Here is a 260000-nt window from a genome sequence, read left to right as displayed (position 1 = left end):
TGATGTAGCCTTTGTTTCTTTTATTTTCTGAACATGCTGCAGGACAAAAAACAAGTAATGGGCTGCAAATACCGGACTTTTGATACTGTGGACCGTTTTATTGTTGAATATGGTTTTATTGGCGTTGTTCTCTTGCATAATTATGTGAGGAGTCTTATTAGGAAGCGCTTTAAGGTTCCACTGACTCTGCCTCGAGGACATGTGACCACTCTGTGCAAACCTATTTTTCTATCAGTAAATATTGTACATAGTTCAAATATTTTCATTGTCTTTGGACCTGTTAACTTGTTGGGTTTTGCCTTAAGTCGTATTTGATGTTGATCTACCAAATTATGTAAGATTCACTGCTGTGTAACGCTGTGTTTTCTAGTATAGTATCGTGTGTGTATTGTGTGTGAGAGAGTCTTGTGTTGCTTGATGCCAGTGTGACGTAAACAACTGCTGGTTCTGCACACACGGCAGTGTTTTTCTAAGTGTTGATCTCAGTGGAGGTTTTTATACCTTCACGTGCTCTGGTGAGATAAAACATAAGAATACAACATCCTTCCTGTTCATGCTGTTGGTGTTAGTAATGAACTGTTTACTGGATTAGTGTGTGTGTGTGTGTGTGTGTGTGTGTGTGTGTGTGTGTGTGTGTGTGTGTGTGTGTGTGTGTGTGTGTGTGTGTGTGTGTGTGCGTGTGCGTGTGTGTGTGTGTTGTGCCACCTATTGTAGTAATTGCAGCAGTTAGCGTTGCCTGTACGATAATTATAAAAAATGTTTGTAAATTCTCACATAGTGAGTCTACAAAATGTTGCAGGAAAAGGCACCGTGACAGAATGTAATAATTTAATAGTCAAAGACAACATTTAGGTATACTTTGGAGTAGTCAGTGTACAACCTGTGTAAAAGAAAAGATGTAAGTCCTCAACTTCCTTCCACTTGAGAATGCCTTACAGGTGTTCAATTGGGTTCAGATCAGTTTCCCCAGCAAGGCACAGGTTTTCTTCTTGAAAAAAACGCCCTGTTTCCCAGGGAAGGAAATCACACCCTGGGACCGTACAGGTTCTAATTCATATTTCCCTCAATTAAGCGAAGGTACCCAGTGCCAGCGAGGCCCATCTTATACTTGGTACTGTTGCTAATATTCATGTTTCCAGTCATTTTCAGAGGATAGTAAATCCACACAGCTATGCAACATGTACACTCACTACTCTACAACACAGTGCATCCAAGTTTCATGTCCTAGTATTGTCACTTCAGAAGGTATACTGCGGTCAAAATGTGAAGAGTTAACTCACTTTTGTGAGATGAAATGCAATTTGAAATGTGTATTTCCTCCGCGCTGTGTTTTGGACTGCTATAATGATTGTTTTGTACACATTTCCCGTGATGGTGGTCATGTGATTGTGTTTGCTTGGCTTGTTTCCTAATTAAATGGATTAAAAAAAGATTTCCCCAGGTGAAGCGAATCTGTTTTTCAATGTCACAAGCTTGGACTCCTCCGCAGTTGCCTGAATCGTTTCCAATTAAATAAAGTCTTTGCCTATTTAAAACCTTTTTCACCTGGCACAGGTTGGACGGATAAGACTGCGGCAGCTTTTAAATGCTTCATCAATTCAAGGCAGCACCACAAGTTGACTCTGAATTGTTACGTCTGGGTCGCAGGGGTCATTCTTACAAGATCCAGCCCCCGGAACCCACTGTTTACCGAGAACCAGCGGATCACTTCACCCCCCCCTCAGGTCCGGCCGCGCACCCCCTCCCCCGTAGTGACAACCCCCGACAAGCGCACACCCAGACGACGGCACGACACTGGGCGTGAAGGACGGCGCGGCAGAGCATGAGGGCATGCAGGCCCGGGCCGACACCCGACAAGCCAACCAACACAACAACTAACAACGAAGTTGGAAAGTTCGCCAGCCCCAACAACCACCACGTGCACATGCTGCAACAAAACACCGGCCACCCCATCGCACCGCAGTTCAGAACATTGCAAAGGTTAGTGGTTTTAATAGATACCATAACCCAAATATTTTTCTGATAAGCCCCACAACCCATCCGCTACTGTATATGACAACATCCAGTATTGTAGAATGGTCAGTTAGTCAAGGATAATGTCCATGAATGTGTTTAATGTTACTGTGTTTGGACTTTGTGCTGGCAGACCATGTTCTTGCATCATATTCTTCTCTCTCAGCCCTGCCTGCAAAGAGTGTGATCGTTGCTATGACAACATCTTGGCTGCATTCTTTTGAATTGTCAACGTCTATAGCAGTGGTTCTTAACCTTGTTGGAGGTACCGAACCCCACCAGTTTCATATGCGCATTCACCCAACCCTTCTTTATTGAAAAATAAATTGTTTTTTTACTGGTGCACAAAATGAAGCGTGCATCAACATCACCCTGTTCAAAGAACAAAACCAACACAGTGCATGAACTCACAACAAATTACACACCTGCAAATCAGTCTGACTTCTGCTGTTGCCGTATCCATAAAGTTTTTTTTTACACGATGCGACGGGTGTGTCTTGACCTCCGCGGCGCAGGCTCCGTCGAACCCCTGAGGCCGACTCACCGAACCCCTAGGGTTCGATCGAACCCAGGTTAAGAACCACTAGTCTATAGGATCAAGATTGAGGGCGCAGGCTGGAGATGACCCATATTTTTCAACCCTCATAATAATCATGCAGTGTAACGTTTGAGCCCGTGAAGTGAAAATGAGATTTCTCTCAAGGTTTTATGAGGAGTTCCCAACAAGACACCCTATCAGACGAAGACACATGGAGATCACATTGGGCATTGGACTGCAAATGCCACCTGTGGAAAATAAGGATCCTCGCTCACGTCGCGGAAGCTGCCATCAGCATCATGCTTTTGCAGCAGCCGGCATTTAGCATTTAGCAAGTTGGACGTCAATCAACAGGAAGCAGAGTGCATCATTCCTGATAGCAGCTAGCAGACATGAACATGATGTTTGCTATCCAAGCTGTTTAAATGTTTTAACCCCTCAACAGTGTCACAAACGGGGGTGCAGTTTGCTGCGGTTCGTTCTCTCAACGCAACAAGACGGCTCCGGACGACAGCGTGAAGGTAGGCTTTGGTTTATTAAACGTAAATAATCCAAACTACTAAAATGCAGGCAAAACAACAAAAAAGGCAAGCGTGCCTAAAACATATGAAGCTAATTTCTTAGCATGGACTAGGACATGGCATAATCAAAAACTTACTTAGTCAAAGGTGTGACGCAAAAACAATGACTCCACTCCGAGTGATCGGAAAAGGCAGAACTAAATAGAGTCTCTGATGAGTAACAGGTGCGCGTGCAGGGCAGGTGAAAATCAAGTAACCATGGTGACCAAACAAACTCACAGGTGCACAAGCAATAACACAAGAAGTCCAAAACTAACAGAAAACACAAAAACATGATCCGGACCACGGATCATGACAGAACCCCTTCCTCAAGGACAGATACCAGATGTCCATATGAAAACAAAAACAAAAAACAAGCAGGGTCAAAAGTAACGGGCGGGCGGAGGGAGGACTTGGAGGTGGGTCGCCAGGCCAAGTGTCCCCGAATCCACAGAGGCAAAGTCAAGTGTCGGCGGCGAGTGGAACGCCGCTGCAGCAAGCGAGGCGGGCGACCAGGGAATGGCCACATTCGTGGCCGACGGGGAGGTGGGCGCACTTGGCGAGGCGGACGACCAGGGAGCGGCCACATCCGTGGTCGACGGGGAGGTGGGCGCGTCGGCGCCGTCATGGCAGGCTTGGAAGCAGGGGACAACGCAGGCGTGGACGCCGCAGTGGATGAGACAGGCGTGGTAGCAGGCACCGGCGGCGAGTCAGGCGTGGCAGCAGGCACCGGCGGCGAGTCAGGCGTGGCAGCAGGCACCGGAGCTTGGCGAGGAGCAGGCACCGGAGCTTGGCGAGGAGCAGGCACCGGAGCTTGGCGAGGAGCAGGCACCGGAGCTTGGCGAGGAGCAGGCACCGGAGCTTGGCGAGGAGCAGGCACCGGCGTCTGGCGAGGAGCAGGCACCGGCGTCTGGCGAGGAGCAGGCACAGGCGTCTGGCGTGGAGCAGGTACTGGTGCTAGCCGGGGTGCAGGTACTGGTGCCAGCCGGGGTGCAGGAACAGGTACTGGAGATGGTGGCGTCTGCAGGCCCACCGGACAAGATGGTGGCGTCTGCAGGCCCACTGGACAAGATGGTGGCGTCTGCAGGCCCACCGGACAAGATGGTGGCATCTGCAGGCCCACCGGACAAGATGGTGGCGTCTGCAGGCCCTCCGGAAAAGATGGTGACGTCTGCAAGCCCACCCGGGCAGAGGTTAGCCATGAGCATGGCGGAAGTGGTCTAGGTGGGGGTAGCGGCTTGGCATGCCGAAAGACTGGTGGTGGCGGCCGGGATGGAGGTTGCTGCCTGGTTGGGCGCAGCTGAGCCACCCCACCAGCACAGCTCCCGGCCCCAGCCTCCCCCTCAAGGGGCGGATACCAGACACGCTCCTTGCGGTCTGGAACAGTCTTTACGGGTGGGTGGCGGGAGGTCAGGAGGGGGGCAAAATCCTCCCCTCTAAATTGTCCAAAATGTCTTTTCCCATCCCCCACCTGAGGTCTTTTGGGAGGATGAGAGGAAAAAGTCACTTACGTGGGCGGGGCTAGAGTCCTAGGGGGCGGAGCTTGGCACTCAGAAGGAGACTGTGGCTGACATCTAAATTTCAAAAGAATGTCCTGATAATGTTTAATTTTAGAATTAAAGTCTTTAGGAGGTTGCTGACAGAAAGAGTCAGAAGAACTTAAAAAAAAATCTTCGTCTCTGACGTCATCCACAGTGGGCGGGATGACGTCATCCGTGCGGGTCTCCAGCTGACTGACAGCCCAATCGGTGAATTGCTTAGCAAAATGTGTGATGGGATTACCAAACAATGGCGGCGAGGAAGACTGGGTTGCCCATGGAGTATTGCTGTCCGGAGGAGGAGTTTGGGGAAATGACGCACCCTGATGGCGAAACGAAGCCTTTCTGGCTGGCTTCCGCTTTCGCCAGCGCGTCTCAATCTCCGTGTGGCCAGGTGCAAGAGAACATTGCCATGGTGGAGTCATTCTGTCACAAACGGGGGTGCAGTTTGCTGCGGTTCGTTCTCTCAACGCAACAAGACGGCTCCGGACGACAGCGTGAAGGTAGGCTTTGGTTTATTAAACGTAAATAATCCAAACTACTAAAATGCAGGCAAAACAACAAAAAAGGCAAGCGTGCCTAAAACATATGAAGCTAATTTCTTAGCATGGACTAGGACATGGCATAATCAAAAACTTACTTAGTCAAAGGTGTGACGCAAAAACAATGACTCCACACCGAGTGACCGGAAAAGGCAGAACTAAATAGAGTCTCTGATGAGTAACAGGTGCGCGTGCAGGGCAGGTGAAAATCAAGTAACCATGGTGACCAAACAAACTCACAGGTGCACAAGCAATAACACAAGAAGTCCAAAACTAACAGAAAACACAAAAACATGATCCGGACCACGGATTATGACAAACAGATCCTAGGGACTTTTTTGTCATTACTTTGGTTTTCGTTTTGTAGACTGGCTGTGCTTAATAATTATTGATGACTTTTGCCAATGGATGTACATTTTTTTTAGACATACAAACATACATATACCCATACATGTACGTATACATTCACTGTACAAACATACATATACACATAGTGTACATATACATTCACTGTACAAACACACATATACACATACTGTACATATACATTCACTGTACAAACACACATATACACATACTGTACATATACATTCACTGTACAAACATACATATACACATACATGTACGTATGCATTCACTGTACAAACATACATACACACATACATGTACATATACATTCACTGTACAAACATACATATACACATACTGTACATATACATTCACTGCACATAGATACATATACACATACATGTACATATACATTCACTGTACAAACATACATATACACATACATGTACATATACATTCACTGTACAAACATACATATACACATACATGTACATATACATTCACTGTACAAACATACGTATATACACACTGTACATATACATTCGCTGTACAAACATACATATACACATACATGTACGTATGCATTTACTGTACAAACATACATACACAAATACATGTACGTATGCATTCACTGTACAAACATACATATACACATACACATACATATACATTCACTGTACAAACATACATATACACATTCTGTACATATACAAGTACATATACTGTACATACATACACACATGCATATAATCACATTTCATCAAACATATATTAACGTTGTTGCCCTAGGGTAAACTGGGTATAACACATGGCACACGGACAACGCTTAACCTACTGTTACTATAACAATCTACAAGGTTAATACAGTTCACTTCTCCTTCTTCCCCTCCATGTATCTGCTTTCTTTTGTATTTCAAGTTATCATTACGTATATGTATTGTTGCATTTGAATCAATTGTATTGTTGATAATATAAGTAATTATTGTTATTATTCATTAACAATAGTGATATTTCTATTGTAATTTTGTAGTGTAATAATGCTCATTGTCATTTCTGTGTTATTAATATTTACTTCACTAACTGTCTATGCTATCACTTTTACCATCATATTTGTACATATCGTATTCGCTGATGCTGTTTTGTTGTTGTTGTTGTTATTGTTAATGTTGTTGTTGTCTCTGTGTCTTATCCCCGCAATTTCCCCCTCTGTCTTCCTTTTTTTCTCTTTCTATCCCCTCCTGCTTGGGTCCGACTGCACCTAATAATAATATAAATACATTTAATAAAGTCAAATACAAATAAGGCAACAAGAGAAGTATCCCACACTTCTCTTTTGTAAAGTAAATGTGTACAGCAGATATAGATCATCTACATCAACAATATGATTTGCCTGAGTAGCTGGACAGGATAAAAAAAAAAGCCTCACATAGTGATTGTGGATGATTGGCAAAATTCTCAAAAAAGTGCAGTTCCCCTTTAAACCTACATATGTCTTTACCGCTGATAAAGCGTGACAAGATTTCCTCAGTTGCCGAATACAATGTAAATTTAAATATGTGCATTGGTGGGTGAAAAGTGCATTAGTTTTATCTTTCTGCTCAGCTCCAGTTTCAGCACAGCAACAAACGACCTCATCTCAAAGGTACAGTTTTAATGAGTAACCTTTCAACTGTGTCTAACAGAGGTAGCGTGCAGCGTTTCAGATACCACTACTTGGGAGACACTCATGGAGGTGGCAGCCAGTGACAAGTGGTTCTGCTGCAGCTGGCTCCGCCACAAGGTTCCCCGGAACCTCAGGGAGGAACTGTACTACATCCTGAGGATGATGGGGCCCATTGTAAGGACCTGTCCTCTGCTATGCATTGGGAAGACCATCACGACATGCCAAGATCTCGGTAAAGCGAACCAACAATATATCTTCTTCTTGTCTTTCTAGCTGATCACTCGAATTCTCGATTCTATGCTTCCTTTCGTGGTCACGATGTTCTCCGGCCGTCTGACGAGCGAGGTGATGGCCGGCTATGGATTAGCAACTGCTGTGAGTGCTCAAGACTTAAACTTATGGATACACATATACAGTATTTGTTAGACGATTGTCTTCTTTCACAGGTATTCTCCAAATTATCACTACGGTCCAATGGAAAGCATGTATCACCAAATCGGAAATCATATTATTTGCCTAGAATGTGTGCAACACAAACGTGCGATTTGGATATATATAGATATATTAAAATTGAAAAAGTAACAATAAAAAGTGCAATGATGATGATAAGAACCGAATAACAAATATATTTTATAATTTATTGAAGTTATTTTATATACAGAAAAAAAGGGACAAGTTTATGGAAGTATTATTGTAGCAAAAGTATTTGCTAATGCGTATCTCAATCTGTGTCTAATCCGATTCACGTGTTTGTGTACTACTTTGTGTGTCTGTATGTCAGTCTCTGTGTGTTTAATCAGATCCGCCTGTGCATGTTTTAATTTGTGTGTCCGTATTTCGATTGTGTGTGTGTGTGTGTGTGTGTGTGTGTGTGTGTGTGTGTGTGTGTGTGTGTGTGTGTGTGTGTGTGTGTGTGTGTGTGTGTGTGTGTGTGTGTGTGTGTGTAAAAATGTGTTTGTGGGAGACCGGACCTGCTCCCATGGGGCCCGGCCGGTCACCAGGCAACTAGAGGTGCCATAGAGGAGATGCCTTTGAGGTCGGGTGTTTGGAGGTCCAATCGTCGGCTACAGAAGCTTGTTCTTGGGATGTGAAATGCCACTTCACTGGGGGGAAGGAGTCTAAACTGCTACACGAGGTGGAGAGGTTTCGGCATGGGCTCATGAACCAGTCAGCTCGAGGGGGGCTGGACTCTCTTCCACTCTGGCTTTGCCAGCGCTGGCAGGTGACTTGCAGGGGTGGCAATACTTGTTGCTGCGCAGCCCAGAGTATGTAAGTTGGATTTTAACCCAGTGGACGAGTGAGGGCCTGGGTCTTAACTATTGTTTGTGCTTTTGCACCAAACAGCAATTCTGAGAACCTGTCCTTTTTGGATTCCCTAGAAGAACTACTTGGAGAGTGCTCCTACAGGTGAATCCCTTGTTCAACTGGGGGACTTTAATGCTCACATTGGCAACAACAGTGAAACTTGGAGGAATAGCCGCCCGGATCCGAACCAGGGTGGTATTTTGTTATTGGACTTTTGTTCTCGTCCCAGATTGTCCATAATAAACACCATGTTCAAACATAAGGGTGTCCATATATGCACTTGGCATCGGGACACCCCAGACTACAGTTCGATTACTTTGTGGTTGTATCATCGGATTTGCGGTCTCATGTTTTGGACGCTCGGGTGAGGAGAGGGGCGGAGCTTTCAACTGATCACCACCTATTGGTGGGTGAGGATGCCGGACAGACCTGGTAGGCCCAAACGCATAGTGAGTGTCTGCTGGAAACATCTGGCAGAGACTCCCACCAGAGAGAGTTTCAATTCCCACCTCCAGAAGAACTTCGAACATGAGTGAGGCGCTGGATATTAAGTCTATGTGGACCATGTTCCGTGCCTCTATTGTTGAGGCAACCGATCGAAGCTGTGGCCCCAAGGTGGTCGGTGCCTGCCATGGAGGTAATCCCAGAACCCGGTGAGGGATGCCGCTGAGCTGAAGGAGTCCTATCAGGTATTTTTGGCTCATGGGACTCCGGAGGCATCAGACTGGTACTGACAGGCTAAGCAGTGTATGGCTTTGGCGGTTGCAGAGACAAAAACCATGGGAGGGGTTTGAAAAAACCATGGGGAACAACTTTGGGATGGCTTCGAAGTGATTCTAGACCACCAACCGCTGCCTCAGGAAGGGGAATACATACACTGTCAACACCGTGTGTGGTAAGGATGGTGTGCTGCTGACCTCGACTGGGGACATTGTGGATTGTGGAAGGACTACTTCATAGACCTCCTCAATCCCACCGACACGTCTTCCAATGAGGAAGCAGTGAAGTGAAGTGAAGTGCAGACTCTGTAATGAACTGTTCTATTTCTGTGGTTGAGGTTGCCAAGGTATGCATCTCCTTGGTCACAGGGCCCCGGGGATAGATGATATCCGCCGGGAGTTCCTTAAGGCATTGGATACTGTGGGGCTGTCTTGTGTGGACATCGGGGGTAGTGCCTCTGGATTGGCAGATTTTGGGTGGAATCGCAAGGTGTGTTCCAACTTTCGTGGGATCATACTCCTCAGCCTTCCTGGTAAGGTATATTTAGGTGTACTGGAGAGGAGGCTGCACTAGATAATTGAACCTCGGATCCAGGAGGAGCAGTGTGGCTTTCGCTCTGGACCATCTCTGTACTCTCAGCAGGATCCTTGAGGCTGCATGGGAGTTTGCCCAACCAGGTTTAATGTTTTTTTGTACTTAGAGGAGGCATTTAACCGTGTTTCTTGGGAAGCCCTGTGCTCAGAGTGTATGGGGTATTCGACCGCCTGATTGTGGCAGTCCGCTCCCTGTATGATCAGTGCCAGAGCTTGGTCTGAATTGATGACAGTAAGTCGGACTAGCTTCCAGTGAGGGTTGAACTACGCCAGGGTTGCCCTTTTTCACCGAATCTGTTTAAAACTTTTATGGACATAATTTGTAGGCGCAGTCAGGGCGTTGAGGGGATCCAGTTTGGCATTTGCTCTGTTATGTATGTGAGGGGTTGAAGGAGACGACACCACAAAGGAACTCAGGTTACCAGGTTTATTGTAACCTTTGATGATTGAGTGGGAGGTGTATGCTACTCTAGGTGTTGGTTGCAGGACTAAGTGTGAAATTAACCATGTAAATGAAACAAGAGGATGTTGTACATGCGTGATGGGTGAAATCTTCGTCAGTCCAAGAGGGTAGGCACAAGGGAAGTCCGGGGACAGGCAGTTGGTCGAGGGCAGAAGAGAAGCGACAAAGACCGAGTCCAGGCAAGGGGTCAAGGATCGAGGGAGGCAGTCCAATACCCGGATGGAGGTCGAGGTACAGCGCTCGAGCACACGGGACAAGACGGGCACTGCGAGGAAGACAAGGGACATGAGTCCACAAGCAAAAAGGGGCAAGGAGAACAAGGAGGCGAGGACAACAAGAGGGAAGCCAGAGACGTGAATGCTTACTACAAAGAGTTAACGACGTTCCGGCGTAGGTTCCAAGGAGTGATTGATCTTTATGCTGTCCTCCTGATTGCTGCCAGGTGCGCTGATTGATGAAAGCCGGCAGCTGCGGAGAAGCGTGGGCGTGAAGCGCTCGGCGCATGCGGGGGCGTGTCCTGGCATGCTGCCAGACAGAGTGTTGGATCTTGCTATGGGAAGATTGTGGGTTCGAGACCGCGCTGTGACATGCCCGATTAGTTGTCTGCTTTTTGGCGGATGTTGAAGTCTTGCTGGCTTTATCTAGCCAAGATCTACAATTCTCACTGAATCGGTTTGCAGATGAGCGTGAAGCGACTGTGATGAAAATCAGCACTTCCAAGTCTGAGTCTCTGAGGGAATTAGATCCTGTACCAGATGGACGAGTTCAAGTAACTCTGTGTTTTGTTCATAAGTAAGGGAAGAGTAGATTGTGAGATTGACAGGTAGATCGGTGTGGCTTCTCCAGTGATGCAGACCCTGTATGGTCATGGTGAAAAAAGAGCTGAGCCGGAAGGCAAATCCCTCAATTTACCGGTCGATCTACATTCTTATCCTCACCTCTCATCATGAGGTTTGGGCTATGACCGAAAGGACAAGATCACGGATTCAAGCGGCCGAAGTAAGTTTCCTTTGTTGGGTGGCGGGGCTCTCACTGCTCTTTCATTTGGGGGGGGGGGGGCTCAGATTTAAGCCACTGCTCCTCCTCATCGAGAAGAGACAGATGAAGTGGTTCAGGCATCTGGTCAGAATGCCCCCCGAACACTTCCCTTGGGAGGTGTTTTAGGGCACATCCGACCGGTAGGAGACTACGGGGAAGACTCTGTCTCCCAGGTAGCCTGGGAATGCCTCGGAATCCCCCCGGGAAGAGCTGGACAAAGTAGCTGGGGAGAGGAAAGTCTGGGCTTCACTGCTAAAGCTGTTTCCCCTGTGACCAGACCTCAGATAAGCGGAAGAAGATAGAATGGAATCGATTTACAGACACAAATTAAAAAGCGCACACGCAGATCTGGGCAGCACGTTGGCACAGGGGTTAGTGCATGTGCCTCACAATACGAAGGTCCTGAGTAGTCCTGAGTTCAATCCCGGGCTCGGGATCTTTCTGTGTGGAGTTTGCATGTTCTCCCCATGACTGCGTGGGTTCCCTCCAGGTACTCCGGCATCGTCCCACCTCCAAAGACATGCACCTGGGGATAGGCCCCTCCCACCTCCAAAGACATGCACCTGGGGATAGGTCCCTCCCACCTCCAAAGACATGCACCTGGGGATAGGCCTTCCCACCTCCATAGACATGCACCTGGGGATAGACTCCTCCCACCTCCAAAGACATGCACCTGGGGATAGGTTGATTGGCAACACTAAATGGGCCCTAGTGTGTGAATGTGAGTGTGAATGTTGTCTGTCTATCTGTGTTGGCCCTGTGATGAGGTGGCGACTTGTCCAGGGTGTACCCCGCCTTCTGCCCGAATGCAGCTGAGATAGGCTCCAGCACCCCCCACGACCCCAAAAAAGGGACAAGCGGTAAAAAATGGATGGATGGACACGCAGATCTGATTACACACACATATTGAGATACAGACACACAAATTAGTACACAGATACACAAATTGATATATGCTACAGTTTTGCTAAAATAATACTTCCATAGAAGTTTGCAGATAAATGTTTTTCACTGGATAAAATGTTATTTTATCTTGAGCCAGAAAAACAACTTAATTTAGTTGTGTTTGTTTTTTCAGGATCTATTTGAAGATTAATGCACTTCATTGAACAACAAAAAATACATGATTTTGAACAGAATGAAAACACCTTGAAACGTATAAATATACACGTGTTTCATTGGGAACACCAACAATGACTTTTGTTAGCTTTAAGAATGCATTTGAAGGTCTTTCACATGCTTTTTATTGGAAAACTACAAAAATAACTTTATTTGGTTTAAAAAAAAAGAAAAATAGTCAAAAAGTTTCAAAATACTTTTAACCCTTTTCACTTTCATCCATCCATCCATTTTCTACCCCTTGTCCCTTTTGGGGTCGTGGGGGGTGCTGTAGCTATGCTGGAGCCTATCTCAGCTGCATTATTTCTTCCAGAAATGACAACTGTTCTCAGTTTTAAGGATCTATTTGAAGTTACAGTACATGCTGATAGCAAGCACGAAAGTGTTGTCTTTTTCCGACAAAAGGGGAAAAAAAACTTAGCATTTAGAGATAAAGACTTTTCATTTGACAACAGCTTTGTTGTTTTCTAATTACTGTATAAATAAACAACAAAAATAAATGTTCTTTGTTTTAAAGAAAATATTTGCAGATACATTCTATTTATCGGATAACAAAGTGTTTTTAGCTTTATGTCCTGAAAACAACAATAATGACTAGGCCAGGGGTCGGCAACCCGCGGCTCCGGAGCCGCATTCGGCTCTTTGACCACTCTGATGCAGCTCGGCTCAGCTGCATACTTGCCGACCCTCCCGATTTTCCGAGGAGACTTAAGGATCTCAGTGCCTCTCCTAGAAATCTCCCGGGGCAAATACATTCCGATTTTTACCCTAACAGCAAAATTAAGGGCGTGTCCTAATGGCACTGCATTTATTATCCTCTATAGCCTTAACTGCGTGCCAGTCTGGTCACATGTTTTATATTACTTTTACTTGCACACATAGGAGACAGCAAGGCATACTTGGTCAACAGCCACACAGCTTACACTGACGATGGCCGTACAAAACAACTTTAACACTGTTATGTTACAAATATGTGCCACACTGTGAACCCACACCAAAAAAGAATGACAAACACATTTCTGGAGAACCTCCGCACCGTAACACATCATAAACACAACACAACAAATACCCAGAATCCCATGCAGCCCTAACTCTTCCAGTCTACATTATACACCCCCGCTACCACCAAACACCCCCCCTCCCCCCTCCATGCATCGGTTGAGGTGGACGGGATTTGGTGGGGTGTATAATGTAGACCGGAAGAGTTAGGGCTGCATGGGATTCTGGGTATTTGTTTTGTTGTGTTTATGTTGTGTTATAGTGCGGATGTTCTCCAGAAATATGTTTGTCATTCTTTTTTGGTGTGGGTTCACAGTGTGGCACATATTTGTAACGTAACAGTGTTAAAGTTGTTTTATATGGCAACCGTCAGTGTAAGCTGTGTGGCTGTTGACCAAGTATGCCTTGCTGTCTCTTACATGTGCAAGCAGAAGCTGTATTCAACATGTGGCCGAGCAGGTACGCTGTTTGAATAGGCTGTAGAGGGCGCTAAAAGCAGTGCCATCACGCCCTAAAATTTGTGAGTCTCCCGGAAAATTTAGGAGGGTTGCCAAGTATGACGCTATCAATTGCCTTTCATTTAAAACTTGCGAGCCGCACTAACATTAAATTTTTCATATTAAGGTTCGGGCCGGGGCGTGTGTCTGAGACCTCTGGTTAAAACATAGCACAAAGCAAACATAGCTTTGTATGCAGTGTTATTTCATTTTAAATTTTCAAATGAGTTTTGTGGCTCCCATTGTTATCTTTAATTTGTGAAACTTGTCAAAATGGCTCTTTGAGTGGTAAAGGTTGCCGACCCCTGGACTAGGCTTTGTCTTCCGGACATATTTGGAGATAAATGCTTTCAATTGAATCCACGCAGTATCAGAAATGTCACTTTCATACTTACTCCTGTTTTTAGACTGTCAACATCACCACTGCAGCAACAGGACTCGGTTTGGAGCGCGCATGTGATACTTTAGTGGCTCAGGTCAGGAACACAACTTTTACACTGAAAACAAACCTTCAATGTGGAATACTGACATGGCATACATACGCTGTGGTGCAGACTTTTGGTGGAAAGAACCTGCTGCGTGTGGGTGTTATATTTCAGCGAGGCATCATCATCCTGCTGTTGTTCTGTCTTCCATGCTGGGGTCTGCTCCTCAATGCCCAGGCCATACTGCTGCTCCTAGGCCAGGACCCTGAGGTGACCCGGTAACTAACCGTCATAGATAGTTAGCAGCAGTCAGGAGAACTTTTTTGTGCTCAATCAAAACTTTGTTTCCAGAATCGCTCAGCTATACATTACGGCATACCTTCCAGCAATACCCGTAAGTTATGTGTTTTTTCTGCCACTGTCACTCGTTCATCCTTTCATCAAAGCAACTTATTTAAAGGCCTACTGAAATGATTTTTTTTTTATTCAAACGGGAATAGCAGATCCATTCTATGTGTCATACTTGATCATTTCGCGATATTGCCATATTTTTGCTGAAAGGATTTAGTAGAGAAAATCGACGATAAAGTTCGCAACTTTTGCTCGCTGATAAAAAAAGCTTTGCCTGTACCGGAAGTAGCGTGACGTCACAGGAGCTAGTATTCCTCACAATTCCCCGTTGTTTACAATGGAGCGAGAGAGATTCGGACCGAGAAAGTGACGATTACCCCATTAATTTGAGTGAGGATGAAAGATTCGTAGATGAGGAACGTTACAGTGAAGGACTTGAGAGGCAGTGATGGACGTATCTTTTTTCGCTCTGACCGTAACTTAGGTACAAGCTGGCTCATTGGATTCCACACTCTCCTTTTTCTATTGTAGATCACAGATTTGTATTTTAAACCACCTCAGATACTATATCCTCTTGAAAATGAGAGTCGAGCACGCGAAATGGACATTTAAAGTGACTTTTATCTCCAAGACAATACATCGGTGACACACTTAGCTACTGAGCTAACGTGCTAGCATCGTTCTCGAATGAAGATAGAAACAAAATAAATAAACCCCTGACTGGAAGGATAGACAGAAGAGCAAAAATACTTTTAAACCATGTACATGTAACTACACGGTTAAAAATTCTCAGCCTGGTAAGGCTTAACAATGCTGTTGCTAACGACACTAAGGCTAATTTAGCAACTTAGCAACCGGAACTCACAGAACTATGTACTCTCTCCTTTTTCTATTGTGTATCACGGATTTGTATTTTAAACCACCTCGGATACTATATCCTCTTGAAAATGAGAGTCGAGCACGCGAAATGGACATTTAAAGTGACTTTTATCTCCAAGACAATACATCGGTGACACACTTAGCTACTGAGCTAACGTGATAGCATCGTTCTCAAATGCAGATAGAAACAAAATAAATAAACCCCTGACTGGAAGGATAGACAGAAGACCAACAATACTATTAAACCATGTACATGTAACTCCACGGTTAAAAATTCTCAGCCTGGTAAGGCTTAACAATGCTGTTGCTAACGACGCTAAGGCTAATTTAGCAACTTAGCAGCCGGAACTCACAGAACTATGATAAAACATTAGCGCTCCACCTACGCCAGCCAGCCCTCATCTGCTCATCAACAGCCGTGCTCACCTGCGTTCCAGCGATCAACGGCGCGACGAAGGACTTCATCCGTGGGTTTGGCGGCAAGCATCAGCTAGGCGTCTTCTATCAGGGTAAGTAGTCCTTGTTGTGCTGCTGTAAATATTGTACTTAGCCGCTAAGACACCGATCGATCCCACCTACAACGTTCTTCTTTGCAGCCTCCATTGTTCATTAAACAAATTGCAAAAGATTCACCAACACAGATGTCCAGAATACTGTGGAATTTTGTCGAAGAAAACAGAGCTTTGTGTATTGTGTCCAATAGGGCCCAAACACTTCCGTGCATTTTATGACGTCACGCGCATAAATCATATCCAAAGGATATTTTCAACCGGAAGTGTGGCGAGAATTTTAAAATGTCACTTTATAAGTTAACCCGGCCGTATTGGCATGTGTTTCAATGTTAAGATTTCATCATTGATATATAAACTATCAGACTGTGTGGTCGCTAGTAGTGGCTTTCAGTAGGCCTTTAAGTCCTAAATGTTTATCTTGTCTATATGTCCTTTAGGCCATGTTTCTACATTACCTGCAGGTGTCCTACCTACAGAACCAGGTGTGACACACAGCTCAGAACACACCTGCTAGTGTGATGTGTGACTTTGTTTCATTAGCACATTTAATTATATGTCAAATGAAGGAGGTTGGCAACATACAAAGAAAATTGCAATATCTTATAGTACTATTTGTTTTAATCACATCTATTGCACATTTGAGTTTTGATGAACTGCGATTAATCACAGTACATTTTTCACTTGCATTATTTAAATCAATCAATGTCTATTTATATAGCCCTAAATCACAAGTGTCTCAAAGGGCTGCACAAGCCATAACGACATCCTCGGTTCAGACCCCACATAAGGGCAAGGAAAAACTCACAACCCAGTGGGATGTCAATGTGAATGACTATGAGAAACCTTGGAGAGGACCGCAGATGTAGGGGAGACCGGATGCAATGGACATCGAGTGGGTCTAGCATAATATTGTGAAAGTCCAGTCCATAGTGGTTCTAACATACTAGTGAGAGTCCAGTCCGTAGTGGGTCTAGCATAATATTGTGAAAGTCCAGTCCATAGTGGGGCCAGCAGGAGACCATCCCGAGCGGAGACGGGTCAGCAGCGCAGAGATGTCCCCAACCGATGCACAGGCGAGTGGTCTACCCCAGGTCCCGACTCTGGACAGCCAGCACTTCATCCATGGCCACCAGACCTGTGCCCCCCCTTCCACAAGGGAGAGGGGGGCAGAAAAGAAAAGAAACGGCAGATCAACTGGTCTAAAAGGGGGGTCTATTTAAAGGCTAGAGTATACAAACGAGTTTTAAGATGGGACTTAAATGCTTCTACTGAGGTAGCATCTCTAACTGTTACCGGGAGGGCATTCCATAGTACTGGAGCCCGAATAGAAAACGCTCTATAGCCCGCATACTTTTTTGGGGCTCTAGGAATCACTAATAAGCCGGAGTTCTTTGAACACAGATTTCTTGCTGGGACATATGGTACAATTCAATCGGCAAGATAGGATGGAGCTAGACTGTGTAGTATTTCATACGTAAGTAGTAAAACCTTAAATCAACTGACCGGGGTGGAGGAGTTTGCGTCTCTCAATAGTCCTATGAGCCATGTTGCCCGGGCTTCTTCTTGAGCTGGTGCGCAAAGTAAAAACAATTCCAGCTGGATCTAGTCGGCCTCACTTAAACGCACAGCAAGAGCTCTGGAGAAGGGCTGGACTCGTTTCCACTCTGGCGTTGCCAGCAGTGAGAGGCGACAGGCGGGGGTGGCAATACTTGTTGCCTCATGGTTCAGAGCCTGCATGTTGAAGTTTAACCCGGTGGACGAAAGGGTAGCCTCCCTCCACCTCTGGGTGGGGGGATGGGTCCTGACCGTTGTTTGTGCTTACACACTCAAACGGCAGTTCAGAGTACCCGCCCTTTTTGGAATCCCTAAAGGGGGACTTCAACGCTCATGTTGGCAACAACAGTGAGACCTGGAGAGGCGTGAAGAGAGGGGCGAAGCTTTCAACTGATCACCACTTGGTGGTGAATCGGCTCCATTGGTTGGGGAGGATGCCAGACAGACCTGGCAGGTCCAAACGCATAGTGAAGGTCTGCTGGGAACATCTGACAGAGTCTCCCGCCAGAGAGAGTTTCAATTTCCACCTCCAGAAGAGCTTCAAACATGTTACGAGCGAGGCGCTGGATATTAAGTCTGAGTCGACCATGTTCTGTGCCTCCATGGTCGAGGCAACCAATCAGAGCTGTGGCCACACAGTAATCCCAGAACCTGGTGAGGGATGCCGCCGAGCTGAAGGACTCCTATCGGGTCTTTTTGGTTCATGGGACTGCAGAGGCAGCAGACTGGTGCTGACCGGCCAAGCAGTGTACGGCTTTGGCGGGTGCAGAGAAAAAAAATTGTACATGGATGGAGTTAAAAATACCCACCGACAAAGGACTTCAGGACAGTTTCGAAGTGATTCTAGACCACCAACCGCCGACTCAGGAAGGGCAATAAATGAATTGTCAACACGGTGTGCGGTGGACAGTGTGCTGCTGACGTAGACTGGGGATGTTGTGGATCGATGGAAGGAATACTTCAAAGACCACCTCAATGCCACCTGCATGCCTTTCAATGAGGAAGCAGTGCCTGGGGACTCCGCGGAGGGGCTCTCTTATTTCTGGGGCTGAGGTTGCGGAGTTAGTTAAGAAGCTCCTCAGGAGCAGGGCCCCGGGAGTGGATGAGATTTGCCCGGAGTTCCTTAAGGCTCTGGATGCTGTCTTGGTTGACAAGACTCTGCAGCATTGCGTGGACATCGACCTGACTTCGGATAAGCGGAAGAAGATGGATGGATGGAAAACACCTCAATATTTTGACACAAATGCAATTGTATTGTCAGCATGTTGTACAGGAAGTGTTTTCATGTTTAACTTGAATGCATGTCATTGTAAAACTTTGATCTTAAGTCTTGTCAGTGTGTATTTTGAGGCGTAATTTGCCACTGAGCACACCCGTCGGAGTCTCCTCACTCATCTTTGCGCCGACATATGCACTGACTTGATCAATCAATCAATCAATCAATGTTTATTTATATAGCCCTAAATCACAAGTGTCTCAAAGGGCTGTACAAGCCACAACGACATCCTCGGTACAGAGCCCACATACGGGCAAGGAAAAACTCACCCCAGTGGGACGTCGGTGAATGACTATGAGAAACCTTGGAGAGGACCGCATATGTGGGTAACCCCCCCCCCCCCCCTCTAGGGGAGACCGAAAGCAATGGATGTCGAGTGGGTCTGACATAACATTGTGAAAGTCCAGTCCACAGTGGATCCAACACATCAGCGGGAGTCCAGTCCACAGCGGGGCCAACAGGAAACCATCCCGAGCGGAGACGGGTCAGCAGCGCAGAGATGTCCCCAACCGATGCACAGGCTAGTGGTCCACCCGGGGTCCCGGCTCTGGACAGCCAGCACTTCATCCATGGCCACCGGACCTATGCAACTCCCCCTCGCAAGGGACAGGGGAGAAGAGGAGAGAAGAAAAGAAACGGCAGATCAACTGGTCTAAAAAAGGGGGGGTCTATTTAAAGGCTAGATTATACAAATGAGTTTTAAGATGGGACTTAAATGCTTCTACTGAGGTAGCATCTCTAACTGTTACCGGGAGGGCATTCCAGAGTACTGGAGCCCGAATAGAAAACGCTCCATAACCCCGAGACTTTTTTTTGGCTCATGGAATCACTAATAAGCCGGAGTTCTTTGAACGCAGATTTCTTGTCGGGACATATGGTACAATACAATCGGCGAGATAGGCTGGAGCTAAACCGTGTAATATTTTATACGTAAGTAGTAAAACCTTAAAGTCGCATCTTAAGTGCACAGGAAGCCAGTGCAAGTGAGCCAGTATAGGCGTAATATGATCAAACTTTCTTGTTTTTGTCAAAAGCCTTGCAGCCGCATTTTGTACCAACTGTAATCTTTTAATGCTAGACATAGGGAGGCCCGAAAATAATACGTTACAGTAATCGAGACGAGACGTAACGAACGCATGAATAATGATCTCAGCGTCGCTAGTGGACAAGATGGAACGAATTTTAGCGATATTACGGAGATGAAAGAAGGCCGTTTTAGTAACACTCTTAATGTGTGACTCAAACGAGAGAGTTGGGTCGAAGATAATACCCAGATTCTTTACCGAGTCTCCTTGTTTAATTGTTTGGTTGTCAAATGTTAAGGTGGTATTATTAAATAGATGTTGGTGTCTAGTAGGACCGATAATCAGCATTTCCGTTTTCTTAGCGTTGAGTTGCAAAAAGTTAGCGGACATCCATTGTTTAATTTCATTAAGACACGCCTCCAGCTGACTACAGTCCGGCGTGTTGGTCAGCTTTAGGGGCATGTAGAGTTGGGTGTCATCAGCATAACAGTGAAAGCTAACACCGTACTTGCGTATGATGTCACCCAGCGGCAGCATGTAAATACTAAAGAGTGCAGGGCCAAGAACCGAACCCTGGGGAACTCCGCACGTTACCTTGACATAGTCCGAGGTCACATTGTTATGGGAGACGCACTGCATCCTGTCAGTAAGATAAGAGTTAAACCAAGACAAGGCTAAGTCTGACATACCAATACGTGTTTTGATACGCTCTAATAAAATATTATGATCGACGGTATCGAAAGCGGCGCTAAGATCAAGAAGCAGCAACATAGATGACGCATCAGAATCCATGGTTAGCAATAGATCATTAGTCATTTTTGCGAGGGCTGTCTCCGTAGAGTGATTTGCCCTGAAACCGGATTGAAAAGGTTCACAGAGATTGTTAGTCACTAAGTGTTCATTTAGCTGCTGTGCAACAGTTTTTTCGAGAATTTTGGAAATAAACGGAAGGTGGGAGACCGGTCGGTAGTTTACCATGAGGTCAGGATCGAGGTTAGGTCTTTTGAGCAGAGGATGAATAACCGCTTTTTTGAATGCTAGGGGAACAGTGCCGGAGGAAAGTGATAAGTTTATAATATTTAACACTGATGGACCTAATAATACAAACAGTTCCTTGATAAGTTTCCCAGGAAGTGGGTCAAGTAAACATGTTGTTTGTTTTATCCCACTTACACGCTGTAATAATTCCTCTAATGTTATTTCATCAAAAATAGAGAGACTATTTTGGAGGGCAGTGTCCGTCGTATATACAGTCGTATTTGTGTTAATAGAGCCCAGTTGTAGCTGGGATGCGTTGTCTTTAATCTCCTTTCTAATGAGTTCAATTTTCTTATTAAAGAAATTCATAAAATCATCTGCCGAGTGGGTGGAGCTACTGGGAGGAGTCCCTTGTTGGGTTAGCGATGCTACTGTACTAAACAGAAATTTAGGATCGTTTTTGTTGAGGCGGATGAGATTTGAGTAGTATTTAGCTTTAGCTAAGGTAAGCATGCGTTTATAAGTTATTAAACTATCACTCCATGCTTGATGGAAAACCTCAAGTTTAGTCGCGCGCCATTTGCGTTCCAGTTTTCTACATGATAATTTATGAGCTCTAATTTCTTCTGTAAACCATGGGGTGCGCCTTTTAGGGGCCCTTTTTTGCTTTAGCGGTGCTATACTATCAATAATTTCGCGCAAGGCATCGTCAAAGTTGTTAGTGAGTTTATCAATAGAGCCGACATAATTTGGGAATGGTGCTATTACCGAAGGCAGTAGGTCAGCAAGAGTCATCGTTGTGGCAGCATTAATGTTGCGGCCGCTATAGCAGTTATTATTATTATTAGCTTGTTGACAAAGAGTCAAAACTTCAAATTTTATAAGGTAATGATCGGACATTACTTTAGTATATGGAAGTATCATAACTTTGGAGCACTAGATCTATTGTATTACCGTTGCGATGCGTGGGTTCATGTATTATTTGTGTAAGACCACAGCTATCAATTATGGTTTGGAGCGCCACGCACTGAGGGTCCGATGGGGTATTCATATGGATATTAAAGTCCCCCATTATGATTATATTGTCGGCGTGCGTCACTAGATCAGCAACGAACTCTGAGAATTCACTGATAAAGTCCGAATAGGGCCCAGGGGGGCGGTAGATAACAGCCAGGTCGAGAGGTAGCGGTGTGACAGACCTCATAGTAAGCACCTCAAACGATTTATATTTATTATTTAGGTTAGGGGTAAGGTTGAAATTTTCATTGTATATTAGTGCGACACCACCTCCCCTTTTAAGAGGGCGGGCAACATGCGCATTCGTATAGTTAGGAGGAGATGCCTCATTGAGCGCAAAAAATTCGTCCGGTTTGAGCCAGGTTTCGCTAAGACCAATGACGTTAAGATTGTTGTCTCTAATGACCTCATTAACCAATAACGCCTTGGGAGACAATGATCTTATGTTTAACTGATCGTACACTTTTTAGGAGACTATCGCAGTTAAGCTGAAGGAGCATTTGAGGTCAAAATAAACTTGGGGCTACATCTGTGCTCGTACATGATTATTGCCAGAATTGTTTGTAAATATTCGTTGGTGTTAGCGCTAATATTTAATCATAGTACATCTAAATTATAGATGTTACTGTATGGTGAAGCTATTATTATTACTATTTATTTTATTATTATCAGCTGTTATTGTTACATAAACTATTTTGACACTGGACCGCTGTCACGATTTAACAAGCTGGCGGACCCAAAAGCAGACAAGACCAGCAGATTAAAAGTCCAAAGGGTTTAATTAAGGCAAACGAGGGATGAGAGAATGGCGTCGTCGGCTGGAGTTTAGGTGTCTGGCAGGCAGGCAGGCTTAGAGGAGGTAGTCACCGGAGGCAGAGGAAAACAATGGTGAGTCGAGGAACAAGATACCAGGAGCAAAAGGCACAAACAAAAGATCAACAAGATCATGAAAATACTACTAAAACTGGCGAGAAGCGTTACCACTTGGAGAGCTGTGAAACGATCTGGCAGCGTTGTGTGAGGAGACCAGGGCTTTTTTTTTACAAGGGCTTGAAATACTGCTGGGGAATTAGTTAATCCAAAGGGCATGACAAGATACTCAAAATGTCCAAGTGTGGTCTTAAATGCAGTTTTCCACTCATCACCGGCTCTGATACGGATCAAATGATATGCATTTCGTAGATCTAGCTTGGAGAAAATAGTAGCTCCCTGAAGGGGCTCAAAAGCAGATGCAATCAACGGCAATGGATATTTGTTCTTGATAGTAATGTCATTTAATCCTCGATAATCAATACAGGGGCGGAGTGATCCATCCTTCTTCCCGACAAAGAAGAATCCCGCACCCACTGGGGAGGAGGAAGGACGGATGATGCCAGCTGCCAGGGATTCCTGAATATACTTCTCCATGCTCTCTCTCTCAGGACGTGACAATTTGTATAGGCGACTTTCCGGCAGCGGCGCTCCAGAAACCAGGTTGATGGCACAATCATAGGACCGGTGAGGTGGAAGTGACAGGGCACACTGTTTGCTGAATACCTCTCCGAGATCATGGTAAACAGCAGGAACTCTCGAAAGGTTAGGAGACTCGAAAATGACAGGGGAACTGGCGCCCTCCGATGGAGAACGGGCAGAGCGCAGGCATGTAGCGAGGCAGTAGGAGCTCCAGTTTACTACCTTACCTGCAGTCCAGTCAATATGGGGGTTGTGGAGTCGTAACCAAGGTTGGCCAAGGACGATGGGTGCAAGAGGTGAGGATATGACATGTAATTGGATGTGCTCGTGAATGAGGTGGACTCGCACGGTGCGACGGGATACTCGAGCGAGAAGGCTACCCGTGAGGGCGTTGGCTTTCAGAGGAGAGGGTAGAGGCTCAAGGGAGATGCCTGCCTGGTAGACAACAGCTGAATCGATGAAATTCTCATCTGCCCCTGAGTCAACCAGGGCGAGCAATGGCACAGACTGAGAGTGCCACTGAAGGGTGGCGGAGAATTGCATGCGATCCCGGGATTCAGGGGAAGAGACTGTTTGGCTCACCAGAACCCCCACTGCTACTGGTGAGCCTCCTTTTGGCCGAATGGGGCAGGAGGCACAAAAATGACCAGGTTGTCCACAGTAGAAGCACACACCCGACCTAATCCATCGGAGGCGCTTGTCAGTGGAGAGACGGGTCCGCTGTAGTTGCATGGGCTCCTCCCCTGGGGACCCGGAGGGCAGGGCTAGGGGTACAGGATGTCAGGGTGCATTTGGCAGAAAATTACGGTCGGAAAAAGGGGCAGTCGACACGGAGGGAACAATCTCGCCTTGCCACTGGGCTATTTGGTCCGAAATCTTGATGGCAGTGGAAATAACTTAATCTAGGGAATCAAGCTCCTGCCTTAGTGCGATCTCCCTGCCAATGGTCCGGTTGAGCCCACTCTGGAAGGCGGTGAGCAGCGCTTGGTCATTCCAGCCAGACTCCACGGCCAAGGAACGAAACTCGCTGGCGAACTCTCTCACAGAACGTTGACCTTGTCGGAGTCTCAACACCTGTTGTCCACGAATGGGGTGATCAAAAATCCGCTTGAGCTCAGCGGCGAAGAGAGCAAAGGACTGAGCTGCGGGGGAATTCTGCTCATGCAGGGCGTTGAAGTGACTGAATGGAGGCCCCTCAAGAAGGCTGGCAATAAACGCTACCTTGGCTGCCTCATGGACAAAGTGGGTTGGCTGAGCCTTAAAGGTGAGATGAACTTGGGTGAAGAACTCACGGCAGGTGTTGGGGTTGCCAGAATATTTTTCAGGAGGGGGAATATGAAGCTCAACTGCTGGGACAACTGGTGCTGAGGGAGGGGCGGCGCCATCGGCTTGAAGTGGTACTGTTGGTGGAGCCTGTTGTGGAGCAGCACAGAGGGTATCAAGTTTAGTGGTAATCTTGGATACCTCTTCCACAAGGGTCTGAATGAGTTGTTGGTGATCTCCCAGATGCTGGCTTTGGTTGCTGATGACCTCCTTGACCTTTTCCAAGTCTGCTGGGTCCATTCTGGCCAGATCGTTTTGTCACGATTTAACAAGCTGGCGGACCCAAAAGCAGACAAGACAGGCAGATTAAAAGTCCAAAGGGTTTAATTAAGGCAAACGAGGGATGAGAGAATGGCGTCGTCGGCTGGAGTGGAGGTGTCTGGCAGGCAGGCAGGCTTAGAGGAGGTAGGCACTGGAGGCAGAGGAAAACAACGGTGAGTCGAGGAACAAGATGCCAGGAACAAAAGGCACAAACAAAAGATCAACAAGATCATGAAAATACTACTAAAACTGGCGAGAAGCGTTACCACTCGGAGAGCTGTGAAACGATCTGGCAGCATTGTGTGAGGAGACCAGGGCTTTTGTGGAGTGGAGGTGATTAGCTGATGGCAGGCAGGTGAGTGAGCTGATCAGCGCCAGGTGTGCCAGACCGGGAAGCCAGGAACTCAAATCCCGCCCACACATGACCACACCCAGACAGACAAGACAGACACACGAGACACTGCAGGGACTGTGACAACCGCAGCTTTTTGTATTAGTAGGCATTGTTATAAAACTCACTAAAATTGATCAATTTTGCCTTTAGAAGTTGGCATAGCTGGATGAAAATGTATTGTTTTTTTAGTTAAAAAAAAATGATGCACATATATAGAGGCTTGATGTGGCTATTCTTTGTTTGGGTCACTTCTGATATTTGCATTATAACATTTTGCGAGGCAGAATTCATAGGCCTCAACTGTAACTTAACAGAATGCAATATGCACATTTGAAAGAGCTAAATTGGCAATCTTGGACACAAAATAACATGTTTATATATACCCATTTGTGTCATAATTGAACCAATGCTGAGTAGTAATTCTAAAATAAATATTGAAAAACTGCAATAGCAATTGTATCCTCTGTTGTCAGGGTATAACACTGCCACAGATGTACACTTCTGCCATGGCAAACATTGCCAGCGTGGTGACAAACTACGTCCTTATTAAAGTGCTCCATCTAGGGGTTAAGTGAGTACACACACATCCATCATGTTTAGGATATTAAGTCATTTGTCATGTCATGTGATTGTGATCTGATGTGCCTTTCAGTGGATCTGCAGCAGCCAACACCTTGTCCAAGATCTACATCTGTGTCTTCCTGTTTGCTTACACATGGTGGAAAAAGCTGCATAAAACAACATGGGGAGGTGATTTGTCTGTATCACAGAATTGATCATTGAGGATTATGCTCGGTTTGGATTGACACTGTCCGAAATTTATATTTTTAGGATTACGTTTAATATTGTTGTTGTACTTTCGAGTGCATCAAACAGAGTGTATTGGTTCAACAAAAGTACGGAAAGTAAGAAGGCACTGATTAACCGTTAATACATCACATCACAACATATTACAATGTAGCAATCTTGCACCCAAAAGACTTAGCAACTGTTTCTAGTAAGATGCAGTGCCTTTAAACGGAAAAGGAGTGGATGTCACAAACCTTCCTGTAAGCTCAATGACACCAAGAGTGAAATTCTTCTGTTCGGCAACTCCACCTCGGTCAGTCAGATCAAAAATAATTTGGGAAGTTTGGCCACTCTTGAAAAACCCCACGTCAAAAACCTTCAACCCAGACCTCAAGTTTGACAAACAAGGGAAATCTGTGGTGAAATCTTGTTTTTTCCAACTGCGCACAGTAGCCAAGATCAAGTCTTTCCTCTCCCCCAGTGACCTACAGAGGGTGGTGTTGATGCTCATCTTCTCCAGACTGGACTATTGCAATGCCCTTTATGCTGGGGTCGCCGACAAGACCATCCATAGCATGCAGCTAATACAAAATGCAGCTGCCAGGCTGGTGACAGGCACAAAAATGAGGGAACACATTTCTCCCATCCTCTCCTCCCTTCACTGGCTCCCAGTGAAGCGCAGAGTGAAATTTAAGATCTTCATTTATGTCTTCAAAGCGCTCAATGGTCTCGCCCCAGCTTACATCAAAGATCTCCTGGACCAACCTACCAGCTCCAGGCTTGGTCGTTGCCTTAGATCTGACAACCAGATGACCCTGAAGGTCCCACGGTCAAACCTAGTGACAAAGAGAGACCATGCTTTCTCAGTGATGGCACCTAGGCTATGGAATAAGCTCCCTCTGAATCTGAAGTCCGCTGCCACTCTGGACTCTTTTAGAGCACAGCTTAAAACTCACCTCTTTACTGCAGATGACTTTTGATTGATGTGTTCATTGTCTGTGTTAAATGTTTTATTTTTCTCAGTCTCTGTTTCTGTTTTTTTGTTTCTCTACTCGGGCTGCGCCCTGGGCTGATGTAACAGTTGGTTGGGGGACGCATACTAAATGAAAATAACATAACATAAACAAAGTGTGACATGAACATGTCTCTGACAGTGTGAATCTAAACTGAGAGTTATTTGTAAAGCCAGAATCTTTTTATTGGATCTCATTAGAGTGTGCAGGTGTAGCAAGTGTTGTTGTTTTGTTGTCATGCAGATATCTGCATAAGTATGTGTCTCACTCCCCCTACAGGTTGGTCTGTGGAGTCACTACAAGGGTGGGGGGCCTACATGAAGTTGGCTATTCCCAGTACACTGATGATATGTTTCGAATGGTGGATTTATGAATTTGGTGGATTTTGTGCAGGTATAAGCACATTTATAGTATGTTACATGCCGACTGGTGCCTGTCGTTGAAATGTTGATCTAGTGATTGCTTTGGTGATTGGTTTGTGTCCAGGGATGCTGGGTAAAGATGAGCTGGCAGCCCAGCATGTGTTGTTATCGGTGGCAAACATGATCTACATGGTATTGTAATGGTTCTTGGATTCTGGCAACATTGTCATGTTTGGATTAGTGTGACTTCCATGTGTCCAAAACAACAGATCCCGCTTGGCATCCAGGCCGCAGCCTGCGCTCGAGTGGGCAACGCTCTGGGTGCAGGAGACACAGCAGGGGCGCTTCTCACCTGTAAGGTGTCGCTCTCGCTTACAGGTCAGTGTACCGTTGCTTGTAGCTCAAGTTCAAATGTGCATGTACATTTAGCATCGTGTGATGTTTCTGTTTTGAAGCTGCCTTTGCTGTTGTTGAAGGCATAACGCTCATCTCTGCCAAATCCGTGATTGGCTTCATCTTCACTTCTGACCCGTGAGTCTCATTAACTGCCCTGGCAAGGGATTAAAAAGGCTGATTTGAGAAAACTGTTTTGGAAAAGACAATCAGAAAAACTAAAACGTAAAGGTATGAAGTGCAGTGGAACTTTTAAGCCTAAACATAGCATTCTTAAAGGGGAACTCCACTTTTTGGAGAATTTTGCCCATCATCCACAACAGTGGTGGCTGCTGGTCTGAAACTTGAAAAATGTTCTGGCAGTGGTGTATATTTCATGGTCGCTTATTGGCCCATTTTCCTTTCAATCAAAAAGAGTTTCCACTTTAGACAGATCATCCAATCATCATGCAGTAGCCCATGAGCCAGCTGAGGCTCACTTTTAGAGATGCTCAGCGTCCGTGGGCAAGACAAAGCTGATCATTTATCCAGTGGCTGTCTCGTTTGGCTGCGGTGGAACGACCCACTCTATGCTCCCCAATTAAAGTCAATGGATGCTCAGCTTTAACACTGTATAATTCACTGTGACGCTACCACAATGAATGAGAAGAGAGTTGCTTCAGCTGCCGCGAAAGTGGCTGATTTTAAACAAATGTTGAATGCATTCTAGTGTATATTTAGTCAATAAAATGTAAATACAAAAGGACATACAGTATTTGACCACTTGTTTATCTTTCACATTTAAGGGAAGCTGAGCTTGATTGATTGATTGATTGATTGATTGAGACTTTTATTAGTAGGTTGCACAGTGAAGTACATATTCCGTACAATTGACCACTAAATGGTAACACCCGAATAAGTTTTTCAACTTGTTTAAGTCGGGGTCCACTTAAATTGATTCATGATACAGATATATACTATCATATATAGCTTCCCTCGCAATTGCCACAGATCCACAATCCTACTGTGAGACAAGAGCACAATTTTCCCTTTTCTATGCCTTTAAATAGTGAAAAACATCTAATAAGAAGTGACTAACAATTTAGTTGAAGGGGATACGATCTATTCCACTAATGAGGCTGTGGGCCTCTTAAGACCTCACTGTTGGGTTCATGCACTTATGTTTCATCTAAAATAAACAATGTTGATGCTTATCATCTGGTTTGTTGTCCTTTTTTCCAAATGGGAATAGATACGAGAATAAATAAAGAAGCGAACCGTGAAGCAGAATTGAAAACGGAATCAGAATCGTAAACATCTTCTCAATTCCCATCCCTAGTCGTAAACCCAGGACCATCTCTTATGAACAGCAAGGATTTTAATGCGCATGCTTGTTTTTTATTTTCTGCACTCTGATCATTTCTCATACTTCAAAATCAATCAATCAATCAATGTTTACTTATATAGCCCTAAATCACAAGTGTCTCAAAGGGCTGTACAAGCCACAACGACATCCTCGGTACAGAGCCCACATACGGGCAAGGAAAACTCACCCCAGTGGGACGTCAATGTGAATGACTATGAGAAACCTTGGAGAGGACCGCATATGTGGGTAACCCCCCCCCCCCCCCCCCTCTAGGGGAGACCGAAAGCAATGGATGTGGAGTGGGTCTGACATAATATTGTGAAAGTCCAACACATCAGCGAAAGTCCAGTCCATGGTGAGGCCAGCAGGAACCATCCCGAGTGGAGACGGGTCAGCAGCGTAGAGATGTCCCCATCCGATGGACAGGCTAGCGGTCCACCCCGGGTTGGGAGCAGAGTAGAAAAGAAAAGAAAAGAAACGGCAGATCAACTGGTCTAAAAAGGGAGTCTATTTAAAGGCTAAAGTATACAAATGAGTTTTAAGATGAGACTTAAATGCTTCTACTGAGGTAGCATCTCTAACTTTTACCGGGAGGGCATTCCATAGTACTGGAGCCCCAATAGAAAACGCTCTATAGCCCGCAGACTTTTTTTGGGCTCTGGGAATCACTAATAAGCCAGAGTTCTTTGAAGGCAGATTTCTTGCCGGGACATATGGTACAATACAATCGGCAAGATAGGCAGGAGCTTGACCGTGTAGTATTTTATACGTAAGTAGTAAAACCTTAAAGTCGCATCTTAGGTGCACAGGAAGCCAGTGCAAGTGAGCCAGTATAGGCGTAATATGATCAAACTTTCTTGTTTTCTTGAAATACTTCATGTTTCTGATTGGCTACAATGGTCTTGTAGTTATTATAATTCTACTTGTTACTTTGTAGATGTGTTGTGTGTATGCAGAACAAAACATCTTGCTGTTCAGTGTAAAAAGTAATAAAACATTATTTAACATCATTACAGACAGATCATCAGTCGAGTCTCTTACGTGATGAATATTTACTGCTTCCATCAGTTATTTGATGGTATTGTGGTGAGTATTGAAAGTGATCAACCACTGAATTCAAAATAATGCACCAATTAATCATTTACATTTCTTTGTTTTTCTTCCTCCAGGCTGTGTGCATTGGCATCTTTATGGGCACTGGGAAGCAGATGATAGCAGCTGTGTCTAATTTTATTGGCTACTACTGCATTGGTTTAACACTCTGTCTTACGTTCATGTTTGTTGCCAAAATGAACATTTTAGGTATCTATCAGACGACTTGTTTGACGACCTTTGCAAAGAGCCAAAAGATGTAACAGTGAAATGTGTGTTTGTCTTTGACAGGTTTCTGGTTAGGACTCCTTATTTGCGTCATTCTACAATCCACCTTTTACATTTTTGTCATATTTCGACTGAACTGGAAGAAAATCACAGATGAGGTACAGTTTGAAGCCGGCTTATCCAAGCTCACGCAGGGCTGCTGCTGCTGTAGCTGAAAGGAAATGAGTTGCAGAGAATTTTAATAAGGAGGCCTTAACAATTATTATGTGTCCATGCTTGTTTGCAGGCATTGAAACGAGCCCGGGCAAAGACAAAAGTGGAATTACTAAATAAATCTAACCAGAGTGCCGACCAGCCAGAAGACCAAGACCATGTAGGTGGAGTTTGATTGCTTTTTTACTGCATGGTACCTAGCCCGCTCTTATTACTCTACTCACTTTTCTGTTAGCAAAACCATGAAATTACTTCTGCAAGCTCATTGGTCAAGCAAATTCATCATCGGTGCATCATTTGTAAAATTGTGGCTTATCCCTGGATGTTTCAGTGTTATACTCCACGCTGATCCAGCCATCTGTTCTCTTACTGTCCTGGGTCTTATCTTGGATACAACTTTCTTCCCGTGGTCAGTCACAAAGTAAATACAGCCTGTCTCTTTTTAACTAATAGATGTACAGTAATAAGGGTGGGACCAGAAGTGTAACCCAGGTGTACAGCAATGACAAGCACCTGTGACAGACAGTCCGCTACTCCATTGTGCTTTCCAGCCACATGCCTAATTTTCGCACTGAATTCGGAGATGGACGCAAGCCGACGTTGCTGGCGGGCAGACCAGGGGTCTGAAGTTTTAGCCATGTAAAACGTCAGAGGTTTGTGGTCCACAAAAGCAGTGAAATCTCGAACCTCCAACAGGAACCTGAAATGGCGGGTCGCCAGGAACAAGGCTAGGCTTTGCCTTGGTCCCAAAACGGCGGTGGTAAAAGCATAACTCTGCCTCCCTGCGGCAACGGTCTGACACTGCAGTCACAGCACTAGCATTGAGCTCCTCAGGTGCATTCCAGGTCGTTGCAGGCAGCAGGGCTTGAACGCTGAACTGGCGAGCAGATATAAGAATCCTGTCCGCCTCCTCAGCCAAACCTAGGTAATCTTTTGTGGTGACTAACGGCAAGTTGGTGAGTGCCGTGCATACCGGGGGAGGTAGCTGACGGAGAAACAGCTGCACGAACAGGAACAATGCATCCCCGGAACCGAGCAATGTAAGCATATTCTCCATTAGCCCGGTAGGCTTGCTGTCTCCCAGGCCGTTGAGAGACAAGAGGCGGTCAGTTCGCTCGGCGTCGGACAGCTGGTACAGCCGCAGCAATGAAGTCTTTAACGCACCCTACTTGTCTGTCGCCAGAGGATCCCTCAGCACGCCCATAACTCTCCGCATCGTTTGAGCGTCCACAGTAGAGACCACATAGTAGTACCGTGTCTCATCTGTTGTAATCCCCTGAAGTCGAAACTGGGCTTCCACATGCTGGAACCAGGGCTCAGCATCGTGCTGCCAGAAATCCAGGAGTTTCATTGTTGCAGCAAAAACGGCGGGCGCCACTACTTGCTGTTGTAATGACGCAGCGCCATCGGGCATGACGAGACCAGCAGAGTTAAACATGTTCGAATCATGTTGGGATCAGCAATGTGGGAGTCGAGATAATGAGGCGAGAAAGCAGCAGTGCTGAGCCAGTGAGTTTAATATCAGACTTCTTTCCACAACAACAGCAAAAAATGTTCCCGAAAGTATCCACCAATCCCCAATCTGGCGATGAGAACAATTAGTGCCCCGCTATTTTACAATGAAAGAGCTTAGCTGAGCCGATATGCTGTAGTGGTTAAGTGATTTATATACAAATCCCGTTTCCATATGAGTTGGTAAATGGTGTTAGATGTAAATATAAACGGAATACAATGATTTGCAAATCCTTTTCAACCCATATTCAGTTGAATATGCTACAAAGACAACATATTTGATGTTCAAACTCATAATCTTTTTTTTTTTTTTTGCAAATAATAATTAACTTAGAATTTCATGGCTGCAACACGTGCCAAAGTAGTTGGGAAAGGGCATGTTCACCACTGTGTTACATGGCCTTTCCTTTTAACAACACTCAAACGATTGGGAACTGAGGAAACTAATTGTTGAAGCTTTGAAAGTGGAATTCTTTCCCATTCTTGTTTTATGTAGAGCTTCAGTCGTTCATTAGTCCGGGGTCTCCGCTGTCGTATTTTACGCTTCATAATGCGCCACACATTTTCCATGGGAGACAGGTCTGGACTGCAGGCGGGCCAGGAAAGTACCCGCACTCTTTTTTTACGAAGCCACGCTGTTGTAACACGTGCTGCATGTGGCTTGGCATTGTCTTGCTGAAATAAGCAGGGGCGTCCATGAAAAAGACGGCGCTTAGATGGCAGCATATGTTGTTCCAAAAGCTGTATGTACCTTTCAGCATTAATGGTGCCTTCACAAATGTGTAAGTTACCCATGTCTTGGGCACTAATACACCCTCATACCATCACACATGCTGGATTTTGAACTTTGCGTCGATAATAGTCTGGATGGTTCGCTTCCCCTTTGGTCGGGATGACACGATGTCGAATATTTCCAAAAACAATTTGAAATGTGGACTCGTCAGACCACAGAACACTTTTCCACTTTGCATGAGCTCATCTTAGATGATCTAGGGCCCAGAGAAGCCGGCTGCGTTTCTGGGTGTTGTTGATAAATGGCTTTTGCTTTGCATAGTAGAGCTTTAACTTGCACTTACAGATGTAGCGACCAACTGTATTTAGTGACAGTGGTTTTCTGAATTGTTCCTGAGCCAATGTGGTGATATCCTTTAGAGATTGATGTCGGTTTTTGATAGAGTGCCGTCTGAGGGATGGAAGGTCATGCTCATTCAATGTTGGTTTCCGGCCATGCTGCTTACGTGCAGTGATTTCTCCAGATTCTCTGAACCTTTTGATGATATTATGGAGCGTAGATGTTGAAATCCCTAAATTTCTTGCAATTGCACTTTGAGAAACGTTGTTCTTAAACTGTTTGACTATTTGCTCATGCAGTTGTTGACAAAATGGTGTACCTCGCCCCATCCTTTCTTGTGAAAGACTGAGCATTTTTTTGGAAGCTGTTTTTATACCCAATCATGGCACCCACCTGTTCCCAATTAGCCTGTTCACCTGTGGGATGTTCCAAATAAGTGTTTGATGAGCATTCCTCAACTTTATCAGTATTTATTGCCACCTTTCCCAACTTCTTTGTCACGTGTTGCTGCCATCAAATTCTAAAGTTAATGATTATTTGCAAAAAAAAATTTTTTTATCAGTTTGAACATCAAATATGTTGTCTTGGTAGCATATTCAAATGAATATGGGTTGAAAATGATTTGCAAATCATTGTATTCCGTTTATATTTACATCTAACACAATTTCCCAACTCATATGGAAACGGGGTTTGTATATATATATTTGGAAAAAAAGCCTATTGTACACTTTAGTTGTAACATTCACACTCACTGTTGTCAACATTTTTGCACAATTGCACAATTGCATAATAAGATCCAGTACAAGAATATTACTGGACGTGTAGTTCCACTCCAGTTGTGTAGGCGGTGGTCATGGGCTAACTGTCCAGCTCTTTTCTTTTGCTAAGGCTTCTGTGATGATCTGTCACTTCAGTTCTGTTTGTGCTTCCTTGTTTTGTGTTTATTTCCTATCAGTGCTCTTATTTTGATTTCAATTTTCTGCATGTCTCTGCTGAACGCTGTTTTTCCCTCACCTGCGGCTGATTGGCAGCCGGGCCACACCTGGTGCCAATCAGCAGGCTTCTATTTATGCCTGCCTCCCGTGCTCCTCGGGGCTCGAGGATTGCTTATGTTAAAGAACCTTACATGTACGACTGCTTCATGCTCTGTGCATACATGCCAACCCTCTTGATTTTCCCGGGAGACTCCCGAATTTCAGTGCCTCTCCCGATTTCCATCCGGACACCAATTTTGGGGGCGTGCCTTAAAGACACTGTCTTTAGCGTCCTCTACAACTTTTCGTCACGTTCGCTTTACATCCATTCAAACAGCGTGCCGACCCAGTCACATAATATATGCGGTTTTTGCACACACATGAGTGACTGCAAGGCATACTTGATCAATAGCCATACAGGTCACACTGAGGGTGATCGTATAAACAAGTTTAACACTGTTACAAATATGCGCCACACTGTGAACCCACACCAAACAAGAATGACAAACACATTTCGGGAGAACATCCGCACCGTAACACAACATAAACACAACAGAACAAATACCCAGAATCCATTGCAGCACTAACTCTTCCGGGACACTACAAAATACACACCCCGCTACCACCAAACCTTGCACCCCCTAGCCCCCCCAATCCCCACACCCCCCACCCCCACCTCCCTATCTCCCGAATTCGGAGGTCTCTAGGTTGGCAAGTATGGCTCTGTGTTGTATATTTAAATCCTCCTACCTAATCTTCGTTCTCCTGGTTCCTGCATCTTGGGGTCACTACAACTGCAGCCATGTGAGTACCTCACAGCTCCATTTGCTTAATTTGTTGGGTCACCGCCCCACTTGGACCCTGTGCAAAAAAAAGTGAAAATAATCTGGCAACGCCAAGTGTGCACATTGGTAAACCTCACTCCCTAGCACCTGTAGAGTTTACGCCCCAGATGGAACAGAAGCAGTTGCTGGACTGACCTAACCAATCAACAAGAATCGAAAGATAATAAATGGACAAAAATAATATAATGTGTAATAATGAACATGTTGTCAAATGAGTGCCTTTCCGCCAGCATTAAATGTATCTTTCCATTTAGATTGTACAGGTACCGTAGGGATGTGAAAGTGTCTGGTAATGGTACTATTTAATTAATAACAACATTGTTCCACTTCCTCCAAAGTCAGTGGATGACTACATGCAAGTGACGACCGAGTGCCCCGATGGGAACCCAAAGAGCCAGTATGTCATTAAGGAGAGCGTGGACCATCTCTCCGTTTCCCAGCTGATAATCCGAAGAGGCATCGCCATATTTATTGTAGTGGGTCTCCTGGTTGTGGGAGTTGGTGTGCACTTCCTGCTGCCTTTGCCAGAGAGCCCGCTCTGGAAGGCCAACTTCACAATGGAGGTGCTCAATGCCACATACAGTCCTTTGCAAACCTCTGTTACTCTGCTTGACTCTTCCTGATCTTAATCAGTCAATTATTTGATTCAAGGTTGCATTTTTCATCAGACTATGAGTACAGGAGTTGATCACACACAATTACCGTATTTCCTTGAATAGCCGCAGGGGCGCTAATGAATTTAAAACCTCTTCTCACTCCTGCGGTTACCAAAACCATGCGGAATGGGCAAGCATGCGCTAATTATTTTAAAACCTCTTCTCACTCCGGCGCTTACCTTATCATGAAAAGCACATTTAATAAAAAAAACGTTATTATGATCTTACCTTTACTTGTAAATGGGTCCATGTGCAGCTGCTTCTGATCAAAGGCAGTCTTTCTTATCTTTCTTCAGTCTTAAAAGTCTCTGGAGATATTCCTTTAATTATTACCTCCTGCTTCGATTGAAAGTCCAGTTTAGAAAACTGTTTTATTTTAGATATGTAATCCTCCATGTTAAAAGTGCAAGCAAACAATCGCTGCTCATGCTTGCTGCTTGTTGTCTTCTTCTGCAGTACTGGTCTCCTGCAGTACTGGCAGTCGCAAGAAGGATCACTAGCGCCCTCTACCACCAGGAGGCGGGAGTCATTTAAAGACTCATATTTGACCCGGCGGAAGTGCCAAGCATGCGCTAATTATTTTGCGAAACGAGTTTGACCCGGCTGTAATTCTAGGCAGGCGAATACTATATATTCCCGGCGGCAATTCAAGGAAATACGGTAATCGCTTTTTGTGCAGCTCTACACATCAAAAGTGTCATGGAATGTGCCGTTAAAGTCAGCTAAAGTGTGTTTTTACCTGTTTAATGTTCTTCTTTAATTGTAAGTTCCTTGTCAGTCCGGTCTTTGTATGAAGCAAAATAAAAATAAATACTTATTTTTAAGAGAACCTAAATGTATTTTCTCTTTTATATAATACATTTCTCTTGGAATGTGTGCAGCTGCGTGTGCGCTTGTGTGTGTGCACATGTTCGTGCGGCGCATTAGGAGCTGGAAAGGCAACGGGATCAAGTGACTTTGTGTGTTTTTGCGGTGATGTAAAAGTCTGAAAGCCTTGTGTACAACTCTTTTACTATGTGGGTACTGTAGTGTGAAAATCAATGCGTTATATGTTGTTTGAATGTTCAAGCCTATTGACATGTTGCATATACATTCCTGTAGCGTCACTGACATAGGTCAGTAAAGGAGATACAATTATAAAGGGCAGAGAGGACATACTCGCCCGCTTGTCCCTTAGACACCACCAATGAACCTTGCTGGATCGGATCCAATGTCCCTTGGATGAGGGCCCGGATCTGGACAATGATCTGTATTTTTTTTTTTAATGCTTTCATGTAAATACAATTATTTGTGATTAATTAATTAATTAAGATCTGTGATAGATTAATTAATTAATCTCTTTTTTTTTTCAAGATTGTTTTATAAATACTTAAGCAGATCCCAAATACACAGAAAATAGGTTAGAAAAGTGGATGTTGCTTAATAGATCAATGTTAATGATAATCATAATAATACATTTTACTTATAAGGCGCCTTTCTGGGCACTCAAGGACACCGTACAAAATCAAAACAATAAAATCAATTGGATAAAAACAACAACAACAACAAAGATCGATAACATTTACAATGAATCAGGAATAGGTGTGTTTTGAGTCTTGAAGTTACGAAGGTCTGGTGGTAAAGAGCAGAGGTGGGTCGTAACGCGCTACATTTACTTCGTTACATCTACTTGAGTAACTTTTGGGATAAATTGTACTTCTAAGAGTAGTTTTAATGCAACATACTTTTATTTGAGTATATTTATAGAGAAGAAACGCTACTTTTACTCCGCTCCATTTATCTACATTCAGCTCGCTACTCGCTACTGATTTTTATCGATCTGTTAATGCACGCTTTGTTTGTTTTGGTTTGTCAGACAGACCTTCAAAGTAGGATCTGTCGCATGCCTGTGTTTCACCAATCAAATGCAGTCACTGGTGACGTTTGACTCCATTTCACCAATCAAATGCAGTCACTGGTAACGTTTGACTCCGTTTCACCAATCAAATGCAGTCACTGGTGACGTTTGACTCCGTTTCACCAATCAAATGCAGTCACTGGTGACGTTTGACTCCGTTTCACCAATCAAATGCAGTCACTGGTGACGTTTGACTCCGTTTCACCAATCAAATGCAGTCACTGGTGACGTTTGATTCCGTTTCACCGATCAAATGCAGTCACTGGTGACGTTGGACTCCGTTTCACCAATCAAATGCAGTCACTGGTGACGTTGGACTCCGTTTCACCAATCAAATGCAGTCACTGGTGACGTTTGACTCCGTTTCACCAATCAAATGCAGTCACTGGTGACGTTTGACTCTGTTTCACCAATCAAATGCAGTCACTGGTGACGTTTGACTCTGTTTCACCAATCAAATGCAGTCACTGGTGACGTTTGACTCCGTTTCACCAATCAAATGCAGTCACTGGTGACGTTTGACTCCGTTTCACCAATCAAATGCAGTCACTGGTGACGTTGGACTCCGTTTCACCAATCAAACAGAGCCAGGCGGTCACATGATTAACTGCACGTTTCAGCGGCAAAAAAACAACAACAATGGCAGAGACAACAACGAACGCAAACACCCCTGGCCTCACATAAAATCGATGATCACGCTTCAGACAACCAAAAAAACAGTTATGTAATGTGTTGTCATATGTGTCTCCCCAAACAAGTGGACATTTCAGCTTACATGAACTCAACGTCAAATTTGAGGAAGCACATGGTGGTAAGTAACGTTAGTAGATATTTTGGCTGTCACCGTAGGCTGATATTAGCTTCCCTGCTATGAATCACTGTCAAATGTACATCGTGTGGGCACATTTATTAACGCACTGCAGCCTCATAGACACACACACACACACACACACACACACACACACACACACACACACACACACACACGCATGCATACAAACACCAATCAGAAGTGCACAGTGTGTTCCCAGGTGCAGCCCACACCTATCAGTTTATGGTTTGCGTAAAGGCTAACTTGTTATTTTCCTTTGTAATCTATGCCTACTGAGCCTATGGTGCTGTTAAGTTATTGTGGATCAATTTGCCTTAATTTTTTTTTATTTTAATGTATTATTATTTCATATATTATTTTTTAGTTGCTTTAGAGATATTCCTGGCTCTGAATTTGCTCAGTGCTATTTTTATGTTTTTGTGCATTATTTGTTGCCGTCATCATTAAACGAACAGGTTACTCACCAGTTACTCAGTACTTGAGTAGTTTTTTTTACAACATACTTTTTACTTTTACTCAAGTACATATTTTGGGTGACTACTCCTTACTTTTACTTGAGTAATACAACTCTAAAGTAACAGTACTCTTACTTGAGTACAATTTCTGGCTACTCTACCTACCTCTGGTAAAGAGTTCCAAAGACATACTTGCCAACCCTCCCGGAATTTCCGGGAGACTCCCGGAATTCAGCGCCTCTCCCGAAAACGTCCCGGAAGAAATGTTCTCCCGAAAATCTCCAGGAATTCAGCCGGAGCTGGAGGCCACGCCTCTTTTCGGGAGAACATTTCTGCGGACAGCTGTCTGTGGGGGCAGCGGCGACACTCTGTTTTCACGTCCGCTTTCCCTCGATATAAACAGCGTGCCTGCCCAATCACGTTATAACTGTAGAATGATCGAGGGCGAGTTCTTGGTTTCTTATGTGGGTTTATTGTTAGGCAGTTTCATTAACATCCTCCCAGCGCGGTAACAACACACAACAACAGCAGTCACGTTTTCGTCTACCGTAAAGCAGTCCGTCTGCCGTAAACAGCAATGTTGTGACACTCTTAAACAGGACAATACTGCCATCTACTGGATAGCCTGCGGAACACTGAAATTCAAGTATTTATTTTATTTATAAAATAAATGTGTGTATATATATATATATATATATATATATATATATATATATATATATATATATATATATATATATATATATATATATATATATATATATATATATAAAGCTAGAATTCACTGAAAGTCAAGTATTTCATACATATATATATATATATATACACATATATATATATATGTATGAAATATATATATGTATGAAATATATATATATATATATATATATATATATATATATATTTATATATATATATATATATATATATATATATATATATATATATATATATATATATATATATATATATGAAATACTCGAGTGGGTGAATTCTAGCTGTAAATATACTCCTCCCCTCTTAACCACGCCCCCCGCCCCAATCCCAGTCAGGTCGATCGGCTTGCCAAGCCAAAGTATGCAGGAGTGGGGACGCCGGACAATGTGGGGGTGTATCACCTCCCCCACACAGAGTAAAGCTAAGTGGTAGCTGGTTAATTAACTTATAGTTAAAAAGCTAAGTAAATAATAAATGATATATGGGTTGTACTTGTATAGCTCTTTTCTACCTTCAAGGTACTCAAAGCGCTTTGACAGTATTTCCACATTCACCCATTCACACACACATTCACACACTGATGGCGGGAGCTGCCATGCAAGGCGCTAACCAGCAGCCATCAGGAGCAAGGGTGAAGTGTCTTGCCCAAGGACACAACGGACGTGACTAGGATGGTAGAAGGTGGGAATTGAACCCCAGTAACCAGCAACCCTCCGATTGCTGGCACGGCCACTCTACCAACTTCGCCTTATATATATATATATATATATATATATATATATATATATATATATATATATATATATATATATATATATATATATATATATATATATATATATATATATATATATATATATATATGTGTGTGTGTGTGTATGTATGTTGTTGGTCTGTCTCTACTACCAGCAAGAGAGATTTCTGTGTTTGATGGTAACCCACTGGCATATCAGTCTTTTATCCATGCATTCAAACACTTGATTGAAGACAAGATTGAGAATGATCAAGACCCGACTCTACTACCTTGAGCAGTTTACCTCTGGTTTGCCAAGAGACTTGGTTCGCAGCTGTTTGCACATGGAAGCCAGTAGGGGCTATAATGAAGCAAGGCGCCTCTTAAAAGAACACTTTGGAAAAGAGATGAAAATTTCGGGAGCTTACTTGGAAAAAGCTTTGAATTGGACATCGATTAAAGCTGAGGATGGGAAAATGCTGCATGCATATGCACTGTATTTGAGAGGATGCTGTAATGTAATGCAAGATTTACAGTATTTGGAGGAACTTGATATCCCATCGAACCTAAGGCTAATTACATCTAAACTACCCTACAAACTCAGAGAAAGGTGGCGAAGCACAGTTTATGAGACACAACAGAGAACTGGCAAGAGAATCAGATTGAACAACTTTGTGGATTTTGTGGAAAAGCATGCCAAGATGCTTTTGGATCCGTTGTTTGGAGACATTCAGGACCAAATAACAACGAAAAGGCCTCTCCCAAGAAGCACAAGTGAACTAAAACCAATCAGCCAAAGAAGAAGCAGCTTTGCTACTTCAGTAGCTGTGAATACAGAGCCAGCAGGATGCACTGTAAAACAATCCTCTGTTCCACAACAACCTGCTCAAACCACACCCAGTGGTATCATCCCTTCATGTGGATATTGTCATGGCAAACATGCTCTGATTGACTGCTCACAATTCAAAACACAGTCACATGACAACAAGGTTGAATTTTTAAGAAGGCAAGGATATTGTTTTGGTTGCCTACTAAAAGGTCATCTAAGCAAAAATTGTAAAAGATGATTAATGTGTCATGTTTGCAAAATGAAACATCCTACCACACTTCATATTTCAACTGAAAAAGGCCCAAGGCAGGAAAATCAAGCAAAGCCCACTGCTGGGACAGAAGAAACCCCTATAAGCAGTGCTCTTGTTTCAGCCGGTGATGCAACCGGGGCCGGGCAAGACTGTGCACTTGCAATCGTGCCAGTCAGTGTTAAGGTGGGAAAAGGGAACCGGTATGTTCAGACCTATGCCTTCCTCGATCCAGGCAGCACGGCAACATTTTGCACGGAGAATCTCATGGATCAACTGAATGTGAAAGGACGCAAAAAAGAAATTATTTTGCGAACAATGGGACAGGAAAAGCCTGTGAAGACCTATGAGGTCAGAGGACTGGACGTTGGAGACTTTGAAGGGTCCACATGTATGGACCTGCCGAAAGTGTATACACAGAGCAAGATACCTGTCTCAAAGGAAAACATCATCACAAAGGCTGACGTGAAGAGGTGGCCATATCTGGGTGGCATTGACTTAAAAGAAATGGAGGCAGATGTTGAACTTCTTATTGGGACTGATGTTCCTCGGGCAATGGAGCCATGGACTATAATAAACAGTCAATAAAATTGACCATATGCAGTTCAAACCATACTGGGATGGGTGGTAACTGGACCACTCAGTTGCAGTGCTACAAAACATGCTGGGCCCATTGCAGTGTCAACTAACAGAATCTCAGTAATTGAGCTGAAGGACCTCCTCATCAGACAATATAACCAGGATTTCTCTGAAAACATATATGAGGAGAACAATGAGTCAGTTGAGGATAAATGTTCTATGGAGATCGCCTCAAGTTCAGTCTTTCTTAAAGATGGTCATGATCCTCTGCCACTGCCTTTCCGGGATAAAGACAAAGTCACACCTCAGGATAAGTTCCGAGAGAAAGAAAGACATCGGCATTCCTCTTCTTCTTCTTCCAAAAAAAGAAAAAAAAAGGTCAAGAAGGACAAAGGAGACAAACGTGACAAATTGAAGGAAATCAAACACATGTACGGTCGGAGGGGAAGTTTACCTCTTGACAAAGAGCCAATGCCCTTAGAGGCTGATCCTTACACATTCCCAGACAGCGGCAAAGGAGATGGCAAAGACGTGCACAGAACAGTCGAAAAGGAAACATATAACAAGACCATGGAACAAGGAAACACATAAGACCATGGACCTAAGACCATGGAACAAGTAAAGACATTTCCAGATGCCAAAGGCTTTGTGAGAAGTGTTTTGGTTAAAACCAAGACCAACACGGTTCAACAACCAATAGATAAGCTCTGCCTGCTAATGGAAGCAGCTTGATGGACTGAGGGGGGATTCGGTTCTCCAGCCTCGATGACTCGATGATAGTCTGATATGACTTTGAAGAGACTTGACGAGTAACTCAAGTAACTTAAATAACTTTGAATTTGAAGAACATAATTGTTTGGATTGTATTGTTCTATTATGGCTCATTTGAATATTATTATTTATGTAATTGTTTTGCTAAAGCACACAATTAGGGGCCGGGATGTTGGAGCCTATCTATATTATTTATTTATTAATTGTTTTGACAATGAAATCAAATAATGTCAATAATGATGTTGATTAATTATTGGATGTTTTAGATTTCATTGTGATTGACTGATTGTTTTCAGCTGCTCACGCTCCTACTGGTGAGCCTCCTATAATCAAGAAGACAGGACAGCTAGGTGCCCTATGTCTGTCTATCATGTTGAAGGAGTGAGGAGTGAAACAGTTTGTTTACCGCTAAATAAGTTATTTTGATTATGCTGAAAGTCAACCACAGAGAATATGTTTTGTTTGTGAAAATAAATTATGATCATTTGGAATCTCGACATATCTCCGCGAGTGCTTATTAAGGAATTTAGTGAGTCAAACACCTCCTCCTCAGGACTACTCTGCATTACTTTATTTTTATTTTTTTGAACTTTTTCAACGCAAGAGTAGCCGTAACAGAAGCAGTTAGTGAAATAAATAATAATACAGAAATGACAATGAGCATTATTACACTTCAAATGGAGCAATACAAATACTAATAGAAATAACACTATTGATAATAAGTAATAACAATCATTACCTCTAATATCAACAATACAATTGTATTCAAATTTAACAACTTAACTTGAAATACAAAAGAAAGCAGGACCCCAACGATGGCGATGGAAGATCCAGCAACTGCCCTGGGGGACCCTCCCACTGAGGGAAGCGGGGAAAAAAAAGAAACAAAATCACAGACACGCTGACACACAAGGTCACTACCCCAGCAGCTGGCCCACTTGCAGCACTGCAGAATACTTTGCAGTGCACCACAATTGACGCGGGGACGAGATCCAGTAGGCCCCAACCAAGACGGGCATCCGGAAGGGGTGGACGGTGGGACCCAGGGGCCCCGGACACGCAGCCCTGCTGCAGTATCCTGAGGCGCCGACCCCCGCCGGACCAGCAATTTATGTATATTTATCATCATCGGCGGTCACTCGGAGCAAGTATGACGGTCCTCTTGGTAGGGGGGTATCCCTTTATGGAGGATGCCTGTGCGTGACTTTGTTTAATGTGGGGAGACTGGTGCACAGACAGTCACCACACCATCCTTGACAGATCCGGGTCAGGGTCCAGTGGCATGGGGTCCAAGACGACTGGGGACCCTTTTCTGCTGCAGCCTTCATCCGTCATCCCAGCCATTGTGACGCTCCATAGGGTTAGCAATCATCCTCCGCCTGTTCCACCGTTGAGGTTCTGGGTTGATATTTCCCCATAACTGGGCCCACATGGATGTGGGGGTGCCTTCTTCCGCCATCGCAGCCATTGTGCTAGTTCTTACATCTACCGTCTTCCGCCTGCTCCACCGCTGAGGTTTTCACCGTATCCCTGGTTAGGGGGTAGTCAGGTACTAGGCCTTTGCCAAGGGCCACCTGGGGTAACAGTAGTAAAAAGGTTAACCTCCTAGTGCCCCAAGACCCCAAAGAGGAGCCTCCACTGCCGGATGCACTTTAACATCATGCCCAGGACCAATGTATATTTATATACATACATGCACACACACATATAAATATGCATATATACACTCATATATATACCCATGCATATATACACATACACGTATACATACACATATACATACACACACATATATAAACAAACAAATCAATACACAGGCCGGTGGGGCAGTGATCCAGCCCCCGGAACCCACTGTTTACCGAGAACCAGCGGGTCACTTCACCCCCCCCTCAGGTCCGGCCGCGCTCCCCTCCCCCGTAGTGACAACCCCCAACAAGCCCGCACCCAGACGACGGCACGACAATGGGCGTGAAGGCGACGCAGCAGAGCGTGAGGGCATGCAGAACCGGGCCGACACCCGAACATTGCAACACACATGCAGATGTACATTGACTTTCACCGTGATACCCCTGCCAAAGCACCCATTCTCATTAACACGCGAAGTCCCAGAGAAGGGTCAATTGACATTTTTACCTAGAAAACACACAAGAGGGTCATTTGACCGCTAGTCCCCCCTGTGGACACTCCTTTTGTTATGAAAATGTGGCTGTTAGTGGCACACGGCAGGGGGCCACTTGAGCCTGTGTGGGGGAGGGGACCTTACAGCTCAAGCTTTAGTTCTGAGGTAGGTTGTGTGTGTTTTTGCAAGGATCAACAGAATGAAGGGATCAACACTCTGACATTTATTGTTAAAAAAAATACAAAACAAAACATATTTACAAAGAATGAAAAAGCAACTGTTTTCCCAGTTTTGGTGTGGAGGGTTGTTGCAGAAGCAATTGTTATTTTTGTGTGCCAAAAATAGTTTTAAAAAAAAATTTACAAAGAAAAAAGCATATTTACAAAGAATGAAAAACCATGTCCATGTAAACGTGACTGACATACATTTGAGCAGTCACTCACAATCCTGGCACTGCCATTGCTCCTTTCGGCATTTCCCACATGTATAATTTTTCTGTCTACCTAGACAAACTGCCCCTAACAGCCTCATTACCATAACAAAATGAGTGATTAGTGTATTCGGGAAAAGCGTCGGGCCAAATGACCCCTCTCTGGGTCTTCTAGGTAGACAGAAAAATGCTGGGACTTCTAGTGTTAATGGCTCTGCTGTTGAGATAGTCCATGATTACAAGTATCTAGGCACAATTTTAGACAATAAATTGACCTTTGATGCCAACACTGACCGTATTTGTAAGAAGGCCAATCAGAGGCTGTTTTTCTTGAGGAGACTGAGGGGCTTTCAGGTTGATAGGACACTGATGAGGATGTTCTATTCATCTTGTATTGAATATATTTTAACTTATTCCATCACTTCCTGGTTTGGTAACCTCAGTGTGGCCAATAAAAATAGATTGGGTGGTATAATCAAGGTGTGCCAAAAGACCATAGGCACTACCTTGAACCCCCTGAACCAGATCGATCAGGCCAGAGTCATCCAGAAGGCAAAGGCAATTCTGGTCAACCCTCAGCACCCTCTCTTCTCAGAGTTTAGACTCTTGCCCTCAGTATCCAGGTACGCCCCTACTAATAGAATGTCCAAAAACAACAGATACATAAGATCCTTTGTTCCCTCAGCTGTTGCCTTTATAAATGAGCTTCTTAAACAAGCTTAGCTGCTATGCAGTCACTTTAGTGGGAAGCAACGTGTGATGATTAGTTTTTATTGTTTTACAAATGTTTTTAGTTTTTAGCTCAATGCTTTCATGATGGTTTGTATGTTGTATGTATTTTATGTATTTGTACCTTGTTTTACTGTTGTACCTTGTTTTTTTACTGTTGTACCTTGTTTTACTGTTGTACCTTGTTTTTAATGACTACTGCTGCAAACCAAATTGCCCCTCGGGGACAATAAAGATTTTCTAAGTCTAAGTCTAAGGTTAGTGGTTTTAATAGATACCATAACCAAAATATTTTTCTTTGTCCCACAACCCACCCGCTACTGTATATGAGAACATCCAGTATTGTACAGTGGTCAGTTAGTCAAGGACAATGTCCATGAATGTGTTTAATGTTATTGTGTTTGGACTTTGTGCTGGCAGACCATGTTCTTGCATCATATTCTTCTCTCTCAGCCCTGCTTGCGAAGAGTGTGATCGTTGCTATGACAACATCTTGGCTGCATTCTTTTAAACTGTCAACGTCTATAGGATCAAGATTGAGGGCGCAGGCTGGAGATGACCCATATTTTTCAACTCTCATAATAATCATGCAGTGCAACGTTTGAGCCCGTGAAGTGAAAATGAGATTTTTATCAAGGTTTTATGAGGAGTTCCCAACAAGACATCCTATCAGACGAAGACATATTGAGATCACATTGGGCATTGGACTGCAGATGCCACCTGTGGAAAATAAGGATCCTCGCTCACGTCGCGGAAGCTGCCATCAGCATCATGCTTTTGCAGCAGCCGGCATTTAGCATTTAGCAAGTTGGATGTCAATCAACAGGAAGCAGAGTGCATCATTCCTGATAGCAGCTAGCAGATGATGTGTGTTATCTTGGGGGTATACAGGCTATGGTGTGCGATGTCACTCAGGTGTTACGGCATCGCCTCTCTCACTGGTGACTGATTTGCTGCATGTCCAACAGGACACAGTCATTCATTTGCAATGCTCCCAAATACTGAAATGAACAGACATCTCCCAAAGATTTCACGTAACGGGGAAAAAAGTGAAGGTTCCCTGGGATTAGCGTGTGCATGAATCGTCATGGCTTTTGAATTTGAGTGGGAGCGAGCTGTTTAAAGTTTTTAACCCCTCAAAAGATCCTAGGGACAATTTTTGTCATTACTTTTGTTTTCATTTTGTAGACTGGCTGGGCTTAATAATTATTGATGACATTTGCCAATGGATGTTAATTTTTTTTAGACACACATACAAACCCCGTTTCCATATGAGTTGGGAAATGGTGTTAGATGTAAATATAAACGGAATACAATGATTTGCAAATCCTTTTCAACCCATATTCAGTTGAATATACTACAAAGACAACATATTTGATGTTCAAACTCATAAACTTTTTTTTTTTTTGCAAATAGTAATGAACTTAGAATTTCATGGCTGCAACACATGCCAAAGTAGTTGGGAAAGGGCATGTTCACCACTGTGTTAGATGGCCTTTCCTTTTAACAACACTCAGTAAAGGTTTGGGAACTGAGGAGACACATTTTTGAAGCTTCTCAGGTGGAATTCTTTCCCATTCTTGCTTGATGTACAGCTTAAGTTGTTCAACAGTCCGGGGGTCTCCCTTCTGCTATTTTAGGCTTCATAATGCGCCACACATTTTCAATGGGAGACAGGTCTGAACTACAGGCAGGCCAGTCTAGTACCCGCACTCTTTTACTATGAAGCCACGTTGATGTAACACGTGGCTTGGCATTGTCTTGCTGAAATAAGCAGGGGCGTCCATGGTAACGTTGCTTGGATGGCAACATATGTTGCTCCAAAAGCTGTATGTACCTTTCAGCATTAATGGTGCCTTCACAGATGTGTAAGTTACCCATGTCTTGGCCACTAATACACCCCCATACCATCACACATGCTGCCTTTTACACTTTGCGCCTAGAACAATCCGGATGGTTCTTTTCCTCTTTGGTCCGGAGGACACGACGTCCACAGTTTCCAAAAACAATTTGAAATGTGGACTCGTCAGACCACAGAACACTTTTCCACTTTGCATCAGTCCATCTTAGATGAGCTCAGGCCCAGCGAAGCCGCCAGTGTTTCTGGGTGTTGTTGATAAACGGTTTTCGCCTTGCATAGGAGAGTTTTAACTTGCACTTACAGATGTAGCGACCAACTGTAGTTACTGACAGTGGGTTTCTGAAGTGTTCCTGAGCCCATGTGGTGATATCCTTTACACACTGATGTTTCTCTGAACCCTTTGATGATATTACGGAGCGTAGATGGTGAAATCCCTAAATTCCTTGCAATAGCTGCTTGAGAAAGTTTTTTCTTAAATGTCCAACAATTTGCTCAGGCATTTGTTGACAAAGTGGTGACCCTCGCCCCATCCTTGTTTGTGAATGACTGAGCATTTCATGGAATCTACTTTTATACCCAATCATGGCACCCACCTGTTCCCAATTTGCCTGTTCACCTGTGGGATGTTCCAAATAAGTGTTTGATGAGCATTCCTCAACTTTATCAGTATTTATTGCCACCTTTCCCAACTTCTTTGTCACATGTTGCTGCCATCAAATTCTAAAATTAATGATTATGTCACGGCCAGGGTGCATTCCAATGCGCCCTCATCTGTTCATCCTGACGAGCGCACCGCGGGCCACGCCCACTTGCGCTCTCTCCGCTGACAGCGCGCAGCACGCCCACGCAGCGACAAGCCTGCACGCAATTGCCTATCCGCACACCTGGGACTGATGAGGGCTAGCTGGATAAAGGACCAGTGGAACCATGGATCCACGCGGGAACTTAGTTCTCAAATGGTGTACCGTAAACAAAAAGCTTTGTGCTCTATTCGTGTTTCCTCTCTGTGGCTTGATTTGCCCCTTGTCTTCTCCCGTGTCCCCGCAGTACCCTCTCACCTGGAAAGTGAGCTGTGCATCTCACTTTTCCCTGGATCTCCCTCTGGACTCTGACTGCCTCCTTCGTTCCTCGACTTCTCGCTCGCCCCTGGATTCTGACGCCTCTCTCTCGCCCCGGATCATCTGCCTGCCCCATGGACTTCCGTGTTCTTTCGCTCTCACCAACATTTTGCGGTAAAACCCTCCAGTTAAATACTACACATGGTCTTACACCATACACACTCTTGGATCTAGTCCACACTCCATTTCCTTAGTTTATATTATTATTGTTTTATTATTTTATATATATACTATATATATAATACATCTTTGTATATACTGTCCCCCTGGTGTCTGAGCCGTCACCTCCCCTTTAGTAAACCATAACAGTAAGTTCCCGCCAATTGATAAGGGACCTGACGGCACAGTTCCTTAGCCCCACCCCCAGTGAATTTAGCCCTGCCCCCAGTGACATCGAGCTAGCACCAGTCCCCTGGCTAGCCTCCGAGCTAGCACCAGTCCCGAGGCTAGGGTCCGAGCGAGCTCCAGTCCCCAGGCTAGCGTCCGAGCTAGCACCTGTCCCCGAGCTAGCCTCCGAGCTAGCACTTGTCCCCGAGCTAGCCTCCGAGCTAGCACCAGTCCCCGAGCTAGCCTCCGAGCTAGCACCAGCTTCCAGGCTGACGCCTGCGTCTCCGCCAGCTTCCAGGCTGGCCTCGACCTCTGCCCCTCGGCCTGCAGCGCCGACCTCAGCACCTCGGCCTGCAGCGCCGACCTCAGCACCTTGGCATGTTCCTCAGCCATCCTCCTCGTCTCCGGCGCTGCCAACGTCTGCTGCTGCCATGCCTGCATTGCCGATGACGTCTTCCTCCACGCCTGCCTTGCCGATGACGTCCGCTGCTTCCACGCCGCCGATGACGTCCTCTGCTTCCACGACGGCGTCTTCCTGTTCCTCTTCACCTCAGACGACGATGTGCCCTCCTCTTCGTGTCCGGCGGGCCGTACCACGGCGCCGACCTCCTCTTCGTTTCCGGCGGGACGCACCACGGTGCCACTCGCGTCCGCCTCCCCGACAAGAAGTCGACCGTTCCTTGGTCGCCCACCTCACCGGCCGCAGCGGCGGTCTACTCGTCGCCGCCACCAGACTTGTCCCCGATGGCTTCGTAGACACTTGGGCTGGCGACCCACCACCAGTTCTCCCCTCCGCCCTCCCTTGTTTCCTGAGTATGTTGTTCATATGTCTGTCTTGGGACATCTGGAATCTGTCTATAGGGGGGGGGATACTGTCATTGGATGTGCCCTCATCTGTTCATCCTGACGAGCGCACTGCGGGCCACGCCCACATGCGCTCTCTCCGCTGACAGCGCACTTGGACACGACCCCGCTCCCGCTGAGCGCAGCACGCCCACGCAGCGACAAGCCTGCACGCAATTGCCTATCCGCACACCTGGGACTGATGAGGGCGAGCTGGATAAAGGACCAGTGGACCCATGGATCCACGCGGGAACTTAGTTCTCAAATGGTGTACCGTAAGCAACAAGCTTTGTGCTCTATTCGTGTTTCCTCTCCGTGGCTTGATTTGTCCCTTGTCTTCTCCCGTGTCCCCGCAGTACCCTCCGTCGCCTGGAAAGTGAGCTGTGCGTCTCACTTTTCCCTGGATCTCCCTCTGGACTTTGACTGCCTCCTTCGTTCTTCAACTTCTCGCTCGCCCCTGGATTCTGACGCCTCTCTGTCGCCCCGGATCATCTGCATGCCCCATGGACTTCCGTGTTCTTTCGCTCTCACCAACATTTTGCGGTAAAACTCTCCAGTTAAATACTACATATAGTCTTACACCATACACACTCGTGGATCTAGTCCACACTCCATTTCCTTAGTTTATATTATTATTGTTTTATTATTATATATATACTATATATATATATAATAAATCTTTGTATATACTGCCCGCTGGTGTCTGAGCCGTCACCTCCCCTTTAGCAAACCATAACAGATTATTTGTAAAAAAAAAAAAAGTTTATTAGTTTGAACATCAAATATGTTGTCTTTGTAGCATATTCAACTGAATATGGGTTGAAAATGATTTGCAAATCATTGTATTCCGTTTATATTTACAACTCACCCAATTTCCCAACTCATATGGAAACGGGGTTTGTACATACATATACACATACTGTACATATACATTCACTGTACAAACATACATATACACATACTGTACATATACAGTACATTCACTGTACAAACATACATATACACATACTGTACATATACATTCACTGTACAAACATACATATACACATATTGTACATATACATTCACTGTACAAACATACATATACACATACTGTACATACTGTATACATTCACTGTACAAACATACATATACACATACTGTACATATACATTCACTGTACAAACATACATATACAAGTACATATGCATACATACACTCATGCATATAATCACATTTCATCAAACATATATTAACGTTGTTGCCCTAGGGTAAACTGGGTAACACATAGCACACAGACAAAGATTAACCTATTGTTACTATAACAATCTACAAGGTTAATATTTGTATTGATCCATTTGTAGTATAATAATGCTCATTGTCATTTCTGTATTATTATTTATTTCGCTAACTGCTTCTTTGCTATTACTTTTACCATCATATTTGTACTTATCCTATTTGCTGATGTTGCTATATTGTTGTTGTTGTTATTATTGTTGTGTTAGCTGTTGTTGTTTTTGTCCCTCTGTCTTATCCCCCTCTTGTCCCCACAATTCCCCCCTCTGTCTTCCTTTTTCTCTCTATCTATCCCCTCCTGCTCCGGCCCGGCTGCACCAAATAATAATATAAATACATTTAATAAAGTCAAATACAAATAAGGCAACAAGAGAAGTATTCTACACTTTTCTTTTGTAAAGTAAATGTGTACAGCAGATATAGATCATCTACATCAACTATATGATTTGCCTGAGTAGCTGGACAGGAAAAAACAAAAACAAAAGCCTCACATAGTGATTGTGGATGATAGGCAACATTCCAAAAAAAGTGCAGTTCCCCTTTAACCTACATATGTCTTTACCGCTGATAAAGCGTGACAAGTTTTCCTCAGTGGTCGAATACAATGTACATTTAAATATGTGCATTGGTGGGTCAATAGTGCATTAGAGTGTTATCAAGATTGGACCTTTCTGCTCAGCTCCAGTTTCAGCACAGCAACAAACGGCCTCATCTCAAAGGTACGGTTTTAATGAGTAACCTTTCAACTGTGTCTAACAGAGGTAGCGTGCAGCGTTTCAGATACCACTACTTGGGAGACACTCATGGAGGTGGCAGCCAGTGACAAGTGGTTCTGCTGCAGCTGGCTCCGCCACAAGGTTCCCCGGAACCTCAGGGAGGAACTGTACCACCTCCTGAGGATGATGGGGCCCATTGTAAGGACCTGTCCTCTGCTATGCATTGGGAAGACCATCACGACGTGCCAAGATCTCGGTATAGTGAACCAACAATATATCTTCTTCTTGTCTTTCTAGCTGATCACTCGAATTCTCGATTATATGCTTCCTTTTGTGGTCACGATGTTCTGTGGCCGTCTGACGAGCGAGGTGATGGCCGGCTATGGATTAGCAACTGCTGTGAGTGCTCAAGACTTAAACTTGTGGATACACATATACAGTATTTGTCAGTCGATTGTCTTCTTTCACAGGTATTCTCCAAATTATCACTACGGTCCAATGGAAAGCATGTATCACCAAATCGGAAATCATATTATTTGCCTAGAATGTGTGCAACACAAACATGCGATTTGGATATATATAGATATATTAAGATTGAAAAGGTAACAATAAAAAGTGCAATGACGATGATAAGAACTAAATAACAAATATATTTTATAATGTATTGAAGTTATTTTGGTTAGTTTGGAGAAACTTAGAACATCAGGAGTTACACGCTTTTACTTCTTATCCAAATATTACTGAAGATAACTTTTTGTAGTTTCAAGGAAACATTTTAACACACTGGGCATATTTTCATTGAACAACAACCACTATGACATTTTATATACAGAAAAAAGGGGAAACGTTTATGGAAGTATTATTTTAGCAAAAGTATTTGCAAATGCGTATCTCAATCTGTGTGTAATCCGATTCACGTTTTTGTGTACTACTTTGTGTGTCTGTATGTCAGTCTAGGTGTGTTTAATCAGATCCGCCTGTGCATGTTTTAAATTGTGTGTCCGTATTTCGATTGTGTGTGTGTGTGTAAAAATGTGTTTGTGGGAGACCGGACCTGCCCCCATGGGGCCCTGCCGGTCACTAGGCAACTAGAGGTGCCATAGAGGAGGTGCCTTAGAGGTCGGGTGTTTGTGAGCTGGGCAGCAGTCAAAGGCAAGGCCCTTGGTGGTCCAGTCATCGGCTACAGAAGCTTGTTCTTGGGATGTGGAATGCCATTTCCTTGGGGGGAAGGAGTCTAAGTTGCTACGCGAGGTGGAGAAGTTTCGGCATGGGCTCATGAACCAGTCAGCTTGAGAGGGGCTGGATTCTCTTCCACTCTGGCTTTGCCGGCGCTGGGAGGTGACGGGTAGGGGTGGCAATACTTGTTACCCCGCGGCCCAGAGCCTGTAAGTTGGAGTTTAACCCAGTGGACGAGAGGGTAAATTCCCTCCGCCTGCGGGTAAGGGCATAGGTTCTAACTATTGTTTGTGCTTTTGCACCAAACAGCAATTCTGAGAACCTGTCCTTTTTGGAGTCCCTAGAGGAACTACTGGAGAGTGCTCCTACAGGTGAATCCCTTGTTCAACTGCGGGACTTTAATGCTCACATTGGCAACAACAGTGAAACCTGGAGGAATAGCCGCCCGGATCTAAACCAGGGTGGTATTTTGTTATTGGACTTTTGTTCTCGTCCCAGATTGTCTATAATAAACACCATGTTCAAACATAAGGGTGTCCATTTATGCACTTGGCATCAGGATACCCCAGGCTACAGTTCGATGACTTTGTGGTTATATCATCGGATTTGCGGTCTCATGTTTTGGACGCTCGGGTGAGGAGAGGGGCGGAGCTTTCAACCGATCACCACCTATTGGTGGATGAGGATGCCGGACAGACCTGGTAAGCCCAAACGTGAGTGTCTGCTGGAAACATCTGGCAGAGTCTCCCACCAAAGAGAGTTTCAATTCCCACCTCCAGAAGAACTTCTAACATGAGTGAGGCGCTGGATATTAAGTCCAGGTGGACCATGTTCCGTGCCTCTATTGTTGAGGCAACTGATCAAAGCTGTGGGCCCAAGGTGGTCGGTGCCGGCCATGGTGGTAATCCCAGAACCCGATGAGGGATGCCGCCGAGCTAAAGGATTCCTAGCGGGTCTTTTTGGCTCATGGGACTTCGGAGGCAGCAGACTGGTACTGACAGGCCAAGCAGTGTATGGCTTTGGCGGTTGCTGTGACAAAAACCCGTTCATGGGAGGGGTTCGGAAAAAACCATGGGGAACGACTTCAGGACGGCTTCGAAGTGATTCTAGACCACCAACCGCTGCCTCATGAAGGGGAATACATGCATTGTCAACACTGTGTGTGGTAGGGATGGTGTGCTTCTGACCTCGACTGGGGACGTTGTGGATGGTGGAAGTAGTACTTCATAGACCTCCTCAATCCCACCAACACGTCTTCCAATGAGGAAGCAGTGAAGCAGTGAAGTGAAGTGAAGTGAAGTGAAGACTCTGTAACGGACTGTTTCTGTGGTTGAGGTTGCCGAGGTAGTTATGCATCTCCTCGGTTGCAGGGCACCGGAGATAGATGAGATTCGTCCGAAGTTCCTTAAGGCACTGGATACTGTGGGGTTGTCTTGCTTGGACATCGGGGGTATTGCCTCTGGATTGGCAGATTTTGGGTTGAACCGCAAGGTGTGTTCCAACTTTCGTTGGATCATACTCCTCAGCCTTCCTGGTAAGGTCTATTTAGGTGTACTGGAGAGGAGGTTGCACTAGATAGTTGAACCTTGGATCCAGGAGGAGCAGTGTAGCTTTCGCTCTGGACCATCTCTGTACTCTCAGCAGGATCCTTGAGGCTGCATGGGAGTTTGCCCAACCAGGGTACAAGTTTTTTTGTACTTGGTGGAGGCATTCAACCGTGTTTCTCGGGAAGCCCTGTGCTCAGAGTGTATGGGGTATTAGTGGCTTCATCTAGCCAAGATCTACAATTCTCACAGAATCGGTTCGCAGATGAGCGTGAAGCGACTGGGATGAAAATCAGTACTTCCAAGTCTGAGTCTCTGAGGGAATTAGATCCTGTACCAGGTGGACGAGTTCAAGTACCTGTGTGTTTTGTTCACAAGTGAGGGAAGAGTATATTGTGAGATTGACAGGCAAATGGGTGTGGCTTCTCCAGTGATGCAGACGCTGTATCGTCATAATGAAAAAGGAGCTCAGCCGGAAGGCAAATCTCTCAATTTACCGGTCGATCTACATTCTTATCCTCACCTATCAGCGTGAGCTTTGAGCTATGACCGAAAGGAAAAGATCACGGATTCAAGCGGCCGAAGTTAGTTTCCTTTGTTGGGTGGCGGGGCTCTCCCTGCTCTGTCATTTGGATGGGGCTCAGATTAAAGCCACTGCTCCTCCACATCGAGAAGAGACAGATGGAGTGGTTCAGGCATCTAAACGCTTTACTGGGAGGTGTTTTAAGGCGCATCCGACCGGTAGGAGACTACAGGGAAGACTCTGTCTCCCAGCTAGCCTGGGAACGCCTCGGAATCCCCCCGGGAAGAGCTGGACAAAGTAGCTGGGGAGAGGAAAGTCTGGGCTTCACTGCTTAAGCTGTTTCCTGTGTGCCCAGACCTCAGATAAGCGAAAGAAGATACAATGGATTTGAAATACAGACACAAATTAAAAAGCGCACACGCAGATCTGGGCAGCACAGTGGAACAGGGGTTAGTGCATGTGGCTCACAATACGAAGGTCCCGAGTAGTCCTGAATTCAATCCCGGGCTCAGGATCTTTCTGTGTGGAGTTTGCATGTTCTCCCCATGACTGTGTGGGTTCCCTCCGGGTACTCCGGCTTTGTCCCATCTCCAAAGACATGCACCTGGGGATAGGTTGATTGGCAACACTAAATGGTCCCTAGTGTGTGAATGTTGTCTATCTGTGTTGGCCCTGTGATGAGGTGGCGACTTGTCCAGGGTGTACCCCGCCTTCCGCCCGAATGCAGCTGAGATAGGCTCCAGCACCCCCCGCGACCCCAAAAAAGGGACAAGCGGTAGAAAATGGATGGATGGACACACAGATCTGATTACACACACATATTGAGATACAGACACACAAATTAGTACACAGATACACAAATTGATATATGCTACAGTTTTGCTAAAATAATACTTCCATAGAAGTTTGCAGATAAATGTTTTTTACTGGATAAAATGTTATTTTATCCTGAGCCAAAAAAACAACTTAATTTAGTTGTGTTTGTTTTTTCTGGATCTATTTGAAGATTAATGCACTTCATTGAACAACAAAAAATACATGATTTTGAACAGAATGAAAACACCTTGTAACGTATAAATATACACGTGTTTCATTGGGAACACCAACAATGACTTTTGTTAGCTTTAAGGGTGCATTTGAAGGTCCTTCACATGCTTTTTATTGGACAACTACAAAAATAACTTCATTTGGTTTAAAAAAAAAAAAAGAAAAATAGTCAAAAAGTTTCAAAATACTTTAAACACCTTTCACTTTCATTTTATTTGTATTTCTTCCAGAAATGACAACTTTTCTCAGTTTTAAGGATCTATTTGAAGATACAGTACATGCTGATAGCAAACACGAAAGTGTTGTCTTTTTCCGACAAAAGGGGGAAAAAAACTTAGCATTTAGAGATAAAGACTTTTCATTTGACAACAGCTTTGTTGTTTTCTAATTACTGTATAAATAAACAACAAAAATAAACGTTCTTTGTTTTAAAGAAAATATTTGCAGATACATTATATTTATCGGATAACAAAGTGTTTTTAGCTTTATTTCCTGAAAACAATAATGATGACTAGGTTTTGTCTTCCGGACATATTTGGAGATAAATGCTTTCAATTGAATCCACGCAGTATCAGAAATGTCACTTTCATACTTACTCCTGTTTTTAGACTGTCAACATCACCACTGCAGCAACAGGACTCGGTTTGAAGCGCGCATGTGATACTTTAGTGGCTCAGGTCAGGAACACAACTTTTACACTGAAAACAAACCTTCAATGTGGAATACTGACATGGCATACATACGCTGTGGTGCAGACTTTTGGTGGAAAGAACCTGCTGCGTGTGGGTGTTATATTTCAGCGAGGCATCATCATCCTGCTGTTGTTCTGTCTTCCATGCTGGGGTCTGCTCTTCAATGCCCAGGCCATACTGCTGCTCCTAGGCCAGGACCCTGAGGTGACCCGGTAACTAACCGTCATAGATAGTTAGCAGCAGTCAGGAGAACTTTTTTGTGCTCAATCAAAACTTTGTTTCCAGAATCGCTCAGCTATACATTACGGCATACCTTCCAGCAATACCCGTAAGTTATGTGTTTTTTCTGCCACTGTCACTCGTTCATCCTTTCACCGAAACCACTGATTTAAGTCCTAAATGTTTATCTTGTCTATATGTCCTTTAGGCCATGTTTCTACATTACCTGCAGGTGTCCTACCTACAGAACCAGGTGTGACACACAGCTCAGAACACACCTGCCAGTGTGATGTGTGACTTTGTTTCATTAGCACATTTAATTATTTGTCAAATAAAGGAGGTTGGCAACATACAAAGAAAATTACAATATCTTCTAGTAGCCTACTATTTTTTCAAATCAGATCTATTACACATTTGAGTTTTGATGAACTGCGATTAATCACAGTACATTTTTCGCTTCCTTATTTAAATCAACTGACCGGGGTGGAGGAGTTTGCGTCTCTCAATAGTCCTATGAGCCATGTTGCCCGGGCTTCTTCTTGAGCTGGTGCGCAAGGTAAAAAAATTCCAGCTGGATCTAGTCGGCCTCACTTCAACGCACAGCAAGGGCTCTGGAGAAGGGCTGGACTCGTTTCCACTCTGGCGTTGCCAGCAGCGAGAGGCGACGGGCAAGGGTGGCAATACTTGTTGCCTCGTGGTTCAGAGCCTGCATGTTGAAGTTTAACCCGGTGGACGAAAGGGTAGCCTCCCTCCACCTCTGGGAGGATTCCCTTGTTCTACTGGAGGCCTTCAACGCTCACGTTGGCAATGACAGTGAGACCTGGAGAGGTGTGAAGAGAGGGGGCAGAGCTTTCAACTGATCACCACCTGGTGGTGAGTTGGCTCCAATGGTTGGGGAGGATGCCAGACAGACCTGGCAGGCCCAAACGCATAGTGAAGTTCTTCTGGGAACATCTGGCAGAGTCTCCCGCCGGAGAGAGTCTCAATTCCCACCTCCAGAAGAGCTTCAAACATGATACGAGCGAGGTGCTGGATATTAAGTCTGAGTCGACCATGTTCTGTGCCTCCATTGTCGAGGCAACTAATCAGAGCTGTGGCCACAAGGTAATCCCAGAACCCGGTGAGGGATGCCGCCAAGCTGAAGGAGTCCTATCGGCTCTTTTTGGTTCATGGGACTCCAGAGGCAGCAGACTGGTACTGACAGGCCGAGCAGTGTACGGCTTTGGCGGGGGCAGAGAAAAAAACTTGGACATGGGTGGAGTTCTAAAAAGCCACGTACAAGGACTTCAGGACAGTTTCGAAGTGATTCTTGACCACTAACCGCCGACTCAGTAAGGGCAATAAATGAATTGTCAACACGGTGTGCGGTGGACAGTGTGCTGCTGACGTAGACTGGGGATGTTGTGGATCGATGGAAGGAATACTTCAAAGACCACCTCAATGCCACCTGCATGCCTTTCAATGAGGAAGCAGTGCCTGGGGACTCCACAGAGGCGATCTCTTATTTCTGGGGCTGAGGTTGCGGAGTTAGTTAAGAAGCTCCTCAGGAGCAGGGCCCCGGCAGTGGATGAGATCCGCCCGGAGTTCCTTAAGGCTCTGGATGCTGTGGGGCTGTCGTGGTTGACAAGACTCTGCAGCATTGCATGAACGTCGGGGGCATTGACATCAACCCGATTTCGGAAAAGCGTAAGAAAATGGATGGATGGAAAACACCTCAATATTTTGACACAAATGCAATTGTATTGTCAGCATGTTGTACAGGAAGTGTTTTCATGTTTAACTTGAATGCATGTCATTGTAAAACTTTGATCTTAAGTCCTGTCAGTGTGTATTTTGAGGCGTAATTTGCCACTGAGCACACCCGTCGGAGTCTCCTCATTCATTTTTGCACCAACGTATGCACTGACTTGATCACTGATCGTACACTTTTTCGGAGACTATCGCAGTTAAGCTGAAGGAGCATTTGAGGTCAAAATAAACTGGGGGATACATCTGTGCTCGTACATGATTATTGCCAAAATTTTTTGTAAATATTCGTTGGTGTTAGCGCTAATATTTAATTATAGTACATCTAAATTATAGATGTTACTGTATGGTGAAGCTATTATTATTCAATTATTACTATTTATTTTATTGTTATTAGCTGTTATTGTTACATAAACTATTTTGACACTTGACCGCAGCTTTTTGTATTAGTAGGCATTGTTATAAAATTGACTAAAATTGATCCATTTTGCCTTTAGAAGTTGGCATAGCTGGATGGAAATTTATTTTTTTCTTAGTTAAAAACAAATCATGCACGTATATAGAGGCTTGATGTGGCTATTCTTTGTTTGGGTCACTTCTGATATTTGCACTATTTTGCTAGGCAGAGTTCATAGGCCTCAATTGTAACTTAACAGAATGCAATATGCACGTTTGAAATAGCTAAATTGTCAACCTGGGACACAAAATAACATGTTTATATATACACATTTGTGTCATAATTGAACCAATGCTGAGTAGTAATTCTAAAATAAATATTGAAAAACTGCAATACCAGGTGTATCCTCTGTTGTCAGGGTATAACACTGCCACAGATGTACACTTCTGCCATGGCAAACATTGCCAGCGTGGTGACAAACTACGTCCTTATTAATGTGCTCAATCTAGGGGTTAAGTGAGTACACACACATCCATCATGTTTAGGATATTAAGTCATTTGTCATGTCATGTGATTGTGATCTGATGTGCCTTTCAGTGGATCTGCAGCAGCCAACACCTTGTCCAAGATCTACATCTGTGTCTTCCTGTTTGCTTACACATGGTGGAAAAAGCTGCATAAAACAACATGGGGAGGTGATTTGTCTGTATCACGGAATTGATCATTGAGGATTATGCTCGGTTTGGATTGACATTGTCCAAAATTTGATTTTTTAGGATTACGTTTAATATTGTTGTTGTACTTTCAAGTGCGTCAGAGTGTATTGGTTCAACAAAAGTACGGAAAGTAAGAAGGCACTGATTAACCGTTAATACATCACATCACAACATATTACAATGTAGCAATCTCGCACCCAAAAGACTTAGCAACTGTTCCCAGTAAGATGCAGTGCCTTTAAACGGAAAAGGAGTGGATGTCACAAACCTTCCTGCAAGCTCAATGACACCAAGAGTGAAATTCTTCTGTTCGGCAACTCCACCTCGGTCAGATCAGAAAGAATTTGGGAAGTTTGGCCACTCTTGAAAAACCCAACGTCAAAAACCTTGGAGTCATATTCGACCCAGGCCTCAAGTTTGACAAGCAAGTGAAATCTGTGGTGAAATCCTGTTTTTTCCAACTGCGCACAGTAGCCAAGATCAAGAGTTTCCTCTCCCCCAGTGACCTACAGAGGGTGGTGTTGATGCTCATCTTCTCCAGACTGGACAATTGCAATGCCCTTTATGCTGGGGTCACCGACAAGACCATCCATAGCATGCAGCTAATACAAAATGCAGCTGCCAGGCTGGTGACAGGCACAAAAATGAGGGAACACATTTCTCCCATCCTCTCCTCCCTTCACTGGCTCCCAGTGAAGTGCAGAGTGAAATTTAAGATCCTCATTTATGTCTTCAAAGTGCTCAATGGTCTCGCCCCAGCTTACATCAAAGATCTCCTGGACCAACCTACCAGCTCCAGGCTTGGTCGTTGCCTTAGATCTGACAACCAGATAACCCTGAAGGTCCCACGGTCAAACCTAGTGACAAAGAGAGACCATGCTTTCTCAGTGATGGCACCTAGGCTATGGAATAAGTGCCCTCTGAATGTCAAGTCCGCCACCACTCTGGACTCTTTTAGAGCACAGCTTAAAACTCACCTCTTTACTGCAGATGACTTTTGATTGATGTGTTCATTGTGTGCCTTAAATGTTTATTGTGGATTCCTTTGTGTGTCTCAGTCTCTGTTTCTGTTTTTTTGTTTCTCTACTCGGGCTGCGCCCTGGGCTGATGTAACAGTTGGTTGGGGGACGCATACTAAATGAAAATAACATAACATAACATGAACAAAGTGTGACATGAACATGTCTCTGACAGTGTCAATCTAAACTGAGTTATTTGTAAAGCCAGAATCTTTTTATTGGATCTCATTAGAGTGTGCAAGTGTAGCAAGTGTTGTTTTTTTGTTGTCATGCAGATATCTGCATAAGTATGTGTCTCACTTCCCCTACAGGTTGGTCTGTGGAGTCACTACAAGGGTGGGGGGCCTTCATGAAGTTGGCTATTCCCAGTACACTGATGACATGTTTTGAATGGTGGATTTATGAATTTGGTGGAGTTTTTGCAGGTAAAAGCACATTTATAGTATGTTACATGCCGACTGGTGCCTGTAGTTGAAATGTTGATCTAGTGATTGCTTTGGTGATTGGTTTGTGTCCAGGGATGCTGGGTAAAGATGAGCTGGCAGCCCAGCATGTTTTGTTATCGGTGGCAAACATGATCTACATGGTATTGTAATGGTTCTTGGATTCTGGCAACATTGTCATGTTTGGATTAGTGTGACTTCCATTTGTCCAAAACAACAGATCCCGCTTGGCATCCAGGCCGCAGCCTGCGCTCGAGTGGGCAACGCTCTGGGTGCAGGAGACACAGCAGGGGCGCTTCTCACCTGTAAGGTGTCGCTCTCGCTTACAGGTCAGTGTACCGTTGCTTGTAGCTCAAGTTCAAATGTGCATGTACATTTAGCACTGTGTGATGTTTCTGTTTTGAAGCTGCCTTTGCTGTTGTCGAAGGCATAGCGCTCAGCTCTGCCAAATCCGTGATTGGCTTCATCTTCACTTCTGACCCGTGAGTCTCATTAACTGCCCTGGCAAGGGATTAAAAAGGCTGATTTGAGAAAACTGTTTTGGAAAAGACAATCAGAAAAACTCAAATGTAAAGATGTGAAGTGCAGTGGAACTTTTAAGCCTAAACATAGCATTCTTAAAGGGGAACTCCACTTTTTGGAGAACTGTGCCCATCATCCACAACAGTGGTGGCTGCTGGTCTGAAACTTGAAAAATGTTCTGGCAGTGGTGTATATTTCATGGTCGCTGATTGGCCCATTTTCCTTTCAATCAAAAAGCCCATGAGCCAGCTGAGGCTCACTATTAGAGATGCTCAGCGTCCGTGGGCAAGACAAAGCTGATCATTTATCCAGTGGCTGTCTCGTTTGGCTGCGGTGGAACGACCCACTCTATGCTCCCCAAGTCAATGGATGCTCAGCTTTAACAGTGTTTAAATCACTGTGACGCTACCACAATGAATGAGAAGAGAGTTGCTTCAGCTGCCGCGAAAGAGGCTGATTTTAAACAAATGTTGAATGCATTCTAGTGCATATTTAGTCAATAAAGTTTAAATACAAGAGGACATATTTGACCACTTATTTTTATTTCACATTTAAGGGAAGCTGAGCTTCCCTCGCAATCGCCACAGATCCACAATCCTACTGTGAGACAAGAGCACGTCTTTCCCTTTTTGTGCCTCTTAATAGAGAAAAACATCTAATAAGAAGTGACTAACAATTTAGTTTAAGGGGATACGATCTATTCCATTTATAAAGCTCTGTCAGCCTATTGAGGCTGTGGGCCTCTTCAGACCTCACTGTTGGGTTCATGCACTTATGTTTCGTCTAAAATAAACAATTTTGGTGCTAATAATCTGGTTTGTTATCCTTTTTTCCAAATGGGAATAGATACGAGAATAAATAAAGAAGCGAACCGTGAAGCAGAATTGAAAACTGAATCAGAATCGTAAACATCTTCTCAATTCCCATCCCTAGTCGTAAACCCAGGACCATCTCTTATGAATAGCAAGGATTTTAAAGCGTGTGCTTGTTTTTCATTTTCTGCACTCTGATCATTTCTCATACTTCAAAATCAATCAATCAATCAATGTTTACTTATTTAGCCCTAAATCACGGGTGTCTCAAAGGGCTGCACAAGCCACAACTAAAGCAAACAAAAACAGCTACTACGAGTCATGAGTCCTCAATCTGCTATTGCCGTTGTGCCTTTTTCAAGAAAATACTTCATGTTTGTGATTGGCTACAATGGTCTTGTAGTTATTATAATTATACTTGTTACTTTGTAGATGGGTTGTGTGTATGCTAGGGGTGTAACGGTACGCAAAAATTTCGGTTTGGTACGTACCTCGGTTTAGACGTCACGGTTCGGTTCATTTTCAGTACAGTAAGAAAACAACAAAATATACATTTTCTGGTTATTTATTTACCAAATTTGTAAACAATGGCATAACATATACATATACACACATTGCCTGGGTTAACGTGGTGAACATATATAAAATAAAAACTAAATAAGAAAAGGCTCAGAATGGTTTCTTAACAAAACCTTTCTACATATAAAGTGCTTTTTTTGATTGATTGATTGTGTAACAAACGCACCCAAGTTCCCCGGGTGTCTTTGCCACTACGCAAATTAAGGAGTCACGGGTGGGACCTGATATTCAGCTGGGAATGATAATACATTAAATAAACACAAGACATGTATAACTATTAGCCACAACACAACCAGGCTTATATTTAATATGCCACAAATTAATCCTGCATAACAAACACCTCCCCCCTCCCGTCCATATAACCCGCCAATATAAATCAAACACCTACACGACACACTCAATCCCACAGCCCAAAGTTCATATAACACATATATTTCCCCTCAGTCCCCAAAGTTACGTACGTGACATGCACGTAGCGGCATGCACGTACGGGCAAGCGATGAAATGTTTGGAAGCCGCAGCAGCGTACTCACGGTACCGCGTCTGCGCATTGTTGCGTAGACCGCTCTTCCTCCCAAGGATTTTAAAGCTGCTGTCCACTCCCAAGTTCTCTTGATGGCAAATAAGCTGATGTTAAATTGACCACCAAAAGCAGTAGTTGGTATTTCGTTGTTTATTGTCAAAGCTTTGCCAATAATGAGACCAGCCTTGCACAAACTATCCCGATGCGTGGCTTTATCCGGTCTGCCTTCTTCTTCCCCTTCCTGTACTCTTCTACCACTTTGTTTTGTCTACCGCTTGCATTCCAGAAGCTTCAAGGCCTCCACACAGTCAACCTTTTACTAAGCAGACAATTTGGAAAAGCACTAGCTGTTTTGTAATATGACTACGGAAGTAAAAAGTAACACAAAATATGGATATATGGAAAATATCTCGTTCCATCAGCATCCAACTCAAAGTCCTCCTGGAAAATGTCTCTGTTGTCCCGGTTGTCCACAGGCCAATGGAAAGTACACAAAAGAGGTCAAAAATGAGGATTATTCCATGAAGTGTCTCCGTAGCAAAAACGCTGGGTCTGACAGGTGCTCCTAGGTGGTTTGTGACGTCAATTTCCGCTTCCGCCCGGTCTGATAGCACCGGATGCCTTTTATATCCCCACATATTTATTATGTTACATATTTAATATAAACATGATTATTTAATACGCCTGTAACAGTTTATAATAAGTACATTTATATATATTTATATATATATTTACTTTCCCAGCTGAGCACAAGTTAACTGTGACTGGCAATATTTATTATATATATATATATATGCCTCGATGGACCCCTATGGCCATTACAATTGATTGAAACTTTAATTAGTAGATTGCACAGTACAGTACATATTCCGTACAATTGACCACTAAATGGTAACACCCCAATAAGTTTTTCAACGTGTTTAAGTCGGGGTCCACGTTAATCAACATTAAACTGCCTCAAGTTGTTGCTCGGATTAAATAAAATGACAAAACTTTTTTTCAACATATAAAAAGTGCAACATTAAACATTTTCAAGTCAACTCAGCCTCAGATTAACTTTTCTCCCCCCCGCCCCCCACCACCCCGTCCGTGTGGAAATTCGTTTGGTACACCTCCGAACCGAACCGAAACCCCCGTACCGAAACGGTTCAATACAAATACACGTACCTTTACACCCCTAGTGTATGCAGAACAAAACATCTTGCTGTTCAGTGTAAAAAGTAATAAAACCTTATTTAACATCATTACAGACAGATCACCAGTCGAGTCTCTAACGTGATGAATATTTACTGCTTCCAACAGTTATTTGATGGTATTGTGGTGAGTATTGAAAGTGATCAACCACTGAATTCAAAATAATGCACCAATTAATAATTTACATTTCTTTGTTTTTCTTCCTCCAGGCTGTGTGCATTGGCATCTTTATGGGCACTGGGAAGCAGATGATAGCAGCTGTGTCTAATTTTATTGGCTACTACTGCATTGGTTTAACACTCTGTCTTACATTCATGTTTGTTGCCAAAATGAACATTTTAGGTATCTACCAGACGACTTGCTTATCCTTTGCAAAAAGCCACAAGATGTAACAGTGAAATGTGTGTTTGTTTGTCTTTGACAGGTTTGTGGTTAGGATTCTTTATTTGCGTCATTTTACAATCCACCTTTTACATTTTTGTCATATTTCGACTGAACTGGAAGAAAATCACAGATGAGGTACAGTTTGAAGCCGGCTTATCCAAGCTCACGCAGGGCTGCTGCTGCTGTAGCTGAAAGGAAATTAGTTGACAATTATTATTTGTCCATGCTTGTTTGCAGGCATTGAAACGAGCCCGGGCAGAGACAAACGTGGAATTACTAAATACATCTAACCAGAGTGCCGACCAGCCAGAAGACCAAGACAATGTAGGTGGAGTTTGATTACTTTTTTTTTACTGCATGGTACCTAGCCAGGTCTTATTGCTCTACTCACTTTTCTGTTAGCAAAACCATGAAATTACTTCTTGAAGCTCATTGGTCAAGCAAATTCATCACCGGGGCATCATTTGTAAAATTGTGGCTTATCCCGGGATGTTTCAGTGTTATACTCCAACGTCTCCACGTTGATCCAGCCATCTGTTCTCTTACTGTCCTGGGTCTTATCTTGGATACAACTTTCTTCCCGTGGTCAGTCACAAAGTAAATACAGCCTGTCTCTTTTTAACTAATAGATGTACAGTAATAATGGGGTGGGGGTTCCCTTCAAATACAAAGGAAGTGTGGAAGTCGAGATAATGAGGCGAGAGAGCAGTAGTTCTGAGCCGGTGAGTTTAATATCAGACTTCTTTCCACAACAACAAAAACATTTTTTCCCAGAAGTGTAACCCAGGTGTACAGCAATGACAAGCACCCGTGACAGACAGTCCGCTACTCCATTGTGCTTTCCAGCCACATGCCTAATTTTCGTACTGAATTCGGAGATGGACGCAATCTGGCGTTGCTGGCGGGCAGACCAGGGGTCTGAAGTTTTAGCCATGTAAAAAGTCAGAGGTTTGTGGTTCACAAAAGCAGTGAAATCGCGACCCTCCAACAGGAACCTGAAATGGCGGGTCGCCAGGAACAAGGCCAGGCTTTGCCTTGGTCCCAAAACGGCGGTGGTAAAAGCATAACTCTGCCACCCTGCGGAAACGGTCTGACACTGCAGTCACAGCACTAGCATTGAGCTCCTCAGGTGCATTCCAGGTCGTTGCAGGCAGTAGGGCTTGAACGCTGAACTGGCGAGCAGATATAAGAACCCTGTCCGCCTCCTCAGCCAAACCTAGGTAATCTTTTGTGGTGACTAACGGCGAGTTGGTGAGTGCCGTACATACCGAGGGCGGTAGCTGACGGAGAAAAAGCTGCACGAACAGGAACGATGCATCCCCGGAACCGAGCAATGGAAGCATATTCTCCATTAGCCCGGTAGGCTTCTGTCCCAGGCCGTTGAGAGACAAGAGGCGGTCAGTTCGCTCGGCGTCGGACAGCTGATACAGCGGCAGCAATGCAGTCTTTAACGCACCCTACTTTTCTATCGCCGGAGGATTCATCAGCACGCCCATAACTCTCCACATCTTTTGAGCGTCCAGAGCAGCGACAACATATTAGTACCATGTCTAATCTGTTGTAATCCCCCGAAGTCAAAACTGGGCTTCTGCATGCTGGAACCAGGGCTCAGCATCGTGCTGCCAGAACTCCAGGAGTTTCATTGTTGCAGCAAAAACTGTTGTAATGACGCAGAGCCACCAGGCATGACGAGACCAGCAGCGTTAAACATGTTTGAATCATGTCGGGATCGGCAATGTTCGAGATAATGAGGCGAGAGAGCAGCAGTTCTGAGCCACTAAGTTTAATATCAGACTTATTTCCACAACAACAACAACAAAAATGTTCCCGCAAGTGTGTCCCCTTATAACTGGTCACATCCGACCTATCCACCAATCCCCAATCAGGCCATGAGAACAATTAGTGCCCCGCTATTTTAAAATGAAAGAGCTATGAAATATATATATTTCAAAAAAAGCCTATTGTACACTTTAGTTGTAACATTCACACTCACTGTTGTCAACATTTTTGCACCATTGCATAAACTAATAAGATCCAGTACAAGAATATTACTGGACGTGTAGTTCCACTCCAGTTGTGTAGGCGGTGGTCATGGGCTAACTGTCCAGCTCTTTTCTATTGCTAAGGCTCCCGTGATGATCGGTCACTTCAGTTCTGTTTGTGCTTCCTTGTTTTGTGTTTATTTTCTATCAGTGCTCTTATTTTGATTTCAATTTTCTGCATGTCTCTGCTGAACGCTGTTTTTCCCTCACCTGCGGCTGATTGGCAGCCGGGCCACACCTGGTGCCAATCAGCAGGCTTCTATTCATGCCTGCCTCCCGTGCTCCTCGGGGCTCGAGGATTGCTTATGTTAAAGAACCTTACATGTACGACTGCTTCCAGCTCTGTGTTGTATATTTAAATCCTCTTACCTAATCTTCGTTCTCCTGGTTCCTGCATCTTGGGGTCACTACAACTGCAGCCATGCGAGTACCTCACAGCTCCATTTGCTTAATTTGTTGGGTCACCGCCCCACTTGGACCCTGTGCAAAAAAAGTGAAAATAATCTGGCAACGCCAAGTGTGCACATTGGTAAACCTCACTCCCTAGCACCTGTAGAGTTTACGCCCCAGATGGAACAGAAGCAGTTGCTGGACTGACCTAACCAATCAACAAGAATCGAAAAATTATAAATGGACAAAAATAATATAATGTGTAATAATGAACATGTTGTCAAATGAGTGCCTTTCCGCCAGCATTAAATGTATCTTTCCATTTAGATTGTACAGGTACCGTAGGGATGTGAAAGTGTCTGGTAATGGTACTATTTAATTAATAACAACATTGTTCCACTTCCTCCAAAGTCAGTGGATGACTACATGCAAGTGACGACCGAGTGCCCCGATGGGAACCCAAAGAGCCAGTATGTCATTAAGGAGAGCGTGGACCATCTCTCCGTTTCCCAGCTGATAATCCGAAGAGGCATCGCCATATTTATTGTAGTGGGTCTCCTGGTTGTGGGAGTTGCTGTGCACTTCCTGCTGCCTTTGCCAGAGAGCCCGCTCTGGAAGGCCAACTTCACAATGGAGGTGCTCAATGCCACATACAGTCCTTTGCAAACCTCTGTTACTCTGCTTGACTCTTCCTGATCTTAATCAGTCAATTATTTGATTCAAGGTTGCATTATTCATCAGACTATGAGTGCAGGAGTTGATCACACACAATTAATCGCTTTTTCTGCATCTCTACACATCAACTGTGTCATTTAATGTGCAGCTAAAGTCAGCTAAAGTGTGTTTTTACCTGTTTAATGTTCTCCTTGAATTGTAAGTTCCTTGTCAGTCCGGTCTTTGTATGAAGCAAAATATAATTAAATACTTGCTTTTAAGAGAACTTAAATGTATTTTCTCTTTTATATAATACATTTCTCTTGGAATGTGTGCAGCTGCGTGTGCGCTTGTGTGTGTGGGCACATGTTCGTGCGGCGCATTAGGAGCTGGAAAGGCAACGGGATCAAGTGACTTTGTGTGTTTTTGCGGTGATGTAAAAGTCTGAAAGCCTTGTGTACAACTCTTTTACTATGTGGTTACTGTAGTGTGAAAATCAATGCGTTATATGTTGTTTGAATGTTGAACCCGTGTGCGTATGACATATTGCAAATACATTCCTGTAGCGTCACTGACATAGGTCAGTAAAGGGGATACAATTATAAAGGGCAGAGAGGACATACTCGCCCGCTTGTCCCTTAGACACCACCAATGAACCTTGCTGGATGCTCTGCGACTTGGATGAGGGGCCGGATCTGGACAATGATCTGTATTTATTTTTTTTAATGCTTTCCTGTAAATACAATTATTTGTGATTAATTAATGAATTAAGATCTGTGATGGATTAATTAATTAATCTTTTTTTTTTTCTAGATTGTTTTATAAATACTTAAGCAGATCCCAAATACACAGAAAACAGGTTAAAAAAAGTGGATGTTGCTTAATAGATCAACATTAATAATAATAATAATAATAATACATTTTACTTGTAAGGTGCCTTTCTGGGCACTCAAGGACACCGTACAAAATCAAAACAATAAAATAAATTGGATAAAAACAACAAAGATCGATAAGATTTACAATGAATGGGTGGGAATAGGAGTAGAAGTCAATAATAAAGAGCGTTGACCAATGAGCTCTCCTGAGTACGATTAATATAAGATAGGTTAATTGTAAATGGATATAAAATAGTTAATTAAATAATTAATGTTAACAGCCACAATATATGTCACCTTGAGGCGTCCAGCCAGAGTCGTGGAAGTTACAAATTGATCCAATCGGAATTTGAACCACCCTCCATTCCTAGCCAACAGTCTTAACCACTGGACTATCTTGGGTCTTGTGAAGAGAAGATGTTGTTCCTGGTTCAGAAAAGTATGATACATGCTAACATTAGCTTGCTAGCATGCTAACTTTTTTTTAGCTGGTTTTGCAACGGTTTACCCCAGAGTCATAAAACTTGGTATGTGACACTTGTCAACTGTTGGCTGGCTAGCATGCTAACATTGGCATGTTAACTTTTTTAGCTGTTTTTACACTTTTTTCTTTACTTCCGCAGCCATACACCTTAGAGCGGGGGTCAGCAACCCGCGGCTCTCGAGCCGCATGTGGCTCTTTAGTGCCGCCCTAGTGGCTACCTGGAGCATTTTTTTTAAAAAGGATTGAAAATGGAAAAAGACGGAGAGAAATATTTATTTTGTTTTAGTAGTTTTTTTTTGTTTGAGGACAAACATGACACAAACCTTCCCAATTGTTAGAACTACCACTGTTTAATATGTTTGTGTGTATGCTTCACTGATGACACTATTTGGTGGACATCGTTTTGCCCTACTAATTTTTGCGGTTCTTGAACTCACCATAGTGTGGACTGTGATGCAACAGTTTGTTTACATGTAAAATCTTCCACTTCTCATTTTGTCCAGCAAACTTTTTATACTGTGCGTGAATGCACAAAGGTGCGCTTTGCTGGTTATTGACTTCTTGGAGTGCTAATCAGACATATTTGGTCAGTGCATGACTGCAAGCTAATCAATGCTAACATGCTATTTAGGCTAGCTGTATGTACATATTGCATCATTATGCTTCATTTGTAGGTATATTTGAGCTAATTTAATATCCTTTGCTATTATCCTCTTTGTATATAATTTACTTTTGCATGTCTCATGACACATCATCTATATGTAATATTGGCTACATTTCTGATAGTTGTTTGTGTGCCATGTTGTTCCAGACCACAGCAAACATTACCTAGCTTGCCAAAGATTGTAATAAATCTATTAAAAGAAGACAGCCTGCCATTTCCTTTAACTTGGACACACACATCTATACCTAATATCCAGGAGTTATCTTTTTTTGATTGATTGAGACTTTTATTAGTAGGTTGCACAGTGAAGTACATATTCCGTACAATTGACCACTAAATGGTAACACCCGAATAAGTTTTTCAACTTGTTTAAGTCGGGGTCCACTTAAATTGATTCATGATACAGATATATACTATCAAATATACTATCATCATAATACAGTCATCACACAAGATAATCACATTGAATTATTTACATTATTTACAATCAAGGGTGTGGAGGGGGGCGGGGGGGATATGGACATCAAGTAGTGGACATAGAGAGAGAGAGAGAGAGAGAGAGAGAGAGAGAGAGAGAGAGAGAGAGAGAGAGAGAGAGAGAGAGAGAGATCAGAAGGCATAAGAAAAAGAAAAAGTATCTGCATTTGATTGTTTACATTTGATTATTAGCAATCCGGGGAGGGTGTTAGTTTAGGGTTGTAGCTGCCTGGAGGTGAACTTTTATTGCGGTTTTGAAGGAGGATAGAGATGCCTTTTCTTTTATACCTGTTGGGAGCGCATTCCACATTGATGTGGCATAGAAAGAGAATGAGTTAAGACCTTTGTTAGTTCGGAATCTGGGTTTAACGTGGTTAGTGGAGCACCCCCTGGTGTTGTGGTTATGGCGGTCATTTACGTTAAGGAAGTAGTTTGACATGTACTTCGGTATCAGGGAGGTGTAGCGGATTTTATAGACTAGGCTCAGTGCAAGTTGTTTAACTCTGTCCTCCACCTTGAGCCAGCCCACTTTGGAGAAGTGGGTAGGAGTGAGGTGGGATCTGGGGTGGAGGTCTGGAAGTAACCTAACTAGCTTGTTCTGAGATGTTTGGAGTTTAGATTTGAGGGTTTTGGAGGTGCTAGGGTACCAGGAGGTGCATGCGTAATCGAAAAAGGGTTGAACGAGAGTTCCCGCCAGAATCCTCAAGGTGCTTTTGTTGACCAGAGAGGAAATTCTGTAGAGAAATCTCGTTCGTTGATTAACCTTTTTGATTACCTTGGTTGCCATTTTATCACAGGAAAGGTTAGCCTCTAGAATGGAACCTAGGTAGGTGACCTCATCTTTCCTGGTGATGACACTGTCACCTACTTTTATGGTGAAGTCATTGACTTTCTTAAGTTTGATGTGGGACCCAAACAGGATGGAGTCTGTTTTACCCAAGTGGATGGATAGCTTGTTGTCAGCGAGCCAGGTGCAAGTTCTACACAGTTCAGCACTGAGGATTTTCTCCACCTGTGACTTGTCCTTGCCGGATACCAGCAAGGCAGAGTCATCCGCAAACAAAAACAATTCACAGTCGCATGCCGATGACATGTGGTTTATGTATATTAGGAACAGTAAAGGTCCCAATATACTGCCTTGGGGGACTCCACAGCTCACCGAGAGAGGGGGGGGGGACACGGGGCCGTTCACCTCTACCACCTGCTCCCTCCCCTCCAAGTAAGATTGCATCCAGCTCCAAGAGGTTTTGTTAAATCCGATTGCTCTGAGCTTATCCAACAGTATAGCGTGGTTAACGGTGTCAAAGGCCTTCTGAAGGTCCAGCATGACCATGCCGCAGTATTTGCCCGCGTCCACCTCATGTTTGATGTGGTCGCTCAGATAGAGAAGGCATGTGTCAGTGGAGTGGTTAGTTCTGAAGCCGGATTGGAATTTGTACATGAGTTTATTAGTGGCAAGGTAACGATCCACCTGTTCATAAACTATTTTCTCCATTACTTTCGAAAAGGAGCTGAGAATAGAAACAGGTCGGTAGTTGCCAGGCTCCAATTTGCTTCCTTTTTTAAAAGGGGAGGGGAGTTACTCACCTTAAGGTTCAACATTTCTGTCAACAAAGATTTGCTTCAGCGACAAAATTTCCGCGGGAATTTTCTAATTTTATTTACCCCTGTTTGACGTTATTCTAGACTTACGGTAATTCCGTTTTTCAATATAACACTCCTATCTGACTTGTATCGTAGAATATTGGGTGTGGACTATTGTAAAGGGGGACACTTCTGATAGTTTGCTTCAAGAAATGGCATCTGTTTTTCTGTTGTTATTGCACTGTTCTCCTTTTTTCTTGTCAACAATCGGGCTTGTTTCAGCTGCACTTGGCTGAGGTCCAAGGCAAGCAAATAGACTCCAGCATCCTGGAAAAGACTTTGAAAAGAACATCAGAGAAAAGTTAACCAAGAGACTTTGTCAGAAGAACCTACACTTGCATCTCTTTCTGGAGTACACAGAACATGGCCGGGTTGAGTGACAAAATGTTCTGCTGCCATTGGGTCCGCCACAAGGTCCCCCTGGCCCACAGAGAAGAACTGTACCATATCCTGAAGATGACAGGGCCTCTGGTAAGGATTTGTGTTTGTTTACCTATCATCGTTTCCCAAATGCTGTCTTTATGGAAATAAGAATGAGTGGTTGTGAGTATTGCTATACCACAATATGTAATAACATGATCATGATAATGAGATTATAGTTTGCAGTGTCTCTACAAAAAGGTGCAAAAAGTTTGCAGATTACACATCTAAAGACTAATAACTGCAAAGATCCCCAAAAATGAGAAATTGAAAATAGTATTGTATGCATGTACATATATATTAATATAAATGTGTGTATATATATATATATATATATATATATATATATATATATATATATATATATATATATATATATATATATATATATATATATATATATATATATATATATATATATATATATATATATATATATAACACATTGTACCATTAGAACACTGGAGTGATAGTTGCTGGAAATAGGCCTCTATACACCTATGTAGATATTGCACCAAAAACCAGACATTTGCAGCTAGAATAGTCATTTACCACATTAGCAATGTATAGAGTGTATTTCTTTCAAGTTAAGACTAGTTTAAAGTTATCGTCATTGAAAAGTACAGTGCTTTTCCTTCAAAAATAAGGACATTTACATGTGACCCCAAACTTTTGAACGGTAGTGTATATATATATATATATATATATATATATATATATATATATATATATATATATATATATATATATATATATATACGTATATATGTATATATATATATATATATGTATGTATGTATGTATGTATGTATATATATATATATATATATATATATATATATATATATATATATATATATACATACGTATATATGTATATATATTTATGTATATATATGTATATGTACGCACGTATATATATATATATATATATATATATATATATATATATATATATATATATATATATATATATATATATATATATATATATATATACATATATATATATATATATATATATACAATCATATATATATATATATATATATATATATATATATATACATATATATATATATATATACAATCATATAAGAAGATGCTACATGGTATAATTCACCTCAGCAGCATTCTGAGGCTACAGTACACACAAGGCAAAAAGAGGGGAGTAACATACTGGTATTGGTCTTTTTTTAACACGCAACACTAACTATACTGTATATATGTGTTATTAAACACACAACACTAACTATACTGTATATATGTGTTATTTAACACGCAACACTAACTATACTGTATATATGTATTATTTCTGTTTCCAGCTGTTGTCTCGAATCCTCAATTATCTACTTCCATTTGTGATAACCATGTTCTGCGGCCGTCTGGGCAACGAGGTGATGGCTGGCTACGGATTAGCATCTGCTGTAAGTCCCAAATGATTGCCTTTGTATGCTGCACTGTCATGTGGCATAGACCACGTTTCATCTCATGTCCTGTCACTGTCATGTGGCATAGACCACGTTTCATCTCATGTCCAGTCACTCAGGGGAAATAACTCATGGAATAATACACCAATAGAACCATTTATCTGTTGTACCACATATTCTCATTCGGGTCGCAGGCAAGATGGACCCTTCCTCATCTGACTTCGGGCGAGAGACGCGGTACACCCGGCCGGCGATGGCCATTCCAGGGCACATATAGACAAATAATCACTGACACTCACATTTACACCTGTGGACAATTTGAAGTTTCCAATTAAACTAACATGCATATTTTTGAAATACGGGAGAAAGCCAGATAATCCACGCATGCACAGGGACAACTTCACAGGTGTGCTTGAAGCTCATGGAGAGAATGCCAAGAGTGTGCAAAGCAGTAATCAGAGCAAAGGGTGGCTATTTTGAAGAAAGTACAATACAAAACATGTTTTCACTTATTTCACCTTTTTTTGTTAAGTACATAACGCCACATGTGTTCATTCATAGTTTTGATGTGACTATCTACAATGTAAATAGTCATGGAAATAAAGAATGCATTGAATGAGAAGGTGTGTCCAAACTTTTGGCCTGTACTGTAAGTGTATTAAAGTGCAAATAAAATTAGAATAAAAATGAGGACAAAATAGAAAGAAGGCAGGATGTATTTATCTATGGAGGAACCTAAGTTCAGCACGGAGCACTCAGGTTACACACGGGTTACAATTATAGAGTTAGGACTGCAAGGTGTTCTGGGTATTTGTTCTGTTGTGTTTATGTTGTCCAGAGCCGGCCCGTGGCATAGGCCGCATAGGCAAATGCTAAGGGCGCCGTCCATCAGGGGGCGCCACGCCAGTGCCACAAATGTTGGAGAAGAGAAAAAAAGAAAAAAAAAGTTGGTACTATTATTTCTAAATACAAAAAAATAATCCCACGTTAATTAAAATGCAAAGTATAGCCCCCTCCCTTCCCGTATCATGACTCTTTTTGGACGTCACCACACCAAAAAATCAACACAAGATGTCAAAACGGCCAAAACTGTCAGGTGCCCAGGGAAGAAAAAAGAGAAAAAAAGAGGAGGAGAAACGAGAAAAAGACAGAGGTAGCAGGTAGCTAACGTTAGCCTACATGAAATTATTTGTCTTGTTACAGAATGTGATAGTAACCTGGCTTTTTAGCATTAAGCTAATGTTACATGATTCGGCAATTGCTAATCAATAAATAGCTAGTTCTGTTTTAACGTCGGGTTAATATTGTGGAGGGGGCTAAATTGTTATGGAAAATAATAATGTAACGTTAGGTAATTACAGTACTCCCTGGTGTACAGTAATTTGTAAGTCATTCTAGTTAATGCAATATTAAAAAGCACAAATAGAGAACTCTGTAGGATCCCCTTTTTTTGTAATATAGTTGTTAAAGTCATACTGGTTTGATATCTTGTTTTGTGCAGTGCCTTATTTATATTGTATTTTTAATTTATTTTATGCAACTTGTTGACACGTTTTATTTTGTGTTTATGTATGTAAAAAATATTGTATTTCATACATTCATTTTTTATTTTTTGTATTCATTTATTTATTCATATTTTTTTTAATCTTGTTAACTATTCTGATTGTTAATTTGCTTTCTTTAAGTAAAAAAAAAGGTCAAAGACAAAGCTATTCGGTTTCTTGTGAGTATATACACTTCACTGCCGATGTGGGGGGGCGCCACCTAAAATCTTGCCTAGGGCGCCAGATTGGTTATGGCCGGGCCTGATGTTGTCTCACGGTGCGGATGCTCTCCCGAAATGTGTTTGTCATTCTTGTTTGGTGTGGGTTCACAGTGTGGCACATATTAAGAGTGTTAAAATTGTTTTATACGGTCACCGTCAGTGTAACCTGTATGGCTGTGGACCGAGTATGCCTAGCTGTCACTTACGTGTGCAAGCAGAAGCCGCACACAACATGTGACTGGGCTGTCACGCTGTCAGTACATGTTGTAGAAGGTGATAAAGGCAGTACCATCACAGCACGCCCTAATTATTGCTGTTAGGGTGGGACCCCTGGTCTATATTATATATATAACAACGGGTGGGTGGCGGGCGGTTGTGATTTTGATCAAATGTTAGTTCGATTGGATGGCGGGTGGATGACGACTTTTGTGATGCGGATGAAATAATTGCCTATCCGCGAATCTCTAATACATACATATATAAACATTGTACATCATTACATGTATGTATGTATGTATATATGTATGTCTGTGTATCAGTGGCGTGCGGTGAGGTTAATGTCTGGTGAGGCACGACTGCATCATCACAGTCAGATTTACAAACATATGAACGTGCAGTGCAGGTGTACCTAATGTTGTGTCCCTGCGGTCGTTGGCGGCTCCTGCCGTGCGAGCATTGTTGTTTTTGCACTTTTTGCCTTCTTGTTAAGTGACTTTTTTTGGGTGGATTCGGTCTTGCACGTGGAGGGTTTGGGTGTGGGCTGTGGTTGGTGCGGCCGCGGCGCTCCCGTCGGGGGGTGCATTCTGCGGCGGAGGTGCTTGGCACCAGGAGGCGGGGTTATGAGACGAGCCTCACACAGTGCGTCTTCGCAGCAGAGTTTTATGATTGCTCAGCACAAGAAATACGTGACACACATACAGTTGTTGACAAAATACACTGTACATTATATACCTCAGCTAACTCAACTATGGAAATGTATAATATAATTCATATAGCAATACGCTCTCACTGCACAGCAGGCCAGCAGTTAGCCCAGTCATTGTGCACAATCCATGGTGAGGCACAACGCAGTGACGTGCCTCAACTGGCTGCTGATCACCGCACCGTCTCTTCTCAGTATTTGAACGGCAAATGTGAAAATAAAAATAAAAATAATCTAAAACTGGTGAAGTTAAATGGAAAATAACTTTAGTATAATCACTGGATACATATAACAATTGAATTATTATTTTTTTCTTTTTACTTTTTTTTTTCTTTCCATGATGGCAGGTGAGGCCCTGCCTCCCCTGCCTCTAGTGACGGCACGCCACTGCTGTGTATATATATATATATATATATATATATATATATATATATATATATATATATATATATATATATATATATATATATATATATATATAAATATATATATGCATTGTAGATTGTCAAAACTGACACCTTCCATCCATCCATATATATATATATATATATATATATATATATATATATATATATATATATATATATATATATATATATATATATATATATATATATATATATATATATATATATATATATATATGTATATATATATATATATATATATATATATATATATATATATATATATATATATATATATAGGTTTTGTGTTTTCTTTATTTTTATGACTATTTACATTGTAGATTGTCACTGAAGGCATCAAAACTATGACACCTTCCATCCACCCATCCATTTTCTACCGCTTGTCCCTTTCGGGGTCGCGGGGGGAGCTGGAGCCTATCTCAGCTGCATTCGGGCGGAAGTGTGAAGTGAAAACCCTTTCAGGTGAACTTCATATTACTATGGTCATCTAATTAGTTACTATGGTCATCTAATTAGTTGCTATGGTCATCTAAGTAGTTACCATGGCCATCTAATTAGTTACTATGGTCATCTAATTAGTTACCATGGCCATCTAATTAGTTACTATGGTCATCTAATTAGTTACTATGGTCATCTAATTAGTTGCTATGGTCATCTAAGTAGTTACTATGGTCATCCAATTAGTTACTATGACATTTATATGAATGTCTTAGTAACTAATTGACTTCCGGTCATTATAAAAGATGAGTGCACATCATAATGGCAGCTACACTTTACATCTTAAACATCTAAATAAATTATTTGGGAATGTCTGGAGGGCCAGATTGAAAAGATTAAAGGGCCCCCGGACCTTCATTTGCCCAGGTGTGTAGTAGTAGTCTGTGTGCATATGAGTGTTTTGTGGCCCTCACATAAATATGCTTCCCCTTTGTTTCAGACCATCAACGTCACCACGGCAGCAACAGGATTTGGTCTGAGTCTGGCTTGTGATACGTTGGTGTCTCAGGTCTTGGAACACACCATTACATCATACTTGCAGTAGATCTGACCATGTTCTCACTATCTGTGCATTACATCATACTTGCAGTAGATCTACCATTACATCATACTTGCAGTAGATCTACCATTACATCATACTTGCAGTAGATCTACCATTACATCATACTTGCAGTAGATCTGACCATGTTCTCACTATCTGTGCATTACATCATACTTGCAGTAGATCTACCATTACATCATACTTGCAGTAGATCTACCATTACATCATACTTGCAGTAGATCTACCATTACATCATACTTGCAGTAGATCTACCATTACATCATACTTGCAGTAGATCTACCATTACATCATACTTGCAATAGATCTGACCATGTTCTCACTATCTGTGCAGACCTTCGGGGGTAAGAACCTGCTGGGTGTGGGCATCATCCTTCAACGCAGCGTGGTCATCCTGCTGCTCTTCTGCCTCCCCTGCTGGGGTCTGCTCCTCAACGCTCAGGCCATCCTGCTGCTGCTGGGCCAGGACCCTGAGGTCACCCGGTCAGTAAGGACACAACATAGCTGGTCTATTAGTGACAGATGGGACACTGGTGTATGATTTCAGGATAGCACATCTGTACATCATGGCCTCCCTGCCAGCTGTGCCAGTGAGTTGCCTCCTTTTTGTTGTCTTTTTATGATGTCAAATTAGAAGTGAGGATGGAGATTGTTTTCCTTTGTCCAGGCAATGTTTCTGCACAATCTGCAAGTGTCTTACCTGCAGAACCAGGTGAGATCATGTACACGACCTCGACAAGGTCACAAATCATTATTCAGATCATCTTCAGGTGTTTGGCTTTTTCTTTGACTTTTTTTCTGACATGCCAAAAGAAAGACCAGCCTTAAGGGTCTGCTAAAAGGAGAGAAACATAATATAATATAATATAATGTTACTTCAAATACTGTTTGACAGCAATTAGACAGCAATGTTTTATTTTTTATTTTTTTATCCTGTAAAGTGCTATGCCAAATAAAATTTAATATTATATTATTATTATTATTATTATTATTATTATTGTTATTAGAGTTCTATACAAATTATATATATTTTTTAAATGTAATTTTATCTTATTTTCCAAAGAAAAGAAAACATTTCAAAGGTTTCTCTGCTCTCAAACATTACCCATCGTAAACACTGTTCATGAGATGATGTCATTATGGGCCCGCTAACATTAAAGGGCTAACTTTAGCATGCTAGCATGCTAACATTAAGGTGCTAGCTTTCTGAGCTAATTTGGCCACAGTTTACCCTAGAGTCATATAACTTGGTATGTGACACTTGCAGTGTTGGGACTAACACGTTATAAAGTAACGCGTTACTGTAACGCCGTTAGTTTCGGCGGTAACTAGTAATCTAACGCGTTATTTTTTATATTCAGTATCAATCAATCAATCAATCAATCAATGTTTATTTATATAGCCCTAAATCACAAGTGTCTCAAAGGGCTGTACAAGCCACAACGACATCCTCGGTACAGAGCCCACATAGGTTTATATTTTATTTTTTTATCCTGTAAAGTGCTATGCCAAATAAAATGTAATATTATATTATTATTATTATTATTATTGTTATAACTCAGTTAGTAACTCAGTTACCGTTACTACATGATGCGTTACTGCGCTATTTTACGTTACTTTTTATGTAGTATAAAGTGTGTTTTATCGGAGCGCTGCAGTGTCATCGTTCTGATTCTTCTTGTGTCACAAACCGGAGAAGAGAGACGTGCGCTCTGTGTGTGTGTGTGTGTGTGTGGGTGTGAGTGTGAGTGTTGGGAGGGAGGAGAGAGGGGAGGGGGGCGTGTCTGATCACGGCGGAGCCAGAAGTTGAGTTTGTTAACATGGAGATATTTTCACTACTTTTCTTTTGTCGAGCACAAAGAAAATGACATTTTAGTTAAATGTAAATTGTGCTTTGGATCAAAGATCCCATCTACTGCCCAAAACAGCAATTCAAATCTGCTGAAACAGCTACATAAGCAACATGCTTCGACGAAGCTAGTAAAGAGAGACAGAGACTCCAATGCCACTTTCCCACCACCACTTAAGGATTAACTCTGCCTCTGTTCATCATTCAGCACTGAAGGTACACACTCTGTCAATCAATGTTCCCGCTAATTGTTCATGAATGTGAGCAAAGGCAAAAAGTCTGTGAGCATTGAGTGGAGGCCATGTGAGCAACATCACACGTGCACACTGTGGCTACACCAGCAGCACACCTGGCCCAAACCTGACTAAATAACAACTTACATATCCATCCATCCATCCATTTTATACCGCTTGTCCCTTTCGGGGTCGCTGGAGCCTATCTCAGCTGCATTCTGGCGGAAGGCGGTGTACACCCTGGACAAGTCCCCACCCATCGCAGGGCCAACACAGATAGACAGACAACATTCTCTTATTATTATAATCAAATGACAGCATTTGTAATAGAAGTGTTTAGGCCCACCTACAATGACAATAACAACAAATATTGTTTTTCATGAACTGTGTACTTGTATTGTTTGTCTGGGTGGAGGTCCTGCTTTGGAAATCATTTGTAGCCCTTTCAAACATTGCATTTAGTTCCCATTAAAACATTCACTTGTTGCACAATGAGATGTAAGCAGGGGATCATGTGCACATTCCTGCAACTTCCTGTTTGTAAAATATATATTTGTATTAGTATTTATTCAATATACTAACAGCATTTCATGATTCCATCCATCTATGCATTTTCTACCGCTTATACTCTTAATATTTATAAATTAAGATTCCTAATAAATGACACTAGAATAAGCACACATTTGATTGGTAAATCATAGTGTAACGATCTGGAATGACACTTTATGTGTGGTGTTGGAGTTGTCCGACTTTTTGTGTGTCTGTAAACACATCACTGGCTAAGTGCCATATGTGCATGTGTTGGCGCAAGTGAGAAAGAGCGAGCGGCTGCTGTTCCCAGGCCAGCCGGGAGACATAGTCTTCTCAACGTGTCCTGGGTCTTCCCCGTGGCCTCCTACCGGTCGGATGTGCCCTAAACACCTCCCTAGGGAGGCGTTCGGGTGGCATCCTGACCAGATGCCCGAACCACCTCATCTGGCTCCTCTCCATGTGGAGGAGCAGCGGCTTTACTTTGAGCTCCCCCCGGATGGCAGAGCTTCTCACCCTATCTCTAAGGGAGAGCCTCGTCACCCGGCGGAGGAAACTCATTTGGGCCGCTTGTACCCGTGATCTTGTCCTTTCGGTCATAACCCAAAGCTCATGACCATAGGTGAGGATGGGAACGTAGATCGACCGGTAAATTGAGAGCTTTGCCTTCCGGCTCAGCTCCTTCTTCACCACAACGGATCGATACAGCGTCTGCATTACTGAAGACGCAGCACCGATCCGCCTGTCGATCTCACGATCCACTCTTCCCTCACTCGTGAACAAGACTCCCAGGTACTTGAACTCCTCCACTTGGGGCAGGGTCTCCTCCGCAACCCGGAGATGGCACTCCACCCTTTTCCGGGCGAGAACCATGGACTCGGACTTGGAGGTGCCGATTCTCATCCCAGTCGCTTCACACTCAGCTGCGAACCGATCCAGCGAGAGCTGAAGATCCTGGCCAGATGAAGCCATCAGGACCACATCATCTGCAAAAAGCAGAGACCTAATCCAGCAGCCACCAAACCAGATCCCCTCAACGCCTTGACTGCGCCTAGAAATTCTGTTCATAAAAGTTATGAACAGAATGGGTGACAAAGAGCAGCCTTGGCGGAGTCTAACCCTCACTGGAAACGTGTCCGACTTACTGCCGGCAATGCGGACCAAACTCTGGCACTGATCATACAGGGAGCGGACCGCCACAATCAGACAGTCCGATACCCCATACTCTCTGATCACTCCCCACAGGACTTCCCGAGGGACACGGTCGAATGTCTTCTCCAAGTCCACAAAACACATGTAGACTGGTTGGGCAAACTCCCATACACCCTCAAGGACCCTGCCGAGAGTATAGAGCTGGTGCACAGTTTCACGACCAGGACGAAAACCACACTGTTCCTCCTGAATCCGAGATTCAACTATCCGGCGTAGCCTCCTCTCCAGCACACCCGAATAGACCTTACCGGGAAGGCTGAGAAGTGTGATCCCACGATAGTTAGAACACACCCTCCGGTTCCCCTTCTTAAAGAGAGGAACCACCACCCCGGTCTGCCAATCCAGAGGTACCGCCCCCGATGTCCACGCGATGCTGCAGAGTCTTGCCAACCAAGACAGCCCCACAGCATCCAGAGCCTTAAGGAACTCCGGGCGGATCTCATCCACCCCCGGGGCCTTGCCACCGAGGAGCTTTTTAACTACCTCAGCAACTTAGAGGGAACATTGTTGTCAATTCTCTTATATACTCTTTCATTCTAGACTTCTAGAGTGTTTGATTATCACATCACTCTAAATGTATAGACTATAAAGTTCACAAACATAAAGAGGGATGCTAGTGGGCCAGGCCAATCTTTCCTTATCTCTAAACTAAAACTGGGGAAATGTGTGTAGTGTTCTGGGCTTCAGACATGATTTTGTGTCAGAATTCCTTGAGGAAAAAATGCCTGGTTAGGCTTTATGTATGTAGTGTGTGTCTTTGTGTATGTAGTGTGTGCCTTTGTGTATGTTGTGTGTGCCTTTGTGTATGTAGTGTGTGCCTTTGTGTATGTAGTGTGTGCCTTTGTGTATGTAGTGTGTGCCTTTGTGTATGTAGTGTGTGCCTTTGTGTATGTAGTGTGTGCCTTTGTGTATGTAGTGTGTGTGTCTTTGTGTATGTAGTGTGTGCCTTTGTGTATGTTGTGTGTGCCTTTGTGTATGTAGTGTGTGCCTTTGTGTATGTAGTGTGTGCCTTTGTGTATGTAGTGTGTGCCTTTGTGTATGTAGTGTGTGCCTTTGTGTATGTAGTGTGTGCCTTTGTGTATGTAGTGTGTGCCTTTGTGTATGTAGTGTGTGCCTTCCCTGCTTTACAGCTATGTTGTTGTTATGCTGTTTGTTACTTATGTATGTTATGTTGCAGATATTTCAAATAGTTTTGTCAATTTGTTATGGCCAGAAACAAATTGGCCCTTTGAAACATATCTTTGTCTTTGTGTGTTGTATGTAGACCACATTGTTTGTGTGTTGTATGTAGACCACATTGTTTGTGTGTTGTATGTAGAGCACATTGTTTGTGTGTTGTATGTAGACCACATTGTTTGTGTGTTGTATGTAGACCACATTGTTTGTGTGTTGTATGTAGACCACATTGTTTGTGTGTTTTATGTAGACCACATTGTTTGTGTGTTGTACTGGACACTTATTAACTGTTAGCGCACTAACTTTAGCATGCTATCACGCTAACATTAAAGTGCTAACTTTGGCATGCTGGCACACTAACATTAAATTGCTAACTTTAGCATGCTAGCACGCTAACATTCAAGTGCTAGCCTTTGGAGCTAATTTGGCTACCGTTTACCTTAGAGTCATATAACTTGGTATGTGACACTTGTTAACGGTTAGCGTGCTAACTTTAGCATGCTAGCACGCTAAAATTAAAGTGTTAACTTTACATTGTGTTTCTCTAATTACACAGCCATACACTTACAGTCATATAAATTGGTATGTGACACATGCTTTATGTTAACATGCTAGCATGCTAACATTAAAGTGCTAGCTTTTTGAGCTAATTTTGCTACCATTTACCCTAGAGTCATACAACTTGGTATGTGACAGCTGTTAACTACTACAGTGCTAACGTTAGCACGCCAGCGAGCTAACTTAAGCATGCTAACTTTTTCATATAATTTTGTGCATTTTTTCTCCTCTACTCCCACAGCCATACACCTTACAGCCGTGTTACTTGAAATGTAAGACATGCTAACTGTTAGCACGCCGTCGTTAGCAAAAACGCTAAATGTTAGCATTTTAATGTAAGCATGCTGACGTTTTAGGCTAGCTCTGCAGCTCTTTTTGTACAGTTTCACCTAAAACTCACGGATTCCGACACTGGGCAGCATCTTAAAAGTACACCGGCTTCTGGCGACCCCCGGCCAGAGGTCCAGGTCACAGATAGCAGGCCCATAACATTTTCTAGGCTATTAATAGTATTCTAAATGTATTTCTGCATGTTTTGACGGTGGACCATCCTGTTGTGTCTGTTCAGGGTATAATACTACCACAAATGTACACTGCAGCCGTAGCAAATGTTGCCAATGTGATGATGAACTACATCTTTTTATACTGGCTGGATCTCGGGGTCAGGTAAGTGTCTGTTTGCATTGAGCAACATCCAATTCACCCCCAAACATCACACCCACTAACATGTCGTGTGCTTCTTCTAGTGGATCTGCGGCCGCGAACGCTCTCTCCCAGATTTGCATCTGTGCTTTTCTGTTTGCTTACATTCGCTGGAAGAAGCTGCATGAAGCAACGTGGGGAGGTGAGGGGTGAACGCTCTTGGAGAGATGTGCAGTTATCCTGTCATGATCCCACTCAAAATCATTTTTCTTGGTGCCTTTTTTCCACATGAGTAAGTGTGTCACTCTCCCTGCAGGTTGGTCTCTAGAATCGCTGCAAGAGTGGGGCCCCTACATGAAGCTGGCCCTTCCCAGCATGCTCATGAAGTGCTTTGAGTGGTGGGTCTACGAGTTTGGAGGATTCTTTGCAGGTAATCCCATGAATGCATTTATTGGTCTACAGCAGGAGGGTCGGACTCATTTTAGCTCAGGGGCCACATGGAGGAAAATCCATTCCCAAGTGGGCCGGACAGGTAAATTCATGGCATCCATCCATCTTCTTCCGCTTATCCGAGGTCGGGTTGCAGGGAAGCCCAGACTTCCCTCTCCCCAGCCACTTCGTCCAGCTCTTCCCAGGGGATCCCGAGGCGTTCCCAGGTCAGCCGAGAGACATAGTCTTCCCAACGTGTCCTGGGTCTTCTCCGTGGCCTCCTACCGGTTGGACGTGCCCTAAACACCACCCTAGGGAGGCATTCAGGTGGCATCCTGACCTGATGCCCGAACCACCTCATCTGGTTCCTCCCGGATGACAGAGCTTCTCACCCTATCTTTAAGGGAGAGACCCGCCACCCGGTGAAGGAAACTCATTTGGGCCGCTTGTACCCGTGATCTTGTCCTTTCGGTCATAACCCAAAGCTCATGACCAAAGGTGAGGATGGGAATGTAGATCGACCGGTAAATTGAGAGCTTTGCCTTCCGGCTCAGCTCCTTCTTCACCACAACGGATCGATACAGTGTCCGCATTACTGAAGACACCGCACCGATCCGCCTGTCGATCTCACCATCCACTCTTCCCTCACTCGTGACCAAGACTCCGAGGTACTTGAACTCCTCCACTTGGGGCAAGATCTCCTCCCCAACCCGGAGATGGCACTATACCCTTTTCCGGGCGAGAACCATACAATTCATGGCAAGAGAACATGAAAATAAAGACAACTTCAGATTGTTTTCTTTGTTTTATTTTGGCCAAAAATAGAACAAGCACATTGTAAAAAAAAAAAAAAAATCCCATTCCAAAGAACAAGACCTTAAGGTCAGGAAGGCACTAGCGTGGAGGGCCCTGAACGTTATGTCAAGAATCTCCCCCGACACATAAAGCTGAGTCTATTCCATGCCACTGTGGAGTCTGTCCTCCTGTATGGGTGCCAAAGCTGGACCCTGACACCCACCCTGCAGAAGTTCCTAGATGGGTGCTACACCAGAATGATACGAGCTGTTCTGAATGTGGACGAGAACTTCCACATCACCAACAAGGACCTGTACGGGCAACTGCAGAGACTCAGCAAGAAGGTAACAGCTAGAAGGATGAGGCTGGCCGGCCACTGCCACGGCCAGCAGGCTGGTCCTATGGGAACCAACGCACGGGCATCGACTGCGAGGACGTCCCGCGCTAACGTACGTGGACATCCTGAAGAAAGATGCGGGAGCTGAAAGCTCTACGGAGCTGGCCGGGTGTATGGAGAACCAGAATGATTGGAGACTCCGATGGAAGCTCGTCTGAGGACGACTGAGAGAGTCAAATCCCAAATAATCTTCTTGACAAAACACTTCAAGTTAGTTGAAAATTCCGAGGCAAAAATTGGTGCAGTTCCAAAAACACCTTGCACCTGCGGGGGCTTGTTTTATGACCGGAAGTGAGGGGGCCTCCATGGACCCGCTAGTTAAGGGGGGCTAGCGGGGAATTGATTTATGACCCTGGAAGTGGGCATGGCCCAAACCGGAAACAGGAAGTATACATCATATCCGGCCACCATTTTAATTTTGTAGTTTTTGAAAGCTCTCCGCCATTTTGGTTGTAGTCCGTAATGATTTATGACCCCTACAGGTTGTCAAGGGTATTACAGCTTGTAATTTCGGCTCTTATTAGAACCATCTTGTGCAGAGTCCAGAACTGTGTCTTTAAACATTATGGATGTTAGTGTTAGTGACCATAGTAACTAATTAGATGAGCATAGTAACTAATTACATGACCATAGTAACTCATTAGATGACCATAGTAACTAATTAGATGATCGTAGTAACTAATTAGATGACCATAGTCACTAAATAAATGACCATAGTAACTAATTAGATGAGCATAGTAACTAATTAGATTACCATAGTAACTAATTAGATGAGCATAGTAACTAATTAGATGAGCATAGTAACTAACTAGATGAGCATAGTAACTAATTAGATGAGCATAGTAACTAACTAGATGAGCATAGTAACTAATTAGATGAGCATAGTAACTCATTAGATGAGCATAGTAACTAATTAGATGAGCATAGTAACTAATTAGATGAGCATAGTAACTAACTAGATGAGCATAGTGACTAATTAGATGAGCATAGTAACTAATTAGATGAGCATAGTAACTAATTAGATGAGCATAATAACTAATTAGATGAGCATAGTAACTAGTATATGATGCAGATTCCAAGCATGTAAATAGTTAGTATAGTTGAAGGTCATTATAAAAGATGAGTGCACATCATAATGGCAGCTACACTTTACATCTTAAACATCTAAATAAATGATTTGGGAATGTCCGGCGGTCCAGATTGAAAAGCTTTTCTTTTCCAAATGTGAATGAATACATTTTTTAAGTTGATTTAATTTCATCTTGGACATCCACTTTGTCGTTCAGGCATGATGAGTAAAGATGAGCTGGCTGCCCAACATGCTGTGATGATGGTGACCTTACTGACCTACATGGTATGTTGTGCATCCTCATTAGGAGTTTACTCCAGGTAACCTTTGACTTTTTTTTATCCTCCAAGTTCCCTTTCAGCATCCAGGCTGCAGCGTGCGCCCGGGTGGGCAACGCTCTGGGTGCTGGAGACACCAGCAGAGCCATCCTCACCTGCAAGGTGTCCCTCACCCTCGCAGGTTTGGGATCGGAAAATGTTGCAAACAGCTTATCAGTCCATTTGATTGTCTGTGTTTCTCAGGTGCGCTCGCACTTGTTGAAGGTGTCGTGCTCGCCTCCACCAAAACTGGGATTGGCTTCATCTTTACCCACGATCAGTGAGTCCATATTGCAACACACACAACCTCTTTCTGCTTGGTTTGGCTGGGATCATAACTTTTCCTTTTTACTTGCTTTAAAAGTGTAAAAGGAAGCTAACCCCCAAGGAGCATTTAACGTTAAATAACCCCCATTGTACGTGTATTGTACGAACCCCAAAAGCAGTGAAGTTGTCACGTTGTGTAAATAAAAAGAGAATACAACAAATCATTTTCAACTTATATTCAATAGAATAGACTGCAAAGACAAGATATTTCATGTTCACACTGAGAAACTTTGGTATTTTTGGCAAATATTAGCTCATTTGGAATTTGATGCCTGCAATGTGTTTCAAAAAAGCTGGCACAAGTGGCAAAAAAGAGTGATAAAGTTGAGGAATGCTCATCAAAGACTTATTTGGAACATCCCACAGGTGAACAGGCTAATTGGGAACAGGTGGGTGCCATGATTGGGTATAAAAGCAGATTCCATTCACAAACAAGGACGGGGCGAGGGTCACCACTTTGTCAACAAATGCCTGAGCAAATTTGTTTAAGAACAACATTTCTCAACCAAGCTATTGCAAGGAATTTAGGGATTTCACCATCTACGCTCCGTAATATCATCAAAAGGTTCAGACAATCTGGAGAAATCACTGCACGTAAGCCATGATATTATGCACCTTGGATCCCTCAGGCGGTATTGCATCAAAAAGTGACATCAGTGTGTAAAGGATATCACCACATGTGCTCAGGAACACTTCAGAAAACCACTGTCAGTAACTACAGTTGGTCGCTACATCTGTAAGTGCAAGTTAAACTCTACTATGCAAAGCGAAAAGCCATTTATCAACAACACCCAGAAATACCGCCGGCTTTGCTGGGCCCGAGCTCATCTAAGATGGACTGATGCAAAGTGGAAAAGTGTTCTGTGGTCTGACGAGTCCACATTTCAAATTGTTTTTGGAAACTGTGGACGTCGTGTCCTCCGGACCAAAGAGGAAAAGAACCATGGGGACTGTTCTAGGGTGAAAGTGTAAAAGGCAGCATGTGTGATGGTATGGGGGTGTATTAGTGGCCAAGACATGGGTAACTTACACATCTGTGAAGGCACCATTAATGCTGAAAGGTACATACAGCTTTTGGAGCAACATATGTTGCCATCCAAGCAACGTTACCATGGACGCCCCTGCTTATTTCAGCAAGACAATGCCAAGCCACGTGTTACATCAACGTAGCTTCCTAGTAAAAGAGTGCGGGTACTAGACTGGCCTGCCTGTAGTCCAGACATTGAAAATGTGTGAAGGCTAAAATATGAGAAGGGAGACTGTTGAACAACTTAAGCTGTACATCAAGCAAGAATGGGAAAGAATTCCACTTCAAAAATGTGTCTCCTCACTTCCCAAACCTTTACTGAGTGTTGTTAAAAGGAAAGGCCATGTAACACACTGGTCAAAATGCCTTTTTTGCAATGTGTTGCTGCCTATAAATTGTAAATTCATGATTATTTGTAAAAATTAACAAAGTTTCTCAGTGTGAACATGAAATATGTTGTCTTTGCAGTCTATTCAATTGAATATAAGTTGAAAAGGATTTGTTGTATTCTCTTTTTATTGAGCATTTACACAACGTGACAACTTCACTGCTTCTGGCTTTTGTATTTTCCAGCAATATGTTTTAGTCTTGCAAAACTAAATGAGAACTAAACTGATACCGCGGTGGTATCATTGCAGGAAGATCATCAGTCTGGTCTCTCACTTGATGAACGCTTACTGCTTCCTGCAGTTCTTTGACGGCCTCGTGGTGAGTCCTTCATGTCCATGCATGTCCACCAACCACTGCCACATACCAGTCTGTGTGTGTAGTGTGTGTGCACAGGCATCTTCTTGGGGACAGGAAAGCAGAACATACCAGCTGTGGCTAACTTCATCGGCTACTACTGTATCGGCCTGACACTCAGCGTCACACTCATGTTTGTGGCAAAGCTGAGAGTTCTAGGTAGCTACACGTGTTCCCACGTTACAATACCACACTTATGTTTTGCCTGAATGCCATCTATCCATTGTCCCTCTCGGGGGTGCTGGTGCCTATCTCAGCTGCACTCGGGCGGAAGGCGGGGTTCACCCTGGACAAGTCGCCGACATAAACATAGAAATTATTTGAAGGCAAAACATCATCTGAGCATATTATAGCAATGTACAGATATGCATGCATGCAGTGGTGGGCCGTGAGTTTCCCACCTAGGCCTTCAGTGATGTCCGACTTCAATGATGACCTCTTAGAGGCCTACTGAAATGATTTTTTTTTATTTAAACGGGAATAGCAGATCTATTCTATGTGTCATACTTGATCATTTCGCGATATTGCCATATTTTTGCTGAAAGGATTTAGTAGTTTTGTGTTTTGTGGACTTGGAGAAGGCATTGGACCGTGTCCCTCGGGAAGTCCTGTGGGGAGTGCTCAGAGAGTATGGGGTATCGGACTGTCTGATTGTGGCGGTCCGCTCCCTGTATGATCAGTGTCAGAGTTTGGTCCGCATTGCCGGCAGTAAGTCGGACACGTTTCCAGTGAGGGTTGGACTCCACCACGGCTGCCCTTTGTCACACATTCTGTTCTGAACTTTTATGGACAGAATTTCTAGGCGCAGTCAGGGCGTTGAGGGGATCCGGTTTGGTGGCTGCAGGATTAGGTCTCTGCTTTTTGCAGATGATGTGGTCCTGATGGCTTCATCTGGCCAGGATCTTCAGCTCTCACTGGATCGGTTCACAGCTGAGTGTGAAGCGACTGGGATGAGAATCAGCACCTCCAAGTCCGAGTCCATGGTTCTCACCCGGAAAAGGGTGGAGTGCCATCTCCGGGTTGGGGAGGAGATCTTGCCCCAAGTGGAGGAGTTCAAGTACCTCGGAGTCTTGTTCACGAGTGGGGGAAGAGTGGATGGTGAGATCGACAGGCGGATCGGTGCGGCGTCTTCAGTAATGCGGACGCTGTATCGATCCGTTGTGGTGAAGAAGGAGCTGAGCCGGAAGGCAAAGCTCTCAATATACCGGTCGATCTACGTTCCCATCCTCACCTATGGTCATGAGCTTTGGGTTATGACCGAAAGGACAAGATCACGGGTACAAGCGGCCCAAATGAGTTTCCTCCGCCGGGTGGCGGGTCTCTCCCTTAGTGATAGGGTGAGAAGCTCTGTCATCCGGGGGGAGCTCAAAGTAAAGCCGCTGCTCCTCCACATGGAGAGGAGCCAGATGAGGTGGTTCGGGCATCTGGTCTGGATGCCACCCGAACGCCTCCCTAGGGAGGTGTTTAGGGCACGTCCGACCGGTAAGAGTCCACGGGGAAGACCTAGGACACGTTGGGAAGACTATGTCTCCCGGTTGGCCTGGGAACGCCTCGGGATCCCCCGGGAAGAGCTGGACGAAGTGGCTGGGGAGAGGGAAGTCTGGGCTTCCCTGCTTAGGCTGCTGCCCCCGCGACCCGACCTTGGATAAGCGGAGGAAGATGGATGGATGGATGGATGGATGGATTTAGTAGAGAAAATCGACGATAAAGTTCCCAACTTTTGCTCGCTGATTAAAAAAAGCCTTGCCCCTACCGGAAGTAGCGTGACGTCACAAGCGGTTGTGCTGCTCACAATTCCCCGTCGTTTACATGGAGCGAGAGATATTAGGAGCGAGAAAGTGATGATTACCCCATTAATTCGAGCGAGGATGAACGATTCGTGGATGAGGAACGTTAGAGTGAAGAACTAGAGGCAGTGCAGGACGTATCTTTTTTCACTCTGACCGTAACTTAGGTACAAGCTGGCTCATTGGATTCCACACTCTCTCCTTTTTCTATCGTGGATCACGGATTTGTATTTTAAACCACCTGGGATACTATATCCTCTTGAAAATGAGAGTCGAGCACGTGAAATGGACATTCGCAGTGACTTTTATCTCCACGACAATACATCGGTGACACACTTAGCTACTGAGCTAACATGATAGCATCTGTCTCAAATGCAGATAGAAACAAAATAAATAAGTCCCTGACTGGAAGGATAGACAGAAGATCAACAATACTACTATCAGGAGACACCGAACCAAACACTGGACATGTAAATACACGGTTAATGTGTAGTCGACGCCTGTCGAAGCCTAGCAATGCTGTTGCTAACGACGCTAACTTAACAACGGGACCTCGTCAGAGCTATGATAAAAACATTAGCGCTCCACCTACGCCAGCCAGCCCTCCTCAGCTCATCAACACCCGTGCTCACCTGCGTTCCAGCGATCGACGATGCGGTCAGCGGCCCGGAGACGTAGGAAGTCAAGGTGAGTTCGCCGCTAGCGCGTCTGCTATCCAACAAAGTCCTCCTGTTTGTGTTGCTACAGCCAGCCGCTAATACACCGATCCCACCTACAACGTTCTTCTTTGTAGTCTCCATTGTTCATTAAACAAATTGCAAAAGATTCACCAACACAGATGTCCACAATACTGTGGAATTTTGTCGAAGAAAACAGAGCTCTGTGTCCAATATGGTCCAAACACTTCCGTGGACCTCGCGACATCACGCGCATACGTCATCCTCCAAAGGCGTTTTGAACCGGAAGTTCCCCGGGAAATGTAAAATGTCACTTTATAAGTTAACCCGGCCGTATTGGCATGTGTTGCAATGTTAAGATGTCATCATTGATATATAAACTATCAGACTGCGTGCTCGCTAGTAGTGGCTTTCAGTAGGCCTTTAACTCTCAATTCAAGTCAAGACTTATTCATTGCTATTTTTCTGCACAGGCTTCTGGCTGGGGATTCTAATTTGTGTCATCTTGCAGTCCACATTTTACATCATCGTCATCTTCAAACTGGACTGGGACAGGATGACAGAGGAGGTAAAATACCACTACAGTCCTGTGGGTGGCAGTAATGTGCATTACAAAGTGGGTACTAACTGCCACACACACAGCAAGCGTAATTGTTTTGCTTTTTTTAACCACAGTTTGTTTTGCTAGGTGGGTCACTCATTAACTAGACCCCAATGAAAAAGTGAAAATCGATGCCTCAATCCTTGATAGGAATTTAAGAATTAGTTGAATTAGTAGATTAATAATAATAATAGATTTTATTTGTAAAAAGCGCTTTACATTGAGCAAACAACCTCAAAGTGCTAGTGTATTAAAAAAAAAAAAAAAAGATAATACAAATAAATAAAAATAAAAACTAGAACAGCCTAATAGCTAGAACTAGTATGCATATAGCTAAAAAAAAAAAAAAAATTAAAAAGAAGGATTTTTAAGCCTTTTTAAAAGCATCCACAGTCTGTGGTGCCCTCAGGTGGTCAGGGAGAGCGTTCCACAGACTGGGATTAAGTGATGATTGTTCTTTATTTTAATGCTAAATCAAAATGTTCTGAATTAGTCTTTCCATGAGCGTACCTTATTAAGCAGAATATTGCTGTGCAATACCACACCGTTATTGATGGTGTAGTCTCCTTCAGACATGCAGAAGACTAGTTCAGACGAGTCTGCAGTGCCCCTGCTGTTCCAATCCAAACACTGCAGTCTATTCAGCCTCAAGTTGCTCCACAATGCAAATTATTGCACAATCAACATTGGGAACAATCATTTTTTGTATAAAGGTTCTTTCTGGCTTCTACGGTTATGTGACACATGTGTAATCCTGCTCACCTCTTTGCAAAGGTAATAAGGCTGAAATTGTCAAAAGGATGTTGCGTATAATGGTACAGTGCTTTCTTACTGTACTGTATGTAGATGACCATAGTAACTAATTAGATGACCATAATAACTAAATAGATTACCATAGTAACTAATTAGATTACCATAGTAACTAATTTGATAACCATAGTAGATAATTTGATTACCATATTAACTAATTAGATTACCATAGTAACTAATTTGATTACCGTAGTAGCTAATTAGATGACCATAGTAACTAATTAGATGACCATAGTAACTAAATAGATTACCATAGTAACTAATTAAAAGAGCATAGTAACTAATTTGATTACCGTAGTAGCTAATTAGATGACCATAGTAACTCATTAGATGAGCATAGTAACTAATTTGATTATCTAGGAACTAATTAGATGAGCATAGTAACTAATTTGATTGCCGTAGTAGCTCATTCGATGACCATAGTAACTCATTAGATGACCATAGTAACTAACTAGATGACCATAGTTACTCATTAGATGAGCATAGTAACTAACTAGATGAGCATAGTAACTAATTAGATGAGCATAGTAACTCATTACATGACCATAGTAACTAACTAGATGAGCATAGTAACTAATTAGATGACCATAGTAACTCATTAGATGACCATAGTAACTCATTAGATGAGCATAGTAACTAATTTGATTATCTAGGAACTAATTAGATGAGCATAGTAACTAATTTGATTGCCGTAGTAGCTCATTCGATGACCATAGTAACTCATTAGATGACCATAGTAACTAACTAGATGACCATAGTTACTCATTAGATGACCATAGTAACTAACTAGATGACCATAGTTACTCATTAGATGAGCATAGTAACTAAATAGATGAGCATAGTAACTCATTAGATGAGCATAGTAACTCATTAGATGACCATAGTAACTAACTAGATGAGCATAGTAACTAATTAGATGACCATAGTAACTCATTAGATGACCATAGTAACTCATTAGATGAGCATAGTAACTAATTTGATTATCTAGGAACTAATTAGATGAGCATAGTAACTAATTTGATTGCCGTAGTAGCTCATTCGATGACCATAGTAACTCATTAGATGACCATAGTAACTAACTAGATGACCATAGTTACTCATTATATGACCATAGTAACTAACTAGATGACCATAGTTACTCATTAGATGAGCATAGTAACTAACTAGATGAGCATAGTAACTAATTAGATGACCATAGTAACTCATTAGATGACCATAGTAACTAACTAGATGAGCATAGTAACTAATTAGATGACCATAGTAACTCATTAGATGACCATAGTAACTAACTAGATGAGCATAGTAACTAATTAGATGAGCATAGTAACTAATTAGATGACCATAGTAACTCATTAGATGAGCATAGTAACTAACTAGATGACCATAGTAACTCATTAGATGAGCATAGTAACTAATTAGATGACCATAGTAACTCATTAGATGACCATAGTAACTAACTAGATGAGCATAGTAACTTACTAGATGACCATATTAACTCATTAGATGACCATAGTAACTAATTAGATGAGCATAGTAACTAGTATATGATGCAGATTCCAAGCATGTAAATAGTTAGTATAGTTGAAGGTCATTATAAAAGATGAGTGCACATCATAATGGCAGCTACACTTTACATCTTAAACATCTAAATAAATGATTTGGGAATGTCCGGCGGTCCACATTGAAAAGCTTAACGGGCCTTCATTTGCCCAGGTGTGTAGTAGTAGTAGTAGTAGTAGTAGTCTGTAGTAGTAGTAGTAGTAGTAGTAGTCTGTAATAGGCCTAGAGCAACACAATCATGGTTATTTCATGCATTTTGTGCGGACAGTTGCTGCTCGGCCAAATTAATAATGCTCAATTGTAACTGCGACAATGACAAATGAGAAAATGAACCATTAATGCTTACTTGGCCACAACACTTAGGACACAACACTAGAACGACTATGAGACATTCATTACTTAGTTTTCACAATTAAATCTGCCTTCAATATAAAGTATGCAGAGTTGCCGCCTTCAAATGTTAGTACTGATGATGTTTTGTCCAGGCTGTAAAGCGAGCCCAGAAGAGCAGCCATGTGGCCCTCCTAAGTTCTGCTGTACAGGACCAGTACCAGCCTGCCATGTCCGAAGCCAACACCGTCACACGGCGAGTCAACGCTGAGCAGCTGTCACTCGGCCAGCTGCTCCTCAGGCGTGGCCTGACTCTGTTTGCCGCTCTCGCTCTCCTGGCGGCGGGTGCAGGTGTGCACTACTTGGTTCCTTTACCACAGACCTTGCACCCCAACGGTAATCAGACTACAACCCACTGGAGTAACGGCAGTTACACTCCTGATTAGGCTTGCAAAATTTCGGGAATAGTCAAAGTTGGAAACTTTCCGTGGGAATTAACGGGAATGTATGGGAATTAACGAGAATTAATGGGAAATTAATGGGAATAAACATTGAATGCAACATGCTAGATCTTGCAGCATGATTATTAGCTAAAACAACCTGATTTAATGCAAATTCAGTTGAATTTCAACCCTGCACTGTGCATTCCTCCATCACATGCACAGATAATTCCCAGCATGCTACACACTACAGCAGGACTATTGAGGCCACACTAGTATTTGAGCCCAAGGACTTCATCCAGTCAGGTAAGTGTTGATGATATTACTGGGGTAAATATAGCCCTGATGCTAATTGTCTCTATGTTAAATCCCATTAATTTATGCTAACAACGTTAGCAATCCGAATTGACCTCTTTTGTGATGTGTAAAGTTCAACTAAATCAAAAGGTGTAGTTTCCTCTGCCTTCTGTTCTGCTAGCCATTCTGTTGTCATACAAGAATGTAGCTTATAGTTTGATTTAGCATGCTGATTGACTGTTCATTTATTCATCTAGACCAGTGGTTCTTAACCTTGTTGGAGGTACGGAACCCCACCAGTTTCATATGCGCATTCGCCCAACCCTTCTTTAGTGAAAAATAACATTTTGGGTTTTTTCAAATTGAAGACAAAGTTATATGTTTTTGGTAACACTTTAGTATGGGGAACATATTCTAAGTAACAAAGACTTGATTTAGAGTTTTTCGGACATTAGGGGAACATATTCTAAGTAACAAAGACTTAATTTAGAGTTATTTGGTTAGGGTTAGGGTTAGAGGGTTAGGGTTAAATTCAAGATTCAAGATGCTTTATTATTGTCCATTCTTTAACATGTACAAGACACATAAGAACTGAAATGTCATTTTGGGCACAGTCCCACTAAGAGCAGACATACGTTACAGGGGTACAAGACGGGACCGCCGATGGATCAGCCACTTACAGTGCTCCTTAAAAAAGGTGGGAAAACGGTCATATTTGGAAAGGGGGGAAGAGTAAAAAAAATATCAGTCTAAGGCTGGACCCTCGGGAGGGGTCCAGACTGAGTCCAAGGAAAAAACCTCACATAGCATAGCACACATAAACATGATACACATAATCACAACAACTCGCAGCAGACGGGGGGATTTGGGGCCCTGGAGGCCGGCTGCCGCTATAAAGCGCTACTCAGCCATCCACAACCCCGAAGAGGAATTAAGCAGTGGTGAAGGCGTTGATTGGGGAAGGGGCGGGTGCGTGCATGTATGCCCAATTAACTTGGGTGAGATGTTGAAATGTTTTTGTGGACTGGGGCCGATCTCAAAGTTCGACACCAGGTGTTATTGGAAAAAAAGGAAGGTCAAAAACGTCCATCGTTGAGGATTCCTCGGGAGGGTTTTCAGAACAGCCTGTTCCTGCGTCAAGGCCATTCGAGGGAGTCAAATCGTAGATTAGGATGTTGTTTTCTTCGAGCAGTCAAAACAATGACTTGCCTGGTCTGTGTCCGTTCTGGTTCTCTCAAATTCAATTTAATTCTCCTTCTCAGCAAGCTTCTCCATGATAGATCCATTTTGCGATTCAGATCAGAAATCGCCACAGTCTGTGTTCCCACAGCCCGACCCAATCCTTCCATTGCGACGAACAGCCGTTGGGCTCCTTGAGTGGCAGTTAGGGTTATAATAAGGCCATGCCGAATAAGGCATTAATAAGTACTTAATAATGACTAGTTAAGAGCCAATATGTTACTAATGTGCATGTTAATAAGCAACTAATTAATGGTGAATATGTTCCCCATACTAAAGTGTTACCATGTTTTTTTACTGGTGCACAAAATGAAGCGTGCATGAACATCACCTTGTTCAAACAACAAAACCAACACAGTGCATCAACTCACAACAAATTACACACCTGCAAATCAGTCTGACTTCTGCTGTTGCCGTATTGGTGATACGCCGATAGGGAGAAGTTTTTATTTACACGATAAGTGTCTTGACCTCCGCCAAACCCCTGAGCCCGACTCACCGAACCCCTAGGGTTCGATCGAACCCAGGTTAAGAACCACTGATCTAGCCTATTTCTATTCATTTGTCCATCAGTAAAAAAAAATGTAAAGACTACTCCAATTGTTTAGCCGACTATTTATATCTGTGTGTGGCATTGCATTAGTGTTTTACAAGAATAAATAAATACAATTATTGTAATTCCCCATTAATTCCCATATATTCTCATGAATTCCCATGGACGGTGTCCAACTTTGAATAATCAAGAAATGGTCAACATTTCCAAACTTCACGAGCTTAACTTCCCATGGTAAATTTCCGGAAGGTTTCCCGGAAATTTCCCGGAAACTTTCCACCCCTTTGCAGCCCTACTCCTGATCACTTCTCCACGACAGCCTCAAGTGAGCAGTCAGATTGAAATTTGATCGGATTTTATTGTTCCGTGATTCTTACAGTTGACATTAGTGCCGCCAGTTCCTGCAGTTGTCAATATTTCTTTCCTCTGATATGTACTTTTTGTTATATTTAATACAAAGAAGTGATTCTGTTGCGAAATTTAATAAACTTGACTCATGTTTCCAGTGCTATTTGTTAAGTAGCTGCCTATTGTACTATACTTATACTTGTGTACCACTTATACTCTAGCAACGTTTTGGCATAGGCTGTTTTACAACATTGTTCTAGCCTCACTCTGACTCGTAACTAAAAAGTATATCATTCCGAAAGATAATTGAGATTTTCCAAAGCAATTACGGTAAATTGATAGCAGTGTCTTGTGGTGTTTCTGTTTCTCTATTCCGTCTGTTTCCATGCAAACTCATTTCCAGTTCATCTGTGGCCTCTCGTGACGTCGACCCGTGCATCACGTCTCGCGACAAACTTTTCCACCAAAAACCCAGGAACGCAGTCGCTGTTCATGTCACGTGACCAGGTTTGTTACCAGCAGGTTGGCGCTGATCCCAGCGGCCAGGACGAGGAGCATGAGGGCCAGAATCAGAACACGATGCATGACCACGTTTCTTTGGGCGAGTTCTTGGTCCACGGTGTGCACTGTTGCTGGGTCCTCAGGACCAACCGGATCGTTTGTGTGTGTTTGGTCCTGACAGCTTTGTCGCTCATCTGTTGGGGAAGGAATGTGTTAATTACTCATGTTACACTTAAAATACATTTGGTTTCAGGTAATTGTGACTTCAAATAAGCTCATTCTCTCCACGAGTCACCTGAAAGGGTTTTCACTTCACAGGTGTGCCTTATCAGGGTTGATGAGTGGAATGTCTTGCTTTATCAATGAGGTTGGGACCATCAGTTGTGTTGTGAATGAAAAGGTGTGTCCAAACTTTTGGCCTGTACTGTACATTCTATCAATCACATCATTTTAAGTGTGTGGCTCAAAGTATCAATAGTGTCCAAAAGTCCCCTAAAACTGAATAGTAATATCTAGTAAAAGTGATCTTTGGAATATCTTTATCTTTAAAGAGACTGTGTGGACTCGAGTCACATGACTTGGACTCGAGCCAGACTCATCCATCCATCTTCTTCCCAGACTTCCCTCTCCTCAGCCACTTCGTCCAGCTCCTCCCGGGGTATCCCAAGGCATTCCCAGGCCAGCCGGGAGACATAGTCTTCCCAACGTGTCCTGGGTCTTCCCCGTGGCCTCCTACCGGTCGGACGTGCCCTAAACACCTCCCTAGGGAGGCGTTTGGGTGGCATCCTGACCAGATGCCCGAACCACCTCATCTGGCTCCTCTCCATGTGGAGGAGCAGTGGCTTTACTTTGAGCTCCCCCGGATGACAGAGCTTCTCACCCTATCTCTAAGGGAGAGACCCGCCACTCGGCGGAGGAAACTCATTTCGGCCGCTTGTACCCGTGATCTTGTCCTTTCGGTCATAACCCAAAGCTCATGACCATAGGTGGGATGGGAACGTAGATCGACCGCTAAATTGAGAGCTTTGCCTTCCAGCTCAGCTCCTTCTTCACCACAATGGATCGATACAGCGTCCGCATTACTGAAGACGCCGCACCGATCCGCCTGTCGATCTCACCATCCACTCTTCCCTCACTCGTGAACAAGACTCTGAGGTACTTGAACTCCTCCACTTGGGGCAAGATCTCCTCCCCAACCCGGAGATGGCACTCCACCCTTTTCCGGGCGAGAACCATAGACTCGGACTTGGAGGTGCTGATTCCTAATCCATGTTCAAAATTCATGACTCGAGTCATGAATTTGATGACTTTAGATTCGACTTGACAAAATGTAAAGAGACTTGCAACTGGACTTAGACTTTAACATCAATGACTTGTGACTTCACTTGGACTTGAGCCTTTTGACTTGACAAGACTTGCTACTTTCCCCAAAACCCAAAGATTAAAACGTTATTTAGGAGTGCTCCGTATATTTCATAGTGTAGAATTGTGTGTCTGTCAGCGTGTGTGTCTGTCAATACAACATCCAATCAAATTGGATCCACCTTGTTTTCATCCGATAGCATTCATCCAATCAAATTGCAGGACAACCAACGAAGAAGAGCTGTCAAACAACACGCCAATGAGAAAAAATGGTACCAGGGATAGTTTTGTTCGGGTATAAAAACTACGAGTTGGTCAACAAAAAAGGAATTGCAGTATGCAAAACATGCGGTTCGAAGATTACAGACGGAGACGCAACAACTTCCAACTTTGTTCGACATTTGAAGTTGCACAAAGAAGGGTAAGTTTTGAACGTTTATTGGCTAAGTAACGTAACTTTTATTTGCTGCGTAGTTAAATCAGTGAGGCTGTAAACTCACTGCTAACGTTATAACGTCATTTCAAACACGGAAATCTGATGCGTCCTGCAGTTCACTACCTTATTCATACTTTTTGTCAAGTGATTTTTTTTAAGCAGGGTTGCATGAGGTACCTACACATAACGTAACGTTAGTCAATGTATCACACACAGTAACGTAACGTTAGTCAATGTATCACACACAGTAACGTAACGTTAGTCAATGTATCACACACAGTAACGTAACGTTAGTCAATGTATCACACACAGTAACGTAACGTTAGTCAATGTATCACACACAGTAACGTAACGTTAGTCCATGTATCAGACACAGTAACGTAACGTTAGTCAATGTATCACACATAGTAACGTAACGTTAGTCCATGTATCACACACAGTAACGTAACGTTAGTCAATGTATCACACACAGTAACGTAACGTTAGTCCATGTATCACACACAGTAACGTAACGTTAGTCCATGTATCACACACAGTGACGTAACGTTAGTCCATGCATCACACACCGTAACGTTAGTCAATGTATCACACACAGTAACGTAACGTTAGTCAATGTATCACACACAGTAACGTAACGTTAGTCAATGTATCACACACAGTAACGTAACGTTAGTCAATGTATCACACACAGTAACGTAACGTTAGTCCATGTATCACACACAGTAACGTAACGTTAGTCCATGTATCACACACAGTAACGTAACGTTAGTCAATGTATCACACACAGTAACGTAACGTTAGTCCATGTATCACACACAGTAACGTAACGTTAGTCCATGTATCACACACAGTAACGTAACGTTAGTCCATGTATCACACACAGTAACGTAACGTTAGTCAATGTATCACACACAGTAACGTAACGTTAGTCAATGTATCAGACACAGTAACGTAACGTTAGTCCATGTATCACACACAGTAACGTAACGTTAGTCAATGTATCACACACAGTAACGTAACGTTAGTCAATGTATCAGACACAGTAATGTAACGTTAGTCCATGTATCACACACAGTAACGAAACGTTAGTCAATGTATCACACACAGTAACGTAACGTTAGTCAATGTATCACACACAGTAACGTAACGTTAGTCCATGTATCACACACAGTAACATAACGTTAGACAATGTATCACACACAGTAACGTATAAGTTATCACACAACTCTTATGCTTAAAGGCCGTTGCTACGGTTATTATCAATTGTGCTGAAGTTGTACTTTTCTATCTGTGCAAAGGCACACAACTTGTAATCTTCCATAGCGAGTTGTCTCGCATCAGCAGTTTGTTTCCAGACCCTGCCTGCTAACAGCCAAGGACGGACATCGAGTACCTCAACGCAGACAAAACAGAGACAGGGCGAAGTCACGAGTGTCAGCACATTTCCATTCCGAATAATCACGTATTGTGTCTACTGGGGGCTGCTTGCATTACCCCTCCCTTCAGAAGCAGCCTCAGTGATGTTAACTAGGGACCTCCCGAATAAATAGAGGAGCACGTGGGGCTGTACCTTAGAGCGTAGGGTGAAACTGTAACTGAGTGTGCAGCTCAATACGTCTCTCCTCATGAGCAAAATTCAACTCTATCTTTGCCTGATTCCTTCTTCTTGTCTTGTGTAATAGATAGTTCGGTGTTTGGACCTGGCAGAAACATCAACGTTTTAGACTTGCTTGCTAACCTTGAGGTCGGTAAGCACAACCTGAATTAATCCATACATGAGGCGCACTGAAGGCTTAGTGGCCACATGCGTGGACAGCACCTTTTAGCTCTTATTTCCAAAATTGTGTACACTACTGAATTGGGGTCTTATGGCCGCTTATGTGGACACTTATACTGCCATCTGCTGGTGTCAGAAGAGTATAACATGCAATGGAATTTGGAGGAAAAAAAGTGTAAAAATAAGAATTAGAATGTCACTAAACATGAAGTACACGTTTGTGTACTTATGGACTAAGTACATTATATCAAAAGGTGATTCTTAGTTTTTATTCTAATTAGGGTCCAGTAAGCCCAAATAGCAAAGACAAATAAAAAAAACGTATGTAAACAAACAACTTGGACTTTAAGAGGTTTAAGGCACACTGTCTATTTTTGAAAAAAAATGAAAGGATTTTAAGTTCATCCGAAAATGACGGTGGTATACATTTTATACACTTTCAAAGCATTGTTTGCAGCTCACCTGAGTTGACACCGACACCAGCTCTAACCTGGGCCTGGGGCGAAAAAACAAAAAACAAAGAAATGATAGTAATTCCAAAATGCTTCACAATGTATTCTTGAAGTGTAAAATTTGACCTCAACGGTAGCTTTACTCCAGTCCATTCTCACCAGGTAGACAACCAGGAAGCAGCACTGCAGAAACACACCTGTGCACAATCCTATCCACAGACCTGAACAGGAAGTCTTGTGGTTTTTTTGCCATTGTGAACATTTCACTTTAAAGGGCCTAAATACTCAACAACATACCATCGACTCCTAGTTTGGCTGCAAACATCAGCGGCACTCCAAGAGGTAAAGCCACTCCGTAATAACACAGCACGTTGCACATCGCCCCAAATTTCTGCGTACCTGTTCCTCTTATTATTCCTCCCGTGGCCGCCTGCAAGTCATGCAAACTCCCTGAAGTTGTTATGTTTGCTCCCAAAAAGCTGCATGCACATCCATTATGTCTTCAGAACACTGAAGCCAGGCTTACTGAAACTGCATCCAGGATGATGAACGGAGCATAGAACAACACAACCTCACCGACTTTTACTCGGATTTGTCTGTTGGGAAACAGGAGGGACATTTTCAGTAGGATTGTACGAAAAACGTGGAGAAAACTGAACAATTGATTGCGAAATACGGTATTTAAAAAACATAGCAATGTACTAAACAAATACTATGCACCAGGGTTGTCCTGATACTAATTGTGGAGGGGGGGCGTGGCCTGCAGGCCTGCCGCGGAACGGGGTGTGCAAGGACCGGCCTCGAAGACAGTGACAGGTGAGTAGATGGCCCAGGTGGGCCTTGTTATCTGTCGCCTTTATTAGCAGCAGCTGGGACGAGACACGTGGTTGGATTTGGAGTGGGAGCCAGAGAGAGAGAGAGATAGACACAGACTAAGAAAAAGACATTTTGCTGGAAAGCAAAAGCCTCTCAACATTTCTGAGAATAAAACAGTGTTGTACCCTGAAATCCGGGCTCTCGTGGCAGTGTGTGGTGGTCCGATGAACCCACTAGAGGGCAACCTCTACACTAATATTTTGTTACCGGTACCAAAATGTATTTCGATACTTTCCGATACCTTTCAATGCATTTCTAAATAAACGGGACCACAAAAAAATGTCATTATCGGCTTTATTAGAACAAAAAATGTTAGTGTACATGAAACATATGTCTATTATTGTCATTTAGTCCTTAAATAAAATAGTGAACATACTAGACAACTTGTCTTTTAGTAGTAAGTAAACAAACAAAGACTCCTAATTAGTCTGCTGACGTATGCAGTAACATATTGTGTCATTTATACACCTATTATTTTGTACACATTATGAGGGACAAACTGTATAAAATTGATTATTAACCTACTTGTTCATTTACTGTTAATATCTGCTTATTTTCTGTTTGAACATGTTCTATCTACACTTCTGTTAAAATGTAATAATCACTTGTTCTTCTCTTCTTTGATACTTGACATTAGTTTTGGATGATACCACACATTTAGGTATCGATCCGATACCAAGTAGTTACAGGATCATACATTGGTCATATTCAAAGTCCTCATGTGTCATGGGACGTATTTCCCGAGTTTATAAACATGATATACATTGTAAAGATACTTACTCGTCATATGTAAAGATACTTACTCGTCATATGTAAAGATACTTACTCATCATATGTAAAGATACTTACTTGTCATATGTAAAGATACTTACTCATCATATGTAAAGATACTTACTCGTCATATGTAAAGATACTTACTCGTCATATGTAAAGATACTTACTCGTCATAAGTAAAGATACTTACTCGTCATACGTAAAGATACTTACTCGTCATATGTAAAATACTTACTCATCATATGTAAAGATACTTACTCATCATATGTAAAGATACTTACTCATCAGATGTAAAGATACTTACTCATCATATGTAAAATACTTACTCATCATATGTAAAGATACTTACTCATCATATGTAAAGATACTTACTCATCATATGTAAAGATACTTACTCATCATATGTAAAGATACTTACTCATCAAATGTAAAGATACTTACTCATCATATGTAAAGATACTTACTCATCATATGTAAAGATACTTACTCATCATATGTAAAGATACTTACTCATCATATGTAAAGATACTTACTCATCATATGTAAAGATACTTACTCGTCATATGTAAAGATACTTACTCATCATATGTAAAGATACTTACTCATCATATGTAAAGATACTTACTCATCATATGTAAAGATACTTACTCATCATATGTAAAGATACTTACTCATCATATGTAAAGATACTTACTCATCAAATGTAAAGATACTTACTCGTCATATGTAAAGATACTTACTTGTCATATGTAAAGATACTTACTCATCATATGTAAAGATACTTACTCATCATATGTAAAGATACTTACTCATCATATGTAAAGATACTTACTCATCATATGTAAAGATACTTACTCATCATATGTAAAGATACTTACTCGTCATATGTAAAGATACTTACTCATCATATGTAAAGATACTTACTCATCATATGTAAAGATACTTACTCATCATACGTAAAGATACTTACTCGTCATACGTAAAGATACTTACTCGTCATACGTAAAGATACTTACTCGTCATATGTAAAGATACTTACTCGTCATATGTACATATACTTACTCGTCATATGTAAAGATACTTACTCGTCATATGTAAAGATACTTACTCGTCATATGTAAAGATACTTACTCGTCATATGTAAAGATACTTACTCATCATATGTAAAGATATTTACTCATCATATGTAAAGATACTTACTCGTCATATGTAAAGATACTTACTCGTCATATGTAAAGATACTTACTCGTCATATGTAAAGATACTTACTCATCATATGTAAAGATACTTACTCATCATATGTAAAGATACTTACTCGTCATATGTAAAGATACTTACTCATCATATGTAAAGATACTTACTCGTCATATGTAAAGATACTTACTCGTCATATGTAAAGATACTTACTCGTCATATGTAAAGATACTTACTCGTCATATGTAAAGATACTTACTCATCATATGTAAAGATACTTACTCATCATATGTAAAGATACTTACTCGTCATATGTAAAGATACTTACTCGTCATATGTAAAGATACTTACTCATCATATGTAAAGATACTTACTCATCATATGTAAAGATACTTACTCGTCATATGTAAAGATACTTACTCGTCATATGTAAAGATACTTACTCGTCATATGTAAAGATACTTACTCATCATATGTAAAGATACTTACTCATCATATGTAAAGATACTTACTCGTCATATGTAAAGATACTTACTCGTCATATGTAAAGATACTTACTCGTCATATGTAAAGACGTAAGCAATGTGATCCCTCAGGCTTCCAATGATGACGGCCCAGCACACAGAGACTGATCCTGTGTAGGAAAGGTGCAGTTGTTTACTTTCTCCAATCATGTCCATCTCACACGGTTTATGCTCGACGTTTATTTGGAACTTGCACACATGCAGTCACAACACGTCACATCACCACTTGTTTCTTTTCCACATGTTTGAAAAGGAGTAGCCAACTTTGAAGCAATGGATGGAAATCACAATGGACATATAAATAACTGCATTTATTCATTATAAATTGGAGAAATGTGTTTGTATTCTTTTATTTTATTTCTGACTATTATTATTAAAAATGCATCACTATTTCTTTTTTCTTTATTTAATTGATGTATTTGCAAATATTACCTTGTTTTTCTGCTGTTTCTTTCCTTTTTGGGGGAGGGAGTGGAGAGTGGTATGGTTGGGATATAAACAAAACATATTTTGCTATTTAGGGCAGACAACAGATATAGAGAAGATGTATGTGAATATGATGTAATGGATAGGAATGTCTGATACTGGATGTCAATAAAAAAAGAAGAAGAAAAGGAGTAGGAAGAAGCTGAGCTTATTTAATCTTACTCTTTTTCCACTTCATAGAAATGACTAATACATTGGATTCATTAGTTTTCTCAATGTGTGCAAAATGTACTGTATAAATAATAAAGTTCAAATAGTGATATGAATAAGAATATCAACAAGGTTCAAAATGTTTATTATAATTATTCTAGAAAATGGATGTATTTTGTAAACATACTAAGTTTGACCAGTTTGTTAAACTGGATAAAATATCATATCAGTATTTTTTTAGACCTCTTTACTTCATCCATTCCATCATTTAATTCCACATTCTGATATGCTAAAGGTTTTAAGTGTTGTACGTGCATACAAATGTTTTAAATGACATTTTCCTCTAAGATTATATTTCTCCTCTTTTGTTGAGAAGAATTGTTGTACATTCTTTGCTAGCAGTTTATAGTTTGCTTTGTACATCATTTTACATGTTTGCAATTTCAGTAAATTGTTGAATATATTTTTGATTCAGTAAATAAAGGATTTGCGTGTTCTATATGTCCAATATTGTGTCTTATTCTAACTGACCTCTTTTGTTACATGGATAGTAAATCAAATGTACATTTGTAGTTATTTCCCTATATAGGTGATGATATCTGTCTATTACCTGACACCTGACATGTTAGCTACCTCTCTTTCTGTCTATTTTCTGTTGGATCTACTCTCTATTCTGTTACATATACTGTAATATTGTACATTGTTATATATTGTATATATGATATTAGTTAGTCAGTCAGTCAGTCAGTCAGTCAGTCAGTCAGTCAGTCAGTCAGTTAGTCAGTCAGTTAGTTAGTTAGTTAGTTAGTTAGTTTATTATTTCTTCGGTCAGTGGTCAACAAAATAAACAAACAGTTGTACATTCATAAATTGAAAATGTTGCAGAGCGAAAGGGTTTAGGCTGTATTTTACCACGTATTGCGCCTAACCCTATAAACAATGTCAAATACAAGATGAGCTTCCATAAATTATGAAATTTCCTTTGCACAACATATTATAAACACACTTTGTACACAACATAAACACTGTTCAATTATATACACAATAAAGACATGTGAGATATCCGTGTACACGTGTTAGATACAAACATATAATACATCAGTATATATCATATACTGTACATATATTATGTAAATATTACGTATATATGTTATATTTTATATTGCTATATTTAGTCTATTTTATACCTGCATTGTCCTTTCCATCCTTACACTTTCCATCCTTTGTAACTGAGCTACTGTGTGGAACAATGTCCCTTGTGGATCAATAAAGTTGGTCTAAGTTTAATATTTCTACACAATAAGTCCGATATGTAACACTAGTGAGCAGTACAGAATATGGAGTGATTTTTTTTTGTCCAATAAATATTTTGTTTTATTCATTATTGATGTATTTCTTGCCACTTTATGTTGTATATATCTATATTTATTATCTAGAATTCACATTTATGTAAACACTGCAGCTGTGCAAGGTACTTAGCGCTCTGTGATCACAGCGTGCAGGGCCGGCCCGTGGCATAGGCCGTATAGGCAAATGCTAAGGGGGCCATCCATCAGGGGGCGCCACACCAGTGCCACAAATGTTGGAGGAAAAAAAAGAAAAAAAAGTTGGTACTATTATTTCTAAATACAAAAAATAATCCCACGTTAATTAAAATGCAAAGTAAAGCCTATTTAATAGAAATATTATTTGTTACAACATTACGCCCCCTCCCCCCGCACGGTGCGCCCCCTCCCTTCCCGTATAATGACTCTTACCACATCAAAAAATCAACACAAGATGTCAATACGGCCAAAACTGTCAGGTGCCCAGGGAAGAAAAAAGAGAAAAGAAGAGGAGAAACGAGAAAAAGACAGAGGTAGCAGGTAGGTAACGTTAGCCTACATGAAATCATTTTTCTGTTACAGAATGTGATAGTAACCTGGCTTTTTAGCATTAAGCTAATGTTACATGATTCGGCAATTGCTAATCAATAAATAGCTAGTTCTGTTTTAACGTCGGGTTAATATTGTGGAGGGGGCTAAATTGTTATGGAAAATAATAATATAACGTTAGGTAATTACAGTACTCCCACCTTACATTCCTCAGGGACATTTGTATTAGATCTTTTAAGCAGGTGTTTTTTGTTTACATTGTTATTGCCTTCTGGTCAGCTAATGTTTGCCCTGCAGGTAATAGTCACTTTTCCACCCCTTTATATATTAGGTATAGTTGTAAGCCTGGTTGTCAAAGTGCACATCATTAATGTTAATTAAGCAATATCACATGAGAGGGAATGCTGTTTTTTAATTTGAGCACTGCTGTGATTCGGTTAAAGATAATCATAACATAACATTCTCATATAATATGTTAATATGCTTTCTTTAAGTAAAAAAAAAAGGTCAAAGACAAAGCTATTCGGTTTCTTGTGAGTATATACACTTCACTGCCGATGTGGGGGGGGCGCCACCTAAAATCTTGCCTAGGGCGCCAGATTGGTTAGGGCCGGGCCCGACAGCGTGGCTAACGTGAGTTTGTGTCCGTAAATGTATATAAATACAATGTTGATTTATATTCAGGTCACAATATGTAAATGGAGTATTGTTGGTGCTTTTTGGGTGCATTTTTAGAGTGATTTAGAGGCAAAATGGTTCGCAGTTTCCCTTTAGGCGTAGGAGCTGAGCTACTGTAGATCAGAGGTGTCAAAGTCGTGTTCACCGAGGGCCACATCGCTGTCATGTTTGGCCCCAGAGGGCCGCTTCTAACAGTGAATACTATTATTACACAATTTCTTAATGCATTTTGTTCACAGATTTTTTTTAAAAACTAAAATGTAAAAAAAATATGGTAAATTCACCTCAAAATGTAGTGTATAATATTGTAAATGGAAAAACAGTACTGCTGTTTTTATGGTAAAATTTACTGTAAAATTTACTTCTTCTTTTTTTTTACTGTAAATAAAAAAAACTGCAATTGTACAGTCAAATTTTAGCACCTGAGCTGTCAGTTTGTTGTTGTTTTTTTTACCGCAAAAAAAGAACTGTTGTTTTCATTTAGAGAAAAAACAGTAAATTTCACAATTTTACCGTGAAATCTATTGCTACTTTTACATTGCACAATTTGCAATGCTTTGAAATCATTATTATTAGTATTTATATCTATTTAAAAATGGTTGGAATGTTTGATGATATATTTTTGCATGATTAGACAACATTTAAATGAACATAATTTGCGATCACATGGAGCACTTTTTTTTTTCTCTCCCAAAATAAAAAGAAAGAATACATTTAGTAAGAAAAGTGACAGTACTTTGATGCATATTATTTCCAGGCTTTCGAGGGCCAAATAAAATAAAGTGGCGGGCCACACCTGGCCCCAGGGCCTTGAGTTTGACACCTGTGATGTAGATAGAAGCTAAAACCTTCCTTCGATCCCACAGGGAGCACTTCCTGGCATCCTCCAGAGCGTCCTACAATGTGCTAAATGTACTCGGGTATTTGTCTTGAACTACAAGAAGTGATGTTTCATGGCTGACTGACCTGCACAGAAAAAGGAGAGTTTTGCAGACAGCTTAGCCCGCTCTGTGTCTCCAGCTCCGAGGGCATTTCCCACTCGAACACAGCCCGCCACACTAAAGCCTGATGGAAACTGAAAACATGATACAACAATAACATGCACTGCATATGCCAGTGTTTTTCAACCACCGTGCCGCGGCCAGGAGATACAGTCTGGTGTGCCGTGGGAGATGATCTCATTTCACCTATTTGGGTTAAAAATATGTTTTGCAAAGCAGTAATTATAGTCTGTAAATTATGTGTTGTTGTTGAGTGTCGGTGCTGTCTAGAGTGTAATACTCTTCCATATCAGTAGGGGGCAGCCAGTAGCTAATTGCTTTGTAGATGTGGGAAACAGCGGGAGGCAATGTGCAGGTAAAAAGGTATCTAATGCTTAAACCAAAAATAAACAAAAGGTGAGTGCCCCTAAGAAAAGGCATTGAAGCTTAGGGAAGGCTATGCAGAACCAAACTAAAACTGAACTGGCTACAAAGTCAACAAAAACAGAATGCTGGACGACAGCAAAGACTTACTGTGGAGCAAAGACGGCGTCCACAAAGTACATCCGAACATGACATGACAATCAACAATGTCCCCACAGAGAAGGATAAAAACAACTGAAATATTCTTGATTGCTAAAACAAAGTAGATGCGGGAAATATCACTCAAAGGAAGACATGAAACTGCTACAGGAAAATACCAACAAAAGAGAAAAAGCCACCAAAATAGGAGAGCAATACAAGAAGTAAAAAGTCAGGGTGTGATGTGACAGGTGGTGACAGTACACCTACTTTGAGACAAGACCTATATTGATACAGTACAACTACTTTGAGACAAGACCTATATTGATACAGTACACCTACTTTGAGACAAGACCTATACTGATACAGTACATCTACTTTGAGACAAGACCTATATTGATACAGTACACCTACTTTGAGACAAGACCTATACTGATACAGTACATCTACTTTGAGACAAGACCTATATTGATACAGTACATCTACTTTGAGACAAGACCTATATTGATACAGTACATCTACTTTGAGACAAGACATATATTGATACAGTACATCTACTTTGAGACAAGACCTATATTGATACAGTACATCTACTTTGAGACAAGACCTATATTGATATGGTACATCTACTTTGAGACAAGACCTATATTGATACAGTACATCTACTTTGAGACAAGACATATATTGATACAGTACATCTACTTTGAGACAAGACCTATATTGATACAGTACACCTACTTTGAGACAAGACCTATATTGATATGGTACATCTACTTTGAGACAAGACCTATATTGATACGGTACATCTACTTTGAGACAAGACCTATATTGATACAGTACATCTACTTTGAGACAAGACCTATATTGATACAGTACACCTACTTTGAGACAAGACCTATATTGATACAGTACATCTACTTTGAGACAAGACCTATATTGATAAAGTACACCTACTTTGAGACAAGACCTATATTGATACAGTACACCTACTTTGAGACAAGACCTATATTGATACAGTACATCTACTTTGAGACAAGACCTATATTGATACAGTACATCTACTTTGAGACAAGACCTATATTGATACAGTACATCTACTTTGAGACAAGACCTATATTGATACAGTACACCTACTTTGAGACAAGACCTATATTGATACAGTACACCTACTTTGAGACAAGACCTATATTGATACAGTACACCTACTTTGAGACAAGACCTATATTGATATAGTACATCTACTTTGAGACAAGACCTATATTGATACAGTACATCTACTTTGAGACAAGACCTATATTGATACAGTACATCTACTTTGAGACAAGACCTATATTGATACAATACAACTACTTTGAGACAAGACCTATATTGATACAGTACACCTACTTTGAGATAAGACCTATACTGATACAGTACATCTACTTTGAGACAAGACCTATATTGATACAGTACACCTACTTTGAGACAAGACCTATACTGATACAGTACATCTACTTTGAGACAAGACCTATATTGATACAGTACATCTACTTTGAGACAAGACCTATATTGATACAGTACACCTACTTTGAGACAAGGCCTATATTGATACAGTACATCTACTTTGAGACAAGACCTATATTGATAAAGTACACCTACTTTGAGACAAGACCTATATTGATACAGTACACCTACTTTGAGACAAGACCTATATTGATACAGTACATCTACTTTGAGACAAGACCTATATTGATACAGTACATCTACTTTGAGACAAGACCTATATTGATACAGTACATCTACTTTGAGACAAGACCTATATTGATACAGTACATCTACTTTGAGACAAGACCTATATTGATACAGTACATCTACTTTGAGACAAGACCTATATTGATACAGTACACCTACTTTGAGACAAGACCTATATTGATACAGTACACCTACTTTGAGACAAGACCTATATTGATACAGTACATCTACTTTGAGACAAGACCTATATTGATACAGTACATCTACTTTGAGACAAGACCTATATTGATACAGTACACCTACTTTGAGACAAGACCTATATTGATACAGTACATCTACTTTGAGACAAGACCTATATTGATAAAGTACACCTACTTTGAGACAAGACCTATATTGATACAGTACACCTACTTTGAGACAAGACCTATATTGATACAGTACATCTACTTTGAGACAAGACCTATATTGATAAAGTACACCTACTTTGAGACAAGACCTATATTGATACAGTACATCTACTTTGAGACAAGAGCTATATTGATACAGTACATCTACTTTGAAACAAGACCTATATTGATACAGTACATCTACTTTGAGACAAGACCTATATTGATAAAGTACACCTACTTTGAGACAAGACCTATATTGATACAGTACACCTACTTTGAGACAAGACCTATATTGATACAGTACACCTACTTTGAGACAAGACCTATATTGATACAGTACATCTACTTTGATACAAGACCTATATTGATACAGTACACCTACTTTGACACAAGAGCTATATTGATACAGTACATCTACTTTGAGACAAGACCTATATTGATACAGTACACCTACTTTGAGACAAGAGCTATATTGATACAGTACATCTACTTTGAGACAAGACCTATATTGATACAGTACACCTACTTTGAGACAAGAGCTATATTGATACAGTACATCTACTTTGAGACAAGACCTATATTGATACAGTACACCTACTTTGAGACAAGAGCTATATTGATACAGTACACCTACTTTGAGACAAGACCTATATTGATACAGTACACCTACTTTGAGACCAGAGCTATTTTGATACAGTACACCTACTTTGAGACAAGACCTATATTGATACAGTACATCTACTTTGAGACAAGACCTATATTGATACAGTACATCTACTTTGAGACAAGAGCTATATTGATACAGTACATCTACTTTGAGACAAGACCTATATTGATACGGTACATCTACTTTGAGACAAGAGCTATATTGATACAGTACATCTACTTTGAGACAAGACCTATATTGATATGGTACATCTACTTTGAGACAAGAGCTATATTGATACAGTACATCTACTTTGAGACAAGACCTATATTGATATGGTACATCTACTTTGAGACAAGAGCTATATTGATACAGTACATCTACTTTGAGACAAGACCTATATTGATACAGTACATCTACTTTGAGACAAGACCTATATTGATACAGTACATCTACTTTGAGACAAGACCTATATTGATACAGTACACCTACTTTGAGACAAGACCTATATTGATACAGTACATCTACTTTGAGACAAGACCTATATTGATACAGTACATCTACTTTGAGACAAGACCTATATTGATACAGTACATCTACTTTGAGACAAGAGCTATATTGATACAGTACATCTACTTTGAGACAAGAGCTATATTGATACAGTACACCTACTTTGAGACAAGAGCTATATTGATACAGTACATCTACTTTGAGACAAGAGCTATATTGATACAGTACACCTACTTTGAGACAAGAGCTATAGTGATACATGCTTGGTTATGCTTTAAAGTCATATCCAACAATTGCGACAACAACTTTTTACTGTCAACTGAGTTTAGTTTTTAATGATGTCTGCTGGTGGTGTGCCTCCCCGTTTTATCAACGCAAAAAATGTGCCTTGGCTCAAAAAAGGTTGAAAAACACTGCACTAATAGTACTAACCTTTAACAGTTAATTTTACTCATTTTCATGAATTAATAGTTTCTATGTAACTGTTTTTATATTGTTTTACTTTCTTTTTTATTCAAGAAAATGTATTTTTATTTATTTGTCCTATTTTATTTTATTTTTTATTTTTTTTAAAGGACCTTATCTTCACCAGATGTCAGGTTCAAACACTGATGACATTTATTAAACAGTCAAGATGCAAGGAATCATGTCGAGACAGAGTTCAATTTTGCATATCCAACGACTTTTTACTGTCAACTGACTTTCGTTTTTTAATGATGTCTGCTGGTGGTGTGTCTCTGCATTTTTTCAACGCAAAAAATGTGCCTTGGCTCAAAAAAGGTTGAAAAACGCTGGCCTATACAATAACATCAGCACCTAATGGAAGATTGTATTCAACTCACCATGAAAGCAATGTTCGACAGCTCGTACACGACGGACTGAGCTCCGAGCTCCACCTCACTTATGAGACCTGTGAAGGCAAATTGGATTTGCTTTTGTAGCTGTTGACCAAATTCCGTCGAGTGTTGATGGACTTGTACCTGCCAGTAAGCTGCCAATCTCAAATGTCCACCACTCCACACATAACATGACCATGCTGGGAATGGCCAAGTGAATGAATGAGCTCCAGTCCTGTAGACAATCTTTGGACCAACCTGGAAGCACATTCATCTTTTTTGTAATTAAAAAAAACAACTAAATTTTTACATAATTCATGTTAAAGGAGCCAGATGTAGTAATGTGGCCAGAAATGGTACTGCAATCAAGGTCAAAACTCTGTAGTCCCCTCCCACTCTCTAAGACTGAGGTTGCCAGATATGAATCCGAATCTGAATTTTACTCCAAGGAACTTCAAATAGCAATGGACGAGTCCTACGCTGTAGGTTTCTCTTGTTTATGCTTCTTGCAAGATGGTTTACTAAGTAATTATGCCACATTTTACTGATGCCCATTAGACAAATGTATTTGTAAAGTTCCATCCATCCATCCATTTTCTTCCGCTTATCCGAGGTGGGGTCGTGGCCCGGGCAGCAGTCTAAGCAGAGAAGCCCAGACTTCCCTCTCCCCAGCAACTTCATCCAGCTCCTCCCGGGAGATCCCGAGGCGTTCCCAGGCCAGCCGGGAGACATAGTCTTCCCAATGTGTCCTGGGTCTTCTCCGTGGCCTCCTACCGGTCGGACGTGCCCTAAACACCTCCCTAGAGAGGCGTTTTTGTGGCATCCAGACCAGATGCCCGAACCACCTCATCTGGCTCCTCTCGATGTAGAGGAGCACCGGCTTTACTTTGAGTTCCTCCCAGATGACAGAGCTTCTCACCATATCTCCAAGGGAGAGACCCGCCACCCGGCGGAGGAAACTCATTTCGGCCGCTTGTACCCGTGATCTTGTCCTTTTGGTCATAACCCAAAGCTCATGACCATAGGTGAGGATGGGAACGTAGATCGACCGGTAAATTGAGAGCTTTGCCTTCTGGCTCAGCTCCTTCTTCACCACAACAGACCGATACAGCGTCCGCATTACTGAAGACGCCGCACCGATCCGCCTGTCGATCTCACCATCCACTCTTCCCTCACTCGTGAACAAGACTCCCAGGTACTTGAACTCCTCCACTTGGGGCAAGATCTCCTCCCCAACCTGGAGATGGCACTCCACCCTTTCCCGGGCGAGAACCATGGACTCGGAATTGGAGGTGCAGATTCTCATCCCAGTCGCTTCACACTCGGCTGCGAACCGATCCAGTGAGAGCTGAAGATCCTGGCCAGATGAAGCCATCAGGACCACATCATCTGCAAAAAGCAGAGACCTAATCCTGCAGCCACCAAACCGGATCCCCTCAACGCCCTGACTGCGCCTAGAAATTCTGTCCATAAAAGTTATGAACAGAATCGGTGACAAAGGGTAGCCTTGGCGGAGTCCAACCGTCACTGGAAACGTGTCCGACTTACTGCCGGCAATTGTAAATTTGTAAAGTTACGCAGCAATATTTTAGTCGGGAGTCGGGACAGATTGTTGGCTTTACCCTGCTCAAATGTCTAGTTTGACCGCACGGACCACCATCCAAATACTTATAGATAATAATATGTCATATATGGCATAGGCCTACTTTGACGGCAAGCCAAGGCCAACAGTAAAATGACCGCCACATTTGGTTCAGCATAACCCCATGTTGCATCCAACCTGACGCGCCACATTCCATGTACATGTGATGCATTATGTTGTGCCAAGCAAATACCAACCCATATGTGTTGGATGCACATACAGTACCAGAAACTGCTAGCTGCATGCTAAGCATTGGCTGCAAAACATACTAGCTTTGGTAGACAAGGTCATAGACTGTGTTGGACAATATAGTTTACATACCAAATGTCCATTTCCATTTATTACAAGTAATAAGAAAAGGTAAATGCCTTATTTACCTATCAAGGAGGAAATTAGCAAGTTTGGTGTCGGATGAAAAAATATTCTCTGCCTTCAATAGTCTCCATCTTTCAAAGGCATCCCCGATACAAATCCTCGTTTTGTTCCTGGCTTTGTCATGAATAAGTTGAGAATGGTAACTTTTACCGTGACTAAGGTCTGACATGTTTAGTAACTTTACCGGTGGCAGTAGCCAGACCAAGATGGCGTTCTAATTGGTCAAACGGTGGAGGGTGGGGAATCAAAATGAAAACAATAAGAAGATTTCGGGGCTGTAAATCTAATTTTGAAATGAGCATATTAACTATTGCTATCAGTTATTGAGGTATTGGAAAAGAAGATGATTTATTAATGCATTTTGACATATCAGGACCATTTAATGATGACTTGACATGACATTATTATATATGGCTCCTTTAAGGACATTCATATTTGGTATTTCACATTTAACTTAGCCTTCTGTTTCCAATCCAATCTGTATTTTTATCAAAGCCTGTGTCGGATTGCTTACTGTGTTTTGATTGTTGTTGTTTTTTGGCTTGAACAATATTAACTTTGCTGTAGAGGTTCTTTTAAACAAAGACTGCTGAAGTGGTTTTGAGTTTCTGATTGTCCATTCAGACATAGTACCATATTAACGTTTGGGGGGAACAATAGTGAACACGGAAGAGTGCTGCTCGTTGGTGCAAATATGGCACTTACCTCCCCAGGTGGCCTTGTGAACACCTTTCCATAGGATATAAGCGTAGAGGACCCCAGCCATGTAGAACTGGGACAGAGTGTTGGCAAGAGCCGAGCCTCTATGGAGAACATTGCATTTTGAAGGGTATTAGTTTCATGCAATCAGTGCTGTAAATGAAAAAGCAACACTTACGCTACACCCAGATTTAATGCAAAGAGAAAAATGTAGTTCAAGAGGACGTTGATGAGATTGACCACAAAACCGGTGATTACTTGAGGCCATATGATGCCCTGAAATGGACAACTGAAGCATTATTATGTCTTAACTGTGCATGTTTACATATAAGATGTGTTGCTACATTAATTGGTATGCAGCAATTTTTTTCTCTTTTGGCTGTTTTAGTTTACATCATTATGCCTTCTGATTTTCGACTTACCTGATTTTGCAAGTATCTTGTTTCCAGTGAATACATGAATGTAGCCTGTGAGATTGGAACAAATATGTTTTACAATGCAACAATTTTGCAATTAAGGTTTAGAAATGCCTGGAGAAATGTATTTTCGTAGAAAAACAGTGATGTTACTACCACACTACCAATAAATATTATTAAACTAGTAACGCTAGTAAACGCTAGTTGAACTAGTAACTAGTGGTTTTCATCCTGATCGTGGAACGGTAGACCAGCTCTATACTCTCGGCAGGGTCCTTGAGGGTGCATGGGAGTTTGCCCAACCAGTCTACATGTGCTTTGTGGACTTGGAGAAGGCATTGGACCGTGTCCCTCGGGAAGTCCTGTGGGGAGTGCTCAGAGAGTATGGGGTATCGGACTGTCTGACTGTGGCGGTCCGCTCCCTGTATGATCAGTGTCAGAGCTTGGTCCGCATTGCCGGCAGTAAGTCGGACCCGTTTCCAGTGAGGGTTGGACTCCGCCAAGGCTGCCCTTTGTCACCCATTCTGTTCAGAACTTTTATGGACAGAATTTCTAGGCGCAGTCAGGGCGTTGAGGGGATCCGGTTTGGTAGCTGCAGGATTAGGTCTCTGCTTTTTGCAGATGATGGTCCTGATGGCTTCATCTGGCCAGGATCTTCAGCTCTCACTGGATCGGTTCACAGCCAAGTGTGAAGCGACTGGGATGAGAATCAGCACCTCCAAGTCCGAGTCAATGGTTCTCGCCCGGGAAAGGGTGGAGTGCCATCTCCAGGTTGGGGAGGAGATCTTGCCCCAAGTCGAGGAGTTCAAGTAAGGAGTCTTGCTCACGAGTGGGGGAAGAGTGGATCGTGAGATTGACAGGCGGATCGGTGCAGCGTCTTCAGTAATGCGGACGCTGTATCGATCCGTTGTGGTGAAGAAGGAGCTGAGCCAGAAGGCAAAGCTCTCAATTTACCGGTCGATCTACGTTCCCATCCTCACCTATGGTCATGAGCTTTGGGTTATGACCGAAAGGACAAGATCACGGGTACAAGCGGCCGAAATGAGTTTCCTCAGCCGGGTGGCGGGTGAGAAGCTCTGTCATTCGGGAGGAACTCAGAGTAAAGCCGCTGCTCCTCCACATCGAGAGGAGCCAGATGAGGTGGTTCGGGCATCTGGTGTGGATGCCACCCAAACACCTCCCTAGGGAGGTGTTTGGGGCATGTCCGACCGGCAGGAGGCCACGGGGAAGACCCAGGACATGTTGGGTAGACTATGTCTCCCGGCTGGCCTGGGAACGCCTCTGGATCCCCCGGGAGGAGCTGGACCAAGTGGCTGGGGAGAGGGAAGTGTGGGCTTCTCTGCTTAGGCTCTTGCCTAACGGATGGAACTAGTAACGTTGCTATTTATAACGTCGCCACTGCCCAACCCTGGCATAGGGAGCGCCAAATATTTTCCCTGGTTGATACGGATTCATGTTATTGGTTGTGTTAAATCCTTAAATGCTTACTGGTAGCGCTGGCATGAAGATCTTCACATACAACTGAGACAACCTGAAGGGAACATTGACAACAGTGATGGACAAATTCTTCAAAAACTGGGAATTGAAAAAGCGTAGATGTCAGCTGACCTGGCAACCTCTGGCTCCAGTCCTACAGCCAGCAGAATGGACTCAGTGTTGATGAGGACGGCCCAACAGGGAAAACATGCCAGAATCAGAATGAGGATTGCCTTCTGCAGGATCACCCCGACTCTCAGAAGATTGCCACTCCCAAATGTCTAAAACAAGAAAGAATGTTGTATTGATATGTAACCTAAGCGTGACAGGTTGGTGCTTACAGTACCTGAGAAATCAAAGTATCACATGCGGACGCCAGCCCTGCACCAACAGATATGCCCGTCACATTAACAACCTGTGGACTTAAAGAAGAAAATGCTGTAGTGTGCATGCAGGTCAGATGGTTTCATCAGAAATGAAGACTTACCGCTATGGCCAGAGCTACACCTGCCAGCTCCACCTTTCCCAAATGGCCACAAAAGACTGTGCTGATAAAACTCACAGCAAAAAACATGAGGTTGGCCAAAATCTATTAAATTGGAGGAAAGGTTTCCAGAATTAGATACAATTGCACAAGTTCCAGTACAACAGCTGTGGCAAATATGTGCATTTGTCAATAGGATAGGTCTTTATTGTCATTGCACAAGTACAACAAAACTTTGTTTTCATCACAAACCCGTTCAAGATTAGACAAACAAACAGTGTACAGGGTTACAGAACAGGAACGCTGATGGATCGCTACAAGGTGCCCTGTAAAAGATTGTAAAAAAGTCAACGCTGGGGAAGGATGAGTAAAGAAATAGAATCTAGACTGGGCTCCTAAGGGGGCCCAGTCTGGAGTGGTAAAAAACCTCCATAGCAAAGCACATATACATATTACAACGTACATCTCCAGATATCTAGCAACAGAGGGGAGGGTGGGGACCATGGTGTCAGGCTGCAGCTCTTAGGCGCTGCCCATCCTTCCATCACCCCTATGGGATTTGCGTGGAGGGCGTTGGATTGTAATATAACCATGCTCAGTGTTGAGACAAATTAATTGAACATGTTTATTATGATTGTCATGTAGGTAAAACATTAGAAACAAGTCTATAGCCATTAGACTATGTTCCTACCGACTCTTCTCCTCGGTTCTCTTCTGTGTCGTGTATTGGGTTGCAAAATTCCGGGAATAAAGTTGGAATCTTTCCATTGTAATTAACGGGAATGTATGGGAATTAACGGGAATGAATGGGAATAAACATTAAATGCAACATGCTAGATCTTGCAGCATGATTATTAGCTAAAACAACCTGATTTAATGCAAATTCAGTTGAATTTCAACCCTTCACTGTGCATTCCTCCATCACATGTTCAGATAATTCCCAGCATGCTACGCACTACAGCGGGGCTATTGAGGCCACACTAGTGTTTGTCCCTCATAATGTGTACAAAATAATAGGTGTGTAAATGACACAATATGTTACTGCATACGTCAGCAGACTAATTAGGAGTCTTTGTTTGTTTACTTACTACTAAAAGACAAGTTGTCTAGTATGTTGACTATTTTATTTAAGGACTAAATTACAATAATAAACATATGTTTCATGTACACTAACATTTTTTGTTCAAATAAAGCCAATAATGCCCTTTTTTTGTGGTCCCTTTTATTTAGAAAAGTATCGAAATACATTTTGGTACCAGTACCACATCAATCATCAAGAAGGCTCAGCAGCGGCTACACATCCTGAGAATCCTCGAGAAGTACAACCTGAAGCCTGACCTGCTGCTGACCTTCTACCGCTCGTCCATCGAGAGCCTGCTGACCTACTGTATTACAGTATGGTACGGCAGCTGCACTGCAGCAGACAGGGAGAGGCTGCAAAGAGTGGTCAAGACGGCTCAAAAGATCATCGGCCGCCCTCTCCCCTCTCTGATGGACATCTACACCTCCCGCTGCCTCAACAGAGCCAGTGCCATCATCAAGGACAGCACCCACCCTGGCTCTGACCTGTTCCACCTGCTGCCCTCTGGGAAGTGCTACAGGTGCATTAAAACCAAGACAAACAGGCTAAAGAACAGCTTCTTCCCCAGGGCCATAATCACCCTGAACGGACTGCTCCATTGTCCCTCATAACTGCCTTCTCCTCGGTGCAATAACCCATTCCACCATTATACATTTGCACAGTGTATAGAGTGTACATTGTACAGAGAGTATAGAGTGTACACTGTTCTCTTCCACACCTTTCTTTGCACTTCTATATTTTTTATATTTTTATATATTTACACATTGTTTTCTTGCATGCACACATCGCACTGTATGGAATGGCCTCAATCTCGTTACCCTGCGTAATGACAAAGCTGATTCTGATTGGTATGGGGACAAGCCTAATCCATTGTCAGCTGAATTTTTACTAATGTTTATTTAAGATTTGGAATGCACGGCAGGCAACCCTTTTCTTCATTTTTGTTTTTTGTTTTTAATTGTTTCAGCAACTTTTTTCCCTCTACGATGGACTGTCCTGGGAACTCTCAAATAACTTTTGGAATGATTTCCAGAGGCACGGACAATGCATGTAGGCAGCAGTGTTACTTTCACTTGACTTCCTTCTTACTAGGAGTGCACTTGTTTGCCCATCATGTCCTTGACTTCCAGGCAACGACAACCACACTGCAAAAAGTCAGTGTTCAAAAACAAGGAAAGAAAATATAAAAATTAGGGGTATTTTATTTGAACTAAGCAAAATTATCTGCCAATAGAACAAGAACATCTGGCTTGTCAAGACTTTCCAAAACAAGTAAAATTAGCTATTCAATGAACCCAAAAATACCTTAAAATAAGTATATTCTCACTAATAACAACTGTACTACTATATGAGTATGTATGAAATAAGAAATTATTTAAAAAAAAGTACTTTTATACGTGTGAGTGTTGATGACACAGTTTTGCAACAGTTGATATTTTAGTTTCAAGCATGTTTTACTCAATATAGGTAATCAAATCTCAGCAACAAGCTGTAATATCTTACTGAGATCATTTAGGACCCAAACCCTTAAAACAAGTAAAACACTCTAACATAAAATCTGCTTAGTGAGAAGAATTATCTTATCCGACAGAAAATAAGCAAATATCACCCTTATTTGACATATTTCATCTTACTTAGATTTCATTTTTTGCAGTGCAGACATGACATCACCTGCAACCCAACAAGAGAAAGTGCCTCCAACCAACTTGGGACGGAACCTAAAACCATGTCAGCCATCATTTGACAAGTGGACGTGTGTGTCAATCGGGTGACAAATGTCTATTTTATTAATAAAAGAAGTCCCGCACTCCCTCAAAAAAATGGTACATTTACTGTAAATGATAGTTTTTCATGAATGGAGTGACTCACCACAGGAAGAGCCATCAGAGATAACTCTTTGACTTCTGTCTTGAAGCCGCCAGGAGACAAGTTCTGTATTTGCTGGAACAGAATGTGTTCTCTCCAGGATGTGGAAGGAGAGTTCTCCATGATTCCGAGATGATTCTTCACAGGGACGGCTGCAAGAGAGACAACAACAACAACAACAACAACAACTGCTATAGCAAGTCCTCCGTCAAAGGGATGACAAAGAGAACGTTATCTCACCCGGGCATAGGTCATAAGGCGGCAGTTGCTAATAAAGTCCTTTCATGATCCGACTGTGTGCAGTGCAAAGCATTTGCCGCTTGACAAGATTTAAAATGTTATTTCTAGAAAAGAGCTATTTACTTATTATTAGTATTATTCCAATGTTAGCTGTCGTTGACTTCCACATCATAATCTTTGTTTTGGCATGAATAATTATAAAATGTCTATTATAGTTGAAACATGTTCAAATTGAGAAAATAACTATTCAAATATTGTTTTCCCCGCATAGAAAATATAGTTTAAAGATGCTGCAACATCCCAAGGATGCTTGATTTAAAGAACTGCAAGTTGTATAATGATGGTTTTCAGAATGTTTTAAAAGTCCTGTTTATTTCTAGATATACAAATCATATTTTAGGATTAACAAAATTACATTTGCTGCATGGACAGATTAATTCATTAATTTTTTTCCTACAATCTAAAATGTTGTCAGCCCTTCTTTGCAGTGTGGACATTGAAAAGAGAACCGTGGAAAGTAAAATGCTCAACTAAAAACAATTGATCAAAAATGAAAGTTTCAAACAGACTTGTACTTACCTGCTTTATGTTTCTACTTTGTCATTATACTTCCTTTATCACTCAGTCAGCTTCCTTAATGATTAACTATTAGATGATGTATTATTTCTGTATTGTCCAGGAGATGGCGCAAGCATACTTTTAAACACATTTTACTACTGTATGAATACAGTGTATATGTGTGTGCACGTACGTATGTACTGTATGTATGTATGTATGTATGTATGTGTACATACATACATACATACATACATACAATACAATACATAAAAGGAAACTAATATTTTATCTGAGTCTGTAAATGAGTTTGCTTGTTGATGATTGTTTGGTTTTGTATTGTGTAACTATAATTATATGGTAACTAATATTCTGAGACTGTAAATTGTTTGCTTGTTGATGATTTGTATTTGTTTCTGTATTGTGTAGTTATAATTATATGCTTTTACTTGTAATTGTATTGAGTTTGTGGACCCCAGGAAGACTAGTGGGTTGTTGTGGCAACCTGCTAATGGGGATCCTTAATAAAAAACGAAAATCAAATACACACACACGCAATGCCAGCAGTCCCATAATTAGGAACTACTTCCTGTGAACTCACCTTTTGACGACTATTGCATTCTATAAGAGAGTATTATTGCAGTTTGCCAAACAGCAAGCCAAGACTTCTTTTTTAAATAATTCCAAGTCATTTATACATTTTAGGAACGATTTAAAAATACTTTATAAGAACCTTTTAGAAGGGTATGTTTATTGCCAAGTTGTGCCCGCACCTCTGATTAGTTTTTCTTCACACAACTAAATCAATCAATCAATGTTTGTTTATATAGCCCTAAATCACAAGTGTCTCAAAAGGCTGTACAAGCCACAACGACATCCTCGGTACAGAGCCCACATACGGGCAAGGAAAAACTCACCCCAGTGGGACGTCGGTGAATGACTATGAGAAACCTTGGAGAGGACCGCATATGTGGGTAACCCCCCCCCCCCCCCCCCCCCTCTAGGGGAGACCGAAAGCAATGGATGTCGAGTGGGTCTGACATAATATTGTGAAAGTCCAGTCCACAGTGGATCCAACACATCAGCGGGAGTCCAGTCCACAGCGGGGCCAACAGGAAACCATCCCGAGCGGAGACGGGTCAGCAGCGCAGAGATGTCCCCAACCGATGCACAGGCTAGTGGTCCACCCGGGGTCCCGACTCTGGACAGCCAGCACTTCATCCATGGCCACCGGACCTATGCAACTCCCCCTCGCAAGGGATAGGGGAGAAGAGGAGAGAAGAAAAGAAACGGCAGATCAACTGGTCTAAAAAAGGGGGGTCTATTTAAAGGCTAGATTATACAAATGAGTTTTAAGATGGGACTTAAATGCTTCTACTGAGGTAGCATCTCTAACTGTTACCGGAAGGGCATTCCAGAGTACTGGAGCCCGAATAGAAAACGCTCTATAGCCCGCAGACTTTTTTTTGGCTCTGGGAATCACTAATAAGCCGGAGTTCTTTGAACGCAGATTTCTTGTCGGGACATATGGTACAATACAATCGGCGAGATAGGCTGGAGCTAAACCGTGTAGTATTTTATACGTAAGTAGTAAAACCTTAAAGTCGCATCTTAAGTGCACAGGAAGCCAGTGCAGGTGGTTTTAAGTTTTAAAAAGATGATAGTTTGATGTACTGCAAGTATGCAATTGACTACTATGGTATGGCACTTTTTGTCAAGAGGCAAAAACACTGCAGTTGTGACGCTTCATCAAAATATGTCCCAAATCTCACATTTCCCCTGGTCACTGAACACAATGAAAAGTCCTCTGTCGTCCTTAATGGGCTAAACTGTTGGAATCCGCAAAGTGAAACCAGTCATGACACGCTAGAGCACATATGTCAGAGTCAAGGCCCGCGGGCCATATCCGGCCCGCGAGAAGGTTTTTTACGGCCCTTGGGATGATCTTGATTTATTATTAGAACCGGCCCGCAGACCGCAGATCTTTTTTTTTTTTTTAGACCGCAGATCTTTTACACGCACCAAGCGGATGCCGGTCCAAGGTTCCGAAAGGGGGCGAGCGGCCCGCCGGGACGCGCCTGCCGGCCGAAGGGCTGCAGCCCGGCCGTCAGTCGCGGAGCCCGCCGTGCCACGCGCGCCAAGGGGGCGGGCCGAAACCCGGCCCCGAGGCCCTGAGAGTTCTGCTTTGTTTCCCCAAACCGCGCGTCACCGCCGGGCCCGCACCACCGTCGGGCTGCAGCCCGAGCGTCGGTGGCGGAACCCGTCATGTGCCGCGCGCGCCAAGCGGAGCGGGGGGGTCAAGCGGGCCGAAACCCGCAGGCCACCCCCTCACCACGAGGCCCTGAGACTTCTGCGTTTGACCCCTACGCGCGGCCCGTCGGGACGCGCCCGCCGTCAAGCCACGAGGGCCAGCCGTCGGGTCGCGGAGCCCGCCGTGCCACGCGCGCCAAGGGGCGGGCCGAAACCAGCGGGGGGTTTCGGGCACCCAACTCGCCTCCCTCCCACGGAGGGAGGAGGGGGGTTTAATGTGAACATTACTGTGCAATCACATATTTAGAGTTTTTACTCAATTCAAGTTTAAAAGTTAAAGTTTAATATTTGTTTTCACTGCATGTTACTTCTCCTTAAACAAAGTGTTGTTTTTGATTTATAGATTTTTGCACTTTATTTTATTGTATTTCAATTTAATTATATTTTAAAAATATTTCAGTTGAGTGGATGATAGAAAATTGCTATTATTGTTTTTTTCTTTGAAGTAAATTTAGCCCACTTTTGCTAAAATAGAAAATATAGGCTACTGATGGTGCCTTGAATACCGGTTTCTTTCATTTAATGTTCATGTTATGGGGATTTTTATATAAAGGAAATTTGTCTTTTGTGTCTGTTGAAAATTAAAGATTACTGACAGAGCCATGAGAAAATATTGCTTTATTTATCTGATCATATTGGAATATATTTGTTAGGTTTTCAGTAGGTTCAATTAGGTTCACTAGACTATATGCGTCATTTAAAAATTTTTCAATGAACATTCGAACAGTCCGGCCCTCGGCTTGTAGCTAAATTTTTTATTTGGCCCTCCGTCCATTTGACTTTGACACCCCTGCGCTAGAGCCTTCATGTGGCCGGCAAGACTGATGCTATCACACAGGAGGTACATTGTGCACCTGTGGAACACATAGTGAAGGCCCCTGATGCGCACCCAGCTTTTTCACCTTGCATTTTGGAAATATTGTCATTCATTCAGCTTGCGGGGTATTGGGTGTGCATCAGCGTCACATTGTAGACTTTAGACCAGGGCTGCCAAAACTGCAAGCCAATTTGAGTGATTTTGTTTGGACTTCCCAAATGTAACACATATTAATGCTGACCTCTTTCAAGCCAACACAGTCATTGACGGCATGCATGTCCGCAAGGCTAACTAGTTGGCATCAGGGGCGTCACTAGCTTTTAAGGACAGGGGGGGCTTAGCCCCCAGGAGATGCACAGGATGCGAGCGAAGTAGCGCACGAGCACAAAACTTCACAAACGGCTAACAAAGACTTAGAAATTAATCATTGTTATTATTATTATTTCAGTGGGTTTCTTTTCAATGTGTGTTCAGTACAACAACAAACATGGTGACATTTTGTTGACAGCATCAACAAGAAACTATTACTTGCATGATCCTTCAAGATACACTGAAACACAATGAAAGTCATGGCATTAGCCTCTATGTTATTCATGCACAACATAGAGGCTAATGCCACCACTTTAGCTCACAATACAATAATTGTTTGTTTCCAAATATTTTGAAGTTGCACAGATTACATTTTGGGCACATATGTGACTAAAATGGTTGTAAATTCAAGCCCTGGAAATATTACTTAATTACTTCAATTAAAGTAATATCTGGATCGGGATAATTTGGCTTGTATATAATATATTTACATATATATTATGGCAAGCCGTTAAGGAAATTAAATATATATGGAAGTCTGAATAGAAATGAGAAAGGTTTATATATACTGTAAATAAGAAAGACTTAGAGTCCGTCTGCTGATGTGAAAAAGAGCCAAAGTTGTCAAAGAGCTGAGGGACCATCTTCAAAGTGCAATGCTGAAACAAATAATGCAAACAATAAAATGTAACTTCCAGGGCTTGAGATTAACGTAGTCCCGTCGTCCCGGAAACGGTAAAAAAAAATGCACAGGACGAAATGAAATGCTCCCCGGGACGATGGCTTTTAACCATTTTTTTTTTCTTCTTTTTATGTATTTATTCATTTACATTTTATATTAAATGTCTTGGTTTTTCCACCCTCTGAAATTCCTATGAAATGTTTAACAAGCCATCCTATAATAATACAACAGCTATTAATGTAACAATACAATAAAACAAATATATTTAATGATGTTTTTTTCATTATTTTAACAATAGGCTAATGTATATTACTTTATATAGATTCTACAAGAAACACAAAACTTAAAAACTAAATGATTTACAATGGCAGACACAAGGTCCTTGTTCTGCAGTGCTGTGTGCTAATGTGCTTCGTACACCTGCAGGACCGCAAGCAAGGTCGCAGAGAAAATGCGGACTGGATTTTGAGTGATGTGGGCATTTTCTATATGAACAAGTGGAATGGATTGGATAGCGACGCACTAAAGGGGCTCTCTACCTTACGCTATGAAGTGAGGGGAAACTGAGTGAATAATGACAGGTTATATGATTATTTATTTAAACTCATATTAGGGCCACTTTATAATAAATATGTCGGTATGTATTTGTAAAAAAAAAAAAAATTTTTTTTTTTTTTTAACACCAAATAATTTAGGGGGGGCTTAAGAACAGGCTCAGGCCTAACAACGCCAATGGTTGGCAATAATTAATTATCTCTACTACCTTAGATCCTCACTCATGGTACTGCTGTACGTTTAAAATCACTCTTTTTGGTCCGTGGCCCATTTGCACATTTTCATTTAATTCTCGTCAACAACCTTTTTCCTCCTGACGAAAAGAAGATTAGAACAAAACACGACAAAATGCACGTCGACTGTAACAAGACAACATTTACATATTTTTCGGACTATAAGGCGCACTTAAAATCCTTTCATTTTATCAAAACTCGACGTAATGTACGTAATAATTCTGGTTGTGCTTACTGACCTTGAAGCTATTTTATTTGGTACATGGTGTAATGATAAGTGTGACCGGTAGATGGCAGTCACACATAAGAGATACGTGAAGACTGCAATATGACTAAAGTAAACAACACCAACATTTTTCATGTTCCATTGAAAATATAGAACATTACACACGGCACTCAAAAATATATGAAAATGTTTTAGTAGGACTTTGGTAAGCTATGAAGCCACACCGCTTGATGGATTGTACTGTGCTTCAACATAGGAGTATTATCATGGTGTGTATAAGGTAAGACATACTATCTGGCATTTTGTTTCGCAATATTATGCAAAAGCAACTTTCCTTACCTTCTGGTACCTGCTGATCTGTATTTGGGATCTGCATAAGTCCTGAAAATGTGTGCACTTCCGCCTTTGTAGTCCGTGGCAACACCGTAGTGGATAAGCTTCTTCTTTTTCTCTATCTTCTTGTTATGTGACATTCATCCTCCACTGTTGCCATTTCTAATATAAAGTAGTGTAAAGTTCTTACTTATATCTGTCAGTAAACTCGCCATGAAAGCACTAAAACATACCTAAAACATACCTAAAACACTAAAACATACATTTCTAATATAAAGTAGTGTAAAGTTCTTACTTATATCTGTCAGTAAACTCGCCATGAAAGCACTAAAACATACCTAAAACATACCTAAAACACTAAAACATACATTTCTAATATAAAGTAGTGTAAAGTTCTTACTTATATCTGTCAGTAAACTCGCCATGAAAGCACTAAAACATACCGGTGTAGTGACTTTACATTATTCACCCAAGGAACTTTGAGTTGTTAGAGACTTCCGGTCGGGCGTTTTTTCACGGGACACATTTCGGGTGTTGTTGTTGCACTAGTGAGCCACGGATGAGGAGATGCTGCTTCGTTATTGATTGAAGTAAAGTCTAAATGTCATTAAAACAGTTAGCGCCATCTTTTGACACTTCTTCCACTCCCGTCCTTGCACGCTACACCGCTACAACAAAGATGGCGCTGTCCAAGTGAGGCACGTAAATAAGACCCGCCCACAAATGGGCGCATCCTGAAGCGACTGTCAGAAAGCGACTTGAAGATGATGTGTAAAACATCATCTATGCAACATTTTGAGCAAAGAACCAGCATTACATGTTATGTAGACCACAAGGAAGTCTTTTACATTTAGAAAACAATCATAATAACATGACTCCTTTAATGCGCCTTATAATCCAGTGCGCCCTATGGGCCGGAAAATACGGTAAGTCACATAAAAACGAGACTAAAATTATGAGCAACGAAAGCAACCACATTGTGTTCCAAGTTATTATGCAAATTGGATTTAAGAGTTTTTTTGGTTTTTCCATTAAACTCATGGTATTGTGTCGCAAAGCTCTGTAGATCATTGACATCAATCTCAGACACCTGTGATAAATAGTCTCCCAGGTGAGCCCAATCAAAGGAAAGCTGCTTAAAAGTGATGTTCCACATTATTAAGCAGGCCACAGCTTTCTGAGCTGCTGTGGTTATAGAGGAGAGGAACTGGTGGTGTGGCCACCATCCTCTCCTGACCTCAACCCTACTGAGAACCTCTGGAGCATCATCAAGCAAAAGATCTATGAGGGTGGGAGACAGTTCATGTCCAAGCAGCAGCTCTGGGACGCTATTGCAAAGAAACTAAAGCTGAAACTGTCCAACAACTCACAAGTTCAAGGGTGATATCCAGCAAGGAGTCTTATATTAACATTTAACTTCATCAAAAGTTATTTCAATCAAAAATATTTGAATTGATAAGGTCTGATCATGCTACAAATTCAACATGTGACCATCTTGACTTCTTTACAGCCAATAAAAAGTCTTGAAACATTGTTGTGCTTAACAATTTGGAACAGTGGACTTTGAGTTATGTATTTATTATAAAAATACTGTTATCATTTCAAGATTATTTTCAATGAAATTTGAATTAAACTGACGGCTGATGACTTCAAAATTATACTGACTGACATTTGCATCAATTATTTCTGAACATTTGAGAGAAATGTACTTTGCATAATCATTTGGAACACAGTGTAAATCCATACATCCATCTATTTTCTACCGCTTGTCCCTTTCGGGGTCGCGGGGGGTGCTGGAGCCTATCTCAGCTGCATTCGGGCAGAAGGCGGGGTACACCCTGGAAAAGGAAGACGGGGTACATACACCCTGAACAAGGAAGGCCGGGTACACCCTGGACAAGGAAGACGGGGTACACCCTGGACAAGGAAGACAGGGTACATACACCCTGGACTAGTTTGTTTTGTATTATTTTGTAGTTTATTGTCAAAATATACACTCCCATTGTCCACTTAAATATTTCTAAGATATTTCTTTATTCTTAGACAACGGATTCCCTTCCGTGATTGGTCATTTCTATGGACACAGAAATGACGTCACCTAAAATTGCGTTTACGGCACATAGTAATGTCGTAATTGAGCTCTGAGTGTGACACTTAAGATTCAGTCCTACACTTCGCTGAAAGTGTGAGTAAGACGCTTGATAACTAACTTTTAAGTGCAGCTTTCAGCCAAGAATTTATTTACTCTTAAGTCAACTCTTAGTAGACTTCTTAGGAGTCATTCTAAGAAGCTTGATAAGTACGGCCCCAGATCTGTATTTGAGTTTAATGTCTTAATGTGCATTGTACCTTCAAATAAAGACTCAACTCAATCAATATCTCCTAAAAATTCAATCTCTAATGCTAATAATCTTTTAACTGTGTGGATCTGATAAAATGCACTTGTGACAAACTGCCTGACAAAATATTGGGTTATAGTGTGTGCGTGTAGATTATTTTCAACATTCAGATTTATTTCTGATATGTTTAGAAAACCTACGCAAGAAAACGTGTCCATGAGCAGCAGATTAGAAGTCTAATTCAACAAATTATACAATATCAAATGAATCAAACCATCATTTATCATGATGAGTAACACACTTTATCAGTATCAGAATAATGTTTATTGCCAACAATATGTACAATGCAAATAAGAAATGCATTTATTACAAAAGTAGTTTTGCAAAAAATATATACATAAAAATGTTTTTTAAAACAAATACAGCAGTTCAGACAGAATTGATTGTAAATGATCAGACACAGCTTTGATTTTTACAGTTACTTCCACCTCATGTGCAGATTGTGCTTTACCCCATTAATCAAATGAAGCACCCAATTCCCTTACAGAGGTCACATAAAGGGATGAAGATAGCAATTTTATTTGTTATTTTTTTATATGTACAAAAATTACATTTATCTTCATACACAATACATTTAATGTAGTGGATCCGTATTCCATTTGCAGTAAAACGACGCATAATATAAAATGCATGAGCCTGAGGAGCCTTTTAAGGATTTATACGTAAATATATTATTAGTCATCATGACTTAAACATTCAAGCAACATTTAACACAGTATAATTATTGCTGGCATCTCAAGTATTGTTATTGCGGTTCAAAACCTCACCAGCAGGCATTTTAAGAACGCGCTACAGTGGTTTGGTCTTACTGTTCTTCATTTCTTTCATACTGCAGGGATCTCATTGTTAGTATCTGTGACAGAACAACTTAATTATTTTTCTTGTAATCACACCATATTGTCACCTTCTGAAGAAGACTGCAGATGACAGTCCAAACATGTCAGGTGAAGATTCCATCTAGTATACCCAAAATATGGTCTGATTACAAGAACATTTCAGAAAGTACATGAAGAAGAAGACACAAAGAACCTTTTTGAGGAAGGTCTAATTCACATAATGATCTTCTTGGTTTTCTGGCATATAAAGCAGTACTGGTTTCACTTACATGTGCTGCAAGATAACTTACATGTGGTGGAAGCTCACCTTCACAAATGTTTGGGGTGGAGCCGCCAGGTGTTTCCTGGTTGATGATGTCACCACTGACCACATCAGACCATACCAACTCACACAGGGGGTTTAGTTTGTCTTCTCTTTAGTTCAACTTATGTTAGGTCAGAGAAAAATGAGGATTACTCTGCAAAAAGTCAGTGTTCAAAAACAAGAAGAAAAAAAATACAAAAGTTAGGGGTATTTTATTTGAACTAAGCAAAATTATCTGCCAATAGAACAAGAACATTTGGCTTGTCAAGACTTTCCAAAACAGGTCAAATTAGCTAACCTCAAAAAAACGCTGTCCAACTTTGAATAATCAAAAAATGGTCAATATTTCCAAACTTCCCAAGCTTTACTTCCTGTGGTACATTTTTGCAACCCTATTCACAACTAGTTCCCAACACATAGAACTAGTGAGATTCCACAACTCATAAACCGGCCAAGCTCCATGGAAAATATAGACTTGTGGTCAGTTGGATAGAGAGTAAAAATAGTTTTTAAAGTACAACTAAAGCCAAAGGAGGATGACAAACTGAATCCAGATGAAACATTTAATATCCAATGTTGAATGTTGACCTAATATCAGTGATGTCATCTGAACATTGGTAGCACAATGGTTCACGCATTCACCTTTTACTCCACAAGACGTGGGTTCGATGCTCGGCAACGTCACTTCTCAAATGTGTTTATCGCTATAAACTAGGGCAATGTTGTTCAACCTTTTTTGAGCCACGGCACATTTTTTTCACACAAAAAAATACACGGAGGCACACCACCAGCAGAAAAGGTTCAAAAATGAAACTCCACCAAGTTGTCGTGCCGTATTTTGAGTTGGTTGGTTGTTTCCTGTGTGTAGTGCTTTAGTGTCTGTCTTGCGCTGTTATTTTGGTGACTCTTCCTGTTTTGTTGGTGTTCTCCTGTAGCAGCTTCACGCCTTCCTTTGAGTGCTTTTGCCCACACCTGCTTTGTTTTCGCAATCAAGACTATTTAAGTTGTGCTGTAAGTTTTTGCTGTCGTCCAGCATTCTGTTTTTGTTGACTTTGTAGCTAGTTCAGTTTGACTTTTGTTTTGCAAAGCCATCCTTATACTTCAGCACCTTTTCCTAGCGGGACTTTATACCTGCATGCTGTGTCCCGCTGTGCTCTGCATATTGGGATCCCCACAAACCATCCTTGACGCAATGAACTACCTGCTGCCACCTACTGACATGGAGTATTACGTGGTTACCCTGCCAAGCTCTACACAGCACAGGCACTAGACCACGGCACATTATTCTAATTATTGATTTGCAAAAAATATTTTTTGGACCAATTAGGTGAAGTTGCATAATTTTCCACGACACACCAGACAATATCTCACAATGGTTGAAAAACACCGAACTAGGGGTCCCCAAACTACGGCCTGCCAGTGTCCAAAATCTGGCCCGCGGGAAGTCCCAAGTTTTTTATTATTTTTTTTTTTAATCATAATTTTTTTTTAATCTGTCCTTTCGAATCCATTTTTTACCGCTTGTTACTCTCGGTGTCTCCCAAATCATATTGTCTAAAAATGCATTTTCCAATCGATAACGTGACAACATCGCACTTGTGTGCAGTGTCGGGCGAGCGTGCGGCAAATGCACACTCTTTCAGTCAAATAGTGTGCGAGGAATATATATATATATATATATGTATATATATATATATATATGTATATATATATATATATATACTACCCGGCCCCCAGCCAAATTGTTTTAACCCAATGCGGTGCCAAGTCAAAAAGTGTGGGGACCCCTGCCCCTGCTCTAAACATTACATTTGTAACACATTCTGTAATATTCTTTTTAATCAGCTACCAGAAATCAATAGCTGGATGCGCCAACCATTACTCTACCAAAAGTTTACTGACACGGGCAATACTTGTCATGATCCGTGGCCCGGATCATATTTTATTTAGTTATGTTCTGTTAGTTTTAGACTCCCTTAGTTCCTGTTTTGTGCACCTCTGGGTTTGTTTTGGTTACCATGGGGATTAATTGGGTTCTCCTGCCTCTGATTAGTGGTCGGCACGCTCACCTGCTGTCGACCACTAATCAGAGAGCTATTTATTCACCTTTCTCGCCACACTCAGTCTGGCTTCATTGTTTGCTATACGCAACAGGTTACGTTGGTATTTCTTGGCTCCTAGTTTATGATTCCTAAGCTTATCTTAGCTTCCCGTGCGATTGGCACGTTTTCCTTTTGCTTGTTTTCTGTTTTTGGTACGTGTTTGATTTACGAAGATTTAATCATGTTCCTACCTGCACACCTTGTCCGGAGTGGTCCGTCTGCATCCCGGGAGAACAAACCCCGCAGAAAGATGCGACCCAATCATAACAATACTTTTTAATATTGTTACCAAAGCGGTAACCAGTTTTGGGTGAAATTTGCCATCATTCTTTGATTCTATTTGCATTTTAAAAACTCTTTTTATTCTCTTTCCACTTTCCGAACTGACTGCAACTCTCAAAAGCCCACATTTCCAGTGGAGCTCGGGCGGTTTATGAGTTGTCGAATCTCCCGGCAAAATCTGAACCGCATCCCGAAGCGGTCACGTGGTACAGGCGGGCAGCAAGGCTTCACACCTCATCATTTCCCATCATGACTTAATACATATCACTGAAACCAGTACTGCTAGCAATGCTAGCAAATCAATAACATGAGAAAGTGACTTTGACCTGTTGGGACAAGTGATGAGTGCCAAGCTCATCCACTCTGTCACAATAGCAATGAAGTTATTTCTGATACATCACCACTTCATCCCATAAAACAAACCTGGGTAAATTAAGGCCCGTTAATCTTTTCAATCTGGCCCGCCGGACATTCCCAAATAATTGTTTTAGATGTTTAAGATGTAAAGTGTAGCTGCCATTATGATGTGCACTCATCTTTTATAATGACCGGAAGTCTTCAACTATACTAAGTCTTTACATGCTTGGAATCTGCATCATATACTAGTTACTATGCTCATCTAATTACTATTGTAAACTAATTAGTTACTATGGTAATGTAATTAGTTACTATGGTAATGTGATTAGTTACTATGGTAATGTAAGTCACAGCAGCTCAGACGAGGTACCAAGCAGTGTGGGTGTGGAGTGTTTCCACAGAGTGTTTCCAGAGCCTGAAATGTGGGTGTCAGGGACAGACGTGGAAGGAGATTTTTACAAGAAAGTTGTAAAGCTTAGTGATATATCACATATATCACATTGTAGGTGGCTTTATTTGTTACCCTTCATGTTCATATTTCACTGTTTGTTGCATTTTTGTTGTGTTTGGCTTGATTGTAAAATATGTGGATGGAGAGGGGGTGTGACCTTCATATGTTGTCAATATTCAGTGTTTTATCCTTCATAGTTAATATTGTAACATTCTTTATTTTCATCTACATTCTGGGTGTCTCATTCAGTAAAAAAAATTAAAATGTAATTCCGTTTTTTTAAGGCGGTCTGTCATAATCAGACATTATTGTGAGGTTTTGTGATAGTGTTCAAAAAATCGATGTGCCGGCCGGCCCCCAGACACACTTTTTTCCTCTAAATTTGGCCCCTGAGTCAAAATAATTGCTGAGGCCTGCCATAAGCTCACCTTAGGTGTGGGTGAAAGACACACAGTGGTAGATTTTGTCTCAGCAGCACAGACTGTGAAGTGGCTCTGACCAGAGATCTTTTTGTAAGAGGGGGGACTCAGGATGACCTTATGGGCTAGTGACGTTGGCCCAGGTGGGGAAGGTGTCCAGCTGAAACATGGCCCGGCCCCAGGTGTTGATAGCCAGAGTGATGCAAACAATGCCGATGATGTTCATGACTATTCCCGTCCTAGCCTGAAAGATTTAAGGTAGGGTTGAGAGACAGGCAGAGGTGGGGTGGACTGACCACCAAGTACATAGTGCACAATACATACTGTACTTCCACCAAATATTTATCAACCAAAGCGAAGAGCTTATACAAACCATATCTGAAACCTTGAGGTATCCATAAGAGAAGACTATGGCGTTGGGAGGTGTGGCGACCGGCAGCATGAAGGCAAAGGAGGCACTCAGCGTACACGGCACCATGACATACAGCGGGTTCATTCCGATGGACTGCGACTGCAGAAACACACAAAGATCAACTAAACCTGCCACTTTAACTGGCAACCACAACCACGGACTAACTAGTCTGGCTGGAGCAAAAAGACTCAATAGGCGGGTGTAATTGAGATGCTGCAGACTCAGGATTGAGTCGTTTGAAGTACAAACTGTAGAAAAGCGCCAGACTGTGAACACTAATGGCAGACTGCAATGATGTAAACATTAATCTCTCCATAAGTTGAACATGCCACAGCACAGCATCTCACTGGGCACAGCCATTTCTTGTTCCTAAATATACTTCCCAACTCAAAAAACACGTCTTGCATTAGGATAGATAGATAGAAAGATAGATGGATAGATGGATAGATGGATAGATGGATAGATGGATAGATGGATAGAGGGATAGAGGGATAGAGGGATAGAGGGATAGAGGGATAGAGGGATAGAGGGATAGATGGATAGATAGATAGATAGATAGATAGATAGATAGATAGATAGATAGATAGATAGATAGATAGATAGATAGATAGATAGATAGATAGATAGATAGATAGATAGATAGATAGATAGATGGATAGATCGATAGATCGATAGATCGATAGATAGATAGATAGATAGATAGATAGATAGATAGATAGAAAGTAAGTGAATTTTATTTATAAAGCTCTTTTCACAGATAAAATGACAAAGCGCTGTACAAAACATAGGTGAATAAACACAATAAACAATTCAATGAATACAACAGGGGCGACATCATAAAAAGGATACAAAGTGGATTAAAAATGAGAGTTAAAAGGTGCACTAAATAAAAGCTCTACTAAAAAAGAGAAGTTTTCAAATGTTTCTTAAAAGTGTCAACACAGTCAAGATCACGGAGGGACTGGTGCAAGTTGTTCCAGAGTCTGGGAGCTATAGTCTGGAATGCCAGTGAGTTTTTGGGACCTTTAGAAGACCCCGACTTGAAGACCCTGAAGAGTAGGGGCATAACAGGTCAGTGATGTACTGAAGGGCCCCACCATGGAACTGAAGAGTAGGGGCATAACAGGTCAGTGATGTACTGAAGGGCCCCACCATGGAACTGAAGAGTAGGGGCATAACAAGTCAGTGATGTACTGAAGGGCCCCATCATGCAACTGAAGAGTAGGGGCATAACAAGTCAGTGATGTACTGAAGGGCCCCACCATGGAACTGAAGAGTAGGGGCATAACAGGTCAGTGATGTACTGAAGGGCCCCATCATGCAACTGAAGAGTAGGGGCATAACAAGTCAGTGATGTACTGAAGGGCCCCACCATGGAACTGAAGAGTAGGGGCATAACAAGTTAGTGATGTACTAAAGGGCCCCACCATGCAACTGAAGAGTAGGGGCATAACAAGTCATGTACTGAGGGCCTCCACTATGCAACGCACGGAAAGTCAGGACTAAAATCTTCAACTGAATTTGACTGGAAGCCAATGAAGACTGGATCAAATGGGGGTGATATGGACTGTTCTGGGTCTAAAGTCTGGCAGCTGCATTTTGTACCATCTGAAGTCTCTTTAGCGTTGACTTGTTGAAGAGAGTAAAAAGAGAACTGCAATAGTCAATACCAGATGAAATGAACGCATGAATGATCATTTCCAGATCCAATTTTGAAAGCAAATTTCTCACTTTAGAAACATTTCTGAGGTGATAACAACAGTTTGTGGTCAGTTGACGACAGTGACCCTCCAAAGACTTGGACTGATCCAACACAACCCCAAGGTTTCTGAGGCTGCTTAGATAGATAGATACATAATAGCCATCCACTGCAGTGATTAAGATATGTTGTAAATGGCAACATGTCATTCAAGCCCAACTGATTAGAAGATCATTTAAATGTTTGTTGAAGTGAAGTTGTTCAAACAATGTAACAGTAATATTCTCAGGAGGTCAAGCGGAGCCGAGGCTCCTTGAAGAGCTCTGAGATCCCAAAAGATGGTAAATGCAGCCTTCGTTTGTAGGCAAACAATGCATATTGCCCCAACACTAAATTGTAAACCTAGTATGGCACCGGAATAATGGCATGTCCTGCAAGCCCGCAGAGATAATAAATAGAAGAGGACATTGAACTTTGACATAATTAATTCCAGGTCTAGAACAAATTGTCTGCCTTCCTGTGTCAAGTCACAAGCCATAACTTTGGCCAAGCCCCTTCACGTTCAAGCACTTGTGAATGATGAGATGTTCTTCTCCTTCTGTCCTTTTGTCTTGTGAGCCTACTTGTCTTCACCCGAAATAAATATCTATCCAAGCACCGCTTGCTTGTCTCTTGCAGCCCCGACTCTGGCACTCACTTGCAGTGCATGACCGAGGCGCACAATGCTGCCATTCTTCTGCCTGCGCGGCGGGCTGAGCTGAATTGCAAGGATCCGGGCTGAATTGGCATGTTTGGCAGGATACAAATGGGATGTGGGGCCAGGGGAAAGGGGGCCAAACACATTCAACTGGATGGGTAACCAAACAGGCGTGGACTAGGCAGACTCTCACTGGGGAAGGGTTTTAACGCTTGTCTCCAGTTGGGAAAACTGAGCTAAAAAGGAAGCACGGCACCTCACCGAACCACGGTTGCCTCACATCAGCCGTATTCTACGGCTTATAATGCATCTTTTCAACAAAAAAAAACATGTTGTTCTTACCATTGAGGCTAAGATGGGTAAGAAGAGTGTTGCAGTGGCCACATTGCTGGTGCATTCTGTGAAGGTGGCAATCAGAAGGCATAAGATGATAGCAATGGCCCAGGGAGGGATGCTCTGCAGGGGGCTCATTTGAGCTCCCATCCACTTGGACAGTCCAGATACCTAAGAGCAGGGGTGTCAAAGTCAAATGGACGGAGGGCCAAATAAAAAATTTAGCTACAAGCCGAGGGCCGGACTGTTCGAATGTTCATTGAAAAATTTTTAAATGACGCATATAGTCTAGTGAACCTAATTGAACCTACTGAAAACCTAACAAATATATTCCAATATGATCAGATAAATAAAGCAATATTTTCTCATGGCTCTGTCAGTAATCTTTAATTTTCAACAGACACAAAAGACAAATTTCCTTTATATAAAAATCCCCATAACATGAACATTAAATGAAAGAAACCGGTATTCAAGGCACCATCAGTAGCCTATATTTTCTATTTTAGCAAAAGTGGGCTAAATTTACTTCAAAGAAAAAAACAATAATAGCAATTTTCTATCATCCACTCAACTGAAATATTTTTAAAATATAATTAAATTGAAATACAATAAAATAAAGTGCAAAAATCTATAAATCAAAAACAACACTTTGTTTAAGGAGAAGTAACATGCAGTGAAAACAAATATTAAACTTTAACTTTTAAACTTGAATTGAGTAAAAACTCTAAATATGTGATTGCACAGTAATGTTCACATTAAACCCCCCTCCTCCCTCCGTGGGAGGGAGGCGAGTTGGGTGCCCGAAACCCCCCGCTGGTTTCGGCCCGCCCCTTGGCGCGCGTGGCACGGCGGGCTCCGCGACCCGACGGCTGGCCCTCGTGGCTTGACGGCGGGCGCGTCCCGACGGGCCGCGCGTAGGGGTCAAACGCAGAAGTCTCAGGGCCTCGTGGTGAGGGGGTGGCCTGCGGGTTTCGGCCCGCTTGACCCCCCCGCTCCGCTTGGCGCGCGCGGCACATGACGGGTTCCGCCACCGACGCTCGGGCTGCAGCCCGACGGTGGTGCGGGCCCGGCGGTGACGCGCGGTTTGGGGAAACAAAGCAGAACTCTCAGGGCCTCGGGGCCGGGTTTCGGCCCGCCCCCTTGGCGCGCGTGGCACGGCGGGCTCCGCGACTGACGGCCGGGCTGCAGCCCTTCGGCCGGCAGGCGCGTCCCGGCGGGCCGCTCGCCCCCTTTCGGAACCTTGGACCGGCATCCGCTTGGTGCGTGTAAAAGATCTGCGGTCTAAAAAAAAAAAAAAAAAAAAAAAAAAAAAAAAAAAAAAGATCTGCGGTCTGCGGGCCGGTTCTAATAATAAATCAAGATCATCCCAAGGGCCGTAAAAAACCTTCTCGCGGGCCGGATATGGCCCGCGGGCCTTGACTCTGACATATGTGCCTAAGAGGAAGATGATATTCAGAAAGTAAAATGCAAGTAGTGGATATTAGTAATTGAGGAAAATATTCAGTGATGACAATAAAGTTGTATTATAGTCACAATGTAAGTGACTTGTAGTGCAATGTTGCTGTCTGACAAAAAGCATGTAGCGCCAAAGTTTTGTGCATATTTTTAATGTGATACGAAAAACACGTGTTTCAAATTAAAAAGTTGATATCAAAATGTGTCTTTTTGTTGTTCAGTGACAATGTTCTTTGCTCTTTCTGAACTAAGACATCACAAGATGGTGGTACAGTGGAACATGTCTCAGCAACGGGCTCAAATCTCGACTAAGAACTCTCCAAGAATGGGTTTTGCAATCTGTCAGCATCTTTGTGTGGGCAGAGAAGGAATTGTTGAAGGAAATGAATTTTAGTCCTCATAATTGCCATATCTGCTCTTCATCGATGAATGCAGAACCACACGGCCTAAATGTCATCTGGTGAAGTACACTGACACAGAGGAGATTCTCAAGACGTGTCAGCAAAAGAAATACCTCCTTCGGAAGCTAAATTATTTTGGAGTCAGCAAGAATATCCTCCTGACTTTCTACTAGTCCTTCACGTTCTCCATAACCTGCGAGTTCCACACCACCAGCCTCCAGAAGAGTGGCCTGGTGGTTAGACTGCGCCCAAGACCCAACCACAGAACTTTCCTCCAGAAGGTCTTATCTTTGTCCATGTGATATCAGATGAAACAAAAATGGAGCTGTTTGGCCACAATACCCAGCAATATGTTTGGAGGAGAAAAGGTGAGGCCTTTAATCCCAGGAACACCAATCCTACCGTCAAGCATGGTGGTGGTAGTATTATGCTCTGGGCCTGTTTTGCTGCCAATGGAACTGGTGCTTTAAATGAGACAATGAAAAGGGAGGATTACCTCCAAATTCTTCAGGACAAGCTAAAATCATCAACCCGGAGGTTGGGTCTTGTTGGGTGTTCCAACAGGACAATGACCCCAAAAACATGTCAAAAGTGGTAAAGGAATGGCTAATTCAGGCTAGGATTAAGGTTTTAGAATGGCCTTCCCAAAGTCCTGACTTAAAGGTGTGGACAATGCTGAAGAAACAAGTCCATGTCAGAAAAGCAACACATTTAGCTGAACTGCAGCAATTTAGTGGTCAAGTGGTCAAGCAGAAGCTTGTGGATGGCTACCTAAAGCGCCTTATTGCAGGTCAACTTGCCAAGGAAGCAAATATTAACATTGCTGTATGTATACTTTTCACCCTCACATTTTCAGTAGACACATAATAAATTCATAAAAGAAGCAAACTTCATGAATGTTTTTGTGACCAACAAGTATGTGCTCCAATCACTACATCACACAAAAATAAGAGTTGTAGAAATGATTGGAAACTCAAGACAGCCATGACATGATGTTCTGTAATGTCCGTTGGTATTGTTAGTCGGATCGCTGTCCACTTATACCTTCCTTTTGCATTTAACTTATCGTTTTGTGTTTTAACTTGAACTAGTCACTCAATTACTGGGCTGTCTGTCTGCCTCTTAATTGCCCCCTCGGGGACAAATCAAGTTTTTTAAATTGAACTGAATATTACACTGTCTTCAAGAGACTTCCTCCCAGACAGACCCCAATCTGTGAGAGTGGGCAACAACACCTCCAGTGCCATCTCCCTGAGCACCGGCTCCCCCCAGGGCTGCGTCCTGAGTCCGCTGCTGTTCACGTTGATGACCCATGACTGCTGCGCCAGGTCCACTACTAACCACATTGTGAAGTACATGACAGTAGTGGGCCTCATCCGTGACAACGACAACAGGGAGGTGGTGAAACATCTGGTTGACTGGTGCAGAACCAACAACCTGGTCCTGAACGTCGACAAGACCAAGAAGATCATCGTCGACTTCAGGAAGCACCAGTCCAGCCACGCTCCACTCTTCGTCAACGGCACAGCGATGGAGATGGTAAGCAGCACCAAGTTCTTGGGAATGCAGATAACTGACAATATGACCTGGTCCCTACACACCGGAGCTCTTGTAAAAAGAGCTCAGCAGCGCATGCACTTTTTGCGTGGGATGAAAAGAGCACAGCTCCCTCCCCCCATTCTCAGCACATTCTACAGAGGCACTATAGAGAGCCTGCTGACCAACAGCATCTCTGTCTAGACTGGAACCTGCAGTGCCTCAGACTGGAAGAGAGTGGTGAGGACGGCGGAAAAGATCATCAGGACTCCTCTTCCTCCTATCCAGGAAATCGCAAAAAGCCGCTGCCTGACCAGGTCTCAGAAAATCTGCAGAGACTCCTCCCACCCCCACCAAGGACTGTTTTCACTGCTGGACTCTGGAAAGAGGTTCTGCGGCCTCCGTAGCAGAACCTCCAGGTTCTGTAACAGCTTCTTCCCTCAGGCCATCAGACTCTTGAACGCATCAAAATAATTCCTTCAATTCCCCCCCCAAAACGGATTAACTCACTGGAATATAAAGACAATATAACATACATCCATAAACGTGGATGCATATGAAAAAGTGCAATATATTTATCTGTACAGTAATCTATTTTTATCTGCACCTTATTGCTCTTTTATCCTGCACTACAACCAGCTAATGCAACAACATTTTGTTCTTATCTGTACTGTAAAGTTCAAATTAGAATGACAATAAAAGGAAGTCTAAGTCTCTAAGTCTAAGTCTAAGAGTCATCCACTATGATAAAGTAAAAGCCCTACTGAAACAGCTTTGGGGGGCAATACAGACAACCTCATGTCATCCTGTCCCTTTATGATGATTACCACCACCTACCTCACTCCCTTTGGCAAGAGCAAAGCCTCCTCCAAGAAGAAGCACAATTCCCCACGGTAGCTTCTTTTGGGCAACTTTCCAGGTGAGCAGACGAGGGATTGAATTTGAAGTTGGATGGGACACTGCAGAGCCAGTAGAGTGTTGAGTTATTGCAGCGATGACTTGCACACATTTTTCAGACAGAGTGATGGCCACCTGTGTCAAAACGCTGAGTCCTCCATGAACAGAAATGTGGGGGTTTAGATGGCAGAACAAACAGAAGAACGGCAATGAAGATCGCCACAGTAGCGTCCGTAACGTACCTGAGAGGAAAGATGATGTTATGTAAGTCAGAACAAATACAAAGGATGTCTTTGATTGAAAAAGGAATCATACTCTGCTTTGGAGTTAAATATGTCTGTTGCCCAGCCGTGCACAAAGCCTGGATCCCTTGTGAACCACAAGACCACCAACAGAATGAAGAGACCCAGGACACTGATCTCTCCAAAAGACATGGGCCCCAAAAGACGATGCTGCTCTCGGATCATGTTGTAGGCGGCGAGCTCCTTCTCGGTCTTCACAGAACCACAAGCCCATGTCTTCCTAAAGCTGGAGATACCAAAATGTTATGTCTACGGTCAATCCCACTCCTGGTGTGGTAGAACTTTCCTGAAGTTGACATGAACAATCATCTGTGCACCTACTTGAATCCAACAAAGACAAACTGCAGCCACAGCCAAGCCAGTGTGAGCATGAGGATCATGTTCGGAAAGGCGAATCCAAACCAGGAGGCGAAATTAATCACGTTACCATTTTCAGGGAAGAGTCTAAAGACAAGAACATTAGGGGTAATGTACTTTCATGGATAAGATTGACTATAATTGAGCATGTTTGTAGTTCAACACTCACTGGCTCATTTGGCCATTCAACACCAGATTTGGACCGGTCCCAGTCAGTGTGGCGGTGCCGCCAATGCTAGCAGCGTAGCAGACGCACAAGGTCATCCCCTTGCACAACTTCATTTTTTCTGCTGCCGTCTTATGCCTGGTAACCTCCACAGAAGTATCCAAAAAAGTCACAACCACGGGGCCTTCAAAAAAAGACCATGTCTGAGAGCAACATAAGAACATACGACTGTAGATCCTTTGCTAGTCTTGCTATATATGATCGTTCTTCAATCTTAAAGACGTCTCACCTGTTGCCTCAGCCTGTTTCTCCGACTGTGAGGGCTGCTTGCCATCCACGTCAGTTATCTGGCTTTCCTCAGAGTTCATTTCCCGAGGTATCTGTGCCTCGCTGTTGCTGAGCTCCTCCAGCACCGCTTGGACAATAGGCACCATCATGGCTGTGGTGGCGGTGTTACTGATCCACATGGACAAGAAGGCAGTCACGCCCATAAAACCCAACATAAGCCTGCAAAATATGAAACGTTAGAGGTGGTCTAGGGGCAAAACAACAAAAAATCCATCTGGATCCATGGTTCATGGTCTACAAAAGCACAACAAATGACCACATTTGAGACGCACATGTCTTTCCTGCTGATACGTTGCTGTGACCTCAGTGCAGTCAAAGCATCGAACGGATTGAGTTTCATTCAAACTTATTTGGAATGGGTGATGATTCTCGTAAATGGTAATGATTGGAGGAAGCAGACTTCAGGGCCTGATGTACTGAAGGTTTGCGTGTGTTAAAACTCATGCAAACTTGATCTACTAGGCTCATGCGCAGTGGATTGCAATTCTTAGTCTGTGTTTGAATAAAGTACAGGCCAACAGTTTGGACACACCTTCTCCTTCAATGCGTTTTCTCTATTTCCATGACTATTTACATTGTAGAATGTCACATCAAGGCAGCACGGTGGCACAGGGGTTAGTGCATGTGCCTCACAATACAAATGTCCTGAGTAGTCCTGAGTTCAATCCCGGGCTCGGGATCTTTCTGTGTGGAGTTTGCATGTTCTCCCCGTGACTGCGTGGGTTCTACTCCGGCTTCCTCCCACCTCCAAAGACATGCACCTGGGGATAGGCCCCTCCCACCTCCAAAGACATGCACCTGGGGATAGGCCCCTCCCACCTCCAAAGACATGCACCTGGGGATAGGTTGATTGGCAACACTAAATGGTCCCTAGTGTGTGAATGTGAGTGTGAATGTTGTCTATCTGTGTTGGCCCTGCGATGAGGTGGCGACTTGTCCAGGGTGTATCCCGCCTTCCGCCCGAATGCAGCTGAGATAGGCTCCAGCACTCCCCGCGACCCCAAAAGGGACAAGCGGTAGGAAATGGATGGATGGATTGTCACATCAAAACTATGAATGAACACGTGGAGATATGTACTTCAAAATAGCCACCCTTTGCTCCGATTACTGCTTTGCACACGCTTGGCATTCTCTCCATGAGCTTCAAGCACACCTGTGAAGTGAAAACCATTTCAGGTGACCACCTCTTGAAGCTCATGGAGAGAATGCCAAGTGTGTGCAAAGCAGTAATCAGAGCAAAACATAACTCCACAAGTGTTCGTTCATAGATTTGATGTGACAATCTACATGAAAATAAAGAAAACGTATTAAATGTAAACTTTTGGCCTGTACTGTATATGCAAAAAAATATGCTAATTACCAGAACACCGATAATACAAGAAGGGGGGATGCAAATATAATCATTTAGCACTCGCATTCAGCACTGAAAGTGTTTTGCAAACACTGTTTAGAGTCTATATTTAGCAAGTGTGAAAAAGTGTTCTGTGGTCTGACGAGTCCAAAATTCAAAATGTTTTGGAAACTGGACGTCCAAAGAGGAAAAGAACCATCCGGACCGTTCTAGGGTCGAAGTGTAAAAGGCAGCATGTGTGATGGTATGGGGGTGTATTAGTGGCCAAGACATGGGTAACTTACACATCTGTGAAGGCACCATTAATGCTGAAAGGTACATACAGCTTTTGGAGCAACATATGTTGCCATCCAAGCAACGTTACCATAGACGCCCCTGCTTATTTCAGCAAGACAATGCCAAGCCACGTGTTACATCAACGTGGCTTCATAGTAAAAGAGTGCGGGTACTAGACTGGCCTGCCTGTAGTCCAGACATGTCTCCCATTGAAAATATGCAGGCTAAAATATGAGAAGGGAGACTGTTGAACAACTTAAGCTGTACATCAAGCAAGAATGGGAAAGAATTCCACTTCAAAAATGTGTCTCCTCACTTCCCAAACCTTTACTGGGTGTTGTTAAAAGGAAAGGCCATGTAACACACTGGTCAAAATGCCCCTCTTGACAACTTTTTTGCTGCCATTAAATTCTAAGTTCATGATTATTTGCAAAGAAAAAACGAAGTTTCTCAGTGTGAACATGAAATATCTTTACCATTTACACAATGTCACTGCCTTTGGCTTTTGTACGTTCCTTAGTGGAGGTCATGGTACTATTTAGATGTTGGGGTGGTTATGCAACTCACAGAGCCGGACGCACACCAACGAGCAGGAGAACCCTCAAAGCGATACGCTTGTGCAAGTTCCAGTGCTCAACGGCGACGGCCACCATCAGACCCCCCACAAACAGCAGGTTGGTGTCCTTCAGGTACTGCATGCACACCTAAAAGGGGCAGGGTCAAAGGTCAGTCATGTGGCCACCGTCTACATGTCCAGTTAAAACTGCTTCTAAATGCTGACAGGACTAAGACAATGTTGTTCACAAACTGTAAGAAAACTATTCCAGCAGTGTCCACTCTAGGAAGGAACTTCAAACTCATTTCTATACTCTAGCCTTTAAATAGACCCTCCTTTTAGACCAGTTGATCTGCCGTCTCTTTTCTGCTCTGCCCCCCTCTCCTTCGTGGGGGGGGCACAGGTTTGGTGACCACGGATGAAGCACTAGCTGTCCAAAGTGGGGACCCAGGGTGGACCACTCATCTGTGCATCAGTTGGGGACGTCTCTGTGCTGCTGACCTGTCTCCACTCAAGATGATCTCCTGCTGGACCCACTATGGACTGGACTCTCACTATTATGTTAGATCCACTATGGACTGGACTCTCACACTATTATGTTAGATCCACTATGGACTGGACTCTCACACTATTAACTAGATCCACTATGGACTGGACTCTCACACTATTATGTTAGATCCATTATGGACTGGACTCTCACACTATTATGTTAGATCCACTATGGACTGGACTCTCACACTATTATGTTAGATCCACTATGGACTGGACTCTCACACTATTATGTTAGATCCACTATGGACTGGACTCTCACACTATTATGTTAGATCCATTATGGACTGGACTCTCACACTATTAACTAGATCCACTATGGACTGGACTCTCACACTATTATGTTAGATCCACTATGGACTGGACTCTCACACTATTATGTTAGATCCATTATGGACTGGACTCTCACACTATTATGTTAGATCCACTATGGACTGGACTCTCACACTATTATGTTAGATCCACTATGGACTGGACTCTCACACTATTATGTTAGATCCATTATGGACTGGACTCTCACACTATTATGTTAGATCCACTATGGACTGGACTCTCACTATTATGTTAGATCCACTATGGACTGGACTCTCACACTATTATGTTAGATCCATTATGGACTGGACTCTCACACTATTATGTTAGATCCACTATGGACTGGACTCTCACACTATTATGTTAGATCCACTATGGACTGGACTCTCACACTATTATGTTAGATCCATTATGGACTGGACTCTCACACTATTATGTTAGATCCACTATGGACTGGACTCTCACTATTATGTTAGATCCACTATGGACTGGACTCTCACTATTATGTTAGATCCACTATGGACTGGACTCTCACACTATTATGTTAGATCCATTATGGACTGGACTCTCACACTATTATGTTAGATCCACTATGGACTGGACTCTCACACTATTATGTTAGATCCATTATGGACTGGACTCTCACACTATTATGTTAGATCCACTATGGACTGGACTCTCACACTATTATGTTAGATCAGACCTGGGCATTGTGCGGCCCGCGGGCCGCATCCGGCCCTTTGTACGTCCCTGTCCGGCCCGCGTGAGGCCAATTATAAATTACAAAATAAATTTTAAAAAGCATCTATTTCGAGTGTGCAATACAACGGTGCTGCTTTTGTTTTGAAAAGCGTTATTTGTATTACTTCCGTGTGGAGGTATGCTCGTGCGCGCAGCGGCAATCTCAAATTACAAAATAAATTTAAAAAAACATCTTTGTCGTGCGTGCAATACAACTGTGCTGCTTTTATTTTGAAAAGTGTTATATGTGCGTATGTCCTGTGAGGGAAGGCGCACAGCGACAAGTGATGCCCGCTAAAAAGAGAAAAGTTGATGACGAATGGCGTGTTTTCAACAAGACAAGTAAAGGTAAAGCTGTGTGCTTATTTGTGGTACACACGTTGCTGTGTTTAAAGAATATAGTGTAACGACCTGCTGAAGTTGATGTTGTCTTCTTGAGTTGCGTAAATGAGGAGTGAGGAGACGTGCGTGTGGAAGGAACGAGATAAGTTGAGCTGTGTTAGTATAGCTTGCTCAATAAAAGTTTAAAAAGAGCGTCAGACTTGATGTGCACTTCTTCTGGACGCTACAATTGGTGGCAGAAGTAAAACTTTGCGCATACTGCACTGTTTGTGTGCTACGTCATCGGGAGGTACGTGCCACGTGAGGAGCTCGCCGCAAAGAGAGAGAGAGAGAGAGAGAGTGTTTACAGGTGCAGCCACGCTGCTTGCCACGGGGGGAATTCCGCCCTCAATGCAGACTCCCAGGTTTGATGGCAAGGCGAACTGGGAGGCATTTCATCCCACTTCTGACATCAATTGTAGCGTCCAGAAGAAGTGCACACCAAGTCTGATGCACTTTTTAAACTTTTATTGAGCAAGCTATACTAACATAGCTCAACTTATCTCGTTCTTTCCAAAAGGAAAACCAATCCTCACTCCTCATTTCCGCAACAGCAACGCTTCCTCCTTCTTCGCCAATCACCTTACAGGCGTGCTACGTTCACAACGTTTTCTTATCTGGTTAAATAAAGGTTTTACAACAAAGAGGATGCAGGATAAAGTGACAGAAATTGAAATTTTTGTATTGTAATATACATCAGGAAGTGTTGTGTAAGAAAGTGTTAAAAATAAAACCATCAAAAGCCATCTGCTTTTGTATAAAGATAAGTTAGGTTAAATGAAAATATTATTATTATCTATCTTACGGTATATCAAAAATAATTTGAGCAAAATTTAATTGAAATATTGTCAGTGTGGCCCTCCAGCAGTGCTCGGGTTGCTCATGCGGCCCCCGGTAAAAATTAATTGCCCACCCCTGGTAACACCACTATGGACTGGACTCTCACACTATTATGTTAGATCCATTATAGACTGGACTCTCACACTATTATGTTAGATCTACTATGGACTGGACTCTCACACTATTAACTAGATCCACTATGGACTGGACTACACTGTGTGATTAACCACGCAACGTATTTGACCTTATCTACCAACTCCTCTGAGCTGTGTTACAAAGTGTAGAAGTATTACACGTCACCATGACAAGTCTCTCTTTACTGGAAGGCTCTGCTAGGACAACTGCCTCCCTATTTTATTTGAACCCCACAGAGAACTGCTGACTCAGACTCCTTACGATAAAACAATCCTCATGTCGTGTTTGTTCTCGGTTATAACTTTGAGTCAAGATTTGCGGCCTCTAGACAAGGACTCCCTTTTCCAAAGGAGGTCTTTAAACTCAAACAGGATTGTTTCTGCTTTCATAAAAGTTCAATAAAATTAACAAAATGAGCTGATTTTATTGTATTTTTTAAATCATTCATTCCACTTTTCTGTGAAAAATAACCACACATGAAACAAAAATTTGGCAGTTTGGCCACAATACCCAGCAATATGTTTGGAGGCGAAAAGATGAGGCCTTTAACCCCAGGAACACCATTCCTACCGTCAAGCATGGTGGTGGTAGTATTATGCTCTGGGCCTGTTTTGCTGCCAATGGAACTGCTGCTTTAAATGGGACAATAAAAAAGGAGGATTACCTCCAAATTCTTCAGGACAAGCTAAGATTCATCAGCCCGGAGGTTGGGTCTTAGGCACAGTTGGGTGTTCCAACAGGACAATGACCCCAAACACACGTTAAAAATGGTAAAGGAATGGCTAAATCAGGCCACCTCGGGCACATTTTTACACAGGTAAGTCAGCCGTGTAATTCTTGTATCTCCGGCTCTTAGCTTTGTATGAACTCATTGATCTTCTACAAACTGAGTTCGGAGAGGAAGTGACGCCAGAAAGACCTCGCCCACACAGGAAGTGACATCAGAAAGAACACGCCACAGCCAGCTTTATAGTGAAGAGTGTCCTGACCAGATATCTACATCCCTAGTTTGATTGATGTCAAATGTTCCTTATCACATTGTTTAGGTGTCTAATAAAGATTGGATTCTTCTTTCTTGTAACGTCAGATGTCCAACTGGGTGTCGCGTAGCCATACCTGCATCTCTGGTCTTAGGTGGAAGAGGCTGGCTTCCGAGGGCGGTCCATATAAGGGGCAGATGTTAATTATATGGTCTGCTCAGGGTCACCGCACTCGCATGCCGCAATGTCCGCCAAGCCCCACGTCCTCATTGATGGCCCAAAGCGACCGACACCAGTCCGTAGACGGTTCAGCGTGGTCCATTGCCGGCAAATATTTGATTCATTTATGATGTCTCAGGTGTGATTGACTACCATAGGGCCCCACAGCACACTGGATTCCAGTTCATTGAAATAGCACAACACTGGATATTGTTCAGATAAGTTACATTTAACAACTTGCACACACTGGAGGTGACTATGACCTGCGCATTTTCCGTGCATGCGTACTAGGTCGTGGTGCGCCCGCGGACGGAAGGGGGCGGGGGTCTTAAACGGTGGCATTGATGTGTGTGGACACGGATAAGGTTATGTGGGATTTACCCTGGATAACTTATCCGGGGCCTCAGATCAACTTTCTTTACTCATTCTTCCCCAGAGCCTACCATTCCCCCACCTTGTACGGGACGCCGTTAAGTGGCGACCCATCAGCGTTCCTGTTGTGTCTACCTGTACTTCTTTGTCTAATCTTCAACGGGTTTGTGGTGAAAATGACATGTCGTTGTACTTGTGCAATAAAGTGCACACCATACGTACTAGTGATATTGTTGTTATAAGCTTTAAAGACCTACTGATCCAGAGAGGTAACTACTGATCCAGAGAGGTAACTACTGATCCAGAGAGGTAACTACTGATCCAGAGAGGTAACTACTGATCCAGAGAGGTAACTACTGATCCAGAGAGGTAACTACCTCACGTTGCCATCATGAGCTGGTGAGCTGCTTTCTCGCCTCTGAGCTCATGAAAACCATTTGTAGATCATAAATCATGCCTCTCACCAGGGTAGAACAATGATAAACCCAAAAGTTGGTACACTCTGACAGACAACATGAACCCGGAAATGGTGGAAAAAACCCTGAAAATACGCTTGGTTCCACCCAACTTTTTTCTTCACGGGGATTATAAGTCATTGGTCATCTAAACGGGAGGATATCAACATCCTACCTGTTGGCATCCCAGTGAGAGCAGACATTGTACAGTAAGTACAGTGTCATTATTTGACATAGTGATGCACTGCTAATATTTTTGTGCTGTCGTATGCTTAAAATGAGCAAAATACGTAAAAATATTACATGTTATTATGAATGTTACTACATGACATATATACTTACATCATGTATACATTACATGTTATTATGAATGTTACTACATGACATATATACTTACATCATGTATATATTACATGTTATTATGAATGTTACTACATGACATATATACTTACATCATGTATATATTACATGTTATTATGAATGTTACTACATGACATATATACTTACATCATGTATATATTACATGTTATTATGAATGTTACTACATGACATATGTACTTACATCATGTATATATTACATGTTATTATGAATGTTACTACATGACATATATACTTACATCATGTATATATGACATGTTATTATGAATGTTACTACATGACATATATACTTACATCATGTATATATGACATGTTATTATGAATGTTACTACATGACATATATACTTACATCATGTATATATGACATGTTATTATGAATGTTACTACATGGCATATATACTTACATCGTGTATATATTACATGTTATTATGAATGTTACTACATGACATATATACTTACATCATGTATATATCACATGTTATTATGAATGTTACTACATGACATATATACTTACATCATGTATATATTACATGTTATTATGAATGTTACTACATGACATATATACTTACATCATGTATATATTACATGTTATTATGAATGTTACTACATGACATATATACTTACATCATGTATATATTACATGTTATTATGAATGTTACTACATGACATATATACTTACATCATGTATATATTACATGTTATTATGAATGTTACTACATGACATATATACTTACATCATGTATATATTACATGTTATTATGAATGTTACTGCATGACATATATACTTACATCATGTATACATTACATGTTATTATGAATGTTACTACATGACATATATACTTACATCGTGTATACATTACATGTTATTATGAATGTTACTACATGACATATATACTTACATCATGTATATATCACATGTTATTATGAATGTTACTACATGACATATATACTTACATCATGTATATATTACATGTTATTATGAATGTTACTACATGACATATATACTTACATCATGTATATATTACATGTTATTATGAATGTTACTACATGACATATATACTTACATCATGTATATATTACATGTTATTATGAATGTTACTACATGACATATATACTTACATCATGTATATATTACATGTTATTATGAATGTTACTACATGACATATATACTTACATCATGTATATATTACATGTTATTATGAATGTTACTACATGACATAAATACTTACATCATGTATATATTACCATATCATACCACACTGTATATATGTGTAATAGAATATGTTTACTCACACTTTGGGAGTCCATGATGCCAAACAAGGGAAAAAGGAATGCAGGTAGCAGCGCCGTTATGGCCAGTGGTAGAACCTCCGTGCACCAGAACACCGCCATGAGGATGATAACATAAGCACATTGTGCTTCCTGGATGTACACAACACACACACACATACAGAAGGTTTGTATTGGAAGTAGGGTTGTTTTGGTACCGGTACCAAAAATTTATTTCGATACTTTTCTAAATAAAGGGAACCACAATAAAATGTCATTATTGTCTTTATTGTAACAACAAATATTAGTGTACATGAAACATATGTTTATTATTGTCATTTAGTCCTTCAATAAAATAGTGAACATACTAGACAACTTGTCTTTTAGTAGTAAGTAAACAAACAAAGACTCCTAATTAGTCTGCTGACTAACATATTGTGTCATTTATACACCTATTATTTTGTACACATTATGAGGGACAAACTGTAAAAATGTTTTATTAATCCACTTAATATCTGCTTATTTTCTCTTTTAACATGTTCTATCTACACTTCTGTTACAATGTAATAATCACTTATTCTTCTCTTCTTTGATACTTGACATTAGTTTTGGATGATACCACACATTTAGGTATGGATCCGATACCAAGTAGTTACAGGATCATACATTGGTCATATTCAAAGTCCTCATGTGTCCAGGGACGTATTTACTGACTTTATAAACATAATATGAATTAAATTAAATATATATTTTGTGATGATAAAAAATACCGATGTAATCATAGTAGTATCGACTAGATACGCTCTTGTACTTGGTATCATTACAGTGGATGTCAGGTGTAGATCCACACATGGCGTTTGTTTACATTGTGACACAGGTGAGCTATTGTATCCTCCTACGGTGTGTAGTGAAGCATGTTTAGCTATTCCTCGTCCTCCAGTGATAATGTTACTTTATTTGTCACCATGGAGGCCAGGACTAGTGATTTAGAAGTAGCTAAAACACTGTGGACGGACGTTAGCTGCTAACTAGCTAGCCATGTCTTAAAGCCGCTCTTCCTGAGGGTGTTTCAGTGTTATAACTTCACCTTTATTTTTACTTTTTACACCAAAATGCGTCCATTCTCCCTTTTCTGTCTCCACACTGTGTCTGCTTGTAAGTACTCTGTGTGTGTGCGCTGCCCAACATGCTCCTCTGCTACTAAAACCAGCAATGTCACCACGTGACGACGACGGGTTGTCATGCCCGTTAAAAATAAATAAATAAATGGTGAAGCGGTACTTTTCCAACAGAGTATAGTACCATTTTTAAATCATTAGTACCAGCGATACTATACTAGCAGCGGTATCGCATACAACCCTTGTTGGAATTCATGTTTACTTGGATATAATTATGGCTGTGGGCTGAATGTGTGCTGCGATACAAGCTGGACATTGACTCCTCTAATGTGTCCAACTTATATTGTCCTGGTATTCACTCGTCCCTTAAGAAGATATACAGTAATAAAATGTGTTGCCAAAATGTGAAGGATGTACTTATTGACATCCATCTCGGCATCAATAGTCCTTACATAAGTTATGTTACATAATAAGTTATTATGACGGTTCAAAGGCCGCTTCTTTCTTCTTCAGCTATCAGGACACGTTTGTGTTGACGTCTTCATGTGCGACACATCACTAATCAAAGACTATCTCTCTACACAGCACACTTTCTTCATAGCGACTCTAGTCTTATCACTATGTGCAGCACACAGGGGCCACATGGCATCTTATATGAACACACAGGGGCCACATGGCGCCTTATATGAACACACAGGGGCCACATGGCATCTTATAGGAGTACACAGGGGCCACATCACATCTCATAGGAGTACACAGGGGCCACATCACATCTTATAGGAGCACACAGGGGCCACCTGGCATCTTATAGGAGTACACAGGGGCCACATCACATCTTATAGGAGTACACAGGGGCCACATCACATCTTATAGGAGCACACAGGGGCCACATGGCATCTTATAGGAGCACACAGGGGCCACATTGCATTTTATATGAACACACAAGGGCCACATCACATCTTATATGAGCACACAGGGGCCACATGGCATCTTATAGGAGCACACAGGGGCCACATTGCATTGTATATGAACACACAGGGGCCACATCACATCTTATATGAGCACACAGGGGCCACATGGCATTTTATAGGAGCACACAGGGGCCACATCACATCTTATAGGAGCACACAGGGGCCACATCACATCTTATAGGAGCACACAGGGGCCACATCGCATCTTAATCTTATAGGAGCACACAGGGGCCACATCACATCTTATATGAACACACAGGGGCCACATCGCATCTTATATGAGCACACAGGGGCCACATCGCATTTTATAGGAGCACACAGGGGCCACATGCATCTTATATGAACACACAGGGGCCACATAGCATCTTATAGGAGCACACAGGGGCCACATCACATCTTATAGGAGCACACAGGGGCCACATTGCATCTTATAGGAGCACACAGGGGCCACATCGCATCTTATAGGAGCACACAGGGGCCACATGGCATCTTATATGAACACACAGGGGCCACATGGCATCTTATATGAACACACAGGGGCCACATCACATCTTATAGGAGCACACAGGGGCCACATCACATCTTATAGGAGCACACAGGGGCCACATGGCATCTTATAGGAGCACACAGGGGCCACATCACATCTTATAGGAGCACACAGGGGCCACATCACATCTTATAGGAGCACAAAGGGGCCACATGGCATCTTATAGGAGCACACAGGGGCCACATGGCATCTTATAGGAGCACACAGGGGCCACATCACATCTTATAGGAGCACACAGGGGCCACATCACATCTTATAGGAGCACACAGGGGCCACATCACATCTTATATGAACACACAGGGGCCACATCGCATCTTATATGAGCACACAGGGGCCACATGGCATTTTATAGGAGCACACAGGGGCCACATGCATCTTATATGAACACACAGGGGCCACATAGCATCTTATAGGAGCACACAGGGGCCACATCACATCTTATAGGAGCACACAGGGGCCACATTGCATCTTATAGGAGCACACAGGGGCCGCATCGCATCTTATAGGAGCACACAGGGGCCACATGGCATCTTATATGAACACACAGGGGCCACATGGCATCTTATATGAACACACAGGGGCCACATCACATCTTATAGGAGCACACAGGGGCCACATCACATCTTATAGGAGCACAAAGGGGCCACATGGCATCTTATAGGAGCACACAGGGGCCACATCGCATCTTATAGGAGCACACAGGGGCCACATGGCATCTTATAGGAGCACACAGGGGCCACATCACATCTTATAGGAGCACACAGGGGCCACATCACATCTTATAGGAGCACACAGGGGCCACATGGCATCTTATATGAACACACAGGGGCCACATGGCATCTTATAGGAGCACACAGGGGCCACATGGCATCTTATAGGAGTACACAGGGGCCACATCACATCTTACAGGAGCACACAGGGGCCACATCACATCTTATAGGAGCACACAGGGGCCACATCACATCTTATAGGAGCACACAGGGGCCACATCACATCTTATAGGAGCACACAGGGGCCACATCACATCTTATAGGAGCACACAGGGGCCACATCACATCTTATAGGAGCACACAGGGTCCACATGGCATCTTATAGGAGCATACAGGGGCCACATGGCATCATATATGAACACACAGGGGCCACATGGCATCTTATAAGAGCACACAGGGGCCACATGGCATCTTATATGAACACACAGGGGCCACATGGCATCTTATAGGAGCACACAGGGGCCACATGGCATCTTATAGGAGCACACAGGGGCCACATGGCATCTTATAGGAGCACACAGGGGCCACATCACATCTTATAGGAGCACACAGGGGCCACATGGCATCTTATAGGAGCACACAGGGGCCACATAGCATCTTATAGGAGCACAAAGGGGCCACATCGCATCTTATAGGAGCACACAGGGGCCACATGGCATCTTATAGGAGCACACAGGGGCCACATCGCATCTTATAGGAGCACACAGGGGCCACATGGCATCTTATAGGAGCACACAGGGGCCACATCGCATCTTATAGGAGCACACAGGGGCCACATGGCATCTTATAGGAGCACACAGGGGCCACATCACATCTTATAGGAGCACACAGGGGCCACATCACATCTTATAGGAGCACACAGGGGCCACATGGCATCTTAGAGGAGCACACAGGGGCCACATCACATCTTATAGGAGCACACAGGGGCCACATCACATCTTATAGGAGCACACAGGGGCCACATCACATCTTATAGGAGCACACAGGGGCCACATCGCATCTTATAGGAGCACACAGGGGCCACATCACATCTTATATGAACACACAGGGGCCACATCACATCTTATAGGAGCACACAGGGGCCACATCACATCTTATAGGAGCACACAGGGGCCACATCACATCTTATAGGAGCACACAGGGGCCACATCGCATCTTATAGGAGCACACAGGGGCCACATCACATCTTATAGGAGCACACAGGGGCCACATCGCATGACTTTTATGTTACACACACGTGCAAATAAAACAAGTCAGATTTTGTAAATAAACAATGTTTTTTTCAAACTTTTTGAAAAGACTTTATGACAAACATCATAAGTGTCACTTCAGAGAGAGTGATGTAATCATGTTGACTGACACATGAAGGATGTACTTACCGACGTCCCCACCACCAACGGCAACGGAAGGAACAGAAGAGGAGCCAAGAGCAGGATGACCTCGGTCTTCACGGAGAGAAGACACTGGAAGAAAGTCATCCTTCAATGTTGCAAGACTTTGTGTCCGACTGGGAGACTTGTCTCTGTTTGCTTGTCTCTTTGGCCAGTAGTAGTGAGGGGAGAGAGAGGGAGAGAGAGAGAGAGAGAGAGAGAGAGAGAGAGAGAGGGAGAGAGAGAGAGAGGGAGAGAGAGAGAGAGAGAGCGCACAATGGGATAGGGGGCGGGGCTAGGGCAACATGTGTTCATAATAAATCATTAATATTCAGTTCAAGGTAGCGTACATTATATACTAACTTTGTCATTAAGTACCACCATGATGACAACATTAAATACAGTAGTGTAGTAGACCTAAGTATTCATTAAAATCAACGCAGAACTTTCATCTAACTCGTATATTTAATATTTTTGGCAACTGTAACTGTATTCTAGTTAATATTGTGAGAGTCCAGTCCATAGTGGATCTAACATAATAGTGTGAGAGTCCAGTCCATAGTGGATCTAACATGATAGTGAGAGTCCAGTCCATAGTGGATCTAACATAATAGTGAGAGAGTCCAGTCCATAGTGGATCTAACATAATAGTGAGAGTCCAGTCCATAGTGGATCTAACATAATAGTGAGAGTCCAGTCCAGAGTGGATCTAACATAATAGTGTGAGAGTCCAGTCCATAGTGGATCTAACATAATAGTGAGAGTCCAGTCCAGAGTGGATCTAACATAATAGTGAGAGTCCAGTCCATAGTGGATCTAACATAATAGTGTGAGAGTCCAGTCCATAGTGGATCTAACATAATAATGAGAGTCCAGTCCATAGTGGATCTAACATAATAATGTGAGAGTCCAGTCCATAGTGGATCTAACATAATAGTGAGAGTCCAGTCCATAGTGGATCTAACATAATAGTGAGAGTCCAGTCCATAGTGGATCTAACATAATAGTGTGAGAGTCCAGTCCATAGTGGATCTAACATAATAGTGAGAGTCCAGTCCATAGTGGATCTAACATAATAGTGTGAGAGTCCAGTCCATAGTGGATCTAACATAATAGTGAGAGTCCAGTCCATAGTGGATCTAACATAGTGTGTGTGAGTCCAGTCCATAGTGGATCTAACATAACAGTGAGAATCCAGTCCATAGTGGATCTAACATAGTGTGTGAGAGTCCAGTCCATAGTGGATCTAACATAATAGTGAGAGTCCAGTCCATAGTGGATCTAACATAGTGTGTGAGAGTCCAGTCCATAGTGGATCTAACATAATAGTGTGAAAGTCCAGTCCATAGTGGATCTAACATAATAGTGTGAGAGTCCAGTCCATAGTGGATCTAGTTTATAGTGTGAGAGTCCAGTCCATAGTGGATCTAGTTTATAGTGTGAGAGTCCAGTCCATAGTGGATCTAGTTTATAGTGTGAGAGTCCAGTCCATAGTGGATCTAGTTTATAGTACATAGTCCTGGGGCTGGACTCTGATCATTCAGACAATTTACAGCCAACGCACATTTGAAGAAGACATAATTACAAGCCAAGCTGCTGCTAAAACATGAACTTTTACTCACAGCGGGTGTTGTTGACATCAAGGCAGAGTAATAATAATAATGTTATGTTCAGTGGCTGCATGGCGCCGACTAGTGGCGAGTAAAAGGAAAGGCAAGGGGAGTTGACATACCTTCTACACGCTCACCAATCTGGCTGCACGCTCAAATTTTAGATGACAGAAGTGTCGCTAAAGTCTCGTGTAAGTAGACGAGGGCTTCTTTCTGATTAGGGACACATGGACAATTTAAAACACACAAAAGGGAAAAAAGCGGTAGAAAATGGATGGATGAATGTACATACACTGGACACTTCATTAGGTACACAATCTAACTGTGTAATCTAACATTCTGACATTCAAAAAGTAGACTTTTGTTGATGTTGTACAACTGCACTGTATCACTCTGACAACTGTCCTCATCCGATACTGAGAGCAGATATCGGTCCAATATCAGCACAAAAAAAAATGTTGGGGATAAAATGGACTTGCATGTAAAATGTGTGATATCATGTCTGATACAAGCGGTCCTGCAGCATGTGTGTGATATCATGTGCGATACAAGCGGTCCTGCAGCGTGTTTACTTGTGTGTGATATCATGTGCGATACAAGCTGTCCTGCAGCGTGTTTACTTGTGTGTGATATCATGTGTGATACAAGCGGTCCTGCAGCTTGTTCACTTGTGTGTGATATCTTGTGCGATACAAGAAGTCTGGCAGTGTGATTACTTGTGTGTGATATCATGTGTGATACAAATCGTCCTGCAGCGTGTTTACTTGTATGTGACATCATGTGCGATACAAGCGGTCCTGCAGCGTGTTTACTTGTTGTTTACTTGTGTGTGACATCCTGTGCGATACAAGCGGTCCTGCGGTGTGTTTACTTGTGTGTGATATCATGTGCAATACAAGCTGTCCTGCAACCTGTTTACTTGTGTGTGATATCATGTGCAATACAAGCGGTCCTCAAGCATGTTTACTTGTGTGTGATATCATGTGCGATACAAGCGGTCCTGAAGCGTGTTTACTTGTGTGACATCATGTGCGATACAAGCGGTCCTGCAGCGTGTTTACTTGTGTGTGACATCATGTGCGATGCAAGCGATCCTGCAGCGTGTTTATTTGTGTGTGATATCATGTGTGATACAAGCGGTCCTGCAGCGTGTTTACTTGTGTGTGATATCATGTGTGATAGAAATCGTCCTGCAGCGTGTTTACTTGTGTGTGACATCATGTGCGATACAAGCGGTCCTGCAGCGACACGAAAGGAAGCCAAAAGTCAATCACCTTGTTCAATAAAGTTTAAAACAGGCAATAATGTCGCAGGTCTTCCTTCCATGCAAACATTGATGTTGATGATGCTTGTTGATGATTTGGTCCATTTGCAAAAAACCCTTATTATTTAGATCTATTATATTTCCAAAGTTGTCAAAAGTATCGATACTTGGTTACTAAGTCGATACCAACACGCAAAACATACATTGCTACCTACGTCTTTCAGTGTCACACCCTCTCTCCTGGGTGAGAGCATGTAAAGTGCTGTAAATCACCAAAGACATTGAAATGGAAGTGTGATGTTATGAGCTAGGGAATCCTAGAACTACACTACCCAGCATGCAACTTGTCGTGACGAGCATGCGCGGTAGCCCCGTGAAGTGTTGTTATAATATAACAGTTATATGTCGCCATGCCGAGTAAACGTTGAGAACTTCAGCCAACACGCCTCGTCTGCATTTATTACAATTAGACAGACAACACAGGAAGTGCCTTAAAATGTGCAGATTTTTTTATTTATTTCAAAAAAGCCCGTCTTCCGGGTCACGTGAGTCACATGACGAGTCGAGGCTGGTGTTGTGTCACGTGACGTGCTGCTTCTCAAACATGGCTCCAGACTCGTCGCAGTCAACACCGTCGCTCTCCTGCCTACTGACGCGGACATGTTCTCCACCCGCGTCCCCATTTTGGCAAAAGTAAACATTCCTTTAAACTCGCAACGCAAAGCCGCGCGACTCTCCCGCTGTTAGCATCAGGCTAGCTAGCTCCTCCTGCTAGCTGTCAAGTGCTGCAAGTTGGCCGAGGTGAGCTTGTTTTTTTCCATAATGAGACTTAATGCGTGCAATAGATCACCTATTTTAGAGAATGGAGTAGCGAGTGTGTTTTATTTGAGCTAAATGACGTAAAATAGACGTCCATGTGAAGTCCATCCATCTTCTTCCGCTTATCCGAGGTGGGGTCGCGGGGGCAGCAGCCTAAGCAGGGAAGCCCAGACTTCCCTCTCCCCCAGCCACTTCGTCCAGCTCCTCCCGGGGGATCCCGAGGTTTTTCCAGGCCAGATGGGAGACATAGTCTACCCAACGTGTCCATGTGAAGGGAATTATATTTATATAGCGCTTTTTCTCTAGTGACTCAAAGCGTCTTTACATAGTGAAACCCAATATCTAAGTTTCATTCAAACCAGTGTGCGTGGGTAAAGTGTCTTGCCCAAGGACACAACGGCAGTGACTACGATGGCGGAAGCAGGGGATCGAACCTGAAACCCTCAAGTTGCTGGCACGGCCACTTTATACCGCCCCATGTCCTTGTTATGTCCTTGTTAACCAAGTGTTATTGGGCTTCCCGCAAGCTCGGCTTGAGTTTATTTCTAACATGCATACAATTACAATCGGTATGTTATTAATTTATTATTATTATTATTATTATTTATTATTATTATTTATTGGTAAATATTAATATCGGTATATTTGTGTGATATATTCATGTATCACATGAATAAATCACACAAATATACCGATGTTGCAGCATTCGAGTGATACAATAAAGTAGTTCAATTTCATTGCAATATGTTTAATATCTAGGCAGCACGGTGGGACAGGGGTTAGTGCATGTGCCTCACAATACGAAGGTCCTAAAAAGTCCTGAGTTCAAACCCGGGCTGGGCGTCTTTCTGTGTGGAGTTTGCATGTTCTCCCTGTGACTGCGTGGGTTCTACTACGGCTTCCTCCCACCTCCAAAGACATGCACCTGGGCATAGGCCCCTCCCACCTCCAAAGACATGCACCTGGGGATAAGCACGTCCCACCTCCAAAGACATGCACCTGGGGATAGGCTCCTCCCACCTCCAAAGACATGCACCTGGGGATAGGCCCCTCCCACCTCCAAAGACATGCACCTGGGGATAGGCCCCTCTTTCCTACAAAGACATGCACCTGGGGATAGGCTCCTCCCACCTCCAAAGACATGCACCTGGGAATAGGCCCCTCTTTCCTACAAAGACATGCACCTGGGGATAGGCTCCTCCCACCTCCAAAGACATGCACCTGGGCATAGGCCCCTCCCACCTCCAAAGACATGCACCTGGGGATAAGCACGTCCCACCTCCAAAGACATGCACCTGGGGATAGGCTCCTCCCACCTCCAAAGACATGCACCTGGGCATAGGCCCCTCCCACCTCCAAAGACATGCACCTGGGGATAAGCACGTCCCACCTCCAAAGACATGCACCTGGGGATAGGCTCCTCCCACCTCCAAAGACATGCACCTGGGGATAGGCCCCTCCCACCTCCAAAGACATGCACCTGGGGATAGGCACGTCCCACCTCCAAAGACATGCACCTGGGGATAGGCCCCTCTTTCCTACAAAGACATGCACCTGGGGATAGGCTCCTCCCACCTCCAAAGACATGCACCTGGGAATAGGCCCCTCCCACCTCCAAAGACATGCATCTGGGGATAGGCCCCTCTTTCCTACAAAGACATGCACCTGGGGATAGGCTCCTCCCACCTCCAAAGACATGCACCTGGGAATAGGCCCCTCCCACCTCCAAAGACATGCACCTGGGGATAGGCCCCTCCCACCTCCAAAGACATGCACCTGGGGATAGGCCCCGCCCACCTCCAAAGACATGCACCTGGGGATAGGCCCCTCCCACCTCCAAAGACATGCACCTGGGGATAGGTTGATTGGCAACACTAAATGGTCCCTAGTGTGTGTGAATGTTGTCTATCTGTGATGAGGTGGCGACTTGTCCAGGGTGTACCCCGCCTTCCGCCCGAATGCACCTGAGATAGCCTCCAGTACGCCCCGCGACTCCAAAAAGGGACAAGCGGTAGGAAATGGATGGATGTTTAATATCTGTATTCGCTCTTTGTTAATGTTTTTATGTAAGGCTGCAGCTAACGATTATTTTTCTATCGATTAATCTATAGATTATTTTTTTCGATTAATCGGTTAATCTATAGATTATTTTTTTCGATTAATCTATAGATTATTTTTCCTTTTACCGATTATTTTTTTTATTCAAAATGAAGATGAAAAAATAAATGTAGGCCAGTTTTTTCAAAAGGCATGGCTTTTATTTACAAAAAAAAAGAAGTATGGCCACTCAGTCAACATTGTCAACAACATGACTAAATATTCTGTAACAATGTAAACATTTAAAACTTTTAACATTTAACAAAATTAAAAGTAGCTTATTTGCTTTTTAATGTGCAAATATAAAAGTCAACATCCAGTGCAAATCTTAATATTCTGCAATAGTATAAGCATTTCAAAAGTAAAAGTATTGCTTATTTTGCTTTAAAATGTGCAAAAATAAAGATAAACATCCAATACAAAAAAGTGCAAAACGAAATATTCTGTAACAACAGTGTAAACATTTCAACAAAAGTGAAAGTATTGCTTATTTGCTAAAATGTGCAAAAATAAAGATAAACATCCAATACAAAAAAGTGCCAATCTAAATATTCTGGAGCACTGTAAACATTAAGTATTGCTTTTAAAATGTGCAAAATAAACATCCAGTCCAACACAGTACACAATAACCAATTCTACTCATTCCAGTGAGTGACTAACAGTTGTAATGAAGAAAGGTTAGCATGTCTACTTGCTTTGCTTCTTTTCTTGTTTACAATATTCCCAGCAGCTGAAAATAGGCGCTCAGAAGGGGTCGATGTGGCTGGAACGAGAGGTAATTAGCCTTCACCTCAAGCCAGGACTGCGAGTGAGCTGAGCTGCAGTTTATATTTCTAGAAGGTCAACGGGCTCATAGTGATGTTACTAGTAGTTGACTGGGAGGTGTTTATTATCATTTGGGGAGAGTCCGCTGCCTGATGCTCACCTGCTAAACACCTATCTGCTCCACGCTGAAGCGCTGACTACATGCGCTCTGAATACACACTGCTGATTGGCTGATAATGCTTCGTGTGTACCAATCAGATGGTTGTGTGGGTGGGACAATGCTGCGTGCTGAGACAGACGCAGAGGAGCGAAGCAGCTTGTTAAGACTTTAGCAGCTAAAGTTAGCTTTAGCTTAGAAACTCGTTCGGTAAACCCCCGGGCCGAACCGAAAGCCCCGTACCGAAACGGTTCAATACAAAACACGTACCGTTACACCCCTAGCAGATACAAATGACACAGTCATGTTTTTGTGTAATGATGACAACGTATGCTCGCGCGGACGATTGACTAGTTGATGGTTTTCTTTTCAAATGTTCGTTCATAGCCGTTGTGCTGCTATGATAGGCCATTTCCGCTCGACACAGTGTGCATACAACAACATTATTAGGCCGTTTATTGAAATACTCCCACACTTTTGACCACTTTTGGCATGCTTTTCCCCCCTCGCTCGCACCGCTCGCATCGTCTGCTTTGATCGTCTGCTTTGCGGTCCGCCATGACGGTAGTGTGACGTAAATATGCGACGCGTCGACGCACAAAAACGGCGTCGACGTATTTACGTAACCGATGACGTCGACTACGTCGACGCGTCGTTTCAGCCTTATTTTTATGTTTGTACTTCATACAGTACGTTATTGAATTGAATTTGAATGTATTAATGAAGTGAATTATATTTACATAGCACTTTTCTCTAGTGACTCAAAGCACTTTTACATAGTGAAAGCCAATATCTAAGTTACATGTAAACCAGTGTGGGTGGCACTGGGAGCAGGTGGGTAACGTGTCTTGCCTAAGGACACAACTAGGACTAGGATGGCGGAAGCGGGGATCAAACCTGGAACCCTCAAGTTGCCGAGCTATGCTGCCCCATTACTGTAAAACCCCTTGAGATGCAGCAAGGGGGACCAAAGATATTTAAAATGAGCACAATACAGTACAACACAGGACAAGTTACACAACAAATACAAACAATCATTAAAGACCTCTCAGCTCACGCAACAATATTTACAATACATTAATATATAATGCAGTAAAATAAATATATTATTTTTAAATTAAATTTCAACCAAGGACATGCTACATACGGTGGCATTCAGTTTGAAGATAAACAAAAAGAGACATTATGAAGGGACCACTGGTTGATAAAGACCTCAATCAATCAATTCCTTTATTGTCATTGTCATAATAACACTTAAGTCATACATGTCAACGAGATTTAGTTTGAGCTTTGTCTAGTGGCATAGAAACTGCATTGAAGTGCAGGTTGACAATAGTTTACAGTTTAGCATTGTCCAGAGCAGGGGTCACCAACGCGGTGCCCGCGGGCACCAGGTCACCCGTAAGGACCAGATGAGTAGCCCGCTGGCCTGTTCTAAAAATAGCTCAAATAGCAGCACTTACCAGTGAGCTGCCTCTATTTTTTAAATTGTATTTATTTACTAGCAATCTGGTCTCGCTTTGCCCGACATTTTTAATTCTAAGAGAGACAAAACTCAAATAGGATTTGAAAATCCAAGAAAATATTTTAAAGACTTGGTCTTCACTTGTTTAAATAAATTCATACATTTTTTTACTTTGCTTCTTATAACTTTCAGAAAGACAATTTTAGAGAAAAAATACAACCTTAAAAATGATTTTAGGATTTTTAAACACATATAACTATTTACCTTTTAAATTCCTTCCTCTTCTTTCCTGACAATTTAAATCAATGTTCAAGTAAATGTATTTTTTTTATTGTAAAGAATAATAAATACATTTTAATTTAATTCTTCATTTTAGCTTCTGTTTTTTCGACAAAGAATACTTGTGAAATATTTCTTTAAACTTATTATGATTAAAATTCAAAAAAAATATTCTGGCAAATCTAGAAAATCTGTAGAATCAAATTCAAATCTTATTTCAAAGTCTTTAGATTTTCTTTTAAAAATTTTGTTCTGGAAATTCTAGAAGAAATAATGATTTGTCTTTGTTAGAAATATAGCTTGGTCCAATTTGTTATATATTCTAACAAAGTGTAGATTGGATTTTAACCTATTTAAAACATGTCATCCAAATTCTAAAATTAATCTTAATCAGGAAAAATTACTAATGATGTTCCATAAATTCTTTTTTTAAGTTTTTCTCTTCTTTTTTTCGGTTGAATTTTGAATTTTAAAGAGTCGAAATTGAAGATAAACTATGTTTCAAAATGTAATTGTCATTGTTTTCGTGTTTTCTCCTCTTTTAAACCGTTCAATTAAGTGTAAATATCAATTATTAATAATAACATAGAGTTAAAGCTAAATTGAGCAAATTGGCTATTTCTGGCAATTTATTGAAGTGTGTATCAAACTGGTAGCCCTTCGCATTAATCACTACCCAAGAAGTAGCTCTTGGTTTCATAAAGGTTGGTGACCCCTGCTGTGAGACATTCTGGTGGTCCTGGCACAAATTGAGAGACAGGCAGATGATTCCAGTCAAAGGGGGCTCTAAAAGAAAAGCTCTTTACGCACAGTAGGGACAGTAAATGTAAGATATTGGGAGTGTTTTAGAGCAGTGTTTTTCAACCTTTTTGGAGCCGAGGCACATTTTTTTCATTGAAAAAATGCGGAGGCACACCACCAGCAGAAATCATTAAGAAATGAAACTCAGTTGACAGTAAAAATTTGTTGTCGTAATTGTTGGATATGACTTTAAAGCAGGGGTCACCAACCTTTTTGAAACCAAGAGCTACTTCTTGGGTACTGATTAATGCGAAGGGCTACCAGTTTGATACACACTTCAATAAATTGCCAAAAATAGCCAATTTGCTCAATTTACCTTTAACTCTGTTATTATTAATAATTAATGATATTTACACTTAATTGAACTGTTTAAAAGAGGAGAAAACATGAAAAAAAGGACAATTAAATTTTGAAACATAGTTTATTTTCAATTTCGACTCTTTAAAATTCAAAATTCAACCGAAAAAAAGAAGAGAAAAACTAGCTAATTCGAATCTTTTTATGGAACATCATTAGTAATTTTTCCTGATTAAGATTAATTTTAGAATTTGGATGACATGTTTTAAATAGGTTAAAATCCAATCTACACTTTGTTAGAATATATAACAAATTGGACCAAGCTATATTTCTAACAAAGACAAATCATTATTTCTTCTAGATGTTCCAGAATTTTTTTTTTTAAAGAAATTCAAAAGACTTTGAAATAAGATTTAAATTTGATTCTGCAGATTTTCTAGATTTGCCAGAATAATTTTTTAAAAATTTTAATCATAATAAGTTTGAAGAAATATTTCACAAATATTCTTCGTCAAAAAAACAGAAGCTAAAATGAAGAATTAAATTAAAATGTATTTATTATTCTTCACAATAAAAAAAATTAATGTACTTGAACATTGATTTAAATTGTCAGTAAAGAAGAGGAAGGAATTTAAAAGGTAAAAAGGTATATGTGTTTAAAAATCCTAAAATCATTTTTAAGGTTGTATTTTTTCTCTAAAATTGTCTTTCTGAAAGTTATAAGAAGCAAAGTAAAAAAATTAATGAATGTATTTAAACAAGTGAAGACCAAGTCTTTAAAATATTTTCTTGGATTTTCAAATTCTATTTGAATTTTGTCTCTCTTAGAATTAAAAATGTCGAGCAAAGCGAGACCAGATTGCTAGTAAATAAATAAAATTTAAAAAATAGTGGCAGCTCACTGGTAAGTGCTGCTATTTGAGCTATTTTTAGAACAGGCCAGCGGGCTACTCATCTGGTCCTTACGGGCTACCTGGTGCCCGCGGGCACCGCGTTGGTGACCCCTGCTTTAAAGCATAACCAAGCATGCATCACTATAGCTCTTGTCTCAAAGTAGGTGTACTGTCACCACCTGTCACATCCCACCCTGACTTATTTGGAGGTTTTTGCTGTTTTCCTTTGTGTAGTGTTTTACTTCTTGTCTTGCACTCTTATTTTGTTGGCTTTTTCTTTATTGGGGGTATTTTCCTGTAGCAGTTTCATGTCTTCCTTTGAGCGATATTTCCCGCATCTACTTTGTTTTAGCAGTCAAGAATATTTCAGTTTTTATCCTTCCTTGTAGGGACCTTGTTGATTGTCGTGTCATGTTCATATTCAGTGTTAAACATTTTTATATGGCTCTCACGGAAATACTTTTTAAAAAAATATTTGGCTTTCATGGCTCTCTCAGCCAAAAAGGTTCCCGACCCCTGGTCTAAGAAAATAGCACCTGTACATTTATGTTGTTCAAAAGAGGACAATACATCATTTGTAAATGTAACTAAGGCTGTAGTTGTTGAAAAGCCAGAACGAAAGGCAGATTGATAGGGAGATAATACATTAACTTCATTAAGGTAATTGTATAGTTGTTGAAAAGTAATCTTTTCAATTACCGTATTTTTCGGAGTATAAGTCGCTCCGGAGTATAAGTCGCACCGGCCAAAAATGCATAATAAAGAAGGAAAAAAAAACATATATATAAGTCGCACTGGAGTATAAGTCACATTTTTTGGGGAAATTTATTTGATAAAATCCAACACCAAGAATAGACATTTGAAAGGCAATTTAAAATTAAAGCTGCAAGCAGCGTTGGTCGGGCCCGCATATTTGGCAGGTGCTAGTTGCTGAAGGATGTCAATCTATGAAATGTAGGTCTAAGTGAGACCTACATAGAGGTTTTTGTTTCATGTCTCTAAGACGTTCTTACCGGAAGTTACAAGCAGTTTTGTCTGTGTTTTCCTCTGAGGAGCAGTTTTGTCTCTGAGCGCAATTTTGAGTTTTGGGGTTCGGTTTTTTTATTAGATCGCAATTTCCACCAGTCCTGTTGTGTGTGAAAAGTTTGGTGAGTTTTGAAGTATTTTAAGGGGGTCAAATTACAGCTCAAAGAGGCAAAAATTAGTGTTTTTAGTCATTTTTTGTCTTGAAGGGGAAATTGCCAACTTCCTGTTGGTTTTTGCCCGAGGATGTGTAATTATGAAATGTAGGTCTACGTGAGACCTACATAGAGGTTTTTGTTTCATGTCTCTACGACCTTCCTAGTGGGAGTTACAGGCAGTTTGTTTTTGTTTTTTCCCTAGGGGGCGCTAGAGCGCAATTTAGATTTTTGGGGTTTGGTTTTTTTACTTAAGTGTTGTGTACACGTTTTTTGATGTGTGTGTAAAATTTGGTGAGTTTTGAAGCATGTTAAGGGGGGCAAAGTAGTGCGCAAAGCTGCGGAATAATAATAAAGAATAAAGAATAATAAGTTAAAGTACCAATGATTGTCACACACACACTAGGTGTGGTGAAATTTGTCCTCTTATTATAATAATAATAATAAAACCTTACAAATTCAATAGGTCCTTTCGTCCCATTGCAAAAGGACTCCCTTTGGGATTCCTTTGACAATGGGCCGTGCGGGCCCTAATAAATAAAGAATAGTAAACAACAGGCTGAATAAGTGTACGTTATATGAGGCATAAATAACCAACTGAGAACGTGCCTGGTATGTTAACGTAACATATTATGGTAAGAGTCATTCAAATAACTATAACATATAGAACATGCTATACGTTTACCAAACAATCTGTCACTCCTAAATCCCATGAAATCTTACACAAACCCCGTTTCCATATGAGTTGGGAAATGGTGTTAGATGTAAATATAAACGGAATACAATGATTTGCAAATCCTTTTCAGCCCATATTCAATTGAATGCACTACAAAGACAACATATTTCATGTTCAAACTGATAAACTTTTTTTTTTTTAGTAAATAATCATTAACTTTAGAATTTGATGGCAGCAACACGTGACAAAGAAGTTGGGAAAGGTGGCAATAAATACTGATAAAGTTGAGGAATGCTCATCAAAGACTTATTTGGAACATCCCACAGGTGTGCAGGCTAATTGGGAACAGGTGGGTGCCATGATTGGGTATAAAAGTAGATTCCATGAAATGCTCAGTCATTCACAAACAAGGATGGGGCGAGGGTCACCACTTTGTCAACAAATGCCTGAGCAAATTGTTGAACAGTTTAAGAACAACCTTTCTCAAGCAGCTATTGCGAGGAATTGAGGGATTTCACCATCTACGCTCCGTAATATCATCAAAGGGTTCAGAGAATGTGGAGAAATCACTGCACGTAAGCAGCTAAGCCCGTGACCTTCCATCCCTCAGGCTGTACTGCATCAACAAGCCACATCAGTGTGTAAAGGATATCACCACATGGGCTCAGGAACACTTCAGAAACCCACTGTCAGTAACTACAGTTGGTCGCTACATCTTTAAGTGCAGGTTAAAACTCTCCTATGCAAGGCTAAAACCGTTTATCAACAACACCCAGAAACGCCCTCGGCTTTGCTGGGCCTGAGCTCATCTAAGATGGACTGATACAAAGTGGAAAAGTGTTCTGTGGTCTGACGAGTCCACATTTCAAATTGTTTTTGGAAACTGTGGACGTCGTGTCCTCCGGACCAAAGAGGAAAAGAACCATCCGGATTGTTCTAGGCGCAAAGTGTAAAAGGCAGCATGTGTGATGGTATGGGGGTGTATTAGTGCCCAAGACATGGGTAACTTACACATCTGTGAAGGCACCATTAATGCTGAAAGGTACATACAGTTTTTGGAGCAACATATGTTGCCATCCAAGCAATGTTACCATGGACGCCCCTGCTTATTTCAGCAAGACAATGCCAAGCCACGTGTTACAGCAACGTGGCTTCATAGTAAAAGAGTGCGGGTACTAGACTGGCCTGCCTGTAGTCCAGACATTGAAAATGTGTGGCACCTGCAATAGCAGAAGGGAGACCCCCGGACTGTTGAACAACTTAAGCTGTACATCAAGCAAGAATGGGAAAGAATTCCACTTCAAAAATGTGTCTCCTCACTTCCCAAACCTTTACTGAGTGTTGTTAAAAGGAAAGGCCATGTAACACAGTGGTGAACATGCCCTTTCCCAACTACTTTGGCACGTGTTGCAGCCATGACATTCTAAGTTAATTATTATTTGCAAAAAGAAATAAAGTTTATGAGTTTGAACATGAAATATGTTGTCTTTGTAGCATATTCAACTGAATATGGCTTGAAAAGGATTTGCAAATCATTGTATTCCGTTTATATTTACATCTAACACAATTTCCCAACTTATATTGTACGTCTAGTCTCTTACGTGAATGAGCTAAATAATATTATTTGATATTTTACTGTAATGTGTTAATGAAATAAGTCGCTCCTGAGTAAAAGTCGCATCCCTGGCCAAACTATGAATAAAACTGCAACTTATAGTCCGAAAAATACGGTAGGTTGATAGTGCTACAAATGATAGGAATGATTTAACAGACGTTATTGACTGAACTCTTGCTGGTGTAGTTCTGTTTATGGTGCTCTAATCATGTGAGCTCAGTCTCTAGTATGTCATGTGCTTAGATGACTCTTTTATTGCCAAAGCATCCTGTCATGTGTTTTTATTATCCTTTCAGGACATGTGTGAGAAGCAAATACATCTCCCCGTGTGGTCAAGGACACCTTCTTCGGTCTATGTGTGAAAGTCGATGAGCAAGTTGTATTCCTGCAGAGGCTCACAATGGATTGGCTCGTTGGTGAAGTGGAAAAAGACTTCGGGATCGACAGAAGGCAGCTGGGCTCCGGGCCTCGACCCCATGAACTTGTTGCTCTGGTGCCCGCCCGCTGGCTGGCAGCCCTGAGGGAGAGAAAGCTCATGCGTCTCGCCTGTGTGGACAGCATCAGCGAGGCGGAAATGGTCACATATCTTCAGTGTTCACAGGCTAAGCCGCCCACTGGCTGGACACGAGTGTGCATACAGGGTTTGAGGAAAAGCAGGCTGGACTACAGCCTGGTCAGAGACCCGTGTCTTCAACCAAGTGACACCACGACAAAGGACTCCTACGTGAGCACCATGCAGCACATGTCACAGCACAATGTCAGGTATTAAACACTCTCAAATGTCACTTTAGCTATCATGCATAAATATATATAGCTTCCTGTGGCAGTTTTAATCACAATCAGAATAGTTTTATTGCCATTGTTTGAGAACGGGTTCACAAACTAGGAATTTTTCTTGGTGCAAACGTGCGACATAAAACACATATAACATATATTTGGTAATAAAATGAGCTGTAACTGAGCTATCAGATAGACTTAGAAGGAATTCAAGGAGCTGCTGTTAGGAGTTATTGTATGGCGTCACATTAGTACCAAAAATCCAAGCGCGTAAAAACTGTTATCGCGCGCTGATTCTCCACTTCGTGCGCGCGCGCGACACCCTTTTGCGCGCGCGTGGTGCCTTTGTGCGCGCGCGCGGCGCCTTCTTGCGTGCGCGCGGCGCCTTTCTGCGCGCGCGCTGTCTCGGTCTGCGCGCTGTCATGTTTCATTTTGGTACTTTGGGGGCGGGCATGCTTAGACCACCCCTTCTTTCTGATTGGCTCTGAGCAATCAGAAGTATAGCAGGGCGGGTCATCGTCAATATGTCAATTAAAATACACATCAGGTAAAAGTCCAAAAATAATATGAAATAAGATAAGATATAATCAAACGTAAAAATAAACTACAATATGAAAAACTATAAAATAAAATAAAATACAATAAAAACTGAAATATAAATATAATAATACCATATAAAAATAGGCTACGATATGATAAAACATAAAAATAACTAATACTAATAGAATAATCCTGCACATTGGGCCTAATATTTGTGTAGTAAAGTGGTTTTTGAATTCGAGCAATGTAATCTGAAAGATGTTTAAAATATCAACAATTAATGTTAGTATTTTTGGAACAATATACTTCTCATAACATGAGTATCTGTGTGCATGAGAGAGTGGAAAGAAAAGCATTGCTATAGTTTCACTTCATCTGCCTTTTTTTTACAACCTACTTGAAGTTGTATTTTTCTTTTTTTTTATCTTTTTTTTTTTCAAAGCCAATCAGAAAGAAGGGGCGGGTCTAACCATGCCCGCCCCCAAAGTACCAAAATGAAACATGACAGCGCGCGCGCAGAAAGGCACCGCGCGCGCGCAGAAAGGCGCCGCGCGCGCGCAAAAGGGTGTCGCGCGCGCACGAAGTGGAGAATCAGCGCGCGATAACAGTTTTTACGCGCTTGGATTTTTGGTACTAATGTGACGCCATATTATTGTTCATTTGCCTGATGGCCGAGGGGAAAAAACTGTCCAGGTGGCGGGAGGTGTGGGTCTGGTTGGAGCGTAGTCTCCTGCCTGAGGGGAGAGGGGAGAATAGTGTGTGTCCAGGGTGAGAAGAGTCAGCTGTGATCCGACCCACACGCCTCCTGGTCCTGGAGGAGAACAAGTCCTGGAGGGATGGGAGCTTGCAGCCAATCACCTTCTCAGCAGCACGTACCATAAAATAAGTATCATTTCTCAAAGGAGTGTGGCATCCGCTTTGTGGTTTGGAACTATTTTTGATTGACACGTCGGATAAGTGGTAGAAGATGAATGGATGGACTTTACGAGCAGGGGAGCATGTTGGGCAGCGCACACACACAGAGTACTTACAAGCAGACACAGTGTGTAGACAGAAAAGGGAGAATGGACGCATTTTGGTGTAAAAAGTAAAGATAAAGGTGAAGTTATAACACTGATACACCCTCAGGAAGAGCTTTTTTAAGACATGGCTAGCTAGCTAGCAGCTAATGTCCATCGGCAATCGGCAGCGTTTTAGCTACTTCTAAATCACTAATCCTGGTCTCCATGGCGACAAATAAAGTAACCTTATCACTGCAGGACGAGGAATAGCTAAACATGCTTGACTACACACCGTAGCTCACCGGCGTCACAATGTAAACAAACGCCATGGATGGATCTACATCTGACATCCACTGTAATGATACAAAGTACAAGAGCGTATCTAGTCGATACTACTCGGATTACATCGATATTTTTTTATCGTCACAAAATCTTTTTTCTTTTTAAAAAAAAATGCATATTATATTCATAAATTTTAGGAAATACACTACCGTTCAAAAGTTTGAGGTCACATGTAAATGTCCTTATTTTGGAAGGAAAAGCACTGTACTTTTCAATGAAGATAACTTTAAACTAGTCTTAACTTGAAAGAAATACACTCTATACATTGCTAATGTGGTAAATGACTATTCTAGCTGCAAATGTCTGCTTTTTGGTGCAATAGCTACATAGGTGTATAGAGGCCCATTTCCAGCAACTATCACTCCAGTGTTCTAATGGTACAATGTGTTTGCTCATTGGCTCAGAAGGCTAATTGATGATTAGAAAACCCTTGTGCAATCATGTTCACACATCTGAAAACACTTTAGCTCCTTACAGAAGCTACAAAACTGACCTTCCTTTGAGCAGATTGACTTTCTGGAGCATCACATTTGTGGGGTCAATTAAACGCTCAAAATGGCCAGAAAAAGAGAACTTTCATCTGAAACTCCACAGTCTATTCTTGTTCTTAGAAATGAAGGCTATTCCACTAAATTGTTTGGGTGACCCCAAACTTTTGAACGGTAGTGTATGTCCCTGGACACATGAGGACTTAAATTATGACCAATGTATGATCCTGTAACTACTTGGTATCAGATCGATACCTAAATGTGTGGTATCATCCAAAACTAATGTCAAGTATCCAAACAACAGAAGAATACATGATTATTACATTTTAACAGAAGTGTAGATAGAACATGTTAAAACTGAAAATAACCAGATATTAACAGTAAATGAACAAGTAGATTAATAATAATTTTTTACAGTTTGTCCCTCATAATAGGTGTATAAATGACACAATATGTTACTGCAGACTAATTAGGAGTCTTTGTTTGTTTACTTACTACTAAAAGACAAGTTGTCTAGTATGTTCACTATTTTATTTAAGGACTAAATGACAATAATAAACATATTTTCATGTACACTAAGATTTTTTGTTCAAATAAAGCCAATAATTACGTTTTATTTGTGGTCCCATTTATATAGAAAAGTATCGAAATACATTTTGGGGCCGCTACCGGTACCATAATATACCGTATTTTTCGGACTATAAGTCGCAGTTTTTTTCATAGTTTGGCCGGGGGTGCGACTTATACTCAGGAGCGACTTATGTGTGAAATGATGAACACATTAGCGTAAAATATCAAATAATATCATTGACGTAAGAGACTAGACGTATAAGATTTCATGGGATTTAGCGATTAGGAGTGACAGATTGTTTGGTAAACGTATAGCATGTTCTATATGTTATAGTTATTTGAATGACTCTTACCATAATATGTTACGTTAACATAGCAGTTGGTTATTTATGCCTCATATAACGTACACTTATTCAGCCTGTTGTTCACTATTCTTTATTTACTTTAAATTGCCTTTCAAATGTCTATTCTTGCTGTTGGCTTTTATCAAATACATTCCCCCAAAAAATGCGACTTATACTGCAGTGCGACTTATATATGTTTTTTTCCTTCTTTATTATGCATTTTCGGCCGGTGCGACTTATACTCCGGAGCGACTTATAGTCCGAAAAATACAGTAGGTATCAAGACAACCCAACAACAAGGTAAATCCCCTAATGTCATCAGGTGCTAAACATTATGTTGCTACTGGGCCCATGTGTTCTCAAAAATAAATGTTTAAAAAAACAACTTAGAGCATTGTCCAGCTGTTACTGACATATACTATACATGTTTCAATAACTTTTACTGCAAATGAATATTGGCTCCAATTATCGGTTATCTGCCTCCTTGACTATTAATAATCAGTATCAGTACCATATCGGTCGATCTCTCCTTCGCAAGTCCCCCATTTTTATTTCATAGCAGGGCTTGTTAAAGTTAAGTTAAAGTAGCAATGATTGTCACACACACACTAAGTGTGGTGAAATTTGTCCTCTGCATTTGACCCATCCCCTTGTTCACCCCCTGGGAGGTGAGGGGAGCAGTGAGCAGCAGCGGTGGCCGTGCCCGGGAATCATTTTTGGTGATTTAACCCCCAATTCCAAGCCTTGATGCTGAGTGCCAAGCAGGGAGGTAATGGCTCCCATTTTTTTTATAGTCTTTGGTATGACTCGTCCGGGGTTTGAACTCACGACCTACCAATCTCAGGGCGGACACTCTAACCACTAGGCCACTGAGAAGGTTCAAACAGAGATATTTTCACGGTGAAAGGCAATAACCTAAATGCTCTTTTAGTGGTTGTATTAACCGCCAGCGTCATCTGAAGAAGTAAGAAGTCCCTGGTTCACGTTTGTGTTTCATGGCAATGTGTTTTACAACTTTGAGGAAGTGTCTCTTCCTCTGTGCTAACCTCTCTGAAGACAGCTGTTTTACCAACCTCTGAGAAATATATAGAATGATTTTTAAAAAACTACATTTAATGGTGGGGCCAGTGCCTACTATTTACTTTAAACTTCTCTTTTTTTTCGAAACTACTATTTTATTTCTTGCAGTGAAGCGACAATTCTAATAACAGTAGAGTGACCATTTTTATTACTACAATTAGAGTAATACATGTAGCATTACATCTTAACCAGACTACATATAAATTAGATTAACAGGCTACGTATAATGCTATATTATTTTATGGATGTACAAAAGCCAAAAGCAGTGAAGTTGTCACGTTGTGTAAATGGTAAATAAAAAGAGAATACAATGTTTGCAAATCATTTTCAACTTATATTCAATTGAATAGACTGCAAAGACAAGATATTTAACGTTCCACCTGGAAAACGTAATTTTTTTGCAAATATTATCTTATTTGGAATTTGATGCCTGCAACATGTTTCAAAAAAGCTGGCACAAGTGGCAAAAAAGAGTGAGAAAGTTGAGGAATGCTCATCAAAGACTTATTTGGAACATCCCACAAGTGAACAGGCTAATTGGGAACAGGTGGGTGCCATGATTGGGTATAAAAGCAGTTTCCATGAAATGCTCAGTCATTCACAAACAAGGACGGGGCGAGAGTCACCACTTTGTCAACAAATGCCTGAGCAAATTGTTTAAGAACAACATTTCTCAACCAGTTATTGCAAGGAATTTAGGGATTTCACCATCTACGCTCCGTAATATCATCAAAAGGTTCAGAGAACTTGGAGAAATCACTGCACGTAAGCCATGATATTACGCACCTTCGATCCCTCAGGCGGTACTGCATCAAAAAGCAACATCAGTGTGTAAAGGATATCACCACATGGGCTCAGGAACACTTAAGAAAAACACTGTCAGTAACTACAGTTTGTCGCTACATCTGTAAGTGCAAGTTAAAACTCTACTATGCAAAGCGAAAGCCACTTATCAACAACACCCAGAAACGCCACTGGCTTCGCTGGGCTCCAGCTCATCTAAGATGGACTGATGCAAAGTGGAAAAGTGTTCTGTGGTCTGACGAGTCCACATTTCAAATTGTTTTTGGAAACTGTGGACGTCGTGTCCTCCGAAACAAAGCAGAAAAGAACCAACCGGATTGTTCTAGGCGCAAAGTTCAAAAGCCAGAATCTGTTATGGTATGAAATGAATGCCCAGTTAACATACTGAGTGTTTAAAATAGAAAGGACAATAAAAATGTTTTACATAACGAAGTAAATAAACGTGACCAATAATCGTGATTTCAATATCGATCAAAAATAATCGTGATTATTATTTTTGCCCTAATCGTGCAGCCCAATTTACAAGTGTCATCCCTGTTGGACAAGGAATAACTAAACATGCTACACTACACCATACACGCCCTAGGAGAATATGCTAACTGCAAGCTAGAGCTTGTGAATAAAGGTGGGTGGATTGATATAGATATCAACATTAGCAATACCAAGTGTAATAGCATTATACTTACAGAGGTTAGAATACATTTATATTTATTTATGATAAAAAAATAGTTTTTCTTATTTACAAACACAGGAAAAAAGTTGTGTTTTTAAATTAATTAATAATCATGTTATTAATTGTGATTACAATATCGATCAAAATAATTGGCATCATTATTTGTGCCATAATAATACTACTTTGTACTAGAAATGGCAACAATGGAGGATGAATGCCCCAAAACGAGAGGACAGAGGGAAAAGAAGGAGCTTATTGACTATTAGAAAAGTTGGTTTTGCGTAATATTATGTAACAAAACACCGGTTAATGTCTCCTAATTGATGCCTTTCTGGGATCCTTATACACCCACCATAATAATACCAGTATGTTGAAGCTCAGTACGTCTGACTATGGTAGCCGTAATGCTCCGACAACCCATCAAGCGGTGCGGCTTCGTAGCTTACCAAAGGCGTATGTGCGTGTGTTAGTGTTAGTGCTGGGCAAAAATCAAAAAACACAAATGGTTGTGACCATGCATAGAATGTTGTTGTGTGTCTGATGAGTATATTTGAGCAATTCATCTGTTATTGTACATTGTATTGTAATTAGAGATGTCCGATAATGGCTTTTTTGCCAATATTTCGATATTGTCCAACTCTTAATTACAGATTCTGATATCAAGCGATAACCGATATATACAGTGGTGGAATGAACACATTATTATGCCTCATTTTGTTGTGATGCCCCGCTGGATTCATTAAACAATGTAACAAGGTTTTCCAAAATAAATCAACTCAAGTTATGGAAAAAAGTGCCAACATGGCACTGCCATATTTATTATTGAAGGCACAAAGTGCATTCTTTTTTTTAACATGCCTCAAAACAGCAGCTTGGAATGTGGGACATGCTCTCCCTGAGATAATCCTGATAGCCACTACAACTATGGGAAATACTATACTTTGACTTTCACAAAGTGCATTATTTTTAATTTTTGTAAACATGCCTCAAAACAACAGCTACAAAAACAATGAAGGCACACAGCTTCAGTCCAGAGTATACTAGAGTAATAAAGTAAACAATAATATAGTCCTCATTTAGTGTAAAACTGCCTGGCATACTGTATAACAGGAAATTATAAACTGGGCTCAATCTGCCCTGCTCTAACGTATTTGTATGAGTAACACAAATGTGCTGCAAGCTAGTGGTGAGTGCTTGAAGTGGCCTAGCAGTCAGTCAGAGCTTCTGAAATGGTGCGTTGAGACAGGGCACCTCCGTTCACTGCAAGCTGCAAAGTGTGCGCCGTGCAGGGCAGACTAGCCACACCAAACTCCAGCGTAGTTTTTGCCATACTGCGTGCGTTGTCCCTGACCACAATGTGGGCTTTCGCCCTGGGGTGGTTTTTGTTGTATATTTGTTTTTTCTCTGCGGAGTCTTTAAAGGCCTACTGAAATGATTTTTTTTTAATTCAAACGGGAATAGCAGATCCATTCTATGTGTCATACTTGATCATTTCGCGATATTGCCATATTTTTGCTGAAAGGATTTAATAGAGAAAATCGACGATAAAGTTCGCAACTTTTGCTCGCTGATTAAAAAAAAGCCTTGCCTGTAGCGGAAGTAGCGTGACGTCACAGGAGCTAGTATTCCTCACAATTCCCCGTTGTTTACAATGGAGCGAGAGAGATTCGGACCGAGAAAGTGACGATTACCCCATTAATTTGAGCGAGGATGAAAGATTCGTAGATGAGGAACGTTACAGTGAAGGACTTGAGAGACAGTGATGGACGTATCTTTTTTCGCTCTGACCGTAACTTAGGTACAAGCTGGCTCATTGGATTCCACACTCTCCTTTTTCTATTGTGGATCACGGCTTTGTATTTTAAACCACCTGGGATACTATATCCTCTTGAAAATGAGAGTCCAGAACGCAAAATGGACATTCAGTGCCTTTTATCTCCACGACAATACATCGGCGAAATGCTTTAGCTACGAGCTAACGTGATAGCATCGTGCTTTAACTGCATATAGAAACAAAAAAATAAAGGATAGAAGGAAGGATAGATAGAAAATCAACAATACTATTAAACCGTGGACATGTAAATACACTGTTAATGCTTTCCAGGCTGGCAAAGGTTAACAATGCTGTGCTAACGACGCCATTGAAGCTAACTTAGCAACTTAGCAACGGGACCTCACAGAGCTATGCTAAAAACATTAGCTCTCCACCTACGCCAGCCCTCATCTACTCATCAACACCCGTGCTCACCTGCGTTCCAGCGATCGGCAGAAGGACGAAGGACTTCACCCGATGCTTTTGGCGGCCCGGAGACGTAGGAAGTCAAGGTGAGGTCGGCGGCTAGCACGGCTAGCGCGGCTAGCGCTCCAACAAAGTCCTCCTGGTTGTGTTGCTGTAGTCCGCTGCTAATACACCGATCCCACCTACAACTGTCTTCTTTGCAGCCTTCATTGTTCATTAAACAAATTGCAAAAGATGTCCAGAATACTGTGGAATTATGAAATGAAAACAGAGCTTTTTGTATAGGATTCTACGGGTACCATAACTTCCGTTACTCTGACTTCGTCACGCGCATACGTCATCATACCGCGACGTTTCAGCCGGATATTTCCCGGGAAGTTTTAAAAGTCACTTTATAAGTTAACCCGGCCGTATTGGCATGTGTTGCAATGTTAAGATTTCATCATTGATGTATAAACTATCAGACTGCGTGGTCGGTAGTAGTAGGTTTCAGTAGGCCTTTAAGCGACAACTGGTGGTACTACTTTTTTCCGGTGTTTGCTTTTCATCCATCTTCCGCTTGTATTCACGGTGTATCTCCTTATGATTCTTGAAGAGGTGGGAGATCAAATTGCTTGTATTAAAGGAAGACGTCTTGGTTCCTCCTCGCATAACCAACTTTTTGCAGTTATTGCAAATTGCCAGTTTTTTATCCGTCAGACACACTTTAAAATAATCCCAAACCATAGACATGGTGCCATTAGTCAGTCACCGAGCTCGCTGGCTTGTTAGCCACGGCTACAGCACCGGCAACAACACACTCTTGTTGTTGTTGTTATGAGGTCATCAAGCGTCGCCAGTAAACCTCTCATGCTGCAGTCGTCAACTCCTGTGTTGTGTAGGGGAGAGGGGATATGTACCGCTCCGTACAGCGGCGGTTTAAAAAGTCATTAATTACTTTTTGAAATCGATAATTTCAGATATTACATTTTAAAGCATTTACATCTCTAATTGTAATGACATAACTGTAACGCCTTTCTGCTTTTTTTATCTTCCAGGAATCTGTGGCGTGAAGCCCACTCTAAACGTGTGCAGCCATACGCCAGAGCCACTGAGCAGATGCATGTTGCAGCTGTGGACGCAGTGAGACACGCACTGCAGAAGCTTTTTAACTCCACATTCATCTCATGTGACAAAGTGTCCCAATCCCTCTCTCCAGCCAGAGAGAAGGAGAAAGAAAACTTCTTGCCATCCACTCTTTCAAATTCTTTAAAGTCCCACTCAGTGTGTCCCAATGTTCTAACTGCAGAGTGTCTGCTGGAGACAACTGAGATGCTCTATATAGTTTTACCTTACAGTCAGTATTCACTTTATGACATTGTCTCCTTCAGCCCAGCCAAGTTAGCCAATAGTCATGCCAAAGTTTTGTTCATTCTGTACCAGTTGCTCACAGCCATGCAGGCTTGTCACACTGCAGGATTGTCCTGTGGAGATCTCTCCTTGCTGGATGTTGCAGTTGATGAGAAGCTTTGCAGCCATCTTAAACTCAACCTGGCCCATTTTGAGGAACTGGGCACCAATGGGTCTACAAGCAATGACGTCACTGCGAGGCAGATGCCTAAAAGTGCCGTGACAAGCGGAAGCGCCTGTTCAAGTCAGAACCAAATGCTTTGCAAGGACTGCTTTGATGACCTCAAGACTTTAGTTCTTGACTGGGTCCATGGGCGGGTCAGTAACTATCACTACTTGATGGAACTCAACAGATTAGCGGGACGGCGAGAAGGAGACCCAAATTACCACCCTGTGCTGCCATGGGTGGTTGATTTTACTGTGCCATTTGGAAAATTCAGAGATCTCAGAAGGTCCAAGTTCAGACTCAACAAAGGAGATAAGCAGCTGGACTTCACCTACGAGATGACCAAAGAGGCTTTGGCAGCTGCAGTGGGAAATGGCATAGGTGGAGTTGGTGTAGCAGGAGACCTCAGTGGATCTGTCAGTGCCAGTGGTGCCGGACATTCAGACCACCTTCACGTACCTCATCACATATCTGATGTGCTCTCTGACATTACATACTATGTCTACAAAGCTCGGCAGACACCTAAATCTGTGCTGTGCAGCCATGTGAGGTCCCAGTGGGAGCCTAATGAGTACCCCTCCAGTATGGAACGCATGCAGAGTTGGACCCCTGATGAGTGCATTCCAGAGTTCTACACTGATCCGTCTATTTTCCGCTCAATCCACCCTGACATGCCAGACCTAGATGTGCCTTCCTGGTGCAAGTCCTGTGAGGTGTTTATCGAGGTCCATCGGCGCCTCCTGGAAAGCAGGGAAGTGTCCCAGAACCTGCACCATTGGATAGACCTCACTTTTGGCTACAAACTTTCAGGTAAAGAAGCAGTCAAAGCCAAGAATGTGTGCTTGCACCTAGTAGATAACCACACCAATCTGACAACTTACGGTGTGGTCCAGTTGTTTGACCAGCCCCACCCACCTCGTTTATCAGCTTCTCAGTATGCTCCCGCCGAACCACCTTTTCTTGGCCTTGCTGCGCTTAATGTGCCTTCTCTACACATCCCACAAATCAACACCGTATCTGACTCTGTAGATGGAATGGTGCTGGAATCCACAGGTTGTGAATCCAGTGGATGGACCATGGTAGACAAAGATGTAGAGCTTGAACAAGGTACTGAAGCCCTGGATTCATTAATGTCCACTGGCTCATCTAATACTGCGTCGTCCTCTGTTCCAGCGGGAGGGAAGATGGGAGACATCGCACTTGTATCGCAGTCCCCTACGTCTTCCTCTGGTGACGTTCCAAGCAGTTTGGGCCCAGGTTTACGCAATGTCATGCTCCAAAGAAGTGGACCAGCCAATAAAAAACACGGGGAGGGAAGTGTGACCACCTCCAATGCTGAGGACGTCAAGATCATTCTTCCTGAGGGTTTCAGCCCCCTGCAACCTTTGGAAGAGCTGGAGAAGTTAAACAACTTTCTCGTGAAGAGTTTGCTTGCCCGAGTGTCGCAGCCACCTGAAGCTAGTGAAGCCACAGATGAAGTTGAGTTGATCGAAACTCCAACCTCTTTCACACAGCTCTACCAAAGAGATATGCAGGCTCTTGGCGTACTCGTTGCGGAGATATTTTACTCCTCGAAAGTGAGAGGGTTGATGCCAGGTGCCCCCCTCAGACAACGTTTCTGTGCTGTTATGGAAATGTGCTCCGTTGGCCTTCGTGATATTCCACTCCCTTTACATTATGCTCTTCAGAAACTGCTACTAATGGAAAAACACTCCCAAACATATCTTAAAGTGGCGGGTCGTTGTCCACGTCCGCTTCTTTTTAACTATGATGCCATCTGTGATGGCCTTCCGCCTCCAAACCCTGCCCAATTACTGAATACATTCATTACCCCGTTTCCTTTCCCTTCATATTTTGCAGCACTCCATCGCTTTATTGTTTCGTACCACGACAAGATGGAGACTGTGTGTAGCCTTCAAGGAAGAGATGTGGTCTTCCATTTGTGGCAGCAGTTAGAAACGCTTTTGCGAACCAATATCACAGCTGAGGGCCTTGAGATTCTCTTGCCCTTCATTCTGGCCATTATGCTTGAGGAGTCCACTGCTGTCTATGCAGCTTGGTACTTGTTTGAGCCAATTTCAAGAGTCCTGGGTCCTAGAAACGCAAACAAGTTTCTTCTGAAGCCACTAGTCAGCGTTTATGAAAACCCCCACTGCCTGCGGGGACGTTTTTATCTGTACACCGACTGTTTCGTTCTGCAGCTCATCATGAGGCTCGGCCTGCAGGCCTTTCTCTCCAACTTGCTTCCCCATGTGCTGCAGGTCCTCACTGGTTTCGAAAGCTGTTCATCCGGTTCTGCCGGAGAGATTTGTAAAGGGATGCGTAGTGGAACTTGCAACCTAGGAGAGGAGGAGGAAGAGGGCTTTCAGGCTGGTGATGTGCGCTCCTCCTCTGGGTCAGTCAGCGGGAACATAAGCGGTGGCAACGGGGCTAGCGGAGGTGTTGGTGCTGGGGGGGAAACTGGGCTGGTTGACTACTCCTCAGGCATCAGTTTCAATGATCAGGTGTTTCTCTCAGAGTCGGAGGACTTTCAAAATGAGTTCTACATTAACAATGGCACAGGGTGCGACAGTGGGAAACAGCCGGGGCAGAACTCTACAGCCAAGGACCAAGACCAAGAGTCTTTGAGCATGGGTAAACTTAGCGACAAAAGTAGTACAAGCGAACTCTCATTAGGCGACGGGGACTCAATGCGTGATCGAGCTAGTCTCAAATCGGCCGACAGCAGCCAGGATCTCAAACAAGCCAGCGAGGGAGAAGAGGGCGCAGAGGTGGATGATGTGGAGATGACGGAGGCTAATGATTGTAAACTGCAGGAAGACGACCCTTCGACCCCCAAGTTGGAGATGTCTTTCTCTGGTTGCACAGAAGATTCAGGGGCTACTCTTACAACTCTGGAAAATGAGTTTGTGAACAGAATGGTGCTGGAGGAAGCAGAGAAACATATTATGGGGGAGCAGGAGGAAGAGGCAGAGCATGAGCCATCAGAGGACTCTCAGGAGAAAGAGCAAAAAATTCTCTTAGGTGAGTGTTTGATCTTTTTTTGTTAAATGATCATGTCCATTCAGAGCCTGTTTAAAAGCACATCTCCATTCACAGATACAGTCTGCAAAACAGTTCGCTGGCTCTCCGCCAAACTTGGACCAACCGTGACGTCTCGATGCGTGGCCAGGAACTTGCTGCGATTACTCACAAATTGTTACATCGGTGCGTACACATTAAATGTCCAATGGAATGCCAACATCCAATATGTGTCAGGTAACAAAGCTCACTTCTAACACACTTTACCCAAAGACCCCGAGAGCCACCAGTTTGTTACTCCTGGACCTGAAGAGACTAATCTAGAGAGCGTGGGAATGGGCAGCGTGTATGAGAAGAGACCTGTTGTGGGAGACGAGACAGCCGGACCTGTGTTAGACTGTCTCATTTACATCGCTCAGCTTTACGGAGAACCTGTACTCACGTATCAGTACCTGCCCTATATAGGATACCTGGTAAGCGCTGGTCACCAGTAGGTATAATAGAATACTCATTCATACGCCCAGGGGTGTAACGGTTTTGTAGATACTGCGGTTTCAAAGTCTTCACAATAACGCCGTGACACGTGACTGTATCGAACTGAAACTTGGTGTGTAGTTGTTTTTGGCTCCTTAGCGTTTGCCGGGTCTGAAAAGAAACAACATGTCCGAGAATCCTCTGCACGGCGTGGGACCGGCTAGGTGGGGGTGGGGAACGCCCAGGTGTGTTCGTAGTAGATAAGAAGAACTGCAGTATTTTCAAACATTTCATCAATATCTCTCCAGGGATTTTTGAGTTATGTTGCTAACAAACATACAAACAAACCCTGGCGAAAACAACCTTTTTGGTGGAGGTAAGAAAGTCTGCGTTCTGCAAAGCAAAGCCCACCAGTTTCGTCTGGAGCGTTTCCAAGGCAATTCTTCGCAGCGCACGGACGGAAATCATAAAAAAAAAACTGTACATCGCGGGAAATACGAGTAAACTGAAAAACTTTTCAATGAATCCTTAAAGGCCTACTGAAAGCCACTACTACCGACCACGCAGTCTGATAGTTTATATATCAATGATGAAATCTTAACATTGCAACACATGCCAATACGGCCAGGTTAAAGGGAAACTTCGGTTTTTTTCAACCTGGGCCCTGTTTTCATAATTTTTTCTGTATATGTGAGTGCTGGATAAAACATTTTTTGAGGTCGCGCCAGTATTGAGCAGGGCAGGCAGCCTCCAGCCCAGCTAACGCTCGTACACAGGGCAACTGGCTCTCGTCAAAATTCGGCCTATAAACATGCATTTTTTTCACACTGACAGGCTCAGATAGTTACAATGAGTGTCCGACAACATACTAGAAAGGAGAAATTAACGTATGTCTCTACCTTTAGCTGGAGATCGCTGTTTGTTGTGAGCTGTGTCCAAATCTCACCACGCTACAAATCTCGTTCCGAAATCTCGCGATAACTCGCGACAAAACACCGGTGGAAAAACAGTTACCTGACTGAGGTGAAGAGAGATGACTGAAGTGATTTTCTGTTGGATTACAGATTAGTCTTCGGTAATCCAACAGAAAATCACTTCAGTCATCTCTCTTCACCTCAGTCAGGTAACTGTTTTTCCACCGGTGTTTTGTCGCGAGTTATCGCGAGATTTCGGAACGAGATTTGTCAGATTTACAGATTTACAGATTAGTCTTCGGTAATCCAACAGAAAATCACTTCAGTCATCTCTCTTCACCTCAGTCAGGTAACTGTTTTTCCACCGGTGTTTTGTCGCGAGTTATCGCGAGATTTCGGAACGAGATTTGTAGCGTGGTGAGATTTGGACACAGCTCACAACAAACAGCGATCTCCAGCTAAAGGTAGAGACATACGTTAATTTCTCCTTTCTAGTATGTTGTCGGACACTCATTGTAACTATCTGAGCCTGTCAGTGTGAAAAAAATGCATGTTTATAGGCCGAATTTTGACGAGAGCCAGTTGCCCTGTGTACGAGCGTTAGCTGGGCTGGAGGCTGCCTGCCCTGCTCAATACTGGCGCGACCTCAAAAAATGTTTTATCCAGCACTCACATATACAGAAAAAATTATGAAAACAGGGCCCAGGTTGAAAAAAACCGAAGTTTCCCTTTAACTTATAAAGTGACATTTTAAAATTCCCGGGAAATATCCGGCTGAAACATCGCGGTATGATGACGTATGCGCGTGACGAAGTCAGAGTAACGGAAGTTATGGTACCCCGTAGAATCCTATACAAAAAGCTCTGTTTTCATTTCATAATTCCACAGTATTCTGGACATCTTTTGCAATTTTTTTAATGAACAATGAAGGCTGCAAAGAAGACAGTTGTAGGTGGGATCAGTGTATTAGCAGCGGACTACAGCAACACAACCAGGAGGACTTTGTTGGAGCGCTAGCCGCGCTAGCCGCCGACTTCACCTTGACTTCCTACGTCTCCGGGCCACCAAACGCATCGGGTGAAGTCCTTCGTCCTTCTGCCGATCGCTGGAACGCAGGTGAGCACGGGTGTTGATGAGCAAATGAGGGCTGGCTGGCGTAGGTGGAGAGCTAATGTTTTTAGCATAGCTCTGTGCAGTCGGGTTGCTAAGTTAGCTTCAATGGCGTCGTTAGCACAGCATTGTTAACCTTCGCCAGCCTGGAAAGCATTAACCGTGTATTTACATGTCCACGGTTTAATAGTATTGTTGATTTTCTATCTATACTTCCAGTCAGGGGTTTATTTCTTTTGTTTCTATATGCAGTTAAAGCAAGATGCTATCACGTTAGCTCGTAGCTAAAGCATTTCGCCGATGTATTGTCGTGGAGATAAAAGGCACTGAATGTCCATTTCGCGTTCTCGACTCTCATTTTCAAGAGGATATAGTATCCCAGGTGGTTTCAAATACAAATCTGTGATCTACAATAAAAAAAGGAGAGTGTGGAATCCAATGAGCCAGCTTGTACCTAAGTTATGGTCAGAGCGAAAAAAGATACGTCCATCGCTGCCTCTCAAGTCATTCACTGTAACGTTCCTCATCTACGAATCTTTCATCCTCGCTCAAATTAATGGGGTAATCATCACTTTCTCGCTCCTAATCTCTCTCGCTCCATTGTAAACAACGGGGAATTGTGAGGAATACTAGCTCCTGTGACGTCACGCTACTTCCGCTACAGGCAAGGCTTTTTTTTATCAGCGAGCAAAAGTTGCGAACTTTATCGTCGATTTTCTCTACTAAATCCTTTCAGCAAAAATATGGCAATATCGCGAAATGATCAAGTATGACACATAGAATGGATCTGCTATTCCCGTTTAAATAAAAAAAAATCATTTCAGTAGGCCTTTAAACAATCCATCCATCCGTTTCCCACCGATTGTCTCTGTCGATTTTGTGGGGAGGGCAGGAGACTATTGAGCTGCGCTCGGGCGTAAGGCAGCACCCCTGGACAAGTCGCCACCTCATTCACCGTCACCCAAAAAAGATATTTGAAGCCAAAGATCCCTTTGTGAGGTATTAACATTATTAAAAGTTAAATTGTTAGTTAACTTTTTTTTTTTTTTTCAGAAAACAGCATATTCTAGACCAGAGCTGGGCAAATATTTTGACTCGGGGGCCACATTGAGAGAAAAAATGTGTCTGGGGGGCCAATGTGTATGTGTATAAATGACATACACATTTAGCCATAAAAACCTGCTGTACAGTATGTGTGTTTGGGTCCCTTTTTTTTCAGGAACACTAATACCAAAAGTCACAATGTCCGATAGAATTCTAAAAAAGTTATAACTGACAACCTCAAAAAAACGGAATTCATTTTTACAGTTTTTACTGAATGGGACACCCAAAATGTACATGAAAATAAAGAAAGTGGGATTTACAATATTAACTATGAACAATAAAACACTGAATATTAACAACATATAGACATCACTCTAAAACACAACAAAAATGTAACAAATGGCAAAATATGAATGCAAAGTGTCATAAACATCTACAATATGATATATTTCACTTCTATGCAGAAATTTGTTGTAGAAATGTGCTTCCACATCTGTTTCTGACACATGTGTTTGGGGCTGGCTGCTCTGCAAACAAGCCCCGCCCACTCTGCTTGGTCCTGGTCTGAGCTGCTGTGACCTAGATATCCGTAATAGCTCAAAAGTGCAGATTTCAACCATTGAAATACTTTCTATAGTTCAAGACTTACGCTCATTTCAAAACATCACTGCACATCATAATGGTGACTACACTTTTGATGTTAAAGGTCTAAAAAAATGATGTAGAACGTCCGGCGGGCCGGATTGAAAATCTTAAAGGGCCCGCGGGCCCTATTTTGCCCAGGTCTGTTCTAGACTAAAATAAACATGTCCACTGTGAAGGGCACTGCTTCTCAGAAAGTAAAAGTTGAAAGACACTAAACTGAACATTATTGTTTTATACTGGATGTTTACATTGTCACTTTAAAGGCCTACTGAAATGATTTTTTTTTTATTCAAACGGGGATAGCAGATCCATTCTATGTGTCATACTTGATCATTTCGCGATATTGCCATATTTTTGCTGAAAGGATTTAGTAGAGAACATCGACGATAAAGTTCGCAACTTTTGGTCGCTGATAAAAAAAAGCCTTGCCTGTACCGGAAGTAGCGTGACGTCACAGGTTGAAAGGCTCCTCACATTTCCCCATTGTTTACACCAGCAGCGAGAGCGATTCGGACCGAGAAAGCGACGATTACCCCATTAATTTGAGCCAGGATGAAAGATTCGTGGATGAGGAACGCAAGAGTGAAGGACTAGAGTGCAGTGCAGGACGCATCTTATTACGCTCTGACCGTAACTTAGGTACAAGCTGGCTCATTGGATTCCACACTCTCTCCTTTTTATATTGTGGATCACGGATTTGTATTTTAAACCACCTGGGATACTATATCCTCTTGAAAATGAGAGTCCAGAACGCAAAATGGACATTCAGTGCCTTTTATCTCCACGACAATACATCGGCGAAATGCTTTAGCTACGAGCTAACGTGATAGGGGCTTAACTGCAGATAGAAACAAAAGAAATAAACCCCTGACTGGAAGGAAAGACAGAAAATCAACAATACTATTAAACCATGGACATGTAACTACACGGTTAATGCTTTCCAGCCTGGCGAAGCTTAACAATGCTGTTGCTAACGACGCCATTGAAGCTAACTTAGCAACGGGACCTCACAGAGCTATGCTAAAAACATTAGCTAGCCACCTACGCCAGCCAGCCCTCATCTGCTCATCAACACCCGTGCTCACCTGCGTTCCAGCGATCGACGGTGCGACGAAGGACTTCACCCGATCATCCGTGCGGTCGGCGGCTAGCGTTGGATAGCGCGTCTGTTATCCAAGTCAAAGTCCTCCTGCTTGTGTTGCTGCAGCCAGCCGCTAATACACCGATCCCACCTACAGCTTTCTTCTTTGCAGTCTTCATTGTTCATTAAACAAATTGCAAAAGATTCACCAACACAGATGTCCAGAATACTGTGGAATTTTGAGATGAAAACAGAGCTTTCTGTATTGGATTCAATGGAGTCCGATACCTCCGTTTCAACCATTGACGTCACGCGCATACGTCATCATACATAGACGTTTTCAAGCGGAAGTTGAGCGGGAAATGTAAAATGTCACTTTATAAGTTAACCCGGTCGTATTGGCATGTGTTGCAATGTTAAGATGTCATCATTGATATATAAACTATCAGACTGCGTGGTTGCTAGTAGTGGCTTTCAGTAGGCCTTTAAAGACAATCAATTGTTAGGTTTTTTTTAGTATTTGTTTGAAACAGTGGATGTTTCTGCACTATTCTTTGCACTTCAAAAATAAGTTTGCAGTATGATTACAACATTTTAGCATAATGCTTGTGTTCAGTTACAGTAAGTGTTTATCCTGAATATTCCTGCCACTTCATTTTACACTCTATGGTATTAAAAATTATTTTTTTTTTGGACATATACCACAATAATATCGTACCGTGGCCCTAATACCGTGATAATAGCGTACCGTGAGATTTTGATACCGTTACATCCCTAACAAGCACTATAAACCACCTGTGTAAAATTGTTAGTGTCTTTAGGGCTTGAAATGTGTTTGTCTGCAGGTGTCTCCACCCTCTTCGCAGCGTCTCAACACGCGTAAGGAGGCCAGCCTGCTGGGAGCTGTTGCACTTACAAAGAAGATCATTGTCTTTCTTTCTGATACCACGCTCATGGACATGCTCATGAAAATTAACCAGGATGTACTTCTGCCGCTTCTGGACCTGCTTACCAACCCCCACATGGGGTAAGACGCACATTTTATATGCAGCATCGTGCCAAACTGAACGTTACAAGGGAATATCTAAGACAGGGGTCACCAACGCGGTGCCCGCGGGCACCAGGTAGCCCGTAAGGACCAGATGAGTAGCCCGCTGGCCTGTTCTAAAAATAGCTCAAATAGCAGCACTTACCAGTGAGCTGCCTCTATTTTTTAAATGTTATTTATTTACTAGCAAGCTGGTCTCGCTTTGCCCGACATTTTTAATTCTAAGAGAGACAAAACTCAAATAGAATTTGAAAATCCAAGAAAATATTTTAAAGACTTGGTCTTCACTTCTTTAAATAAATTCATTAATTTTTTTACTTTGCTTCTTATAACTTTCAGAAAGACAATTTTAGAGAAAAAATACAACCTTAAAAATTATTTTAGGATTTTTAAACACATATACCTTTTTACCTTTTAAATTCCTTCCTCTTCTTTTCTGACAAATTAAATCAATGTTCAAATAAATTAAAAAAAATTATTGTAAAGAATAATAGACACATTTTAATTTAATTCTTCATTTTAGCTTCTGTTTTTTCAACGAAGAATATTTGTGAAATATTTCTTCAAACTTATGATTAAAATTCAAAAAAATTATTCTGGCAAATCTATAAAATCTGTAGAATCAAATTTGAATCTTATTTCAAAGTATTTTGAATTTCTTTTAAAATTTTTGTTCTGGAAAATCTAGAAGAAATAATGATTTGTCTTTTTTAGAAATATAGCTTGGTCCAATTTGTTATATATTCTAACAAAGTGTAGATTGGATTTTAACCTATTTAAAATATTTCATCAAAATTCTAAAATTAATCTTAATCAGGAAAAATTACTAATGATGTTCCATAAATTATTTTTTTAATTTTTTCAAAAAGATTAAAATTAGCTAGTTTTCCTCTTCTTTTTTTCGGTTGAATTTTGAATTTTAAAGAGTCGAAATTGAAGATAGACTATGTTTCAAAATTTAATTGTCATTTTTTTCGTGTTTTCTCCTCTTTTAAAGCGTTCAATTAAGTGTAAATATCATTAATTATTAATAATAACATAGAGTTAAAGGTAAATTGAGCAAATTGGCTATTTCTGGCAATTTATTTAAGTGTGTATCAAACTGGTAGCCCTTCGCATTAATCAGTACCCAAAAAGTAGCTCTTGGTTTCAAAAAGGTTGGTGACCCCTGATCTAAGACGATACATTCTGGCAGGTTGGCTGCTGCGAGCTAGTTTACGTCATTAAACTGTATAATCTTCTCGTGAGATCTCTTATTGAGGATGCTCATGTTTTTGGAATAGGTGATGGCAACAATCCCGCCAAAAAGCAGGCATAGTTATTTTTCTGCTGCTGAACTCTTAATACGATATGTTTACACCTAACTGACATCATGTCTGACAGTGTTCTGCCATTATAGACTTTGGTGATTCCTCAGTGCATGTTTATGTTTTTTCTTCAGGACTACAGCTGGCTAGTTTTTTTATTCACTTCCATGTTCTGCTGTACCCAGGTTCCCCAGCGGGGGGCAGTGTCGCACAGCTGTGTGTCTCAAGACACTCAGCCTGATGGCCCTCATCTGCCTTCGCATTGGGAGGGAGATGGTGCAGCAGCATATGGCAGACACGCTGCGCCAGTTCTTTGCCATTTTCTCCCTGCTACATTTTCTGCAGCCCCAGGTAGTGGAGCATGTCACTCACACAGACTAACAAGTGTCCTTGTCAAGTTTATTTCTAGAATATATTCAGCAGGCAGGCCCGTCAGGACAAGCTTTATGAAAAACAAAAGGGGGAATAAAGGCAGATGAAAACGTGGATAAAAATAGAAACAAGAGACAGGAACTTGGAATAGAACTGCCTGACTGACAAGGAAGGAGATTGAAAGAGAGTATGTATTTGTGAGGATGTGGTGCAAGTTAGTTGATCCTCTTCTGGTAAATTAGAGAAGTTTTTTTCTTTGTAATAACAATCTTCTTTCAAGCAATGACTTATGATAACTTCCTCTCTCTCTGTAGATTGGAAGTGCCGCCCGCAGAGTTGTAGGAGAGGTGACGGTGGTGGACGTTAGGACACCTACAAAGTCCAGTGAGACCTATGAGTTGGCCGTCTTGGAGGAACTGCAAAGTGTGTTTAGCACAGAGATGGCACATGCTTCCTACATCCCGTTTTACTGCCTCATTGGTAAGGAAAAAACTCAGTGTAAGTGAAATACAAAAACAGTCCAGTCTCTGCCAAACCACCTTAGAATTTGGTATGTGTTTGGTGTGGAGATCTAAACTAAAACAATACAACTAAGCCATGTGTCCAACAAGTAGTACGGATGAATGTGTTTCCCATCTTTTCATGCAGATCAAATACTGCACTGTTTAAAAGTCTGGGTTTAGATGCAGGATGTGTTGGTTCTGCTATTGAACTCTGGGAAATGATTTCACGCATCCCGGCATGCGCCTCGCAAAATCCAAAAGGGAAAAACGCCAGTGAGTTAATTTGTGTCGTTCTCGGTCAAACTATGTTTGGCAGACGTGTGTCAGGAAGCAAGAACAAACGAGGAGATTGTAACGGGAGAGCATTTTACACACGTGCACTGTGCTTACAACCATAAAACATGCTAGAAGTAAGCGTGCGAAACCCTTAAACAACAGATTGCCACTGTAGAATAGAATAGAAAGTACTTTATTGGTCCCTGGGGGAAATTCAGCACCACAGTTCGCTCACAATAGACAATAAACACTTTTTTTTTTTTTTCATGTGAATAATATCAATCTATCAATGTTTATGATCGGTAGGTTGGAGTTCAAATCCCAGCCGAGTCATACCAAAGACTATAAAAATGGGACCCATAACCTCCCTGCTTGGCACTCAGCAACACGGGTTGGAGTTGGGGGTTAAGTCACCAAAATGATTCCCGGGTGCGGCGCCGCTGCTGCCCACTGCTCCCCAAGGGGATGGGTCAAATGCAGAGGACAAATTTCACCGCATCTAGTGTGTGTGTGACAATCATTGGTATCTTTAATCTTTAATCTTTAATCTTTATTTATATAGCCATAAAGCACAAGTGTCTCAAAGGGCTGCACAAGCCACAACGACATCCTCGGTTCAGATCCCATATATATATATATATATATATATATATATATACAGTCTATTATACAGCATTATTCACATGTGAATAATATAAATACAGTCTATTATACAGCATTATTCACATGTGAATAACATAAATACAGTCTATTATACAGCATTATTCACATGTGAATAATATAAATACAGTCTATTAAACAGTATTATTCACATGTAAATAACATAAATACAGTCTATTATACAGCATTATTCACATGTGAATGATATAAATACAGTCTATTATACAGCATTATTCACATGTGAATAATATAAATACAGTCTATTATACAGCATTATTCACATGTGAATAATATAAATACAGTCTATTATACATCATTATTCACATGTGAATAACATAGTCTATAATACAGCATTATTCAAATATGAATAATTTAAATACAGTCTATTATACAGCATTATTCACATGTGAATAACATAAATACAGTCTATTATATAGCATTATTCACATGTGAATAACATAAATACAGTCTATTATACAGCATTATTCACATGTGAATAACATAAATACAGTCTATTATATAGCATTATTCACATGTGAATAACATAAATACAGTCTATTATACAGCATTATTCACATGTGAATAATATAAATACAGTCTATTATACAGCATTATTCACATGTGAATAACATAAATACAGTCTATTATACAGCATTATTCACATGTGAATAATATAAATACATCATACATTTACAGTACATATATAGTCAAAAGGAACATATGCATTATACTGTATGGTGAACACTTCATATCAACACTTCACTTCAGCAAGAATGACCCAAATATAAAACATATTCTAAATCAAAATAATGTTTTCGTGCTCATGTTTTTAATATGACTAAATGGCAAGGTTAAGGAAGTATTATTGTAGCGAAAACTATTTGCTAACATGTATCTTAATCCGTGCGCCTGTAATCCAATGCACGTGCGTGTGTACTATTTTGTGTGTCTGTATATCAATCTGAGTGTGTGCATTTAGATCCGCGTACCTGTGTTTTAAGTTGTCTGTCCCTAATCAGAAAGAAGCCTTTATAGGCTGTCTACTTACACCTGACTTCTGTGACACTTCTGCCATGTACGATTTGAGCGAGCGCGTCCAGATTGGTGAGCTTGTTATACAATGCGTGCGTGCATTCAGAAGTGCGTAATACAATTTGCTTGTGCCTATCATTCAACCAACCACCATGCAATTTAAACCAATCAGAAACAACGTACAGCTAACGTAGTGAAAGAGACGCCAAAACCCGCCTTAATTTGTTTCTGATTGTTTGAAATTGCTTAGTGTCTTCCGTGGTTGGTTAAATGAAGGCACAACGGATTGATGGCTTGGTCTGGGATAGTTCATTTCGATCTGTATAGGGATTTGAACATGTAAAAAAAGAGCTTTGAGCGTGACTCACAATGTAACCCTTTCTCACGCTACACACCACACTTGACAATTCTCATGCTTATATTCCCTATTCGCTACTGGATATATTTGACATAATAATAAACTTTGGTTTTCGCTGCTTCCCGTAGTTTGAGTAACTCTGATTGATTAAAGTAACCAGTCCCCGTCTCAGCCATTCATCGATTGTGCCTACATTTAACCAAACACGGAAGACACTATGCAAGTTTTGGTGGTAGCGGGGGTGTATTTTGTAGCATCCCGGAAGAGTTAGTACTGCAAAGGGTTCTGAGTATATGTTTTGTTGTGTTACGGTGCGGATGTTCTCCCGAAATGTGTTTGTCATTCTTGTTTGGTGTGGATTCACAGTGTGGCGTATATTTCTAACAGTGTTAAAGTAACGTGTATCGCTGTTGATCAAGTGTGCGTTGCATTCACGTGTGTGTGCGTACAGAGGCCGCACATATCTTGTGACTGGGCCGGCACGTTGTTAGAATGGATGAAAAGCTGACGTGACGACAGCTCGTAGAGGACGTTAAAGGCAGTGCCTTTAAAGCACGCCCCCAATACTGTGGTTCGGGTGGACTACGAGATATAATGACTGATGAACACCCTGGTTGGATAATGAAGGTTGCCTCAGCTCAAAGCCTGAGCCCCGACATGAATGAACTAGCATCCAAGAAAAGATGGCAGGTATCTGGCTTGGGTACATCAGATTAGATCAGTGTGTTGCAAATTGAGCAGTTTAAAGTCCTGAATGGTTGCTTTATTCATTGTTATTTTATTTTCTAATTTATTAGCCTGTGGAAAAAGTTAATGTTGATATTTACCACAGAAGGCTGCAAATAGAAAAGAGGCATTACATGTTTATTGTATTTGATATGCCATTGATATTTTTTAATTATTATTATTATTATTTGAAACTGGATTTTGCATGTCACTATAAAGTTATATAAGCCTTGCTTGTTCAATATTCAATGCAAAACTTTTTTGGGTCCCTATTAAAAGCTTAATTTGTTCAACCTTGGCCCGCGGCTTTGTTCAGTTTTACATTTTGGCTCACTCTGTATTTGAGTTTGACACCCCCGGTGTACTGTGTCAAAGGCAGCGCACAGGTCCAGCAGAACCAAGACTGACACGTTTCCTGCGTCTTTGTTTAGGCGGAAATCATTTGTCACCTTGATCAGCTCTGTTTCACTGCTGTGGTGGGGTCTAAAGCCTGATTGGAAAGTATCCACAACATTGATTCGGCCAAAAATGGCAGTTTTGATAGTTGTTCAGTACTGTAGCATCTAGACTACTCTTTTTTAAGAGAGGCTTAACGACAGCAGTTAAGGTTTTTGGAAATGTTCCAGTCTGAAGTGAGATGTTAACTAGATGAGCGGATTGTAAATGGTAAACAGCTCAGCACAGACTTTAAAAATCCAGTGGGTTACTCTTTAAGGCAGCATGTTGATGGACTCAGACTGTGGATGATTTCTTAAACTGTTTTGTCAGTGACAGCAGAGAAATGTGCCAGCTTTAGTTGACTAGCTGGCAGTAGAGTAGCTATTTGTTTGCCAGGAAGTTATTGCATTTTTAATGCCTTGAACTTTATCATGAAAGAATATTGCAAACTCATTGCACTTTGATGTAGAAATGAGTTGGATTGGAAGTGAAATTGGAGTGTTTGTTAATCTGTTTACTGTAGCAAACAGGACACGGGAGTTGTTAGCACAGTTTGTGATGATTTCAGAAAAAAATGTTTCCCTTGTTCTACGCAAAGTCTTGATGAACATATTTAGCTTTTCTTTGTAAATCTCATAATACATTTGGGGCTTTGATTTGCCCTTTGCGCCAATTTTGTTTGGCACTGCGGCACTCCCTTTTCTGTGCCCAGACCGAGTCTTCATTTCCCCATAGCGCCTTTTGCCTAACCTGACTCTCGCCAGACCCTTGTAGTTGGCTGAGCTCCACACAAGGGTCTGGGCTCGAAGGCATTGCAAACTCTCTCCAGATAGCAAAAATAATAATGAACCAATCAGGATCGCCGGGCAGGATTTCATAGATGTGACGTAGCGCCGAAGGGACTGTTTGATTCAAACAATCGTGTGCTGACATTGATTCTGCTATTGCAACTGTTTTGCGGCATCGATCGAGTATCAATTATTTAAAAGATGGACAGACAACGGTTTGGAAGGCATTTATTGGTGGCAAAGATGTTTTGGCCCCAGCGTGGCTCTCATCAGCGTCACAGCTTGATTTCCATGTGAGTGGTTGAAGTAGCACGTCATTCAAGATAACGGACAAGTGCTTTATCCAATCACATAAAATGATTTTTTTTACATGGCCCGCCTTCTGAAATACATCTCCAATTGAGAACTCCCAGATTCTTGTGTGGAGCTCAGCCAACGACAAGGTTACTTTTATTCTAACCTCAAAAGGAGCAATGGTGTCCAAAACATTTACAACACTTGATGTATATGACTTTAACATTAGCATATGGGGTGTTTTCAAATCTAATCATTTCCATGCTACCCTTAACGCGTCTTCCCCTAGCAGCTGCAGACCAAACTGTTGGTTTGGGTCTTGCAGACAAGTTGGAAAAAAAAAACAGAAATGATCTGATAAAGCAGCATCGACAATGTTCCCGTTTGAATTAGCAAGACGCTTAGTAATGATCAAATCAAAAGTGTGGCCTCTGCTATGGGTGGGTTCGTTTTCATGCTGAGTTACATATCAAGGACAGCACTGAGTTCTTCAGCATGCCTACCGTTGGCTACATCTACATGCATATTTAAGTCCCCTGTGATGACTAAATGGTCAAAATCAGTGCACATAACTCAATCAATCAATCAATGTTTATTTATATAGCCCTAAATCACAAAAGTCTCAAAGGGCTGCACAAGCCACAACGACATCCTCGGCACAAAGCCCACACAAGGGACGTCAATGTGAATGACTATGAGAAACCTTGGAGAGGACCGCATATGTGGGTAACCCCCCCTCTAAGTACAGTCCCTAGTGGATCCACATAACAGTGAGAGTCCAGTCCATAGTGGGGCCAGCAGGAGACCATCCCGAGCGGAGACAGGTCAGTAGCGCAGAGACGTCCCCAACCGATGCACAGGCGAGCGGTCCACCCCGGGTCCCAACTCTGGACAGCCAGCATCTCATCAATGGTCACCGGAACCGGAATAACCCGGCGAGGGGGCAAAGGAGAAAAAAAATGGCACATCAACTGGTCTAAAAAAAATAAAAAAAGAAACTAAAAAAAAAACTGAAAGTAATTCTATAAAATCATCAGTAAATTCATTTGAATTCTGTGGTGGTTTGTAGATAATAATTATAAAGTATGGAGGATTGTTTATCTCCATTTTGAATGACACCTCACATCCTCAAATTATGAAAAAAAACATGCACCCGGGGATAGGTTGATTGGCCCTAGTGTGTGAATGTGAGTGTGAATGTTGTCTATCTGTGTTGGCCTTGCGATGAGGTGGCGACTTGTCCAGGGAGTACCCCGCCTTCTGCCCGAATGCAGCTGAGATAGGCTCCAGCACCCCCCGCGACCCCAAAAAGGGACAAGCGGTAGAAAATGGATGGATGGATGGTATTTCATCTTACAATCTCGATGTTATGTTTTTACTGAGACATGGTTCCACGTAAACACAGCAAAGGCAGTTCTGATTGAAACTAGCCCACCTCACTTTAATTATATTTGAGAAAGAACTGGGGGGGTGTTGGTGCCTATATGCACCCACAAATTGGCATTTGGGGGTTTTTCATCATTTGAGTATGTGTCATTCAAAATGGAGATAAACAATCCTCCATACTTTATAATTATTATCTACAAATCACAGAATTCAAATTAATTTACTGATGATTTTATAGAATTACTTTCAGTTATGTGCACCGATTTTGACAGTTTGGTCATCACAGGGGACTTAAATATGCATGTAGATGTAGCCAATGGTAGGCATGCTAAAGAACTCAGGAAATACAATTATTAAAAATGATTTATTACGAAAATATCTGACTTTGAGTACTGTGTGTTTGAGGTTAGCTCGTTACCCTAAACATTGTGTTCTTCAAAGGAAGGTCGATTACATTTCTCTGATCAGATCGTCTGTGTGTCTTTTAACCAACCTATGTAGTTGTTGTTTTAGAGGAGAGCACTTCTTTAATGGGCCTCTGGTTGATATCATGTTTATCAGCATACGATCCCGGACAAGAGCTGTTAGGCATAACAGATACAGGCATCACTGGCGGGTACCAAGCTGGGGCAGCTTTGGTTAATTGAATGGGTTGAGGACAAAGAGGGGCACAATATACTTTTGATGACGGAATCCTTGACCGCACCATGTCTGGAGTAAGGGGAATCATTTTCATATCTGATTTTACCAAGCTTTCAAGATGTTCAGGAAGTCTCACGAGTGACGGTGGAGAGGAGAAAGACTGCACCTCTGGAGGGTGTGCATGCAGCAGGTGGGATCCATGTTAGTGGTAAGGGCGGCCATGAAGGTGATGATGATTGAGTTGCTGCATCACAATCTTGTACTCGGCATCCTGGAGGTGCTGCTTTGGTTGCAGTGGTCCTTTGCTGGGTTCCTAGGTGGCAGCGGAGGACTTATTTTTCCGCTCCCCTTCTCTCTCTCCTCTCTGACAGCCCAGGATCCGGTCCAGGCCTATGCCTCAAGAGTGTGGAGGAGGTTATCCGTCAGTCGTCTCACTCCACCTCTGTTTAGGTGATCCTCTCTTTGCCAGAATAAATTGAAGTTGTCAATAAAATGGAGTCCACTGGACTCAGACTTTGGACAGCCATGTATTCAGCTGAAGCAGCCGGCTGAATTTGTTTATGCTCCTGTCCATGTTTGGGAGAAGTCCACTAATAAGTGTAGATATTTCCACTTTATCAACACTCTCAAATAGTTTAAATCCTGCTTCAGGATTACAGACTGTTGGTTTCTGACGTCCACAGCACCCACGTGCACAATTAGCTGTTTAATCCCTTGGTGTTTAGCCAGGACCTCAGGTAGCTGCTTTGTGTCAATCAATCAATCAAAGTTTACTTGTATAGCCCTAAAGGCCTACTGAAATGATTGTTTTTTATTTAAACGGGAATAGCAGATCCATTCTATGTGTCATACTTGATCATTTCGCGATATTGCCATATTTTTGCTGAAAGGATTTAATAGAGAACATCGACGATAAAGTTCGCAACTTTTGCTCGCTGATAAAAAAAAGCCTTGCCTGTAGCGGAAGTAGCGTGACGTCACAGGAGCTAGTATTCCTCACAATTCCCCGTTGTTTACAATGGAGCGAGAGAGATTCGGACCGAGAAAGTGATGATTACCCCATTAATTTGAGCGAGGATGAAAGATTCGTAGATGAGGAACGTTACAGTGAAGGACTTGAGAGGCAGTGATGGACGTATCTTTTTTCGCTCTGACCGTAACTTAGGTACAAGCTGGCTCATTGGATTCCACACTCTCCTTTTTCTATTGTGGGTCACGGATTTGTATTTTAAACCACCTGGGATACTATATCCTCTTGAAAATGAGAGTCGAGAATGCAAAATGGACATTCAGTGCCTTTTATCTCCACGACAATACATCGGCGAAATGCTTTAGCTACGAGCTAACATGATAGCATCGTGCTTTAACTGCATATAGAAACAAAAAAATAAAGGATAGAAGGAAGGATAGATAGAAAATCAACAATACTATTAAACCGTGGACATGTAAATACACGGTTAATGTTTTCCAGGCTGGCGAAGGTTAACAATGCTGTGCTAACGACGCCATTGAAGCTAACTTAGCAACTTAGCAACGGGACCTCACAGAGCTATGCTAAAAACATTAGCTCTCCACCTACGCCAGCCAGCCCTCATCTACTCATCAACACCCGTGCTCACCTGCGTTCCAGCGATCGGCAGAAGGACGAAGGACTTCACCCGATGCGTTTGACGGCCCGGAGACGTAGGAAGTCAAGGTGAGGTCGGCGGCTAGCGCTCCAACAAAGTCCTCCTGGTTGTGTTGCTGTAGTCCGCTGCTAATACACTGATCCCACCTACAACTGTCTTCTTTGCAGCCTTCATTGTTCATTAAACAAATTGCAAAAGATGTCCAAAATACTGTGGAATTACGAAATGAAAACAGAGCTTTTTGTATAGGATTCTACGGGGGTACCATAACTTCCGTTACTCTGACTTCGTCACGCGCATACGTCATCATACCGCGACGTTTCAGCCGGATATTTCCCGGGAAGTTTTAAAAGTCACTTTATAAGTTAACCCGGCCGTATTGGCATGTGTTGCAATGTTAAGATTTCATCATTGATATATAAACTATCAGACTGCGTGGTCGCTAGTAGTGGCTTTCAGTAGGCCCTTTAATCACAAGTGTCTCAAAAGGCTGCACAAGCCACAACGACATACTCTGCTCAGATCCCACATCAGGGCAAGAAAAACTCAACCCAATGGATGACAATGAGAAACGTGGAGTGAATCTAGCATAATATTGTGTTGTGACCAATTTATGTTAGATTTGGCGTCATCTTCAAGCAGAAGCTTATCTTTGACCTTGGCACTTGGCATAGTTACTCTATGTCTGTCTGAGGCTTTGTTCTAACTTCTTTCTGTTTGTGATATTCAGTCACATTTGGCTGTGTCAGTGGCAAAAATGTGTTTGTTGTTCCGAATGAGATTACATGTCGTCCATGGATGCCAATTTTCTGACTTGGCACCAAGTCATTTGCAGGTGTCTGTATAGAGTTTTTGAAAAGACACTATCATTTAGCTTCAGGCTGTGCATAACAGTTAATTCACCCGTTGAGCTGCATGTAAATGATGACTTCTTACCACCGGATCCCACTGGTAGTGTCATGAAGTCCCTTGTCCCTTTCCAGGGAAAAAAAATGTTTGCTTTTAGCACACACATTTCTTGTTGATACATCCAACAACTTTCTAAGGGAGCCATTTGGGTTACTGTCAGGTTTAAGCACCGAACTATCTAATAAACAGAAAAAGAAGCAAGGAATCAGGCAGAGACAGAGTTCAATTTTGCTCATGGGAACGCATGGAGCTGCACACTCAGTTACAGTCTCCCCCCACGCTCTGAGGAACAGCCCACGCGCCCCCCATTTTATTCAGGAGTTCCCCAGTTACATGGCTGAGGCTGCTTCTAAAGGGAGGGGTCACATATTATGCCAGCAGCTCAGTACGCACAATACGTGATCATTCAGAACGGAAATGTGCTGAGCCTTGTGATTGCGCCCTGTCTCTGCTTCGTCTTCGTTGAGGTGCTTGAGGGCCGTCCTTGGCTGTTAGCAGGCTGAAAGACAGAAACATCTGCGGCCAGGCAATTCCTAACCTGCAGTGGAAGATAACAAGTTGTGTGCCTTTGCACGAAAAGAAAAGTACAGCTTGAGCACAATAGATAATAACTAGAGCAACGACCTTTAAGCATAAGAGTTGTGTGATAACTTGTATATAATTACTGTAACAGTTACTCCTTTAGCCATGTTGAGAGGGTTGTTGTCGCTGACCTGTCAGATGGATTGTAAAAACATCAAAAATAAAAAGCATAAAAATGAGGGGTGTAAAAAAATAATCTGTACAAACCGATAACTGGGTGGCACTGGGTGGCACTCCACCCTTTTCCGCCCGGAAAAGGGTGGAGTGCCACCTCCGGGTTGGGGAGAAGATCTTGCCCCAAGTGGAGGAGTTCAAGTACCTCGGAGTCTTGTTCACGAGTGAGGGAAGAGTGGATCGTGAGATCGACAGGCGGATCGGTGCAGCGTCTTCAGTAATGCGGGCGCTGTATCGGTCCGTTGTGGTGAAGAAGGAGCTGAGCCGGAAGGCAAAGCTCTCAATTTACCGGTCGATCTACGTTCCCATCCTCACCTATGGTCATGAGCTTTGGGTTATGACCGAAAGGACAAGATCACGGGTACAAGCGGCCGAAATGAGTTTCCTCCGCCGGGTGGCGGGTCTCTCCCTTAGAGATAGGGTGAGAAGCTCTGCCATCCGGGAGGAGCTCAAAGTAAAGCCACTGCTCCTCCACATCGAGAGGAGCCAGACGAGGTGGTTCGGGCATCTGGTCAGGATGCCACCCGAACGCCTCCCTAGGGAGGTGTTTAGGGCACGTCCGACCGGTAGGAGGCCACGGGGAAGACCCAGGACACGTTGGGAAGACTATGTCTCCCGGCTGGCCTGGGAACGCCTCGGGATCCCCCGGGAAGAGCTAGACGAAGTGGCTGGGGAGAGGGAAGTCTGGGCTTCCCTGCTTAGGCTGCTGCCCCCGCGACCCGACCTCGGATAAGCGGAAGAAGATGGATGGATGGATGGAAACCGATAACTGATTTTCACTTTAGAGATATGAATACATGGTTTGGCGAGCCTCTGGATCAGTCTATATGTAGTATGGATTAGTCATGAAGAAAGAAAGTCATGAATCGGTTGCTTGTAGATCTACTACAAAATATGGCAGCTCTAATCTTGCAAGAATTCTGTGATGACATCATACGGGAGTATCGTTCTCGTTTGCGACTGTCGACATATGGCAGACCGCATCGACATAGTTTACAAACAATGCACCCACGAATATTAAACCTAAAGTGTGGTTAACGTTTGGATTTTTTTAAAATAAAGGAAGGTTAGTTGGATAAAAGTATGGCTATTTGTAACGTTTGGAAAGTAGCGATAGCACGACTAATCTGAGCACACACCTGTTGTGACGGCATGAAGACACTCAATGAGGGAGCCAGGGATGCTAATGCCAGCAGACAAAGACACAGATTTCAAAGACTTCCAGCCTCAACTTAGACACAATTCTGCGAGGTAATCACGTCAACTACTACACTATTCATTATGGATGTATACCGAGTACTGGTATATTTTAGTACTGCTTTCTAATTGGGTCGGTCCTTCTGGACTGTGTAGATTCTGGATTATTGATACTGCTTCCGGTATTCTTTTATCAAGCTGATTGTCATAATTATGACACGCTGTCACATTCGGGGTAGCTGCCGCTGCTGCATACACATAAAAAATCAGCTTGAAATAATCACAAATGAGTGACAGTCACAACTATGGTACCAGGCGAGCCCTAAGAGGTGCTCTCACCCGTCTTAAACCCAAAACTGATGTTTTGAAAAAGACTGTTATGTATAGGGCAATCACTTACTGGAATCGAATTCCACAATATCTGGTATCAATCACCAGCATAGTGGGTTTTAAGAATAGACTAAGAGGAGAAGTATTGCAGAAAGAGATTATTCTAGATTGTACCTAATGTCATGACTGGTTTTATTGATTATAGGACAAGCAGTAGAAAATGGATGGATGGTACTTTTTTGTCACTTATTGTTTGTCTTTGGGACACTAATGTGTATATTTTAGGCCATTGGTTCTTTGTTTTATTTTTGCAAAAATATATACTGTACATCTATTTTTATATTGCTCTTTTTATCTTTGGTATGAACATTATTATGTAAACTCGAAGTTATTGTTTTTTTTGGTTCTTTGTCGTTGCTATTTTCGTATTACAACATTTTATTATTTGATCGTGTTGTACTGCGTTGTAATATTTTGTTTTGTGAATGTGTGATGTTTTTTGCCTGGACCCCAGGAAGAGTAGTCTCCACTGCGGTGTAGACTAATGGGAATCCTTAATAAACTAAACAAATAAGAAGCAACACCACACAAAGTTTGTAACACAACAATTCATCCTCTTAAGTTTCAGGTGAACGCCACTTAAAGGGGAACTGCACTCTTTTGGAATGTTGCTTATCGTTCACAATCATTATGAAAGCCATGACCACAGATGTATTTTTTTAATGCGTTAGAAATAGTAAATCAAGTATTTGAGCTTTTACACTAGTAGTGTTCGTGGCAGGGCTGGGCGATGTACCAAGTTTGTAAGATATATCGATATATTTTTAAATAAGATATGAATTAAGAAAATATCTTAATATTGATATAATTTATTTCACGTTATACTGACCAAACGCTGCTTATTTGCTGTGTTCCTTTATCCTCCCCCCGCTTCCCACTCCCTCTCAACACTCCATGGGCTATTAAAACCCTCCCTTAACTCCTTCTCTCCCACCCACTGCACAACAACAACACACAAGCAAATATGAAGTCTGACTGTGCCACCAGTGACTAACTAGTAACTCAAATGCCAACTTCTGCATAGCTGCCAACAACTACGCTTTTCCTGTAATGAGTAACGGACAAGTGGTTTATCCAATCACATACAATTTTTTTTTTTTTTTTTACAAGGCCCTGCCTTCTGAAATACATCTCCTATTGAGAAGTCCCAGATCCTTGTGTGGAGCTCAGCCAACTACAAGGATCTGGCCAGAGTCAGGTTAAAAAACTACAGTTTTCCATAAAAAATAATTAACTTAAAAATCAACGCTACATAGCGAAGCTTAACTACATTTCCCAGCAGCTTGGCTACTTTCTAAACAAGAAGCGATTTCTGTAGTGTAGTGGATTGTCCGAAGCTTAAACAGGCAACAAAAGTAGTTTAGTACAACAAATTTATTTACCCATTATCAGAAGTGCAGGGTGAATTAAGTTGGCCGTGCAGACAGACCACATGTTACTCCAGAGTAAACAAGACACACACAAGCCAAAATCACTGTCTAGTTCCGGTCTTCTGCCATTTTTTATATGTCTCTTGTGCGTCATTGTTTCTTATCGAGTGTGTCAATGTCTTTTATCTAGTGCGTCAATGTCTTTGTTTTCCCTATCTGTTCCATAACAACTCGAATCCTTTAGACAGTCAACACATTCTGTAGACAGGTTGGCACGACTTAATATTCACTTTTGTCCCACTGGCACAGAATAGAAGAGAAATTAAATGAGCGTACATTCTTATTAGACATGCAATATAGGTCAAAGGTCAGAAATTCTACTACGGTAGCTTAGCTATTTTTTAGACCCGTGTAGCGGTTAGCTAATCTACATGCTACAAAAGAAAAGAGAGGGAGAAGAGAAAGAAAGAACCGTAAACGGGAAACATCAATGATGATTGGTTGGTTTACGTATATGAAAATCCATGATTGGTTGGTTAGTTTACGATGATGAGTCACAATTGGTTAAGATTAGGGCAAAACATTACAGACAGTCCAATCAGAGACAAGAGAGGGCGGGTCATGGAACTAGGAAGGGAAATCACAACACACATCCCAGTTGACGAAGAGAGAGTCGGAGAAGAGAAGAGGGAATATTCAACCGGTCGATTTATATATTTAAAAAAACTAGTGGAAGATGGCAGAGGGATTCTCTTCCTTAGAGTTTTCTTTTAGCGATGTAGACCACGTCCAGGAAACCCACAATGTGTCTACTTGGTTACATTTGGACAAATAAATTCCCCTTTCGTTGCAGTCCATTGTATTTTCTAAATTGCACTTTTTTTCTTCCTATTTGTGTAATTATTTTGAACAATCTATTTGTCCCACAACAACCAAATCATACCAAACTGAAGCACAATAAAATTTGGGAAGGTTCAAGTTGAGTACTTTAGGACTGTTTACAATGAAAACACTTTTAAAAAAAACTATACTGCTGGGTTTGGATTCCAACTATGTTTTGGCTTTGACTGGAACGTGTACAATTTGCAGTGTCATTGGTGTGTATGTTGGGTTCTGCAGGTGATGTCGCAATCCGGAAACTGGTACCCAACCATGAACTGGTCTGGCAGTTGGCGTCTTCATACCATCAGAGTGTCAGTCAAGACTTCCCAGAAGGAAACGCCGTTTCAAGAGTGGACTTGCCTCCAGTCTCCATGGGGGTCTCCTCTGATTTTAGCAGTGCTTTCCCCTCACCTTTAATTAGCTCAACCACATTTGGAGACCCACTCCCAGAATCAGGAACCTTTGGGAGCCATCTGGTAGGAAATCGTATCCAAGTGTCAAGGGAGTCTTATCATAGTGGTAGCCCTAATATGGGTTTGACTGGCTCTTGGGGACACTCCAACCATACCGTGCCCAGTAACACTTCTGCGTCTGCTGTCACCGCTTCATCCATCAGCACCGCACCCTTTCCGTCATCCTGGGTGACTGGACCTCCTCCAGAGGATAGTGCGCTGAAGCAGGAACTGGCTCGCAGTGGCCGTTCCTTGCAGGGCAACTGGCTGGCCTATTGGCAGTACGAAATCGGCCTCAACCAGCAAGATCCTCATTTCCACTTCCACCAGATCCGTCTGCAGAGCTTCCTGGGTCACTCAGGCGCTACAAAGTGTTTGGCACCACTGGCGGGCGAGGATTACTTCCTCTCTGGTGGTAAAGATAAGACTGTGAAGCTTTGGCCCCTCTATAATCGCGGCGACGGGACACAGGAAGTGGAACCAAGGCTTACATATACCGACCACCGCAAGTCTGTGTTCTATGTTGGACAACTGGAAGCTTCGCAAGAGGTGGTCAGCTGTGATGGAACCGTGCACCTGTGGGACCAGTTTTCTGGTAAGGGACATGCTTTGGTTTCCCTAACTCATACACCAGACACAACATTAGGTACACTTGCACAAACTAATGAGCGCCAATACAACGCTTAATGCTCATTGTCAGAGAGCACCTTGTAACAGTTTTTTATTGCTGTAGTTTTTGTCCGATTCATTCTGATTTGGGACCTCATTATGATGATTTCGCAATATTGTAAACAACACTTAGATGATGCAGTGCACATCTGTAGCACTACAAATTGCAAGCACAATATTAAAGGCCTACTGAAATGAATTAGTTTTATTTAAACGGGGATAGCAGATCCATTCTATGTGTCATACTTGATCATTTCGCGATATTGCCATATTTTTGCTGAAAGGATTTAGTAGAGAACATCGACGATAAAGTTCACAACTTTTGCTCGCTGATAAAAAAAGCCTTGCCTGTACAGGAAGTAGCGTGACGTCACAGGTTGAAAGGCTCCTCACATTTCCACATTGTTTACACCAGCAGCGAGAGAGATTCGGACCGTGAAAGCGACGATTACCCCATTAATTTGAGCCAGGATGAAAGATTTGTGGATGAGGAACGTGAGAGTGAAGGACTAGAGTGCAGTGCAGGACGTATCTTTTTTCGCTCTGACCGTACAAGCTGGCTCATTGGATTCCACACTCTCTCCTTTTTCTATTGCGGATCACGGATTTGTATTTTAAACCACCTGGGATACTATATCCTCTTGAAAATGAGAGTCGAGAACGCGAAATGGACATTCACAGTGACTTTTATCTCCACGACAATACATCGGCGAAACACGTTAGCTACGGAGCTAACGTGATAGCATCGGGCTTAAATGCAGATAGAAACAAAAGAAATAAACCCCTGACTGGAAGGATAGACAGAAGATCAACAATACTATTAAACCATGGACATGTAAATACACGGTTAATGCTTTCCAGCCTGGCGAAGCTTAACAATGCTGTTGCTAACGACGCCATTGAAGCTAACTTAGCTACGGGACCTCGACAGAGCTATGTTAAAAACATTAGCTCTGCACCTACGCCAGCCAGCCCTCATCTGCTCATCACAACCCGTGCTCACCTGCGTTCCAGCGATCGACGCCGCGACGAAGGACTTCACCCGATCACCGATACGGTCGGCGACACGGAGGAAGTCAAGGTGAGGACAGCGGTGCGGCGGCGGGCGTTGTAGCTTTCGACGACACCCCGGCCGCCATCAGAGTCGGCAAGAAACATATATTTCCCCAAAGTTACGTACGTGACATGCACATAGCGCCACGCACGTACGGGCAAGCGATCAAATGTTTGGAAGCCAAAGCTGTACTCACGGTAGCGCGTCTGCTATCCATCTCAAAGTCCTCCTGGTTGTGTTGCTGCAGCCATCCGCTAATACACCGATCCCACCTACAGCTTTCTTCTTTGCAGTCTTCATTGTTCATTAAACAAATTGCAAAAGATGTCCAGAATACTGTGGAATTTTTCGATGAAAACAGAGCTTTTTTGTATTGGGACACAACGGTGTGCCAATACTTCCGTTCACTTTGTGACGTCACGCGCATACGTCATCATACATAGACGTTTTCAAGCGGAAGTGTGGCGGGAAATGTAAAATGTCACTTTATAAGTTAACCCGGCCGTATTAGCATGTGTTGCAATGTTAATATTTCATCATTGATATATAAACTATCAGACTGCGTGGTCGCTAGTAGTGGTTTTCAGTAGGCCTTTAAACATGTTGTATGAATTGATGCCTACACAGTTAAATCTGTGCTGTATAGTCTTTGTCAAGGCAAACGTTCAATGTTGGCTTTTATAAACTTGTGCAGCTGTACCTAATTCAATGTCTATGGGAAGCTACATTGGCAAGCATAAAACATTCAAAGCCTCTTTTATTTAAGAAACAATAATAGCCTATTTTTGCATTCCAGGGAAACAGATCCGCTCATACGAAGCAGTGGATGGGAAGAATCCAATTACAGCTGTCACCACCATGCCTGCACCACACTGCAGCGTGGTATTTGCGAGTGCAGATGCCGTTCTCCGCTTCATTGATCCTCGCAAACCAGGACTGCAGGTACTACGTTACCTGGGCAAACACATCGCCTGGAGACCTGCATCCCAACATTATACTTTTACTAAACTATTTCACTGTTTTGCACTAAACTTTGCATTCCTCCCCAGCATGAATTCCGCCTGGTGTACAACAACATAAACACCGGCCTCATCCGATACTTGGCTGTTAGCCCTGCAGGACGCACAGTTGCGGCGGGTTTCTCCACTGGCGTCATTGTTCTACTAGATGCACGCACAGGCCTTGTTCTGAGGCGCTGGCTCGCTCACGAGGGAGATATCCTACAAATGAAGGTATTGTGTGTGTGTATATTATATATATATATGTTGTTATCATTTTTTTAAATCTATGTATATTGTTAAAGCAAGTACTGACTAACATGGAGAAAATAATTGTAAAAGTGATAACCAAGTAGGAAAATACATACCGTATTTTCTGCACCATAAGGCGCACCTAAAAACCTCCAATTTTCTCAAAAGCTGACAGTGCGCCTTATAATCCGGTGCGCCTTATATATGGACCAATATTGAGCCACAACATGTCTCGCAACTACGGTAAGCAGCCGCTTCTTCTTCTACGGGGGAAAATGAAGTCGGCGGCTGCTTACTGTAGAAGAAGAAGCACGCTTTTTCTCCGGGGGAAAATGAAGTCGGCGGCTGCTTACCGTAGAGCAGTGGTCCCCAACCTTTTTGTAGCTGGGGACCGGTCAACGCTTGAAAATTTGTCCCACGGACCGGGGGCGGGGGGGATTTTTTTTTTTTAATTATTTTTATTTTTTCATAAAGAAATACAATCATGTGTGCTTACGGACTGTATACCTGCAGACTGTATTGATCTATATTGACATACACATACACAATATGTATATATAGTGTTTTTATGTTGATTTAATTAAAAAAAAACAATTAATTTAAAAAAAAAAAATTTTAATTTTTTTTTTTAATTTCTTGCGCGGCCCGGTACCAATCGATCCGTGGACTGGTACCGGGCCACGGCCCGGTGGTTGGGGACCACTGCCGTAGAGGAAGAAGCGCGCTTCTTCTACGGGGGAAAATGAAGTCGGCGGCTGCTTACTGTAGAAGAAGAAGCGTGCTTCTTCTACGGGGGAAAATGAAGTTCAGCAGCTGCTTACCATAGAAGAAGAAGCGCGGTTCTTCTACGGGGGAAAATGAAGTTCAGCGGCTGCTTACCGTAGAAGAAGAAGTGCGCTTCTTCTACGGGGGAAAATGAAGTTCAGCGGCTGCTTACCATAGAAGAAGAAGCGCGGTTCTTCTACGGGGGAAAATGAAGTCGGCGGCTGGTTACTGTACAAGAAGAAGCGCGCTTCTTCTAAGGGGGAAAATGAAGTTCAGCGGCTGCTTACCATAGAAGTCGGCGGCTGCTTACTGTAGAAGAAGAAGCGCACTTCTTCTACGGGGGAAAATGAAGTTCAGCGGCTGCTTACCATAGAAGAAGAAGCGCGGTTCTTCTACGGGGAAAATGAAGTCGGCGGCTGCTTACTGTAGAGGAAGAAGCGCGCTTCTTCTTCTACGGGGGAAAATGAAGTCTGCGGCTTCTTCTTCTACGGGGGAAAATGAAGTCGGCGGCTGCTTACCGTATTTGCGAGACCTAAACTTTATGTAAAGACCCAAAAATGTCTCCCATTAAGAGACGCTTACGACGCAGAGTTAAAGTCAAGGCGATCAGTCACGCAGTAGAACACGGCAATAGAGCAGCAGCAGCAGTGAGAGAATGTAACATTAAGGAATGAATGGTGCGGAAGTGGGGGAAGCAACATGATGACCTGCGCCAAGTAAAGAAGACTAAACAGAGGGAACAAAGCGAGATGGCTACAGTTGGAGGACAAAGTGGAACACAGAGCAGCAAGTAGAAGTGTCAGTACCATCACTATTTGTTTTGTTGACATTCCCTTTAGCGCAGCTCCATCTAATGGATGCATAACGTAACCCCAGCCTCTACTGTAGCGTCTATTCTATGTGCCTTATAATGCGGTGCGCCTTATATATGAACAAAGTTGTAAAATAGGTCATTCATTGAAGGTGCGCCTTATAATCCCGTGCGCCTTATAGTGCAGAAAATACGGTACGTAAATATGGCCTCTGAGCCAAGCTACACATAGAATCTTACATGGACTATTCAAAGTCAGTAAAAACTCAATCAGATGAATGCTCTGACATATGTCAGTTTGACTGATGTTTCAAGGGGAACTGCACTTTTTTTTTGGAATTTCATCTATCATTCACAATCCTTATGTAAGACAACAACAAATACATGTTTCTTTTTTTCATGCACTCTCAACTCGTAAATTAATGCCAGCCAAAATCTGCTTACAATGAAGCGTGTGAGTGGCGCTCTATTCCGCCTATGAAGCACTTCAAAACATCCAAACTCTTCCATCAACGTTTCATATACATGCTGTAAGTATACACTACCGTTCAAAAGTTTGGGGTCACCCAAACAATTTAGTGGAATAGCCTTCATTTCTAAGAACAAGAATAGACTGTCGAGTTTCAGATGAAAGTTCTCTTTTTCTGGCCATTTTGAGCGTTTAATTGAGCCCACAAATGTGATGCTCCAGAAACTCAATCTGCTCAAAGGAAGGTCAGTTTTGTAGCTTCTGTAACGAGCTAAAGTGTTTTCAGATGTGTGAACATGATTGCACAAGGGTTTTGTAATCATCAATTAGCCTTCTGAGCCAATGAGCAAACACATTGTACCATTAGAACACTGGAGTGATAGTTGCTGGAAATGGGCCTCTATACACCTATGTAGATATTGCACCAAAAAGTGAGACATTTGCAGCTAGAATAGTCATTTAGCACATTAGCAATGTATAGAGTGTATTTCTGTAAAGTTAAGACTAGTTTAAAGTTATCTTCATTGAAAAATAAGGACATTTTAATGTGACCCCAAACTTTTGAACGGTAGTATGTATGTAATGTAATATCAGGCACATTTGTAATAACATGTAATATTTACGTTTTTTTATATTTCTAAGCACACGGCAGCACATTCATTTCACAAACGCATCACTACGTTCACTTTTTCCTTCCACGTCACTGATTACTACTTACACTGCAAAAAGTCAGTGTTCAAAAACAAGAAAAAAAAATACAAAAATGAGGGGTATTTTATTTGAACTAGGGCTGCAACTAACGATTAATTTGATAATCGATTAATCGGTCGATTATTACTTCGATTAATAATCGGATAAAAGAGACAAACTACATTTCTATCCTTTCCAGTATTTTATTGGAAAAAAAAACAGCATACTGGCACCATACTTATTTTGATTATTGTTTCTCAGCTGTTTGTACATGTTGCAGTTCATAAATAAAGGTTTATAAAAAAAATTAAAAATAAATTAAATTAAAAAAAATTGCCTCTGCGCATAGCATAGATCCAACAAATCAATGACTAAATTAAGGGCCAACTATTTTTATAATCGATTTTAATCGATTAGTTGTTGCAGCCCTAATTTGAACTAAGCAAAATTATCTGCCAATGGAACAAGAAAATTTGGCTTGTCAAGACTTTCCAAACCAAGTCAAATGAAGCCAAAAACAGCTTAAAATAAGTATATTCTCACTAATAACAAGTGCACTTTTCTTGGTAGAAAAAAAAAAGAGACCTTTTTGTTCAATATGTTGAAAAATATTCTTAAAGTAAGTAAATGCTAGTGCCATTATCTTGACATAATGATATGCGCTCGGTATCATGATTTTTTTTTTCATGCTTGAAATAAGAAATGATGACTTTAAAAAAGTAGTTTTCTACTTGTGAGTGTTGATGACACAACAGTTGATATTCTAGTTTCAAGCATGTTTTACTCAATATAGGTCATAACATCTCAGCAACAAGCTGTAATATCTTACTGACATCATTTAGGACCAAAACACTTAAAACAAGTAAAACACTCTAACATCAAATCTGCTTAGTGAGAAGAATGATCTTATCAGACAGAAAATAAGCAAATATCAGCCTTATTTGACATATTTCATCTTACTTAGATTTCACTTTTTGCAGTGTACTGCACACATGTGAGTCAACAAATATAATTAAACTTAACTTACTGTACGATACCTGCTCTCACTGGGATGCCGACTGTTAGGATGTTCATATATTTTCGTTTCGAATGAAGAACAACTCATAATCCTCAAAAAAAAATAGGTGGAATGAAGCTTCTTTTAGACTTAAAATTCCTTTTTATTGTCATTCAAATTTGAACTTTACAGTACAGATAAGAACGACATTTAGTTGCATTAGCTCATGGTAGTGCAGGATAAAAAATCAACAAGTTGCAGATATAAATAAATAGATTACTGTACAGATAAATATATTGCACTTTTGCATATGCATCCACGTTTATGGATGTATGTTATATTGTCTTTATATTCCAGCCAGTTCATCCATTTTTGGGGGGCATTTTTCATGTCTTTCTCGTCATTTTCGGGTCTTAAGTTGGCTGTTAGAGTGTAGCAACTTTTCAGTTTATGTCCACATTGTTTTACTATCAAGGTGAGAGGCATAAATCATAGTGTAGAATTAGCTTTCACGAGCTCCGAGGCGAGAAAGCAGCTCACCAGCTCATGATGTCAATACAGCAGCATGAATGTAGGTGCTTAACGTTGGCGCTTATAATAACAATATTGCGAATACTTGGCTAGTATTCAGTTTACGAAATGTAAATTAAGTATTGTTGGCACTTTTTGGATGGTTATTTATTGAGTTCTATGGTTGAAATAGACTCACTAGACTGCAATCACATAATGGCTCCCATTGGCGCCATTGTAATCAGACTTTTATTTCTGTTTATTTAAAAATTAGAATGCATTAAAAAAAAAGACTTACGTATGTGTTCTTAACACTCATAAGTAGAGATGTCCGATAATATCGGCCAGCTGATATTATCGGCCGATAAATGCTTTAAAATATATTATCGGAAATTATCGGTATCGGTTTCAAAAAGTAAAATTAATGACTTTTTAAAACGCCGCTGTACGGAGCGGTACACGGACATCGGGAGCAGTACAGAGCAGTTGCATCTCCCAGTCAGCAGCCCCTCCCCCCTCCCCTCCCCCCACACACAACACAGGAGTTGACGACAGCAGCATGAGAGGTTTACTGGCGACGCTTGATGACCTCATCAAAACCGCCGCCAGCGGAGCATAACAACAACAAGAGTGTGTCGTTGCCGGTGCTGTAGCCGTGGCTAACAAGCGAGCTCGCGCGGTGACTGACTAACGACACCATGTCTATGGTTTGGGACTATTTTAAAGTGTCTCTGACGGATACACAACTGGCAATTTGCAATGACTGCAAAAAGTTGGTTATGTGAGGAGGAACCAAGACGTCTTCCTTTAAAGGCCTACTGAAAGCCACTACTAGAGACCACGCAGTCTGATAGTTTATATATCAATGATGACATCTTAACATTGCAACACATGCCAATACGGCCGGGTTAACTTATAAAGTGACATTTTACATTTCCCGCCAAACTTCCGGCTGAAAACGTCTCGGTATGATGACGTATGCGCGTGACGTCACGGGTTGAAGCAGACATTTTGGAATGGCACGGTGGCCAGCTTAAGTCGTCTGTTTTCACCACATAATTCCACAGTATTGATTGATTGATTGATTGAGATTTTTATTAGTAGGTTGCACAGTGAAGTACATATTCCGTACAATTGACCACTAAATGGTAACACCCGAATAAGTTTTTCAACTTGTTTAAGTCGGGGTCCACTTAAATTGATTCATGATACAGATATATACTATCATATATACTATCATCATAATACAGTCATCACACAAGATAATCTCATTGAATTATTTACATTATTTACAATCAGGAGTGTGGAGGGGGGGTGGGGTGGGGGGGGGGTATGGACATCAAGTAGTGGACATAGAGAGAGAGAGAGAGAGAGAGAGAGAGAGAGAGATCAGAAGGCATAAGAAAAAGAATCTGCATTTGATTGTTTACATTTGATTATTAGCAATCCGGGGAGGGTGTTAGTTTAGGGTTGTAGCTGCCTGGAGGTGAACTTTTATAGCGGTTTTGAAGGAGGATAGAGATGCCCTTTCTTTTATACCTGTTGGGAGCGCATTCCACATTGATGTGGCATAGAAAGAGAATGAGTTAAGACCTTTGTTAGTTCGGAATCTGGGTTTAACGTGGTTAGTGGAGCACCCCCTGGTGTTGTGGTTATGGCGGTCATTTACGTTAAGGAAGTAGTTTGACATGTACTTCGGTATCAGGGAGGTGTAGCGGATTTTATAGACTAGGCTCAGTGCAAGTTGTTTAACTCTGTCCTCCACCTTGAGCCAGCCCACTTTAGAGAAGTGGGTAGGAGTGAGGTGGGATCTGGGGTGGAGGTCTAGAAGTAACCTGACTAGCTTGTTCTGAGATGTTTGGAGTTTAGATTTGAGGGTTTTGGAGGTGCTAGGGTACCAGGAGGTGCATGCGTAATCGAAAAAGGGTTGAACGAGAGTTCCCGCCAGAATCCTCAAGGTGCTTTTGTTGACCAGAGAGGAAATTCTGTAGAGAAATCTCGTTCGTTGGTTAACCTTTTTGATTACCTTGGTTGCCATTTTATCACAGGAAAGGTTAGCCTCTAGAATGGAACCTAGGTAGGTGACCTCATCTTTCCTGGTGATGACACTGTCACCTACTTTTATGGTGAAGTGATTGACTCTCTTAAGTTTGATGTGGGACCCAAACAGGATGGATTCTGTTTTACCCAAGTGGATGGATAGCTTGTTGTCAGCGAGCCAGGTGCAAATTCTACAGAGCTCAGCACTGAGGATTTTCTCCACCTGTGACTTGTCCTTGCCGGATACCAGCAGGGCAGAGTCATCCGCAAACAAAAACAATTCACAGTCACATGCCGATGACATGTCGTTTATGTATATTAGGAACAGTAAAGGTCCCAATATACTGCCTTGGGGGACTCCACAGTTCACCGAGAGGGGGGGGGACACGGTGCCGTTCACCTCTACCACCTGCTCCCTCCCCTCCAAGTAAGACTGCATCCAGCTCCAAGAGGTTTTGTTAAATCCGATTGCTCTGAGCTTATCCAACAGTATAGCGTGGTTAACGGTGTCAAAGGCCTTCTGAAGGTCCAGCATGACCATGCCGCAGTATTTGCCCGCGTCCACCTCATGTTTGATGTGGTCGGTCAGATAGAGAAGGCATGTGTCAGTGGAGTGGTTAGTTCTGAAGCCGGATTGGAATTTGTACATGAGTTTATTAGTGGCAAGGTAACTATCGACCTGTTCATAAACTATTTTCTCCATTACTTTCGAAATGGAGCTGAGAATAGAAACAGGTCGGTAGTTGCCAGGTTCCAATTTGCTTCCTTTTTTAAAGAGGGGAGTTACTCTTGCTATCTTAAAATCTTTTGGTACTTGGCCTTGTGTAATTGATAGGTTTATTATGTGCGTGATGATCGGGGCAATGATGGAGGCAGAGTCCCTGAGGAATCTGGAGGGAATATTATCAAGACCGGTGGCCTTGTTAGGGTGGAGCGCGCTCAATTTTTTAAACACCTCATCAGCTGTGACCATTCTGGACAATTCTGGACATCTGTGTTGGTGAATCTTTTGCAATTTGTTCAATGAACAATGGAGACTGCAAAGAAGAAAGCTGTAGGTGGGATCGGTGTATTAGCGGCGGGCTGCAGCAACACAACCAGGAGGACTTTGACTTGGATAGCAGACGTGCTACCGTGAGTACAGCTTTGGCTTCCAAATATTTGATCGCTTGCCCGTACGTGCGTGGCGCTATGTGCATGTCACGTACGTAACTTTGGGGAAATATATGTTTCTTGCCGACTCTGATGGCGGTCGGGGGTGTCGTTGAAAGCTACAACGCCGTCCGCCGCGGCGCCGCTGTCCTCACCTGTCTGGGTTGACTTCCTCCGTCTACGGGCCGCCGACCGCACCGATCATCGTGGTGAAGTCCTTCGTCACGCCGTCGATCGCTGGAACGCACGTGAGCACGGGTGTTGATGAACAGATGAGAGCTGGCGTAAGTGGAGAGCTAATGTTTTTAGCATAGCTCTGACGAGGTCCCGTAGCTAAGTTAGCTTCAATGGCGTCGTTAGCAAGGCGGCACAGCATTAACCGTGTGGTTACAGGTCCAGGATTTGGTAGTATTGTTGATCTTCTGTCTATCCTTCCAGTCAGGGGCTTATTTCTTCTGTTTCTATCTGCAGTTAAGCACGATGCTATCACGTTAGCTCCGTAGCTAAAGTGCTTCGCCGATGTATTGTCGTGGAGATAAAAGTCACTGTGAATGTCCATTTCGCGTTCTCGACTCTCATTTTCAAGAGGATATAGTATCCCAGGTGGTTTAAAATACAAATCCATGATCCACAATAGAAAAAGGAGAGAGTGTGGAATCCAATGAGCCAGCTTGTACCTAAGTTACGGTCAGAGCGAAAAAAGATACGTCCTGCACTGCACTCTAGTCCTTCTCTCTCACTTTCCTCATCCACAAATCTTTCACCATGGCTCAAATTAATGGGGTAATCGTCGCTTTCTCGGTCCGAATCTCTCTCGCTGCTGGTGTAAACAATGTGCAGATGTGAGGAGCCTTTCAACCTGTGACGTCACGCTACTTCCGCTACAGGCAAGGCTTTTTTTTATCAGCGACCAAAAGTTGTGAACTTTATCGTCGATGTTCTCTACTAAATCCTTTCAGCAAAAATATGGCAATATCGCGAAATGATCAAGTATGACACATAGAATGGATCTGCTATCCCCGTTTAAATAAGAACATTTCATTTCAGTAGGCCTTTAATACGAGCAATTTGATCTCCCACCTTTTCAAGAATCATAAGGAGGTACACGATGAATACAAGCAGAAGATGGATGAAAAGCAAACACCGAAAAAAAGTAGTACCACACAGTCTTGCACTAAAGGAGGACTATGTTATTGTTTACTTTATTCCTCTAGTATACTCTGGACTGAAGCTGTGTGCCGTCATTGTTTTTGTAGCTGTTGTTTTGAGGCATGTTTCATAAAAATAATGCACTTTGTGAAAGTCAAAGTATAGTATTTCCCATAGTTGTAGTAAGTATCAGGATTATCTCAGGGAGAGCATGTCCCAAATTCCAAGCTGCTGTTTTGAGGCATGTTAAAAAAAAATAGTGCACTTTGTGACTTCAATAATAAATATGGCAGTGCCATGTTGGCACTTTTTTACATAACTTGAGTTGATTTATTTTGGAAAACCTTGTTACATTGTTTAATGCAGTGGTTCTCAACCTTTTTTCAGTGATGTACCCCCTGTGAACATTTGTTTAATTCAAGTACCCCCTTATCAGAGCAAAGCACTTTTGGTTGGAAAAAAAAGAGAGACAAAAGTAAAATACAGCACTATGTCATCAGTTTCTGATGTATTAAATTGTATAACAGTGCAAAATATTGCTCATTTGTTGTGATCTTTCTTGAACTATTTGGAAAATAAGATATAAAAATAACTAAAAACTTGTTGAAAAATAAACAAGTGATTCAATTATAAATACATATTTCTACACATAGAAGTAATCATCAACTTAAAGTGCCCTCTTTGGGGATTGTAATAGAGATCCATCTGGATTGTAATAGAGATCCATCTGGATTGTAATAGAGATCCATCTGGATTGTAATAGAGATCCATCTGGATTCATCAACTTCATTCTAAACATTTCTTCACAAAAAAAGACATCTTTAACATCAATATTTATGGAACATGTCCACAAAAAATCTAGCTGTCAACACTGAATATTGCATTGTTGCATTTCTTTTCACAGTTCTTTTTGACAGACATTTAAAAAAAATCTCACGTACCTTCAAGTACCCCCAGGGGTACGCGTACCCCCATTTGAGAACCACTGGTTTAATGCATCCAGCGGGGCATCACAACAAAATGAGGCATAATAATGTGTTCATTCCACCACTGTATATATCGGAATCGGTAATTAAGAGTTGGACAATATCGGATATGGGCAAAAAAGCCATTATCGGACATCTCTACTCATAAAGATGCTGAATTATGGGCAAAAACAAACAAAAAAAGTGTAGTTCCCTTGTAAGTGAATGAAACAGCAAAACAGTAGAAGATGGATGTAGGAAATAGTAAACAAATGCTGTAATGAACATCATATAACTTGTGTGTGTTTTTGCAACAGCTTTCTTTGAACATGTGTACTGTATGTCCAATGTAGAAGTGTTTGAACGAGGCGTGGGCTTGAGGTCTTTGTGTCACACAGTGTGTCTCGTATTTAGGCCATAGCTGTGAGCCAAAATGACTTTTTTGTTGTCATTAGTAAGATTGTTTTGTTTTGGCTGGTATTGTACTGTGAAATGTGTGAACGTGGACTAATATCCTCTCTGGGACCCATAAACCAGCACAAGAAATGTTGTTTTTTGTGTGTGGTTAAAGATTTTTGAGGGTTCATTATATGTACACATTTATACACAGATATGGTCATGTGACCAGGCCAGCTTTTATTTTTGACGTGAAGGTCGAGGTGCGGATGCAAGGAGGGTGTTGAAAGTTGTACCCAGGCAATCTGTTGTCAACAGACCAAAAGGATGAGCAAACTTTATTTAACCCCGAATGAGGTCAAGGATTGTGCCTGCCGTTTAAAAGGCCCAGGTTACTGCAAATATAGACACGGGTTACTCATTAGAACCATCCCAGTCTCGTGCTGCTCGTACTCACCACTGCAAGGAGTGGCTGCTTTGTGTTAAGTGCTATTACTTCCTTGTTTTGAAAAAGTATGTATGGTAAGTTGTTTTTTTACCCCCATTGTTTTTCAACAGCTGTATAAAAACTAATTCGAGAAAAAGTACGAGCTGCGGTCTTGAAAGAAAAAACTTCAACCAGCTAGTTTTAGTCCTTGATTAGAGAACAGGAACGACTTTTGTCTTGTTGATAAGGTGAATGAGGTCATTCCAAGTATTATTTCATTTTTATTTATCTCCTTCATTGATGTGCATTTTTGATCAATAGACAATTAAAACTCTAACAACTAAACACATATTTACACATCTATACCTTAGTCTTTATTTAAAGGGACAATGCACAGAAACATGAAGCTCAAAGACAGATATGTTCTGTACCAGATTAGAGCTAAATAGCTCATTCCCATCTGCAGTGCCTGGCTACCTAAATTAAAGGGATACAAAAATCATGCAATAAAATTATGACAATAAAATCATACACAAGTATTAAGAAAAAAGTCATAAAATGCCCTTTCATGGACACATACTTAATATACAATACAAGCACACTTCATTTACATCATCACACAAAGACAATACATGCTCTTGTTCACATCTGTCATCATTTGTAAAAACAAGCATGATTTTAACACACACACCTCACAATTTACAATAAAAATGCTCTCATGGATAAATATAATACACATTAGGTTGATGTGTCAATCATAGTGTCCACCTTATTGGCCGTGTGAGCATCTTTGATTGCTCCAAAGCTACTTTTTAACTTCAATTGTGAATGAAGAGTCATCTGTTAGACTTTTCAAGTTTGTTGTGAGGTCCTTCCATTCCTTTATGGCTTTATATGAAAAGGCTGATTGTGCAAAAGAGGTTTTACATCTGGGTACGCTACACCGCCCCCTGGTGGAGGCTCGTGTGTTTCTAGTTGTCACAGCAGATGTAAACTGGACAAAGTGCTTAAGTGGCGCTGGTGCAGTGTTATTTAAGATTCGATGGGCCATTCGTATTGATGCTAATCTTTGAATGTTAGCTAAATTTAACAATCTATATTTTTGAAGAGCTAAACAGTGATGGTGGTGTTGTGGTTTTCGGTCAAGGATTTTGAGGGATTGTTTGTGGAAAGTTTCCAATGGCCTCCGTGTCATTTTGCCTGCCATGCCATTGATAGTAAATAGTGCATTGTGTGTCTTTGCCGAAATGAAATAAAAACAGTTCAACTTGTTTCTCTTCAGGTAAAAAGCATCACAACTAGGGATGATGTTTGATAAGAAATTATCGAGTTCGAGTCTATTATCGAATCCTCTTATCGAACCGATTCCTTGTCGATTCTCTTATGGAGTCCAGATAGGTTGTTGTATATGGAAAAAAACACACAATATTTGGTTTAACAAAAGCTCACTTTTATTATATAATAAAAAAATAAAATCTAATAAATAAATAAATATTGACTGTTACCCACCTAAAAAAATAAAATAAAATAAATAAATATTGACTGTTGTTACCCAAAGTATATTAAGTGGGATTTTTCAGAAAAACAAATATATACAGTAACACAAAAACAAGCTGTCTCTGTGATCACTATAGGTGTATAAATAATAATATAGTGTTAAATAAAATCAGTCCCTTGGGCACAAAAGTGAAAATAATACAGCTCTCCAAAAAGTGCACTTCTGCTGCTATTGGAACATAACTGTTTGTTATGATGCTTTGACATTTGTGCACTTTATTTCTTTATTGAAAGAAAATTCTATGAAGAGAAAAGTTGTTTGCAAATGTGGTTACAATGCTAAAAAATGAAAAGTTAAAGCTAAAAAAAGAAACACACTTTATTGAGTTAACATTATTTCTTTATGGGGGGAAAATGTTATGAGCTAGGGAATACAACAACTACACTACCCAGCATGCAACGGGAGTTACGAGCAAGCGGGGTAGCCCCGAAAAGTGTTGCATGTTGCCACGCTGTGAAAGTAAACGTCAAGAACTCAGCCAACACGCCTCGTCTGCATTATTTATAATTAGACAAACAACACATCTACAGTTTTTTTGTTTACAAGGAAAGAAAAACAAAAGTTAAAAAAGGGAGATATGTTGTATATATATGTATGTGCTGCAGTGTTGTATATATATGTATGTGCTGCAGTGTTGTATATATATGTATGTGCTGCAGTGTTGTATATATATGTATGTGCTGCAGTGTTGTATATATATGTATGTGCTGCAGTGTTGTATATATATGTATGTGCTGCAGTGTTGTATATATATGTATGTGCTGCAGTGTTGTATATATATGTATGTGCTGCAGTGTTGTATATATGTGTATGTGCTGCGGTTGTTTTAAGAAGGTTGCGACAGCTGCCGTAAAGGAGGTGCGTTGCTATGTTTCCGGTTGGTGGTAAAAGTGTTGGTCATGTGTTTATACCCTGCTAAAATCTCTCAGTAAAGTTATTCGATGGATTATAGCTTTTGTTTTGAACTTTATTACACCTTGGAGCGCTTTTTCCCGTCCATTGTTTTCCTGCTTTCTCTATCTGCGCCTAATGACTGAGCTACGTGACGTCATTTATTGTGATGTCCCACGGAGCATTTCTGGTCGGGACGGGATTCGAATAAAGAATCAACTCTTTTCCTTTACTATAGTGGTCTCGATAACGGGTACCGGTTCTCAAAAAGGGATTCGAGTCCGAGGACTCGGTTCTTTTCTTATCAAACAACCGGGAAAACCGGTTTCGAGTATCATCCCTAGTCACAACAAAGTATTACCATTCTTTGGCAGAATTGTTGCCTCACACACTCTGTCTGCCCTGTGGAGTTCTCTGCTGATGGTTATTTGGCCTAAATCTGAACCAAGTAGAAGTAATGGATTTCACTCGTCTTTTTTTAATATATATATATATTTTTTACAGGATTCTCCTGTTTGCTTTCAGCCATGTGTACCATTACATTGAAGATGTGTACCATTACATTGAAGATGTGTACCATTACATTGAAGATGTGTTGCAGATTGTGGCTAGATTGCATCAACACGCATTATTGTGATACAATTCAAATCTCCATCTTAAGCATCATTTATATGATTCTGTATCATATCCTTTCTATGGCCCATTACTCACATTACTAGTTCCGGCTCAGTCGGGGCTCCGAGTGGGCCGAGACTTTAGCAAATCAATGCCATCACTGTAACATTTGAGGGTTCATGTCTAGAAATGTGCAAATGTTACCTCACCCTGTTGCAGGTATTATATACTCCACTGTCACACTTTACTGCACAGCTCTGTTTTCTATCTCGTTCTGATTTAGCGGTTCAAGGTTGAGGTTTTTTTGCTGTACTACCAACTACCAAAAACCGAGTAGAGCTGAGCCACATAAAACCTGTTTGACATCATTACGACTTCATTGGTACTTTAACTTTCACTTTAATTTGCCAACTGTTCCTTCCACAAATACTCCACGGGTGTCATATCGTGTGGACATCTCTAATGCTTTTCCCACTCTGGGTTTACCCTACAAATTTCCGATAGGATTTCGGTCTGCACACCGATTGAACAATTCCAAAACTTTTGTTTTGATTTTTGTGTGGTGAAGCCATTGTTTTCTTGAGTTTAACGGATGCTTGTCAAAGTCGTTTTCACTGAGGGCCACATGGCAGTTATGTTTGGCCCCATAGGGCCGCTTTTAACAGTGAGCACTATTAATTCAACAATTTTTGTATGCATTTTATTCGATTTTTTTTAAACTGAAATGTAAAAAAATATGGTAAGTTGCAATAATTTCACCTCAAAATGTAGTATATATTACTTTATATGGAAGAACACTACTGCTGTTTTTATGGTAAAAAAAGGGCAGCTCAGTTGCCAGAATTTAACTGTAAAATTTACATTTGTTTTTTTTTACTGTAAATTTTTAAAAAATGCATTTTTACAGTAAAAATGTGGCTGTTTGTTTTTGTTTTTACTGCGACTGTTTTTTTCTGCTCGACCGCTCCCGAACTTTGGAACGCTCTCCCCGACCATCTTAGAGCACCACAGTCGGTCGACCATTTTAAGAAGGGACTAAAAAGCCACCTTTTTAGCACAGCTTTTATCTCATTTCTCTGCCTTCTTGTTTTTAAATGCACTGCTTGCTTATCTGTTTTTTTTATCCAGTGCTTTCAGGCTCTTATTTCTACTTTATCTATGTTTCTGTTTTATCTAGTGTGTGTCATGATTCATTTCTATTTTAATTTTTTATTATATATTCTTACTTTCTATTTTTATTTTTAATACTTTGTAGCACTTTGAGATTTTAACAAATGTAAAGTGCGTAACAAATGCAATTCATTATTATTATTATTATTATTAACTGTATATTTTTCGTTGTATTACTGTAAATGCCAAAACAGCACCACAGTTTATTACAGTAAAAAAAGGACTGTTTTTTTTTTTTCATTTAGAGAAAAATGCTGTAAAAAACACAGTAAATTTCACGATTTTACCATGAAATCTATTGCTACTTTTACATTGCACAATTTGATGGATAACTTGCTTTGAAATCAGTATTAGTATGTATTTCTATTCAAAAAATGGTTTGAATGTTTGATAATATATTTTTACATAGTTAAACAATATTTAAGTTAATAAAATGTGCGATTACTAATATTTTTTTCTGCCAAAATAGAAAGAATACATTTAGTAAGACAAGATACATCCATCCATCTTCCTCCGCCTATCCGAGGTCGGGTCGCGGGGGCAGCAGCTTAAGCAGGGAAGCCCAGACTTCCCTCTCCCCAGCCACTTCATCCAGCTCCTCCCGGGGGATCCCGAGGCGTTCCCAGGCCAGCCGGGAGACATAGTCTTCCCAACGTGTCCTGGGTCTTCCCCGTGGCCTCCTACCGGTCGGACGTGCCCTAAACACCTCCCTAGGGAGGCGTTCGGGTGGCATCCTGACCAGATGCCCGAACCACCTCATCTGGCTCCTCTCCATGTGGAGGAGCAGCGGCTTTACTTTGAGTTCCCCCCGGATGGCAGAGCTTCTCACCCTATCTCTAAGGGAGAGACCCGCCACCCGGCGGAGGAAACTCATTTGGGCCGCTTGTACCCGTGATCTTGTCCTTTCGGTCATAACCCAAAGCTCATGACCATAGGTGAGGATGGGAACGTAGATCGACCTCTAAATTGAGAGCTTTGTTTTCCGGCTCAGCTCCTTCTTCACCACAACGGATCGATACAGCGTCCGCATTACTGAAGACGCCGCACCGATCCGCCTGTCGATCTCACGATCCACTCTTCCCTCACTCGTGAACAAGACGCCGAGGTACTTGAACTCCTCCACTTGGGGCAGGGTCTCCTCCCCAACCCGGAGATGGCACTCCACCCTTTCCCGGGCGAGAACCATGGATTCGGACTTGGAGGTGCTGATTCCCATCCCAGTCGCTTCACACTCAGCTGTGAACCGATCCAGTGAGAGCTGAAGATCCTGGCCAGATGAAGCCATCAGGACCACATCATCCGCAAAAAACAGAGACCTAATCCCGCAGCCACCAAACCAGATCCCCTCAACGCCCTGACTGCGCCTAGAAATTCTGTCCATAAAAGTTCTTAACAGAATGGGTGACAAAGGGCAGCCTTGGTGGAGTCCAACCCTCACTGGAAACGGGTCCGACTTACTGCCGGCAATGCGGACCAAGCTCTGGCACTGATCATACAGGGAGCGGACCGCCACAATCAGACAGTCCGATACCCCATACTCTCTGAGCACTCCCCACAGGACTTCCCGAGGGACACGGTCGAATGCCTTCTCCAAGTCCACAAAACACATGTAGACTGGTTGGGCAAACTCCCATGCACCCTCAAGGACCCTGCCCAGAGTATAGAGACAAGATACAGTACTTTATTAATACATATTATTTCCAGGATTTCGAGGGCCAAATAAAATGAAGTGGCCTGGGGTTTGGCACCTGTGCAATGTATGCCCAAGGTGAAAGTCATTCAGTTTCCTATTTGACAGCAGAAGGTTTTGGGTAAATGCTGGATCTAGTCATAATGTCCCTCAACCTTGACTAAAGCCCCACTTCCACCTGCTATGACTCTGCCCCTCCCATGCTTGTGTCGATGCACCAAATATATCTTTTGGAACCAAAATAGCAGAACCAAAAATAATGTTATTAACCCCTATAAAGGTCCAGCAACTTAAACTTGTAGAACTTCAGTCCATGTATGATCCTCCAAAGTTTCAGTGATCTTGGTGGCTTTATATAAAAGTCACGTTCTTTCCAAAGATATGCTACATTGTGCAACATTGACAATTACTCCAACACATTCCTCTTTGGGAGTTTTCAATGAACATTGTGCACAGTCCAATACTCTCTGAACTTCCACACCTAGTCAAGAGTTCTGCTTTTTGACCAAGTAGAAGGACACTGACACTTTCTATGAACATTTGCTCGCACTACAGTAATTAAGTAATTAGTTGGAGAAATAGGCCTCCATGTAACACAGGGGTGGGCAATTCATTTTTACCGGGGGCCGCATGAGCAACCTGCTGGAGGGCCACATCGGAAATATTTCAATTAAATTTTGCTCAATATTATATTTTGATATATACTGTAAGATAAATAATAATAATAATAATACTTTCATTTAACCTAACTTAACTTTATACCAAAAGCACTGCTTTGGAAATCATTTGTACCCCTTTCAGAGATCACATTTAGTTGCCCTTAAACATCCTCATGTTGCACAATGAAATGTAAGCATAGGATGAAGTCTGCATTCCTGTAACTTTCTCTAGTAACAGCATTCCATGACTAATATAAATACATTAACATTAATAATAAATGACAGTAAAATAAGCACACGTATGACTGAGGAGTCATAGTGTAACTTTGTGTGGTGTTTGAGTTGTCCGACTTTTTGTGTGGCCATAAACGCACCAGTGGTTTAGTGGTATGCGTGTTGGTGACAGAGGACAAGTTGGTTTTGGCCTGGTTTGTACGGCAGAAAATGACTAGTTTTTCGAGATAGTAGTGTTTTACTCATGTTTTTGGTGTGGTTATGGCCGAATATAAACAGTTTTGCTCAATAAAGTGATCGATATAATTCCTGTCCTCGAAGCATCTCGATAGACGTTACAATAATTGAACGGTGTTCAATTGAACGGTGTTGACGAACACCGTTAGGGCCGCTTGTTGTCACTGTCACTCAGGGTTGCATTGCAAAATGACACAGAATAAATGTGTTTATTTTGTTTAGAATTCAGATGGGATTTGATTTGGTGCGCGGCATATATTTGCTGTGCGCAGAGGACGCTTGAGCAGTGCGCAAGCGCGCACCTTAGACGGAACGTTGCTTGGCAGTCCATGTCTTGTTGAAAACCCGCCATTCTTCATCAACTTTTCTCTTTTTAGCGTCTCGGGTGTAAAGCGTGCATCACTTGTCGCTGTGCACCTTCACGCACAGGTTACACACGGACATACGCCCATAAATAACACTTTTCAAAATAAAAGCAGCACAGTTGTATTGCGCGCACGACATAGATGTTTTTTCAACTTTATTTTGTAATTTGTGATTGCAGCTGTTCACATTCACGCACGCGCATGCGTCCACACGGAAGTAATACAAATAACGCCTTTCAAAACAAAAGCAGCACCATTGTATTGCACACTCGACATAGATACTTTTTTTAAATGTATTTTGTAATTTATGATTGGCCTCACGCGGGACGCACAAAGGCCCGGGTGTGGCCCGCGGGCCGCAGAATGCCCAGGTCTGATGTAACATGTATTTTCCATGGTTGACCAAGACATGTTGGGGAAGACTCTTTGTCATGCCCAAAGTCAACTTGTATACCCTGAAAAAGACAAGTACAACTTTATAAGCAAATTTACAATATTCAAAGTTTTGGGTTGTGTTTTTTTACAGGTCAATCCTTCTCATTGCTTATTTCACAGACGTATGTTTCACTTTTTCAGGCTGGAGAAGGAAACCTGATCGTCAGTTCGTCCACCGACTACACCCTCGCCGTGTGGAAAGACCCGGAGCAGAAACCCCTCCGCCAGTACAAGTCACAGTCCGACCCCATTCACGCCTTCGACTTTTACGGCTCGGAGATCGTAACCGGAACCATGGCCAATAAAATCGGCATCTACTCCGCGCCGGACATCTCACTGAGCCCCGTGAGCAGCACCAAGCTGAGCTCGGAGAACTTCCGGGGAACCCTGACCGGCCTGGCCGTGCTGCCCACCAAGAGGCTCCTGCTGCTGGGCTCAGACAACGGCGCCATCCGTTTGCTGGCATGATCATGAGCCACCCACCTTATTGAAAATGCTCATGCACAGTAAGTCCTGTACATTTTGTAAAACAACAACTTTTGGACCTGCTATGTTCTGCTCCAACACATGAACCAGAAAACTAGCTCAGGAAAGAAAAAAACAGACCTGCTTCTTTTGTAGTCTCTGTCCAAATAGACGTACATACGGTGTTTCACCCCAAAATAAGTACACAATTCACATTTCAGCAACAATTTGATATCTTTTTTTATATGGCGTCAATATTTAGTGTAAGCACCAATGTCATGTAGCACTGCCTTAACCCTCTGGAGCTTGGAATCCATCAGCGCTCTGCAGGTTGTTACTGGAATCCTCTTCCGTGGTGACGTCCCACACCTTCTGCTCGAGGATGCCCCACAGGTGCTCAGGTCTGTAGACATATTTCCATCACCTTCAAGTGTGTGTGGGCTCCTTCCTTATCTGCCGTGCAGCCCAGAGTTCTATAGGAAGGAATCATTTGGACTTCAGTGTCATAGTACATGTTGGAATTCAGCTTCCCTGGTGAACCGGTGCTGGCATTTATGTCTACGTCCCCCTAAGAATATCTGATCAAATGGTTGCTAAAATGTGAGGCGTGTATTCACTTATGTGAAAAACTTAACCAACACCAAAAAACAAATCCAGCAACGCCATCTTTTATTTCCCTACGCCCGTGTCCGATGCACTGACAAAACTATGCACAACTTGTGGATTTCTTGTGTCTGTTAAATTGTATTTTTTGTTAACAAAAGTAAAAGCTAAGCTTTGCAGGGTGCTTTGGTGCATCCTTAAAAAGTGGAGATGCATCAACATTTCATTCTGATGATGATTATTTTTGCAGTTTCTGCACAATGTTGAGCAGTTTAGCGACATTCAACTAGGAGCATAAGGTCAGTCAATGCCAAGGTCAACAGTTTTTGTACTTTTAACATTTCTATGAAAATACACAAATTGTTTAATAAGGGTCAATAATTGTAGAGAAAATGCACAAACGGGGTTTCACTTGAGTTACTTTGTTGAACTGTGTTTTTCATACACTTCTGATGATTTGCTCAAAGCTCACAATAATACTCTGACATGTTTTTAACTTCCTCAGCAACCGCTCAATAACCCAGCTCCGATCAGCGATGTTTTAAGCGTTCCATTCGACCATTTTAGCGGTCTATGATAACCTTTATCATTAGGATAAATAAAGAAGATGTCTCCATTTGCTGTGTGTGTGCAGTTGTTATTCAATATTCCCAGTTTCCCACTCAGGTTGAATCCTATTGAACAAAGTCCTCTCTTGTGTTTGCAGAAGAGCCTGTCAACAGTTGTTTGGTGTTCAACATACCACTTAATGGTGGAAATACAATTAACATTAGTCACAACAGATAATGGAACGTGTTTGTTCCACTCATGGAGTACCCCCGTCATTTCTGGGGATAAAAAGTGAACAGATCCTTGCAACACTGAACATTAAAAGCTGCCATCGTATGTTTATTTAGGAATGGCCATGTTCCATTCGCTTTTGCAACCAAGCTGTCATATTTTCCGGTAAGACAAAAAAAAAAAAAGATATATGTTGTTATAAATGTTATCCACGCCTTTTGGGCTACAATATTCAACTGCATTTACAAACAAATAGTGGCTTCAATGAGGCCCCAATCAATAGAAGTTGATCTTTAACTGTTTGCTGTACATGTGCCAATCTTTTACTCTGAGGAATTCTGCCATTCGCAGTCACTTTGTCGCTCCTTTTTTTTGGACAAGACACCAGCTTTTTTTATTTTAAAAACTAAGTGAAACTAAAGGTAAGTAAAAAAAAAAAAGACTTACATTTCCTTACAAGCTCAATGTTGGTGGCACATGTCACCACATGTGCGGTGTAATCTTGACTAAGTCTGCCTGGCGTGTTTTTAGTTAACCCTGCTAAGGTTGGAGGTGTAAGGCTGTGGATTAGCCTGACATGTTACGTACGCTCCAAACCTTTTTTGAAGAAAAGGCTTCTTTTCCAATGTTTCAGAGCGTGGGCGACCACTACAAAGTTAAAGCTGAAGAAACAACTAGGAATCTACAAAGGTATTTTGGATTGATTGTATTTTTGTACAATGAGTGAAAGAGCCATGTCTTTTTACAGCTACATTACGTTAGGACATGGACCTTCGCCTTTCACTCCTCTTCATCTGTCTCTACAACCAAGGACTGATTGTAAACCACCTCTTACTACTCTCAAATTCTCCTTTCCTGATCGTAAAAGCCACATCTTTGTTTTTTCCACATTTGACAGAATGCTCAGGTGTCAGAAGATGAGTCAACCCCATCGGTGCCTCTTATTCCTTTAATACCCAGCCAGCCCAAAGAGGTTAGAAGCCATCTTCATCCCTTCTTTGTTCCCATTTGCTTATTCAGTCCAAATAAGCCATGTTAAAAATCTCTCTAGAAAAACGAAACCACACCGCAGTCAGATGTCACAAGTAGCACAAGTCCACCTTTATTGATGACGAGCGCGCCTGAGGAAAACTCGGAGGAGGAGGACGAAGGTTGCGCAAGCATCGGCCGCAGCCCAGAATCCAGGGAGGCCATTGCGGCCTCCGTCCAGAAACTGGGCCTCCAACTGCTGCGGCATCTGAACACCACGCCGGAGCAGCCCAATGTCATCATATCACCTTTGAGCATCTCGTTAGCACTCTCCCAACTCGCTCTAGGTATGCCCGTGGCAGCCGATGCTACATTTACGCCTGCCGCCATGACATGTTTGTAACATTTGCAGCTTCTCGCCATTGCAAATTGCAATCATGATGAACAGTGAATCGTTTGCTCAATTAGAACTCACCCGAGGCCGTAGAATCCTCACTCTACACCAGTGTTTTTCAACCACTGTGGTGGGAGATACAGTCTGGTGTGCCGTGGGAGATGATCTCATTTCACTTATTTGGGTTAAAAATATGTTTTGCAAAGCAGTAATTATAGTCTGCAAATGATGTGTTGTTGTTGAGTGTCGGTGCTGTCTAGAGCTCGGCAGAGTAACCGTGTAATACTCTTCCATATCAGTAGGTGGCAGCCGGTAGCTAATTGCTTTGTAGATGTGGGAAACAGCGGGAGGCAGTGTGCAGGTAAAAAGGTATCTAATGCTTAAACCAAAACTAAACAAAAGGTGAGTGCCCCTAAGAAAAGGCATTGAAGCTTAGGAAAGGCTATGCAGAACTAAACTAAAACCGAACTGGCTACAAAGTAAATAAAAACAGAATGCTGGACGACAGCAAAGACTTACTGTGGAGCAAAGACAAAGTACATCCGAACATGACATGACACTCAACAACGTCCCCACAAAGAAGGATAAAAACAACTGAAATATTCTTGATTGCTAAAACAAAGTAGATGCGGGGAATATCGCTCAAAGGAAGACATGAAACTGCTACAGGAAAATACCAAAAAAAGAGAAAAGGCCACCAAAATACGAGAACTAAAACACTACATACAGGAAAGCAGCAAATAAGTCAGTATGTGGTGTGACAGGTGGTGACAGTACACAAGACCTGTAGTGATGCATGCTTGGTTATGCTTTAAAGTCATATCCAATAATTGCGATGAAGACTTTTTACTGTCAACTGAGTTTAGTTTATTAATGATGTCTGCTGGTGGTGTGCCTCTGCATTTTTTCACCGCAAAAAAGGTTGATGTAGTAGAATTTCTGACCTTTGACCTATATTGCATGTCTAATAAGAATGTACGCTCATTTAATTTCTCTTCTATTCTGTGCCAGTGGGACAAAGGTGAATATGGAGTTGTGCCAACCTGTCTACAGAATGTTTACAATTTCCAAATATGACTAAGAGATACAAGGTTGTTTTGGAACAGACAAAACCAAAACAAAACAATCGTGACGCATTAGATAAGAAACAATGACGCACAAGAGACATATAAAAAATGGCAGAAGACCAGAACTCGACAGTGATTTGGGCTTGTGTGTGTCTTGTTTGCTCCGGAGTAACATGTGGTCTGTCTGCACGGCCAACTTAATTCAACCTGCACTTCTGATAATGGGTAAATAAATTTGTTGTACTAAACTACTTTTGTTGCCTGTTTAAGCTTCGGACAATCCACTACATTGAAAAACACTGCCGTACGCACACCCTCTGGTGTGTTGCTGTTTTATCACGTAATGTGAGAAATCCTAAAAAGAAAAAAGAAGTTAAAATATATTTCTAAATCAGCACATTTATCCTGATTTGCACTAATGTTGCCACTAGAGATGTCCGATAATGGCTTTTTTGCCGATATCCGATATTCCGATAATGTCCAACTCTTATTTACCGATTCCGATATCAAACGATACCGATATATACAGTGGTGGAATTATCACATTATTATGCCTCATTTTGTTGTGACGCCCCGCTGGATGCATTAAACAAGGTAACAAGGTTTTCCAAAATAAATCAACTCAAGTTATGTAAAAAAAAATGCCAACATGGCACTGCCATATTTATTATTGAAGTCACAAAGTGCATTCTTTTATTTTAACATGCCTCAAAACAGCAGCTTGGAATTTGAGACATGCTCTCCCTGAGAGAGCATGAGGAGGTTGAGGTGGGAGAGGGGGGGGGGTGTATTGTAGCATCCCGGAAGAGTTAGTGCTGCAAGGGATTCTGGGTATTTGTTGTGTTACGGTGCGGATGTTCTCCCGAAATGTGTTTGTCATTCTTGTTTGGTGTGGGTTCACAGTGTGGCGCATATTTGTAACAGTGTTAAAGTTGTTTATACGGTCACCCTCAGTGTGGCCTGTATGGCTGTTGACCAAGTATGCCTTGCATTCACTCGTGTGTGTGTGAAAAGCCGTAGATATTATGTGCCTTTAAGGTTTATTGGCGCTGTGTACTTCTCCCTACGTCCGTGTACACGGCGGCCTTTTAAAAAGTCATACATTTCACTTTTCCAAACCGATACCGATAATTTCCAAAATTACATTTTAAAGCATTTATCGGCCGATAATATCGGCAGTCTGATGTTATCGGACATCTGTAGTTGCTACCTCGTTTCATGTTTTCCATATCAAAAAGAAAGACACAATTTGCCATGCAGATGTTCTTGAAGTAATTAACAGCATTTTTGTGAAGGCAGGATTTTGAATACAAAGTTTTGTCCAGTGAGAGTATTTACCTGTCTTTCCTTCCCAGGTGCCGTCAATGAGACGGAGGAGCTGCTCATGCACCATCTCCATGACAACACTCTCACCTGCTACCACCATTCTCTAAATCACATCTTAGCGCAGCTTCGAAACAGCGACCTGAAAATTGCCACTCGCATCTTCTTGCGTCAAGGTCCTAAAAAAAAACCTCCCCGTGTTTTCACGTCTGCTGTGACTGTGGAACAATTGCGGCTTCGGCTCAAATGTCTTCTTTGTGGTTGTAGGGTTCAAGCCAAAGGAAGACTTCATCAATGAATCCAAGCGGTTGTACGACTCAGAACCGGCAGTTTTGGAGAATGTGAAAGACGTCAACGACTGGGTGGAGAACGCCACCAATGGGAAGATGACCAACTTCCTGTCTGAACTTCCACCCAACTTTCTACTGATGCTCATCAATGCTGTCCACTTTAAAGGTGAGTCACCAGTAGGGATGATGTTTGATAAGAAATTATCGAGTTCGAGCCTATTATCGAATCCTCTTATCGAACCCATTCCTTATCGATTCTCTTATGGAGTCCAGATAGGTTGTTGTATATGGAAAAAAACACAATATTTGGTTTAACAAAAGCTCACTTTTATTATATAAGAAAACAATAAAATCTAATAAATTAATAAATATTGACTGTTACCCAAAGTATATTAAAGGCCTACTGAAATGAATTTTTTTTATTTAAACGGGGATAGCAGATCCATTCTATGTGTCATACTTGATCATTTCGCGATATTGCCATATTTTTGCTGAAAGGATTTAGTAGAGAAAATCGACGATAAAGTTCGCAACTTTTGCTCGCTGATTAAAAAAAAGCCTTGCCTGTAGCGGAAGTAGCGTGACGTCACAGGAGCTAGTATTCCTCACAATTCCCCGTTGTTTACAATGGAGCGAGAGAGATTTGGACCGAGAAAGTGATGATTACACCATTAATTTGAGCGAGGATGAAAGATTCGTAGATGAGGAACGTTACAGTGAAGGACTTGAGAGGCAGTGATGGACGTATCTTTTTTCGCTCTGACCGTAACTTAGGTACAAGCTGGCTCATTGGATTCCACACTCTCTCCTTTTTCTATTGTGGATCACAGATTTGTATTTTAAACCATTTTAGATACTATATCCTCTTGAAAATGAGAGTCGAGAACGCGAAATGGACATTCACAGTGACTGAACATGTAAATACACGATTAATAATTCAGCTTTGCGAAGCTAAAAAAATAGAAGCTAACCTAGCTACGTAGCCAACTTGATAGCAGCAGTCTCAAATGCAGATAGAAACTAGATTTAAAAAAAACCTGACTGGATGGATAGACAGAAGACCAATAATACTATTAAACCATGAACATGTAAATACACGATTAATAATATTCCGCTTGGCGAAGCTAAAAAAACATAAGCTAACCTAGCTGCGTAGCTAACGCGATAGCATCAGTCTCAAATGCAGGTAGAAACTAAATTAAAAAAACCCTGACTGGATGGATAGACAGAAGATCAATAATACTATTAAACCATGAACATGTAAATACACGATTAATAATATTCCGCTTGGCGAAGCTAAAAAAACAGAAGCTAACCTAGCTGCGTAGCTAACTTAGATGCGGCGGCGGGCGTTGTACGCTTTTGACGACACCCCGGCCGCCATCAGAGTCGGCAAGAAACATATATTTCCCCAAAGTTACGTACGTCACATGCACATATCGACACGCACGTACGGACAAGCGATCAAATGTTTGGAAGCCAAAGCTGTACTCACCGTAGTGCGTCTGTTATCCTGCTCAAACACAACACAACCTCCTGGTGTTGGTGTTGCTGTAGTCCGCCGCTCCACCGGCTCCAACTTTCTTATTTGCAGTCTCCATTGTCCATTAAACAAACTGCTCAATCGCTTTATTAACAAGCGGTAACTGGTTGTAGTTCAAAAAGTAACGCACACACATACACGAGCTGCTGTTAGCCAAAAGTCACGCTCACACACACTCAAGTTCTCCGCCAACTCACTCGCGCATGCGCGTTCCCCAAACCCTTAAAGACACAGTACACTAATGCAAATATCACAGATATTAACAGTATTGTACTTAGCCGCTAAGACACCCATCCATCCCACCTACAACGTTCTTCTTTGCAGCCTCCATTGTTCATTAAACAAATTGCAAAAGATTCAGAATACTGTGGAATTTTGTCAAAGAAAACAAGAGGCTTTTCTATCGGGTCCGATGGGGTCCAACCACTTCCGTTGCTTTTGTGACGTCACGCGCATAAATCATATCCAAAGGAGTTTTTCAACCGGAAGTGTGGCGGGAATTTTAAAATGTCACTTTATAAGTTAACCCGGCCGTATTGGCATGTGTTGCAATGTTAAGATTTCATCATTGATATATAAACTATCAGACTGCGTGGTCGCTAGTAGTGGCTTTCAGTAGGCCTTTAAGTGGGTTTTTTCAGAAAAACCAATATATACAGTAACACAAAAACAAGCTGTCTCTGTGATCACTATAGGTGTATAAATAATAATATAGTGTTAAATAAAATCAGTCCCTTGGGCACAAAACTGGAAATAATACAGCTCTCCAAAAAGTGCACTTCTGCTGCTATTTGACATAACTGTTTGTTATGATGCTTTGACATTTTTGCATTTCATTTCTTTATTGAAAGAAAATTCTATGAAGAGAAAAGTTGTTTGCAAATGTGGTTACAATGCTAAAAAATGAAAAGTTAAAGCTAAAAAAAGAAATACACTTTATTGAGTTAACATTATTTCTTTATAGGGGGGAAAGATTTGATTTTATGAGCTAGGAATATAACAACTACACTACCCAGCATGCAACGGGAGCGATGAGCATGCGCGGTAGCCCCGAAAAGTGTTGTTGCATGTCGTCTCACTCGGCAGCTGAGACGTCAAGAAGTCAGCCAACACGCCTCGTCTGCATTATTTATAATTAGACAGACAACACATATACAGTGTGAAAAACAAAAGTTAAAAAATGGAGATGTGTTGTATATATATATGTATGTGCTGCGGCTGTTTTAAGAAGGTTGCGACAGCTGCGGTAAAGAAGGTGCGTTGCTAGCCTGGTTGCTATGTTTCCGGTTGGTCGTAAAAGTGTTCTTCATGTGTTTGTACCCTGCTCAAATCTCTCAGTAAAGTTATTCATTGGATTATACCTTTTGTTTTCAACTTTATTACACATTGGAGCACTTTTTCCGGCCCCTGCTTTCCCTATCTGCGCTTAATGACTGAGCTACGTGACGTCATTTCTTGTGATTTCTCACGGAGCATTTCTGGTCGGGACGGGATTCGAATAAAGAGCCAACTCTTTGTCTTTACTATAGTGGTCTCGATAACGGGTACCGGTTCTCAAAAAGGGATACGAGTCCGAGGACTCGGTTCTTTTCTTATCGAACAACCGGGAAAACCGGTTTCGAGTATCATCCCTACACATTACCTGTACAATCTACATCCATATGTTACATGTCCAATAAGTGGACATGTAACAAATAATAAGTGTGTAGACATACACTAGCGTTCAAAAGTTTGGGGTCACATGTAAATGTCCTTATTTTTGAAGGAAAAGCACTGTACTTTTCAATGAAGATAACTTTAAACTAGTCTTAACTTTACAGAAATACACTCTATACATTGCTAATGTGGTAAATGACTATTCTAGCTGCAAATGTCTGCTTTTTGGTGCAATATCTACATAGGTGTATAGAGGCCCATTTCCAGCAACTATCACTCCAGTGTTCTAATGGTACAATGTGTTTGCTCATTGGCTCAGAAGGCTAATTGATGATTAGAAAACCCTTGTGCAATCATGTTCACACATCTGAAAACCGTTTAGCTCGTTACAGAAGCTACTAAACTGACCTTCCTTGGAGCAGATTGACTTTCTGGAGCATCACATTTGTGGGCTCAATTAAACGCTCATCTGAAACTCCACAGTCTATTCTTGTTCTTAGAAATGAAGGCTATTCCACTAAATTGTTTTGAACAGTAGTGTAATTTGATTCCAAAGGTGCATCAACAAAGTACTGAGCCAAGGCTGTGAATACTTATTTATTTTGTTTTTGTTTTAATGAATTCGCGAAATAAAAAAATAATGCGATTATTCCATTTTGGATTCAGGCTGTAAGAAGACAAAATGTGTGAAAAGTGAAGAGCTGTGAATACTTAGTGGACGCTCTGCACATGCACACAAGTTCCATTCCCAATAGATGGCTTTACCAGAGACATCCTGCCTTTGCAATCCTAGTCCCTGCCGGCGTGTCCTTGGGCAAGACCCTCGGCGCACAACGCTCAGAGTGCCACCCACACTCCTGTAAATGGAAGATAATGTGTTTGTCAACGTAAAGCGCTTTGAGTCACTAGAGAAAAAGCGCTATATAAATATACAATTCACTTCACAGACGTGAACTCAGTTACTTTATTGTCCACAGGCGAGTGGGAAGCTCGTTTCGACCCGGCTTCAACGCACAAGGGTGCGTTCTACCTTGATGCCGAGCACATGGTTGAAGTTGACATGATGGAAGATGCCAAACATCCTCTACGTTTACTTATTGACAGCGAACTGGAGTCTCAGGTAAGTTACCTTTCATGGCATTTAAGGGGGGCGCGTGGGCAAGGAAGTGCCCACAACACATGACCATGGTGCATACGCAGTCACGTTGGGTAAATGGTAAATAAAAGAGAATACAACAAATCCTTTTCAACTTATATTCAACTGAAGAGACTGCAAAGACAAGATATTTCATGTTCACACATGGTAATAGACAACATAGCAACAATGGTAATAGACAACATAGCAACAATGGTAATAGACAACATAGCAACAATGGTAATAGACAACATAGCAACAATGGTAATAGACAACATAGCAACAATGGTAATAGACAACATAGCAACAATGGTAATAGACAACATAGCAACAATGGTAATAGACAACATAGCAACAATGGTAATAGACAACATAGCAACAATGGTAATAGACAACATAGCAACAATGGTAATAGACATAATGGTAATAGACAACATAGCAATAATGGTAATAGACAACATAGCAACAATGGTAATAGACAACATAGCAACAATGGTAATAGACAACATAGCAAAAATGGTAATAGACAACATAGCAACAATGGTAATAGACAACATAGCAATAATGGTAATAGACAACATAGCAACAATGGTAATAGACAACATAGCAACAATGGTAATAGACAACATAGCAACAATGGTAATAGACAACATAGCAATAATGGTAATAGACAACATAGCAACAATGGTAATAGACAACATAGCAACAATGGTAATAGACATAATGGTAATAGACAACATAGCAACAATGGTAATGAAACATTGAGCACATGTTACCACTATGAATACAACAGCAAGTCAAATTAAAGAACCTCATCTCTATATTTAACCAGTGTTTAATATTAAACACTTTAACCAATAAAAATAACAAAAAGGTAACAAAACAATTTAGACTGATTTATTTGTATTATTAAAATAAGGAAGTTAGGAAGTATGACTACAATGAGCTCTCTTTGTAGTGCACAGGTCTGAAGTCTGATACTGCATGATACTGATAAAGTATCTGTCCGAGGGTTCACACGCAGTTTGAACACTTTTCAGAGATCACATGTAGTTCCTTTCAGAGATCACATGTAGTTCCTTTCAGAGATCACATGTAGTTCCTTTCACAGATCACATGTAGTTCCTTTCACAGATCACATGTAGTTCCTTTCAGAGATCACATGTAGTTCCTTTCAGAGATCACATGTAGTTCCTTTCACAGATCACATGTAGTTCCTTTCACAGATCACATGTAGTTCCTTTCAGAGATCACATGTAGTTCCTTTCAGAGATCACATGTAGTTCCTTTCACAGATCACATGTAGTTCCTTTCAGAGATCACATGTAGATCCTTTCAGTGATCACATGTAGTTCCTTTCAGTGATCACATGTAGTTCCTTTCAGTGATCACATGTAGTTCCTTTCAGAGATCACATGTAGTTCCTTTCAGAGATCACATGTAGTTCCTTTCAGAGATCACATGTAGTTCCTTTCAGTGATCACATGTAGTTCCTTTCAGTGATCACATGTAGTTCCTTTCAGTGATCACATGTAGTTCCTTTCAGTGATCACATGTAGTTCCTTTCAGAGATCACATGTAGATCCTTTCAGTGATCACATGTAGTTCCTTTCAGTGATCACATGTAGTTCCTTTCAGAGATCACATGTAGTTCCTTTCAGAGATCACATGTAGTTCCTTTCAGAGATCACATTTAGTTCCTTTCAGAGATCACATGTAGTTCCTTTCAGAGATCACATGTAGTTCCTTTCAGAGATCACATGTAGTTCCTTTCAGTGATCACATGTAGTTCCTTTCAGTGATCACATGTAGTTCCTTTCAGAGATCACATGTAGTTCCTTTCAGTGATCACATGTAGTTCCTTTCAGAGATCACATGTAGTTAAAACATTCTCATGTTGCACAATGAGATGTAAGCATGGGATAAAGTCTTCATTCCTGTAACTTTCTGTCTATAAAGTATATATTCTTATTGGCATTTCTTTAGTCTACTAACATGATAAATATCTATAAATGCAGGTTGTAAATAAAGGACAGTAGAATAAGCACACATGTGATTGAGGAGTCCTGGGATTGACACTTTGTGGTGTTGCAGGTGTGTAGCCATTAAGGCATCAGTGGTAAGTGCCATGAGCAGGTGATGGTGCAGGTGATGGTGCAGGTGCTGCTGTTGATATGACAGATGACAAATAATTGGTTTGTGTGTCAGATAATGAGATGTCATTTTGTCTGTAATGTTTGTGGTGTGGTTATGGCTGAATATAAACAGCTTAGCTCAATAAAGTGATGGATGAAAGTCCTCTCCTCTTTAGATCACCTCCACTCCACAGGTGTTACAATCATTGATCAGTGTTGACATAGTTGGATCTGTCAGGGCCAAATGTTGTCACCTGTCACTCACACATCACACACAACGTCCTGCACAACAAATAGTTGTGTGTTTATTTTGTCAGGAGTTCAGATTGGATTCTATTTTGTGAGCAGGCGCACACCTTAGATCACACCTGGGCAAATGAAGGCCCGGGGGCCACATGTGGCTCGTTAAGCTTTTCAATGTGGCCCGCCGGACATTCCCAAATCATTTATTTAGATGTTTAAGATGTAAAGTGTAGCTGCCATTATGATGTGCACTCATCTTTTATAATGACCTTCAACTATACTAACTATTTACATGCTTGGAATCTGCATCATATACTAGTTACTATGCTCATCTAATTAGTTACTATGCTCATCTAGTTAGTTACTATGCTCATCTAATTAGTTACCATGCTCATCTAATTAGTTACTATGCTCATCTAATTAGTTACTATACCCATCTAATTAGTTACTGTGCTCATCTAATTAGTTACTATGGTCATCTAATTAGTTACTATGGCAATCTAACTAGTTACTATGGTCATCCAATTAGTTACTATGGTAATGTAATTAGTTACTATGCTCATCTAATTAGTTACTATGCTCATCTAGTTAGTTACTATGCTCATCTAATTAGTTACTATGGTCATCCAATTAGTTACTATGCTCATCTAGTTAGTTACTATGCTCATTTAATTAGTTACTATGCTCATCTAATTAGTTACTATGGTCATCCAATTAGTTACTATGCTCATCTAGTTAGTTACTATGCTCATCTAGTTAGTTACTATGCTCATCTAGTTAGTTACTATGCTCATCTAGTTAGTTACTATGCTCATCTAATTAGTTACTATGCTCATCTAGTTAGTTACTATGCTCATCTAATTAGTTACTATGCTCATCTAATTAGTTACTATGGTCATCCAATTAGTTACTATGCTCATTTAATTAGTTACTATGCTCATCTAATTAGTTACTATGGTCATCCAATTAGTTACTATGCTCATCTAGTTAGTTACTATGCTCATCTAATTAGTTACTATGCTCATCTAGTTAGTTACTATGCTCATCTAATTAGTTACTATGGTCATCCAATTAGTTACTATGCTCATCTAATTAGTTACTATGCTCATCTAGTTAGTTACTATGCTCATCTAATTAGTTACTATGGTCGTTACAATGTAGGAATGTGTCCCACTAAACAAGTACAGGACCAGGACATAATGATCTGTGCTGTTGTCTTGCTACACCTTCATGCATGTTCATGTGCTGTTGTCTTGTTACACCTTCATGCATGTTCATGTGCTGTTGTCTTGTTACACCTTCATGCATGTTCATGTGCTGTTGTCTTGTTACACCTTCATGCATGTTCATGTGCTGTTGTCTTGCTACACCTTCATGCATGTTCATGTGCTGTTGTCTTGTTACACCTTCATGCATGTTCATGTGCTGTTGTCTTGCTACACCTTCATGCATGTTCATGTGCTGTTGTCTTGTTACACCTTCATGCATGTTCATGTGCTGTTGTCTTGCTACACCTTCATGCATGTTCATGTGCTGTTGTCTTGCTACACCTTCATGCATGTTCATGTGCTGTTGTCTTGCTACACCTTCATGCATGTTCATGTGCTGTTGTCTTGCTACACCTTCATGCATGTTCATGTGCTGTTGTCTTGTTACACCTTCATGCATGTTCATGTGCTGTTGTCTTGTTACACCTTCATGCATGTTCATGTGCTGTTGTCTTGTTACACCTTCATGCATGTTCATGTGCTGTTGTCTTGTTACACCTTCATGCATGTTCATGTGCTGTTGTCTTGCTACACCTTCATGCATGTTCATGTGCTGTTGTCTTGCTACACCTTCATGCATGTTCATGTGCTGTTGTCTTGCTACACCTTCATGCATGTTCATGTGCTGTTGTCTTGTTACACCTTCATGCATGTTCATGTGCTGTTGTCTTGCTACACCTTCATGCATGTTCATGTGCTGTTGTCTTGTTACACCTTCATGCATGTTCATGTGCTGTTGTCTTGTTACACCTTCATGCATGTTCATGTGCTGTTGTCTTGCTACACCTTCATGCATGTTCATGTGCTGTTGTCTTGCTACACCTTCATGCATGTTCATGTGCTGTTGTCTTGCTACACCTTCATGCATGTTCATGTGCTGTTGTCTTGCTACACCTTCATGCATGTTCATGTGCTGTTGTCTTGTTACACCTTCATGCATGTTCATGTGCTGTTGTCTTGCTACACCTTTATGCATGTTCATGTGCTGTTGTCTTGCTACACCTTCATGCATGTTCATGTGCTGTTGTCTTGCTACACCTTCATGCATGTTCATGTGCTGTTGTCTTGTTACACCTTCATGCATGTTCATGTGCTGTTGTCTTGCTACACCTTCATGCATGTTCATGTGCTGTTGTCTTGCTACACCTTCATGCATGTTCATGTGCTGTTGTCTTGCTACACCTTCATGCATGTTCATGTGCTGTTGTCTTGCTACACCTTCATGCATGTTCATGTGCTGTTGTCTTGTTACACCTTCATGCATGTTCATGTGCTGTTGTCTTGCTACACCTTCATGCATGTTCATGTGCTGTTGTCTTGTTACACCTTCATGCATGTTCATGTGCTGTTGTCTTGCTACACCTTCATGCATGTTCATGTGCTGTTGTCTTGCTACACCTTCATGCATGTTCATGTGCTGTTGTCTTGTTACACCTTCATGCATGTTCATGTGCTGTTGTCTTGCTACACCTTCATGCATGTTCATGTGCTGTTGTCTTGTTACACCTTCATGCATGTTCATGTGCTGTTGTCTTGCTACACCTTCATGCATGTTCATGTGCCGTTGTCTTGTTACACCTTCATGCATGTTCATGTGCTGTTGTCTTGCTACACCTTCATGCATGTTCATGTGCTGTTGTCTTGCTACACCTTCATGCATGTTCATGTGCTGTTGTCTTGCTACACCTTCATGCATGTTCATGAGCTGTTGTCTTGCTACACCTTCATGCATGTTCATGTGCTGTTGTCTTGTTACACCTTCATGCATGTTCATGTGCTGTTGTCTTGTTACACCTTCATGCATGTTCATGTGCTGTTGTCTTGTTACACCTTCATGCATGTTCATGTGCTGTTGTCTTGTTACACCTTCATGCATGTTCATGTGCTGTTGTCTTGCTACACCTTCATGCATGTTCATGTGCTGTTGTCTTGCTACACCTTCATGCATGTTCATGTGCTGTTGTCTTGCTACACCTTCATGCATGTTCATGTGCTGTTGTCTTGTTACACCTTCATGCATGTTCATGTGCTGTTGTCTTGCTACACCTTCATGCATGTTCATGTGCTGTTGTCTTGCTACACCTTCATGCATGTTCATGTGCTGTTGTCTTGTTACACCTTCATGCATGTTCATGTGCTGTTGTCTTGCTACACCTTCATGCATGTTCATGTGCTGTTGTCTTGTTACACCTTCATGCATGTTCATGTGCTGTTGTCTTGCTACACCTTCATGCATGTTCATGTGCTGTTGTCTTGCTACACCTTCATGCATGTTCATGTGCTGTTGTCTCGCTACACCTTCATGCATGTTCATGTGCTGTTGTCTTGCTACACCTTCATGCATGTTCTTGTGCTGTTGTCTTGCTACACCTTCATGCATGTTCATGTGCTGTTGTCTTGCTACACCTTCATGCATGTTCATGTGCTGTTGTCTTGCTACACCTTCATGCATGTTCATGTGCTGTTGTCTTGTTACACCTTCATGCATGTTCATGTGCTGTTGTCTTGTTACACCTTCATGCATGTTCATGTGCTGTTGTCTTGTTACACCTTCATGCATGTTCATGTGCTGTTGTCTTGTTACACCTTCATGCATGTTCATGTGCTGTTGTCTTGCTACACCTTCATGCATGTTCATGTGCTGTTGTCTTGCTACACCTTCATGCATGTTCATGTGCTGTTGTCTTGCTACACCTTCATGCATGTTCGCGTGCTGTTGTCTTGTTACACCTTCGTGCATGTTCATGTGCTGTTGTCTTGCTACACCTTCATGCATGTTCATGTGCTGTTGTCTTGTTACACCTTCATGCATGTTCATGTGCTGTTGTCTTGCTACACCTTCATGCATGTTCATGTGCTGTTGTCTTGCTACACCTTCATGCATGTTCATGTGCTGTTGTCTCGCTACACCTTCATGCATGTTCATGTGCTGTTGTCTTGCTACACCTTCATGCATGTTCTTGTGCTGTTGTCTTGCTACACCTTCATGCATGTTCATGTGCTGTTGTCTTGCTACACCTTCATGCATGTTCATGTGCTGTTGTCTTGCTACACCTTCATGCATGTTCATGTGCTGTTGTCTTGCTACACCTTCATGCATGTTCATGTGCTGTTGTCTTGTTACACCTTCATGCATGTTCATGTGCTGTTGTCTTGTTACACCTTCATGCATGTTCATGTGCTGTTGTCTTGTTACACCTTCATGCATGTTCATGTGCTGTTGTCTTGTTACACCTTCACGCATGTTCATGTGCTGTTGTCTTGCTACACCTTCATGCATGTTCATGTGCTGTTGTCTTGCTACACTTTCATGCATGTTCATGTGCTGTTGTCTCGCTACACCTTCATGCATGTTCATGTGCTGTTGTCTCGCTACACCTTCATGCATGTTCATGTGCTGTTGTCTTGCTACACCTTCATGCATGTTCATGTGCTGTTGTCTTGCTACACCTTCATGCATGTTCATGTGCTGTTGTCTTGCTACACCTTCATGCATGTTCATGTGCTGTTGTCTTGCCACACCTTCATGCATGTTCATGTGCTGTTGTCTTGCTACACCTTCATGCATGTTCATGTGCTGTTGTCTTGCTACACCTTCATGCATGTTCATGTGCTGTTGTCGTGCTATACCTTCATGCATGTTCATGTGCTGTTGTCTTGCTACACCTTCATGCATATTCATGTGCTGTTGTCTTGTTACACCTTCATGCATGTTCATGTGCTGTTGTCTTGTTACACCTTCATGCATGTTCATGTGCTGTTGTCTTGCTACACCTTCATGCATGTTCATGTGCTGTTGTCTTGTTACACCTTCATGCATGTTCATGTGCTGTTGTCTTGCTACACCTTCATGCATGTTCATGTGCTGTTGTCTTGTTACACCTTCATGCATGTTCACGTGCTGTTGTCTTGCTACACCTTCATGCATGTTCATGTGCTGTTGTCTTGTTACTCCTTCATGCATGTTCACGTGCTGTTGTCTTGCTACACCTTCATGCATGTTCATGTGCTGTTGTCTTGCTACACCTTCATGCATGTTCATGTGCTGTTGTCTTGCTACACCTTCATGCATGTTCATGTGCTGTTGTCTTGCTACACCTTCATGCATGTTCATGTGCTGTTGTCTTGTTACACCTTCATGCATGTTCATGTGCTGTTGTCTTGCTACACCTTCATGCATGTTCATGTGCTGTTGTCTTGCTACACCTTCATGCATGTTCATGTGCTGTTGTCTTGTTACACCTTCATGCATGTTCATGTGCTGTTGTCTTGCTACACCTTCATGCATGTTCATGTGCTGTTGTCTTGCTACACCTTCATGCATGTTCATGTGCTGTTGTCTTGTTACACCTTCATGCATGTTCATGTGCTGTTGTCTTGTTACACCTTCATACATGTTCATGTGCTGTTGTCTTGCTACACCTTCATGCATGTTCATGTGCTGTTGTCTTGCTACACCTTCATGCATGTTCATGTGCTGTTGTCTTGCTACACCTTCATGCATGTTCATGTGCTGTTGTCTCGCTACACCTTCATGCATGTTCATGTGCTGTTGTCTTGCTACACCTTCATGCATGTTCTTGTGCTGTTGTCTTGCTACACCTTCATGCATGTTCATGTGCTGTTGTCTTGCTACACCTTCATGCATGTTCATGTGCTGTTGTCTTGCTACACCTTCATGCATGTTCATGTGCTGTTGTCTTGTTACACCTTCATGCATGTTCATGTGCTGTTGTCTTGTTACACCTTCATGCATGTTCATGTGCTGTTGTCTTGTTACACCTTCACGCATGTTCATGTGCTGTTGTCTTGCTACACCTTCATGCATGTTCATGTGCTGTTGTCTTGCTACACTTTCATGCATGTTCATGTGCTGTTGTCTCGCTACACCTTCATGCATGTTCATGTGCTGTTGTCTCGCTACACCTTCATGCATGTTCATGTGCTGTTGTCTCGCTACACCTTCATGCATGTTCATGTGCTGTTGTCTTGCTACACCTTCATGCATGTTCATGTGCTGTTGTCTTGCTACACCTTCATGCATGTTCATGTGCTGTTGTCTTGCTACACCTTCATGCATGTTCATGTGCTGTTGTCTTGCTACACCTTCATGCATGTTCCTGTGCTGTTGTCTTGCTACACCTTCATGCATGTTCATGTGCTGTTGTCTTGTTACACCTTCATGCATGTTCATGTGCTGTTGTCTTGCTACACCTTCATGCATGTTCATGTGCTGTTGTCTTGCTACACCTTCATGCATGTTCATGTGCTGTTGTCTTGTTACACCTTCATGCATGTTCATGTGCTGTTGTCTTGTTACTCCTTCATGCATGTTCATGTGCTGTTGTCTTGCTACACCTTCATGCATGTTCATGTGCTGTTGTCTTGCTACACCTTCATGCATGTTCATGTGCTGTTGTCTTGCTACACCTTCATGCATGTTCATGTGCTGTTGTCTTGCTACACCTTCATGCATGTTCATGTGCTGTTGTCGTGCTATACCTTCATGCATGTTCATGTGCTGTTGTCTTGCTACACCTTCATGCATATTCATGTGCTGTTGTCTTGTTACACCTTCATGCATGTTCATGTGCTGTTGTCTTGTTACACCTTCATGCATGTTCATGTGCTGTTGTCTTGCTACACCTTCATGCATGTTCATGTGCTGTTGTCTTGTTACACCTTCATGCATGTTCATGTGCTGTTGTCTTGCTACACCTTCATGCATGTTCATGTGCTGTTGTCTTGTTACACCTTCATGCATGTTCACGTGCTGTTGTCTTGCTACACCTTCATGCATGTTCACGTGCTGTTGTCTTGTTACTCCTTCATGCATGTTCACGTGCTGTTGTCTTGCTACACCTTCATGCATGTTCATGTGCTGTTGTCTTGCTACACCTTCATGCATGTTCATGTGCTGTTGTCTTGCTACACCTTCATGCATGTTCATGTGCTGTTGTCTTGCTACACCTTCATGCATGTTCATGTGCTGTTGTCTTGCTACACCTTCATGCATGTTCATGTGCTGTTGTCTTGCTACACCTTCATGCATGTTCATGTGCTGTTGTCTTGTTACACCTTCATGCATGTTCATGTGCTGTTGTCTTGCTACACCTTCATGCATGTTCATGTGCTGTTGTCTTGCTACACCTTCATGCATGTTCATGTGCTGTTGTCTTGTTACACCTTCATGCATGTTCATGTGCTGTTGTCTTGCTACACCTTCATGCATGTTCATGTGCTGTTGTCTTGCTACACCTTCATGCATGTTCATGTGCTGTTGTCTTGTTACACCTTCATGCATGTTCATGTGCTGTTGTCTTGTTACACCTTCATACATGTTCATGTGCTGTTGTCTTGCTACACCTTCATGCATGTTCATGTGCTGTTGTCTTGCTACACTTTCATGCATGTTCATGTGCTGTTGTCTTGTTACACCTTCATGCATGTTCATGTGCTGTTGTCTTGCTACACCTTCATGCATGTTCATGTGCTGTTGTCTTGCTACACCTTCATGCATGTTCATGTGCCGTTGTCTTGTTACACCTTCATGCATGTTCATGTGCTGTTGTCTTGTTACACCTTCATGCATGTTCATGTGCTGTTGTCTTGCTACACCTTCATGCATGTTCATGTGCTGTTGTCTTGTTACACCTTCATGCATGTTCATGTGCTGTTGTCTTGTTACACCTTCATGCATGTTCATGTGCTGTTGTCTTGCTACACCTTCATGCATGTTCATGTGCTGTTGTCTTGCTACACCTTCATGCATGTTCATGTGCTGTTGTCTTGCTACACCTTCATGCATTTGCCAACAGGAATGAGAGGTTTTCTTCATGGATTTTTGGACTCATTATACTTATTAGGGATGTAAATATTCCATTCAGAATCAGTTCAGAATCGCATTCATCTTTCCCTCTATCAGGTTGGATGGGAAGCGTTGGTTTTCATCCAGGATGTCTCTGTACATTGCTGCGTTCATCTTTCCCTCCATCAGGTTGGATGGGAAGTGTTGGTTTTCATCCAGGATGTCTCTCTACATTGCTGCGTTCATCTTTCCCTCCATCGGGTTGGATGGGAAGTGTTGGTTTTCATCCAGGATGTCTCTGTACATTGCTGCATTCATCTTTCCCTCCATCAGGTTGGATGGGAAGCGTTGGTTTTCATCCAGAATGTCTCTGTTCGTTGCTGCATTCATCTTTCCCTCCATCAGGTTGGATGGGAAGCGTTGGTTTTCATCCAGAATGTCTCTGTTCGTTGCTGCATTCATCTTTCCCTCCATCGGGTTGGATGGGAAGCGTTGGTTTTCATCCAGGATGTCTCTGTACATTGCTGCGTTCATCTTTCCCTCCATCAGGTCGGATGGGAAGCATTGGTTTTCATCCAGGATGTCTCTGTACGTTGCTACATTCATCTTTCCCTCCATCAGGTTGGATGGGAAGTGTTGGTTTTCATCCAGGATGTCTCTGTACATTGCTGCGTTCATCTTTCCCTCCATCAGGTCGGATGGGAAGTGTTGGTTTTCATCCAGGATGTCTCTGTACATTGCTGCGTTCATCTTTCCCTCCATCAGGTTGGATGGGAAGTGTTGGTTTTCATCCAGGATGTCTCTGTACATTGCTGCGTTCATCTTTCCCTCCATCAGGTTGGATGGGAAGTGTTGGTTTTCATCCAGGATGTCTCTGTACGTTGCTGCATTCATCTTTCCCTCCATCAGGTTGGATGGGAAGCGTTGGTTTTCATCCAGGATGTCTCTGTACGTTGCTACATTCATCTTTCACTCCATCAGGTTGGATGGGAAGTGTTGGTTTTCATCCAGGATGTCTCTGTACATTGCTGCGTTCATCTTTCCCTCCATCAGGTTGGATGGGAAGTGTTGGTTTTCATCCAGGATGTCTCTGTACATTGCTGCGTTCATCTTTCCCTCCATCAGGTTGGATGGGAAGTGTTGGTTTTCATCCAGGATGTCTCTGTACATTGCAGTGTTCATCTTTCCCTCCATCAGGTTGGATGGGAAGCCAGATCCGGCCCGACACCTCATTTAATGTGGCCTGTGCATACTTATATTTCTTACTAAATGTTTTCATTGTTTACATTTTGACAGACAAAAATGTATGTAATACAGGAAATTCCACATGTTTTCAACTTTGATATACACACAAATATATTCAATTGTTATTGCTGTGAATCTTTGTGCACCTCACCATTCCATTCCCATTCTTGGAGTGAGGATTTGATTCATAATCGATACTCCATTCAACACGATTCTCCATTCCAACTGATATTATTTGCTATAATAATTATAACACCTTAACAAAACAGCTTACAAAACCTCCTTTTGGTTGCTGATGTATGACACATGCATGCACATAGTAAGCATAGAGATGGCCTAAAATAAATGTTTTTAGTTTTTATTAATTCGTCAAAAAATAAAATGATTTTTTTTTTTTTTTTTATTGATTTTTTAAAATTACTAAAAAAAAAATCAGGATTTGAATGTGATTAAAAAAATTTTTTACCACCCCTAATTATTATATACTGTATGATAGTTTGTAAAATAACAATAAATACTAAATATCTGCTTGTCACCTTGACTTGCCATTTCAAAGCAATTTTACTAAATCTTTGCTAAAATTAATTAGGCATCTTAAATTGTTCTTTAAATATGAAATAAGGTTATAAGTCACTTGTGTCAAACTCAAGGCCCGGGGGCCAGATCCGGCCCGACACCTCATTTAATGTGGCCTGTGCATACTTATATTTCTTACTAAATGTTTTCATTGTTTACATTTTGACAGACAAAAATGTATGTAATACAGGAAATTCCATATGTTTTCAACTTTGATATACACACAAATATTCAATTGTTATTGCTGTGAATCTTTGTGCACCTCACCATTCCATTCCCATTCTTGGAGTGAGGATTTGATTCATAATCGATACTCCATTCAACACGATTCTCCATTCCAACTGATATTATTTGCTGTAATAATAATAACACCTTAACAAAACAGCTGACGTACGACACATGCATGCACCTAGTACGCATAGAGATGGCCTAAAATAAATGTTTGTATTTTTTATTAATTCGTCCAAAAAAATAAAAAATTTGATTTTTTTAAATTAATTTAAAAAATCAGGATTTGGATGTGATAAAAAAACAAACATTTTTTAGCACCCCTAATTAATATATACCGTATGATAGTTTGTAAAAAAAAATAACAATAAATACTAAATATCTGCTTGTCACCTTGACTTACCATTTCAAAGCAAGTTATGCATCAATTTGTACGTACAAAAGTCAAATAACCAAATGCATAGGCAATAATGTAATGATACTTTTATATTCTTACATTCATTGTTACGAGCGGCCCTCTGAGGGCAGCCATGTGGCCCTCTGAAGGCAGCCATGTGGCCCTCTTAGGGCAGCCATGTGGCCCTCTGAGGGCAGCCATGTGGCCCTCTGAGGGCAGCCATGTGGCCCTCTGAGGGCAGCCATGTGGCCCTCCATGAAGACAAGATGGTAAAAGTCATCTGCAATTTTGCGCAATAGAGAGGAGTTTTTTTTCTTAGTGATTGGTACTGCAGTGTTGTAAACACCACAATAAACACACTGCAACAAGTCAGTGTTCAAAAACAACAACAAAAAATACAAAATGAGGGGTATTTTATTAGAACTAAGCAAAATTATCTGCCAATAGAACAAGAAAATTCGGCTTGTCAAGACTTTCCAAAACAAGTCATTGATGGATTGATTGATTGATTGAGACTTTTATTAGTAGGTTGCACAGTACAGTACATATTCCGTACAATTGACCACTAAATGGTAACACCCCAATAAGTTTTTCAACTTGTTTAAGTCGGGGTCCACTTAAATTGATTCATGATACAGATATATACTATCATATATACTATCATCATAATACAGTCATCACACAAGATAATCACATTGAATTATTTACATTATTTACAATCAGGGGTGTGGAGGGGGGGGGGGGTAGGATATGGACTGCAAGTAGTGGACATAGAGAGAGAGAGAGAGAGAGAGAGAAAGAGAGAGATCAGAAGGCATAAGAAAAAGTATCTGCATTTGATTGTTTACATTTGATTATTAGCAATCCGGGGAGGGTGTTAGTTTAGGGTTGTAGCTGCCTGGAGGTGAACTTTTAGTGCGGTTTTGAAGGAGGATAGAGATGCCCTTTCTTTTATACCTGTTGGGAGTGCATTCCACATTGATGTGGCATAGAAAGAGAATGAGTTAAGACCTTTGTTAGTTGGGAATCTGGGTTTAACGTGGTTAGTGGAGCTCCCCCTGGTGTTGTGGTTATGGTGGTCATTTACGTTAAGGAAGTAGTTTGACATGTACTTCGGTATCAGGGAGGTGTAGTGGATTTTATAGACTAGGCTCAGTGCAAGTTGTTTAACTCTGTCCTCCACCTTGAGCCAGCCCACTTTAGAGAAGTGGGTAGGAGTGAGGTGGGATCTGGGGTGGAGGTCTAGAAGTAACCTGACTAGCTTGTTCTGAGATGTTTGGAGTTTAGATTTGAGGGTTTTGGAGGTGCTAGGGTACCAGGAGGTGCATGCGTAATCGAAAAAGGGTTGAACGAGAGTTCCCGCCAGAATCCTCATGGTGCTTTTGTTGACCAGAGAGGAAATTCTGTAGAGAAATCTCGTTCGTTGGTTAACCTTTTTGATTACCTTGGTTGCCATTTTATCACAGGAAAGGTTAGCCTCTAGAATGGAACCTAGGTAGGTGACCTCATCTTTCCTGGTGATGACATTGTCACCTACTTTTATGGTGAAGTCATTGACTCTCTTAAATTAGCTAACTTCAATGAACCCAAAAATACTAGAGATGTCCGATAATATCGGCCTGCCGATATTATCGGCCGATAAATGCTTTAAAATGTAATATCGGAAATTATCGGTATCGTTTTTTTTAATTATTGGTATCGTTTTTTTTGTTTTTTTTCATTAAATCAACATAAAAAACACAAGATACACTTACAATTAGTGCACCAAGCCAAAAAACCTCCCTCCCCCATTCACACTCATTCACACAAAAGGGTTGTTTTCTTTCTGTTATTAATATTCTGCTTCCTACATTATATATCAATATATATCAATACAGTCTGCAAGGAATACAGTCCGTAAGCACACATGATTGTGCGTGCTGCTGGTCCACTAATAGTACTAACCTTTAACACTTCATTTGACTCATTTTCATTCATTACTAGTTTCTATGTAACTTTTTATATTGTTTTACTTTATTTTTTATTCAAGAAAATGTTTTTAATTTATTTATCTTATTTTATTTTATTAATCTTAAAAAAAAAGACCTTATCTTCACCATACCTGGTTGTCCAAATTAGGCATAATAATGTGTTAATTCCACCACTGTATATATATTGGTATCGGTTGATATCGGTATCGGTAATTAAGAGTTGGACAATATCGGAATATCGGCAAAAAAGCCATTATTGGACATCCCTAAAAAATACCATAAAATAAGTATATTCTCACTAATAAAAGGGACCTTTTTGACCAAATTTAAATTAAATTAAATTAATTGAAATTAATTAAATTAAAATTAAAAGCATTAAAAAAATTAATTAAATTAAAATTAAAAACATTAACATTTATTAAATTGAATTAATTTAAATTAAATTATCTTCTCAGTATGTTGAAAAATATTCTTAAATGAAGTAAATGCTGGTGCCATTATCTTGACATAATGATATGCACTCGGCATCATGATTTTTTTGTTCATGCTTGAAATAAGAAATGATGACTTTAAAAAAGTAGTTTTCTACTTGTGAGTGTTGATGACACAACAGTTGATATTCTAGTTTCAAGCATGTTTTACTCAATATAGGTCATCACATCTCAGCAACAAGCTGTAATATCTTACTGACATCATTTAGGACCAAAACAAGTAAAACACTCTAACATCAAATCTGCTTAGTGAGCAGAATGATCTTATCAGACAGAAAAGAAGCAAATATCAGCCTTATTTGACATATTTCATCTTACTTAGATGTCAGTGTTTGCAGTGCATCACTTCACATCTGTCATGTTCTCCTCCTTCCTGTGCAGGTAGCGAGCTTCCCCTTCGTGAAGGGGATGAGCTTCTTAGTGGTCATGCCCATGTCCGGCCACGTCAACGTGTCCTCGCTGGCCGCCAAGCTCAACATTTCCAGCCTTTACGAGCGTCTGTCCAAAGAAAGAGTGGTTCAAGTCAAATTCCCCAAATTCAAGCTGGAGTACGCTCAAGGGCTGCAGGAGGTTCTCACCAAACTGGGTAAGCAAGGAGCATATTTGACGAGCAGCGATGTTCCCTTACCGGCTGCTCTACGCTAGGCCTCGGGCAGATGTTTGCCAATCCCAATTTGGCCGACATGGCGGACGGCCCCCTGCTGGTGTCCAGCGTTCTCCACAAATGCAACATGGAGCTCAGCGAGGAGGGAGCGGAGGCGGCCGCCGCCACCACCATCGTCATTTCCCGGGCGTCCCAACCGGTTTTCCACCTGAACCACCCCTTCCTCTTTGCCCTGGTGGACCATAAGGCTAAGGTACCGGTCTTTATGGGCGTCATCAACAACCCCAATCCCGGAGCTCCCATCTTGCAGAGAGAGGAACCGGGGAGAAAAGAGAAAGGGGGCTTGCCAAGTGATAAGAGTGAAATGGGTCCCCCCAAGTAGGGCCTCTCATGCACAGCAGAACAATTGATTGCACAGAACACGTGCACACGGCCATTGGGGTTGATTAAAATGTGTCAAAGAAATGCTTCATTTATTTCATCTTCCACTTCAGGCTGTGTCAACTTTATTCTAACGTGTGAACAATCCTATAATATCAGGGGTGGGCAATTCATTTTTACCGGGGGCCGCATGAGTAACCCGAGCACTGCTGGAGGGCCACACCGACAATATTTCAATTCAATTTTGCTCAAATTATTTTTGATATACCGTAAGATAAATAATAATAATTTCATTTAACCTAACTTAACTTTATACAAAAGCAGATTGCTTTTGATGGTTTTACTTTTAACACTGTCTTACACAACATGGGTAGAGTTCCTGATGTATAATACAATGCAAAAATGTCCATTTCTGTCACTTTATCCTGCATCCTCTTTTTAAAAGTCCAACATTTTTCCCCGTCAGATTTGGACAACCATCTGTTGTCACACCTGCCAGCTTGTCCCATTTCAGTCCAAACATGCATTTACCTATGTGAACAAGTCATTACCTGTGGTTGTCTCTTTAATTGACTGCATGGCTGCCAGCTACTCCGTGATTTGAAAGTCTGCAGTTATCCCACGTAAGAAGATGAGCAGCTGGGCGGTTTCACGTACACTACCGTTCAAAAGTTTGGGGTCACATTAAAATGTCCTTATTTTTGAAGGAAAAGCACTGTACTTTTCAATGAAGATAACTTTAAACTAGTCTTAACTTGAAAGAAATACACTCTATACATTGCTAATGTGGTAAATGACTATTCTAGCTGCAAATGTCTGCTTTTTGGTGCAATATCTACATAGGTGTATAGAGGCCCATTTCCAGCGACTATCACTCCAGTGTTCTAATGGTACAATGTGTTTGCTCATTGGCTCAGAAGGCTAATTGATGATTAGAAAACCCTTGTGCAATCATGTTCACACATCTGAAAACACTTTAGCTCGTTACAGAAGCTACAAAACTGACCTTCCTTTGAGCACATTGAGTTTCTGGAGCATCACATTTGTGGGGTCAATTAAACACTAAAAATGGCCAGAAAAAGAGAACTTTCATCTGAAACTCGACAGTCTATTCTTGTTCTTAGAAATTAAGGCTATTCCACTAAATTGTTTGGGTGACCCCAAACTTTTGAACGGTAGTGTACATCGCAGCTCTCGTCCAAAGCCAGCGAAAAACAGTCAAAGTCGGCCGTTCTGTTCTTCAGCTTAAGCTCCAAGTTTCCAGAGATGGTCTCAACCCGCCTCGTTACAGTGCGTCGGGAGAGTGACACGTTCTCAAATGCGCCCCTCTTCTCCGGACATATCAGCGCAACAGAGTCCATCAAGCACTCCTTAATAAACTCTCCGTCAGAAAACGCCTTACTTTTTCTGGCGATTTTGTGAGAAATGACGAAACTTGTGCTGACGGCTGCATCTCTGGGGGTGTGAAATATGGCAAAAAGTCCTTGTTGGGTTTGCAGTTTTACCATCAACGCATCAGCCTCCCTTGCGCGCGCTTCATCAGACACATTCCGCTATTTTTCCTCGAGCTTGGTCGTGTAGTGGCGATTCAAATGATATTCTTTAAACACAGCAAGCTGTGTACCACAAATGAAGCACACGGCTTTACCTTTAATTTCTGCGAATAAATACTTGGCAGTCCATGTCTTGTTGAAAACACGCCATTCCTCATCAACATTTCTCTTTTCAGCGTCTCGGGGGTAACCGTGCATCACTTGTCGCTGTGCACCTTCACTCGCAGGTTACACACAGACATACGCCCATAAATAACACTTTTCAAAATAAAAGCAGCACAGTTGTATTGCACTACACGACATAGATGTTTTTTGAGCTTTATTTTGTAATTTGTGATTGCCGCTGTTCACAATCACGCACGAGCATACGTCCACACGGAAGTAATACAAATAACGCTTTTCAAAACAAAAGCAGCACCGTTGTATTGCACACTCGACATAGATACTTTTTAAAATTTATTTTGTAATTTATGATTGGCCTCACGCGGGCCGGACAGGGACGCACAAAGGGGCCCAGGTCTGCCTAAGGGGTTGAAAACGTAAATAAAAGAGTATATACATTAATTTAATATATTTTCTGAACAATTTGACATTAGAGACTGTCAGGTTCAAACACTGATGACATCTATTAAACAAGACAAGAAGCAAGGAATTAAACAGACAGAATTAAATTTGGCTCAGTGAGGAGAAACGCGTAGACACTGTACCCTTGCACAGTCGTCCCGCGCTCTGACGAAAGATTGTACGCCTCCTCTTTTATTTGGACTTTCCCTGATTACATGGCAACAGCTGTTTCTAAAGGAAGGGGGTCGTAAACAGCCGCTGCCTTTGGTTACAAAACAGTTCAAAGAATGACATGAAGAATGTGTAAGAGAACTGATTCCCTCACTCAAACTTGTGGCCCTTTACTCAAGGTCATAGTTTTCTGGAGCCGCACAACTACTAGTTAAATATGTTGCAGTGGGCAACACAAAGAGCAACCTGCTTGAAGCAAGCTGACATGTCAGTTGGCACACAACAGTCTTCAAATGTACAATATTGACATGAATAATGTCTGAAGGCCGAGCATGTCTTCTGCTAGTTTGCCTCAAGGTAGGTTGTGTTGAAGTCATTACTTTGTGTGCCCGGTCTCACCCAGACTACCACCAGGGACCCCCAAAGTGGATTAAGTTTGAGACCCCGGACCCACAGCAAAGACTTGCTACACTTGGTAAA

The 260000-nt window shown here is 41.9% G+C and overlaps 8 protein-coding genes across 9 annotated transcripts in view; 6 read left to right on the top strand and 2 right to left on the bottom strand.

Annotated features, from left to right (window-relative positions):
* The window catches only part of pitpnm3 (PITPNM family member 3), a 203059-nt gene extending 201367 nt beyond the window's left edge, over positions 1–1692 (top strand). Inside the window, exon 20 of the transcript XR_009827403.1 lies at positions 1648–1692. The gene's annotated coding sequence lies outside the window, so the exon portion shown is untranslated. The remainder of the gene's footprint in view (positions 1–1647) is intronic.
* Positions 1693–5135: 3443 nt separating this feature from the next.
* Positions 5136–36523, top strand: LOC133659261 (multidrug and toxin extrusion protein 1-like). Its single transcript, XM_062061993.1, has 19 exons — positions 5136–5152; positions 7142–7181; positions 7235–7376; positions 7476–7577; positions 14344–14412; positions 14491–14639; positions 14713–14755; positions 16541–16585; positions 25857–25954; positions 26036–26133; positions 27465–27578; positions 27672–27739; positions 27817–27925; positions 28003–28078; positions 30302–30371; positions 30455–30587; positions 30669–30763; positions 30892–30978; positions 35560–36523. Exons 3-19 carry the CDS (start codon positions 7266–7268, stop codon positions 35842–35844), a joined length of 1752 nt encoding a protein of 583 aa, XP_061917977.1. The 5' UTR covers positions 5136–5152; positions 7142–7181; positions 7235–7265; the 3' UTR covers positions 35845–36523.
* Positions 36524–52202: 15679 nt separating this feature from the next.
* Positions 52203–69213, top strand: LOC133659260 (multidrug and toxin extrusion protein 1-like). Its single transcript, XM_062061992.1, has 17 exons — positions 52203–52556; positions 52656–52757; positions 57257–57325; positions 57404–57552; positions 57626–57668; positions 57768–57812; positions 60121–60218; positions 60300–60397; positions 61749–61862; positions 61956–62023; positions 62101–62209; positions 62287–62362; positions 65567–65636; positions 65720–65852; positions 65935–66029; positions 66132–66218; positions 68738–69213. Exons 1-17 carry the CDS (start codon positions 52446–52448, stop codon positions 69020–69022), a joined length of 1752 nt encoding a protein of 583 aa, XP_061917976.1. The 5' UTR covers positions 52203–52445; the 3' UTR covers positions 69023–69213.
* A 4274-nt stretch (positions 69214–73487) lies between these two features.
* On the top strand, positions 73488–97454 carry LOC133658156 (multidrug and toxin extrusion protein 1-like). Its single transcript, XM_062059829.1, has 16 exons — positions 73488–73595; positions 74870–74971; positions 79027–79095; positions 79481–79629; positions 79694–79736; positions 79814–79858; positions 85271–85368; positions 85449–85546; positions 85661–85774; positions 88252–88319; positions 88385–88493; positions 88556–88631; positions 90344–90413; positions 90476–90608; positions 93387–93481; positions 96370–97454. Exons 1-16 carry the CDS (start codon positions 73488–73490, stop codon positions 96658–96660), a joined length of 1668 nt encoding a protein of 555 aa, XP_061915813.1. The 3' UTR covers positions 96661–97454.
* Positions 97455–98877: 1423 nt separating this feature from the next.
* Positions 98878–124221, bottom strand: slc47a3 (solute carrier family 47 member 3). Its single transcript, XM_062059828.1, has 17 exons — positions 123832–124221; positions 120885–120986; positions 120744–120812; positions 120530–120678; positions 120410–120452; positions 118928–118972; positions 118684–118781; positions 118512–118609; positions 115934–116047; positions 115796–115863; positions 111142–111250; positions 107022–107097; positions 104146–104215; positions 103917–104049; positions 103746–103840; positions 103630–103663; positions 98878–99786 (listed from the first exon to the last, which is right to left on the bottom strand). Exons 1-17 carry the CDS (start codon positions 123949–123951, stop codon positions 99587–99589), a joined length of 1623 nt encoding a protein of 540 aa, XP_061915812.1. The 5' UTR covers positions 123952–124221; the 3' UTR covers positions 98878–99586.
* An 8518-nt stretch (positions 124222–132739) lies between these two features.
* Positions 132740–159618, bottom strand: slc13a5b (solute carrier family 13 member 5b). Its single transcript, XM_062059827.1, has 12 exons — positions 159441–159618; positions 154680–154808; positions 148036–148172; positions 145783–146000; positions 145497–145677; positions 145292–145414; positions 144984–145196; positions 144804–144910; positions 144609–144730; positions 140389–140550; positions 137612–137749; positions 132740–137482 (listed from the first exon to the last, which is right to left on the bottom strand). The coding sequence occupies exons 1-12, from the start codon at positions 159537–159539 to the stop codon at positions 137357–137359; spliced, it is 1755 nt and encodes a 584-aa protein (XP_061915811.1). The 5' UTR covers positions 159540–159618; the 3' UTR covers positions 132740–137356.
* A 3244-nt stretch (positions 159619–162862) lies between these two features.
* wdr81 (WD repeat domain 81) lies at positions 162863–231912 on the top strand. Of its 2 annotated transcripts, XM_062059824.1 has the most exons (13): positions 162863–163106; positions 173644–174109; positions 183243–184867; positions 184934–186784; positions 186860–186967; positions 187055–187254; positions 192895–193076; positions 194590–194755; positions 195091–195256; positions 209249–210058; positions 211983–212128; positions 212236–212418; positions 230803–231912. In XM_062059824.1, exons 2-13 carry the CDS (start codon positions 173748–173750, stop codon positions 231127–231129), a joined length of 6126 nt encoding a protein of 2041 aa, XP_061915808.1. In that variant the 5' UTR covers positions 162863–163106; positions 173644–173747; the 3' UTR covers positions 231130–231912. The 2 variants fall into 2 exon arrangements, with proteins under 2 accessions (XP_061915808.1, XP_061915807.1); XM_062059823.1 differs by having other exon boundaries at positions 183243–186784.
* Positions 231913–232814: 902 nt separating this feature from the next.
* serpinf2b (serpin peptidase inhibitor, clade F (alpha-2 antiplasmin, pigment epithelium derived factor), member 2b) lies at positions 232815–257316 on the top strand. The gene is made up of 10 exons (XM_062059826.1): positions 232815–232931; positions 233144–233199; positions 233258–233328; positions 233408–233482; positions 233561–233825; positions 236295–236438; positions 236530–236718; positions 240729–240871; positions 256629–256833; positions 256893–257316. Exons 3-10 carry the CDS (start codon positions 233275–233277, stop codon positions 257231–257233), a joined length of 1416 nt encoding a protein of 471 aa, XP_061915810.1. The 5' UTR covers positions 232815–232931; positions 233144–233199; positions 233258–233274; the 3' UTR covers positions 257234–257316.
* Positions 257317–260000: the final 2684 nt, after the last annotated feature.

This window comes from Entelurus aequoreus, linkage group LG10 (assembly GCF_033978785.1).
Source record: "Entelurus aequoreus isolate RoL-2023_Sb linkage group LG10, RoL_Eaeq_v1.1, whole genome shotgun sequence".
Taxonomy (NCBI): Eukaryota; Metazoa; Chordata; class Actinopteri; order Syngnathiformes; family Syngnathidae; genus Entelurus; species Entelurus aequoreus.
Note: the sequence above shows the minus strand (reverse complement) of the source record. Positions and strands in the feature narration are given on the sequence as shown.

Coding starts and splice junctions, on each gene's coding strand:
- LOC133659261 (XM_062061993.1), top strand. CDS start 7,266: ATGGAGGTGGCAGCCAGTGACAAGTGGTTCTGCTGCAGCTGGCTCCGC. Junction 30,372..30,454: donor AGTTATTTGATGGTATTGTG/GTGAGTATTGAA, acceptor TTCTTCCTCCAG/GCTGTGTGCATTGGCATCTT. Junction 30,764..30,891: donor GGAAGAAAATCACAGATGAG/GTACAGTTTGAA, acceptor GCTTGTTTGCAG/GCATTGAAACGAGCCCGGGC.
- LOC133659260 (XM_062061992.1), top strand. CDS start 52,446: ATGGAGGTGGCAGCCAGTGACAAGTGGTTCTGCTGCAGCTGGCTCCGC. Junction 52,758..57,256: donor GCTATGGATTAGCAACTGCT/GTGAGTGCTCAA, acceptor TCCTGTTTTTAG/ACTGTCAACATCACCACTGC. Junction 66,219..68,737: donor AGCCAGAAGACCAAGACAAT/GTAGGTGGAGTT, acceptor CTTCCTCCAAAG/TCAGTGGATGACTACATGCA.
- LOC133658156 (XM_062059829.1), top strand. CDS start 73,488: ATGGCCGGGTTGAGTGACAAAATGTTCTGCTGCCATTGGGTCCGCCAC. Junction 79,630..79,693: donor CAGGACCCTGAGGTCACCCG/GTCAGTAAGGAC, acceptor GTATGATTTCAG/GATAGCACATCTGTACATCA. Junction 90,609..93,386: donor GGCAAAGCTGAGAGTTCTAG/GTAGCTACACGT, acceptor TTTTCTGCACAG/GCTTCTGGCTGGGGATTCTA.
- slc47a3 (XM_062059828.1), bottom strand. CDS start 123,951: ATGGAGAACTCTCCTTCCACATCCTGGAGAGAACACATTCTGTTCCAG. Junction 111,251..115,795: donor TGTCGAACATTGCTTTCATG/GTGAGTTGAATA, acceptor TCATGTTTTCAG/TTTCCATCAGGCTTTAGTGT. Junction 103,664..103,745: donor GGAGTAAAGCTACCGTTGAG/GTCAAATTTTAC, acceptor TTTTCGCCCCAG/GCCCAGGTTAGAGCTGGTGT.
- slc13a5b (XM_062059827.1), bottom strand. CDS start 159,539: ATGACTTTCTTCCAGTGTCTTCTCTCCGTGAAGACCGAGGTCATCCTG. Junction 145,415..145,496: donor TTGAATGGCCAAATGAGCCA/GTGAGTGTTGAA, acceptor TCTTGTCTTTAG/ACTCTTCCCTGAAAATGGTA. Junction 137,483..137,611: donor ACCTCAAGGTTTCAGATATG/GTTTGTATAAGC, acceptor TAAATCTTTCAG/GCTAGGACGGGAATAGTCAT.
- wdr81 (XM_062059823.1), top strand. CDS start 173,748: ATGGATTGGCTCGTTGGTGAAGTGGAAAAAGACTTCGGGATCGACAGA. Junction 174,110..183,242: donor ATGTCACAGCACAATGTCAG/GTATTAAACACT, acceptor TTTATCTTCCAG/GAATCTGTGGCGTGAAGCCC. Junction 210,059..211,982: donor CCTGTGGGACCAGTTTTCTG/GTAAGGGACATG, acceptor TTTGCATTCCAG/GGAAACAGATCCGCTCATAC.
- serpinf2b (XM_062059826.1), top strand. CDS start 233,275: ATGGACCTTCGCCTTTCACTCCTCTTCATCTGTCTCTACAACCAAGGA. Junction 240,872..256,628: donor ACAGCGAACTGGAGTCTCAG/GTAAGTTACCTT, acceptor CTTCCTGTGCAG/GTAGCGAGCTTCCCCTTCGT. Junction 256,834..256,892: donor GGAGGTTCTCACCAAACTGG/GTAAGCAAGGAG, acceptor GCTCTACGCTAG/GCCTCGGGCAGATGTTTGCC.